The sequence below is a fragment of the Sarcophilus harrisii genome, chromosome 1 (genome assembly GCF_902635505.1).
Source record: "Sarcophilus harrisii chromosome 1, mSarHar1.11, whole genome shotgun sequence".
Lineage (NCBI taxonomy): Eukaryota > Metazoa > Chordata > Mammalia > Dasyuromorphia > Dasyuridae > Sarcophilus > Sarcophilus harrisii.
The window spans coordinates 685,885,780-686,091,121 of NC_045426.1; the positions used below are offsets into that span (position 1 = coordinate 685,885,780).

The following is a 205,342-nucleotide window of genomic DNA, read 5'->3' on the forward strand; positions in this document are numbered from 1 at the left end:
GGAGGGGAAAGGAGAGAGAGAGAAATTTGGAACTCAAAATCTTATTAAAAAATAAATGTTGGAAATTGTTTTACTTGTAATTAGAAAAAATAAAATTACTATCTGATGTGATCTGTGATGGGAGGTTTGTCACCAAATGATGGCAGGCACCAAAAGTTGGGGTTCAGTCATGGGAAGAATTCCCAATGGCCATTATCTCTGGCAATAGAGAGATTTATTTAGGGAAGAGTTTACAGACAAAATGAAGGGATATCGGGAATGGTAAATATGAGAGTTGAGAGAGTATATGAAAGACAAGTTCCTCAGCAGAACTCACAGTTACCCAGTAGAAAGGGAGACTGGCTGGCTAAATCCTGAAAGGGACTTGACTAGTTAGTTAGCTGTAAGAAGTGGGATGGGAAGCATGATGGAGTTAGGGGAGATGCTACGTGGCATTGGGGCCGGGGGTGGGGAGGGAAAGACACCATGAGGTAGAGGGCCATGGCAGGTGGACCCCAAGGAAGGAGCAGCAGAGTCATGGGCCCTAAGTTGTTTTATAAGGAAATTTTAGCCTCCGAGTCTTGTGGTAACTTGGATTTCTGAATGGATTACCTTTAGAGGGTGGGACCATGGAACTCAACTGATCTCCATTATCAGAGCCTTCTTCCTGCTTGCCTAAGGGATTAGTTTTTATTAACTCTTCTGATAACCACACCTAAAACTGAAGACCTCATCACTAAATTTATATTAGAAAAATAAAAGAAAATTCAGAGTTCCAAATTCTCTCCCTCTTTCCTATTCTTCCCTCCCACTGAGAAGGCAAGCAATTTGCTATAGGTTATACGTGTATGGCAAGGACAGTATTTTTAAATTTCATTCTCAAGTTTTTATTGATGTCTTCTGTTTACATCATTGTTTTCTCCAGTATTTCTTCTTCTCCTCTTAGAGAGCCTCCTCACATAACAAATAGTATTTTTAAAAAGAAAAAAGAAACAGCACAATTGATCAATACATTCATTATCTCCACACATATACCCCACATCCATGATTGGGAGGGGGGCAGAATTCTCTCCCGTCTCTTCGCTGGAGACATGCTGGGTCTTTATAATTTTATTACATTCCCTTGTGATTGATTTTGTATGGTGTGGTATTGATGAGGTTTAGATTTGGGGAGCCTAAATGAAATGAGGGTTTCTCATGGTCAGGAGTTAAATGAGGTCTAGTGGCAGGTTCGGGGTTCAGGGTAGGTTTGGCTCCCCTGCACCCCATTGGGATTTGGCACAAGGGTAGGGAGTTCTGAGGATTCCCCTTCTGGCGGAGCAAGAGGTTCCCGGTGAAGGAATTTACAGACCTGAAAACCTAGATTGGGAGGGAGGGAAAGAGAGAAGAAGAAGGAGAAGAAGGAGAAGAAGAAGAAGAAGAAGAAGAAGAAGAAGAAGAAGAAGAAAGAAGAAGAAGAAGAAGAAGAAGAAGAAGAAGAAGAAGAAGAAGAAGAAGAAGAAGAAGAAGAAGAAGAAGAAGGAGAAGAAGAAGAAGAAGAAGAAGAAGAAGAAGAAGAAGAAGAAGAAGAAGAAGAAGAAGAAGAAGAAAAGAAGAAGAAGAAGGAAGAAGAAGAAGAAGAAGAAGAAGAAGGAAGAGGAAGAGGAAGAAGAAGAAGAAGAAGAAGAAGAAGAAGAAGAAGAAGAAGAAGAAGAAGAAGAAGAAGAAGAAGAAGAGAAGAAGAAGAAGAAGAAGAAGAAGAAGAAGAAGAAGAAGAAGAAGAAGAAGAAGAAGAAGAAGAAGAAGAAGAAAGAAAGGGAAAGAAAGAAAAGGAAAGAAAGGAAGGAAGGGAGAGAAAGAGGAGAGAGAGAAAGAAGGAGAGAGAGGGAGGAAAGGAAGGAAGAAAGGAGAGAGGGGGAGAGAGAGAGAGAGACAGAGAGAGACAGAGAGACAGAGAGAGATCAGAAACACACTCCACCTTCCCTCCAGGAAACTCTAAAACCCGGCCAGGCAGATGTAGGCGACCTTGCTCTGGGCCCCATCCGTCAGTACAAACTCCTCAGAGTCTAGAAGGGCCTCACTGTCTCCCTGGCACTTAGCACAATTCCTGGCACCAATTAAGGGTCTAATAAATGCTTGTTGACCGACTTTTTTGTTGCCCTTCACCACATGATAAAGCCTCCTCTGCTAACTTTCTTTAAGCCGAGGAAAGGGGAGCTGGCCTAGCACGGAACAATCAAAGCTCCATTTAATTTGGCCGGCCTATCTCGCCCAGATTTCCCAGCAGCTCGGGCAGTTTTCAGAACATGCCAGATATATTTATTTAAACCCACTTATCAACCACAAACCAGAGAGGAGTCTCAGGTGAACCAAACAGCAGAGAAATTCGGCTTGGGGAAGAGTAGGAGGCTAATGTTAATAACAGCTTGAATTTTCCATAGGCAAACAATGTCCAAATGCTCCCGTCTTTCTTCCGCCTGCCCTGTATTTTAATGAGGGAAATTAATCACAGAGCTATGGAAGATGCAAATTAATGGATTCTAGAGAAACAATTCTGATTGGCCACCTTTCATGATAAAGAACAGAAATTGCTCATCCTCTGGGGTTCCCATGGTAGCTGAACATTAGGCTGGTTAATACTTATTAATTTGCCCCCTACTTTTAAGGAAATAAAGCAAGACTGCTATAAATAATCCAGGTGCTCCAGGAAAAATATCAAACACCTTTCTACCCCAATGTATCCAACTTTATCATAATTCTTAATAAAAAGCTCAACTATTTTTTATTTTAAAGGTATAGATTCCAGATCCTATATATTTTAACAAGTACAATTCTCCTATACATATTTCCACAATTATCACATTATACAAGAAAAATTAGATGAAAAAGGAAAAAACGAGAAAGAAAACAAAATGCAAGCAAACAATGACAAAAAAAAAGAGTGAAGAGTTGTGATCCACATTTTCAGTTCCCACTGTCCTCTCTCTGGGTTCAGATGGCTCTCTTCATCACAAGATCATTGGAATTGGCCTGAATCATCTTATTGTTGAAAAGAGTCATGCAGGTATTGGTCAACCTGCCATCTGGAGGAGGGGGTGGGAGGAAGGAGGGAAAAAGTTGGAACAAAAGGATTTGCAACTGTCAATGCTGAAAAATTACCTATGCATGTATCTTGTAAATAAAAAGCTATAATAAAAAATAATAAATTAAAAAAGAAAGAAAGAAGAGTCGTGTAGGAGCCTGAATTTAAATCTGGACTGAGACACTTACTACTTGACCCTGACTAAGTCATTTAACCCTGTGTGCCCCAGTTCCCTCATCTGTAAAATAAACTGGAAAAGGAAATGGCAAACCATTTCAGTATCTTTGCCGAGAAAACCCCAAATGGAATCATAAAGAGTTGGAACAATAATATGCCGCACTGGGTTTTTATTTATTCTGTTAAACATGTCCCAGTTGAATCTTAATCTGGTTTTAGTACACGAGGTTACTTTCCTGGCCCTGTGCAGCCAGCTTACCAGAGTCTGACAGTCCAGGACTAGCTGATCTTTCAACTGATTCCCACTCTAAATGTATGATCCCAATCAAGAAGTAGAGGAATGATCTGAACTCATATCTTCCCACTCCCAAACCTGAGTGAGCTCTTTTCCTTTCATAGCACCCAATTTATGTCTCTAAGCAACAGATAAATTTTAAAGAATTTTTATTGATCTCTTTTGTTTTTCCATTCCATTACCAATCAATCCTTCCTCTTTTGCTATTCAGAGAGCTAGCCCTTCAAATAAAGACTAAAGGAGTAAAAAACAAAATAAAACAAAACCCCAGCACAATAAACCAATGACTCCCCAAAGTCTGACATTGGAGGCAGCAATCTACACTGCAGGAAAGAAAGGAAAGTGTAGCTTTCTCATCTCCCTCATTAGGAAGCAAGGTTGGTCATTTAAATCTCACATTTAGTTTTGATTGTTCTGCTGCTGTTCTTTTCTTTATTTAGAGTCAGAGAAAAAATTCTTGACCAGAAAGTGGTTAACTTTGTCCACCAAATTTGCAGAAGTTTCATCATAAATGTCTCGAGCAACCAAACTTACTCAAACTGAAATCCAACAACCCACAGCTCAGAGGACCACTGGATTTATAGAATTACCTTCGATGAAAACATTGTAAATTCGAAGCAAAGGCAAAACTTAGCAGAGCCGAGCTGAGTAAAAATGGCTCAGCTCCCTTCCTAGGATTCTCTAAGAATGGATTTTTGTAGATTATCCATTTACGAATCATGAGGGACCCTGAAATCTCAAGAGCTTTCAGTCATTCTCAACTTCCCTCCTCATTCCACAAAGTGAACCAAAAAGGGACCAAAATTTTTTTTTCCTGAAGCAATTGGGGTTAAGTGACTTGCCCAGGGTCACACAGCCAGGCAGTGTTAAATGTCTGAGATCTGATTTGAACTCAGGTCCTCCTGACTCCAGGGCTGGTACTCTACCCACTGCACCACCTAGCTGCCCCATACGCATGATCTTAATAAAGAAAAACCTCCTCCTCTTCCTCTTCTTCTCCTCCTCCTCCTCTTCCTCTTCCTCCTCCTCTTCCTCTTCCTCCTCCTCTTCTTCTTCTCCTGCTCCTTTTTCTCCTCTTCTTCTCCTCCTTCTCCTCCTCTTCTCCTCCTTCTCCTCCTCTTTCCCTTCTCCTCCTTTTTCTTCTTCTTCCTCTTTTATTTCTTCTTTAATACTTCTTATTCTTTTGTTCCCCCCTGACTGGCACTAGTATCTGACACATAATAAGTGCTTATTGATTTTTCATCCATTCACTCACTCACTCATTTCCTTTTTATGAGAGGAGGCTCAGGCTTGGAGACATTAAGCAACTGATACAAAACATAAGAGGTATAATGCAATAAACAAGGCCTAAGGAAGAGGGAAAAAATCCTATGATTTCAGAGCCAAAAGGGACCTCCCAGATTTCTAGGACAACTGGACTCTGAGCAAGGATCCCTCTCAAGGGGTGGAGTGTTGACATCCAAAATTAGAAAACTCAGAGGGTTAAGGGAGACTTCCTAGGGGTGGGAATGGGAAAGGAGGAGGAATTGGAGAAACTGGGATGGTAAAGTGCTGGAGAAAATTCAGGAAAACAAGTTCTCTGTTTCCTGCATGAGCAAACCTCAGTTGGCATTTCTATGAGACCTAAATGTCTGCAAAGGCCTTTACAGACATTATGTCATTTGAATCTCACAACCCTGAGGGGAAGGGACTGTAGGTATTTTTGTCCCTACTTTACAGATGAGGAGACTGAGGTCCAAAAAAGATAAGTGGAGTGCCTGGGGTCACACAAGGACCAGCGTTAGGATTTGAATTCAGTACTCTATCAGGCAGCCTAGTGGATGGAGAGGATGACCCGGAGTATGTAAGAACTGAGTTCAAATTCAGTCTTGTGAATGATGGGTCACTTCTCTGCCTGCTTCAGTTTCCTGATCTGTATAATGGGGATAATAATAACATCTCCCTCCTAGGGTTGTTGTGAGGATCAGATGAGATATTTGTAAAGCACTGTGTGAACCTTAACTCTCTACATAAAGTGTAATCATCATCATCATTATCATCATTAATAATTATTACCATTACACTATACTCTAAAGTCTCTCTCAACCTTTTGGCTGTTTTTACCAAGCTATGACTAGGGGCGTGGAGGGGGGGAAGGGGCTGAAGAAAACTAGAGCAAGAAAGCAATCACTCAAACAACAAGCATTTATTAAGCTCCTACTTTGTGCCTGGGACTGTCCTAAGTGTTAAGGAGGACACCTGCCCTCAGAGAGCTTATGCTCTAGTTAATACAGGCATTCTTCACCTGGAGTTTATGACTTAAATAACACTTTTTGGGTCACAGTTACTTCAGTATGATTGGTTTCCTCCATAATCCTGTGTTTTATTTTACATGATTTAAAAACATGATGGCACAGTGGACGGAACACAGGCCCTGTAGTCAAGAGGACCTGAGTTCCAATCCAGCCTCAGACACTTACCACTTACTAGCTCAGAGTCTGGAAGTCCCCTGCTCATTTCTCCTGCCGTCCCTTTCTCTCTCATCTCCCAGCAGTGTTTGGAAGGGGAGCCATTCCTGAGAGTTTTTGTTGGGGGAGGTTGGGCAAGGTAAAATGGGATAAAGAGGTCAACTGTAAGAGGAGGATCATGGGTGTTCTTTGGTTTGTTGTTCTTAATAGATCTGTCCACTTCAGTAAACCCTGGCACTTACTCCGAGTCATTGTGTAAAATGTAAACTATAAAACCAAATGACTAAGTCACCTGCAGCCTCAATCTGTCCAAGTCAAGTAATTAGGAAAAACAGGGGCCTTCTTTACGGGGGATGATTGGGTCAGGTACATTTGGAGCCTGGAGAAAGCGCTTAACAAGGGGCTGTAAAGTGAAGTGAGTTAAGGGCCTCAGCTCGGCTCATTTGGACTTGGTCCCACTGAGAAATCCACCCCAAGGGGAAGAGGAAGCAGGCCCGTAAATTCCGCTCCAGATGGGTGTTTTTTCACACCCGGCAGGGAATTCAATCTCTCTGATGTGTATGGTCTAGAAAGAGGTGGTTTGCTTATTCAATTGGCTGGAATGTGAATTGTTTCCAAAACAACCAACAAGGGTGATTAAAAGGAGGGAAAAAAATCCAAATCAAAACACGAAATCCTGCTGATTTTGAGCCGGACACAGGGCCAAGGTATCTTAGTTGCCTCTGGATGACAAAACCCAGCATGGGTGACAGGGCCCAAGGCCGGGATGGGGGCTGTCCACTGTCCAGCCAGAGCCCGGGAGGCAGGAGAAATGGCCTCGGAGAACTTTTTGTCTCCCTGGTCACATAACCTGAGATTGCTCTGGCTTGAGTTACAAGATGACTCCATTTTGAGTCCATTGCCTTCTTTAATACTCAGGAGACTGTATTAATGATTTTGCTGAAGAGCATGCTCAGTAAGGAAACACTTTGTTCCAATGCAAATCTAACCCAAGTATCATAGAGAATAATAATTATAAGTATTTATATACTATCTACTAGTAAATATGAGTATTTATACTAGTAATATAAATGTATGGCACTGTGCTAAGTGTTTCATAAATATTATCTCAGTTGATCTTTTCAACAACTCTGGGTGATGAGTGCTATTATTGTTCATTCCCATTTTACAGTTAGGGAAAGTGAGGCAGACAGGGTTGAAGTGACTTGCTCAGAGTCACGCAATTGGAGTCGTTAAGGCTACATTTGAACTTGTCTTTCTGGCTGCACTCTATCCCCTGCATGATCTAGCTGCTTCTAAATATAACTCCCTCTATCTTTTCCTATGAATACATATATATATATATACATACATATATATATATATATATATATAAAATTTTTTTTCCTGAGGCAATTGGAGTTCAATGACTTGCCCAGGGTCACACAGCCAGGAAGGGTTAAGTGTCTGAGACTGCATTTGAACTCAGGTCCTCCTGACTTTAGGGCTGGGGTTCTATCCATTGTATTACTTAGCTGCCCCTTTCTATTAATATTTAAGTATAAAGACCAAGGTATTTAAAAGGAAGATAAATTTCCTGCCCCAAAGTCCTATTCTGATGATTCATCTCAGAAAGACTATGAGTCTGGATTCTCAAACACAGAGAGTTCCTACCCCAAGATGGAAGCCTTTGAGTAAAGATAACAGGCTGAATGCTGGTGGAGACTCACCTGAAACAAGGCCTGAGAAGGGCAGGGCGCACCTTCACTTACGATACCTCTCCAAGACGATCTAATAAGTTCTAGGTGATTTGCAACCCACGAGAAAGAAATTACAGGAATGGACTCTTGGTTTCCCAAAAGCAGAAACAGATTCAATGAATGAATGAATGAAAAAACCACTTAATAATGGTCATGCAGCTAGGTGGTGCAATGGATAGAGTCCTGGGCTCAGAGACAGGAAGACCTGAATTCTTAAATCCATTCTCAGATATTAGCTGGGTGAATCTGGGCAAGTTCCTTTACCCCTGGCTGCCTCAGTTTCCTCAGTTACAAAATGGAGATAATAATAACACCTACCTTCCAAGGTTGTTGTGAGGATCAGATGAGATAATATCTGTTTTAGGTTTCTTTTTAATCGTTTTTTTTTCTAAATATATTTTAAAATAGTTTCAACACTCACCTCTGCAAAACTCTTGTGTTCCACAACATAGTATGTTCATCTTTTTTTTACTTGCTTTTTTTTCTTATTTTACCCCTTTTGGATCTGAGTTTTCTTGTGCAACATGGTAAAGGTGGAAATATGTATAGAAGAATTGCCCGTTTAAAGAATGTTCATGGCAGCCCTCTTTGTAGTGGCCAGAAACTGGAAACTGAGTGGATGCCCATCAATTGGAGAATGACTGAATAAATTGTGGTATATGAATGTTATGAAATATTATTGTTCTGTAAGAAATGACCAACAGGATGAATACAGAGAGGCTTGGAGAGACTTACATGAACTGATGCTAAGTGAAATGAGCAGAACTCAGAGATCATTATATAATTCAACAACAATACTATATGATGACCAGTTCTGATGGACCTGGCCATCCTCAGCAATGAGATGAACCAAATCAGTTCCAATGGAGCAGTAATGAACTGAACCAGCCACGCCCAGTGAAAGAACTCTGGGAGATGACTAGAACCATTACATAGAATTCCCAATCCCTATATTTTTGTCCGCCTGCATTTTAGATTTCCTTCACAGGCTAATTGTACAATATTTCAGAGTCTGATTCTTTCTGTACAGCAAAATAACTGTATGGACATGTATACTTATATTGTATTTAATTTATACTTTAACATATTTAACATGTATTGGTCAAACTGCCATTGGGGGGAGGAGGGGAGAAGGAGGGGAAAAATTGGAACAAAAGGTTTGGCAAGTGTCAATGCTGAAAAATTACCCATGCATATATCTTGTAAATAAAAAGCTATAATGATAAAAAAACCACTAAAAGAAAAAGAATTTCACATTTAACATATATTGGATTACTTGCTGTCTAGGAGAAGGGGTGAGACAAAGAGAGGGAGAAAAAATTGGAGCACAAGGTTGCAAGGATGAATGTTGAAAAACTATCTGCATGGATTTTGAAAAAATACATAGCTAAAATGAAAGCTATTATTTAAAAAAAAAAAAAAAAAAAAAAAAAAGGAAGTGTCCATAGACACATTTCCAGATGGAGTTGAACCCAGTTGTTATATAGGATTTTCAAAAATCTTAGAGTAGTTTTAAGCTTTAATAGTTTAAGAAGCTATTCAGTGAGATATTTAAATAAACTATTAAAACTTTTAGGACACCCTGCAAAAAAATCCGAATCTTGTGTTCCAAATTTTTCCCCTCTTCCCCACTCCTTTAGACAGTAAGTAATCGAATATAGGTTAAACATAGGCAATTCTTCTAAACATATTTCCATATTGAGCATGCCGCATAAAAAAATCAGATCAAAAGATGAAAGAAAAAAACAAGTTAACAAACAACAACAGCAACAAATATTTAAATACTAAGCTTCAATCTGTTTTCAGTCTCCAAAGTTCTCTTTCTGGACGCAGATGGCATTTTCCATCCCAAGTCTATTGGAACTGGCTTGAATCATCTCATTGTTGAAGAGAGCCATGAACATCAGAATTGATCATCACATAATCTTGCTGTTGCCATATAGGTACAATGTTCTCCTGGTTCAATTCACTTCACTTAGCATCAGTTCCTATAAGTGTCTCCAGGTCTCTCTGAAATCATCCTGCTGATCTTTTCTTATAGAACAATAATATTCCATAACATTCATATACCATAATTTATTCAGCCATTCTCCAACTGATGGACATCCACTCAGTTTCCAGTTTCTGGCCACTACAACAAGGGCTGCCACAAACATTTTTGCACATGCGGGTCCCTTTCCCTCCTTTATAATCTCTTTGGGATGCAGACCCAGTAGAAACACTGCTGGGTGAAAATTTGAAAGCCCTTGGGCATAGTTCCAAATTGCTCTTCAGAATAGTTGAACTCCACCAACAATGCATTAGTATCCCAGTTTTCCCATATCTCGTCCAACATTTATCATAACGACATAAAATTTGTAAAAGTACTTAGCTTACTATTCCACTGGGTTTTGTTAATGCTTCCATTTTGTCATTTTTCTTGCCTGTTCAGTACAAAAATGTTTTATGTAATGGCTTTAACAATTTTGCTCATGTTAGATATAATTTTAAAGAGTTTTAACACTTAAGACACATTGTTTTGTTTTTTACTGATGACAGTTATAATTCCTTGCTTTCATTTGATTTTAAAGTAGGCTAACATTCCATAAAGAATATTGCTGCTAATGAGGTGATTCAGGTCAATTCTCAGGAGACTTGTGATGGAGAGAGCCATCTGCATCCAGAGAGGATTATGGGGACTAAATATGTTAGATAAATGTCGTATTTTCTTTTTTTTTTATTATAGTTTTTTATTGACAAAACATATGCATGGGTAATTTTTCAACATTGATCCTTGCAAAAACATCTGTTCCAACTTTTCCATTCCTTCCCCCCATCCTCTCCCCTAGATGGCAGGTAATCCTAAATGTAGTATTTTCACCTATTTTGGTTGTTTTTTTCTTTCTTTTTTTTTTTTTTTTTTTTTTGCTTGCTTGTTACTTGTTTGCAAATTTTTTCCCTTTTGATCTGATTTTTCTTGTGCAGCATGATAAATGGGGAAGTATATTTAGAAAAATTGCATATGTGTAACCCACATTGGTTTGCCTGCTGTCTAGGGGAGGGGGGAGGAAAAATTTGGAGGACAAGGTTTTACAAGGGTGAATGTTGAAAACCATCTTTGCACGTATTTTGAAAATAAAAAGCTATTATATAAAAAAGAATGTTAACAGTTAAGTTTGAACTACTAGTTATATCATGAAATTTTACTTCTTAAAAATCTTTTTAAAGAAGAAAATCATGTTGCTAAAAACACTGTAAAAATAAATATTTAAATGGCAAAATAAAAAGTACTTAGCATAGTGCTTGGTGCATTCTAAGTACCATTTAAGTGGTAGCTGTTATTATCAATAACAAGTGTTTATTATGTGCTAAGCACTATGCTAAGTGCTGGGAATATAAATACAAGTTAGATACAACAGTCTCTGCCCTCTTTGGAGTTACAGGAACAGGTCAGGGATGAGAACATTTCCCACCTGCCATGTGATTCTTGCCATGGCCTCCATGGCCCATGCTGCCTCTACGCTCTTGAGAGCCCAGTCTCAGAGAGGAGTTTCCTTTTATCTTGCCCAGAATCAGATCATGAAAGCTCCCGGACCCCCCCAAACAGTGCAGCTCAGCATTTCCTTCCCCTTTCCCACATCCAACTTCTTCATGTATCGCCTTCCCTTATTAGGATGGAAGCTCCTTGAGGGCAGAGACTGGTGAAGTTAACTTGTAACTTTCAAGAAATAAAATTTCTACAACCATCTAGGGGATACTTCTTTAATCGACTGACTGGAAAAACAGTATCAGTTGTGAGTAATTTTAAGGCCCTTTTAAAATACCAAGTTTATAAAAAGAAGGTTGAACAAAATGAGTTGGCGCTCATCGTTCTTTAGCTATAACACAATGTTCTCCTAAACTGTCTTGTGAGTCACTTGAAGAAAAAGAACAATGATTCCCTGGGCTAAAATGTTATATCCTGGAGTGCAGGGACAGACTTGGTTTTGTCTTGGTATCCTCAGAATTGTGCTGGACACACAAGAAGTCTTGCTAAAAAACTTATTGCGTGTGCACATTATAGAGCAGTTTCTTAAATTGTGGGTCATTGATCTCAGATACTTAACACTTCCTAGCTGTGTGACCCTGGGCAAGTCACTTAACCCAATTACCTCAGCAAAAAAAAAAAAAAAAATTGGGGGTTTTGACCCCATATGGGGTCTCATAACTGAATGTAAGTGGTCACAAAATTATCATTTATGATCAATATTTGATTTGTATACCTATTTTATATATTTATATATCCAGAGCCATGTAAAAAATTTTCAGGCTAAAAGGGGTCTTGAGTGGAAAAAGTTTAAGAAGCCCAGCTATAGAGAGTGAATAATGTGAAGATCCAGATTCGAATACTAGCCTCAGGTGTTTCCTATTTGTATGATCATGAGCACATCACTTAGTTTTTTAGTTTCCCCGTTAAAACAGGACAAACAAAGCGTGTCCTATCCATGATCCTTTGCTGTTATGGGGAAAATTCATTATAACACAGAAATACATAGAAATTCAATAATTAATATCTAGAAATGTTCTTTCAAGTATTCAATAGTCACCCCTTCTAAAACCTTTTGTTGCAAGTTACTTCTCTTTTCCTTTCTTGTGTCCTGGGCCCAATGCTACTTTCTTAGAGATGGTATACCCTGGGGAATTTCATTTTTTTTCCATTTAGCAGCTTCTTACTTTATTATAGTATATTAGTATATAGACTGCAGGGGTCCTCAAAATTACAGCCCACGGGCCAGATGCAGCAGCTGAGGATGGTTATCCCCTTCACCCAGGGCTATGAAGTTTCTTTATTTAAAGGCCCACAGAACAAAGTTTTTGTTTTTACTCTAGTCCGGCCCTCCAACAGTCTGAGGGACAGTGAACTCGCCCCCTATTTGAAAAGTTTGAGGACCCCTGATATAGAGTATCTAGTGGTATTACCTACTATGGGCCAAGCATTGTGCTAAGTACTCTACAAATATCTCCTTTAATGACAGAAAGGGGAATGAGCATATATTAAGCACCTCTGTGTGTCAATAACTTGACAAATATCCCCTTTGATGATAGAAGGGAATGAGCTTTTATTAACTCTTTACTATGCCCCAAAACTTTACAAATAACTCATTTGATGATAGCTATCACATCCCTCCAAAGGTTTCTCTCCCCTAAACAAATCATTTCTTCAACCAATCTTTGTTTGGTTGAAGATGATGATCTCCATGATTTCAAGGTCCCTCACCAACTGGATCATTCTCTGGATCCCCTTCATCTTGCATATTTCCGAATAATATTATTATAGAACTATAGACCTGAGTCAGAAAAGTCTTTTTCTTCTATAACATTGTAGCATTAAAAGTACTGGGAAAAGATGCTGGATTTGCAGTTAGAGGTCCTGGGTTCAAATTCTGGCTCTGCCATCTTTCCAGGGGATGTTCATGTAAAGACTCGATGCTCATTTATCAGGAATCATAGATTTAGAGTAGAAAGAGATTTCAAGAGTTCATTGACCCCAATTCTGGCATTTTATAGAAGAATGATGCAACCCACAAAGAGTTTTAAGCGACTTGTCCAAAGCCGTCAGCGACATGCTTCCGTGCTTCCCAATATTATTTAGCTTCATTTCCGATCCAAAGATCAGGTTGCCCTAGACCGTGGAAGAGGTTCTTTAATGGATTTAGGCAAGAAAGAATCACAGAATCATAGGTTAAAGTGGTTGATAAATTTTGTTTTAAAGATAAAGGGAGATGTCAAGAGACATCTAAATAACTGGTCCAAGTGGCAGAACCAGGACTCTGGCTTAAGACTTTTTCCCCATTTACTGGAAGAATCTGCTCTAACTCAAAGCTTCTAACAATCAGATTATTGTTTTTGCTTTTTCCTTCTCTCTCCAGTTCTTGGCATAGTGTCCTGCACTCAGTAGGCACTTGATAAATGTTTGTTGATTGACTGACCGATCAGTTGGCAGATCAAACCCTCAAAGAAGACTTAACCATTTCTAAGTTGGGAGGGCCCATCATGGAGTCAAAAGGGATGTGGGAGGCCAATTACTCTGCCAAAATCTTGGGCTGAACTTGAGGGGCTTCTAGTACAAAGCTACAGTAAGCTACAAGAGTAAAATTAGCTAAAATCATGAAAATTAAACATGGTATATGTACTTAATTTGATTATAGCTACTCAAGTAAAGGAGGTACTATCAATTGTTCAGCAAATAACACAGCATTTCAAATACTCATTTCCCTCTGAAACTTGCCAGGATACACTAAAATAAACATTACGGCTAATAATTTATCTTCTTATTAAGCAAATGTTGATGATAAATTATGTTTGAAAAGACATTAGGCCTCTAGCCCACAAATGCATGCGGGCTTAGCTATCAGGAGTGGATCCTGAACAATGAAATCAATTTTAAGTTCCTTTTCAGCTCTTGGGAATCATTGGGCCAAACCCCCGGGATTTATTTCCATTTCTTAAGTTCTAGTGTCCCCACATGAGCGTTTCCTTTTCACCCAAGAAGAGGATCACATAACATCCCTTAAGAAAGTTCAGCCTCTAAAATGAAAGGAAAAGATAATACTGAATGTTGGAGGGGATGTGGGAAAATTGGGACACTGATGCATTGTTGGTGGGACTGTGAATACATCCAGTCATTTTGGAGAGCAATTTGCAACTACACTCAAAAAGTTATCAAACTGTGCATACCCTTTGATCCAGCTGTGTTACTACTGGGCTTATAGGCCAAAGTGATTTTAAAGAAGGGAAAGGGACCCACATGTGCAAAAATGTCTGTGGCAGCCCTTTTTGTAGTGACAAGGAACTGGAAACTGAGTGGATGCCCATCAGTTGGAGAATGGCTGAATAAATTGTGGTATGTGAATATTATGGAATATTATTGTTCGGTTAAGAAATGATCAGCAGGATTTCAGAGAGGCCTGGAGAGACTTACATGAGCTGATGCTAAGTAGCAGAAGCAGATCATCATTATATATGGCAACAACAAGATTATACAATGATCAATTCTGATGGATATGGCTCTCTTCAACAATGAGATGATTCAGGCCAGTTCCACATGCGCAGTGATGAAGAGAGCCATCTACACCCAGAGAGGGAACCATGGGAACAAAGTGTGGAGCACAACATAGCATTCTCAGTGTCTGCTATTTGCTTACATTTTTTGTTTTTCTTTTCCTTCCTTCTTGATCCGATTTTTCTTGTGCAGCAAGATATATATTGGATCTAACGTGGATTTCAACATATTTAATATGTATTGGACTACTTGCCACTTAGGGGAGGGCGGGGGAAGGAGGGGAAAATTTGGAAAGGTGATTTTGCAAGGGTCAATGTTGGAAAATTACCCATGCATATGTTTTGTAAATAAAAAGCTAATAAAAAAATAATTAAAAAAATTTCAGCCTCAAAATCTCATTTTCTTTGTTGGTTTGGGGATGAGTTTACCTCACTAAAATGCTAATTTTCCACTAACTCTAAGAAAACAAATGTTCATTTGTAATATAAAATAACAATCCACTTACTGGTAAAAAGTGTTATTGTATTAATCTAATAAGCAAAATACTTCTAAGTAAAAGGCCTAGAAAAGACCTCAGAAATTCTCTAGCTCAATACTCTCATTTTGGGAGTAATTGAGATCCAAAAAAGTTTTGGGAAACAAATAAATGTAGCACATTCTTGACATATACTGTTTCACTTTCCCCATAATTAGACTGAACCCTTGAAGGAACAAAATACTTCTGGGGGGAGGCTTTTAAAATAATTTAAAATTTTTATTGATATCTTATTTTCTTATTGCCTTCATTTTCAAATTTTCAAATAGCCAGTGTCATCCTTTGTAACAGAATAAATGGAAGAAAAGCAATTCTGATGAATTAACCAGATCAACTGTGTATTTTCTCATTTTTTTCCTCTTAGGCTAATCTTGGTCATTATAATTAAATAATTGAGTCTATAAATATGCAAATCTAAAATGTATGAGAAAATTTATCAAAAAGCCAGTGGGACTATGGAGTGGGCCATGGTTTTCCAGGTACAGGAGCCCGCCTCCCCATGTCATCTTAGAGTGTGGGCAAGAATTCTAAAAGGTCAAATGTCCTTCAGGGTCACTGTTGGGATGTGAACGCACATCTTCCTGGCTCCGAGGCTGTTAAAGCTCTTCACTTTTGTGGTTTCCTGGACCTCCAGCCCATCTGGCGAAGATTATGGATCGCTTCTCGGAAAATTTTTAAATGCATTAAATAAAGTACACAGGCTAATAAAGCAATCAATTATACTGAAAGTTATCCAAATATTTTTTAAAGAACCTATTTCTGTCAATAAAAAAAAAAAAACAAAAAAAACCTATTTCTCAGACCCCCAGGCCATGGCCCACCAGATCACTGTGGACTTTCCCTCTCCCCTGTTCCTTTAGAGCGGCCCTCCCTCAATCAGGCAAGGCCCCCACTCACTACTTTGCCCCTGGATGGTGGCCATCCCTCCCGTTCCCTCAACTCAGATTTCTCTCCCACGTTCCCTCCGAACGTTTCAGGCGGCCTAGGAGCACATTAGGATTTCCTGGCAGCCCTGGCTCCTGGTGGACTCACACTGGGCTTCCTTCGGGTCTCAGCTCTTGGATAAATGGGGACCGCAGTCTCTGCAGGGCCTCCCGCCTCCTTGGCTTTATATCTGCAAGCCACCCGTGTTTTCCAGTCCAGCCACCAGGAGGGAAGGAAAGTGCAGAGCCGCAGGCAGCTCCGGTGCGACCAGAGCCAAAGGTGACGCCCGATCCTTCTGGTTTCTGGGTTGACTCGTTTTCCTTCCTGACTGTGGGCTTGGAGTTTCACCAATACAGCAAGAATCACTTATTCTAAAAGTGCTGACTTTAAGAGATAGAAGATAAGAAAATAATAGTAGGAGTGGTGATAGTGGCTAGGATTTGGCTTGTGGGTTGACAAAGGGCTTTCCATGCTATCTCATTTGATCTTCACAACTCTAAAAGGTATCTGCTCTAATTATTCCCATTTTACAGACAAGGTAACTAAGGCTGAGAAAGGTTAAGTGCCCTGCCTGGAGCTTGCATGGCTGGTAATGGTGCAGCATTTAAATTTGGGTCCCTCTGACTCCAAGCTAAGTTCACCATTTTTCTTTCCTTACTTTGGGAAATTAAGTAAAGCTCAGGATAATTTCATTTTCAGTTTAATTCAATTCTTTCTTCCTCTCTTCTAAGTGGGAGCAAGAGTTTCACAATGAGAAGTTACTGATTATAAAGAGCAATATTAAGGAAGTCATGTTGTGTTTAACCTATACTGGATGACTTGCTATCCAGGGGATGGGAGTGGGGTGAGAAGGAGAAAAATTTGGAACACAAAGTTTTGCAAGGGTGAAATGTTGAAAACTATCTTTGCAGGTATTCTGAAAATGAAAAAACTATTATTTAAAAAAAAAAAAAAAAAAAGGAAGTTATGTTAGATGATTTTTTAAAATATGCTTTGTGAGCACTTTTTTTTAATCTGTGCTTTCAGTGGCATAGGGAATCTGCAGAAAGAAAACACCCTCATTGGTACAGAGACGACCTGCTCGCTCCTTCTCCTCTCTGATTTTTTTTTTTTTTTGGGGGGGGGAGGGGGGTAGGGGAGAAGGGATCAAGGGAGAAGAAGCGTAGAAACAATTCACAAATCTCTAAGCACCAGGGCACTCAAAGAGGTCCACTCGGACTCTCGGGTCTCAGAAGCCAAGAGAAGAGGCAAGACTAGAATGCAGGGAGATGCGGGACTCAGGCCAGTTTCTTTTCAACAACAGCCTGCTGCCCACTTCTCCATACTGAATTCTGGAATAAGTGGGGGAAAGACTGTTGGAGCAGGTTGTGATTTGATTTGGTCTTTAATGTAAAATTGAGTCAGTGATGCTTTCTTAGTGGTCAGAACAAAAATAAATTACAGTCTATATCACGTTAGTCATATGAATAATCACAAATGTATCAGGCTACAAATACAGAAAAATAAATAGGGAATCTAAGTTTTACACTCTTGTTAAAACCTTATCTTTCCAATAGCCTTTAACAAAAGTAACACTGAAGATAACAAAAGCCTTTTACGGATACATGAGCATTAATGCAGACCATACATTCAGAAGGCTATCCTTTCCTCCCCTCTTTAAATAAAAGGGAAGAGAATTCTTGCTTTGATCCACTGGCCCAATTCTGGAAGCATAGGGGAGTATCAGAGAGGCCTGAGGTCTCCTGAGTTTCGGGCTACTCAGAGGCCAGAAAGTGTAGGATGCACGTTGATGTCCTCTCTCACTTGACAAGAGGCCTTTTTTTCTATTGCACAGTAAATGCTGAAACAGGAACAGCTACTGGCAGAGAACGTTGGGTTCAAACCTCCCATCGCCCTTCTTGTACAAGATTTGTGACGATTACTTTGATTCGCTTAGAAACATCTGAAGAGAGAGAAAAGAGAGTAAATAATCGGGAGTCTAATTTCTTAATGATTTTTCTTTCCATAAGAAAAAAGATTTTGCAACTTTAAGAACCATTTAAGAACTAGATTACTGAAACGCATACCCAAAGAAGCTCATCTAACAAATCTGAGGTTAGGCAAGACAAAGGAAAGGTTGAAACAATCTCCAGACACCACATGCAATTTTGTTCCTACTTTCTAATTTTATTTTCTAAGTTTCTTTATTGAATCAACTTTCCCTTTCTTGAGTAAAAGCAGTCTTGCACCATCAATACAAGTCTGGTCTGATATGAAATGAAAACTAGAAAAGAGACCAAAGAAGGTTAAGCGAGCCTCCTAAACAAAAACTTCTGGCTTATAGCTTAGTTATACAACTGGATTTAAAGTCATTGCCACACCAGAAACTGGAAACTAAGTGGATGCCCATCAACTGGAGAATGGCTGAATAAATTGTGGTATAGAATATTATGGAATATTATTGTTCTGTAAGAAACGACCAGCAGGAGGATTTCAGAAAGGCCTGGAGAGACTTACATGAACTGATGCTGAGTAATGGGAGCAGAGCCAGGAGATCATTATATACTTCAACAACAATCTATATGACAATCAATTCCGATGGACGTGGCCCTCTTTAGCAATGAGATGAACCAAATCAGTTCCAATAGAGCAGTAATAAACTGAATCAGCTACAACCAGAGAAAGAACTCTGGGAGATGACTAAGAACCACTACATAGAATTCCCAATCCCTCTATTTTTGTCCTCCTGCATTTTTGATTTTCTTCACAGGCTAATTGTACACTATTTCAAAGTCCAATTCTTTTTGTGCAGCAAAATAACTGTTTGGACATGTATACTTATTTTGTATTTAATCTATACTTTAACATATTTAACATGTATTGGTCAACCTGCCATCTGGGGGAAGGGGGTGGAGGGAAGGAGGGGAAAAGTTGGAACAAAAGATCTTGCAATTGTCAATGCTGAAAAATACCCATACATATATCTTGTAAATAAAAAACTATAATAAAAAAATAATAATAAAGTCATTGCCACCTTGGGGACTGAAGTTATGGCATCAGAGTCAGTTTCTGAGTTCAAATCCTGTCTGTTGACTTTTACTGCCTATATGACTCTGAAAAATCCCGTATGCTCTGAGTCTGTTTTCCTCACCTGCAAAATGGGGGACTGGACCAGATCCTATTTTCCATCCTCCACCAAAACCAGCTGGAACCAGTTGGAGACCAGAGAGATTGAGACTGACCCACATGTAGGCAGCTGCTAAGTGTCAGAGTCCCCAGCCAGGCTTCTGCCCATCACACTCCAGTGCCTCCATGTCATCAAACTTCCATTTCCCAGTGATATAATCATTTTTACTGTTTACTTATCAATACAACACCTGTTCTTCTATTGAAAATGTAGCTCCGTGAGCAGGCATGAAGCTGACAGAGACTTGGGACTGGCTGAGCCTGTCACAGCTAGGAGATAGGCAGAATATGCACACTCCAGACCCACCAAATCATTTTTCCCCACAGACTATGCAGCTAAAATCTGTGTCGCAAAGATTCACTGAAGGTAGAAGCATGTTCTGAAGTGGACACAGTCAAAAAGATTGTAAACATACATACTCATGATCTTTTTTTTCTTTTTTGCTGAGAAAATTGGGGTTAAGTGACTAGCCCAGGGTCACAAAACTAGAAAGTTGTGGCCACATTTGAACTCAGGTCCTCCTGACTTCAGGGCCGATCCTCTAAGCACTGTACCACCTAGCTGCCCCATACACATGATCTTAATAAAGAAAAACCATCCACTTCAGGATACGGAAAACATGCATGTTGGAAGCAAAGGTCGCTCGCTATGGTTGCAGAGGCTCTCCTTACCTTCACAATGTCACATGGAGCTATATCAGGTGGCACAGGGTTCCCACACTGTCTTAAGTATTCTGTTATCAGGACTGAAGCTTCATCCAAACTATGCAATAGAAAAAGTGATCTCATTAATGCTTCAGAGCTTATGTGGTTGCAATACAAATAAGGTGGAGCTACAAGCAACTCTGGTCACCCTGGAGAGGAGCTACAGAAAACAGTTCGATCAGTTATGGATGGGTGCAAACTGGGCCATGGAATCCTAACAGAATTTTGGAAAATCCTATTCTGGTAAGAGAATGCTCCTGTACCATGACCCTTTGGCTCACTGATGTGCAATTACCTATTTAAATATTAGCCTTTTTCCCGAAATAAGTCTAAAACTAAAGAATTTCAAACCAATCCGGTTATCTGTGTCTCATTTCTCACTTCAGGCATGGAAGGAAACATCCCAGGATGCACTTTTCCGGGTTAACGTACCTGTCATCGTGGACGAGATAATTCACCAACTCCCTGACCTTCTTGGTACTTATCACTTGTGCTTTCAACAGAGGAAAGTATTTTGTGTTCGTCAGCGTTCCAAACTGCCTCTTGCTGATGATGTGATTCAGAATAAAATTCTTCACCTGTGAAATGACAAATCTCCCTCCATTGGAATCGTAGCACAGAGTCCAAGCCATCACCCCGAGTGGCGGCAGTTTAGATAATCATACACTCGACACCACAGTCAACCCTTTTTCCAGGGGCCTTAGTCCTTGTAGTACATCACATGACAGCAAAAACTCAATACTGTCAGTTACTATTTTATATTTCATAAATAAATCTGATTCAATAGTTATAACAGTTAAAATGCACATTTTGAATACATGACTATGTAAAATGATGCTCTAAGGGGCAATGATTTTGTCAGTAGAGAGCAGGAAGCCTTCCTCCACTTATTTAATCAGTCTTTGGCATTGGTATGGGGCCCAAAAATGGGAAATGAAGAAGTCCCCCATTAGGGTCTTTTTACAAATGAGTCAGCCCAGTGCAAACAGGAGGTTGAACTTGAGCAGCCCAGAAGTAATTTGTTTGACTATAGACTGCCTCAGGGGCGGGACCCTGGTCATATTGAGATAGCTTCATAAGGGGAGATGTCTCCCTCTCTGATTGATTGGGCATGTGACTTCACAGACCTTTTTAAGCCCACTGCAGCTGGAGGTCATTCTTTTTATCTTGGGGTAGCTGAACCAAGTGGATGGATAGCCAAGCGAGCTAAGGGACTTGATAGTGAACACGTGGGTCTCTCGTAGACCTGGTGTTCACTTAGGAGCTAACAGGTCAGGGCATTATGTGAGCAAGTGTAATAAAGACTTTAAGTTTGCACGTGACTATCCTTGAGTGCACTATCAGTTATTAAACTACAATTCAAGAAATTGTAGCCAGAGATCTCTGAAGGCCTCAGAAGAGGTGAGCCGAGTTAAAGTTGGTTGACATTGCAAAGGTGAGAGGCCAGAGAATTCTCTGAAGCCCTGGGAAATAGGAGAGACTGGCAATGTAAAGAGCTGCAGAGTAACTCTAGGGCATCTGCAAATAAAGTGACTACCCAGAGTTAAGCATTTCTGTCCTTTACAGTCCCCCAGTTAGGAAGGGTCAGTGCGGGAGATGGGGATAGGGGTGGATGTTCCACAAGATCTTCTAGATGAACTTGGGTACTTCCCCCTCTGTGCCAGATCTCCCCTTGGCAATATGGAAGCTAGAATGTGCCAGGGCCTCTTCAAGGCCAGTACTCATCCACAAGATAAAATCTGCTATGTCAAAGCTGAACCGGAGCATCTACTCACTTGACAGGCAAATCCCGCCAGCCGGCCGGTGTTCATATGTTCATCTACTTGTTGTAAAACAGTCTCGAGGTTACACCATCCCAGGAAATTCTGGTAGAAAAAAACAGAGAACGAAAAAGTCAATCCAGAAGGGACAGAAAGAAAGCAGCATCCTCCTTGGTAAGGCGAGTCATGGAAACCTGGAAGCTTTCCATTTGGAAGTTGTCAAGACTTAAGGAAAGTTGAAGTAGAGATGATGGAGCATCCGTGGGAAGGCTCATCAGGGACAGAGTGTAGCAAATTTGTCTCGGTTCAATTGAAAGATTCTCATTGGGGAAGGCGGGGGGATGAAATATGAAGAGGAAATACAGTCCCTACCATCTCCCCAGGAAGACAGTGAGAGAAGAAGGGAAGGAAAACATTCTAGGCTTGGGGACAGCTTGTACAGAGGTATAGAGGTGGCAGAGGGAAATCCACTTCCAGAGCAGAACAGGGAAGGTAGCTAGGACAGATGTCCTTACAGCATGTGAAGGGGAGTTCTGTACGACAGTCCTAGATAAATAGGCTGGAACCAGGGATTAATGAGGAGTTTAAAATGTAAAGTTGAGAAACTACAATTTTATCCTCAAAGCAAAAGGGAGCCAAGGAAGTGTCCTGAGCAGGGGAGTGACTTGGTCCTGCATATTCTGGCAGCTGTTTCTGGAGGCTCCAGGCAGATCATGCAATCTCTTCTTCAACTGGGGCTGACTTGAGCACATGTGGTATTGCTCCCCTGATCCCCAACCTTCTTGCTTAGGAACTGTAATACACAGAGTCAATGCTTTCTGGAAAGGGTCCAACTACGGAGGGTTTATTCTAATCATGGCCTTTGTGAGTTCCCAGATGTAGCTACCCATCTCTCGTATGTGTGCTCTCAGGGACTATTTCACCTCTTTTTTATCCCAAGAAGGCAGCACAGTCCATAGTAATGACTTTTTTATTCATTCCTACAAGGAGGCTGAATGAGACAGACTTGAAGCAGGGAGACTAACTAGGAGGCCTTTACAACCATCTGGGTGGGAAGTAACAGGCTCCCAATCTGGGCGGGGTGGGTGGACATATGAGCAGAGAGAAAAGGCATTTATGTGAGAGATGTTGCCCACAACTGACCGAGGTGAGAGAGAGGACTCAGATGTCCTGTTGGGGAGACCAGAAAGACAGTGATTTCTTTAACTGACATCGGGATGTCAGAAAGATGGGAGAACTGAGGGATGAAAGAGAGAAGATCCCACATCTTATTACCTTTTGAATGCTCCACTACCTTTTCACCTCAACCGCCCTCACTAAAACCAAAATGGTGTTTTTCACCATTTTGTAAATGACTTCATAGCCATGTGTTCTTGCTTTTGCACAGGTGATACTGTGAAACCAAATGCTGGCCTTAGTCTTGGTGATCTGTCTCATCTTTAGAATGTGCTAGGAACCCTTTTCCCTCTTAAAATGTTGTTTAGAAACCACCAGTCTGGGTCCTGGACAAAAGGAGTTTTACAAAACCTTACCCAACTATTTCAGTCTGAGTTCATTCATTTGACAAACCTCCATAAGCCCCCAGTTTGGACAAGATCCAATGCTGGACATGGAGACACAAAGAATGAATGGAATAGTCCTTGGACACGAGGATAAAAACGCTCATCGCTCCCTGCACATGGGGGTAAACACAGCTATATCATAACTAACATTTGCACCGAGCTTACTTTGTACCAGGCAGTGTGCTAAGTGCTTTATAATTATCCCATTTGATCTTCACAGCCATCTTCGGAGGAGATGCTATTATCATTCCCATTTTTTACAGAGAAGGAAACTGAGGCAGAGAAAGTGATCTGCCTAAGGTCACCGAGCCAGAAAGGATCAAAAGCTAGATTTAAGCTCACGACTTCCTGACTCCCGGCCCACCTCACTGCCTGAATACAACTGATATGTTGATTGGTTTTGATTTTTGGTGTTTTTTATTGTTATAAGAAATGGTTCCTAGCTAGAGAGTGGAAAGGATATGGTCAGAAATGAAGGAGATGTGAAAACCAAAGAAATCAATAATATCCCCTCTTAAAAAAAAAAAGAGTAGAACCCTTTAATCCCTTTAAAGGGATTTATAATCTTTTAAGAGAGATAAGACAGAAACACAAATAACTAAGACCAAATTGGGCCCTGGGAGAGATTTATATGAACATTTGCTGAGAGAATGAATAGAAATAAGAGAACATTATAAAGGGCAGCTGGGTGGCGCAGTGGATAGAGCACCAACCCTGAAGTCAGGAGGACCAGAGTTTAAATCTGACTTCAGACACTTAACACTTCATGGCTATGTGACCCTGGGCAAGTCACAACCTCAAATGCCTCAGAACAAATGAAAAAAGACAGAGAACATTGTACATTGCAAAAAGATTATAGGATTGTCAATTCTGATGGATGTGGCTCTTTTCAACAATCAGATTATTCAGGCCAGTTCCAATAGACTTGTGATGGAGACAGCCATCTGCACCCAGAGAAGGGACTACGGGAACTGAATGTAAATCACAGCATGGTATTTTCACCTTTGTTGTTGTCTGCTTGCTCTTTGTTTTCTCTTTTTTTTTTTCCTTTTTGATCTGATTTTTTCTTGTGCAACATGATAAATGTAGAAATACATTTAGAAGAATTGTACACGTTTAACATATATTGGATTGCCGGCTGTCTGGAGGAGGGGGTAAAAGAAGAGAGAGGGGGGGGGGGGGGGAGAAAAACTTGGATTTTTGCAGGGTTTTGCAGAGGTGAATTTTAAAAACTATGCAAAATTTTGAAAATAAAAAGTTGTTAAAAAATAAAAGAATTCTGATCTACAGAAAAGAAGGAAGGGGAGAGGAGGGGAGGGAAAGGGAGGAAAGAAAAGAAAAAAGAAAAAGAAAACTATACTATCTCATAAATTTATAGGAGCATAAAGTGTGCCAGCAACTTCCTCATAAATTCAGAGGCCTAAAGAATTGGAAATTGGGGGAATGCCCATCAATTGAGGAATAGTTAAACAAGTTGTGGTGTATGAATGTAATGGAATAAGACTATTATATTATAAAAAATAATAAGCAGGAGAATTTCAGAAAAACTGGGAAAGACTTATGCGAAACAAATGCTAAGTGAAGTGAGCGGAATCAGGAGAACATTGTACATGGCAAGGTCAACTATGAGAGACTTAACTCTTCTCAGCAATACAGTAATCCAAGACAATTACCAAAAAACTCATGATGGCAAAAGCCATCCACATTCAGAGAAAGAACTATGGATGAGCCTCAAAGCCCCTTTGGAAAGGATTTTCCCTTTATTGGGCCACAAAAACTAATCAATAATCCAATAAATAATTCACTGGCTATTTCATTGTTATGGGGAACTTGTGTTGAGGAAGCCTCTTTTACTAATGTGTCTTAGAGACTGCTCTACTATCCATAAATGTGGTTATGAGGCTTGCCCAAGGTCACAAGCATGTATTTGGGGTAGGACTTGAATTCCCTCCTCAGATGTCAACTCTTCCTCCATCACACTCCACAAACTCCCATCATCACCTGCACTTGGCCTGTGAAGGCCTCCACAACCTGGTGCCTCCCTGGGACCTTCTAGGCTTCTGTAAGCAGCAACATGGGTCTCCCTGATATTCTTCATACCTGACACTCCATGCTTGTCCACTGTGATTGGGAGACTCTTTGTCCCTACACGCTCACCTCTTCCTCTAGGCTTCCTCCTAGTCCTATATTCTGCAAGTGGCAAACTTTTCAAGTCCCCTCAATGCTAGTGCCTTTCTTCTGAGAACCCTGACCATTTACCCCCTCTAAATCCTGTATGTAAACAAAAGTTGTTTGTAAGTTGTTTTTCCCATCGCAATGTGAATTCTTGGGGGTAGAAAATATTTTAGCTTTTTTTTTTTTTGGCTGAGGTAACTGGGGTTAAGTGACTTGCCTAGGGTCACACAGCCAGGAAGTATTAAGTGTCTGAGGCCAGATTTGAGCTCAGGTCTTCCTGACTTCAGGGCTGGTGCTCCATCCACTATATAAACTAGCTGCCCCTTTTATTTTTATTTTTTGATTTTGTTTTATTTTTGCTTTTTTTTTTGGCTTTTAAATTCCCAGTGTCTGGGAAATAGTAGGTACTTAATAATATTGACTGATTTGATGACACAAACACATAAACAGAAAAAGAAGAGAAAGCTATGAAAGGCTTGAGAACAGAAAGGCTGCCTCACCTCAATGAGGACTCCATGAAGGAAGCAATATCTGAGCTGAGGCCTGAAAGATAGAAGTCATCAGTAGCTAAAGCGGGGAAGAGGGAGAGCTTCTTCTAGGTGAGCAGGATGGTGTGAACAAAGACAGGGGCGGTCTGGGACAAAATGGCAAACTTTCCCAGAAATGCAGAGTGTGTGAAGAGAGTTAAAGAGATAGGAGCAGACAGACAGGTTAGAAAGAGACTGTCAAAGATCTTCAATGTTAGGTAAGTAACATTTCTTTTGCAGTCTTGAGCTACTCATTAAATCCTGCAGGTCTTTCATTTTCACCTGCGTAGGCGGTCGTTCTGACTGACTTGCAAGTAAAAGTCTTTGTAACAAAAACTCTTGTGTTTCTTTGAATCTTGTTTAAACGAGATTTCTTTTCCTTTCAAAGACCCATAGCCCTGAGTTTAATTTTTAAAGTGAAAAAATATAGCCTAAATGGATTTTTCTGTCCTTCAGACACCAGTCGCCATAGGAAAAGATGGGCAGCTGGGGTCTGAGCTGAAGACAAAACGATGCTCCCTCTGCTGTCCGTGATCTGACTTGCAGGCAGCCACAATCCCTCCCAAAAGGGATTCCTGGGTCCCTTGGGCAGTGTCTGGTAAAACCCACGGACCCCCTGCTCCGAATCATGCTTTTAAATGCAACCAAAAAGATGTAGATTGCAAAGGAAATTAGTTATATCGAAACAGTCATCAAAATATGACAAAAAGAAGCTGGGACAGCAGGTTAAGCACCTCTGCCTTGACACAGTTCACAGCATTGAGGGCTGAAGTTAGGGTGGCGCTAGAACCGGTCACGTCCAGCTCTGCTGTACAGAAGGGGAAACGGCCGAGCGAGGGTGACTGGCCCAAATGGGAGCGGAGCTGGGGCTAGGAGCCAAAGCCAGCCATGGCTACCCCTTCTACAGCACTTACTGCACGCCGGACACTGCCCAGAGCTTCGCGTGATCTCATTTGCTCCTCACAACAACCCCGAGATGTGAGGGCTGTGATTCTGCCTGTTTACCGATGAGAAAATAAGCCCATCATCACACAATATTAAGGGGATGAGGACAGACTTGAACACAGGTCTCCCTAACTCCCTAACGCCTGATAACTGGATAGCGCAGTGGATAGTGACAGGCCTGGGGTCAGCAAATCCTGAGTTCAAATCTGGTTGCAGACACTGACCAGCTATGTCACTTCACCCTGTGTGCCTCAGTTTCCTCATCTATAAGATGGGCTTAAGAAGGAAATGGCCAATCATTCTAGTCGACTTGCCAAGAAAAGGCCAGACAGGGTCACAAAGCATTGGGAAATGGCTGAACAGTCTAAAAGGAAACTCTTCCACGAAAGGTTCTTGGCCTGAATGAGGGAGACCTGACTGCACCCCCCCCCCCCCCCCCCGAGCCCATCAGGCCTCATCTGGAAACTTCCGTGTCCATCTTCCTACCCTTGGGCTCCTCCCAGACACTCACTCAGCCCAACGCTCACGATGATGTTCCCAATCCAGTACACCAGCCAAGACAAAATACATCAATAAAAATAACACTTTAAAAAGAACTGATTTTCAATCTGAAATGGACAAATGAAAAGAATCACTGGTACATAGGGATATGGAAGGTTAATTTTCTCCACCAAACCTGCATGTCCAGCAACGGCCAAAACCAAGCCGATCCTCTGGAAGCACGCTCGGGAGGATGGAGAGGTGGTGAGGGGGTAAGGAGGGGGTAAAGGGGGACTGAGCATGGCTGGGCCGGCAGGGAGATACAGAAGCGGGCCCGTCTGACAAGAACAACTCAACCACGCCAGGGCCAGGGTGGGGAGGGCGACGGGAGGAAGGAGATGGCGCTCTTTCCAGGCTGCCATTTTGAAAAATCAAGACTTCAAATGGGTTTATTCCCCATAAGAAGAACATTGATGTGGTCAAGGAAGCACTTTTGAGAGCTCATTCTGACTACCAGTTTTCAGGAAACAGCAATGAGAGCTGACCACTGAGGTCATCTAGGCTAGTGGAAAAAAAGGGAGAGCCCTAGGCTACAGAGACGCCATGCAAGCTGGGGGGGTGGGGATGCAGGGAGGGTCGGGTTCCTGGGTCAGGGGTCCCTACTCAGTACCTGAAGCTGCTGGTCTCTCTTGTCCGAGTGGGGCATCAGCAGGAGGCAAGCCAGGGCAAAGCCTGGAAGCTCCAGCTGGCTGTACTGCTTAGCAACTGCGACCATATCAAGGTCCATGGAAACAGGACACCTGAAAAAGAACAGGTAATGACTTCCTAAAGAAGATTCTGTGGCAATAGAAGATGCTAATCGCCTTTAGTGATTTTTCACAATTGCTTTTTACCTCCTCAACTTTTCATGATTTAAAAAATTTAAAAAATATTTTTTAAAAAAACAATTAAAAAACTATTGGCTTAAATGTAAACCAAAGTAATCTACAACATTGCTCATGGACTGACATGAAAAGGAAGACTAATAAATGTATTTATTCCAAATAAATGTATCATCAGCCTATCATCAACATATTTATCTTGAATGTATTACAAATTTATCAAATAATCACTAAGTATTAAGTGTTTACTATGTGCCAGGCACTGGGCTAAGTACTAGGGATAAAAAGAAAGGTACAGATATTGTTCCTGGATCCTCAGGGAGGACATTCTAATGGGACAGTCAATTTTTAAATGACCCAGTGGTTCTTAAACTTTTGTTTTCAGTATCTTCAGCCTATTAAAAATTATTGAGGATCACTCCAAAGAGTTTTTGTTGATCTGGATTATATTTATAAACATTTACCATATTGGAAATAAAACTTTTTGAATTTGTAGACCCTCTAAAAGGGTTTCAGAAATCCCCAGGATTCTCTAGATCATACTTTGAGAAGCACTGGACCAGGTAATCAGACAGGAGGAAAGTAAAGAAAATTTGTAACTATTCACTAAGTCCTTCTTCCTTAGCTCTTTTTTTATTTCCTTCTATTTTTGTCTAGAGCTCACTTGGTATTTGGAAACTGTCTCCCCTATTAGACTGTAAACATGTCAAGGGCAGGGACTGTCTCTGTTTCCCAGCATTTAGCACAATGCTCATAGTAGGCATTTAATAAATATTTATTAACTGACAGCATTCCAATCAGGCTTGAAAGCTAAATCCTCAGTAAGATGATAGAATGCATCTGTCTCTAAAAATCTAGACATCTTAGGTTTAAAAGAAATAGAAGGAAACAGGGAAGAGCTAAAGAAGGAAGGCCCTAGTCAGCAAACACTTAAGAGCTTTCTTTACTCTCCTCTTCTCCAATTGCTTCTTTATCCGCCTTGGACATTCCTTGATATTTAAAAATTGCTAGACACATATTTGGTGCTTCACAAATCCTTGGAGAAAAATAATCATTTTATTTACAGAGAGTCAGCTAGCTGGTGATTGGAGTCAGGAAACCTTTTATTAATTCACATCTGGCCTCAGACACTTCCTATTTGTAAGCAAGTCACTTAACCCTGTTTGCCTCAGTTTCCTCATCTGTAAAATGAGCTGAAGGAGGAAATGGTAAGCCACTGCAGTATCTTTGTCAGGAAAACCCAAATAGATTCACAAGAAATCGGACACAACTGAAATGACTAAATAACTAAAAACATTTATACCCAATGTGCTACTTCCATCACAGAAAGGAGAAGCCAGAAGGCACCACAGAGGTCATGGTTGCGGCTTGCCCAAAGGCACAGGCACACTGGGAGGCAGAGCTGGGATTTGCACCCAGGTCCTTTGAGCCCAGTTCAGCATCCCCCCACCCCCACACACTGTGACAGCGCCACACAAAAGCCCCAAAGCTCTAAGGAATAAGAGGCCACAAGAAAGACTTATGTAGCAGGTTCAGCAGCCTTAAAGCAAATGTGGAGGATGGTCTAGAGATTTTCTTAAGATCAAATGGTTTTCTAATGTCAAAGTAGTTTTGTCATTTTTCTTGGAAATATAGAAACAAAACTTTACTTACTCAAGAAGAACCACCAGACTCTCGCAACAGGCCAGTAACTGAGTAGGACTCAGGGGGTAAGAGGCTGAGAAGAAAAATTTAAAACCCAAATAAAAAACTCTGACATCTCAATAACAATGTTCTTATCCCTGAATTATACCAGTCAGGGATTGGAAAGCCAAAGAAGAAAAAAGGTACCTGAGATCAGTGGTATCTGGGAGACTCGCTGCCAAGCTCTGCCGAAGTAAGGGATCTGTAGGAATGAAGCATATCTCACAGACTTGGGCTGTAAAACAGATCCCTTGTCCCTCCCAAATCTCTGCCCACATGCACAAGTTCTGCCCATTGCGGCCCACGGTGACAAATTCCTAACTGCCTTCCCAGTCTGAAAAAGTCACCTCCTCTGGGTGGGTCAGATCTGGCAACTCCACCCACCCGAGAAGGTCAGCGGAACCCGAGGTCCAGGCTAAACTGACTGTTCCATTGATCAGAGCACTAAGTATGGACCTCTAAAAACAGGCCTTCTTCTGGGGCAGAACATTCTGTAGTATATTAGAAAACTCATGTCTCTCATGAGGGTGGAGGTCACACTAAAATATCTACCTTTACCCAGGAAATGGTCAATGCACAAATTTTTCTTTCAAAAAGTACATACCTGCCATAAGGAATGTATATTAGAAATTGCTGATAAGACATTCCTTAGATAGTTAATCTGTGAAAAAAAATAAATTTCAATGAATAATTAATATTTAATATAATTATATATATAAATACAATAAAAATATAATTAAAGATAAAACATATATTCTATCAAGAGTACATTTGTAACTTTTATATAATTTATTTTATACATTTCATGCATTTTAAATAATCATATAACATATTTATATATAATTTTTATATATTATTTGTATAATTTATATAAAATTTTAACCTTTGCAAAGTAGTTCACTTGTTATTCTATTTAATCCAACTTGGCAGGTAGGCGTTATTCCTGCTCCCTCTTTGTAGATGGGGAACCATGAAGCTGAGAGACAGTTAAGTAACTTGCCTGGGATCACACAGCTAGTAAAAGTGACAAAGAACCTGAGTTCAGTCTTTCTGACCCAGTCTGGCTCTCACACTGCCCCTCTTAGCTGCCACCAAATGTCATCTTATGTTTCCCATGTCCACAACCTTCAGGGGGCCTAATAGGAAGCATGGGCTCTCTGAGGCTTTGCCAATGGAACAAAGACTAGGATATAGCCAGGCTTGAAGACTTCAAGTGAAGGTCCTCTGAGGACCCACCACAGTAAGCGCCCAGCTCATCATCAGAGGTTTGGTCGTTGGATGGCTGATGTTTTCAGCAATTCCTAAAGACAGCCTACTGTCCGTTAGGTTGTGAAAAAGTGAGGGCTAGGCCTGGAGTCAGGAAGACCCGAGTTCAGATCCTGATTCACACACTTCCCAGCTGTGTGACTCGGGGCACGTCACCTGATCTGTTTCCCTGGGTTTTTTCATCTGTTAAAGGGAGATATAATAAATAGCACATTCCTGCCAGGGATGTTGCAAGGATAAAATTAGACATTTATAAGTACTTTGCAAATCTTAGAGCACGATATAAATGCTTATTATTGTTCTTGTAGCACAGAAGGACTGCTATCTCTATTGACAAGGGAACTACCCAGACCAATGAAGTCTCAGCTTGGTGAAGGACTAAAGTACAAGTTTAAGAAAAGATTTCAGAAACAAGTTTGCATTGAGACTTAACAGCATATTGTAACACATCCATTTTTTCTTGGGCTGCTCAACGGACTTTTTGCAGAATAGGATAATTTGCCTAAGTTATTTAAGGCCTCCGTGTTTTCTGTCCTCAACTACATCTTTTTTTCTTTCTATCTCTCTGAAAGCTTGACCTGAACTTTGCCTGCAGTGGGTGCTTACTAAATGCTTCCCTATTTCCTCCTTTTTCATTTAAACTTATGTATCTGCATTATGTAGGTGCCTTACAACCACTACTGATATAAAATCCTTAAGAAATTCTCTGCTATAGTCATATTTCCTCCCTGAAGGGTAACAAACCTTACCATGTTGAAGCCAACCAGCTTTTGTAGTAGACCACTCCAGAGCTGGGTATCATATACCTTGTATTCCAAACAAAGTTCAGTCACCAGTCTCACAGCCTGAGGCCAAAGAAAGGAATCACATTATCAGTCAGACATTCATTACACTCGGTGCCCAGTCCCGGGGACAAAGACTAAAATAGCCCCCACTCTCAGTGAGCTTATACGCTATCATTACATCACATCAGCAATGACTCAATCACCATCACTTAATCATCTCCATCTTTGTGTTCTAGAACCATTACAGAATCAACACTATTACTGCCACTGAAAAGGATATGTCCACCTATTCCCATGTGGCTTCAGGAACCACTTTTATACTTTCTTTTTCTTTTTGACATTTTCATTCTTACAGGATATTCTGCATGTGAAAATAAGTCCACCACATTTAGATGAATGCTGGTTTGTATACAAAATCTGGGGGGTGTGGTTTTTTTTTTCCTATTTTACTTATTTTTTAAGAAAATTATTTTCCCCTGTTACAAATAATGATAACTTTTTTTTGGTTATATATGTACATTCATTTTTTAAACATTTTCAAGTTGTGAAAGAAAAATCAGAACAAAAGAGAAAAACCATGAGAGAAAAAAAGAAGAAAAAAAATGAACATAACATGTTAAGTTAATCTGTCTCCATGGTTCTCTCTCTGGATTCAGATGGTATTTTCCATCTAAAGTTTATTGTAATTGCCTGGGCTCACTGACCTGCGGAGAACAACCAAATCTGTCAGTTGATCATAGAACAATTTTGCTGTTGTACAATGCTGGTTCTATTTGTTTCATTCAGTAACAGTTCATATAAATATTTCCAGGCCTTTCTAAAATAAGCCTGCTGATTGGTTCTTATAGAACAACAATATTCCATTACCTTCATATACCATTAACTTATTCAGCCATTTTCCACCTGATGGACATCCACTCAATTTCCAGTTTCTTGCCACTACAAAAAGAACTGCTACAAACATTTTTGCACAAGTGGGTCCTTTCCCCTTTTTTATGGTCTGTTTGGGATACAGACCCAGTTGAGACACTGCTGGATCAAAGGGTATGCACAATTTGATAGCCCTTTGGACAGGGTTCTAAATTGCTCTCCAGAATGGTTGACCATTTTATAACTTCTCCAAGATTCAGCTCCTCGCTCCTGCTCCCATGGATTGTTTCTCCCATTCAAAATAAAAGCTCATTGAAGGTCAGTGACTGTATCATTTTTGCCTGACAAAAAGTAAGCACTTAATAAAAGCTTTTTTATTCATTTGGACATTGAAAACTTAGAGAATTTTGAATCTTATATAAAAAGGAACCGAATTTGGCTATATAAGTGCATTGACCAATTTTATTTTTGTATGTCAACTGCCTCCAAATAGTCCATAACCTGTAACGAAGGGGAAAATATTGTGGTTTCATGGTATTGGAGAGAAAAATAAATTCAGAGTTATAAAAGAATCTTCCCATTGCTCCCTTTTAGCACCAGAAATAGAGTTAAATTTACCTGATGACTCAAATAACATACCAGAGGTTCATGGCTATGATTCTTCCACAGGCCCTTAATCATTCCTTCTTTAGGACTGTTGTGAAATGATTCATACGTGAGAGGGATGTTTAACATTTCAAATGCAGCCAGGAAAGTAATGCATTTCAGAAAACATCTATTAAATAAAGAAGGTATTTATAAGGTTAGAGTTGTAGTGAATTATCTCAGATAAAGAATTCTACCCATCATACTCAAATGTCTTAGAGAAAACATTCACAATTTGAGAAAACTGTAGCTTAAATAAATTATTTGTTGTGACATTTCAAAAAATATTCCTGGAATATTCCTAAAAATTGCTTTTATTTCTAGAAAAACATTTTATACATTTAAGTTATAAATAAGTATATGGTAGCAAAGAAGACTAAAGTACTCTGTTAGTGTATTTTAAGAGATTGTTGTTGTTATTCAGTTGTTTCTGTCTGACTCTCTATGACCCATTTGGGGTTTTCTTGGAGTGATTTGCCATGTCCTTCTCCAGGTCATTTTACAGATGAGGAAACTGAGGGGTGAAGTGACTTGCCCAGAGTCACACAGTTAGTGAATGTTTAAGACCACATTTGAACTCAAGTCTTCCTGACTCCAGGACTGGTGTTCTATGCACTACGACACCACTTAGCTGCTTTGTTTTCTGTTATTTTTCACATTATATCCTCAATGATTACTCGTGTTTATTAACAATTAATTCTCAAAAGGAAGGATCCATAAAAATGAATGAATAAAAATAGAAAAATCACCACACACCCCAATTATTCAAGGAGTCATAATTATACATATCTTAGCTATAAATGTAATTCCACTTACTTGACTTCCTCAAAAGGTTTTTTGAAGAGAGACTCAATTGTTTCTCTGTCTGCCAAACATAAGAGACAGTGAAGAGCTCGTCTTCTATAGGCAAACGTCTGCTGACCTACAGGACGAGGCTGAAAACCAAAGAGTTTTAGGAATCTGGACAGCAGGTGAACTGTCACCTGTTCAGACAACAAATACAACTTGAACAAGGCTCAGAGACTAGGGCCCCACTGGAACCAGGCTCTTTGACAAAGCAGAGTTTCCTCTGCCCCTTCACTGTGTGCCATCTGTCAGCCCTGCTGATGGGCAGTGGCATGCATCACCATACATGGACTGTGCCACATGTGCGGGTAGAAAAGGCATATGGAGTGGAGACACAGCAGCCCACACTGAGCAGTGGTGCTTTTAATTGTGTGCCTTGTTCATATGGCTTATAATATTTGACTTGCTTTTCAGAAATCCAGGGGTAAGCAATAACTTCATTCTAAGTCATCCCAATTAAGGAAATTAAATCTAAAAAACATGGGGAAAAATTTGCCACGAGGAATGGTTGAAAGAACTGGAGCTATTTGGAAAATGGGGAGGCCCAGAGGCTGTTCCTGAGTATCTGAAGGGTTGTCCTGGGGAAGAGAGAAAAGGGCTCCAGCAGATAGAAGGAGCAGCAGCTGAAAGTGGCTGAGACAAAATTTAGCTTGACATAGGAGAAAAAATCCTAAAAGTCTAAAAGTAGAAGAACTATCTCAGCAGGCAACAGACTCCCTCTCACTCAGGGTTTTCAATAAGAGGCTGGAGAGCCCCCTGTTTGGCACATCACCCAGGGATATACATTTCAGGTAATGGGTTCACTGGACAACCTCTAAAGTCTTTCCAGTCTGAGATATTAAGATTCAAATGGGAAAGGCAAAAATGGGCTTATGTAAACTTACAGATACGGATGATGTTGCAACCAAAAATAACATTCTTGAACTATAATCAATGGGACGTATCTGGAGAAGATAGAGAACTCTGCAAATAACAAAGAGGGGGGAAAAAATCCGATTACATTTACCATAAATGATAAAATGCTATGAGATTATATATAGTATAAATGAGACTTTAAATTTCTATAGGAAAAGATATGACTTCCATTAAGTATAATTATATGTATTTTTATATATTTTATATAACAAGCATATGTATGTACAATGGGAAATATCTGGAGGAGATAGAGAACTCTGCAAATAACAAAGAGAGGAAAAAAATCCAGTTACATCTACAATAAATAATAAAATCCTATGAGATTATATATAGTACAAATGAGACTTCAATTTCCATAGGAAAAGATATGACTTCCATTAAGTATAATTATATGTATTTTTATATATTTTATATAACAAGCATGTGTATATACAGAAACACACCCACCTACCCATTCTTCTTATAAGTATAAGAGTCAAAAAATGTCAAGAAAAACTTTAAAAAGCAAAACAGGATGCTACTGGGCCCAAATGACTTCAGTTTTCCTTGTATAGTCTTACTGATACTCACGATAAAGCAGGAAGCTATAGTTTTGCGTTGTACCAGGTGCTGGGACCCAAAGGCAAAAAAAAAAAGGAAACCAGCCCATGTCCTCAAGAAGTTTACATTTCACCAAGACAATCCATATGTACATACACACAATGAATAACAAGTAATTTAGGAAGGGTGAACACTAGGAACTGGTGGAAATTAGAAAAGGCTACATATAGAGACTCACTGAGGTATCTTTTATTATAGATATTATAAAACTGGTGTTCTAGCCACTGCGCTATCTGGCTGCCCCTAAAACAACTCTTAAAAGAATTAAATAAAGGAATGTTTGAGACAGAGATTTAGAGGAAGAGGATTCTGGGCATGAGGGACAGCCAGTGAGAAAGCACACAGAAATGTGGTAAAAAGAAAACTAGACCACAATGTGTAGGAAGGGAAGTCAGGTATAATAAGGCTGGAAAGGTGGCCAGGTTGGGAAATACCAGAAGAGTGTGGGAGCCACTGAAGTTTGCTGAGCAGAGAAGGGACGATGTGCTTACTTACACTTTGGCAGTTGTACATAGAAAGGAATGGAATGGGAAGGGACTTGAGGCAAGGGCACTAATGAGGAGGCTATCGCAGTCCCAGCTAGAGGTGAAGAGACTGAACTCTGAAGTGACTGTGAGATTAGAGAGGAGAGAGTTTTGAGAGATGTTGTGGGGGTGGAAATAACAAAATCTGGCCATTAAATGGGCAGGGCTATGAGGGAGAGTGAGGAACTGAGGATCAACTTGGGGGATGGCACCCCCGGCAGAAATAGAATTGAAAGGGGAAGGGAAAGAATGCATGTGACAAGATGTAGTTTAGATAAAACTAAAACATTTATTTTTGTAAAGCTGTCCTCTATAAGTAAAGAAAATGAGTTTACCTTTGGAGGGCTTCATCTCCTTGAATATTAAAGAATTCTGAAGGTATCTTTAAAAGTTTAAAAAAAAAAAAAAGACAACAAATTTAAAAAATCAAACAATAATGACATACCCAAGAAATCCTTTAGTGTATTTAAAAAAAAAAAATCACTCTTTGTTTTCTGAAAAGATCTTTCTCTCTACGGTAAGCCCCACCATAGAATTAATTGCACTACAATGCCCTTTTTATGGATTTAAAGTAGAACTCATATGCCCTTTTCAGGAGTACTCTAGTGACTGAGTTAGTGCCAGGCTTGGCCCATGGCTAGTCTTCTGACCTTCTTCAAGCTACTCTCCTCATCTTACCGCTTTTCTCTACAGAATATCAGTTTCCTGAAGGCAAGGGTTTTCTTATTTTATTTCTGTACCCCCCAGTGCCAAGCACGGTTCACACATCGCAGATACTTATTGGATGTTTGCTGAACCTTGAGGGAGAAGGTAGACTTTTTTTCTAGACCTATCATTTCATTGGTGTAGGGATATCCTGGCAAAGAAACCTCCTTGCCCAAGTAAGACAGACCTCTCTGAAATTTATAGTTTTGAGGGAGCTGCCCAGGGGAGTGAAAGTCCAGAGAATTTGCTCAATATATGCAGAGGCAGCATTGTATCTCAGGGCTCCCTATTATTCTACAATGTCTCTTATCTTATCTGTATATGACTGCAGACTTTAAAGAATATGCTGCTTGCTACCAGCATAAACACCTCTTAATGCTATTCACTAAATTCTACCTTAAAATCCTAAAGAAATAATGGGAAAAATTCAGTAATCCAATAGCAAATATTATCCTGAATTAGAAATGTTTCTCAGCTCTTCTTTTATGAAAAAAAGAAAGAAGAAAAATCACACTTTGGAAATTCTTAATCCTAAGAAGTTAAGCTGCCTAATGGAAAAACAAAAATTAAAATTAAAGCACATGAAAATCTATCAGGCAACAAAATTCACCCTATTCAAACCTTTTAGGTGTGAAACCTGAAAACAGCATAGTAACTTAAAAAACTGTGATCCCCTCATGCTCTTTTCATTTTTGGCCAAAGAATGTCATGTGAAAAGAGTAATGGATTGTCCACATTTTTTTCAACATCTTTAAGATGTCAAGATGACCCCGGGAAGAGCTTAGGGATGGGGGGTGGCTCCCCTGGGACAAATTCATGTGAGAACCTGGACCCAGATGGGCTGCAATCTGGAGATTGCACACAGTGCACTTTGGAGAACCTTTGGAGAACCTGCACACAGTGGAGCACTTCAGATCCATGAGTGGATTGGGGCAGAGGGTGCCCCGTTTCTACCACCACATCCCCAGTAATCATTAATGACTCACTTCATTGGTCTGTGTTGTTGGACATAACCATTTTTCAAGAAGCATATCCCAGATTTTTTCCAAATCCAAGTTGTTAATTTCAGCTATCTCCTTCGCAGCTGCATGAATGTCTGCAGGCACACAACAGAAAGTGGAATTTTAAGCACATTTTGAACACAAGAGGAGGGAAGACCTAGGCAGCCTGGTTCTGTGGGGCCCTCACCAGGACAGTCTTGGCCGGCTAGGCCCTGGACCTTCAGCGGGATGCTGCTGTGCTCGTACAGACCGGCGATGAGCTGCGCTGGCTTCCCCAGCAGCTTCAGGTGCTCTGGAGTGCTCAGGCGGTGAGTGATGAGCACAGTCTCAGTGCCCGACCTCTGGTACTGCAGCCTCAGTTGCTTCAACAAGGCCTCAGCTTTCTCATGGTTCTCACCCTTCTAAAAAAAAGTCACAAACCAAAAGGCGATCCTGAGTCACAAAGAACAGCTTGGGCTGGGGAGCACATGAAGTCACCCGGACTGCCCAGGAGGGTTGCCCAAAGCTCCCCAGATGATCCAGGACAAGAGAGTGCAGGTCCCAGACCCAAGGGCTGAGATTAGGCTTTCTGATTGGTCCCAGGCCCCTGCTCCTTCCACCAATCATGTGAGGTCCTCCAGAGCCTGCTCAGGTAAGCCTAGGGGGCCCTTAAGTAGCCCCTCTGCACCATCTACTGGCCGCGGCCCTAGCTCCTCCTGGCCAGCTCGGGTCCCCTGACTCATAGGCCAGAGGCTCAGCCCCTGAATAAACCTCAGGGTCTCCCATCAATGGGAAGCCATCTCTTTATTGATCGTCTATTTGTCCGAACCTGTGAGAATCACAGTGGCCATTACTGTCTCTGCTAGAGAGTTGGCTGGGGTGCTGAGGGGCCTCCTCGCAGCCCGGAGCTACCAGGGAGTCTCTGGGGCAGCCTGGCCACCACGACCCCTTACCTCTCAGAAGGCCCCTTAAGCGAGCACAACACACACAAATGACACCCAAAGGACCAACCTGGGATGGAATATTCTTTAGCCATTTCTCAGCCAAATAAAGGCAAAATTTCAATGTAGTTATCTTGTAGCAACCTAAAAAAGGGAAGAAATTTACCTGGTCTCAAATGACCCCTTTTTAATTAAAATAGAAAAGTAGCATTTCCAGTTTATGTCATTTACATATTGATTGCTTTTTATCTTGCATAAATTACCTACAAAATATCTTTGTATTTGTATTCTTTGTATTTTCCTAGCTTAATCGGGGCAATTTTTATTACATATAACCACAAAGAGAGCCCTGAACCATGAATACACTCACAAGCAATTCTCATAATCCTGTCCTCCAGTTGTGGAGAATGGCCAATAGATTTATGGTATGGAGGAACCAAACAGATGACACTTGAAGTGGTGCAGGATTGGAGACAAATGTACAAAGTTGGGAGACGGAGATAGGATAATTAGCAGGGGCAGAGTGAGCGTGTTGCGATTACAACAAATAATGAAAAATGATTAGGTCCACTTCATCATTCTGCATATAGACAGCACACTTTCCCACGGGAGCACAATTCCCCACAGTTGTTTTAGAGACAACAATACTTCGTTCATCCCCAATCTTTTTCAGTAATGCCAAGGGCTTACAGGTATAACCAAGTAAGAAGAACTGGGTTCTTAATTCTACACCTATGCAGCAAATAAATCAAAGACCTACCATTAAGTCAATGACTCAATGCCTCAGAGAGTTGGGAGAAGGGTTTCGGCGAAAGAACTACAATGCCCCACAATTCCTACCTTCTGGAACGTCCTGAGCGAAGTTGATGGCCACAGCAACAGCCCACTCAGGATTACCTATGGATAACAAATAGGACTGCAGAGTCTGGCTGGTTTTAGCTATTTCCTTGTTATTCAGGGTCGAGCCCTGAGCCTGCACCTGCTTCAACAACTTTGGCTTCAAGCTTTTTTCAAAGACTTGTTTGGCTGTCGACACATATAAAGAATCCAAGGAAACCTTTAATGATAAAGTAGAAGGGCCACAAGTTAGCAACCATTTACACAAGTTACATAAGCAGCACAAATTCTTATAGTCAGAGCCAGGACCAATGGATTAAGAACTAACTTGGCGGGGTTCTGCCAATTACCTTCATTAGTTTGGTGATCAGCAGGAATGTTGGGAAGGACTCCTCACTGAGCTCAGCAGCTATAAGACAAAATAGAAAAAATGGTTTGTCCAAGAAATCAAGGGACGCATTTTTCACCACACTGAACCAAAGTAGTGAATAACATACATAAAATTTTCCAGAAGTTCTGCACTTTTCCAAAGAAAATCAGATGAAAAGGCAGCCGAGTGTGAGCAGCTGAAGACAGGGTCAGCGCGTGGTTCATCATGTATTCGTGTTCCAGATTCCCAGGAGGGGAGGCTCGTCTATAAGATTTCAAATGCTTCACAAGATTCAAGCCCTACATGGAAAGAACAGTGGTTTCCTATCGGATGAACAGATACCCATGACCTCCTTTGAAAAACTTTGCTTTCAAACATCTAGGCCCCAGGAAGATTATTGCCCTCATCGAGAATGACACGTCCTGGTCCTTTTACTCCATTTGATGGTTCCTGGACTTTAAATCTGAGACAAGAGCAAAGGCCAGGGCCTTCAAGCACAAGGTCCCGCCTTTCATATTAACACTAAAGGATGTTTCTTGGAAACATCAGCAATTGATCCAAACAACAACATTCCCGCAAAGGCTATGGATCTATCTCAGACCCCTCCTGTTTTAATGAATCCCTTTTGAACATCACCATCCTTTTTTGGCTCTTAATGTAACAAGACTCTTAATGTAATGAATGTCTTTCCTTATCTTAAGACAGGAGGTCATGAGGCTCATTACAAGGTCAACTGCTGAATGATGAATTTTTAACCTACAGTTCTCAAGGAATCTCTGCAATTGAGGAGAGGGTGAAAACTGTATCGCTGGAGGGAGGACCCCCTGTCCAAATAATGAGACACTTGGAATATGGAAAGATAGGAAAAACAAATTAGCAAAATTTCAGTGATGGTCCCACTAACATGGGGCCATGTATGTTTGATAGTGGAATGTGTAGTTGGTATATTTAAAAGAGAAATTGTAATGAAATTACTAAAAATTTCAGTTTATCAGACACAATTTTGTGTATTTGGGGGTGCATTCAGTACTCCTTCAACCTCAGCTGATAAATACATTTCTTTTGACCAACAACAAATCATTTCAATCTCAGGTTATGTTTTCATATGGCTTCACTTGCAGCTTCTCTGCAGCATGTGAGATTGCTGATCACTTTCTTCTCCTGCATTTTCTCCTCCTTACATTTGTTCTGGACTTGGTCCTCTGTTTTCCTCAATCTGTCTGACTTCTACTTTGCAGTTTCCTTTGCTGGAAATTCATTCAGGTCATACTGACTAAAAAGAAGCATTCTCCAAGGTTCTGCCCTGAGTCACCTTTTCTTTCTCTATGTTACCATACTTAGTGATTTCAAAACTTCCCATTGGTTCAATTATCATCTCTATGAAGATAATTGCCAGATATATACATCCAGCCCTAGCCTGTCTCAAGAACTAGAGTCATACATTATTATCGACTGCCTCTTGGACAGTTTTAAAGTGGATATCCCAAAGAAATCTTGACGTGTTCAGGACAAAAGTAATTTTCATTTCCCTCCAAACTCATCTCTCTTCCAACTTATGACCATCTTCCAGTCACCACTTCAACTATCATTACCAATTCTCTCTCCATTCATTCCACAAAACTAAGATACTACCAAATCGTGTTTAGTCTCTTCCTTCACCACATCCCTCTTAGATGTCCCATTCTTTTTCCTTACAAAGTCACCATTCTTGTTTATCTCCTCTTGCCTGAACAGAGCAATGGCCTTCTAAGTGGTTTTCTTAGTTTAAGAACTCCTCACCTGCCATTCCACTCAATCCTCTGCATTACCGAGTGGTTCTGGATGACAATGTCACATCTCTTCTTGATAAACTACAAGGACTCCTTCATAGCTCCAGGAACAAATGAAAAAGTCCTGTATTTGCTATTTCAGACTTCTCCTCTCCTGGCCCCTTCCATCTTTCTAGTCTTATTATACTTTGCTCTCCCTAAGAAATACTTAATACTCTTCAATGTATGTGTACTATCCCCCTTGCTGTTCCTCATACACAACATTCATTCCATCTCTCATCGCCGAGTCTTTCCACTGGCTCTCCTCCATGCCCTATCCACTCTCCCTTCTCACTCCCCACCTTTTCCCCTGGATTGTTTCAGGATTCTCATTAAAATCTAGTCACTCTCCCCTTCCCTTGACCAGCTGCTACTTTGGCTTCTGAAATTACGTATTTATTTTTAATATACCCTACGCTATGAAGTTATTTATACATTTTCTCTCCCATTACAAATATGAGTTTTGTGAGGGCAAAGGCTGTCCTTGCTTTTCTTTGCACTCCTAATATGTTGAGTACTTGGAACACAAAAACTGTTGGATAAGCAATTGTTGATTGGTTGGTTAATAGACTGTTCTATCCTCTAAGAAAATTTCAACCCTATAGCAGTATAAGGAAATAAATCTAAAGATGGAAAATGCCAATTTAGCAACATTAAGATAAAGGGCAGGAAGAAAAATCTTTATATCTCTGTAAATATTTCTGGAACTTTTCAAAGGAAAGGTTACCCAGGAGAAGAGTAAAGTCTAACTATCATGATCCAATAGAAACATAACTTAGGGGGTTAATTATTGTTTACATATTCTGTGACATACCTGAATAATATTGACATTGGTGACCTTTTCATCAGCTTTCTGCATAATTTTCAAGACAATTTCAATAATTTCATAGTCATATGGATCCAACTGTTAAGAAACAAGACATAAAAAGTCACATGAGAATAGAATAAGTTTTTTAAAAAAAGATATTAGTTCAATTATGCTAAGTTGTAGATATATATATATGACATACTCTCAAATGAACTCAATTGATTCAAAGTGTTTTTGTAAATCTTAAGTTGCTATTAAAATATGTGCAAAAAATTTTTTATATTTTTAATTAAAAAAATTTTTTTTAATTCATTTTCTCAGTCATGTCCAACTCTTTGTGACCCCATTTGGTAGAAATACTGAAATGGTTTGCCATTGCCATCTCCATTTTACCGATGAGGAAATTGAGAGTTAAGTGATTTGCCCAGGGTCACACAGCTAGGAAGTGTCTGAGGCCAGATTTGAACTCAGGAAGATGGCTTTCTGACACGTCCTGTGCTCTATCTTCTGTGCCACCTAGTTTCCCTCAAAGAATAGGTACCCAGTTTTTCTCATTTTTAAAATCCACATTATCAGAACAAAATCTGAATATGAAACAGTAACCGAAGACGGAAAATACCCTTTTAAAAAATGCCTTTTGGTTTTTTGTTACAGTTATTTCAAAATACACTCAAACATACCCAATTATCTTTCCTGCTTTAACACAGAAAAACAAGTAACCAAGTGGCAATTTTACCTGACCAGTACATGCAACATTTGTACCCAATGTTCTCTCTCTCTCCAACAAAGGGATGGGGGTGCCTTTCCTTGCCTTCTGGGCCAACAAGGATTATTATAATCGCAAACTATTGTTTTCATTTTTTGCTGAAGTTATTAAACTTCTCTGGAAATGGTTTACTTCACTCTGCATCAGTTCAGAGAAGTCTTCCCACGGTTCTTGTTCAGAGAGCTCCCGACTATCTTTTCTTAGGGTGCTAACTTTGCATTCACTTACCATGACAAATTATTCACCATGTCCTGTTTAAGGGTCACTCTCTTATTTCTTGTTTTTTGCTACCACAAAAAGTGCCCTGGCATGAGACTTTGCTTTCTGTTCTTAACTACCTTAAGGTATATACCCATTAATTAATTAATAATTAATTAAGTTCTTCTGAATAAATTAATTTATTCAAAGGAATAAGAACACTGACACTAATAGAAATAGCATTCCTTACTTAAATTCCAAACTGATTTCCTTACTAGTTGGACCAATTCATATTATCTCTATTAGTGCATGAGCATTTCTTCCCATCTTCTGCAGCCGCTCCAACACTATTTCCATCATCTTTTTTATTTTTGCCTCTTTAAAAATGTTTTCAGAAAACCAAAAATTTGAGGATAACATCTGTGCTTTAAATCTAATAATTATCTAAGATTCTTAGTTAAGAATATTTAATTTCTTCCATTTATATGAGAAATTTTGAAGAAAATGAAAAATGACCATTCCTTGGAAGTAGCAAAGGTAGAAATTTGGGACTTGCAAATATGATTCTCAGAAAGGTGCTCATTACTCTTTTAAGATCAGAATGAGAAGTTACACAGTGAAACGAGAGTTACTTCAGTAACATACATCTCTAGGAGAGAAAAGGGAGCAGTTGCTAAAAGCTAATTGCTTCCTCTCTACTGCCACCATGTGGACCCCTGAGTATGGGAGCAAATGCCCCATAAAAAGTTAAGTAGCTGACCTTCTGTGGGTTTATTCCTAGCAGTCTCTACCAACAGAGTCCACAACTACCACATTTAAGTGGGTTCCTTTCAAGTTTGCTTAGTTTGATCGCTCCCAATTCTCCTTTCTCACACAACCTCCATATCCAAACTGTTGTCCACCTTGTTTCCGCTCCCACGCCTCCCATATACATCCTCTCGGGTCTCATGCTGGAATCCCTGCTACTGGCCCCTTCCCCCTTACACCTGAACTACTGCAGTAGCTGCAGGTGGCTCTACCTGCCCAGGCTCTCCTCACTCCATCCATCCCCCAGTCCAGCTGCCAAAGTAATTTTCCTAAGGTGAAGATCAAGTCGTGTCATTCCCTTTGTTTAGTAAATTGCAATGGCTCCCTATCCCTTCCAGGACCACATATCAAGTCCTCTTCACCAATTGTCCTTTCCATCACTTTCCAATTGCTGGACCTTTCCAATGGTCCTATCCATCACTTCTCTCAATGCCCTCTGGGATCCAGCCATACTGGCCCAGTGCTGTTACCTGCACATGACATTCTTTGCACAGGCTGGTCTCCCCTAAACCACTTGAATATTTGTCTCTGGAGTTACCTTCCTTCAACTGTCTATGTACCTTGTATATCCCTTTAATTTAACATAATACTTCTTCCCTTCGAATGTTAAGTTTCCTAAGGGCAGGGGTTGATTTTATCTTTGCCTTTCTTTGTATACCAGGACTTGGCATAATGCCTGGCATCGTATCTTTCTAAAAAACAGTAATTAGACAGAAAAGTTCCAAATATACCAAAATAATCATAGCAGTACTTTCTGTGGTAGCAAGGAAGGCAGAAACAAAGTATTTTGAGGGAAATCTGTTGAGGAAGAGCTGAACAAATGATACGCAAATATGAAAAATAGAATTATATAAATGTAATAAAACATTAGTGTTCAATAACAAAACTGTAACAATAACAAGAAACAAGTACAAAGAATACACAGAAACATATGAGGACCCATAAGAACTATTTCAATGCAAAGAAAGCAGAATCAATAGAATAATATATAACAATGAAAACAAGAATGAAATGAAATGAAATGATAATGAAGACAAAAGAAAGGCAGCTCAGATCAGATAAAATGAAATGATCAATTACTACATAAAAAAAACCCTTATAAAATAAGGGTTTAAAGTTTGAAGAAATCACTGAGTTTTGCACAAAAGCTTTTCTTTGTTACAAGGGTGAAATCTCTTGGAAGGGAATCAGGAAATCATTGGTGTAAAAATCGAAAAACATCAATAATAATTTTAAAATGTTAGTGGTTTGAAACTTGAAAGAACAGAATTTTTTAAAAAATCAATGTGATTTGGTAGCCCAATACTTACATAATTTTCCTACTAAAGTGAAAGAAGAAAAATGTGTCTGTGGCAAAATATATTAAGCTATCAATCAGTCCCCTTATTGTGGTAGTGTGAGCCAAAGAAACAAGATGGAAACGAAAGGATGCCTGATGAAATGACCAACCTACCTTGTATAGGATGCCACTGAGACTCACAACCAAATTCTTCGTGTTTTTCAGCAAAGGCACCATCTCGAGGGCTTTGGTCAGAACTTTAGAATGTGACTGTTTCAGAGAATATCCAGCGTTGTCTTCCTCACAGTGGTCAGTATGATTATGGTGGAGAATCAGGGTTTCAATGAAAAGTTGAAGAGCGACATCACTGTCCAAATCATATGTGCTTTAGGGAGGGAAAAATTAAGATCAATGGACAAATCTAGGTTTCCTTTGCTCAGTATATGGATTAGATCTGACAACATTAAGCTGACAACATTAGGACTTCAAGGACCTACAACCTGTGTTGGTGGGGTACTCCACTGACCAAGAAAAGATTACACTCTTCTAAGACTTAGTAGAGGGTCTAATGAGTCACTGTAATTAAAAAATTGACTGAAGTGAACATAATCATGAGTTTCAACAAAATTCTTAGTCTGGTCCTCAAGTAAGATAACACAATCATTCTTTTCTAGCCCACCTAGAAATATCATTACAAAACAAATTGCATATAAACTGGGAAAACATTTTACAGTCAAAAGTTCAGATAAAGGCCTCATTTCCAAAATATATAGAGAATTGACTTTAATTTATAAGAAATCAAGCCATTCTCCAATTGATAAATGATCAAAGGATATGAATAGACAATTCTCAGACAAAGAAATGGAAACTATTTCTAGCCATATGAAAAGATCCTCCAAGTCATTATTAATCAAAGAAATGCAAATTAAGACAGCTCTGAGATATCACTACACACCTGTCAGATTGGCTAAGATGACAGGGAAAAATAATGACAAATGTGGGAGGGGATGTGGGAAAACTGGGACTCTGATGCATTGTTGGTTGAATTGTCAATGAATCTAACCATTCTGGAAAGCAATTTGGAACTATGCTCAAAAAGTTATCAAACTGTGCATATCCTTTGATCCAGCAGTGTTTCTACTGGGCTTATATCCCAAAGAAATCTTAAAGAAGGGAAAGGGACTTACATGTGCAAAAATGTTTGTGGTAGCCCTTTTTGTAGTGGCCAGAAACTGGAAACTGAGTGGATGCCCATCAATTGGAGAATGGCTGAATAAATCGTGGTATATAAATATTATGGAATATTATTGTTCTGTAAGAAATGACCAGCAGGATGATTTCAGAAAGACCTGGAGAGACTTACATGAACTGATGCTGAGTGAAATGAGCAGGACCAGGAGATCATCATATACTTCAACAACAATACCATATGATGATCAATTCTGATGGACGTGGCCCTCCAGCAATGAGATGAACTAAATCAGTTCCAATAGAATAGTAATGAACTGAACCAGCTACACCCAACAAAAGAACTCTGGGAGATGACTATAAACCACTACATAGAATTCCCAATCCCTCTATTTTTGTCCACCTGCATTTTTTATTTCCTTCACAAGCTAATTGCACACTACTGCAAACTCCAATTCTTTTTGTACAGCAAAATAACTGTATGGACATGTATACATACATTGTACTTAACTTACACTTTAATATATTTAACATGTTTTGGTCAACCGGCCATCTGGGGGAAGGGGTGGGGGGAAGCAAGGGAAAAGTTGGAACAAAAGATTTTGCAATTGTCAATGCTGAAAAATTACCCATTCATATGTCTTGTAAATAAAAAGCTATAAAATAAAAAAAACAAACAAAAAAACAAATTGCATTTTTGAAAGTAACTACTATGTTAATATAAATAATAACAATAATAATACTATGCCTTAAATCTCTGGTAATACATCACCTATAAAATTGAAAACATGAAATATGCTCCAGAGAATAATGACTGACAGCTTTTAAATCTAAAGATTAAGAAGGGCTCTGCCAGAAATCCTCTCCAGTGGATTTGGACATGTTCCAGTCCTGAATTTCACGACACTTCAGATTCATTATTGGCTTGTGACAATACCATGTACTACTGTCATCTCGCTATATAATAAGTTCCAAAAACTCTTTATCAGGCACTATCTAGGAAGCTGATGGGATAAGACCATGTATTACTGAAATTGTTATTGATTCCCAAGACTCTTCTTAATTTCTCCCTGGTGATATTCCATATTCTCCAGTCACCTCTACTAGGAACTCTCTTGTGTAATGTGGATATTCCCCAAATCCACACTTTTGAAGAAATTTGTATGAAAGATCTTTAGTTAAAACCTATTGTAAAAATGGGATTTGGCTTTTGGTATAGATTATTTTTCTTCTGTATCTTGCCCTCTGTCCCTCTTATTTGTTTAAATGTATAAATTTTAAAGGAGGTAGAAAAGAAAAAGAAGAATCCATATGCAAGTTCCCACCATGTTAAAATCACTCATACCATGTGCACTTGCACTGGGTATGATACTGTTGAGAACACAAACTGGGCATGATCATGTATATCACAAATTCTAGAGGACTGGCCTAGAGAGTTATTAAAGATATTGTATAAAATTTTTTTAAAAAGTACAAAAACTAAAGAGTTCTGCAAGGACATATTTTTAAGTGAATTATATTGTCCTTCCTTTGAAAGGGCATCTGAATTTAGTTGAATTAGCTGGGGCAAAAAGGCAGTACAACTCCTCTTTACAAAGTTTATAGGTACTGATAGTATAAAATATTTAGGAATCTATCTGCCAAGGGAAAATCAGAAACTTTATGAAAAAAACTACAAAACACTTTCCACACAAATTAAGTCTGATCTAACTAACTGGAAAAATATTAAATGCTCTTGGATTGGGCGAGCAAATATAATAAAGATGACAATACTACCTAAACTAATCAATTTATTTAGCGCTATACCAATCAGACTTCCCAAAAACTATTTTGATGACCTAGAAAAAATAACAACAAAGTTCATATGGAAAAACAAAAAGTCAAGAATTTCAAGGGAATTAATGAAAAAAAAATCAAATGAAGGTGGCCTAGCTGTACCAGATCTAAAATTATATCATAAGGCAGCGGTTACTAAAACTATCTGGTATTGGCTAAGAAATAGACTAGTTGATCAATGGAATAGGTTAGGTTCAAAGGACAAAACAGCCAATAACCTTAATTATCTAGTGTTTGACAAACACAAAGACCCCAGTTTTTGGGATAAGAATGCATTATTTGACAAAAATTGCTGGGAAAATTGGAAATTAGTATGGCAGAAACTAGGCATTGACCCACACTTAACACCGTACACCAAGATAAGGTCAAAATGGATTCATGATCTAGGCATAAAGAATGAGATCATAAATAAATTGGAAGAGCATAGGATAGTTTACCTCTCAGACCTGTGGAAGAGGAAGGAATTTATGACCAAAGAATAAACTAGAGATCACTATTGACTACAAAATTGAAAATTTTGACTATATCAAATTGAAAAGTTTTTGTACAAACAAAGTTTATAGGAAGGAATGTCTGCCCTATACTCTCATGTGGCAGATGTCAGATAGAATCTGAAAAAAGACTTGACATTTCTACGATTAGCTTACTTTGAGAACAGTGTTCTGCATTAACAAGACTCCTACTGAATGCTTTGAATGCAGACCTCTGAGGGACGAGGAAAAATCTACTGTAAATAACAGGTTCAAACTGCAAACTAACACACTCTTCACACTTAACAGTAGCTAAAATTGCTGGCACTTGCATTTACTGGAACTTACAAAGCACCACGACAAAGCCCCAGGCCCCCTCATTGATCAGAATAGTGGCCTGCTATAAAACACTCTCCTTGTCAGAAGAGCACATGGGGAAAAGGGAGAGCCAAAGAAAGAATATGATACTCACTTAACTCTCCTAGTGTGTCAAAAGAAAAATTTCAATTTCTCACATCCCATATTTTCACTGCTGAGAGTTGTTAATCTATGTCCTATGGCCTCTCCTACTCATCCAGAATAGAGAATGGAAAGGAAGCAATTGAGACAGGTTTGGATTTCCTCTGTATACCAATAAATTAATCTCAAAAATCAAGTATACAGTTAGGCATTCTTATGAATTACATGGGTATTATTATTTTTATTCTAGCTAACTGTGCTGCTGATATAATGTTCTAAGGTCTGAGGCAATTACCTGCAGTATTCCAGAATGAGAACCGTATCCACACCTGTATTCTTTACCAATGTGCTCATGAGTTCTTTCTTTCTTAGTGAAGGCTCCCTGAATACTGGTTGAAAAGAAATCTAAGATAAAAAGCAAAAAGATATTGTCAAAAAAAAAAAAATAAAGAGAATGCCTGAGAATTCATAGATACAGGCATGGGATTTGCAGTAACCACACACACACACACACACATATATATATATATATATATATATATAGTTTTTGTGCTTCTGTAAAGCAAAACCAGAATTCTCTAATAAAGTTCCTCAAATTCTATTTCCCCACCACTCCTCCTAAGTCAAAATATGTAGAGCAGTAGCTTACAACATCCCTAAGAGCCACAAAGCTATTAGCCACATGCAAAACATGGTCTCAAAATATGATGACTACACCACGTGGGGTTCAGAGAAGCTAGACAAATCTGGTCAAAAACAGATCTAGAACATTTACCCTGATTACAAAGGAGGCCAAAGAAATAGCTCTAGAGCTGAAAGCCAACACAGAGACCATTCATTGGAACAGACTGGGTCAGAAGGCCTTAGCACAGAAGTCAGCTATAAGGGACCTTAGAGACTGCACCATCCAAATCTCTCATCTTACAGATGGAGAAACTGAGAATGGAGAGTTAAGGGACATGCCTGAGGTCACAGAGATAGCTAATAGTATCCTGAATTCTAACTTAGGACCTCTGGCTCCAGATCTCCTGTTTACTCTTCCCACAAATTATTTATTTGCCCAACAAAATTAAGTATCTTAACCTAAGCATTTATACTGCGCAAATTCAGCTGCACAGCAAAATGAGCGCTGGATTCAGAGCTTGGAGTAGGCCCCTGCTACTCACTTTCCATGTGGCCACAGGACTCTCCCCTCCACATTCCTAACCTAAGGAAGGCTATTTCCCAGACAAAGCAGGTGAGTCAAAAGCTTACACCGAGTTTCCCGAGGCGAAGTCCCCACTGGGCATCTGTGATTAATTCCTGGAACTTCAGCCTTATTTCTGGTTCCTTATAGAGATAAGCTAGTTGAGCGCCCACCTGGGATACAGCCTAAACACAAAAATAGGACAAAATTGGGATGGAAAATAAAGATTTTCACAAATTACTAAATAAAAGCCTCCCCACAGCAACAAAACTTCTTGTCATGTAAAGGTTCCCAAATACATTTATCAATTAATAAACACCTACCCTACACTTACTCTGTGTCAGCACTGTGTTCAGTACCAGGGACATAGAGGGGGAGCCCTAAACAAATGGTATTGTAAATGAAATAAAATGCAAGTGGACTTTTATGCTATACTTTCCCTTCTAGACTCTAGAAAAGTCATCTCCAATGGTTACCTGTACTTCCTGATGCAATTAAGAGATGAAGCCCTTTGAAATCAAGCTTCTGACATCATCATTCCAATGAAACTGCTTTCTCCAAAGCTTCTAAAAACTCTTAATTTCCAGACTGGATAAGCTTTCCTCAGTCCTCACAGCCCCTCAATCAGAAACCCTCTGCTCCCAGATATAGGGCCCTCTCTGGACTTCTAACACACACACACACACACCTCTCTCTCTTTCTTCCTCCTCTCTTCCCCTCCTCCCCCCACCCCAGCCTCTCCACATTCTCCTCTTGCCAGTTTGAACCCCTCCTCAGCCTCCATGGCTAGTTCAGCCTCCATGGCTTAGGCTTAGTGCCTGAGAGTGAATATTCCCCAAGGTTATGCATATTTCCCATGGGTTTAATTATCAACCCTAAACAGATGACACCCACATCTTTATTTCCAGCCTTGGTTTCTCTTAAGCTCTGAGAAAAATTAGTACACTATTATATTAATAGTTAAATAGAATTATTGGCTAGTTATTATGACTATTTAATAGAAACTAAATATTACTTCCTTGTATTTTTGTTCAGACACACTCCTGAAAAGGTTAGTTTCTAAAAGTATAATTAAATAATCTTCCAGCCCCAAGGCACCTACCTGAGCAGGGACCCTTATTTTTTGTTTACTTTCATCCCCCAAAAATGTCTTCTTGATTTTGATTCCCTCCATTAGAATTTAGGGCTATCAAACTCATGAAGAAAGCTAGCCAGAGAGGAGAGGATGGAGATATTTCTCTGCCCAGGTGCTTTGAGGCTACTGATGATCAAACTGTTCTCAGCAAGAGGAGCTGAAGACTTTAGCTCATCTCCTCATTAATGCCCACCAATCAGTATGGTGTGGTAGTTGTGGTAGACCCCAAATCGAAGGTGTTTCAGAATCTCCTTTGGTACCTTAGGTGACCAAAAGAACCCACTGATCATTAATTTATTGATTATTGGCTGGCCTAATTAATAAGCTGACTAATAATCCCGAAGCCTTGTCTCCCAGGGTTCTACTTGTGGCGGCTGCAATCCTGCTACACCACCTATTGGGTGACACCCTGCAGACATCTCAAACTTGACACGTTCCACACAACTCATTATGAACCTTCCCCCTCAAGCCCGTTCCTCTTTATCATGGGAGCACCACCTCCCTCTGGCCTCCCAGAGGTTCCTGTCCTCAGTCCCTCCTTCGCCTCCACCTCCCATTGCCACATGGGTGCTTAACAAATGCCCTTACAGGCTGAACACTCAAGCGCGGGCAGGCCCCCGCGGGGCTAAACCGCGTCGTCAAAGGCTCCCACAAATGTCTAGGAGAATCCCCCCTCAGAGCGTGGCTCTGCTTTTCTGAAGGAAACCAGGGGATCCCCTTCATGGACTTTAGAGTCAGCGCTGCTGGTGCTGGTGGGAAGGCGGAAGGCCTTAATCACACCGAGGGAGACCCGAGGGATGACAACCATGGGCGTAGAGCAGAGGGTCCTGGAGGACCCCTCAGCCAGCAGCTCATCTTCCTCCACGAGACCTCTCTCGCGGGCCTCTGCGCTCCACCCTCACTACTCTCGGTTAATCGTCCGCCAACCTTTATTAGATGCTTACTAGGTGCCGAGCACTGTGCTCAGCACGGGGAACACCACAGGAGCAGAGACACCGGCTGCCCCCTAACAGAAGAAGACAACACATAAGCAAAGTCTGAAGGGCAGGGGAGAGGCCAGTGCTCCATAGAGGTCAGAATAAGCCTGCAGGGGGGGGGAAGGGGAAGAGGCCGATTGGGGGTAGAGGGGAGTTGATGGGGGAGAGACCTCATGGGCTGAAGGCACTTCTGGCGGGAAACGTGGGCCAGAGCACAGGGAAGAGGCTTCCTCAGCACAAGCCACTAACACGGCCTTGGCTCTCTCCGGCTCGCACGAGTCGGACAGGAGCAATTCCCTCAAGACAGCCTGACGGGGTCTCGTGATTTTTGACCAGAAGCAGCGTCTGGCCTTGCCGGGGGAGCCCTTCAGCTCTCAGCAGTTCTGGGCATTCGCAGCCCCCCAGCTGGGCTCATCTCCCCTCCATCCGCACAGCAGCCAAAGGGACCTGGAGCATCCATGTAACCATCTCTCCACTCTATCCCCCACTCAGCTGGAGTGATTTGCCTCTGGTCGGCTTTTGTAGGGCTTTGGCCCTCAGTCGTGACCTCTCTGTCCCCCCTCCCAGCAGGTGAGAGGTTAACCAAGATGGCCTCCCGGGCATTTCTCAGATGCGGCCCATCTTCCCCCTTTTTGCGTTTGTACATCTCTTCCTCTTCCTCCTCCATGAATGCACCTGGATAGATCAGCTCTCTTTTGGTGTCCTCAAGGCACCTCCCAGACATCTTCCTGCAGCCCCCAGGTGCTAGAGCCCCTCTCCCTATTATTTAGTGTTTATCCACTTCACCTCCCTTAGCACCAGGTCAAGAGTTCGAATGCTTATGGACTGACACATGAATGAAACAAAGGAGCTCTTTTCTTAGCCATACCAAAATCTTGTTGTAATTTTGCCACGTGGTATCAATGATTTTCCAGATAATTTCAAAGACATCTTTCTTAGGTAAAAGAGTGCAATAACCTAAAGCCAGATGAAGATCCACCAGACGACAATTAAATACCTATAGGAATAAAGAATCAAAATTAACAAAATCTTCCCATTAAAACATGTAAACTCCTAAGGATCTATTAGCTACTAATCCAACTATGTCTTGGCTAAGAGACTGAACACAAGGGAGAAGGGTCCTTCATCCTCACTTGCAGTTATGGCTTCCATTTGTTTATTCCAATGTTTTCAGTCACTTGCTGGAAGTTAAGAAGAGCTATACAACTCAACTCAACTCCCTGAAGGAATAGAACTCATCTTTCCTAAACTCGGGAGCTTTAATAATCCAATCTGAGGCTTTTTTTCCACTGGATCACACAAGAGTGTCTGTCCAAGCCAATCGGAAAATTCTATTAGCCAGAATTTTAAAGAAACAATTGGCTGCAACAGAGGAACTGTACTGGGACTGAGGTGGGAGCTGAGATCTCAGAGACACTAAAGTGAGGAAAATGCCGCTGATCTCTTGTCCACAAACTATGATTGTAAAAGAGAGGCCTGTCCGGGGTCATCCAGTCAGCATGGGTCAGGGATGAGACTTGAACCCATTTCCTGGCCCTGAGACCAGCTTCTATCCATGAGGCTATGTTTGTAATAAAATGACTTAAAGGTAAATGCTTTAAAGTCCAGAAGTCACAGAACTGCCTGGAGATGTATAACCATGACAAGCTTCCAAGGAAGGATTCCCACCCAAAATACTCACTTTGTGTAATAAGGCTGCAGCATTTTTTCTGATTAAGGACGTGGATTTTTCTTTCAGGCTAACAACAATACTTTTTGTATTGATTAACAGTCTCTCTTCATACAACTTTAAGAAAAGATTCAGAGTTATTAGTATAGTGGAAAGAGATCAATTTTAAATGTTACATTTTTATAACTGGGCGTCTTCACAGAACTTGCTCTTCTGAAGACTGAAGAAACTTGAATAGCACATAGTAATATTCCAGCACAGTAAGTAATTCAATCAGAAGAATGAAAATCATTCTTTGAATCAATCACCAGGATTTATTAAGCCCCTACTGCTTCCAAAGGATCCTCTTTTATGCTCTGAATTAAAATCCCTTAACAACCCGCATTTGAAAAATGCTTGTTGATCAATTACTCAGAGTAAGAACAGACAAAGAACTCAGTCAAGGGCTCTGAAAGGAGAGCTATTATTATCATCTAGACTTTATCATTTCCATCCCCTCAGAACACTAGCTCCCATCTAGAAGACTTCCCTCAAGGTGTTGCCCAATGTTATCACTTGATTAATTAGCAAGAATTCATAGAGCACTGTACTCATTTGACCATGTAGGGTAGTGCCCTCAATATTTCCATTTTACAAAGTAAGTAAACAAAAACTCATATGAGATTTAATGATTTACTCAGGGTCACCCAGCTAATATCAGAGACAGAATTAGAATCCAATTCTTCCAAATTCCCAATCTAATGTTTCACCTATTATTCCAGAAAGAAGGAGTCTTGACCCTTGACCCCTTTTCCAAGAGTCATTTTTATCTTTGAATTAATCTCAATGCCTGGAGAAGCTCAGCACACAGTAGGCACTTAATAAACACTTATCCAAAGGCACAGGGTATCTATTGATAATGCCATCTGATAAAAGGAAATCTTCAGCCAAGGGAACAATTACAATTTGTCCTTCAGAACTGCTAGGTCTCTGAACATTTTAATTAAGTCACCAACTAGGGAAACTATAATGGGAATTTAGGTCACAGCTAAGAATCAGAAAAAATGTTGAATTCACTCATCCTGGAGCCCAGGCTAATTAAACAATGTATCCAAATTCCTCTCTTCAATAGATCTTATTTTTGTTCCCTTGGGGAGACCAGGCCTAGATTTCAAGAACTGTAGGGAGCTCTCCATAAGGAACTTCCCCTCCCAGTACACAGAAGGATTGGACTTTTCCTGCCAGTGACAGTCTTGGAGAGTCTCAGGGTCACTGAGAATTTAAGTGATTTCCAAGGTCACCTAGCCAGGATGTGGCAGAAATTAAATTTGAATTCAGATCTTCTTGAATCCAATTCCAGCTCTGTTCACAACACCAATCCATGCTCATGGCCGTTACCTTCTCACTCAAGGAGATATTCATGCAGTTCGACATTCCATGCTGAAGGCAGATGCCAAAGGAACCTATTATAAATTTCAGAGCCAGCTCCCACTGGCTGGATTCTTGCAGGCTCTGAAGCATTGAAGAGATAGGGCTGATGATCGGTATGAGAAGATTCTCTCCTGGGAAATGACAAAAAATTTAGTGGGTCAAAAATACCCACCTTCCTCCACAAAATAAAATTAAAATTAAAAAATCAATGCTAGGGAAATGCAGATCTAGTTATTAGCAGCAGTTTTTAAAATATTTATTACCTATTTTGTTATTTCAACACTTTAAGGATCCCTTTCTACCAGAGAAAGTGCATAACCCTCCAGAACTTACTATAAAGTCTTTATGCATTGCACTGGCCCAAAAGATCATCATCTTGAGATCACTCTTGAGAACAATGAGCCTCTATAAACTTAAATAAGCTGGCTATTAGTGGGGACTGAGGGAAAATGTCATTGAACCTCAGTTAACAAGTGCTGGCAAAGTGTTCATGGACTCCATGTGGTATTGGAATCAGACTTTGGTGCCAAGTTCCTTCACTGTGACAGAGCTGAATCTAAGATTTCATTGGTGCACAGAGCACCTCATCAGGATCTCCCCCCAATACAGATGATACCCATTCTTTACTTAAGACTTTTTGAGAATCACTAAACTTTACACTCATATTGGGAAAATGAGGGAAAGCAACATCTGCATTAAAGATCTTTGATAGCAGACTGATATGTATATAAGGAAAATCTGAACTACATCATCATTAAATGTGATGTAATGAAGCACTTTTATGGTACTTTATTTACTAAGGAATTGGTCTATGACAATTATTCCAGTTGACTGAGGGTCACCAGTAAGATACCTCTTTCCTTTGAAATGAAATTAAAATGTGTTTTTTATGTAATTGAATAATAAAAGGCCCCTGGAAAAACAAATATGATAATGAAGAAAGTAACCTCCTGCATAAATTAAGCTTTCATTTAAATTTACCAAAAAAAAAAAAAAAAAAAAAGGAATATTAACCTAAGTTACAAATTTTTGATTTTCAGATACCTTTATTAAATGAGCAATATGGCAAACTGGCAGAATCCAAAGGATATCTTTTGCCTCCTACAAAAAGAGAATATTAATTAGAGTGATTATCAGGGGGAAAAAAAACAATGTGGATTATTTAGATACTACACTACAAAGCAAGACTTCACAGATTTTTTTAAAAACAGAATTGAGGAAAGTACTTAAAAATAAATTATATAAGTGAAAATTACCAGATCCACGTATAAGAGATGAAGTCAACTCATAGATAACTGGCAGCACTAACTGCAATTCGAGAACAATTCCATCCTCACTGAAGAAGTCATTATAAATCCACTCTTCATAGGGATCTCTATCAGCTCCAAAGGAACTCTAAATACCAAATGATGGGGGGAAAAAACACAAATAAAATAAGCCATACATAATCTCCAACTGCTCTCAGAGGAACCGAATCAGTCATACCAATGTAAAGAATTTGGTTTTTCTGGGAGAACAAGTAATCACTGGTTAAATCTTGATACAAACAGTCTCATGTCAAAAGTAATCATCTTATAATCTGTAATATAATGTAAATTCTTATTCTAAATTAGGGGAAAAGGAGTCGGGTCAAGTGAAACAGGAAAGCTAAAATCAAAGCCTGTGAAAAACTGGGCAAAGGTGAAGAGAAATGCAGCTGTCTTCTGAGCCCAGAAGGGAGAGAGACAAAGAACGTAAGACAAGCATGAGTTTGGGATATATAAGTGAGTAGATTGTTATTGTTAAGCTCTTGGGTTCAAATTCTGCCTGTGAGTCTTTCCTGTCTTGGGTGATTAATCACTTAAGCAGCCTGGACCTCAGTTTCCTTACCTATAAAATGTAGAGATTGCACAATCTACACCTAGAATATAATGAAGTTAACTGAATTTGCTGCCATTGCAATTTAAGGAAATCTGACACTGTATTCTATTAAAAATGCATTAAAACCTAAGACATGCTCTGGCTCCCCTTGATTCTCAGGAAGGGAGAGTTCACTCTGCTCAAGAACATGAAAATTCACATGTGTTTGGGTCACAAACAGGGGAGAAGAAGAAGCAATGAATTTCTCAAATGAACTTCCTCAGTACAAGTTGCTTTGTGAGCTGGGAGCCTTGGTTAATCACATTTATTGAAGCCATAAGAAGTAGCAGGGGTACAGTGGATCCTTTAGGACTGAAGTCAGGAAAACCAGAATTCAAACCCAGTCTCCCATGTTCACTAGCTATGTGACCCCAAGTAAGTCTTCTGCCTGCCTCAGTTTCCTCACCTATAAAACAGAGCTAATAATAACTACTACCTCCCAAAGTTGTAGCAAGGATCAAATGAGACATCTATAAAATTCCTGCCACATAGTAGGCAGTTAATAAATGCTTTTTTCCTTCTTCCCTACATACTAACATTGGTGATGGAAGACAGCCAGGATAAATAATCATTGTAGACAGATTGGCCAAAATACCCAGATCCCCGACAAGATTCTAAAAAGGAACAGCTGGGCCTCTGAAGTGATGGGGACACACAGCTGCTGCTTATTTCTCTAATAACAGAATTATTATTCTATTCAAGAATTTTAGGAAATAGCCTCAGGGTGCCTCTCAGTTGTGCTGGAGAGGATGGAAAATGACCTGGCTGTGGCAGAAAATCAGCATATGGAAGGAAAGCCCTGTAGAGTGCACGGATATTCAGGGAGAGGAGAGTAAGAAAGACCAAGTGGACAAGAGGCCTGTTACATGTTCAGAAGGAAGAGCTGAGGGTGGAGGCCAGGGCTGGCCTAGGAGCCCCCACATCAAGGCCTGAGACCGAGAGGCGCTGGGCTGTTGGAGGGTTGGGGCTGGCTCCCATGTCACTCATCTACGTCAAGCAGCTCAGGAGCTCTCTGGTGCACTCTGGGGGAGAGAGCAGGAGAAGGAGGCCCAGGCGGAGTGCAACATAGGAGACAGAACTTCCAGACCCTGGGATACAAAGCCCAAGCAAGAAGTCAAAGGAGCAACAACAAGGGATGGTGGAATGACCTTTCTCAATGTGTATATGGAGCCTGTGACACAAAGGCCAGTCAGTAGGAACATCTCTGCCACTACAGCTAGGCCATCACTGGGCTAAGAACTAGTATCAGTCTGTAATCTAACCTAGATTCTAAATTTGAACAAAATGACTATTTCAATAGATAAGCTGTTCAACTGTCAATCCAACCTTGTAAGAGCTGGCTTCAAAAATTGAAGTCCTGACCTTTTTATCCAGGGAATCAGCTTCCAGAAGTTGGAAGAGACTTCAGAACCCATCTAATCCAACCCAGTGGGAAGAAAAGGAGGCAGCAGGTGGCCATGTGGACACCAGTCCCATCCCCTGCAGCTGCCAAGATTTTCCTTTACATCAAGAACCAAACCTGCTTCTTGGCAACTCCTACTTTCTGGCAACTCCTAGTTTGCTTTTTGTGGCCAAGCATTCCAAGTCTCATTTTCCTCATGAAAAACCCTCTAAAGACTTAAAGAAAGCATCATGTCTACTTTGGGTCTTTCCTTTTGCAGGGTAAAAAAAATATACCCAGTTCCTTCCATTGATCTTCATAGCACGATCTCCAAGCTTTTGCCCATTCCAGTTGGCCTCTAGCTTAGCAATGGCCTTCCTAAGTCATGGCCTCAAGAACTGGGCACAAAACTCTGGAAGAGCTCTCTGGGTTTCCATCACTGTCCACTCATAGAAGGTTCACGGTCCACTAAGATCTCCAGATAAAGCGCTGACTAACCATACCTTCATTATGTGGGAGTTGTTGGCTTAAAGTATAAGAGCATAAAAAATAAATAAAATAAATTATAAGAGCATAAAGGGTATAAAGTACAAAAGATTACACTTATTACTACAGATTTTCATCTTATTAGATATACTCAAATATCCATATTTTTGAATGTGGCTCTGTTATCCATCTAAACTCTGCCTCTCAGTTTGGTATCATCTCCAATAACTCATAAGTAAAAATATTAAATAGCAAAGAGTTAAACCCAGAACCCTGAGGTATTCCACAGGAGACTTCTTAAGAGATGACAATGATCCATTAATGATTATTGGGTGGGTTTATCTTATTCAGTCAATTCTGAATTCAGCTAATCCTATTACTGCCCAGCCCATGTGAGTATGTCTTTCCTACAACTACAGCAAGATAGACTAGCAAATGTTTTGCTTAGATTTAGAAAAAATATATCAATTGCAATCCCTTAATCTACCAGTTTAGCCATCATATTAATAAATAAAATAATCCAGCATAACTTGTTGGTGATGAAGCTTGTTCTTTGAGATAACTGGCTCTTCATCTAGATCCCATCTAGATTCCCCCCACATGGGGTCTCATAAGTGAATGTGAGGGTTGCAAAATTATGATTATAATATCAATAAATATTTGATTTGTTTACCTATTTTACATACCTTTATATTTGGAGTCACATAAAAATTTCCCAGGTGAAAAAGGATTATGAGTGGGAAAAGTTTAAAAAGCCCTGATCTAGATCATACATTCTTGTCCAAGAGAGTCCACAAACTCAAAGGAAAAAAAAAGAATATTGAAATATGGCGTTTTCTTTCTTTGTTTCAAAACATGAACCTATAACCCAAAGAGATCATAAAAGAGGGAAAAGGACCATATGTGCAAAAATGTTTGTAGCAGCTCTTTTTGTGATGGCAAAGAACTGGAAACCAAATGGATGCCCATCAATTGAGGAATGGTTGAATAAGTTATGGTATATGAAGTAATGGAATACTATTGTTGTATAAGAAATGATAAATAGGTTGATTTCAGAAAAGCCTGGAGAAACTTACATGAACTGATGCTGAGTGAAATAAGTAGAACCAAGAGAACATTGTACACAGCAACAAGATTATGTGATGATCAGCTGTGATGGACTTGGCTCTTCTCAACAATGCAGTGATTCAAGGCAATTCCAATGGACTAGGGATGGAAAATGCCATCTGCATACAGAGAGAGAACTATGGAGACTGAATGAGGATTGAAGCCTACCATTTTCACTCTTCTTTTTGTTAGCTTTTCCCCTTGAAGCCTACCATTTTCACCCTTCTTTTTGTTAGCTTTTCCCCTTTAATTCTGATTTTTCTTTCACAACATGACTAATGGAAATGTTTAAAATGACATTAAAACGTATAACCTATATCAGATCTTGGGTAGAGGGGAGGAAAGGGATGGAAAGAAAAAAAATTTGGAACTCAAAATCTTACAAAAATGTATGTTGAAAATTATCTTAACATGTGATTTTTGGAAAAACAAAATACTGATAAAACCAAACAAAACAAAAAATACCATGATCTTGAGCAGAGGTCCCAGATGCCACTAGATTGGTAGGAGCAGTCGGGTGAGGATACAAAAAGGATTAAGGATCCTGCTTTAGCTGCACAGAAACCATCCATTTAATAATACCTTCTAGAATCTTGCCAGGAGTAAAGTTAAACTCACTGACTTACAATCAGTTTGCTGATTCTATTCTCTTGAATAAAAAAAATCAGGACATTTGCTGTATTACCAGTACAGAGTATCAATCAGGCTTATATTAGTCTCAGATGACTTTGGAGAAACCTAGATCCTTTCAAGGGTCAGGAGTAGAATAGAAACAAGAAAAAGTGGGGAGCGTAGCCCATCCTTTCAAGGAAAGCTACTTATCTTTCTACTTTTCCCTCCCAGACTAGTGGAACTAGTATAAACAATTCTGCAAGTCACTTAAAAATGGAAAACTGTAGGCTAATGGGTATATATAAAAGTTTCTTAAATAAGAAATTCAAATAGACAATACCTTTATTAGAGTTCCACAGTCCTCCATCTGGCAATGTCTGTAAATCTCCATCGCAATTAAAGTATATTTACACATTTCCAGAGCATCTAATAAAAAGTCTGAGAGAATTTAAAAGATGCATCATCAGCCTAAATTTAAGAATCTTTTTACATAAAACAGTTAGCCAGTTCCATTTAAAATTTTCAAAATGAAAAATAAAATGGAGGAGGTTATTATTGAATTTTGCCTTCCTATGAAACATTTTTCGGGCACTCTGGTCTGAAAATGAGATGTCTCTCTTCTCTTCTCTGTAGAGGTGAAGGATTATGGATGTGGAACACTGCATATACTGTCAGACCCAGTAGTTTTTTGGTTAATTTTGCAGAACTGTTTTTTCCTTCTTTTTCTTTCTTTCTTATTTTATGTTATGAGCGATGCCTCTCCGGTGAAGTGAAAAGAGATGTATATGGAAATAAAAATAAAGTAAAAAATAAAGGACATAAAAATTTTTCAAGAAATTAGAAGAGGGGTCCTCAAACTATGGCCCACAGGCCAGATGCAGCAGCTTGAGGATGCTTAACCCCCTCACCCAGAGCTATGAAGTTTTTTATTTAAAGGCCCACAAAACAACGTTTTTGTTTTTACTCTAGTCCAGCACTCCAACAGTCTGAGAAACAATGAACAGACCCCCTATTTAAAAAGTTTGAGGACCCTTGAATTAGAGAGTTAAATTAAAAAAAAAAATCAGGATCTAGCAAAATTTTCTCAAACCTATAAAGCTGAATCAAGATAGATGATGATAGACAGACAGATAGATATAGATAGATGAATGGATAGACAGATATGGAGTCAGACAGATAGAACAAAGTGAACATTAACAAAGAAAGCTCCAGTCTGTGCCAGACATGGGGCTAAGCACGGAAGACAAAAATTCAGGAAAATGGAAGGTCCCCACTCTGGGGGAGCTCCCGTTCTATTCGAATAGGAGAAGACAGCACCCAGAAGGCAGCTAGAATGGTGGGAGGGCAGGGGTTTTGTGCCAAAGAGGCAAAGATAAGGAGAAGAAGTAAAGAGAGGCAGTTAAGGCATGAGATGATTCACTGCTGGGATTTTACTCAAAATAGCAGCATCTGAGAGAGGCACCCATCAGGAAGAACAGGATCTCTTTTCCTCTGTGGTCAGCAATAAAAGAATTTACATTTGAAGTATCAATCAAGAGTCCATAGGAGAGAACAATAGAATTGAAATCCCAATCTGTAAAACAGGGCCAGTGTCTATTTGATTTAATTTCTTGAGTGCAGCGAGCCTGAAAGCACTCAAAGCTTCCTTGATGCTAACAATGCTCTAACCTCACCTGGGCTACAGATGGTGGCGGCCTGGCACGCCAGCTGATGGATCTCCAGAGGAAGGTTCAACCCTTCAGAAACAGTTATTGGAACATCTGCCCTCAACATCTCACAAAGTTTCTGACATGTCAAAACCAGCACTCTCCCCGTGTTGGGACTGCAGTGATACTGAAACAAGTCCCTTTGGAAAAAAGAAAAGAGGGAAAGCACACAATTAGAGCACTGGACTCGGGAGCTGCAGTCCTTGTCTTTGCTTGTATTAAAGGAACACTATCAATATCAGCAAACGCTGGTAGAAGCGTTTTGACTCGGATATTGTTCCTTTTTTGGTAGTAAGTGCTGAGTGCAGTCCAGGATGAGGCCCATGCCCTTAGGACAAAGTTTAGGCCCTGATCTTGGAGGGGCAGATTCGCTCTGTGGGTAGAAAGAAGGCAGGCTTTGAGGTGAGGAGAACCTCACTTAATTCCTACCTTTGATACTTCCTAGCCATATGATCCTGGTCTAGTCCTTTGTCACCCTCTTGAGTCTCGGTATCCACCTGTCTCCTGGCCCAGCACTCTGCCCATTGAGCCCCCTGGCCACCTTCTGGCCAAACAGGATTAAGTGCCTTGTCCGAGACCCCACGGCACTATGTGTCTAAGGCTACATTTGAACCCTTCTCACGTCCTATCCACCAAGCCTTTGCTGTCCTGCGCTATTTCTGTCAAAGTGATGTCCTGCCTTACGTGTGTGAACAGGCCAGCATGACAACCACCACCCAAATGCTTTCACAGAAGAGCTCAGCTATGTGATGAGAGGAAGCCATCGCTATTTTCAGATCACTGGGCAGCCCCTGCAGTCACCTGCAGAGCTGGAGGGCTTCTTCAATTCTCCCCGACTTTAAGGTCTCCAATACCACTTCAGCCTCCAGGTCTTCCTCCGACACCAGCAGGCCCAGAGTCTGTCTGTACAAACTCGATCGAAGAGACACACTCTTTGGGTTAGGAGGGGTCTCCTCTGGGGTCTTCCTGGATTTCTGCCAAGCCAGGGAAACTTCCTGAGTATTAATGGGTTCTTCATAAAGTCCAGCTATTAATGAACGATTCCTATAGTCTTCAAACGGGAGGAAGAGCTCAAAATCCTCCTGTGACAAAATAAAACAAGATGGGATCCCCAAGTTGTTAGCAATCCCCATTATTCATTCACGTCAAGACCCTTCTGCTTTGAATCCCACTTCTCAATGCGAAGTGAGCTCCATCTCAGTAGGACATGTTTGTCTTTGTCCCCCAACCCATCTAGCCCAGAGAACAGATGAAGTTCTTGTTTATGCGTCAGTTCCTGAATCCAATCTTGGGAATACAAAGGAAAAAACAGACTCATCCCTATTCATAAGGATTTACACCGCAACAAGGCAGGCTCCAAAGAGATTGAGAAGTATACCAAGAGTAAGTAAAAACAGGAATCACAAACCAATAAAAAAGAGGCAAAGACAAGGGGACTTGAGAGGGGGCACTGAAAACTGAGGGATCCCAAAGGGTTTCACCAACAAGGTGGAATTTGCTCTGTGTCCCTCAGGAAGAAAGGGATGGAGGCCTTGGGGGAAGAGGGTGAGGGTGGAGGCAGTGCACACTGTGCACGAGGAACCAAAACGAAGTCTGTTTGGCTTTCCTCATGGACAAGGGAGCTCGAAAGAGAAAGTTTGGGTTTTAAAAACTCCACAGAGAGCAGCAGTTGGTGCAGTGAGTAAAGCACCAGGCCTGGCGCCAAAAGGACCAAGTTCAAATGCGACCTCAGACGCTTACAATCTCTGTGACAAGTCACTTAATTTCAATTGGCTCCAAACCCTGCCCCCCAAACCTCACTACATTTTATTCTAGAGGCAATAGGAAGCCAGTAGAATTTATGAAATTGCAAAGTGACCTGGTCACAGGGTCTAGGACAGAGCAGGTGCTTCTCCTTTGTTCTTTAATTGTTTTCAGTTCTGTCTCACTCTTGTGACTCCATTTGGGGTTTTCTTGGTAAAGACACTAAAGTGTCTTTGACTGAAACTTCCTTCTCCAGACCATTTTACAGATGACGAAACTAAGGCAAATTGAAGTGACTGCCCAGAGTCACACAGCAAGTATGTGTCTAGGGCTTCCTGACTCCAGGCCCAGAGGTCTACCCACTGAGCCACAGTGGGAGAATGCTTATTGGGAGAATTACTCAGATTTTAAAATTCAGTTGTGCAAATGAAGCTAACACCAGTACGTTTATGTGTCTCATGTAAAGGACTCTCACTAATGAAACTCATATTTAGGGAAATAAATCCCTCTTTCTGTCTCTGTCTCTCTCTTTTTTTTTTTTTTAAAACAGTGCTGGGTTATTGAACAGTGCTGTAGACTATTAGAATACTTATAAGATAACAAAAGAAAGAGCAAAATCTTGCTGATAAATAACAAGAGACCCAAAGCTTTATTTTTTTATACGTGGATAAAGGGAATCTGTATTTAAACTCAACAAGATTGGATCTGTCTCTCCACAGCTTACATTTAAAAGTCCACCAATAAATCCCCTTCCAGGGAAAGGCTGGAGCAGGTGCAACCCCCCCCCCCCCCCCCCCCCCCCCTTACTGTGATCCACTGAGAGCTGGTACTTGACACAGAGAGGCCTCCTAGGGGAGTGCACGAGAGCTCCCCCAGAATCGGGAAGAGAGGGTCCTCTTTTACATTTGGACTGTATGACCTAAGGCCAAGCGTCTTAAACTCACGAAGCCTCAGACAACATGGAAGCCTAGCTGCCACCAAGAGGCTCCGTCCCCATGAAATAAGCTCTTCTACCTAGGCCACCAATGGCCTTGAACTAGGAACAAATGCAAAGGAATTGTTGACCAAGATGTAGGTTCTGCTTGTTTAGCACTTTTAGCACCAGCACACTACCTGTGTTTTATGTAGCTTTGATTATTTTTAACATAAAGTGATTTTCCACTTAAAGTTCTTGCATGCATTTGATATCAAATGGTATATAATAAGAATGGCTCTTGGAACCTCTCTTTATTATTTCCCTCTTCAGAATAAAAGCATCGAATGAACCAATGAAAAAGTGCTTACTATATATTTACTTATCAGGGGGCAATCAAGAGGGAGGAAAATTAAGAGAATCAGCCCCAGTTCTCAAGGAGCTCATTCTAATTGGAGCAGATAATATATACGTGTGTGTGTGTGTGTGTGTGTGTGTATGTGTGTATACACATATATACACATACACACAGGCTGTCTATATCTATCCATATCTACATATGTATATCTACTACATGTATACACATACATCTATCTATATCTACATAAAGATAATATATACAGGAGCAGAAAATATATATAGGAAATAATATATACACACTATACACACACACACACACACACAGATAAAAAAATAATAAATGGAACCCGTAACTCAGATCTCTCACCTGTAAGCTCCTAATGGTTTTAAATACTTTTAAGTTTTCATCACATTCATCCAACTTCAGAGGGTTTTCTGTAATTAAATTTAAAAAAATAGCAGCAACAAATTACTATAAGTCTTAAGATGCGCACATTGACAGATTCCATCAGAAAGGATGGCTAAAAATGTAACTATTTCTCCTTTCAATTATCTTTAACAGATTTCCTCAAGCACTGGGGCAGAAAGGATGAAGTAGACTACAAATAGCTTAATTATTCAGTATGATTAGAGTTAAAGAAAAAAACATAGGATTAAAATTGAAGGGACAGAAAATTCTAAACTCACTGATATTAAATTTGGAAATGAATTGTAGCATTTGCTCTCAGAGCAAGGTTATTTTCCTACTGACCTAGCTGGGATTAACAATGCTGCGAGTTTGCATTTCCCAGACCACACACAAAGGAGGGAGAAGGCAGGTAGCTGTAGAGAAGGCTAGATAGCAAGGAAGGATAACCTGGATCAAAAGTTAGCTGCTTTTTATATTGTGACAAAAGAATTTCTGGCCTAGAAGTCTTGCTGCCATTGTGCTAAGAAAAATTCTGCCTGGATTCTTTCTCAGCACTTTTATTTGCTTGAAGCAAACAGGTCATACACAAATGCTGAAGTCTGCAAAACTGAGCCTGGCACATAAATTTCCCCGACTCCTAAGGAGAATCCTCTCCTCTTCCCTTATGACATATATATGCCTTTATCGTTCCCTCCTGCTTTCTGCAACATTTTATGGACCCAACCTGCTTGTGTATTTCCATTCTATGCAAGATTCCTGAATCCTGGGCTCTCTGACTCTCCCCCCCACCCCCCCAATACATATGAGCTTGAACTCTAAGTGTAAATAAAATCTGCAGAGAGCTATCTCTGGCTTTTTAATTAGGTAATCAATGGACTCCATGGATAAATTTTATTACAAAATGAAGCCATACAAGCACACAAGAAGTACTGTGAACTCTTGCCATGAACACGTCTGCCTAAGAAGTTGCCCAAGTCAAGGTACCTTTATGGAATACCTACTATGTGCCTGACACTGTGCTGAGCCTGGGGAAACCAACAAAGGCAAAAACAGTCTACACTTCTATGAAGTTCACAGTTTAATGGGGGAAAGCAGTCATATAAAACTATGTACAAAGAAGATACAGACAGAATAAACTGAAGAAAATCAAGGGTCCAGCAGGATGGTGCAGTGGATAGAATACCAAACCTGGATTCAGGAGGACCCGAGTTCAAATCTGACCTCAGACACTTCACACTTCCTAGCTGTGTAACCCTGAGCAAGTCATTTACCCTAATTGCTTTACTGAAAGAAAGGAAAGAAGGAGGAGGAGAAGGAGAAAGGAGGGAGGGGAGGAGTAGGGGGAGAGAGAAGAAGGAAAGAGGGAGGGAGGGGAAGAAGGAGGGAAGGGAAGGAGAGAAGAGGGGGAGAGGAGGAGGAGGGAGGGAAGAGAAGAAAGAGGGAGGGAAGAATAGAGAGAAGGAAAATCAAGAGAAAAGCATTCAAATTAAATGAGACCAGGAAAGGCTTTTCGGCAGAAAGTGAGACTTTTTCTGAGACTCAAAGGAAGCCAGAAGGAAATGAAAAAGGAGAGAATTGTAGGCATGGAGAAATGGAGTGTTTTGTGTAAGGAATAGCAAGGAGGACAATGTCACTAGACTGCTGAATATATGGAAGTTAAAAAAAAAAAAAATGGTGTAAGAAGACTGAAAAGTTAAGACGTGGCCAGGGCTTTAGAAGCCAAACAGGACAATTCCTATTTGAGCTAGAAGGTAACAGTGATTGAGTTAGATCAATCAATTTGACAGCTAAAAAGAGGAAGCACTGGAGTGGAGAGAGACTGAAGGCAGGCAGATATCAAGCAAGGGGGCCAGGGCCACAGTTCACAAGGGCCAGAGGCAGGATTTGAACTCTGCTTCTCCTGATTTAAGTCAGGTTCACATAAGCAGCATCACAAAAGTTGACTGTGGGTAGATGTGTCCCTATTCTGTCAGGAGAACAGTGAGGAGGGATCACCATCCCATGGAGAAAGAAGAGCACAGGGGAAAAGAGCTGGAACAAGTTCAGAGGCCTGGGACCGAGCACGAGTTCTCAGCTAACTTAACCAATGACCCCTATGAAGGAGTCAGGAGGCAGAAAGGGCAGTGCCCAAGTCTGGCAGAGGAAGACCCTTCCTGACTGGATGAGCCAGCTGACAACTGGTGATGAAACACTTGAGATTTATTTTGAATCTCCTTTAAAAGCATAGATTGGGGAACCACCATGAACTTAACAAACATTTATTAAAGACCAAGGTGGTGAGGCACAGGGCTAGGCCCACAGAAGGAGGGAGAGCAAGGGAAGAAGCAGCAGAATCAAGTTCAAGTGACTGGGCAAGTTCAGCGGTGAAAGAGAAGGGTAACTGAAGGCCCGGATCTAGGACAAGCTGGAGAGATGAGGGAGCTGACAGAACTGACAGAAAGGTGATTAGCCAGGGTAGAGAAGAGAAGGAAAGGGATGAAGAGGAGCTGGCGGCGGTTAGGAAACGTGGGAGGACATCCAGAATATCTAAGAATCACAGGGCAGAAGAGAGGCCAGAAACGTCAACAAAAAGTTCTTGAGCAATGGTGGCCAAAGCAAAGGCCTAGAAGCGGCAGATGGAGCAAAGGCGGGACAGCTCAGGCTACGGCGCTATGGGAGTCAGCAGTGAAGGATCCAGGGAGAAATGTGGAGTGTTCCAGGCTCAGGTTAATGCTGGAAGGTGGGAAGTGTATGAGCTCAAGGATGACAAGAAATGTGGTTCCAATGGAAGAGGAAGGCAAGGGACCCAAGGAAACAAGGGAGCCTTGTGGGGATGAACAAACAAAAGGCAGCCCTAGGAGGGCACAACAAGTGGAGACTCACAGGGAAGCTGGTGTATTTGGATGATGGATAACGAGGAAAGTTAGAGACAAGTAGAAAAGGTGTTTAATCTTAAAGGATGGGGAAAATGAAGGAAGCTCAGATGGTAAATGCAAAAGCATTAAAGAGCCCCAAGCTTCCATTAAAGAATTAAAGTCTCTATGCTATACCAAGAAAAAAAATCACAACAGAAAACTTGCCTTTCTGAATGTCACGTAGAGCTTTAATAATGTTTACAGTTGTCCTTACTATGAATATCCTCTGTATCTTATCCTGAAATGCAAATAACTCAATGAAATTCTCTTCCACCTTAGATTAATTTTAACAAAAAGTACAATGCAAAAGTACAAAAAGCAAAATACATTCAGAAATCTACAACAGTTTTAAAGAAAAAAAAATATCCCGTTAACATTGTCCCAACAATAAACTCAAAAATCTGTGACAAACAGGAGCTCTGACAATCTGTTTATACTTTAGGTTAGGCACAATTACATTGAAAGAATTCTGCAATCTTCAAAAAAAATTCTTTCTGTTAATCCTCCGATAGTGCTTGCTGTAACTTGTCTGGTCTGCAATAATATGTCTGGTAATGCTTGCAGTGAAAACACAAGAGTTACCCTTTTCCATTTCCTGTGAAGGATTTCAGCTGGCTGCCTTCTTCCTCTCCTCTTCCTGACTCATTCTCTGCAATGTTCTTTGTAGAGAGTTTCTGACCATATTCAACACTTTGGTCAGAGAGATTGATTTGGATTGGACGCTGCCCACCCCCTCTCACTACATGACTACGACAAGAAAGAGGCTAAGCCAAAGATCCATCCTTAGTTATTAGGAGAGCCAGAATTCAAATCCAGGTCCTCTGACTCCAAATCTAGCAATCTTTCCACTGCTCCTGCATGTATATGAAGTGCTTCATAAACTAGTTTGGATTTGTTGTTTAGCTGATTAGAGTTATATCTGGCTCTTTGTGACCCCATTTAGGATATTCTTGGTAAAGATACTGCAGTGGTTTTGTCCTTTCCTCTGCAGCTCATTTTACACATGAGGAAATTGGCAGGAGACAGTGGGAAGGAGAGTCCAAAACACCAAGGTGGCCTTTCAGATTTTTTTCATCTCTGGGATTATGCTTAACTCCAAATCACATGGAAATGAGCAATTATCCTTTAACTCAAGACATCTGCCTAGAAATTCAGTCATTAATCCACTCATGAAATTTAAAAAGATAGATCTTAGTCAGTCTCTAAATCTATGTGACCAGCCCCAAATATTCCCAAGCATGGCCTGATTCCCATTCTCAAGATGCTTCTTCAAACGTAAATAATACCTCTTGGGAGTGATCTGGTTCTTCCTGGAGTGCTAAGCGTGCCCATATAATCACTCTTTCTGCAGTTTTCTCAGCTTCAGTAGGAGGCAGGGACTTCAAGAGGGATAGACATTCTTCATCCTACAAACATTACATGAAAATGTCAAAAATGGACGTCATTTACAATGGATACAATTTTTTCCCATGCCTTGTCTTTTGTTTTTTATTTACTTAAAGATGAAAGTGTCTTTTAAGAGAATATAGATTAATAGACAGAAGAGCCACTAAAAGGCTTTGCAAGCACCAAATGCTCTCCACACAAGCCATGCTGAAATGAAATTCAGTTTCTGCTGTGTTGGTTTTAAGAATCACCAAAAAAACAGAGACCCACCAACATGAAGAATATGAAGCGAGACCTGCCTACCTTGGATCTGTGGACACAAAGAGAGGAAATTAGAAATGATTGTCTCTGGTATTTTGGGCCTATAAGAAGTAAAGGGTTTGAAGCTACTCTCAGTGCCACAGCCACAAGAACACGGGCTCTCCTTCACCCCAGAATCATGGCTCACACATTTGTCAGTGCAATTCACCAGCTCTCTGAACTGACGTACCGGCTCTCTGAGCCGACGTACCTGCTCTCTGCTTATCAGGTCGATGATCCTTAAGCTGTAGATTTCATCTTTAGACAACAGATATGCTTGAGCTACCTTTAAAGCATCCTCGAGAGAGGTTGGGCCATTTTGTTTAAGGATGTATCTGATGACTCTCTGAAACAAAGCACAAATCATTCTTACTTTTGGGGGGAAATTATGCTGTGAGGGTAAAGAAATCTGACTAAGAGAACCCAGAACACCTCGGGAAGTTGTATATTCTTAGAAAGAGTCTTCAATTATGATTCTAATGTAAGTAAAGAGCTGAAAAATTTCTTACTCCAAAAAAAAAAAAAAAGACAAAAAAATTTTTAATCTATTTTAAAAAACAGTAATCACAGATAAACTATTGAATCTTAAATGGAATCTTAGACACTCTTTAGTTCAATTAATGTATTTTTTTATGTACATTCGTTTCAATCACATCCAACTATTAGTGATTCCATTTGGGGTTTTCTCGGCAGAGATACAGAAGTGGTTGGCCATTCCCTTCTCCAGCTCATCTGACAGATGGGAAACTGAGGCAGACAGGATAAAGTGACCTGCCCAGGATCACACAGCCAGTAAGGCTTCCTATCTCAAGATTTGGTGCTCTATGGCGTCATCAGCTTCATTTCAGAGTGAGGAAACTGAAGGCCAGAAGAGTCCTATGTCACTGGAAAAGTCAAGACTGAGCCTAACTTGGAACCAGAGTGTCCCCAAATGACGCTTTTAGAGGAAAAGAGCTCCATCGGCTTCAATGATGCTGCTAAGAACAGAGGGAACTGAAGGGGTAAATGAGTGTGGACCCTTCCTTACCATTATCTCCTTGTTTAAAAGATGTGAGTCTCTTATTCCATAACCTCGTAGAAGTTTCTTCATCTCCATTAATTTGTAACTTTCCTGTAATAATTTCACTCTAGAAAACAAAGGTCCTTGTACAGTGAGCAGTTGCTAGCATTTTTATATAGCACCTACTCTGTGTGTGGCACTTTACAAATGTAATGTCACTGGATCCTCCCCCTGGCTCCCTCACTCAGAGAGATCTAGGATCTCATTCACTCAATCAGCAGATATATGCCAGGCTCCACAGAGTGATGAAGGAATTGCCCCTAAGAAGAAAGCTCACCACCTGACTCCTGCCCTCCCTAGAGGGCTCTTGCTTACATTCTCCCAAAGATCTGGCCCAGGGGTCCCCCAACTTGCTGGGGGCTTTCCTCAGTTTCTCCCAACATTAGTGTTAATGTTGTTTAATCATTTTTCAGTCATGTCTGATTCTCTGTGACCCCATCTGGGATTTTTTTGGGCAAAGATAGTGAAGTGGTTTGCCATTTCCTTCTCCAGCTCTTTTGACAGATGAGGAAACTGAGGCAGACAGAGTAAAGTGACTCATCATACAGCTACAAAGTGTCTGAAGCTGAATTTGAACTCAGGAAGATGAGTCTTCCTGATTCCAGGCCTGGCACTCTGTGCACTGTGCCACCAAGTTGCCCACTGGTATTAACACTGCCCATTGAAATGACCTAAATGTTAAAGGTTTAACAAAATGGATTCTTACTTGGGATGGTCCATTTCCAAATGCTTCTTCACCAGCTGTTCTACGGCTGCACTCCAGGGCACTACGGCCCCATACATGATCTGCAGCACGGCGTCAAAAATGAGCTACAAGAGACAGGCTGCCATTACAAAAAATCCCTATGTTGCGGTGCGGGGCCTTCCCCTTAACTTCATCCCATCATTTGTTCACATCTCCCCATCTCAAGTTTTCTAAACAAGGTCATGCATATTATTTCAACTTACCATGCATGCATGTGGCCACTTTAGGGTTATTTTGCTGTATTTATTTTAAACAATATTCTGATTTCATTTTTTAAAAGAAATTGCTATTTTCAAGAGACAAGTTACCCAACGCACTCATTTGCACTGTTAAAAGCTCTGCAAATTCAGGATCTTCCATAATCTGCCTCTAATCTATCTCTCCAGAAATTATCATCATCATCTTTTTAAATTACCTTAAAACCTGGTACCTCTAAACACCATGCTGGTTTATTTGCAGTTGCCCAACCATCTCATGACTGCCTCCGTCCATATCTCAACTCATGCTAGTACCTGGGATGCCCTCTCCTTTGACTCTGATATCAAAATCTGACCCATCCATCAAGGGCTAATCTGAATGCTGCCTCTTCCCCAAAGCTTTTTTATACCCCGGGCAGAAGCAAGCTCCTCCTCAGAAATTCTCTAGTATCTATTATTTATAAAGCATTTACCCCATGTTGCCTTTTATCATGATTATGCATGGATGTGCCTCATCTCTTATACTAGATTGTAAGATTACTGAAAGCAGGGACCATATTCTGTCTATTCTTGTACTTAGCACTCTGTACATAACAGGTGCTCAACAGCTGTTTGTAGCACGGATTACCAAAATCGAGATGCAGTACATCCCAGCTCCTGAGTAGTGGGTACTTACATCCACATCAGACAAACAGCCTATAATCGCCATGGCTTTGGACTCCCACGAAGTCTCAAAGAGTGATGCAGATTTGCAACTACATCTCTCCAACATATCCTGAAAAATGAGAAATAAATCAGGGAAGAAAAATCAACTGGTTACAAACACAAAGGGATGGCTGCTGAATAGGAAAACCCCATAATTCTTGAGACAAGATTCAATCCACTATTAGGACCAGCAGTGTGCTAAGAAACCCCAGAGCTGATGTCTAGGAACTTCCAGGAGTCCAACACTTGGTGTGCTCCAGGACACAACTTGCACATGAGAATGCCTGAGATGAAGCTCACCTTTATGTACAGCAAAAGAAGTGGTTCCTCTTCCAGGTTATGCTCCTTCATGTACAATTTTACAAATTTCTCTAAGACAGAAGGAATAAGTTCTGGGGCCAAAACTTTGTCAAGCATCCGAAACACAATGGTGGTAGTGTTCTCCTAAAAGCCGGAAGACAGAAAACCTTGATTTGATAAGCTCTGAGTAGGAGGCAAGAGTTGATAGTTGGATGGCTCAGGGCAAGGGCAGGAGGAGGGCGATTTCTAGGTCAAATAGGAGGAATGTGATGGCAACTAGGAAGAATTTTATTGAGAAGGGAAGACAGGCGGAATCTAAGGGGTCAAAGCCGCATTCGTAAGGGCTAGATTTTTCTAGGTATAGGTAGAATGTGGTAGAATGCTTTCAGAAAGCAATAAAAACTACGATGGTTGCTAGAGCAGGGTTGATTTGAAGAGTCACTATTAGGTTAATTATTTTTCTCTGGTTTTACCCAGAACTTAATGATTGGAAATCAGTAGTACTAATTATACTAGAAAAATAGGAGCCTCATCAGTAGATAGAGATATACAGAAATAGTTACACTACGTCTACGAAGTGTCAGTATCAGGTGGCCATTCATGGAATTGAGCATTTTACCTTCTCAAACTCAGAGAGAGCCAACTTGCAATTGTATTTCCTGTACAGTTTGATTAGGTTTTGCAGGTTATTCACCAGCTTCTTCAAATGGCAGACTTCTTCAGTGTTTTGATAATCCTTCTGAAATAAAGCATTGTTAGCACACAAGCATCTTATATGTTACAGGATTAGCTCTTACACATCAGCCAACGGCTCTCCCAAGGGCAGCCTGTTCTTGCCATCTGCCCTGCGGTGGGCCTTCTTTACAGATAGCATATTGTCTCCCCCAATTAATATGGGAAGAGAGCCGAGCTACCGCCTCCTCCCATCTGTATCCCTAGTGTCTCACAAATGCTTTTCTATACATTCCTTCACTTATTCATTCTAGAAGGATTTTTTTTAAAGGCTTTCATCGTGTACTCACCCAGGTCAAAGATAATTTTTAAAGTAGTTTGCTTTTTTAGAAGACTCAGAGTAACTCTAGACTAACATGCAAATTTATCAAGGATCCATGATTCTGCCATCACATGTTTTTGACTTGGTAGATAAATTCCAGTGAGTTGCTTACAGCACGCAGAGGATAGTGTCACACATATAAATGTCATACAACTAAGTAAGGGTCACATTTAAACCTAAATGCACATCCAACTCTCTTAACTTCAAGCTCAAGTCTCCATCAAAGAAGCCTTTCTCCAGGGCAAGTCTTTTCTCCTCATTATTAAAAACAACAACATAAAAAGAGCTCATATTTATATAGTGCTTTAAGTTTTTCAGAGCACTTTATGTATAACATTTCACTTGATCTGGTAATTGAACACAGGATAAGACTTAATATTGTCAGTCTAGGAGCTAAAAAATCAGCAACATGAGACTTCTTTTTTTGTCAAATTATTTTAAACTAAATTAACTTATGACAGCTTCTGAATTTGACAAGTTTGTCAGATTTCATTTGACAATTTAAAAATCTTACACATGAATCTGAATCACCTAATCATCTTATTCTAGCATTCAGCATACTGGAAAAAAAAATGCTAGCATTGACAACAAGACTTGCTTCAAATCCTGCCCAAGATCCTGATTATACAGTAATGGACAAGTTGCTAAACCTCAGTGCAACTCAGTTTCCTTATCTATAAAATAGGGTTCCTAATATCTGCATCTTACAAGGATATCATGAAGATCAAATAGATATTTGTGATAAGCACTTAGCACAGTACCTGAAACATAATATGTACTATATAAATTCCTTATTCTCTTCCTTTCCCTCCTAAGATGAGAGTAAAGAAATTCTCCCCAAGAAATATCAAACATCATCTTATGAGGTACTAAGAACTTAATGTTCAAGAGACAGAAAAAACAACAGATATTTACTTAATTGCAGAATAAATCCACAGAGGATCAAGAATTCCATTCTCTGACGTTTGTGTACTGGAAATGAAACTTCATCTTATACCAATGCTGTCCTAAGGATAACATTGCAAATTCTTCTAGTGAGTCCTTTTGGAAACTTGTTCTTTTAAGCCACAAAATCTTCAAAACGATGAGATAAACTCTTGCATGGCTTAATCATTCAAATTAAGGCTGTAGCTGGACTAATAAAGCCTTGAAAAACCAATGTTAATTATGGTTCTGCTAAAGATTTCACTTTTTAAAAGGAATTCATCATATTGCCTAAGTGGAAAATGTTCCCTTTAAATTTAGTCATATTGTTTTTTCAATGGAGGAATTTGTATTGTTCTTTTGAATAATTTCAAGTGGGCAAGAAAATGGGTTAATGAAATACTTTCAAAACTCTACATCCAGAAGAAAAAAGCAGAGGGGCTGTCCTGATGCCCCAATTCCCCACAATGGATTCACAGAAATTCTCAGGGCTTTTCTGCTATCACATAACTGAACATAATTTTATCATCTAAACATCATACCAACACGATGGACTGGCAGGAAGACATCCACCCTAAGGAATCAGGATTTTCAGACATAAAAAACACTTGGGCCACCTCAAGTCCATTCTCTGGCCAGTTTGCCTGTAAACAATATCAGATACCAGGAGAGATCACTAGCAGAGCAACCAAAGGAATTAGGCCCAGAGCCTAAGCCTTTTTCAGTATTAATTACACTTATTACCTTATCAGTTAATTCAAGATTCCTTGCTGCTTGCTCCAACCATTTTGCAAGGATTCTCTGAAAGAGAGAGATTGTTCTCAAACTAAATGCATGCTCTTGTCTCTGTGTGTACACAAAACTCAAAAAAACCCCATTTCCAAACACAGTAAGAACAAACTGCTGTTAAATGAATGGACTCTTTGAGGAAAAAGCCAAGGAAGAAGAGAAAGGAGCAGATCCAAGAGGCTGAGCTGGGGAGCAGCAGGCGCTTACCTGCCCATCTGGTAAGATTCTTTTCACAAATGGAATCACGTCACTCTGAAGCCACAGACAAAGCTCTCGCATGGGGATACTTGTGCTAATTGAGTTCAGCAAAGTGTCCAGCTTGTTCACATCAAATCTGCTCTCAAAATCTGCCTAAAAACAGTGAATTATTTGGATTTGTTCCTAAGAATTTATGCAAACTGACGAAGAGCTGCATTAGCAGAACAGCGAGCCATCAGGAAAGATGCCCTGTCCTCCAGTAGCGAACAACGTACAAGCTGACTGCTCTCCTAGGACGGTCTGCACCTTGTGAACTTCGAGATCAATATATCTTCCCAGAACACAGCCACGACACCCATTAAGAAGGACAAAGTTTTAGTAGGGGGGTTTTGGCCTCAAGACTAATACCAAGACAGTGACAGACACAATAATATAAGACATAAGGATGCCTGAGATAATAAATGCTTTTTGTCACTGACTTGATAATGAGTTCTGCCATTCTACCATCAATGGATATAATGAAAGATGGCAAACAAATAGAGAGAACCTACTCTGGTTCTGACTCTTACTGGCTCTATAACGCAGAGGCAGGTCACATGATCTTTTGTGCCTCAGTTTACTTATTTGAAAAAAAAAGGAGGGGATCACAAAAAGGATGCTTGTGAGCACATGCATGCTGCAAATATCATCTTTTATGATCAGAATCACAGGTGGGTGGTTGGCTGTATACCGAGATCAAGAAAAGCAAAGAGGTCTCAACCATGCTAAGAAGTTCCACAGACAATTTAGGGTAAAAGCTGAAGGAAGTGAGCTGGCAATTTGAATCAAGCGAGGGATTACCTTCACTAATGGCAATGAACTACTAAATGTTCATAATGTCTCCTGTGAGAACAAGATGCTGCAAACCATGAGCAATGGTAAGTTATTATTTTTATTTTTGAGGGTAGCAATAACAAACACTTTGATTCTGAACCTGTGGTACAATCCCAATGTAGAGAAAGGATCGAGCTTTCTATCTATTAATATAAAACTTTGGCACTTGCGGGTTTTGAATCCATCGATTTCAGGGGGCAAATACTTATCCTATATAAAAGATGCAATGGGCCCTCAAATCCCAGTGTAGTATCAGACTTAGGGTTTTTCACAATAGAAGAACAAAGATTTTAAGATGTTACAATTAATGTTAAATGTTTTCATATTGTCCATTTGGGGAAAGTTATAACCTATATATCTAAAGGTGCTTAAAAACAATCATGTGGAATCAGGATTCCAGGTTTGTCTTACTTTGTTGAGTTTCTAAAGAGCTGGATGATAATGCAAATGTGAGGTGAGTGAGCTATATATTGCTGTCCTAAAGAAATATGGGAAAGTGCTTTGTCACCAGAAACTTGGCTGCCTCTGGACAGCTCAATGGAACTATTTGTTCAACTTGCTATCATTATAGCATGATCCATCTCCCACCCCAAGCAGCTACTGAGTCTCACTGATGCTACTGAGGATACTTTCATTAATCTCCAAACAACTGCATTTGGGTCATTTTTGCAATCTCAAAAGAATATGAGAAATTCCACTTTACTTTCACTGGGGAAGATGGTGCATTGTAGATCGAAGACTCCAAATCTATGTTTGAATAATAAAGAACAGTTGGACCAAATGAGAAAAATTCAGAGTAATGAATCAATTATTCAACAATTATAATGGAGCCATATTGTACCTTCCAAGTTATTTCATAACCAGAAAGCAAATTTACATCTTTGAATGGACTGGTATAGAACATTATTTGCTCCAAGTGATAAGAAATTTAAATTCAACATGTCATTCCTGCAAGATTAATCTCCAGTGTTCATTTAATAATCTTTCCATAAGCTATGGAGTCATTCAAATAAAAATACAAAATTTCTTACTCGATGACGAAGCCAAAGAAACTGTGCACAAAAAAGGTTTCCCTCTTTTAGCTGAAAATAGATATCCTTTAGAATATCTTCATTTTTCAGAAATTCGATCCAACGCATTCCACTAAGATAGCAAAAAGGAAAAAAGTAATAATTTGTCACAAAATTATTCCATAATATGAATTATACATGTGACACAGATGGGATAGATGGGTTTTGTAGTGAGTACATAGAGCATTGCCTGGAGTCAAGACGATCTCAGTTCAAATCTGACTTCTGAAATCCCTGTGTGACTTGAAGCTAGTCATTTAACCCCTAATTACCTCAGTTCTTTAGTTGTAAAATGGGGACTCAATGGAGAAACTCATGGTGAACCACTCAAATATAATTGCCAAAAAAATCCCAGGGATATGGGGTGATGAGTCAGACCGACTAAACAATATTTGGGCAGATCAGCAAATACAGATTAAAGGAAACAGCAAGGAGAGGGGGATAAAAATATGAGGAAACAGGGAGAGGGGAGAAGATTCTAACCAAGAAGATTAAAAAGAATTTTTTTTTATTTCTTCATAAGGCATTAATTTGACCATTTAGCAGGAAATAAAATCCTCTATATACCTTTGAGTCACCAGAAAACAAATTCTGTTCCCCTTTTCTAGTTAGCTAATAAAAATAATTCATCTATGATACATCCCATAGATTTAATACATAACTTAAAACTTAAAACGGGTAAAAATATAAACCTGAATTTGTCTGGTCCAAATGCTCCATAAAAAGTAGCCAACTTGGCACGGGCTTTTAATACCTACAATAGAAATAAAATAAATATATATTGTTTCCATGCAATATTTCCCTCTCTTTTTTTTTAATTAAAAAAAAAAAAAGACAGAAAAGGAAAACAAACAAAAACTAGAACATTGTCATGTACCCAACAGAACTTTGGGGAGAAGACAAAATATATAACAATAAATTACTAGTTCAAAGGATATATCTATATATATAATATAGAACAAATTTTATTCATGAGTGTCCAAATTCTCCTTGGTGGTTTTTTTGTTTTCTGCTGTGCATTTTTTATTTTATTCTTTTTTTCCCCTTTTGTCCTCACCCCTTCCCCAAATAGGCTATAACTAATCACAGATATATTTGTATATACATATATATATATAGATATACACACACACACACATATACACACACCCACACAACCTGCCCCCATATACATATATCTATATAGATACATACATAGAGCAACATGCATACATATCTACACACCCCACATGCATTGATTCATATGTAAACATGCATCAAAAACAATATTATAGTTCACATATAGATTTCTCTCTTGATTGAATCATTAAGTTTGACTGTCTAAAATCAAAGATTACTAGCCATATTTTTTTCCCTAATAAATTATATTTCTGATCCTTGTAGAATTTATGTAGACCTTTTCTTTCCTATCCCTGTTAACTCTTCTGCTTTAATTCTGCTTCTTAACTTGCCTTCCAATACTTAACTTCCTACTACCCATGGATCCCTTCCTTGTCTTCTTTCCCCATCCTTTGCTTATCCCTTCACATTATTCTCACCCCTTATTTCTTTATAGATTTTGGAGGGTGCTATACCCTTCATGGTATATATGTAGTGTTGCCTATTTAACCCATTCCTGATGCAAGTAGGTTTTCAAAACTTCCAAGTCCTCTTCCCCCCTCTAATGCCTCATTGTCTACTCTTCCTCTGCACTTCATTTGTGTAACAAAATTATTATTTTTAGTTTTTCCTAAGTGGTTTCGAGTTTTAAGAGTCAGATCATACGCAACTCTGCCTCAATCTTTATACCCAATTGCTGAAGTCACTTTTAAACATACAGTATACATTTCTGTGTAAAAAATAAATAAATAAATAAGCATTTTGTCCCTGAAATTGATCTTGGATACTGGCTCTTATGTATTAAATTTTCTCTTGAATTTGTGTTTGGTTGAAAGTACTGAAAATCTGCAAGTTTGCTGAATGTCTTTTTTCTCCCCATTTAATAATATATTTTTCCTAGATATGATATTTTTGGCTTCAGGCTTAGTTCTTTTGATTACCAGTATATATGATTCCAGAACCTGATGGCTGCTGCTAAATCCTATACAATTTTAATTATAGCTCCAGCATATTTAAATTGGTTTTTTCTTGCTCCTTACAAATTTTTCTCTTTGATCTAGAGGTTTCAAAATCTGGCAATGATACACCTATATGTTTTCCACAGAGTCTCTTTGAGATAATGATCAGTGGATTTTTTTTTTCCTATTTCTTCTTTCCCCTCATGTTCTATCACTCCAGGACAATTTTCTTGGATTTCTTGCATTGTATCAAGGTTTTTTTTTTTTTTTTTGTCACAGCTTTGAGGAGGTCCAATTATCCTTATATTTTCTCTTCTCAATCTGTTCTACAAATCTTTTGTTTTTCTTACATGATGTTTCATATTCTGTTCTATTTTTTTCCATTCTTTATGTTGTTTTGTTATTTCTTTGTCTTTAGCTTCACTGGCTTCCCCTTGCTCTATTCTACTTTTCAAAGAGCTATATTTGTCTTTAAGATCAGTATCTCCCTTTCTAGTAGGTTAATTTTTTTTTTTCATTATCTTGTTTTTCTTGGATGGTTTTTATTATTTTTTTTTTAGTTTTTCTTTAATGACTCTCTTTTAATTTTCAAACTCTTTTTTTGAGTTCTATAAATTCTCTCTGGGCAGGGAGCCATTCACTGTTACTCTTTGGGTTAGAAGCTTTTTTTACTTCAGTATTCTCCTCTGAAGATGAACCCTAGCCTTTCCTATTCCCATAGCAAGTTCTATGGTTGAGTTCTTTCTTTTTTGCCAATTCATTTTTTTTCAATAAGTATTAGTGTAAGCATCTCTAATCGTGGGGTTGGGTGGTGCCTCTAGCTTCCCTTCAGCTCTCCCCTCTGATCTAGAACCTCAAACCAAAAGCTCCCCCCTCCTCCAAGTGCCCAACCCACTGCTTCTGAGCTCACTGGTTCCTTCTGGCCCAGAGCTTTGTCTCTGCAGCACAGCTGGACCTTACATTCCTAATCAAGTGAGGTTCACTCAGTCTTCCAGGTAGTGAAGGTGAAAATTCTTATGGTTCCCATTGAGGCTCCAGCTAAACCCAGCCAGTCCCAATGGGAAGGGGAGGTCCCCACTTAGTGTTGAAGTTACCCTGGAGGTGCTTGCACGTCACATCAGGCTGGGGTCTTTTTAGGATCTTCCTGAGTTATAACAGGAGGACCTCTGTTTTGTCCCAAGTTGTCTTAATTTTGCACCTATCTACGTTTTCCCTGGGGCAAAAATTTGTTCTGTTTGTGGAGGAAATCTGGAGAGTTTGAAATTTACTGACCTACTCCACCATCTTCCCATAATCCTCCCTCTCTCCATACAATGTTGAAAACTAAAAATATAGAGTATTTCAGAAATCTTGGATTAAAGATAGAAACAGAGACAGACACACATTCTTGGAGGAAACCTACACTAGAAATCTAACTTTGATGTATCTTTATGGTACAAATATGAGTTGGGGTTCTTAAAACTATGTTGGTGAAACAAAATTTGGCAAGTTTCTTTGGCAAGCTGGAAAGACTTCAGGTATGGGTCCAGTGAAGGACCAAATATATATTGTACCAGGATCATCCCAACTAAACTCGCCACAAGAATGGGCATCAAGGTAAACTTTTCGTTACAGCAATTCTTAAAAACCACCAAGTTTGAGAGTATGCTAGTTTGTGGGAAAAGGAACGACTGTGATGAACTCATAGATCATTAAAGGATATATGAAATGTACATACAGATGTATATGTACATTTACACAGATACATTAACATATTTTTGACTCTACATACTGGTGAGATTGCATGACAATATTTAATACTACTTAGAAAATGTTGATATGATAAAATTATTTCTAAGGTCTCTTAAGTAGAATGTCATTTTAACACAGTAGAATATCTAACATCCCCTTGAAATGTTATTAATAGCACATGAAGCATAAAGTATTTTCATGGCCCCTTCAAAATCAATTACTCCAGAGTCTCCACATTGATTTATATAAAAGTCATTAGGGCAACAAATGAGTTAGGCTGAGCTAGCTGTTTTGTCAAAAATAATAAATATAAGTAATAGAGAGATTTGTCATGCAAACATTGCTATTGTCATTATTACTGATCGTTCTATGCTATGTCATTATTAGTGATCCTTCTGATCAATAATGAATCACAATAGGAGAAAGTCATTGTAAATAAGCACTAACTTCTCAGCTGTAAACAAATATTAGATTAATTTATAATAACATCAAGTTATTTCAGACATTTGAAAACATTCCATTTTAGAGGGGATATGGGAAAACTGGAACACTAATACATTATTGGTGAAGTTATGAACTGATTTAACCATTCTAGAGAGAAATATGGAACTATGCCCAAAGGGCTATGAAACTGTGCACACACTCTTTGATCCAGCAGTGTCTCTACTGAGCCTGCATTCCAAAGAGATCATAAAAAAATTGGAACACAAAGTTTTGCAAGGGTGAATGTGGAAAACTATCTATGCATATATTTTGAAAATAAAAAGATTTTTATTTAAAAAAAGAGAAAGAAAATACTCTGTTTTATATAAGGGTAAATTTTAAAAGTATGTCAGTAAGACACAAGGCAAACCTTAGTAAAAAATATACATTCAGAAAAATCAGACACTGTGTCATTCATTACTTACCTCTGTTAAGCTATGTGAAAAGATAGTGGTCATTTTATCTTCTCTCTTCAAAAGCTAAGACGTTTGAAAAAGAAATATACAAAGTTAGATTAGGATGTGACCAAATGACAGCCACATGATAATTCTTTCGTGAGAATATTTTGGGTTTTTTTTTTTTTTTTTTGTATTAAAAGAAAACTTTTCCTTAATCAAAACAAATGATTTTACCTTAAAAACAATTGTCTCTATCCCTGAGGCTCAGAGCATGGAGAAAACATAGCAGGTATATGTAACTTTTGAATAGAAATGGGAGAAAAAACTCCAAAACTGGAGTATCTTCAAGAAAACGGATATAATTAAGAATGGCTATTCTGCCGTGTTTTCCCACTTTAAAAAGTGCTAGGGTTTTTAAAAGCTGACACTACATCTATATCATGGTAAACTATGTCATATCCTGAAAATGGCTGGGTCACTCTCAGCCCAGAGATGCTAGTCCTCCTGGAAAACCCCCTACAGCCCAGAGGGACACAGAGAACAAAGAGGAAAAGAAGCTGTAGAAAAGCTTACTCTGACTTTGGCATAATTCAGCATCTCCTGAGCTGTCTCGAAGGTTGGCCACTGCGCCTTCAGGCAGTAATCCACCACAAACTGGTCCTCCTGTGTGGCAGATGATTCTCTGTCAGACTTGGAGACCCTTGAAATGCAGGCCACTGAGTTAACATACCCTAAGTACATGGTATGAACAACATACCTTGATTTTACATAGACTTTCTTTAGCTTCATCCACCACTTGCTGCCAAACTGTTGGTTCACAGGTGCCTACTGAACACAAAGCCATTCTTTCCAGCAGGTCATTTGATTTCACCTTATACACAAGCTGTTAGATGTACAGAACAATTTTAGCTCACACAGTGACAAACACCAAACAGCTAAAACAGTGCGGGACCTGCTTGCCAGCTTTTCTTTCTTTCTTGGAGAGGCCATTGGTGTTAAGTGGCTTGCCCAGTCACATATCCAGGAAGTACTAAGTGTCTGAGGTCGAACCAAGTCCTCTGGACTCCAGGGCCAGGGCCCTTCTAGCTGCCCCACCTCCCAGAATTTCTCAGTGGCCTTAAAGCAGAGGAGACAAATTTATAGCCCCTTGGTCCACACTGACTGCAAAAAAAAAAAAAGATAACTGGGAAATATTTAACAAAATAAATAAAAGTACCATATTACAAAAATGTTTACTTGCAGTTTTCTAAGTCAGCATCCTGCTGGCATCAAAGAATCCAAGGGTTTTGCATCATTTTCCTGAATAAGGTCTCTACTTTGTGAATGGCCCAACCAACCCAAGAGTTCGATACCTTCCCCACAAACAAAATCTCCATCCCTGAGGCTCCGAATATGGAGAAAACATGGCAGACATGTAACTTCTGAATAGAAACAGAGGGAAAACCCCAATACTTGAGTAACTTCAAGAAAAGAGATATAATTAAGAATGGCTCTTCTGCCATGAGAAGTGACTAAGTGGAAGGACACCCCAGACTGACAAAGCCACTGGTCTTGACATATCTTTATTTGGGTCTCCAGGTTCATCAGTGGCATTATTGTACTTAAATTGAGGGGAAAATATGAAATGATAAATTTAAACTGGAGTCCCCTGAGCAACAGACTAGAGGTGACTCTTGGGCTATAGTTTCCTGGTCACCTGGTGATAGGTTCCTATCACCAAATGGTTGAGGATCTATGCTTTTATATTCTTGCTCTATCAAAAAATTATACTCCATGAGATGCAGACCACAGATCAAGAATTCTTCCAAAGGGCCTATTATAATACTTTAGTATTTCACACATCTGCACAGGGCAGAGATATCAGATATGAAATAATTATTTATTGATTTAATAAGTGCCAGGATTTAAAAAAACTGACACTATCATTGTTTCTTCACGGTATGTCAACATTTCTGTGCTGGCTAAAATTGCAGGTTTATGTGGCCAGTGTTGTAATGGATACTAGAAAAAGAAAGGAAGCTCAAAGAAGCCACGGAGGTCCCACCCTTCCCTGTCCCAATAGGACCCTCCTTTTTCCTTCAGCTTTCCCTTAAGGTGTTCCTGTGTTCCTCCCAATATAGCTCATTGTGCTCGCTAATTGCTGGAAGGTTTTTCCTAATAACCAAACTCAATCTGCCATCCATTACTGTGACTTCTGCCACTGAAGCCCAATACTACCTCGACATCCAGTCCAAAACTGATGGCAAAGTTTTCAGCTTCTGTAAACTTGTGCTTATGAAGTAATCTACTCAATCTGGAAAATTAGAAAAGAAACACAGTAAAATACACGATGCCTATTAATAAAAAATTGTTAACTATTTAATTAAAGCCCATTTCCTTAATTAACATGGAAAGGAAATTACCTATTTTCTGGTAAAGCTTCTGTTAGACACCTAAGTACTACAATGGAGACAGAGCCTTCAGGGGAGCTGAAAACAACAGCAATCATTAAAAATATCTCTCTAGTTCCTTGCTCAGAAGAAAAACAAGTGCAGACTGCCTGAAGAAATAGAAAATATTACCTACTTGTGTTCATTTTCGTAAATTCCTTCCAGAAGGTAAATTGTGTCCTGCAAAAATCAATCAACCAGCATTGATTAAGCACTTACTAAACTTACTAGCACTTACTAAACAAAAATAAAAATGAGTGTCCCTGCCTCAAGGAGCTTAAGACTCTGGAGCCAGAAGATACATATGTACTATGAGCAGCCAGAGGTGGGAGAGCACAAAATTAGAAAAAAAAAACAAAACAAAACTGAAATATTTACATAGAAATGAAAAATGAAAATAATTTATCTCACTTCAATGTTTAATTTCTACAAATAATAAAGAAATTTAAATAAAAATATGCTGGCATTCTAAGAAATAGTTTTATTTTAATCTTATAGCAAAGGGTTGATATTGTTCTTGTACATATATCTGAGAAGATTATAGCAATCAGTAAAGATTTTTATCAATCCAAAAGTGAGCCAAAAATTCAATTATATTCCATTTGGAACACAGACTAGTGATTTTTTTTAAAGCAAGGGCTCTTAAGTTTGTATTTATGAACATGGCCTGTTTGAAAATATATATTTTGATAACTTTATTTCAATTGAATTTATTTGCTTTGTAATCCTGTGTAATTTATCTCACATATTTAAAAATCTGATTCTGAGAAAAAGAAATTGGATTTTCCTAAACTGCCAAAGGACCCCCCCAACCCACAAAGATTAGGAAGTGTTTTAAAAGTTTTCTGTTCGGGAAGGGAGGGGAGAAGGGAAGGAAAGAAAAGAGAGGGAGGGAGGAAGAGAGAGTAAGTTTGCGTATAAAAACTTACTGAGCTGACTCCCGTCCTGACAAGCGAAGAAACAGCAGAAACTTCCAAAGAATAGAGCAAGGTCATTGTAGGTAGTGAATAAACCATGAGGTTTCTCATCTTAACCAAGAACAAGATTAAAAAAAAAAAAGAGAGAGAGAAAGGGGAAAGTGATTTACTTCATTATCATCAGATCTAAAAGATAAAACACAGACCTGCTAAAAGTTAGATTGGGCAGGAATTATTATGGGATGTTTCTTTAAAAGTACAAGCCTTATAAAAAGCACTGATTCTTTTAGTACAAGTTCCGGTTTTCAGCACATATCTAACAACAAAAATTTTATACTGGACCTCAATGTTATTAATTTGGAAGCAGTAATCAAATTGAATCCATCTCAAACACAACCACTAATAGAAAAAACTTAACTGTGACAGAAAAGAAAGGGGGAAATTTATTAATCTTACTTCTCAAGAGGAAAATTACAAGGTTCTGCTTAAAACACTCACAGGTATCACCTATTTCCTGACATATATTTTAAGATACAGAAAAATCATAATCATAATCTAAGCTTTAGAAGGGAAAAAAAAATTGGTTCTTTGTATTAGCGTTTGCTTTACATACTTAAAATCAGATAGCTGGGCTGATACATTGAGCACAAATAACATCAATTTTTAAGTTTTGCTAATGATGTTTTTTTCAACTCTGACCCATAACAGGAAATAGGTCATCAAAAATATCTTTACCTGATTACTGGAAGTAGTTAGAGCTATTAATTTCAGATTGATAATGCCTTGCCTAAAAAGAGGGAGAAAAGACACTTTCATTAGATCAATAATTGTTGTTAACTTGAATATATTTAAGTGTTATTTTCAGTCTGAAAACAAAAACTATTTCATTTAAGAAGGCTCAGAACAATTTTAGAATCACCATGCTAATACTATGTTTCCTCATCTGATTCAAAGTTCATTTCAATTTAATCATTCGGCATGTCATAGAAGTCATCTACTTGCCCCACTCCAACTTTCAAAAAAGATGAATAATGAAGATAAAAATTGGAACATTACCACAAGATTTACCTAAGTTTAACTTATGGTTCAATTTGTCACTGTGTAACAAAATAATGACAAACTAAACATTACCTAATTTCTGTGTTCCAGATTGAGCCCCACATTCTACCTTTCAAATTTTCCTAAGTCACTAAAGCACTGGTGGTGAAGTTGTGAACTGATTCAATCATTCTGAAGAGCAATTTGGAATTATGCCCAAAAGGCTATAAAATTGTACATTCCTTTGATCCAGCAGTGTCTCTACTGAGTCTATATCCCAAAAAGATCATAAAAGAGGGAAAAGGACCCACATGTGCAAAAGTGTTTGTAGCAGCTCTTTTTGTGGTGACAAGGAATCAGAAACTGAGAGCATGTCCATCAACTGGAGAATGGATGAATAAATTATGGTATAGGAATGTAATTTTTTCTATGATAAGCAGGCTGATTTCAGGAAAGACTTACATGAATGAGGCTAAATGAAGGGGGCAGAACCAGGAGGAGATCATCGTACATGGCAACAACAAGATTATGTGAACATCAACTATGACAAACTTAGCTCTTCTCAGCTATACAGTGATTCAAGATAATTCCAATAGATTTGGGATAGAAAATGCCCACATCAAGAGAGAGAATTATTGGAGAGAATTATTGGAATGCAGATCAAAGCATACTATTTTCACCTTTTTTTAAAACTGCTTTTTCTTTCTCCCAGTTTTCCCCTTTTATTCTAATTTTTCTTTTACAACATGACTAATATGGAAATATGTTTAAAATCACTGTTATATATATAACCTACATCTGATTATTTGCTGCCTTTGGAAGGAGGTAGGTAAGGGAAGGAGAAAAAATTTGGAACTTCAAATCTTATAAAAATAAATATTGAAAACTATCTTTACAGATAATTGGAAAAATAAAATAATATTGACAAAAATTTATCCAAGTATGATAACCCATACTGGAATCTGAGAAAATTAATCACATACTTGTTATCTGTATTATTAATGCAGAAACTCAGAAACATAATTTTAAAGTTAGGAAGAAACTAAGAGATTACATAGTTCAACTCTCATTTTCTTTGCTAATTTGAATATGGACTTTATTTCAACCAATAGAAAATGTGAACGACACACAGCTAGAGTCAAAATAACCTTCTTCTCTTCTCTCTGGTAAGCCCTATCTCTCCAAGGCCTTATAAGACTACTCCACTCGCCCTCTCCCAAAAGAGGAAGAACTGAGGGCTGCTAAGGAGCCCAGCAACCTTTCCTCTAGTAAGAGCCATCAGAATCATAAAATAATCCTTCAGACTAAAAAAAAAAAAAGTCACTTTAACACTGTTTGCCTCAGTTTCTTCATCTGTAAAATGAGCTAGAAAAGGAAATGGCAAACAATTCCACTATCTTTGCCAACGAAAACACCAAGTGGGATCATGAACAGTCAGACGTGACTGAGAAGTTATTGAATCACAACAAAGCACATACACACCCACCTCAAAGTTAGACAATTCCTTTTTAAAGATGAGCAAACAATAAGTTCAGTAAGAAGTAACTTATCCAATGGTCAAAGGATATGAACAGACACTTCTCAGACAAAGAAATTGAAACTATTTCTAGCCATATGAAAAGATGTTCCAAGCCATTATTAATCAGAAAAATGCAAATTAAGACAACTCTGAGATACCACTACACACCTGTCAGATTGGCTAGAATGACAGGGAAAGATAATGCGGGACACTGATACATTGTTGGTGGAATTGTGAATTCATCCAGCCATTCTGGAGAGCAATTTGGAACTATGCCCAAAAAGTTATCAAACTGTGCATCCCCTTTGATTCAGCAGTGTTACTACTCGGTTTATATCCCAAAGAGTTCTTAAAGAAGGGAATGGGACCCATATGTACAAAAAATGTTTGTGGCAGCCCTCATTAGTGGGAGAATGGCTGAATAAATTATGGTATATGAATATTATGGAATATTATTTTTCTATAAGAAATGACCAGCAGGATGATTTCAGAAAGGCTTGGAGAGACTTATAAGAGCTGATGCTGAGTGAAATGAGCAGGACCAGGAGATCATTATATACTTCAACAACAATACTATATGATGATCAATTCTGATGGACATGGCCATCTTCAACAATGAGATGAACCAAATCGGTTCCAATAGAGCAGTAATGAACTGAACCAGCTACACCCAGAGAAAGAACTCTGGGAAATGACTATGAACCATTACATTGAATTCCCAATCCCTCTATTTTTGTCCACCTGCATTTTTTATTTCCTTCACAGGTTAATTGTACACTATTTCAAAGTCCAATTCTTTTTCTACAGCAAAATAACTGTTTGGACACATATACATATATCGTTTTTTATTTATACTTTAACAAACTTAACACGTATTGGTCAACCTGCCATCTGGGGGAAAGAGGGGAAAAGTTGAAACAAAAGGTCTTGCAATTGTCAATGTTGAAAAATTACCCATGCATATATCTTGTAAATAAAAAGCTATAATAATTTGAAAAAAAAATTAAGTACCCAAATGATTCATTTAAGCAAAAGAAATAAAAATAAAATGTTTGATTATGCCCCCCCCCCAAAAAAAGTAATTTATCCAAGTTTCATACAATTAGGAAGTAGCACAAATAGAATCTAAAACTGACTGTAAAACTGTACTCTTTTCAGATATTACAAATCCCAAACAGATGGGTACCCTCTATTTCCAGTTCTTTTCCCCAACAAAAAAGGTTATTATAAATATTTTTTTTTACACACAAATCATTTCTCTTCCTTTGATCTCTTTGTAGTATGAGTCTAGGAATGGTATCACTGGATTAATAATGTATCTGGTTTTGTTAAGGACCACGCCTAAGTGTTTCTGTTCTCCAAAAGCCCCCATAGCTGTGAATCATACCACCTCTGAAGAAATTGCAAGTCAGCCTTTACTGACGCAAATGTTGCTTGTGGATTGGGAATGAAATAAATCGGAGGCAAGAGGAGAGAGGTCAGAGAATGCACCTGCCTCTCAGGCTCCTTGTATGGTTATCATCCTCTCACATGAAGGGATCTATTCTGTTGGTCAGAACTGGATACCTAGCAGCCACTGGCAGGTGGCTCTCGTAACATGCTTTCCCACAGCCCCACAAGCATTTGTCATTTTCCTTTAGTCCCAGGCAGAGATAAGCATTTGGTAAATATGCCATAATAAACTGAATTGTCCAAAAAAAAAAAAAAAAAAAAAAAAAAAAGAAAGAAAGAAAGGAAAAAAAAAGACAGTGATTGACAGTGTCAGAGGCTACAGAGAAGTAAAGAAGAATAAGGTTTGAGAAAAGACCATAGACATGTGCTTCAATTTACCAAGTGACTGATGAAGAAGAATCAGCCTCTGTGGTGAGAATAAAGTCTTCAAAACAAGTAGAAGGCCAGTTCCATATGGGAATTAGAGTATAAATATCCCATAAGCTCAGGACATTCTATTAAAAACAGAGAAAAAGACATTTTGCAATTTAAAACTTATGTGGTATATTGCAATAAAAACAATGAACAATCCTAAACTCTGAGAAAGTAGATATGTATATGCTTTGGGACAGAAATATATTTTTCTTTTTATAACAATACTCATTTCCATTTAGTATATAGGTTAATGGGAATCACATATTTTATAAGAGCATTTTAAAAAAAGGAATATTATCAGACATACAGCAGTATCCAAAATGAAAAGCAGATTATCTATAAGTTGAATCTTCTTCACACCTACAAAAGAAAAGATGTAGGAGAGTTCAAGTTGGGTGTTCAACATGACAGTCCAGTAAGCTTTTTCATACATTTATTGAATATCAGAATTGCACAGAAAAATATATCTGCCACAAAAAAGGTGGCTAGGCTTTAAACTAGATCAAACATTGACAAGAGACAAGTTTCACTCTAAACCAAAACATAAGCTAAACCTTTCATAACAATCACTCTAAAAAAGATATTCTAATGATTATTTATCCCAAGCCATGTTTTTGAGGCAACCCCCAAAAGTGAAAACTGAGGAGCAGTAGTGAGGAAAGAGAGAACTCTAAAACCTAGGTCAATAAAATTAAGTTATTGGAAATTTTTAACAAATAATTTGAGTTCAAAAACTTGTCCTTATTAGTATATTTACTAATAAGTCACAAATTTGTGAGATCATCACGGTTTCTTCCCTTCTACTAATGCAGATCTTAATGGAGCTAAACCTGAAGAGGCTGTCTAACTTATGTGACTAAGGTTAACCTGGTAATAAGACCCGCTTGGTCTTCTAGTTACAGGTAGCCATTCCATCCATAGGATATATAAGAAGCTATTCTGGGTTAAAAGGTTATGTCTCTAATAAATGGTTCCAAGAGCCCAAAATCACCCACAGCCAAGTAAGAGCTCCTCATTCTTCACATCAATTAGTTTCCAAGTTCTGTCAATTTTACTTTTACAAGACTGCTTGTTCCAGCACCTCCCACTTGGTCTGTTGGGAGGATTCTGCCTGAATCAGATCTTTCTCACTCTCATGCATCCTAGTTATCTTCCTAATAATCAGGGTGTTAACCAGGTCATCCCACCATTCAGGAAACTCCAGTGGCTCATTACCGTCAGGATCAAATGTAAAATTCTTGGTTTGGCATTCATAATTTGGCCCCCTCCAACCTTACATCTTACTCCCACTCACATATTCTTCAATCCAGCAATACTGACATTCCACCTCCTGATTCTGGGCGTTTTCCCCAGCTTTCCTGAAATGTTCTCCTTCCTCATCTCTGCTTCCTGGGTTAACACTCAACACTGGTGCCTTCCACATGAGGGAACTCCAACTTGCCCCATGCTTCTCTTGTATAGACACAGTGGTTGGCTTATTGCCTACCCCATTAGACTATGCTCCTCGAGAACAGTGGCTGTGGTTTCTGCCTTTCTTTGTACCATGGGTGCCTAGTGCAATGCCTGGCACTTAATAGGTGCTTAATAAATGATTAATGGCTTGAGTTCCACTGAAGGAGGACAACAACAAATACTAACAGCAAGCTTCTTTAGATTCCTTCTTTACCTTTAATCATCTCTGAATCCATAAAATTCTTAACAGCTGCCACTTTGTTCTCAGGATCTAACTCCCATTTAGAGACCACAAAATGACCAGTTCCCTAAAAGAAAAAGAGGAAAAACTATAGTACCATCTGCAAATTTGCTTCATGGAACTGAAAACAACTAAAAAAAAGTCTGATGATGTAATATATAGTCATCAAAGTTCAACTAGAATTTTGCATTTGATAAAAATGATCATAATCCTATTGCTATATTATTTTAATTTGCCTTCAAGTACATTAAAATTGGGATTTTATCCCAAATTATTTATGTGTGTTACATATACCTATCCATGGAAAGAGAAATAGAGAGAAGAGACAGAGAAAGAAAAAACAAGATAAAGAAAAAGAGTGATTCAAGCAGAAAAGCCACCAAGAGACCTCTAGAGAGTAGGTTTTTTCCTGGGATGCTTTGGTTCCATCTCCATGTGACAAACAAAAGAAGTAGTACATACAGTTTCCAGATGTTCCTTCTAGTCTCATTATTAATTTCACTGTGATCTAAGACATTATTAAAGCAATTGTCAATTATCCTATTTGCAGTCAAGGGAATATTACATAGTGTTTAGCAAAATGAATAGTTCTTAAAATGCTGGTGAATAACAGGTTAAAAAGATACTTATGGTAGTATCTACAAGTTGAGACCTAGGTATCTAGTAACTAAACCATTGGTTGCAAGGTATACAAGTTTCTTTGACAAGTTAACTACAGAATTAATTTTAACAATTCAAATATTATTAAGATCAAGCAATGCATAAAACCAAAAGTCAGATTTTCTACGAGGGGTCATTAGAGCCAAGAAGAGTGATCTACAAATAGTTAAATAGAAGAGGGATCCCCTACAGAGGAAAGATTCTCCAGATGTTACTATTTGCTGATGGCCTTATTATAGTTGCATCCAACCTCAGAATGCTTCAAGGGCCTCCTGGATAAGATCAAAGGACACTCAAAATTGATCAATCTAACCACTCAGGAAAAATCAAATACATGAAGAACGTCAATTGCTCAGATTACAATGTCACTGAGACCCCATTTGTACATTTTTCCAACATGGGCACTAATGAGTTGTAGTCATTAAAGAGGAAGAGTAGAGGGAATTAATGGTAATGTTTTCAATGCTCCCAAGTTCTTCCTTGACAAAAGCCCAGCTTTTCATCAGTTAAATTTTCCTAGTAAAGTGCCAAAGTTCAATTTTAGGTATTTGTACAAGAAATAATGTAAAAGCATCGAATATCAAGAATGTGATCACCAGAAAAAGAGATAGGCCAAGTAAAGTAAGAAAAATGAGAAGTAGCAGATAAGCACTCTCATTGTGACAATGGTTCGTATCCATGAGATACTAAAAGACCCAGATACTATAAGCAAATTAGCAGAGCAAGGGATTGTCTCCCTGTCAAATCTTTGAAGAAATGAGGAATTTATGACCAAACAAGAAATAAAGAACACTATGAAATACAAAAGGGATAATTCTGATCACACCAAATTTAAAAAGTTTTGCAAAATCAAAACCAATGCAGCCACAATTAAAATGGAAGCAAAAAGCTGAGAAAAAAATTTTATAATGAATATTTCTGATAAAGGCCTCATTTCTCAAATATACTGAGAACTGAGTCAAATTTATAAGAATACAAGTCATTTCTTAATTGATAAATGGTCAAAGGATATGAAGAGACAATTTTCAGATGAAAAAATTAAAGCCACTTCTAGTTATGAAAAAAATGTTCTAAATCATTACTGGTTAGTGAAATGCAAATCAAGGCAATTCTGAGGTACCACTTCACACCTATCAACTGGCTAACAAGATAGATAAATATGATAAATGTCAGAGGGAATGTGGGAAAATTGTGACACTACTGCATTGTTGGTGTTCTGAACTGATCCAACCATTCTGGAGAGCAATTTGGAACTATGCCCCAAAGGGCTATCAAACTGTGTATACTCTTTGATCTAGCAGTGTCTCTATTGGGTCTATATTCCAAAGAAATGATAAAAGACGGAAAAGAACCCACATGTGCAAAAATGTTTGTAGCAGCCCTTTTTGTAGTGGGAAGGAACTGGAAATTGAATGGATGCCCATCAATTGAAGAATGACTGAAAAAGTTATAGTATATGAATGTTATTGGTCTATAAGAATCTATTGGTCTATTGGAATATTATTGGTCTATAAGAAATGATGAAGCTTGAAAACTACCTTTACATGTATTTGGAAAATAAAAAAAGACTATTGAGAAAAAAAAATAAAAATAAAAAAAAATAAAAGACCCAAAGAAAGGACTTTGTTGTGTTGGGTAAAGGTGCTATGGAATATTTATTTATCTATGGACTGTAAAAACATGGACAAATCTAGGGGAGAGAGTGGGGAAAAGGAGGGGGGGGGGCGGGAATTGGAACACAAGGTTTTACAAGGGTCAGTGTTGATAAATTATCCTAGAATGTTTTGAAAGTAAAAAGCTTCAATTAAAAAAAAAAGAAGAAAAATGGACAAAAATAGCTTAGGACACTTAGGCAAAGATGCGCTATAACCTACTATGTCTCCATTAAAGGGAATATTTTACCAATAAAATTTAAAAATCCATCAAAACAATGGTGAAGGGATATTAAAAAATGCTTTCATTAGCAAACATTACCAAAAGGATGCATATATGGCAAATAAAAATGTTGCCATATTTTATTTTAAATAAAAAGCATATTTTATTTATAAGATTTATTTTGCTCCTCCCCATAAAAACAATGTTAGTTTTTAAAAGAAATATAGAAAACTTAGGACCCACATTATCAGAAATTAAATCTAAAATGCTGTGGTCACTCTCTGTATTAAACAATTTTTGCCATGCTCAAATTATATGTTTTTGGATCATTTCTTTCACATTACTGTATGAGAATTAAGCTTTTTTTTTTACCCAGTCCCTTTTTTTTTTTAAACTAATGACAGGTTTGTGAGCAAGAAGGGGTAACTTGAACCTATTTTTTTAAAAAAGCAAAGAAAATCCTAGGCAGGGATTAAATTGATGACCTTGGCCTCATTAGCATTATTTCCTAACCAAATGAACTAAACAATGCAGAAAGTAAGAAAAGGCAAAACTAGTTTTGTTTATCAAGTTTGTTTCAAAACCTTATAAAACTTCTGATTTTCCAATTTACATATAATTATCACTTTCATATTAAACACTTCATTAAATCTAATATTACAAAATTAGATGTAGGAAAAAAAGAATTACCCCAATTATCACATGGTTTTCACTTGTTAAATCTCCAATCACAAAGCTTAAACAACCATTGTTATGATAATTTTCAGTAGCTATAAAATTGAGCTTGATTTGTCCTTGTAACTGTAGAAAGAAAAAAAAGTTAAATTATTATCTTCAAAAGAGCAGAGGTTCTTATTCTAATAAAATTATCTAAATCAAGTTTCAAGGAAATTTGGAAAATTTGGCTAACAAAGTTTAATATAAGTAAACCCACTTTGAAAACTATTATACAACTTATTGTGTATCTAATTTATATTTTAATATATTTAACATTTACTGGTCATCCTGCCATCTGGGGGAGGGGGTAGGGGGGTAAGAGGTGAAAAATTGGAATAAGAGGTTTGGCAATTGTTAATGCTGTAAAGTTACCCATGCATATTACCTGTAAATAAAAGGCTATTAAATTAAAAAAAAAGAAAAGAAAAGAAAACTATTATACAAAATTAACAATTTCAACAATTAAATCATTTCTTAAAAAATAAAGAACAAAAGAATAGTATATTTTATGCAAAATAACAGAAGTGGAATCACTTTCTTATAAGATCAACAAAGTTTTATTCTTCATTAATCTTCTTACCTCCTTTACTGCTCTGAAGTCCTTCTTCTCAATGGCTACATTAAAAAAAAAAAGGTAGTATTAGCAAGCAAGATCAATCTCTCACATATTTAAATTAGGAGTTTTTAAAACACAGAAATCGATAAGAAAATGAATGATCTAGTCAGGTGACTCAGAACCACTGAGACACAGATACTAGAGGCGCCATGCAATCAATGTGAGGGATCCTTGGTTTTACATGCAGAGCAAGCATAATTTCTCATGGGCAGGTAGGGGTGAAATGGATATAGTCCATTTCACTGAGCCTGAAATGGCCTGTTGGGCCTGAAAACATCTTGTCTGAGTTCAAATTCCTCACTAGTGGGTGACCCTGGGCAAATCACTTCACCCTGTTTGCCTCAGTTTCCTCATCTGTAAAATGAGCTGGAGAAGGAGATGGCAAACCACTCCAGTATCTCTGCCAGGAAAACCCCAATCAGGGTCACAAAGAGTTGGACACAACTGAACAACATTTCTCAAACAATACATACCATGGATACAACTACTACCTTGTATCCATCTACAGAATTTTTTCCTTTATCTTAGAAAAGTCAGATATTCCACAAGATTGGGCTCCACTGAGCTAGTGCATACAAGAGGAACAAGATCGATCTTGTCACCAGGAATAAATACTATTTGGGAGGCAGTCAGGTAGTGCAGCGACTAGTGCTGAGCTCAGAGACAGCTTCAGATACTTCTCAGCTGGGTGACCTGGCAAGTCATTTCATGTGTTATGCCTCAGTTTCCTCATCTGAACCCTGGGGACAATAACAGGACCTCCTCTCAGGCTTGTTGTGAGAACCAGAGGAGATGACAATCCTAAAACGCTGACCACAGGGTCTGGGTTCCTTCCAGGTAGATTTGTTTATTTTCTGCCTCCAAAAATACCTTAGGCACCCTCTGCCTGCTCAGGACATTCTACTGCCTAAACCCAACCAGTGTGGGGTTCAAGTCTCAGCTTCTCAGGTGAATCTTCTTCCCATCCAGCACTCTGCCTCTCCCATCACCAAAGCCACAGTACTATTTCTTATGCTACTCATTTAATTTGAAGATCTCTGACCACTGACTAGTACAGTGGTTCTCAAAGTATGGTCCAGAGCAGCCTGGGAATCTCTGAAATCCTTTCAGAGAGTCTACAAATTCATAATTAGTTTTTATTTTTGTGATCAATATCTATAACTATAACCCCCATAAACTAAAACTCTTTGGACAGATCCTCAATCGTTTTTAATAGAATAAAGATATTGAGAACAAAAGTTTGAGAATCACTGGACTAGTAGGTCATGTAGTTTTTATATCATTCTCTTGTCAGTATACTTTGCAGAATGGTTTTTATACAAGGTATACTTCTTTGTATTCTCCAATAATTATTTTTTTAATGAATGGGTTACTAAACCTGAAAGAATAAATCTAAAGTATTTCATTATAATGAGTATTCCAAACTTCATCCATTTATAGATTGTTATAAATATAGATGCAAATTAGAAATAGGTCATTTTACATGCATGAGTTTGTCTTACCTTCCTGAATTTGTGTAAGTTGTAGATCCATAATGCAAAACAATCCATTGTGTGTAAGAAGGAACACATGATAAATACCTATTAATGTGGGAGGGGAAATAATTAATTGACAAGTTTTCACAATATTTTCAACAAACTTGTTTTGGATTTTGTAGAAATCAGCCAATTACAGAAAGTATGACTAGTACATATCTATACAAGATAACGATAGCACCTAATAAAAGATAAATGATGGCTATTAAAAATTAAAATTCACTTTTATTTGCTCAAGTGCAAATTCAAACTATCACTGTTTTACTTAAATACAATTTAGCAAATATCAAATGCCTATTACACATAAAGATTCAGAAGAAACAGAATTTTATCTGATGGAAATGAAAAACAGCCTGTCCTTAAAGGCTAACATTCTAAGAAAAAAGCATAAATAGATAACTTAAGTTCAAAAACTGGTTTTTAAGTATTTAACATTAATTTAAAAAAAGATTAAGTCCATGAACTTTGTGTACTCAAAAAAAAATCACTTATAATAAAAGAATGGTAAGTTATTTGCAAAACTAATAGCTACAAATATTAGCTGATTCTCTGAAGCGTTTCCAAAAATATATTACACTTTCCTAAAAATAGAAATAGTTGAAGTGCTCAAAATGTACTTTGAAGGATCAGCTTATGTTTGCAAAATAGCAAATATTATGAATTAGTAAAAACTATATATTTTTTATTTACAGGAAATGCTCCCAGAGGTATTCATTTTACTGAACCCTCAAAATAGTAAGCAGTATACCACTATACTAATTAGCTCAGAAGGGTTTTATATTTAGAAAACTAATTATAGAAACAATTAATTAGCTCATACAACATCTGTGGTAAGAAGGGACCTAGTATGTTATTAAAAAACATTTGTTCCTATTCAGAATGTTATAAAACCTCTTGGAAAAGGAACTACTAGTTTTGGAAAACAACTATTTATTATGTAAATCAGTTACTTCTACAGAAAGTTTAACACCTGAAAAGTAGCACCTAAGAAAGAGAATTTGTGTGGCCATTCACAATAGCATTAAATGAGGAATGACAGAAGTATATCCAGGAGAAAGGACTACACGGTAATTGCAAATATTAAAGATAAAATAAAAACCAAGAGTCTTGATGGGGATTTAGGAGCTTAAAAATTGTTACAATAGCAGGTTGAGATTAATTCATTTAAATGTCACTCATGACTGAGCAATCTTCAATGGTTGGACTGATATTCATTGTTAAGTTTTAAGTGATAATTTAAAAATCAAAATGAATTGTGTTAGATGATCTGGTCATCACCTCAGAGTGATTGAATAGTTACAAATCATAGTAAGAAAACTCACCTTCTTTTGAGCCATCTTGTTCTATGATAAGATCCTTATAAGTACACTGATTTTCATCTGGTGCTTGCTGAACAAATGCCTAATTACAAATTAATTTTTTAAATGATAGTTCTAAAAAAACAAAAAAAGCTTACAGATGGAAGATGACATTTTAAACCCCAAAGCAATTAGCAATCATTCTTCCCCAAAACACAAAATTTTAATTACATGATAAAAATATTTTTACATGATAAATATACATTTAATATGTAATTACATGATAAAAATATTCTTATAAAAATATAAGAACATCTTCCTCTCGTTAAAATATCTCTTCATCGTTTACACAGCTATTTCCTACCTATGATAGTTAACATCAGTGAACATAAACAGTCTGTCTCAACTTAAAAGGAAATTAATTTTTATGAAATAAAACTGCATTCAGGGCTCAAGTGGGCAATAGTTAGCTAGGAAATGATTTTGAACCTAATTCTTGAAAAGGAAAAGATAAAAGAAGTTATTGGTTGTTGTCCTTCATTCTTGAAGAGGACCACAATGATATCACTATGTTAGAGTCAAATTAGTGTGTCCCGTTATGGCTGAATAGACCAATATGGGGTCAGATCCAAATAGTCCCTATGACCATTTGGATGGATTCTCTAACTTTGTGCACCTCACATTTTTTCTGAGCTAATTCAATTCAAGAAGAAGTCATACATTAGTAAGCAATGTCTGGTTTGATGTCACATGAATAAGGTGTAAGTTGCCACTTCTCTCACCAACCAAAAGAAATTGTCCTCCTTCACACACACCAACTACATCCACTTCAGTATCTGAAAATTTCAAATCAAAGTATGAGTTTCTTTAGGCCTTTAGATTCATGACGACTTTATTTACAAAGACTGTAACCCTCTGAACACATGTTATTCACAGAATTTGGAAGTTGGAAAGGAATACCTGCTCAGGCAGCTCCTGCTCAATTGCTCCCAAAGCTATCACCACCCCCTCCCAAAAGCAGCTGCTTCCACTTTTGGACAACTTCCATTGTCAGGAAGTGGGTCCTCCCATCAAGGCTCCAACAGCATTACTGCATCTTCCACCCACTGTTCCTAATTATGCCCACTAGGCCTAAAAAGAGAGTAAGTCAGATGCCTCCTACATACCACATCCTCCCAATATTTGAATAAAACTTTCCTCTGTCACCCCCTGAATTTTTTCTCTTTCAGAATATAACCTATCCCTCCCAACAGACTAGAGTGGTGGCCAAATTTAATAAAAGAAAATGTTATAAGAAAAAAACCAAGATTACAAAAAGGCCCAAAATTTAGTACAAAGTGCCATTCAAAATTTAACTGAAGGAAATGGAGATGCTTAGCAGGTTCATGATCATAGTTTTCATTTGCTTAGATGGCCTACTGGATATTTATTTTTTATTCTTAAGTTTTATTGGTGACTTCAAAAAAATCACAATGGAAAGCTAATATGTAAAAAGATTAATTATTAGACTTGGCAGAATTAGGATTATTCAGTGGAAGATGAAGAGATACATGTATTTTGGCTGTCTAAAAGGAAAAATTTCCCAACAATCAGAGGTGCCTCTAAGTGGAAAGAATAATTTTTCCTTCCCTAGAGATTCTCAAGAAAAGAGTGTATATTAGAAATATAACAGAGGGGACATTCATGCAAAGGGTGAGGTGTCTTCCAACTCTGTGAATCTTATTTAAAAAAAGAACCCTTTCATATGTACTTCAGCAACTCTTTATAGTATTGTGAATATACAATATTGTCTGAGACTTGGATACATAGATAATGATCTATCATCCAACAAAGACACCATTCGAAAAATTCCGTGCACAAATTTTAAGCACTTCAAATTTCCTGAGAATAATTCTGCCTAAGCTGATTTCATCTGAGGTTCTTGATAGTTTCAATTATTTAAGACATAGTAGAATAAAATATCCAAAAAAAAAAAAAAAATTTTAGTGCAAGTGGAGAGTTAATCTCTTAGCCTAGTTGACTTCTAATTTGTTTCATCTCTACTCATTAAACTTACCAAACTGAAGGTGCAATTGGAGAGATCGACAAATATTGTCAAAAAGTGTCACTGATTGATCAACCACGATGATAAATCCATCACTTGAGCTGCACGCATGTAACTTTGGAGAAAATGAAGCCTACAAAAAGAAAAAGCATCTCTCTGAAATCTGTAGCATTCTGGGTTCAGCAAAAAAAAAAAAAAAAATCACATTATGCAAAATAATGCTATTATTCAATCAGTTCTATAGGAATTATGTTATACTGTGCATACCCTTTGATCCAACAGTATTACTACTGGGCTTATATCCCAAAGAGATCATAAAGAAGGGAAAGGGAACTGTATGTGCCAAAATGTTTATGGCAACCCTGTTTGTAGTGGCCAGAAACTGGAAACTGAGTGGATGCCCATCAGTTGGAGAATGGCTGAATAAATTGTGGCATATGAATATTATGGAATATTATTGTTCTGTAAGAAATGACCAGCAGGATGATTTCAGAAAGGCCTGGAGAGACTTACACGAACTGATGTTGAGTGAAACGAGCAGGAGCAGGAGATCATTATATACTTCAACAACAATACTATATGATGACCAATTCTGATGGACCAGGCCATCCTCAGCAATGAGATGAACCAAATCAGTTCCAATGGAGCAGTAATGAACTGAACCAGCTACACCCAGGGAAAGAACTCTGGGAGATGACTAAGAACCATTACATTGAATTCCCAATCCCTATATTTTTGCCTGCCTGCATTTTTTATTTCCTTCACAGGTTAATTGTACACTATTTCAAAGTCCAATTCTTTTTGTACAGCAAAATATCAGTTTGGTCATGTATACTTATTGTGTATCTAATTTATATTTTAATATATTTAACATCTATTGGTCATCCTGCCATCTGGGGGAGGGGGTGGGGGAAAGGAGGGGAAAAATTGGAACAAGAGGTTTGGCAAATGTCAATGCTGTAAAGTTACCCATACATATAACCTATAAATAAAAGGCTATTAAAATTTTTAAAATTAAAAAAATAAAAGAATTATAAACTATCAATAACAAAAACAAAAACAAAAGGAATTATGTTATAAATTGATTAATCTAAAGATATTTGTTATGGGCCAGAACTCTGAAACAAGGATTCTAACAAGGTGTTAAAATCAGTGCAATTAATAAGTGCAAATAATATCTAGTTTAGCATGGTGATTAATTAGTTCTCTAGTTCAGTACATGTACTTAATATAGTTCCACAAGATTGACACCTATTTTACAAGATTCACATCTATGATAATGTAATTATAATAAAGCATATAAGCTGGGACAAACTCAGCCAGACAGATTCACTCCATCTCACATCACCATAATGGCTGGCCTGTCCTCCTGCATTTCCTCCACTGAGATCAAGCTAGCCCGGGCCCCAGGCAAGGAGACAATAAAGAATTTGTACTAAACACCTGGTTATACTCGTGGTGATTAGTCAACTGAAATGAAAGCTGGTCCAGAGACCTCCAAAAAACCAAACAGAACACTACAGATATTAAATCATGACGGAATTTAGTTAAATGTAATGATGAAAATTTTCATGCAACAATTACCCACTTGCTATTGGGAAAATACATGATATGACAATGTCAGATTTTACATCAAAGTTTCTAGTTTAAGGATTTTTTAAATGAAGCTCTTGAAATTTTTAAAATAGTTTTAGACAGTGGGAATTGAGTGTGGTTCACAACATAGCATTTTGACTCTTTTTGTTGTTTACTTGCATTTTATTTTGCTTCTTTATTTTTCTTGTGTGGCACAATAATTGTATAAATATATGTATATATGTATATATATATTGGATTTAACATATATTTCTACCATGTTTAACATATATTGGACTACTTGCCATCTAAGGGAGCATATGAGGGAAAGAGGAGAAAATTGGAACACAGAGTTTTGCAAGGGCTAATGCTAAAGAATTGAGCAGGCATATGTTTTGAAAAAAATAAAGTTTACTAAAAATAAATAATAAATAGTTCCTCTAGTTTTATGTTCAATTTATGTGCTCTTGAAATAAAATAATTTAGGAAAGCAGTTAAAAAAAAAGTAATGATGAAAATATGTATATAACACTACTTATCCCAAATGCAGTTACATTCCTAGTCTAGTTAATCAGGCTCAAAACTTCTCTTTTAACCCAGACAGCCAATAAGTTAAAAGTTCAGTGATGTCTCGTTTTTAGTTATTCCTTTCATATTATTTTAACATCATTCAACCTTCTATACCTGACAGTCTTTCATACTATTTTTGTGGAAAAGGTAAAAAGCTTTGAGCTACAAAACAATACAATTAATCACGGTCAGAATTGGTTGACTTTGTCATTCAGTTGTCTTTCAGTCATGTTCGACTCTATGAGACCAATTTAGATTTTTTTTGTCAAAGAAACTGAAGTGGTTTATTATTTCTTTCTCCATCTCATTTTACAGATAAGGAAACTGAGGCAAACAGGATGAAGTGACTTGCCCAGGATCACCCAGCTAGGAACTCATGAATTTTCCCAATTTTAGGCCTAGTGCTCTATTCACTGTGCCACCAAGCTGCCCAGTTGATTGACTGGCAGGATCACAAAGAAGTCATTAATGATTCAATATAATATTGTGTTTGGCCATAGGGTGCTTAAAACTTTTATCAATGCTAAGATAAAGGTATAAATGTTCTAGTTATCAACTAAGCAGACGACACAAAAACAGGAAGAATTGCCAACATCTTAAATGATAAAGCCAGGAGCTAAAAATATCTTGATAGGCTATAAAACTGGGCTAAATCTAATGAGAGGAAGTTGAATAGTGACGAAGTAGTGATTGGGGAGGAATTTGAAAACAAGAGTAGTTAACAGTGTAATAGGGCAGCCCAAAAAGCTAATGGAGGCTACAATCCAAAGAGACAAAGTGCTCAAGCCGACAGAATTAATAACAAGACTATATTCTGTCCTTGTGAAATTACATCTAAAGTACTGGATTCAATTTTGGACACCAGAGTTTAGGAGAAATATTCACAAGCTGAAGATTGTTCAATGAAAAGTATATTCTACAAGGCTTTGATTCAATCAATCTGAATTTGAGCTGCAGGTGAGGTTACAGAGGAATTTGAATTTGGGATTAGTAGATGGGGAGTGAGACAGCTAGATGGCTCAGTGAACAGTGACAGGTCTAAAAGTAGGAAAACAGCTCAAATACAGTCTCAGACATTTACTAGCTGTGTATCAGGGGCAAGTGACTTAACCCATTTCCCCCAGTTTTCTCATCTGTAAAATGAGCTAGAGAAGGAAATGGCCAACCACTTCAGTATCTTTGTTGAGAAAAGGCCAAACGGGGTCACAAAGAGTCAGATATGAGGTTACAAAGGTAGACACTACAAGGACAGAGATTTAATTCACAACAGAATTGTGTCCCAAGTAGAAGTAAATTCCTTGGGACTATAGATGAAGTTACAGGGGTAAAAAGCTATTAACCTATGTTAACCTGACCTAAAAACAATTAAAATCAGTTTTTGATTTTACACCAGAATGGTAATGGACTTTGAGACAACACAACAACCAGGTGAAGAAATGATGAGAGACTACATGATAGCTGTATTCAAAGGTCTTCATGTGAAAGAAGGGTCAGACTTGTTCTGGGGAACGCTCAGAGCAGAATATAGGGTGGGAGACAGAAAGAGGAAAGATCTAGTTGAATGCAAGTAAAAACTTCCTATTGCTTTAACCTACCATAGAGAACAAAAGTAACTCTTAGAAGGGAGTATATGGCAAGCAAAGGCTGGAGCAGGGATCCTCAAACTACGGCCCGCAGGCCAGATGTGGCAGCCGAGGACGATTATCCCCCTCACCCAGGGCTATGAAGTTTCTTTATTTAAAGGCCCACAAAACAAAGTTTTTGTTTTTACTATAGTCCAGCCCTCCAACGGTTTGAGGGACAGTGAACTGGCCTCCTATGCTGGAGGATGATGTAGAGGAGAAATCACTATTTCTCAGGTTTTGATTAGAAAATCTCTGAATTCCCTTCTTATTCTGCAATATCCTTCATCACCTCATACCGGGACTTCTGCTATGGCCCCCTAGCTGGTCTCTCCTTCTCCTTGAATTCCCCCTGCACATTACCATCAGGTCCATAGTCCACTATGTTTCACCACTATCACACGGATGCCCAGCTCTGTCCCTTTGCTCAAGTCCTGTGTTCTGAATAAGCTCCCTTTCATTTTTTGCCTTCTGAATTTCTGGAGAGATGCCTGCTATATCGGCCCACAGTCCTGGGTTTGCATCTTGTCTGACTTGTACTACTTGTCTATGAGCAACGCACTTTCTTTTTCTCTCTCACCTGCAGAGTGGGGCTAACCACACAGGTGGTAACGAACAATCCAGGATTATTTCAGGGCTTCCATGGGATCGTCTACATAAAGCACTTTAAGCAGATCTATCCTTTGCAAGCCAACTCTCTCATGAGGTTTACACTAACTCCCCCCAGTTAAAAGTGAACTTCTCAACACTAGATGATTAAAAAACCACAAATAAGCAATTTTATATTACATCCAGAAAATAATAATACTGACAAGGGAATACAAAATAAATTATAAGGTAAATACAAAGGTAATTTAAGGAAAAGGAAGGTACCCTATCCCCTTCAGGGATCCTATGGGATCATATATCCCATAGGATGTAGCACATGTGCTCAGCTGTTGTTAGGTGAAGGATGAATTTAGATGACTAAGACTGTCAGAATACGATGGATACAAAACAGGGAGGTGATGAGAACCACCTTAATTAGATTGGTGCTAGTTCAGAAGGGAAGCAATCAACATGAAAAAGACATTGTGAAAGGATAACAAGGTTGGAAGAAAATGGAAAAGCAACAGTGACAGATGATACAGTGATTTCATGTCTTGATGATCTAATGAGAATTAGGGTGCCATCAATAGTAGTACAAAAGCTGGAAAAGGAGGATGAATTTGTGGGAAAGATGGGTTCAGTTCAAGATATGAAACTGTCAAACTGTTTGGACTGAAGGAACTTTTACACAAAAGGAATTATATTACATACATGGTAGATTGTTTGAGATATCAGAAATCTTACCTTCTCAGAAGATATTTTGACTAATGTATCCACTTGATATAAAGTTGTTCCATGTTCTTCTCCTGAACTAATACTTAGGCAACCACTTCCCGTGTCGTCACTTGTTAGAAGTTCAATATCATCCCACATATTTGTCCAGTTGTCTCCCTGTGACAATATATTAAAACACTAGTAAAAAATGTCAGTTATAACATAGAATCTGGGTCTCCAAACATTTAAACACCAGAGCAACCTATCACTGAGAGATGTTACAGTTCAGTAAAAAAGAGTGCTATATCTGAAATCCAACTGAGAGGTGCTGAGTTCAAATCCCAGCTCTGCCTAGCTGAGTAACTGTATTCAGGATGTTTTTCTCCTCTGGTGATTAGATGACCTCTTCAATCCAATTCTAACCCTGCCATCCAGCACACTGTACTTAAGAGTACTGAGACTTGATTCTAACGCTGGGATCTAACACATTGTCCTTATACTGAGGCTTGACTCTAATCCTGGGATCCAGCACAGTGTACTTAGAGAGAGTACTGGGGCTTGAAATCAGAAAAACTTGGTTTCAAATTACATCTATGTGGTGTTCTTCTTTTTTATAATATATGATGGTTCTCTCTGGGAGCAGGTTTCTTGGGGAGGTTTTCTGGAGGCAGCCTTAGTTTCAGTTTAGAGTAATAATCACCTCAAATACAGCCAGCTGATAAAATCCAAACGTTTATTTTCTCCTTCCAAGCCTCATCTCTTTCCTTGGGCCCGGTTAGCTTTCTTAGAGGCCTATCTTTCAGTGGAGAAGTGAAGGAGGAGAGCCTGCCACCATGGTGGTGTGAGATGGGATGAATGAATCTGGCTCTGCCTCCAAGAGTGGGCTTTTTCTCAACTGACTCTCTTCACTAACTCAGCTCCTTTTTATGTTCTTTTAGAGGTATGCTCAAAGGTTGACTCCTTCTCTGAGAGAGTGGGATTGTGGGTTTCTGACTTGTGGATCTCATACTGAACACTGACTTGTGAATCTCCCAAAAGTGTGAACTCCAATGAGTACTTAAATACATTAGTGAGCTAGAGAATTTGCAAAGTACCATGCTAAATTAGGCAACTGATTTATTACTTTGTAAGGATTCTAACACACCTATACAAGTTATTTATTCTGATGCACCAAGTGGTATGGCACTCAACTTCCTAAAGGAGAAGTTAAGAGAATTGCAAGAAGAAATAGACAACAAAACTGTAATAGTAGGAGATCTCAACCTTGCACTCTCAGAATTAGACAAATCAAACCACAAAACAAATAAGAAAGAAATTAAAGAAGTAAATAGAATATTAGAAAAATTAGGTATGTTGGATCTTTGGAGAAAATTGAATGGAGATAGAAGGGAATATACTTTCTTCTCAGCAGTTCATGGAACCTATTCAAAAATTGACCATATATTAGGACATAAAGACCTCAAAATTAAATGCAAGAAAGCAGAAATAGTAAATGCTTTCTTTTCAGATCATGATGCAATAAAAACTACATTCAACAAAAAGTTAGGGGGAAATAGACCAAAAAGTAATTGGAAACTAAACAATCTCATCTTAAAGAATGATTGGGTGAAGCAGCAAATTATAGATACAATTAATAATTTCACTCAAGATAATGACAATGATGACATCATACCAAAATTTGTGGGATGCAGCCAAAGCGGTAATAAGAGGGAATTTTATATCCTTAGAGGCTTACTTGAATAAAACAGAGAAAGAAAAGATTAATGAATTGGGCTTGCAACTAAAAAAACTAAAAAAAGACCAAATTAAAAACCCCCAATCAAATACTAAATTGGAAATTCTAAAATTAAAAGGAGAAATTAAAAATATTGAAAGTAAAAAAACTATTGAACTAATTAATAAAACTAAGAGTTGGTTCTATGAAAAAGCCAATAAAATAGATAAGCCTTTGGTAAATCTGATTAGAAAAAGGAGGGAGGAAAATGAAATTAGTAGTCTTAAAAATGAAAAGGGAGAACTTTCCACCAATGAAGAGGAAATTAGAGAAATAATAAGGAGTTATTTTGCTCAACTTTATGCCAATAAATTTGATAACCTAAGTGAAATGGATGACTACCTCCAAAAATATAGACTTCCCAGACTAACAGAGGAGGAAGTAAATTGCTTGAATAGTCCCATTTCAGAAAAAGAAATAGAACAGGCAATTAAACAACTCCCTAAGAAAAATCCCCAGGACCAGATGGATTTACATTGAATTTTACCAAACATTTAAAGAACAATTGGCCCCAATGCTATATAAATTATTTGATAAAATAGGAATGAAGGAGTCCTACCAAATTCCTTCTATGACACAGACATGGTACTGATACCTAAACCAGGTAGGCTGGAAACAGAGAAAGAAAATTATAGACCAATCTCCCTAATGAATATTGATGCTAAAATCTTAAATAAGATATTAGCAAAAGACTACAGAAAATCATCTCCAAGATAATACACTATGATCAAGTAGGATTTATACCAGGAATGCAGGGCTGGTTCAATATTAGGAAAACTATCAATATAATTGGCCATGTTAATAACCAAATTAACAAACCATATGATCATCTCAATAGATGCAGAAAAAGCATTTGATAAAATCCAACATCCATTCCTATTAAAAACACTTGAGAGTATAGGAATAAATGGACTTTTCCTTAAAATAATCAGCAGCATCTATTTAAAACCATCAGTAAGCATCATATGTAATGGAGACAAACTGCAACCATTCCCAATAAGATCTGGAGTGAAACAAGGTTGCCCACTATCACCGTTACTATTTAATATTGTATTAGAAACGCTAGCTATAGCAATAAGAGCTGAGAAAGAGATTAAAGGAATAAGAATAGGCAATGAGGAAGCCAAATTATCACTCTTTGCCGATGACATGATGGTATACTTAGAGAACCCCAGAGATTCTGCTAAAAAGTTATTAGAAATAATCCACAACTTTAGCAAAGTTGCTGGTTATAAAATAAACCCACATAAGTCATCAGCATTCTTATATATCACTAACAAAATCCAACAGTCAGAGTTACAAAGAGAAATTCCATTTAAAGTAACTACTGATAATATAAAATATTTAGGAATCTATCTGCCAAGGGAAAATCAGAAACTTTATGAGCAAAATTACAGACCACTTTTCACACAAATTAAGTCTGATCTAACCAATTGGAAAAATATTAAATGCTCTTGGATAGGGCGAGCAAATATAATAAAGATGACAATATTACCTAAACTAATCTATTTATTTAGCGCTATACCAATCAGACTCCCAAAAAACTATTTTAATGACCTAGAAAAAATAACAACAAAGTTCATATGGAAAAACAAAAGGTCAAGAATTTCAAGGGAATTAATGAAAAAAAAAAATCAAATGATGGTGGCTTAGCTGTACCAGATCTAAAATTATATTATAGAGCAGCAGTTACCAAAACTATTTGGTATTGGCTAAGGAATAGATTAGTTGATCAGTGGAATAGATTAGGTTCAAGGGATAAAACAGTTAACAAATATAGCAACCTAGTCTTTGACAAACCCAAAGATCCCAGCTTTTGGGATAAGAACTTACTGTTTGATAAAAATTGCTGGGAAAATTGGAAACTAATATGGCAGAAACTAGGCATTGATCCATACTTAACGCCGTACACCAAGATAAGGTCAAAATGGGTTCATGACCTAGGCATAAAGAATGAAATTATTAATAAATTAGAGGAACACAGGATAGTTTACCTCTCAGACCTGTGGAAGGGGAAGGTCTTTATGACCAAAGCAGAACTAGAGATCATTACTGATCACAAAATAGAAAATTTCGATTATACCAAACTGAAAAGTTTTTGTGCAAACAAAACTAATGCAGACAAGATTAGAAGGGAAACAATAAACTGGGAAAATATTTTTACAGTCAAAGGTTCTGATAAAGGCCTCATTTCCAAAATATATAGAGAATTAACTCTAATTAATAAAAAATCAAGCCATTCTCCAATTGAAAAATGGTCAAAGGATATGAACAGACAATTCTCAGATGAAGAAATTGAAACTATTTCTAGTCATATGAAAAGATGCTCCAAGTCATTATTAATCAGAGAAATGCAAATTAAGACAACTCTAAGATACCACTACACACCTGTCAGATTGGCTAAGATGACAGGAAAAAATAATGATGATTGTTGGAGGGGATGCGGGAAAACTGGGACATTGATGCATTGTTGGTGGAGTTGTGAACGAATCCAACCATTTTGGAGAGTAGTTTGGAACTATGCTCAAAAAGTTATCAAACTGTGCATACCCTTTGATCCAGCAGTGTTACTACTGGGATTATATCCCAAAGAGATTATAAAGAAGGGAAAGGGACCTGTATGTGCACGAATGTTTGTGGCAGCCCTTTTTGTAGTGGCTAGAAACTGGAAACTGAATGGATGTCCATCAGTTGGAGAATGGCTGAATAAATTGTGGTATATGAAAATTATGGAATATTACTGTTCTTGTAAGAAATGACCAACAGGATAATTTCAGAAAGGCCTGGAGAGACTTACATGAACTGATGCTGAGTGAAATGAGCAGGACCAGGAGATCATTATATACTTCAACAACAATACTATATGATGACCAGTTCTGATGGATCAGGCCATCCTCAGCAACGAGATCAACCAAATCATTTCTAATGGAGCAGTAATGAACTGAACTAGCTACGCCCAGAGAAAGTACTCTGGGAGATGACTAAAAACCATTACATTGAACTCCCAATCCCTATATTTATGCACACCTGCATTTTTGATTTCCTTCACAAGCTAATTGTACAATATTTCAGAGTCTGATTCTTTTTGTACAGCAAAATAACGTTTTGGTCGGGTATACTTATTGTGTATCTAATTTATATTTTAATATATTTAACATCTACTGGTCATCCTGCCATCTAGGGGAGGGGGGGTGGTAAGAGGTGAAAAATTGGAACAAGAGGTTTGGCAATTGTTAATGCTGTAAAGTTACCCATGTATATATCCTGTAAATAAAAGGCTATTAAATAAAAATAAAAAAAACATGTTTAATAAAAAAAAAAAGTTATTTATTCTGAAATCAGATTGTAACTGCAGCTCCTATCTCCAACAGGTATTGGAAGAGCAAAAGAGTAATGACTACTAAAGCACTTGCAAAGCTTTAATTGCTACAAACTGTGAACTCTAAGAATCTTAGAGTAGGAATATACTTTAGAGGTTGCCTAGGTCAAGCAATCTCTTATCTACCCTGAAGATTCCACTGAGGGTAAGTGATTATTTGTGAGCACCAAGCTAACAAACTTTGGTCAAGAGACTCAAGAGTTGGAAGAGGCTTTGGAAATGCCATGGAAACCAATCCCTTCATTCTATGGCAGAAGAAAATGGGAGAGGTGAAGTCGCTTGCTCAGAGCCACACTGCTAGAAAGTTAGAGAGATAGGATTTAAACCTAAGTCCACCGGGTCCCAATCTTGTGTTTCTCATATCACACAAGTAAAATTAATGCCAAATGTATTGAGTATCATCGTTTGGTCATTTCAGTCCGACCCGACTCTTCATGACCTCAGGTGGGGTTTTCTGGGCCAAGATACTGGAAATGCTTTGCCTTTTCCTTCTCTGGGTTAAGTGACTTGCCTAAGGTCACACAACCTGGTAGGTGTCTAGGGTTGAATTTGAACTCAAGTCTCCCTGAATCCAGGTGTAACCCAGCTGCCCCCACAGACACTCCAGCAAAAGAATGGTCATTTGTTGTGACCTGTTCAAAAGCTTGGATGCACCAGTTATTTCGGGACTTGCTGGTGAAGTTAGGCAGCTTTTTCCTCCCTGGACCTATTTCCTAATCTCTAAAATTCAGGGATTGGTCCCAGATTTTCCTTTCTAGCTCAGAGCCTGCAAATCCAAGATTACAAATGGGCAGCTGATCCAGTTTAGGAGACACAATTGAGTTTGAAAGGATTTAGGGATGAGGAACTGGGGACATTGTAATCCAATGACCAAAGGTTATTATTATTTTAAGTATCTTAAAATCTTAAAGTAATCACCTCAAAAAAGTAATAGGTTTCTCAGACCAAACGACACCAAAAATAAGAACTGCTGTTCAATCATTTGTCCATGTCTGCCTTTTCATGGCCCCATGGACGGTTTTCTTGACAAAGACACGAGAGTGATTCATCCATTTTTTCAGATGGGGAAACTGAGGCAGGCAGGGTGGCACCACTTGCCCGTATCGCACAGCTAGGAAATGTTTGAGGCTGGATTTGAAACCAGATCTTCCTGACCCTAGAACCCAGGCCTTAGCTGTTCTCCAAATAAGAATATCCTAATGAAATAAGAAAGCTCTCAATGCCCCCCACACGACTACACAAACGAGTCTTGCCTAGGAGGATGCTCAGGTCCGGGAGCTCCCACCTAAAGGGCGGAGTGCCAGCGCTGGGGTCAGGAGATGCCGGGTTCAAATCTAACCTCAGACCCTAAGCAAGCCACTCCCCTCCCCCCGTTTGCCTCAGTTTCCCCTTCTGTAAAAGCGCCTAATAAGGGAATGACGACCCGCTCCCGGGCCTCGGCCAAGAGAACCCCCCCAAAGGAGAGTCAGACATGACTGGACAACAACAACAATCACATCTAAGTTTTATTTACATGAGCGGAAATCCGCCTCGGGATCCACCCCTACCGGTTCTGTCAGCTCCAGTTCTTTCCCACCAGACCAGCCTCCTACGTCCCCGTCAATCAATCCGCATTTATTAAGCGCCTGCTGGGTACCTGACGCAGCGCTGGGCACAGAGGGCACCCAAAGAAAGCAAGGCAGTCCTGCCCCCGGGGAGCTCACAATCCCAACCTTCTCTTGGAGAAACTGCTCGCCCTCCTCGCTAGAGCCCGCGTGGATAAGTGGGAGGGTCTCAGAAGCCGGGTCCTCTCTGCTCAACCGCCATGAATCTCTACCGCGCCCCCCCCACCCAACTTTGAATTGGCGGGAGAAGTCCGGACCCAGCCCTTTGCTACGGCGGCCCGAGCAGGCCAACGCTTCTTCAAATGCGAAGGCGGGCCCGCCTAGGCCTTGTCTCTCTCCGAGACGTCTCCCCAGAAGGCCGCCTCCCAGTTCGTTCGCGCCCCGCCCCTCTTCTTTCGTCCCGTCTCCGAGCTCCTTCGAAAGAACTACCAATCGCCGCCGCGAGCTGCGTTGCCGTAGTAACTCTTGTCCCCACCCCCTCATTCGTCCCACCCCCAGGATGCTTTGCGGCGTCCCAGGCCCCAGCCCCTTTGTGCCATCCGGGTCTCTGGCGCGAGCGGCTTAGTCAGTCAGCGGCGAAGCCTTGGCGGCGGCGGCGGGTACTGGTGAGAGCGGCGGGTGGAGGCGCGGCCCCAGCGGCCGGGACTCTGCGGAACATGGCGGTAAGTGGTGACTCCTCGAGCCGGAGCCGAGCCGGGGGAAGGGAAGGAAAAGGTGCCTCCGCGAGGAGAGAGGTTTGCCCGCCGGGGAGGGAGTGCGCGTAAGTGTGTGAACAAAATGGCGCTGCGGCCTCCTCCAGGCCCCGCCATCATGGCTGCCCGGCGGAGGGTGGGGGAGGCGAGGCGGTGCCGGCTGAGCAGGAAGGGGGGGCCGCTGGGAGTGCCTGCTTCCAGAACTTTCCTAGCGATACCCCGGCGGCCTTCCTGCGGCTCGGAGGGCTCTGGCCTCCTGACCTTAAGCCCTCGGGTGGGAGTGGGGAGGAGGAGATGATTCGGCCGGGGGAGGAGGAGGAGGAAGACAGGAAACCGGGGACGGCGAGCCTACTCTGCCTTTTTTTCTTGGGGGTAAAGGGGCGGTGTTTATATAGGAAGTGGGAGAAGAAAGAAGGAAGCGGGGCCTAGTCGGACCCCTGCCCCCCCACCCCCCCCTCTATCTCTGCCTGCGCAGGAAAGCGCTCTGGGGAACCCATCGGGACCGGCCTTTGCTGCGTGCGTATGTGTTGGGGCCGAGCCAGGCAAACTTGGATGGAGGAACCGAGGTGGGGGGCGATTTCCCGAGGCTCGGGTGGCCCTGATAAGGCCCATCGGGCTGATCTGGACCAGACCCTCCGAGGCCCCTCCCTCCTTTCCCTAGCATTTACATACAGCTGAAAAAGACTTTTTTTTTTTTTAAGGTAAAAGGTCATCCACTCCAAGTCCATTCTCCTGGGATTATAGATTTGTACTTGAAGGGGCTTTTTTCCTTTTTTTTTTTTTTTTTTTTTTTTCCCCGTAAAATGTTGAATTCACACTTTTAAGGGCATTTAAACAGATCACCTATTTAAGATCGTAGTTTAGAGGTCGTACAGTCTAGTCCACTCATTTTCATAGGAGTTTAGATTTACATCTAACAACTTGAGACCATCGAATCCTATTTATTTTCATATGTTTGTATGTAATATGTATCGTATATATGTAATATACACATATATTTGCAGCTGGAAGGAACTTTAAAGGTCATTCAGGCCCCTCATTTTCACAGGTTCATGGATTTTACATCTGATAGGGATGTTAGAGGTAATCTTGTCTGGCCCTCTTTTCATAAGATTGAAGATTTACTCCTAGAAGGGATCTTAAAAGCCAAATAGTCAAGTTCCTTTTTCTTTTACATATGGAGAAAATGAGATCTAAGATGATTACAGGGACTTGTTTAAAGACCTTGTAGGTAGTTAAGTAGTTCATCTCAGATTCCAGTTCTGGTCATCTGAATCCTGGGCTTTTAAACTTTACATCCTGTTGCCTTTTCTGAGATCTGAATTCTGGAAGGTAGGTGAGGTCTTGTGCCCCTCTCTCACCCTCTTCCCCATGTGGCTATATTTTAATCTTTAAGTCTGACAGACTTGTCTTTCCAATATTATATTGTATAATTTGATGTCTTTCCTTCCTTATTTTAAGTACTGTACTCTAGTTCTTTGGACAAAACTTTTCATAGGACACTACAAATTGATGGATGGCATTATTGCTTGATAGCATAATTTGTCAGATGACAATAAAAATGTGTGAGCTTTTTGTTTTCCTTTCTGTTGACAGGTATAGGGGGAAATTTCTTCTTTTAAAATGTTTTTGGATTATTTAGCACGTTCTAGCTTTTTGAAGACTTCCCCTAGTAATCTGGTGTATATTAGCACTGTGTCTGACTTATAGCATATATGTAAATGTTATTCAGATTAAAGCATATATGCCATTAAGATTTATTGCTTTGATTCCCTCTGGCTGGAGTCAGGCTGTGTTTTTCCATCAAGTTCTTCCCCCATTCAACCTCCTAGCTTTTCTGGCTATATTATTACGTTGGTTTTTAAAGGAAATTAGTAGTTCTAAGTATTGATTACACTGATTATATTCGGCCAGGAAATTGGTATACTTTTTAAAAATGGTAATTATTACTGACTTAACTTTTTTGGTTAATAAACACATTATATGAGTATGTAAGGCTAGATTCTGTATCAGTGATCTAACTTTGAGATCTAACTTACAGAAGTATGTTATTAATCTTAGAAATCTTAGTTCTCTTACTAAATATAAACCTTTTTTTGGTTTATACTTTATAAGAAAGATGCTGTCAATGCAGATTTCCAATAAATTTGCTAAAAATGACATTAAGCAGCAACAATGTGTTTTGATTGATTATAAGCTATCTATATATGTGTGTGTATGTATATATAAAATTTTCCCCAAATACAAAATAGTTGACTTTTTAAATTAGTAGCTAATTTTTAGCTTTCAGAGCTTTCAAGCTAAGAAAATTTTACTTGCCATTTTAACAAGTTTCTGTTAACTTGGTATACATGTGATTAACTTTATTTTCTATCCCTGAAGTCAGCATTGCCGGTTCACATTTTTTACTCTTAAGTATTGATTAATGTTGTCTTATGTTCTTTTCACTGTAGCATAAATGAATACCAATACCCCTTCAAGGCTTTGGGGTGCTGTGGGGGCAGGGCAGGGCATACACATCTGGTAATCAATATTAATCCCAAAGATGTTTCTCCCATCAGTCCATCAATGAAGATTGATCAGAGATCCATAAAAGATCAACCACTTCAATTTATGTATGAGGAAACTGAGACACAAAATAGGTTAAATGATTTGGCCAAGATTTTAAGAACTACTAAGGTCGTTCTTCAGTTTTGAATCCAGGACCTCAGACTCTGCATTCATTCAGGGCTTTTTCCATTTTTACCAGCTGCCTTTCAGAGTAGGTAATAGAGGCTTGAGTATGGGAGATGCATCCTATTTATGTAAGGGTACATCAGCACTCATCAAGGTGATTTAGTTCAAACATTTATTAAATAACTGACTTCTCTGTCTTGCAGGATATTACACTCTTAAGATATTTACGAAGATGGGGGAAATGACTTCCTATCCTATTGATCTCTTAAGATGAAATTCAAATTCTTAGCTTGGTATTAAAGCTTTGGTTCCAGCATATTTTTCCAGATTTCATATTCTTTCCCTTCTACTAAACTACTTCTCTCCCACTCATCCCCATTCCCTCAAACTGGTTGTAGACTCCTTGAATAGAGGACTTTTCCCCCGCCTTTTGTCTTAGAACTATTGCCTAGGATTTTCAACACTCCCCTTTCCTCAATGACTTTATAGTTTAACTAGGAGATAAAACACACGGCTTGATAATAATAGGTTTGTAAAGTAATAAACTGTAAAGATGGAAGGTGAATAAGAAGGAACTGGAAGTGACCAAAAAATAAATTATCTTGTTCCAGATACATCAAAATTAGACAGCTAAAATTATCCTTGGGTTTTTAAAGAATTTTTAATAGAACCTCTTGCTCAGTCAGGTTCCTGATTTTCAAACCCTACATCAGTAGTTCAAATTCAAATAGAAATGGCCACTAAACCATTCATAAGGAGCTATGGGAGTTGCATATTGACTTAGAAAATCACATGATAATATTGTCTATTCTATTTTTTATTTGTCCTATTTCCTTGTACCATTTTAATCTATTCTGGGCATTGTGTGCTTTTTAACATTTCTGTCCTACATAATCTAGCCTACCTTGGCTTTCCAATTTCTTTTCCCCTTACTACTTCTCTACTGGGTCCCATTTGTTATCTGCCAGGTCTCAAAGAGTGTGTACACCTACATACATGTAGGTATACACAACCACATTGTGATCCTTGCTTGCCATTTTTAATCTCTGCTTAACTAAGATATAACTCAGAGCCTACCTTTCCAACATTATTGAAAACACCTGGACAGAAGAGCCCATTTTAAAAGTAGAAGTAATTTATTTTATGCTAGTTTTATTTTGTAATAACTAGCAATATTAAAAAAAAAAAAAAAACCAAACTAGTGATTTAGAGCATTCTTAATTTTGAGTTGAGGGGACGGCTTTTTACAGTACTGTTAAATACTGTTTGCATGACAGTGTTTATAAAATTCCATTTATTAGATATTATAACAACAGTTTTTTGTGGTTTTTAGTCATCTGTATTTGTAGACAGTCTTGTTTCATCAGTGCTAAAAATTAATCTTAATTTGTTTTTCATTCCTTATGTACATGACATGGTTTTAATAAAATTCTAGCCATGAAATATACTTTTGACAAATTAGTTAAGTGAATATTTCAAAGGGTAGAATGGTCTACCTGGTGATCATACAAGGAACCAAAGAAAATATTGGATTGTGTATTAAGTTGAATTATAAATGACTCTCTAATTCCATATATTTAATCAGTTATAAATCCAGCTTTTTCATAGGTGCAACATGAGCTAGTCATTAAATAGAGACTGAATTTGTGACTTGTTAGTATAGGAAATTTCCTTCTACCAGATTAAACAGATATTCTCAATGTTCAAAAAAGTTGCCTCAAACACTTAGTTCAAAATCTAAGTAAATTATTATATCCACTATTTTCCTGACCTATTAGACTTTGTGGCTCCTTATTCTCTCTAGAATAATGAATGAAGAGCATTTAAAAAGTACTAATTATTTGCCAGATACCACTTTGAGTGCTAATTATGAAAGCAAAGGTAGACCTTAATCTCAGGGAGCTTCTAATAGGAAAAATAGTGTATGTTGTTCTCCAACATAAATATAATTAATTCTTAGGATAAGTGGGATTTGAAAATAGGGTTTGAACCCAGGTCTTCCTGACTCACCATTCCTGTTCACTGTCTGCTGGCATTCATAATTATACATATAACTACAGTGGTCTAGATTTTATCAATAAAATCAGAACCTAAGTAGATCACTGACTGCTTTTTATTAATTTCAGTCCTGTTGTAAAAATAAATTTAATTCAATGCTCATTGTAGCTATATTCAATTACCCCACCCCCAAAAAACAAACAAATATAAATCCACTTCCCTTGAGCTTTTAGTTAAAGGTAACTTTTTTTTTAAGAAGCCAGAGTGATTGTATTTATTTTAAATGACATGAAAAGCTTTACATTAATCCTTGTTCCCTGAACATTCAGGCTAGTGACACAGAACGAGATGGAATAGCCACAGAAAAGTCATCTCCAGATAGAGATAAGAAAAAGGAGCAGTCAGATGCCTCCATTTCTCCTAGAGCATCAAAACATCATTATTCAAGATCACGATCAAGGTCAAGAGAAAGAAAACGGAAATCAGGTATGAATATTCTGAAAAGCTACTTAATGATAATTACTATATCCTGTATAGACTACATAGCAGTTATCCAGGTTATAATTGATTATTACATTTATACAGATATCACCTTGTCCAAAAGTTTAAAATAAAAATATTTCATATTTTTTGGCTCCTGTGTATATAATGTAACTACCCTGATATCAAAATGTGATTGATGTACTTTGTCTTATCTCAAGACAGGAGCTACATAGTTGGGATAGTGTTGCTATTTGCTCCTCCCAAAATTTTCTGCCTCCTTGATAGTGGTTTTTTAAATATTCTGGTTTTGAGATTTGGATAATTGATATTATCAAATAAACTGAAGTGTCTCTACCTTGATCTGTGTAGGTATAGTGAATGTGTAAACAACTTCAAACTTCAATTTTGGGGAAATCATTTATAAACAGGATATTTATAGAATATGTAACATCTTTCTGAACACTTGGCTTATACTAGTGGTGATTTTTTCCCCCCCTACAGATAATGAAGGAAGAAAACACAGAAGCCGGAGCAGAAGCAAAGAGGTAATTAACACTTTGTAGAGTATAGGTAATTTTAAAATACTTTTAAAGTTTCTGGTAGAAATGTATGTGTGAAATATGTGACCTTGATATGGTAAGTACCCAAAACTTTACAAATTTGGAAGGTTAATTGGGTTATGGAATATCATAGAGAAGCATGATTTGGATTCATCATTTTAACAAGAAGATAGTTGTTTATGGGAAAAGTACATTCAGAAACTTAATTTTAATTTGTTGTGGAATTTTTCACAATGAAAATTTCATATCATATGAAGAAATATAATTGGTTCTTTAGGGCTATCGCACAGAGCTTCCATTAACCTGAGGTCCCGAGTCTTCTGATGACTTAACACTGCTCAGGACTTTTTTAAGTAACAATCATCTTCCTAGGGATACATTCATTTCATTTTATTTTTTTGGAAAGATAACAAGAGTCCTCTTTTCTCACTTAGTTCAGTTTTTCTAATAGTAGCATTGAACTTGGAAAAAAAAAACTGCTACAGGGTCACAAGAGTAAGTGAGGGGCAGCTGGAAATGTGGCAGTGACAGCAAAGCTTGAGGAAAAAGGCAAGGGGAGTGAGAAGAGGCAGCAGCTGTGGTGCAAAGGAGATAACTGGCTCACCCACCAGAGAAGACATGGAGAGAGCCAACAAGGAACAGCATAAATAGCAGCCAGAAAGGGAGGAGGAGTCCTTTTGGGGGCTGGGTGAGGGACTCCTAAAGCTAAATGTGGGTCAGGGACTTCACCTCCTCCCCTAATGGAAGCTCTGTAAAAATTTTAATTTAGGAGAGTTTTTGTGAAAATGACTATTTTGTTTAGCTCACATGATAACATTTCTATAATAAATCATACTCAGCGTGCTAATGCGCGAAGAGACTGAACTGAAGACGCTGCAGACTCAGATAGCAAAATTATAAGCCTACTTCATGATAAGGTAACTATTAGTCATTCAAACTCCTATTTCCCTTAAATATATCTTAAATCAGTTAAGGGTTTTGATGGGTTTTTTTTTAATTAGTAATAAAGTTATGTATGGAATACTGAAATAAAGTTTGAAAATTGACCCACTTTTTGAAGTCTTTCTAATTTGCCATCATACTGCAGAGTCTAAGAAAATTATCTTAAGTATTATTTTAGAGGGGAATTGGCAATTAAAAGTAAATTCCACATGTCACAGATTTCTAACTTTTTAACATTAACTGTTCTATGATCATTTTCATAAATTACAACATGCATGTTTAGATAACTAGTGGTGGTAATCAAAATATTTTAGAAAAAAAAAATTGCCAAGTGCAAAGAAATACATTATTGCATGTATTTTACTGCATGGGGTGACACTATATTATCATGGGAAGCACATTGAACCTGAGAGTTAGGAGGAGCCCTGGGTTCTAGCCCCAGCCCTACTGAAACTGAGTGAACTTGGACAAGTCACAGTGTCTTGGGCTTGTTTCCCTCATCTGCTAAATTAAGAGGGCTGAATTAGAGTATTTTTAAAATGTATTCCAACTCAATTTTTTTTTTAAGTCCAGGATCTTGAATTTGAATAACAGCTGGATCAGAAAGACAAAGCTAGATGCCTGTTTCAGGGGCAAGAGAGAATAATACGTAGCATTTTTTTTTCCCCCTTTTTTTGAGTAGTATGGGTGCCAATAAATTGAGTTTTAGCTGAATCTGAAAACATCAATGGTATATAAGATGGTTTGGTTTGGGGGGTTTTTTATTATTATTTTGAACTGGGGGAAATAATATGATGGCATTGGGATTAGATATGTTATTCCTATCTTGAATTCTAGTACTATTTTTAAAGTAAAAATGCTTGACATTTTTTACCATAGGTACCTGTACCAAAATAAAAATCCCAAACTTGTCTGCATATGTCAAGAAGAAAAAATGACTGCTTCACAATTTAGACTCCAATGAAAACTTTGGAGACAGTCAGAACTGACCCTACAGAATACTTAGACACTGTAGCTATAAAAAGACTGTGTCTGCTTAAAATAATTGGAGGATGCAAAAAAATGCTTAGGAAGCTAAGTCTTATTAAAAATAGTCATCTACTTGAAATTGCATTTCCTAATGCATTTCCTAATCTTCCGAGTGTCTCTAATTAACTATTGTTCATTTCTAACATCACAATTCTGTGGTACTATGTACTTCCAACAGTTAAAAATCTACGCATTTATAAGTAATGTGTGCATCTGGTGTATATCTAAATAATTGGTTGTATATATTTGCATATGTACATTTATTAAGCCTAGCGGTGATAATTGAAAATGTTTTCACCCTGCTATTGAAAAATAATTTTATGGGACATTACTACTACATTTGGAGGGTGGGGGTAGGCGGGGAATAATTATAAAGAAGGAAAAAGAAAATAGTAATATTCACTTGCAACATTGGGTGATGTGAACATAGATAATTATTGACTGAGCCACACTCCTAAGGTTACTAATGTTGCATCACAACATATTTTTATCTTCTGATACCCATACTAACTCTTTTTGTTGCACTATTTTCCTGAAAGAACCAACTTCTTCTTAAAACAGGCAAGAAGACATGAATCCAAAGACAAGTCCTCCAAGAAACATAAATCTGAGGACCATAATGACAAAGAACATTCTTCTGATAAGGGAAGAGAGAGACTAAATTCATCTGAAAATGGTGAGGACAGACACAAACGCAAAGAAAGGAAGTCATCAAGAGGCAGAAGTCATTCAAGATCTAGATCTCGTGAAAGGTAAGCAGTGGTTATATTAATATTTAATACAGCAGTGGTCAGATAGTTTTTTCCAAACAGTTATGCATTTTTAAATACTCAATCGTGTGAGTCCCAAACTATTTCTTCTCCTTTCCCAAATCTCTACGAGGTTTAACATATATATATATATTGGAAATTGAAAACATAGTTAATAATTATTTCAGAAAATTGGCAACTTATGGCCCTAAGAATTCAGGAATAGTCCACAAAACTAAAGAGTATATAAGAGAAGAGAAACTCTTTGATGCCATGTAATTATTAAAAGTAAAAATTTTTAGCAAGTGCCTACTTTCTGAGATTACTTGAAAATTTATTTTCAGTAGATCTAATCAACCACATTTGTAGGATTATTTTTTAAGCTAAAATATTACCTCATTAATACAAAGAAGGCATTTGAAATTTTACTCTTTTTCTATTTTCTATGTGACTTAAAGGAATCTAGAAGCTAGGTTTATCGCTTGGTTTTTCTTAAAAATAGAAGAATTTTAGCATTACACATTTAGAAAGTGCACAAAGACTTGTCTTTTATGCATTTATGGTTTTTGAAACCTCAACTCTAGTAATTACACATTTAGAATTTTGTAGTTTTACCATTTGAGGCAATTAAATGCATAGACTAAATAGGATCCTAAAGATTTATAAGTGGCTTTGATAGAACAATAAATTTGAATTGTTCTCACTAAAAGAATAGTGCATAACTTTTTTAAACCACTTGTAATTTACATGTGAGTGAGTAAAAATACATTCTTTATATTTGATGTTTCAGGCGTCATCGTAGTAGAAGCAGAGAAAGGAAGAAGTCAAGGTCCAGGAGCAGGGAACGGAAGAAGTCAAGGTCCAGGAGCAGGGAAAGAAAGCGTCGGGTTAGGTCTCGGTCGAGGTCAAGGTCAAGACATAGACATAGAACCAGGAGTAGAAGTAGAACCAGAAGTAGAAGCCGGTATGTATTTATTATATATCATATTTTGAGATAGTTGTAGGGTGTATTTTGTGGGTGTTTTTAAGTGACTTACCTAGAGTCATGAAAAAAGTAAATTTCAACATCTAGAAATAAGATTGGGGGGAGTAGAATTTTTTAGTCATGAGTGGATTGGATTTAGATAATTTCTGAAGTCCTTTTCCAATCTAAATCCTGTTTTGTCTAGAAATGAGCAAGTCCTTTTGGAATTCAAGACTAGCAATCATTACGGAGATGTGTAGATACGCATGTCTCAAAGAATGTGTTGGGTTTGTGTGTGAATTTATGAGTTGAATTTCTGATTTTCATGAGTAGGCTTCATTATTGCATATATAAATAATATCACTCCTAGTGAGCAGGTTGTAGAGAAGAGAACTTCTATTTGACCTTAGGCAAATAACTTCAGTATTCCAGAATCTTGTATCTTCATTTGTTAAGTTAGGGGATTGATTTCTTCCAACTCTGACTCTGGAATCTTCAGTGTGAACCTCAATTTTTAGATCAGAAATTACCAATTTTATTGGTTACACCTAATTTTTATAAGAGGAGAATTGAGAGATAAAGTCCCATTTGTATTTTATATTGTTATAAAATTATGTGAACCAGACAATTGTTGAATGATAGTTTCTATTTTAAAACATTTTACATGTAAAATGTTTGGTGTTTTTTGAGCTTTTAAAAATGTTAACAAATTAGTACCTAGTAAGACTCCTAAAATTTATTACAGGGAAAGAAAGAAGAGAATTGAAAAACCACGAAGATTTAGCCGAAGCTTAAGTCGAACTCCCAGTCCACCTCCTTTTAGAGGGCGAAACACAGCAATGGATGCACAAGAAGCATTAGCTAGAAGGTATGTTTATTCTCTTTCATTATTTATCTTTTTTCTTAACTTAGCTTTGATGAGCTTTACGTGGTAAAAAAAAAAAAAAAGAGTTGATCCTGTCACTGAATCTTGGGGATCAAAATTTAAAATACAAAAGATTCCATTTGTAATCATATTTTAAATATTGTGACCTTTCGCAATGCAGAAATAAAGTTTCATTAACTTTTACCTCATGTCATAATTTCACTTATTTGTGAAGCTATGAACATTGGGATGGTTGCAACAAACAGCTCCTCCCCTCCCCTTTTTGAGTCTTCTTAATTTCCTAGGTTTTCTGTTGATTTGGGGAGGTCTGTGTCTTGGTGTTTTGAAGTTTGTTTTGTTTTTCCGGAAATATCAAGAAGTCCCAGGACTTGGGATTGAGAGTTGCAATGGCCCTTAAATTCTTGAAACTTTTCACTTATGAAACAAGGAAATTTACTCTTGGTTGTAAAAAACACTACATTTCTGCTTAAGAACATAAAATAAGTACATCAATATTTGCCCTTTGGTTAGAAGTACATAATGTAATGTTAACTATTTTGAAGGAGGGAATAATTGATGTAGTTGTATGCTATGTCAGTAAATAGAAGCCAATTGTGATTTGCCCTTAGAAAACCTTAAATAAAACCCTGTTAAAGACAGGGGAAAACACACATTTTCTTAGATTTTCTTATCTTATGTGTGGTTCCTTGGACAACACAGAAGGGAGATGGAGCTATCTCATTCAGATCTACAAGATTAAGTCTTCCCAAAAGACTTAATCATTTGCTGCAACGGCAGGAGAAAAATCACAGCACTTCATATTTGCTATTTTTCCCATATTCTGCGAATTCTACACTAGCTTTTGTTGTTTTTTTCTTTTTAAAATTAAGTTTCTATTTTTTTCCCATTGCAAAAATACAGTTATCACAATGTAACCCGATGTACTGCTGCCCTGTGAACCCAGCCTGGCAGAAACTGTCTCCAGCTGAACAGCAGCAGCAGCAAAGGTGTGAGCTCACCCCTTCCTCATTCCATTCACCTTAGTGAATGGTGTTGATTTCAAAACTTGCAATGGCCATTTTAATGCAAGTAGTATCATTTATTAAGCAGTTACTCATCCTTTATATATATTTGATTTTTTTTTCTTAATTTCAATAAGAAAAGCAACAGAATATTTGTTTTCAAATCCATAAATGAATGTGAGTCAGATGGCAAAAGGTGATGCTCTCAAAATGTGAGAATTTTCTTAGCTTTTCTGTGTTTAAATTTATAGTTAATGTTACATAAAAACAGGTGTGGAATTTTTTCAAAACCCACCAGTTTACTCCTACACAAAACCTTTTTCATTTTCTGATTTTAGGCGAATTTGAGGCTGACACTGGTTCCCATTTATGTGATTTAACTACCAATTCTTCATCATAGGAACAATTAAACTGTTCATGGGTTCTTCGAATTTGAAAGGACAACTTAGTTGCTGAGGAATTAGCTACAGTATAGGAAATTTTGAAAATTAAAGAATAAAATATATTAAAACAGCTTTGCAAATAGTTTCACATACATCTGCTAAAATAAAACATTTCTCTGCCTAATCCCTAGAACTCATAGAGGTGATGGATATTATCTTGTATTTGCTCAGAAAGGTAGAAATGTATTGATTTTATGTAAACTTCAACAACTATTACAGAGCAGATACAAGTTGCCTATTCAACTGAATCAGATAGTAATTTTTGCCAGCCTACTTCCTTAGCATATTACAGGTAGGTGGGCCCATTGATTTTATAGCACTGATCTCTTCAATTGTTACTTTAAAAATAATATTTCAAATGCTGAAAGTGAAGTGCCAGGAATCAAATACTTCCTTCTGCCAATGCAATAATCTGTAATTTTCTTATTCAACTTTGGTGGCCATCATAGAATTCTTTCATTGCCAAACTGTATTCTTAGAAGTGCAATTCCTGCGCCCGCCCCTTCTACTCTCTACCCCACACCCCTAAAAATCCTATTTTTTTTTCCCCTTCCTCTTGATGAAACTTTGTAGAAATCCTTTTGGAGTTTGAATTTTCAACAGTGGCTTCTCTAGGAAAATACATTATCAAGAAAAAAATCATACTTGTTTAGATTTTTATATGCTATGCAATAAATACTTAAATTTATGTAGGGCGGGGAGGAGTTGTTCTGAGTTTTTGTTTTAATTTTTGTCCCGGAACTGTGATTTCACAGATTTAGAAAATTCATTCCATTGATACATTAAAAACATGTAATCTGGGACTTAAGTATACTCTTTTTTTCTAACAAGTAATAAAATCAAGAATAGCGTAATAATTTTAAAACACATGTCCGAAATTTTCAGATGCTTTGCCTTCTGAATTTTTTTTCCTAGGCTATTAATGAACTTAATTTTCAGTCCAGTCTTGGGTTGTGAACCATGAATTATGTCTTTTTGACTAAAGGGTCTCAGAATATTGTCTGGTCCTCCAGTTTTGTAGGAAATTTAGACTCAGAAACTTGAAATGACTGATCTCACAATAAATTAGTGGCAGAGGGCTCAAACCTAGGTCTCCTCAATTCCTGGGTGTGGTGGTCTTCATACCACGAATTTACTATAAATTAAAAGCAACCAAATGAAATGGCTGAAACATGTTCACTTTTTCAAAAATCTGTACAAGAGTAACAGAGCCACTTGCATTAAGATGAATTTGGGAATTGTAACATTCATTATTTCATTGTAATAGTTTGCAAGGCTTTAAATGCTTAAAAAGATAACACATAGTAGTCAGGAGTGAAATTTTTATTTGTTCCTCAAAACTGTCTCTGCTTCCTCAGAAAAACGTTCAGAAAATTCTGAAATCAACATTGTTTTCTACTTACCAATTCTTTAGTTGTTTCTGAATGTGGACAAGTGAGTGTTTTATTTATATGGTTAATTTCTTACTAAAACACTGCCAGAATGTGAAAAGTTTACAATCATCATATACATTCCAAGTTTAAAAAACAAAAACTTAGTTTTATCTCTAACATGGACATTAGGACAGACTATCATCACAGAGATTGCCTTTAGGTAGGAAAAATAATTGATAAATATTGTTATACCTACTGAAAGAAATTTTTAAAAGAAGTTTTAAAATGGACATGTTAAAATCCCTTATTTTCTTGTTCTAAAATTTAAAATATATATATTAATGTATAATTCTGCATCTTATTTAGGGGTTCTTTCATCTTACATACTTTGAATTTTTTTCTGTTATGAATCGATAGGTTGGAAAGAGCAAAGAAATTGCAAGAACAGAGAGAAAAAGAAATGGTTGAAAAACAGAAACAGCAAGAAATAGTAGCAGGTAAAGTTTTCATAACTTGATTAAACCAGAATTTTTACAAGTAATTATTGTTATGACTATTCAGGTTTCTAAGATATAATGGAGAAATGTAGAATTGGAACACAATTTGAAAAATGTCTATGAAAAGTTGGTGCTCAAAGAGATTAGATACAATGGATAGAATGCTGCATTTCTATTTAAAATATTTGAATCTTGGCTGTGTGTCTGTGTCCGTTAATAAAGTCACTCACCTAATCTGGCTTCATGTTACTCAAGTAAAAATGAGTTAGAATTGATTTTGTAGTCTATAATATTTTCCCAGCTCTAAATCTGATTCTAAAACTTTTTATACTTAACATTATCACAATTTAGAATTTCTTTCATAGTTATATCTTAAGTTGCTTGAGTATGTGCTGTTTGTAGTTTACACACCTTCCCCACATCAGGGAAAATTAACTTAAAAGGTAACTCTCAACAGAATTGATGCAATCTCCTAACTACATCTCACTTCATTCCTAGAGTGAGGCTTCCACTGCCACATTATCCACTCACCATTCAAAGACTCTTCAGTAGCTTCTTATTCTAATCCAATCTATATTATATAATCATACTACAGTTCATTTCATGTACTCTGCTTTCTGATTAAATTTGCCTTAATCCCTAAGTCAAACAGTGAACATTAAGTACCTATTACTGTTGAGAGTGATATAGAAGTTCACAATCTGGGTGGGGAGGATAATACTTACAAATAAGCTGAAAGGAAAAGTACCCAATCTGGAGCTGTGATGAAGACCTATAACTGGCTGGGAAATTATAACTGAGAGGAGCTCTTTGAAGTCTACTCTCCAATCAGAGGGAGGAAAAAGGTTTGGGTGGGGGGGATACCAAGTAGGTGTGAGTTTCAGAATTATTACAATCTTGCTAAAGAATGAGTTACTGAAGACAGTGCTCCTAGCTGGAGACTAGTAGATGGGAGATGAGATGGTTGTACTTAAACTAAAAATATATATATTTTTATATATATATATATATATATTTTTATATATATATATATTTAAATATATATATATATTTATATATATATTTTTATATATATACATATATATATATATGTATATGTGTGTATATATATATATATGTATATATGTATGTGTGTGTATATATATATATATATACACACACATACACACAAAGTTTAGATCATTATGAATTAATTCAGATTTTTTAAAAAATGTAACGGCTATATTACTCTTCAAATTCTAAATAATCTATTACTCTGCCTTTAGACAGCCTTGTATCTTAATGTTGTTTATATTTATTCTTCAGCAGCTGCAGCTACTGGTGGGTCTGTCCTCAATGTTGCTGCCCTTCTAGCCTCTGGAACACAAGTAACTCCTCAGATAGCTATGGCAGCTCAAATGGCTGCACTACAGGCCAAAGCATTGGCGGAGACGGGAATAGCAGTACCTAGCTATTATAATCCAGCAGCTGTGAATCCTATGAAATTTGCTGAACAGGAAAAGAAAAGGAAAATGCTTTGGCAAGGCAAAAAAGAAGGGGTAAGCATCTGTACTTAATGGATCAATGTCTCTTTTCTGGCATTTGCTGTTCCAAACAACAGAATTGGCTGGGGAGGCAGAGGTAGAGTGGCAATGGTGGTTTTATCTTGAAAAAGTTATGTTGGGTTCAACCTGCCTTAATTATTTGCCAGGCAACAGTTATTATTCACTTTATAAAGTACTGGCTACTGAATCTGAATTATGGAAGTTCACTTCCACATTATATTCTAAGAACAGAACCTCAGAATGGATTTCACACAGTGATAGAGAGGTGTTTATTTCCATATTTTAAGCTGTATCACAGACTTTTAAACATTGAAAATGTATGTGTTTTAATGTCTCCTACAGGATAAGTCACAATCCGCTGAGATTTGGGAAAAATTGAATTTTGGGAACAAAGACCAAAATGTCAAATTCAGGAAATTAATGGGTATTAAGGTAAGGAAGTGGGTGTGTGGGTGGTACTTGCGTATGCAGTTATATGACCTAGTTAAATTTCTTATCAGCTTTATATTCAGGGTAGTAATTTTCTTATCCTTAGGGATGCTTATCTAGAAATCCTTTAGAAAAACTCATCATAAATCTATTAATGACTTCCAAAATCCTAATGCATTTTGAAATCCGCACCAGTTAGTATGTTATTTGATTATGATTGAGTTTATGATTTTATTACCCGTGCCAATTAAAACATTTTACATGATAATGGTCATGACTGTTAACTTCAAAATGATAACATCTCTAATTTGAGTGAGAATTTATTTAAAGTAACAATTGGCATTTTCCAGTGATATGTAAGAAAATAGAAAAATAAGTATATTCTCATTGCCAGAAACCATTCCTATTCCTCTAAAATATTTAATGTTTTCATTTGAAATAAAATGTTGACCTAATAGGCCATTAACATTAACAATAGTTGAACCTTAAAAGATCCAAGGAAAACATGTCTCCAATAGTTGTAATATATTGCCACATAACTTTGCATTTTTAGAAAAAGCAGTATAAGAATTAATTGTGCAAATGGCTATATTCAAAGTAGGTCACTTTATATTGTCTGTTTTGAAAGCTTATGAGTAAATCCGTTTGTTTACATGTCTTTGATTTCCAGAGTGAGGATGAAGCTGGTTGTAGTTCAGTTGATGAAGAAAGTTATAAAACCCTGAAGCAACAGGAAGAAGTATTTAGAAATCTGGATGCTCAGTATGAGATGGCAAGATCACAAACCCACACACAAAGAGGAATGGGATTGGGCTTCACATCTTCGATGCGGGGAATGGATGCAGTTTGAAAAAACATGATTTTAAAGTTTGGGACTTTGTGAAATTCTTGTTCTGATGTCAGGTCCTTGTTCACCAAACAGCTAGCATTCTAGCTTGCATGGGTGTTGCATTGACTTTAATTTATTGAAAAATACAATTTTTTTTGTAAATATCAGATCAGTGATACTGGTGTTAGTGTTGTAATCAGGTTAAACCCACTTCCATTAAACTTGACAGAACTATAGAAGGACAATATTTTTTAGTTAACAAGTTCTACTTTTCAAACAAATGTAAAGCTGCAGGTGGGGTAAAATCTCATACATGGATATTTCGTGTCCACTGTCTTGTGTACTTTTGTACTTAACCTTGTACAGTTATTTTCATCTCTTGAAACATGAAAGAAATGTTGTGTAGATGTTCTTTAGAAGATCTGGCCATTGGGCACATTGGTCCAGCACAAAAAGCTGGATGGTGATGATAATAAAAGATGTTTTTCTCAAAACTGGTGTTACTTTTAAGTTCCCTGAAATCCTTTGAATTGGTTCTTTTATGGTTGCTACAGCATTTTGATATAGTTTATAAGACCAATTAGGAATTCCCTTTAGTAGAACAGTTAGAAATATGCTGTAGGGAATACTATAGTGAGGAAAAATGTAAAACATTTTGGGGGGAAGGGGAACAACAAGATGAATTGAAAACTTTCACTGAAACACAACTGTTCTTTGCTGCTTGGGGGGGCGGGGTGTACAGCATTTGTTAAATACTGTATGTTATTCAGGTAATAGATTAATGCATTAAGGGTGTAAGCACTTTTATTACAATAAAGTGCCTTATAACAGAACAGTGTTATGTATGCACTTTGCTTGATCAACCTGAGTTTGGATCTTTTCATCTCTCTGAGGTATCCAACTTTACAAATTATATTATTAAATTGCATTATTAAAGACATACAGCTTTTGAAAACCACTTTGTCACTAAATGAAATCAGGCAGAACTCTGAAGTTTGTGATTTTGTATTTTATTTGTTAAATTGGCAGAACATCACTGTAAAAGAGATCCAGGTAACATGGCCATGGCTTTTGTGGGATTTTTGGTTTTGGTTTTGGTTTTTTACTTATTAAATCCAGTTCCTTTATGCTTTTTCTCTCCTCATTACTGCCTGAAAGAAAGCAATTATTAGGTGCACCTTTACAACATAAATTCCAAAAATGTTGCCTATAATGCAAATTTGTGTATGTGTTTAAAACCCATTTTCCTGTTGGCTTTCATGATGACATTAGACATGGCTTCCTTTGGAAAAGATATTAGCCACAGAATGGTAATAAAATAATGCAGCAAAAAGAAAATGGTGTTTTTCTGGTAAAGTTTTAGTGGAATCCCTGGTGATATGACAGACCTGATAATATACAAAGGGGAGCATTTTCAGTAAGCAGAGTATAGTTCAAAGGATATTAACTTTCCAGTGTTTCAAAACTATATTCCTAGCTACTTAGACAACTATTTCTTGATAACATACTGGAGATAATAACTTATTCAGATAAACTGGTCTAATGAAAACTAAAATTGGAAAGGAATAGTGTGGGTGCACATTTATTGAAGTGCTTTTTCTGTGATTGGGAAGATGTCTTAATTTGCTTTAAAAATTAAGGGTGGGGTAACTAGATGGTGTAGTGAATTAGCACACCAGCCTTTAAATCAGGGCCCAAGTTAATCTGGCTTCATATAACCTGGCTGTATGACTGGCTAACTGCCCTGTTTCCCCCCCCCCCCCAAAAAAAAAAAAAAATTGTTAAAAGTGGGCATATGCAATGGTTTAAGGCTCAAAAATGGATTTGCCTACTTTTAGTAAGTGGTAGATTCTGAAATGAAGTGCCATTTTCCTCGCATTAGAAGACAAGCAGCAGCATACTCAGGGAGAAGAAACATGATAATTTGCAAATTTCTATTTTACAGGTTAGGGTTCCATTTCTAGACCATAGCTATGTATGGGAAAATAGAAGCCATTGAAAGTACTTTTATGTGTGTAGTTCATTTATCAAAAATGTATCTTCATTTTGTTTAAGACCCTGTACATTTTGAGTTAAATTAGAATTCTATGGTAGTTGTGGAAAAAAAAGTAGTTTTCATGGATGATTTTTTTAGTCTACATCTCTAGAATGGGAATGGGAAAAATCAAACAAATGAAAAAATCCTCTATCAGACAACTTAGGTTAATGAGTCTTTTATACCAGTATCTTAAAGATAGTCTTGTAAATAATCGGCCCAGAAATAAATTCTATGGGTTGCAAAATTAGCATTTAACATCACTATTCTCCAGTTGTTGTGAAGCCCCATCTTTTTTAAGCACCAATATATTGACCATCAGTCAATAAGTATTCATTAATGTAGCACATTCTGCCAACCTGTAGGGCAAAAAAAAAAAATGATTCCTTTAAAGGAGCTTGCATTCTAGACAACTGTACGTGTGAAATAGAAGCAATGTTAATGGCAGAAAATTTCAGAGGGAAGTCCCTACCAGTGGAGGAAGCAGGGCAACACCCACAGAAAGGTAGGATTTAAAGTGGCAAAAGTTCAAGACAGATGTGAGTCTCCAATAATGGAGGACAACCAATGAAAGTGAAGACCAAGAATTTAAATGTCATAGAAAGGATTTCATGTCCGATTTTGGAGATTATAGGGAGCATTTGAGAATCATGGAACACCGCAGTATAGGAAGTCAAAATTAAAGCTTTTCCAAATGGCAAAGGAAAAAAAGCAATGATAACAAAAAGTACCATTAAAGGATGTTTTCAAAAAGGACAGCCAGCCAGAAAAACCAGTGAATTGGTAATGAGCAAAACGGGAGGAATAGGGATAACAATCTGGAACTATATCCCCAAAGTTACCAAACTATACAGTAATGTATAGTAATTTATGTACATTGTACTACCCAGTTTTTTTCTACATGCTGAGACCACCTATGAGGAAGTGGGTAGCATGTTGCTTCATCACAGATCCTTTGGAATCGGTTTGTCATTATGTTGTCAGATTTCCTAATTCTAAGTTTTCCACCTTTATTGTCACTGTTTAGATGTTCCCTTAGTTTTGTTCAGTTTGCATCAGTTCATATATGAACTTTCCATAATTCTCTGAAATGATTCTCATTTCTTACAGCACATTCCATCACATTTATATACCATAATTTGTCCAGCCATTCCCCAATTGATAGACATCTCGTCAGATTTCTATTTTTTGCCACCTCAAAAAAGAATTATATTTTTGTACATCCTTATTTTGTTTCCATTATGACTAATTAATCTACTAATTCTGCCTTCTTTCCTTTCCATCCTGTTTCCCTGGTGAGATATATTTTTGCACCCCACTCTGTATATTCTTTCCTCCTTTAGCCAGTTCAGATGAGAATAAGGTTCAAGTGTCAGCTACTTTGTTCTACACTCTCCTTGTTTGTATAGACGTCAACTTGTGTGCCCTAGTTATGTGAGATAATTTTTCTTAACCTTTCTTTTCCTTCCTTCCCCACTTGTGTATTTCTTTCCCCCTCTCCATTTTCTTATGAAGATGAAGATACAATAGAACCAATTCCAAGCTTTCTAATTTGATCTCTGATATTGATAAGATTGATAAGAAGGAGCATATGTATCTTCATATTAGAAGGCAGTTTGTCCTCCAGTTCTGTATCATCATTATCCATGATAATCTTAAGTTTCTCTTAACTTTTATATCTGAATCTCAGAGTTTCTATGTAGCTCAAATCTTTTCATCAGGAATATTTGGAAGTCTATTTCCCGCCTGCAGGATTATATTCACTTTTGCTGGGTAAATTATTCTTGGTTGTGAATCTATATGCTTTACCTTCTGGAATATTTCTTTCAAGAGATGGGTATTTTGTGTGATTCTGATTCTCTCTTTTGTACTTGAATTCTTCTTTCTAGCTGTTTATACCTTTTCTTTGACCTGGAAAACCTAATTTTAGCTATAATGTTTCTGAAAGTTTTCAATTGGCTATTTCTTTCAGAAAATGTTCAGTGGATTGATTATATTTTCATTTTGTTTCCTGGTTCTAAGAGATAAGGGCATATTTAAGAACTCTTGAAATGTGATGTTTAGTATCATTTTTGGCATAGCATTCGGGTAATCTGATGATTCTTAATTGTTTTTCTCTTCAGTCTGTTTTCCAGGTCAGTTGTTTTCTGTTGTGAGATACCTTATATTTTCTTCTATATTTTTTTTTCACTCTTTTGACTTTGTTTTGTTCTTATTTTGTTATGTAATCATCGGCTTCCATATGGTTCCATCTAATTTTCAGGGAATTTGTTGATTGAATAAAGTTTTATATCTCTTATGCTAAGTTGCTGATTCTTTTTCCAATTCTTTCTTACTAGTTATTTCATTTCCAATTTTTCCTCTTGTAACTCATTGCATTGACAAAAACTTTCATCTTTAAAAAAAAAACCCTCTAATTCATCTAGGCATTTTAGTTGCATTTGTGCCTATATTGTATTTTTCTTTGAGGCTCTGTAGATATTTTAGAGTCATTCCCTGCTGAATTTGTGACTTGAGCATCCCTGTTACCATAACAGCTTTTAATATTGGGATTTTTTTGTCTGTTTGTTTGCTCATTTTTCCTCTTCAGTCTGTTTTCCAGGTTAGTTGTTTTGTGTTATGAGATACCTTATATTTTCTTGGGTTTTTTTTTTTTCAGTCTTTTGACTTTGTTTTGTTCTTATTTTGTCATGTAATCATTGGCTTCCATATGGTTCCATCTAATTTTTAGGGAATTTGTTGATTGAGTAAAGTTTTTATATCGCTAAATTGCTAATTCTTTTTCCAATTCCTCCTTACATAGTTATTTCGTTTCCATTTTTTCCTCTTATAACTCATTGCATTGACAAAAACTTATTATTGTATTTTTCTTTGAGGCTCTGTAGATATTTTAGAATCATTCCCTGCTGAGTATGTGACTTGAGCATCCCTGTCATCGTAACAGCTTTTAATATTGGGATTCTTTTTTTGTTTGCTCGTTTTTCCAGCCTACTTTTTGACTTCAAAGTTGATATTAGGATCAGGCTTTGGTCATTTTCACAGGGAAAGTCTGGATGAATCCTTTTGCTCCTTTTTTTGTTTTATAAAATGTTACATTGTTTCAGGATCTCAAAGATAGCTCAGGCAGGGGACCTACAAGCTTTCATTGCTTTTAAGTTGGTATGATCCAGGGTAAAGAATGAGTGCCATCACTCTGAATAGAACTCTGAGAGTTCTTTACTGAGTTTAGATCTAAGAAACAGTAGATGGAGACTGGATCCTGCTATTATCAACTAGCTGGGTAGCACTACCAAATTGAGTGACAGAATTGCACTCTCCCCTTGTTCTGGAAGTTCTCCTGTTGTTTACAACCTAGGTCTGTGTTAAGAAGTTATGGTAATAGGACATCTCAGCCTTTTGTAGATAAATGATCCAAAGCTCTGAGCAACCAAGCTGCAATGTTGGTGTCTGTCTCTTTAAGTGTTGTCTCCTTTAAGGATATGGGATTTTCTTTTTCTCCTTTGATGCTTCCTCCTTGAAGTGTTGGATTCTATGAAGACCTTATTCCCAGAGAGTGCATAGTACCGTTTTCCAATGAAAAAATCCCTCTTTTTCTTTTTTTTGCCTGGGATTTCCCCATCAGAATTCAGTTTGGGGTGTTTCCTAAAACTCTTTGGAGGAGCTGAGGAATGGTAGAGATCATTATATTGCTTCCAGATACTCCTAAAATGGCTTCCTAGCTCTTCTATTCCATGTGCATGGAATCCACATCCTACTTTGATGAGGTCCAACAATTCACAAAGGTATTAAGTCCTCTGGAACGAATTCAGACGTAAACCACTTCCAGGTCAAGGGGCAAAATTTTATTGTAATACTACCAGGTGGGCAAAGTTCTTATTGAACTAGGAATTAACAAGGGGGCAAGCTGGGCTAACTGTGCAAATTGCATTTTTTTTTTTGCATTATGCTTTTTCTCTCCTTATGACTGCCTGAAAGAAATCTACAAAATACAGATTCCAAAAATGTTGCCTATAATGCAAATTTTTGTATGTGTTTGAAACTCATTTTCCTGTGGCTTTCATTTTAATATTAGAGATGGCTTCTTTTGGAAAAGATATTAGCCTCAGAATGGTAGTAACGTCACAAAAAAGAAAACAATAATGTCTTTCTGGTAAAATATTAGTGGATACCTGATAATATCAAGGTAACAGACTTGATAATATACTTATGGGGCAGCAATTTCAGTAAGCAGAATATAGTAATAAATCAACTGGTGGTCCCCTTTATACAAGATAGCCTGAAGAGTTGGCATCTATAGCTTAACCTTCAGACTGTATAAGGGTTAGCAGTAGGCACCAATCAGTACAGGACAGCTCTGCTGTACAAGATAATTCTGTCAGTACAAGAGAATTCTACAGAATCAGTTTGTTCTCACTGGGTTCCGCTCAAATATTGGTTGCTGGCAGGAACGTGATCTTTTGCTGGAGTCATTCACCCCATCAATTTGACAGGGTTAACTATTGCTTAGTTATGCTACTCCTTTTTTCTTCATTCTTTTAAGTATAGTAGGGTAAAGGAAGTATATTGGTAAATAATAGCGATCTAAAAAACCAAAACGGGATAAGATTTTAAAATATTTTTTAAAAACTTAAAATAAAGAAGCAGCCCTACCAATCTCAAACAAAAAACAACGGGAGTGAACATTGAACAAATAAACTTTCTTAACACGTATTTCACATTTAATCTGGACCCTTGTGGCAGTCTACGGAAGTCTAGGGACCCTTTTTCAGAATCGTGTATTTGGACGCACAAAATAAAGGGCAAAGGATCATAATGGCAACCAATTATATGGAAATACAGCTATTAAAATACTTTAAAAACAATTTTACAGAGTTCGATTTAAGAAGCCCCACTTAATCTTTTAACCACGCCCTCCCCCAAAGCCCCTCCCTTCTCGATCCCTTCAGCTGTTCTGTGCTTATGTTCCACGGGCGTTCGGAACTTTCTCCTCTTGCATCACATTCCACGAAGACCTTTCAGGTTCAGCCTTCCCTACGCGCGCCTGCGCACATTACCAGGCCGCCGGCTTTCAGAGCCACCAGAACCCACCCCGGCATGCAATGCGAACAATGGGCGCTCAGATTCTTTCCTACCCCACCCCTTACTCCTGCACTGTGTTAAACTACAAGTTCCGGCATGCTTGGGGTCTGAACCGTCTCTGCTCTCGCATTCGGCAGATTATTGCCTTCTGGGAGTTGTAGTCCTGTCGGCTACCTTAGCTAGGTCTTCTGGAAGCTGGCCGTTCCGGGAAACCGTCCACTCTTCGCCGTCGGCCCGCCCCTTCTCCCGTCTCTCCTAGAGCGCCAAGATGGCGGCCGAGGTGGATTTCGGCGACCGGGAGCTGTTCGAGGCTTTCGGTGGAGACGACGAGGCGCCCCGAGGGCCCGTTCACATCCGATTTAAGGCAGAGGAAGGCACAGAGGAGATGGCGGCGGACGACGGGGAGGAGGACGAGCCGCAGCAGGCGGAGGCGGCGACGAACGGCTTCGAGGACGAGGAGCTGCGCGAGCGGCTGCGGCGGTACGAGGACACCATCGAGCAGCTCCGCGCCGAGAATATCCTTCCGTCCGGCTCCCCGTCTCGCGGAGCGGCCGCGCCCGCTCCCGCAGCCCCCAGGGGCCCGGGGAGCCCGCTCCGGGAGCGCCGGGGGACCCCGTGACGTCAGGCCCGCTTGTCCTTCCCGCCCGGGCGTCGGGGCTGGAGCCGAAGGGCCGCCCTGACGCGGGAGGGAGGCGCCCGGGGGTGGCAGCTCTTTGATTTGCCAACCCGGAGCAGGCGCCTGCTAAGTGCGCGCCCCGGGTGCCCTTCTGCTCCCCTGCAGCTTAAGTTGTGCCCGGAGGGGAGATCGCAGGAACTCGGACGAGTTATCGGTCCGTTCGCATGCCTTGGTTAAAGTTCCTGCTGGGCGCCTGCCTCTGGGGAAGCCCCTCCTGTCCACTAGCTGCTTGAGGTGTATCTGGAGGGGAGACCACGGGGATGAAAAGTTATTAATACGAGTGCCTTAATTTAGGGCCTTACGGGTGCTTAGCTTCGGGGGTGCCCCTGCTATCCTAAATCGTTCCTAGAGAGGAAATGAATTAGCCGACTACTCTCCTTTAGTCTTAAGTTTATTTACTGACTGCTGTCACGATTCACCCCTTTGCCTTCCAGCTACCTAAGTGAGGAAAGGAGAAAAAGAGAAAGTAAAACAATGGGGTGCCCCCAAAGCGGATGGTTATTAAGCTGCCTTGATTATCACCAAGTTGTCCCTTCTTGAGCTTTTTCCTAAAATGCTGCACGTTATGTGCGCCCTCTCTCTTCTCCCTCCCCCAGGGAGATTGCCTTCTTCAAGGACAAGGGACTGTCTTTTGTTTTTCTCTGTATCCCCGGGGTTATTCTGGTACCCGGCACAAAGTAGGCACTTAATAAATTTTATTGATTGACTTTCTATTCCTTTGCCCTCCAAGAATCCTTGGGGGATAAGGGGGGGAGAAAGGGAAGGGAAAGCAAGCGAGAGGGAGACATTTAAGCAGATGAATATTAGCTAACCATCAAGCAATTATTAAGCCCTGCTGTATGCACAGGCACTAGGATATAGAGACAGTATTAGTTCTTTACTAATAATGATCCACCATCTGTAGATATGAAGATGAGGAGATAGTTATTAAACAAGTTTGCTGAGGACACAGAAACCAAAATCATCCCTGCCTTCCTTGAGCTATAGTGCTAGTGAAAGGAAGGAGGTGAAAATAAAAAGTGTATTAAGATGGGTTAATGTCCACGTTTAAACCAAGAACAAGACACTCTTCAGTCATCTTGGCTTACTGACTTCCTTGGATTCCTTTAAATCTCAACTTCTACAGGAGACCTTTTCCAACTCTTCCCCTTTAATTCTAGTGCTTTTTTTTCCTTGTTAATTATTTCCTATTTATCCTGTGTATAGATTGATTTGTATATATTTGTGTGTTGTCTCCCCATTAAACTGAGCTTCCTTGATGGTAGGGATTTTTTGTTCCTTTTTGTATCCCCAGTGCTTCGTAGAATGCCTGGCACATAGTAGGTGCTTAATAAGTGTTGATTTAGTGAATTGTATCTGCTCTGTGCTAAACCCTGGGGGTACTTGGACTGAAAAGAAACACTAGGTACACAGTAGTTGCTAATATCTGTCCATATATTGATATCTTTGTGTGAGTGTGTGTGTGTGTGTGTGTGTGTACACACACAAGTTGGTAATGTGGGATTGGAGCTTAGATCAAGAAGGTCATGCTCTGGGAATCATCTTCATAGAGATGATAATTAAATCCTTGAGAGTGCTGAGATCACTGAGCATGATAGGAACTGGGGAAGGACTGTCTGCTTGGTGGCTTGAATGAAATTCCAGCAAAAGACTGAAAAGAAGGAGCAGTTAGAGGGGCAGAAGGGAAATCAGGAGAGAACTGAGAGCTCAGTCGGGAGCAGAGGGATGGTAACAGAATTTAAGGCTGCAGAGAGGTCAAGGATGAGGATCAAGAAGAGGCCATTGGATTTGGCAGTTAGATATCTCACAGGTCACTTGGGAGAGAACGATGGAATGGTAAGACAGGAAGTCAAAATGCAGAGGATCTAAAATTGAAGAGGGAGGAGATGGAGGCCAGATTGCAGAAGGCCTGGGCTTTAGCTATGAAAATAAGATGTGGAATGATAGGTAGTGGGGATGACAGATCAGGAGTTTTTTTTTTCTTTTTTTAAAGGTTGAGGGATATCTGAGTGTGTCTGTTTGCCCTGGAAGCAGCCAGTAGAGAGGGAAAGAGAGAGCAGGGCATGTGGGAATCATAGGAGGCAGTCTCCTGGAGAAGGTGGGAAGGCGTTGAGGTTGCCTAGAGAAGGGTTTGTCTTGGCAAGGAGTAGGGTCTTCTCTTCATGTGACATGTGATATGTCTGAATTAGATGGAATAGGGATATGGGAGAATTCTCTATGAATGGTCATTTTTCAGTCAAGTATTACCTAAGATCCTCAGCTGAGAATGGAAGAATGGGAAAAGTGGTACTAAGGAAGGTTTGCAATGGTCTCTATTTAATGGAATAGCAGGTCCAATAGGAAAATGTAGAAAAAAGGCGGCCTTGTAATGAAGGCCCAGGTGGGTTTTGCTAACAAATTTATAGTGGACCCAGGCAGCAGTTTGCTGATACTGATCAACACCTTGTGAATTAGAGTGAAGGAGGGCTGCAGGTGGGAGTAATCCTGGCTAAATGTAAAAAAAAAGTTGCATTTTCCTGCCCTTACATGTTTACTTTGGGGTCCCAGGGAAGGATCGTAGGGAAGATCAAGTCAGGTAGATGGTAAGGGTCTTCAAAGTTACCCCTGACTTCTTCCTTTTTTGCCGCTTTAGATACTTGATAAATTAGTGAGTAATAAGACATTTTAAAAATACTTACAGTGTGCTATACTCTGAGGATACTAATACCAGCAAAAAGATACCATCTCTGCCTTCAATTTCTGAAGGAGAAATAGATATGAAAGGAGACTGGGTGGATTTGAAAATAGCCGGGAAAATTAAAGGAAGAAAAATTTATTTATCAGAGTCCTTGGTCCCAGAGGGCAGTCAGAGGGATTAAGAGGATCAGAGCATAGGTGATGTGATCTGAAAGGGCATGGAATCCTCAGACTTAATCACGGGGCTGATGATCTGTGATCAAGCAGAGATCCTCTGTTACCTCTGCTGGCCTGGAGCCGCATGAGTATCAGAGTTCTTGCTAGCTTTGCCTTTGCTATGGTGAGCCCCTAGGAGCAGGGACTTAATTAAGGAGGGGGGACACTGCCCAGTCGCAGGCAGCAGGTTCCATTCCTACTGCAGGCCCCTCCTGCGGCCCCTGCACTTCCAGCCTTGACCAGGTAGGAAGTCCCATCTCAAAAACCAAACTGGCCTCCCTCTCTCCCAGTCTGGTCATCATGCCCCTCCTCCTTCCTCTCCTGAAAACCCGGGCTTCTTTCTCTTTTTTTTTTCTTTTATTTAATAGCCTTTTATTTACAGGTTATATGCGTGGGTAACTTTACAGCATTGACAATTGCCAAACCTCTTGTTCCAATTTTTCACCTCTTACCCCCCAGCCCTCCCCCAGATGTCAGGATGACCAGTAGATGTTAAGTACATTAAAATATAAATTAGATACACAATAAGTATACATGACCAAAACGTTATTTTGCTGTACAAAAAGAATCAGACTCTGAAATATTGTACAATTAGCTTGTGAAGGAAACCAAAAATGCAGGTGGGCATAGATATAGGGATTGGGAATTCAATGTAATGGTTTTTAGTCATCTCCCAGAGTTCTTTTTCTGGGCATAGCTGGTTCAGTTCATTACTGCTCCATTAGAAATGATTTGGTTCATCTCATTGCTGAGGATGACCAGGTCCATCAGAACTGGTCATCATATAGTATTGTTGTTGAAGTATATAATGATCTCCTGGTCCTGCTCATTTCACTCAGCATCAGTTCGTGTAAGTCTCTCCAGGCCTTTCTGAAATCATCCTGTTGGTCATTTCTTACAGAACAATAATATTCCATAATATTCATATGCCACAATTTATTCAGCCATTCTCCAACTGATGGACATCCATTCAGTTTCCAGTTTCTAGCCACTACAAAGAGGGCTGCCGGGCTTCTTTCTAAGGCCCACTCAAGGCCAGCTCCTCCAGGAAGAGGATACTTTGTATTCGGGGTGTATCTCCTCACAGGGACACCCCCAGCAGCTTGTCAGTTCTTGTCGGTCTTCTGTGCGTCTGTGTCTCCCCCTTTCTCAGCCCATGTGGTGCTGTGGTTTGGTGCGAGGCCACTGGTGGGGCCGTAGGGCATGGGATAGGTACCCAACTTAGATGTGACCTACCATGCTTACAAGGTAGTGGGGCAAAGGGAGAAACCCAAGGGCGCCAGGAAAAAGAAAACATTCTTTTTCATGAATAAGTTGGCCCTGGACCTGAGTCTGCAAGAGAGAGGGAGGTCATGACAAGTAGAGATGGACAGTCCCATTGCTGCGAGCTTGGCAGTGCTGGGCCCAGAAGAGGTGCAGACAGACAGTGGAGGGAGGGCATCTCAGGCAGGTGAGTTTGGTCTTGAAGGGAGGAAAGGACTTCCAGAGACTTGAGTTTTCTCGGCCACCTTTTAATCGATGAGCCATTGCCTTTTGTATCTTTTTTTCTTTGCTTGACAAGATGAGAGTTATATGACCTGGAAGTAAATGGCGACCAGGGGGAAATAACTTGGGGAGATCTTTCTAACCAGCTCCACCCTGTGTAGCCTCCTCCAACTAGCCACCTTTTCCATTCTCTGTTATATATTGTTTATCCTCTTCCCGTGGTAAGTTCCTTGAGACTAGGAACTCTTGTTTACTTGTCTTCCTATTCCCAGCACTTAGCACTCACTGTTCCTGGTACTGAGTAATAGAAAACTGTCTGTCCAGTTAAACTCTGATCAGTGCAGTGATCGACCTTGTGATTTCATTGTCAAGATTCATTGTGAAATCTCTCCTTGAGCAGAGAGGTGGTCTCTGGGTCTTGAATGAGATACCAGCTTATCTGTCCAGTGTGTTGATTTGTTTTTTGACAAGGGAGGGTTCTTAGCATCAGAAGCTCATTGGTAAGTGACAGTGATATAAAAAAAAGAAAAGCATCAGTAAACGTGCTTTTAAAAGAAATAATGTAGAATGAAGCATTCTTGCTGTATTTTTGTTTGTATGAGAAGATGCATAACACTTTTCACTTAAGTCCTTAATAAATGTTTTTTGGAGGAGATTATGGTCTCCTGAAATATTTAAGGGAACTAGGGACTTCATTGTGATAAACTAAAAAGAATGAACTCTTCTGATTTTGTGTGTGCGTGTGCATGTGCACGCGCACTTTTGTTGCCCAAGTGAAGGAAGAGAGAAATTGTAAGTTCTTCTTCCTGTTTGAAGAAGATTCTTGACTCTGCTGATTTTCAAAAGTGCTGAAATGAATGAAATTTTTCCAAAATCTGACAAGATATTTCTTATTCCTCTTATGGTGGCTCTGTCTTCTGGACTGTTTTGTCCTTTTGTGGCCCTTGTAGATCTTGCTCTTGTAATTGATTGATTTGGATTTGATTTCTACTGAAAAAATCATGAGATCACTCAGCTACACTACATGTCTTGCTTTACCTGAGACATTTCACTCCCCAAATACTGACCAAGCCCCTCCTGGGTATGTTTGTGCTTATTTAGTCCCCCTTTACCTCTTTGTGTCTTTTGGTTCAGTCTGATCCATGGGTGTGACTTAGAAGTGTGTTGGGAAGGAATACATCTTTCTTAACCTGTTCTATCCAAGAATTTATTAGAGGGCCTCATGCACAGGATGGCTTAGCATTAGGCGTTAAAGAAGAAGGACTTTTTGATTGACATTTACAAAATTCTTATAATACTTTGCCTCTGTTGTGTCTTCCCGTTAGTTCAGGATCTTGATCCCTGCCAATAGACAGTAAGCTGATTGAGGGTAAGGACAGTCTTCTCTTATCTTTCACCCCAGTGCTTGATGGAATCAGTGACATCCTCATAGAAAGCACTTATAGTTTGGTGGGGGTGGGAGCCCGCTGTATGGCTAACTACAGCATCAAATGCTCTGGCTGACATTTGTAGATTTATCATCTTGCTAGTCCCACAGATTGTAAAGATTTGATTTGTATTCCTTAACTAATCATTAACATCAAGAACTGAAAAGAAAACTCAGCGTTCTGTCTCGACCAAGGTATGAAATCATAAAAATAAACTGTAGTTTAATGTAGTAGGTGTTTTTCATGTTAACAAGAATGATGTCATAGAAATTTTTCATTTTGCTCTTTTGTTTTTCCAAACTTCCTAGAATTTTAGAAAAATCTGTACAGTTTTCATTTGCCAGATTTTCTAATTTTTGTATCCTTACCTGTATTATTATTGACATATTGTAAGTGACTTTTTGGAAAACATTTTAAAAATAATGAGAAGAAAAATTGGACTGAATAGAACAGACAAGCTGGTCGTGGATCTTGTTGAGCAAAAATTTTGTCTAAGTTTCATGTTTTTTCCAGCACTTTTAACAGGGCACTGAACAAGTGCTTAATAAATCTTTGTTGAATTAAGTAACCCACTATTTGGCCAATTTTAATTTACTTAAATTATATGCCCACCAGTTCTGAAAGTAGTTCAAAGGCTTACACATGTAAGCTCCAGGTTGAGGCGATACCATGTAATGGAGAGTAAAGTAGTCATGAGCAAGTTATTAGCTCTGGGAGATTTGTAAAGGTTGATGGATTTCTGCCTTTGACTCTTGAGTATAAAAAACTTGCAGCAGCATGATTTAACTTAGAACAGCCTTCTTAATGAAATTTTAGGAGACCAAAGGCCTAATTATAATATGAAGGCCAAATTTTAAACATTTTTTAAAATTTAATAATAATGCTTTTTTTTTTTTTTTTTTTTTTTTTTTTAATGATCCAAGATTTGAGGGAAAGTGTTTGGTTAGGATTGATGTAGAAGATTGTTCTAGCCTGATTTCCTTTCCCTCGGCTCTAGCCCATTCCCAGCATAGTACATATTTACTGTCTGACAGTGATAAGATTTTGCTATAGACATTTTTACTAGTTTACAAGTCTTACTAAGGAAACTAGTAATCTACAAGCAAATAAACTATTAAATTGGAAAATGAAAAGTTAAATCAAATTTAATTTGTTGGTTGTTGTATTACCAGTCAAAAGGTAATTAAAATAATCATACCATATTGAGTACTTTAGTTAACTCTGCTGAAACATCTTTTTCAAACAGATAGTGTGAAATTACTTTTTGTTTTAAACTGCTTTTATATCCTGGGGCTCAATTTTCCCTTCAGTATAATACATCTATTTTATATTGGAAATCAGTAGAAAAATTAGATTCACTTTCAACTAAATTTTCTAGCAGTTGTCTTTTATTTTATTGTATTTTATTTTTAAATGAGTGGTATTTTTTTTTTCCGATTACATGTAAAAATAATTTTCAATGTTCATTTTTGTGAGATGTTGAGTTCCAAATTGTTTTTTTTTCTCTCTCCCTTAACCTTCCCTGTCCCTAAGACAGTAAGAAATCTGATGTAGGTTATAAGTATACAGTAATCTCTTTTAAGCAGGAATGCTATATGTAGATTATACATACCAACTAGATTTAGCCAAAATGTAGAGTTGTTATTTCTTTAGGTAGATGGAGCTTGTTGGTATAAAAAGAGGCATTGAGCCCTGTAATGTTAAACTATGGCTAATTATATACCTATAGTATTATTGTATATATTGATAAATGGTACTGTAGTAGCTACTATAAAATCATGTTTTAACTTTTCTTCTAGTGGAATTTTGGTGAACAATTCTAAATTAGATGGACCCTTGCTACAAATTTTATTTATGAACAATGTTATTTCAAAGTAAGTAACTTTTAAAAACATTTATATATGTCTGTTTGTTAAAACTATTATTTTGACTTTTGTGAATGTGCTGCTTTCATGATAAAGTATTTCTTTAATCATTGAAAATACTCTAGATGGGAAATTACTTAGGTTTAAATTATGTTTTCTCCTTAACTCAGTTTTCCTTACTTTATAAAATAATTTGTAAAAGCCATCTAAAGTGGGATTATCTTGAACAAAAGTTGTCACCAATTTTTAAGTTATTAGTAATTTTGTGAAATTTCCAGATTTATTTGTAACTTTATAAAAATCAGTTATGTGGTAATCTTTTTTAAAAGTGTGCAGAATATTGTCTTTTTGTTAAATGTTTGCTCCTTGAGATTGTATTTATGTAGTTTTTCCTCTTCTACAGGCAATATCATCAAGAAATTGAGGAATTTGTTTCTAATTTAGTAAAGCGATATGAGGAGCAGAAGAAAGTTGATATTGAGAAGACTGCCTTTAATGTGCTACCCCAGGTATCTCCCATGTTGAAGGCTCTTTAAATAGTGTGTTCTGATCTGCCCATTTAGTATCCAGCTTTTTGTCAGACTCATTTTGTAGATTTGGGACCTGTAAGGAGGAAAGGTCGAATAAGATCAAGAGAAAGGGCATCTTCTGGTCAAAGTCCCAGAAGAAGAAAAGAATAGATATCTAAGATCAGGAATCTAGAAGGGGGAAAGAGAATCCAAGATCAGGGTCTTGAGATTTCCAAATTACAGCCTTTTTCCCTTTAATAGGAGCAAAATCTAAGTGTATAAGAGCGTATGAATTTAGCTATTTTATTATATTTAGCATCAGTTATAAGTGTATAAGTAGTGGAAAGATGACTGGATTTGAAATGGAAAGTTTCATAGAATTTAGCTTCAATTTCATTTCTTGCTCTGTTACTCTGTGATGTTCAACTAACTGTTGAATCTGGCTTCAGTTTTTCCATTTCAGTATGTGATAGGTGTTGACCCACATGGTATAGTAATACATGTTGATTCACATGTTATCTTGAAGGCCTCTTTCACTTCTAAATTCTTTTATCCTGTTAATTGATCCCAGTATTCCTAATATGACATCTGCACAGTAGATACTTTGGATCAGGTAATAAATACAGCTTAGGCTGGACAACTTAGAAGACTCTTCCCAACTCCAATTCTATGATGTACCCATCTATTATTTTGATAACAAAAGGTTATATAACAGATCTTATCTCTCTCTTACCTCTTAAAAATGTCACACACTTTAGCATTCCAGTCGTCCCATGGATTGTTTCATACAGTCCCTGTAAAGCTATTCTGTGACGAGAGGACCCTCTACTGCTGGTGTAACAGCTGAAGCCCAAAATTAACAAATTGAGATTTTTTGGGGGATCTCTTGCCTGTTAAGATAGGGCTGCAATACAGTGCTTGGCTATATTTTTATTTTTAAAAAAATGTGAGTAGCACTTAAAATGTCTGCACACATAAAGTGTCTGATAAATTTTCCTTTTATGAATGAGAGCTGTTAATGTGAAGAGAAATAGTTCCAGTTTAAACTGCATTTAGCACTTTGTTTTGCTATTTATTCTACCAGCCTGCTCAAAAAATAGGCTTAACATCAAAGCAATAATAATTTAGTCTTTCTTTGAGTCGTAAAGCTGTTTATAATTTGCATTGACTCAGGGTAATTGTGAAAATCATTTATCATTTGGGATAAAAATTAGGATTATTTTAGTTTTGTCTGGTCTTTGAGAAATATATTGTACTTGTTTGAACTTCTAACTTGGACTCTTATCTAATCCATCCAAATTAGTTTCCAAATTACCCAGCAAAATAGGATTCAAATATATTATTTCTTCATTCAAGACTGTTGCACTTTATGTACCTTCTGCTTTCTTGTGTCTGTCCTTCACCAGCATTCCTGTGTGTGGAAATGAATAGCATGTCAGAATGTTATTATACATATTCAGTTGTCCCCAATGTCATGTTTTGAATAAGAATATGTTTAACACTTGCATCTTAGAATTTGGTACTCATTAAATTCAGCGCCTTATTGTGAGGTTTGTTTTTTCTCTCTGTATTAGCCTTCCAGTATTGTGTTGGAAGAGGACCGTAAAGTGAAGAAATCAAAAGCAGTAAAAAAAATTAAGGAAGCTTTTAGTGTAAGTTATTTTAGATTTTTTATATTTTATTTTATTTTTCTGCAAGTATGTTTTTTCCATTCTGTCAGTCATGTGGGATTTAACATAATAGTATTTTATTTTGATAATTATGTGACTTGAACTTCATAAAATTGATTTTTTTAGCTGTCTAATATTTTACAAAGTATAAAATCTTTAAAAGGGACACATGCTAGATACCTAATTTTTGTAGAACTATTAAACTATATATTCTTTGGATAAAGGAGTTAACTGGTTACTTTAGATTTTACTGTTGTATAGCTATCATTTAGAGGTCTCAGACTTTTTTAATTAGGTTAGTGACTTGATGACTACATATTAAAGTGTTGCTTTTTGAAATTACAGGTGACATAAACCTGAGGTAAATTGATGCAAAGATTTAAAAAGAGCTCAACAGACTAGAGTGGCAAACAGTGACTTTTAATAAGAATAAATGTAACTGCATTCAAATTGTTAAAAGTTAACTGCATCAGTGTAGACATAGGCAAGAGGGGGCTTAAGAACAGTTGGTATGAAAAGATCTATTGGCTTTATTTGACTGGAAACTAAATCAGCTTGTTTTGTCCGGGTGTGACATGATTACTTAAAAAAAAAAAAAAAACCAACAAGAGTATAATATCTAGCTCATAGGAAGTTAAAGTTCCTTTCTAGTCTTTCCTCTTCAAACTTCAGTCAGTATTCGAGTATTTAGAGTTGGCAGTCATTAGTCATTTGTTCTGGAGAGGAAAAGACTTGGTAATAAGACCTGGGAAAGGGTAGTAGCATTCTTCAACATTTGAAAGACTTGGTATGATATAGACAATAGAGACATGAAGAAAGAACCAGGACTTCAGGTGGAAATTAGAGAAGCATAAGGAAGAAAACTTGGTTATAATAATAATAGCAGCAGACTGTCCAGAAGAAAAGAGGGATGCTTCATGAAATGGCAATGAGATCTGTGTCACTGGAAGTGTTCAGAAGCTTGATGACTACCTGTGAATGACATAATCAAAGGGATTCTTGTGACTGGGAAATAAAACTCATTTGATGCTCGAAGATGCTACTTCCCACCCTGAGATTCACTGTTTCTACCTAGGGATACCATGAGAACCAGCACCTTCCAGAAAAGAGGGGAAATCTGGAGATTGATTACCTTTTACTTATGTTGCAAGTTGTTCATTAAACAGAACATAGACTTCTGTGCCGCTTAGAGGAACTAAATGCATTTGTAAAAAAGTTCGATTCAGTGTTCCTGTGTTATTATTTCACCTATATACTATTTCTATTTAAATCGCACCGTTTTCTGACTTGTTTTTCCACAGGTTGTAGGAAGTGTCCTATATTTTACCAATTTTTGCCTTGATAAATTGGGGCAGCCTCTACTAAACGAAAACCCTCAGCTTACTGAAGGATGGGAAATACCCAAGTATCCTACTCAGTGAAATGAAGGAAGTTTTATACAACTTTCATTACTTCTGCTTTAAGTGCACCTTTGATTTAGAAATAAAAAATGTCACCATGTCACTATTCCTTAATAAAATCTACTAAAGGTACCAGCAAGTCTTCAGCCAGATTGTTTCTCTAGAAGGGCAAGAAATACAAGTAAAGGCAAAAAGGTTTGTGCTGAGAGATGTTCTTAGTTTTTGTTGTGTTTTGAACCCACAAAGTTTTGAACAGTGTATATATCATACTTAGCACTTGTGTTACTGGGGATTTAAATGAGGAAGTAGGTTCTAGGGGACCAAAGGGGAGGTGAATGCTACTCTTCAAACTTAATACAGAGAGGTGTGTTGATGGTTGGAATTGTTTCCTATCTAATTATTTGAGGGGGTGGGAGGACCTAAAAGTTTTTCATGTTATCTTACTGCTTTAAATAACAAACTGTTATTTGTCCTCCTTTATGTTACTTAAACTGAATTTGGGAGAGTAGGTTTTGTGTATTCTTCTATTGGTCACTATTGCTGTGATCTCTAGCTTTTCCAGAGCCTGAGATAGGAAACAAGGAAAGAGCTCCTGAGTTCTCAGTTGTTAGACCTTTTGTGTATATTAACATTAATTTAAATACTTGTTTTTGAAGCTTGGTGTCACATTATGTGATCTTGGGCAAGTCCCTTTGCCCTTCAGACCTGTTTCCTTGAAATTTGTAAAATGATCATTTGGATTAGATGATTTCCCCGGACCTTTCTAGCACCAGTATTTTATGTTGTGCTCATTCTAGTGGGTTTTCTTCTCGATTCTGTGCTGCACAAAGACATTGTTTGTAACATTGTACAACTGATTTTGCTATTTTATTTCATTTATGTTATGACTTTCTCTTTCTTTTTTGAATTTATAGACCAAAGGCTCACTGTTTCAATTGTGGTTCTGAAGAACATCAAATGAAAGATTGTCCAATGGTAAGTTTCCTCTATATGACATCTCTTTAATCATCTAGTTTCTTGTATTTTCACTATTTTTGTAGAAGCTGAAGAGTACGCAATTACTTTTCAAGAAGTCCAAGTTTCAGCTAGTATAATGTTTCAGTATGTCAGTTGTACTAAATGTGAAAGAAATAAAATTTTAAAGCAGTCTTTAAGAAAATTGATACTTTTATGATAAAGTTATACTAGTTACAAAAGACCAAAGTCACCTTCTGCCCTCTCTTCTCCCTCTTTTTTTTTTTTTTTTTTTTTTTTTTTTTTTTTTTTTTTTGTATTTTGGGGCTTAAAAATCTGCACTGTGTTTTGTCCAGAGAAAATGTTTATTTGCCCAAGATCAATGTTTTCCTGTAATTTCTATATTTTTAAACCATATAGCTCTATTCTTTTCAAATGCTTTCTTTCATAGCCTCGAAATGCTGCTCGTATAAATGAGAAGAGGAAAGAGTTTATGGAAGCTTGTGGAGAGGCAAACAACCAAAATTATCAGCAGCGGTACCATGCAGAGGAAGTCGAAGAAAGATTTGGAAGATTCAAACCAGGAATTATTAGGTACATCTGATTTCTCTTTTCTTAATAGCCAAATTTCCCTTTTTTCCTTACTGTATTATCTTCAGAATAATTGAAATGCTTTATACAAATGTTATCTAGTAGTCACTGAACTCATAAATAGAAATGCAAAAAAAAACCCAAACCGTCCACATTCTTATACATCACTAATAGAATCCAACAGCAAGAGATACAAAGAGAAATTCCATTTAAAATAACTGCCGATAGTATAAAACCCACCATGCCATTAAGTCATTTTCCTTATCTTTTTTTTTCCTTTTTTTTTTTTTCAGTGAGGAACTTCAGGATGCACTTGGGGTAACTGACAAGACTCTTCCACCATTCATATATCGCATGCGACAGTTGGGTTATCCGCCAGGTTGGCTCAAAGAGGCTGAATTGGAAAATTCTGGACTTGCCCTCTATGATGGAAAAGGTATGGGGTTTTTAAGTTTGGTGAACATCACAGTTATGGTCTTTACCACCTAAGTGAATGGGACCACGGAGTGCAGGTTGGCAAGAAATCCTTGGGATTGACTGACTGGCAAATGGCCTCATGCTCCAAGAACCAAATAGAGGCCAGAGCAGTTCTTTTAGTGAAGCATTTAGTCTTTGGCAACTTCGGCATCCGTCCACTCGTGATCATGCCTGTAGTTAGTTGTGGAATGTTTGTTTATGGTGGTCCCATAATCACCCAGGTCTTTTACCAGAGTTGGTAAAATTAATCCCTTTTTGGAGGAGATGGTGATGTGTGTTTCGGTCAGTAAGCATCTATTAAGTGACGACTCTGTGCCATGCTGGGCCAATTTCAGGGCCGTGGCCTGAGGTTGAAGGGAAGAAGATGCAGTGGAGGGCTCCGGGAGTCACTTCCCCCCAGGAAGTCATGTTTAGTTCGTTGGCACAAGAGGAACATGGGACCAAGTGACTTCCAAGGTGTTTCTCTGATCCAAAACTTGATGCTTACATGGAATCACTGTTTCTTCATTGCCCCGGGAGGGGGGGAGGGGGAGAGATTATTTGGGACAAATTATTTCAGTCTGATAACAAGAATGAACGTTTTCCTAGCTTGGGATTATGGGCCGTCTTCCGTGATTTGTGGATGAGGCCTGGCGAGGGGAGCAGCCGTGCTTACAAGGCCAGCTGGGGCTGACCCATGGTGCTGTGCGGCTTTCCTCTGGTGGAATTGGGATAAGCGGGCGCTTTCCTCATGGTGAGCCTGGCAGGCAGGCCGTACCAGTGCTGGATGTGTCCCTCCTGCCCAGAGGGGGCGCCCTGGGAGAGCTCTGCTTCAAACCCAGGTCTGCCGGTGCTGGACCAGCCTGCTCGTCGTCATTCCACAACTCTGGGCGTCTTCTTCCCGCAACATCTCTCTGTTGGCTCAGGCCAGCAGCAGTGGGCTTCACTGCCCAAGTTGAGCCGAGCCCGGTTTGCCACGGCTTCTTAGGAGTCCGGCTCCCAGGGCAGACTTTGCCTCGTCGGTGACAGTCCTGGTCATCCTTCTGGATGACCTTCTCTCATGTTTGAGGAGATGGGGTTTGAGACGTGAATTCTCACGCCCCATCTTAAAGTATTTGAAGCGTTCTTTCATAGAAGAGGAACTATGTTTATTCTTTTTGTCCCTGAAAGGCAAAATCAGGAGTCACAGGGGGAAGCTGCCAAAAGACCAGTTGAGGTTGATTGTCAGGGAGAACTTGCTGACCAAAATGGCCCAGGTCGCCTCCTGCGTCAGTGTCCCTTCTTTTCATTAGAAGCGGCCAAACTGTGCCCAGAGGTCCATAAGACAGTATTACCCTTTGATCTGGCAGTCTTACTACTGGGCCTGTATCCCAAAAATATCATAAAGGGAAAAGGATCCACATGTGCAGAAATGTTCATGGCAGCCCTTTTTGTACCGGCAAAGAACTGGAAACTATGAGTCGATGCCCATCAGTTGGGGAATGGCTGAGTAATAAAGTATGACATTTGGAAATAATGGAATATTATTATTCTATACAAAATGATGAACAGGCTGATTTTAGAAAAGCTTGTGAAAATGAACTGATGCTGAATGAAGCAAACAGAATCAGGAAAGCATTGGATACAGCAGCAAGTTTGTATGATGTTCAAGTGTGATAGACTTGCCTCTTCTTAGCAATTCAGTGATCCAACATAATTTGAATAAACTTTGGATGGAGAATACCATCTGTATCTAAAGAGAGAATTTTGGAGACTGAATGGAGATTGAAGCACACTATTTTCACCTGTTTGGGTTTTTTTTTTTTTTTTTTTTTTTTTTTGTTTTGTTTTTGTTTTTGTTTTTGTTTTTGCTTTTTTTCTCTCTATTCTTATGGTTTTTCCCTTTTCTGCTTTTTCTATCCCAACAATGATTCATATATCATGTAAAAAATGAATGCACATTCATCATCTAAAAAAAAAATATTAATATCAGAAAAAAGTAAGCAAAGACCAGGCATTCTTTTCAAATCAAATCTGAGACTGATTCACAAGGATCTAGGGAATAGAATGGTGACTTTACACCCAGATTATTAGTAGAAGCCAGGTAATCCCAACAGGGTCAGGCTGTTTTTTCTTTTTTTTTTTTTTTTTTTTTTTTAAATTGCATTTTCAAAACATATGCATGGATAATTTGACAACATTGATCCTTGCATAGCCTTGTGTTTTGAATTTTCTCCCCCCCCCCCTTCCTTCCCCTAGATGGCAAGCAAGCCAATATATGTTAAAATATACGTTAAATCCAGTATGTGTAAACATATTTAGATAATTCTCTTGCAGCACAAGAAAAATCAGATAAAAAAAGAAAGTAAATGAGTAAGAAAACAAGGTGCACAGGCTGTTTTCTTTATTTCTTTGTCACATAGAACCAAGCAAATGATAAAGAATTTGTGGCCTTGAGGCTCTGTATTGTGAGTCTTCATTCATAGATTGCGGTATCCCAATGGATAGAGGTATAGAAGCAGTATGACTGAGGATTCCCTTCTGCATCTTCAAGGGAGAAACACAGAAATGAATTTAAAGGGAGCCTCAATGATCCAAGCCTCCCATTTATTTTTAAGCTTGTTGTCCTGGGTAGATGATTTATCTTTCATAGACTTGTCTAAGCCTTAGGAGAAAAGGAGAGAACCTTGGAGTTAGGAAGGCCTGGATATCAGTCATGTATGACCTCTGACACTGTCTTTATGTTTGGCCCTATGCCAATAAGTACTTGATTAAAATTGACCAAGGTAGCTTTCTAAGATCCTCAATTGCACATGAGTTGCTACACTGAAAAGGAGGGAATTTCTGTATCGAGTTACCTAGACTGAGTATATATACTAAGTTAGGAAAAGGCATCAGCATTTTTAGATTTATTTCAGTGGATTAAAGTTAAAAAAACTTAATGAGGGGGGAGAGAGAATCTATTACTGAGGATACTCTATTCTGCAAACATTCCAGGTAATTAGTTTTTAACATATTCAGTCAAATTTAAATATTGGGCCTATATGGAACAGGAGTATTCATGCCTATTAATAATACTTTTAACATCTCATGGGCCTCAAGGTCTTGAGCTTCCCATTTATTTTTAAGCTGGTTGTACCATGTAGATGTTCCTTCACTCTTGTGTTCTTTGCTGTAGGAAATCTTTATGAGAAAAGCCAAGAAATAGAAAGTACTTATCTTAGACCCTAGGTCAGAATCCCAAAGCCCATTCCTGCTGTGTTGAACTCTTTACTGTTATCTCTATCAATCTGATGGCAGAACTGTTTTAGAACCATTCTAGCCAACATGCGCAAGCCTGTCAGCTTCATTTACAATTAGCAAAGAGCTGGAAGTATCAGCAAATATATTGCCCTATGTGAAAAAGTAGGTTGATCTAAAGATATGGTCAAAAGAATTCTTGGAACGGTTTTGTTTTCTTAAGAGCAGACACATTTTGTATCTATTCAGTATGTGGAACACTATTGTTAAATACTGTCTTCTGGCAATATTTTTTTTGGTTTCTAATAGATGCTGCTGATGGAGAAACTGAAGCAGGAGAGCTGCAGAATAAGTGTGTCACTTATGATCTTTCTAAATTAGTCAATTATCCTGGCTTTAACATATCTACTCCCAAAGGAATTTCAGATGTGAGTGTATTTCTTCTTCTCTTTTGCATGAGATTCTGTTTAATTTATTAATTTTGTTTAAGATATAGTCCATCTACCTGCCATCTAGGGGAGGGGTGGGGGAAAGAGGGAAAAGTTGGAACAGAAGGTTTTGTAAGGGTCAATGTTGAAAAATTACCCATGCATATGTTTTGTAAATAAAAAGTTATAAAAAAAAAAAAAAAGACATAGTCCATGTTTCAAAAGCACCAAAAACCAGTTACCATTGTATCTTAAAATGTCTTAAAACATAAGCTATACAATTGGTGAAGTGACATAAATATGAAATTGCTCTTCTAACAATACTTAGAAAGAGGCATTGTGGGCCAGTTGGGTGGATGGGGGTCTTCTGGGGAGGCTACATATATTGCTTGCATGTGTATCATGTTCTGTTGGACTTGGTAGGCTGCACTATCAAAAGAAGAGGAGGAAATGGTCCAGCCAGGAAAAAAGGCAGCAGGTTGGCATTTCTGGGCCAGTCAGTATCAGGATGGGGTCCCTAAGTGGCTAAAGTATAAAGAAACTGGACTGTTATTTGTTATGCTACTGTGAGAATTGTATATTTGGGGCGGTGGGAGATAAGGTTGAAATGGCCAGAGTGTATAGTTCCTTGACAGCCAGAGGAGAAGAGTTTGAATTTGAAGCAAAAAAAAGTAGATCCACTTTTGAGCATGAAGAAGGCAATGTTTGGGGCACGTTAGCCTGGGAGTAGTAACGTCATCACTGAAACCAGTTCAGGAAGTTCGCAGTGAGATAAGGAAGGCCTGGATTTTCTGTGTTCACAGACTTTTTTGCCAGAGGAGAATGTCAAGCATTTCCTGGTGTGCAAGTCTGTCAGTGGGGTTCATTCTCTCAGCACCAGTGGTCTGTGTCACATGGCAAAAGTTGGATGATTTGAGTCTTCTCTTTGCCTCCTAGTGCCATGAAGTTGATCACCAGGACATTGTTCACTAAATAAATCTTTCTTTTCGTTATTCAGGACTGGAGGATATTTGGTTCGATACCAATGCAGGCATCTCAGCAAAAGGATGTTTTTGCAAGTTATCTGTCTTCCAACTTCCAAGCAGTAAGTGGACTTAGTGTTCTGGATGTGATGCTGGTCTGGGTATTTTCTGGGTCCCTTTCCCTTTGCTCAGGCTGCCTCCCAGGAGTGGCCTTTGAGCATGAGAGGGGCCATCTTACAGGGGGACAGCCTTCCCTCCTCACAGAGCTCCCCATTCTCCTCAGGGTTAAGTGGTTTCAATGAACTTGTTCAGATGGAGAGACTATGGGTTAAGTCCTGACTCATTCAAGTGACTCTCTCTGAGCTGGTTTCTGTCATCGTAAAATACAGATTTATGATACAGAGATATGATAACAAGGTTATAAACTTGGAAACACTGGAGTATCATAAACGAGTTATTAATTATCATAGAATATTGATCCAGTGTTAGAATTCCTCCACATGGCACATTCTGGTTCCTTCTCCTTGTATGGAGGAGACCTGAGGGGTGACCCCTGTCAGGAGAGGCCAGGCTCTCCCAGGCAGTGGGTCAGGGCCCAGGCCCGGCTCTCTCTCTGGCCCCCGTGGGTCGGCTGCAGCTAAGCAGGGAGACACTCTGCCCCCAGAGTGGGGGCTGGCTTGGCAGGAGACATGGGGTGCAGAGAGATATCTCTGAAGACCAGCAATGCTTGTGATGAAACCATAGCTCTTGAAAATTATTCACGTTCTGGAAACTTGGGACCTTTTCCTATGATAGCTACAAAGCAGTCATTATTTTTCTTTTTGTGTATATGAGACAATCAAGAACAATAGAAAAGCCCACCATAGCTGTAGAGCCTAGACTCGGGAAGCAGACTGGCCCGCTTCCAAGCCTGTTCTCGAGCACGGCCTTTCACTTTCCCAGTATTTTGGTTTCTGTGACTGAGAAGTCAAGTCCGGCTTTGGTTGGAGGGCTGGGCTTTGGGGGCTCTGTGGTGGACCCTGACCTAACAGAGGGCATCTCGTCACAACTTTAGACAAGCCCCCAATCTGGCAGCAAAAGGGCCGCATCTCAGTCTAGTCCTTGTAGCCCGAAGAAGCAGAGAAGGGGGAGCAGCACAACCACCTCCTCGGCCACGGACATGGACCTCGACTCGGGTGAGTCTCATTTCGTTCCGAAGCAGGAAAAGAAGTAAAGCTGGAAAAGGCTGGAGCCGGGGTAAAATGTGTATGGAAATGTTAACTGTCGCCTTACCCAGCTCTCAGCCAAAAAGAGCTATAGTATTCCTAAGCGCCATGTGACAGAAAATAGGGGTGTGTGTAAAATCCAGTGATCATCATTCTTTTTCCTTCTTTCCCCACCCAATTTGTTGTCAGGTTTGGGTTGGACTGCAGAGCTGCTAAGATCCTTCCCAACTTGTGATTCTAAGCAATTCTTATGTTCATAGTCCCTCTCATAATTGTATCCTAATAGTATCATGGGCAGAACACTGACCAATCTGTTTTGTGGTTTAAAAAATTTGGTGTGTTTGTTTTTATGTAGTCATCCAAGTATAGCAATTTCCTTCCCCCTATCCAATAAGCCCTTCCTTAAAACAAAAATTTTAAGACATTTTGGCAGTTCAGCAAAACCATTGGTGATCTAGTCTTCAAGATCCATTCATTCTCTCTCTGTCTCTGTCTCTTTCTTTTGGACAATTTGATGTTGATGTTTAGCATTTGTTTTCAGAGCAGAACTAAACCTAAACATATATGTTAAGTTGAAAAAGGTGGTAACAAAATTGCTCTATTCCTGTCCCTTTTTGTACTTCTTTCTTCTATACATGAATTTTTAAAAATCTACCCACTAACTACCCCGGTTTTTCTTGTACAGTGGCCATTGTAGAACAGCACAGCACCTGGGCAGCTCTCCTTTCTGCCAAAAGGATGGGCAGGAAGGGGGGGGCTTGAGTCCTGTTTCTTGGGGTTCTCGTTGGTCTACCTTGGGAGGCTTGTGTCTTTCAAAACTGCTTGCCCTCACCTTATTATTGTGATTATCACAGTATAATCCTGGTTCTGTTCTTTTCACTCTGCACCCAGTAACAGAACTTTCTGGACCTCTCTGCACCTCTCGCATTCATCTCATTCAGTTATTCCCCAGGTTCTTGGACCTATTTTACTTCTGTTCTTTGCTGTGACAGATTGTGCTGCTGCAGTGTTCATGCATACATGGGTCCTTGGCCTGCCAGGAGTACTTCTTAGGAAGCAGATCCCCTCACTTAGTGACAGTTCCACACAAGTGTTCATTCTTCTGAGGGTGCCACCATCTTCCCAACTGCCCGGGCTGCAGACCCGCTCTCTGGCTCTGGTCTGCCCCAGATCTTTGGATCCAGTCTCTTGAGCACACCCACTCCCACCATAATCCAAGCGCTCATTCCCCCATCTCCTTCTTGGCTTCCTCCAGCCACAGCCACCCCTGTCTAACCCACTCTGTGCCACCACTGGCAGAAGGCTGTCCCTGATGCCCACCTCGGGTAGTGTTGGTACCCTGCTCCAGACCTGAGTTTCAAAAGGCCAGTCTCACCTGCATTCACCTCCAGTCCTGACCTCTCTCTCTGGCCACTGGGGGGTGATGTGAGGCCGGGGACCTGGCCCAGCCTCCCTCCCCTCCCCCCCCATGTCATCATTCTCTTCAAGAACAACGCACAAAGAGCTGCAGCCTTGCTCAGAGCCCTCTGGCAACTCCCGGTCGCTTGTCTGGTGAGGTGGGGACCAGCCTGAGGACTTGAGAGTTCCCAGCTCTATGCGTTGCCTATTCGTCTCCTTTCATGCTTTCCCCTTTGTCTGCCGCTTTGGGGCAGTTGGACGTGGTTCCACATCACTAAATCACCTTTTGATTTGAAATCCTTCCTCGGTGAACCAGGGCCTCTTCTAGCCCTGCCCCTGAGCTGAACTTGGGCTTCTCAGGATACTTTGCTTCCCCATCTCCTGTATATTGATCACATGGTGTTTTATGCACCCACGCTGTAGAGAGAGAGATTTCTGCTCTTCATGTGGTACAGGTTATCCCTGTGAAGTGGGAGAGCCCGACAGATCTGGCTTCTTGTCAGGACCCGGAGCGATAGAGCTCTCGGTGACTGAGCTGAGGAGGGTTAGGGTCTGCTGTAGAGGGGCGACCTCTGTGGGGGGGGACCTCTGGCCTACCAGCCTGGGTGTGACTAAGGAACATGTTAAACTACATTAAAAGTATTAGTCAATGTTGATCGTAAATTTGAAAGAGCCTCTTAATTTATTTTTTTTATTTTTTTAGATATGGAGATACCACATGGTTCTCATCTTGGTGAAGGATTTCAGTTTCAACCCCCATTGCCTCCTGGATCTCCCTTGATTAGAACTCCTCCTCCATTGCCCCAAGGGACTCCTCCTTGTACCCCCCCCAGCTTTACCCCTCCCCTCCCCAGGGGTACCCCTCCTCCCACCCCCGGTGACCCAGCTCAGCCAAGGAGTGGAGCTCCCTCCATGGATGAAGACACCCTGACCTTGGAAGAGCTTGAGGAGCAGCAGCGGCTGATCTGGGCTGCCCTGGAGCAAGCGGACAGCGCCAACAGTGACTCTGACCTCCCAGGCGACACGCCTCTGACAGGAAATTCCGTTTCCTCATCCCCCTGCCAGAATGAGCCAGAAACCTCTTCCACAGAAGGAAAAGTGCCCGACCAGCAGACATCGGCCGAGCTTGGCGCAGCAGACTCCTGTGCGCAGGTCTGTGATCCTGGGGATTCCAAACCAGGCCCTGACGCCGAGACAGGAGTGCTCAGTGAAGAAGTCCAGAAGGAGGCACCCGCCCAGGTGGACTCTGAGGATGGCCTGAACAATGGCCCTGCCACCTTGGACTGTGAGGGCAGCAGTGGGCGGGACGCCCCCCAAGGGGGGATCAGCTCAGCAACCTCCAGCAAGACCAGCAGCCCTATCCCGGACATGAGTAAGTTTGCAGCTGGAATAACCCCCTTTGAGTTTGAGAACATGGCAGAATCTACTGGCGTTTATCTCAGAATACGAAGTTTATTAAAGAACTCACCTCGGAACCAGCAGAAAAACAAAAAACCTTAAGAGTGGCAGCTTGGGGGTTAACCTGAGTGACACTGAACTTCATCCTCACTTTGTGTTCTCTGTTGCTTGGAGATGAACGATGTGGGCAATTCTGTTTTATTTTGTTCTTTTCCTAGTTTAAAAAAGAGCTACCCAAAGCTGGAAATTGGCGTGAGCCAGCCCTGGCTTAGCTTAAAGGCAAACTTCCCTCTAAAGAAGGGGAAAGACTGTGGATTTGCTCATTGAGCGTTCGTTTTCTGAGATAAAAAAAAAAAAAAAAAAAAAAACATGGGAAGAAAAAAATGATGTCTGAGTTCATTTGATTATAAGGTTTATACCGTTTTTTGACTTGTGAGTTTCAGGAGTGGTAGTTTTTAAATCTGTCCTTTGTACATTGTTTTCTCTTTCTACATTTTGCTAATTGTCCTTGTAGATAAGTTTAACGATAATATAAATTTTTTTAAAGCTCTGACCGTTTAAAATTTCTCATATTTCAATGTCGGCAGTCAGTTGGGAATCAGGAATTATTAGCTTTGGCATCATTTGGGGTATTTTTATATGTGATTTTCCTGGATCAATTTTTAATATCACTTTTGCTTTTTTGTAACCTCATTCTTCATGTAAACTCGCTGCACAGATCTGTTCATTCTTGTGTACAGAAGTTTAAATAAATTAGTTTTCATATAAACATCTTAAGCTTCTACTACACATAAGCGCTTCATGGCTATTGCAGTGTGGGCCATATTTTGACGTGAGTAAATACCTGCTCTTTGGATTAATTAGTTTCCTATACTTTGTGCTCATGAGATAGTGCTCTTGTGATACCTAAATAGATAGAGGGCAGGAGCCTAGGAGTTGGAGGGGTTCCCATAGTCACTGGAGTGAAAGTGAGAGCCTTTGACTTGGCCATTTAAAAAATTAATAATAAAGGATCCAACTGACAGTATGGAAGAAGGGGGATAGTCCAGATTTGAAAAAAATATAAACCAGAGAAAAGTAAAAGTTTGTATCCATACTTGTTGAATCAAATTGAAACTATGCTAATTTTGTTATTCTCTGCGGAATGTCTTTGAATGTCAAAGACTATTTTTGTTCTATAACCAGAAAGTCATGGGCATTATTTCCCTTGGGAAAAGCTCTATAGAGCTATATAATATCCTTCCACTTCCCAAAGGCCATGCATTAGAATGGCTTAAGTCCTTGGGAAATCTTGAATTAGCCTTAGAAGGATTTAAATCTTTGTTAGTGTCATTTTGCTGCTGTTTAGGCAGAGGATGGAGAATTTCCCATTTTCTTGAGAAATTCATCTTTCCTCTCAGATTACATGTAAAAAAATTTTAACCATTTGTTTTTAAAAATTCCAAGTTCCAAACTGTCCTTCCCTTGAGAAGGTAAGCAACTTGATTATATATTACGGATTTAAAATCATGTGAAACATTTCCATATTAGTCATGTATGACTCTTCCCCCCCCCAAAAAAAAAAAATGTCAAATTATGTTTTAGTTTGCATTTAGACTCCTCAATTTCTTTCTCTGTGGTGGATCTCATTTTTTCATGATAGGTCCTTCAGGATTCTTTAGGATCTTTGCATTGTTCAGAATAGCCGAGTTTTTGATGATTGATCTTTGTTACAACATGGCTGTTAACTGTGTACAGCATTCTGGGTCTGCTTGCTTTGCTATGCATCGGTTCATACAAATCCCCTCAGGTTTTTCTATAACCATCCTGACTCCCTCTTCTTATAGTATTCCATCAAAATCATATACCGCAATTTGTTCAGCTGATCCCTTTTGAGGGTTATAAGAACCAAGTCTGTATTTTATAATAAAATAAAATTTGCTTGTGGGAAAGGGACTTGCACAAGCACAAACTTAGTGGCTATTTATAGAGGCTATCTCCTCTGTTTTTAGCGGTATAGCTTGGTGGTACAATGATTAGAGCTCTGGGCCTGGAGCAGGAATACTCATCTTCCCGAGTTCAAATGTGGTGTTAGATAACGAAATGTGATGTGATCCTGGGCAAGTCACTTCACTCTTTTGCCTCAGTTTCCTCATCTGTAAAATGATCTAGAGAAGGAAATGGCAAACTAATTATCTCTGCCAAGAAAACCCCAAATGGGGTCACAGAGAATTGGACACAACTGAACAACTAAACAATAAAGGTACCTTGCATAGCATCTGGGTTTTTTCTGACTGCCAGAAGATAGGGATTTAAAGATTTAAAAAAACCTGTTTTCTCTAAGAAGTTTGTATCCTTTGAGAGAATATAACACACAAAACAGCCGAGTAGATGTAAAACAAGTTGAGACAGAAAGGCTTCCTGTAGGAGGTGTTCCTAAACTGAGCTTCACAGCAAGAAAAAGGTTCTAAAAGTGGAGTTGAAGAGGGCTGGTGCTGCAGGTGTAGAGACAAGAAAGGAGATGGACCCTTGGGTTTGGATTACAAACCGTTTCTAAAAGTATTGCTTCATGATGTTTTAAAACAAGATGGTCCTTAAAGCCAACTTAACTTAAGGGGGAGAGAAAGTCAACCCCAAGTTTCACGGCTGTTTTGTCACCTGGGTGTGGGGTGTCTCATGGCGGAACAATATATTACTGTTCAGACTTGTCTGTCCTGATGATTGGTTGCTAGGCGTAGGGAGTAATGGGTAGTAACCAAGGAAGAACTGTGTATACATGGAAAAGTTTGAAACATGTGGAGATTTGTTTCTAATCTTTGCCTTGGGTCCAAAGGAAGGTAACTTATAAATCAGGTTATTCAAAGGGAGAGAGAGCATGATGTCATTTGCCTGTAGAACTATGTAGGTGGTAAGAGAGGCACTCCCCTTTGGGAATACAAAGTAATCTCGAATTTCTTTAGATGATGGGACTTTGTTGACCAAAAGCTTCCTGAATGAGAGGAAACTTCCTGAATTGATTCCCCTCCCTTAAATATCTTAAATTTCTTGTTCTTCATTCTATCCAAGTCCAGCGACCAGCTCTTTCTGTTTACCTCGGCTATGGCGTCACCTATGACTATATTCCATGTTTATGAACTCCAAAATTCCTTTATCTGATCATCTTCAACATCCCATCATTCCTTGTGCTTTATGACCCTTAAACTTATCCTTCATCCTCATTGCTATCATTGCCTCTACTTCCTCAGGACTTTTCCAGGTTGTCATCCCTACATTGTTTAATATCTCCTCCCTTTTCTTGACTTCTTGGTGAAACATTTCAACTCTACACTAGTCTCCACCTTCATTTCTCTTGCTTCCTTTTCTCATTGCCACTCCCACCTTGTCAAGACTCAGTCCTGGATTTTTTCCCACCAGTACCTCCTTCACTTCTGTTCACCTGCTGGAAGAAATCAAATCTCAAGTGGTCAAACATTCCATCTTTTCTTTGATTGGCTGTCATTCAGCCATTCTTTATCTTCTCAAACCTCCCACTCAAGCCCCCTCTCTCCATTCTCTCAGCTAAAGACTCTGCCTTATATTCTTTTTTGGTCTTTATTATTTAACATTTTATTTTTCCAATTACTTGTAAAACAATTTTTTAACATTAGTTTTTAAAACTTTGAGTTCCAGATTCTTTCCCTTTCTCCCTCTCCCTTCCTATCACTGAAAAGGCATATATGAAGTCATGCAAAATATTTCCATAAATAAACATATACTTTCTTTTAAAAAAAATTCAGGAGTATTTTGTTTTTCCAAATATATTCAAGGATAGTTTTCAGCATTCATTTTTGTAAAATTTTGTTTCAAATTTTTCTCCCTCATTTCTCCTCTTCCCAAGAGAGCAAGCAATCTGATATAGGTCAAATACATGTGATTCTTTAAGCATATTTCTATATGATGTTGTGCAAGAAAATCCAGAGCAAAAGGGAAAAAATTATGAGGAAAAAAAGTGAAAATACTATGCTTCAATCCACATTAAGTCTCAGTAGTTCTCCCTAGGGATGTAATCTATTGGAATTGCCTTGAATCACACATTGTGAGAAGAGCCAAGAAGAGACTTTTACTTTCTAAATTTCCCTAATTTTCCCTGCCCATTCAAATGCCAAAGTGATTTTCCAATGTGACTCCTTATCACCTCCAGATTTAAATATGAAGTTTTGATATTTAAAGTTCTTCATAACCTGACTCCTAACAATCAATCCGTAAACCCTTATTAAGTACCTACTATGTGCCAGGCACTGTACTAAGCATAGGGGATACAAATAGAAGCAAAAGATAATCCCTGTCCTCAAGGAATTTACAATCTAATAGGAAAGACAAGATGCAAATAAATATATATAAAGTGAGCTATCTACAGGATAATAATTAACAGAGGGAAAGCACTGAAATTAAGAGGGGTTGAGGAAGGTTTCCTGTAGGAGGTGGGATCTTAATTGTCAGAGAGGTCATTAGTGAGAGCAGAGGAGGGAGAGTTCCAGGAATGGAATATGGTCAGGAAACATGCCCCAAGCTAAGAGATGCAGGATCTTGTTCATGAAATAGCAACGGATCAAAGAATCCGTGTCAGAGAGAAAATTGGCAACACAGGAGGGAACTAGATTATGAAGAATTTGGAATAGGAAATCGAGCAATTTATATATATTTGTTCCTGGTGGCAATAAAGTCATTGAATTTTCGAGATGAGGGTGTAGATGACATAATCTGATCTGTGTTTCAAGAAAATTTCTTTAGTGGCTAAATGGAGAATGGTTTGGGTACAGGGACACCAGAGGCAGGCAGACTCCCCAGCAGCTATTGCAATAACCAGGCTTGAGGTCAGGATGAGGGTGGCTATGCTAAAGCAGAGAAGGGGTCGTATTTGAGAGATGCTGCAGAGGTGCAATCGAGGAGCCTTGGCAACAACTTGGATATAGGTGGACCCAGTATAAGATGACTCCTAAGTTGGAAGCTGAAGGACCCAGATGATGGTGTTGCCCTTTCCATTCAGGGAAAATAAGAGTGGGGAGGGTTTAGGGGAGATAGTAAGTTCTGTTTTAGATTCACTGAGTTTAAGATGTCTACTTGACATCTAGCTCAAGATGTTTGAGAGATAGTTGGAGAGTTGAGACAAGGAGGTCCGCAGAAAGTTTGAGGCAGGAAAGGAATATCTGAGACTCATCAACATAAAGATAGTAATTAAATCCATGGAAGCTGATGGATCTAGATCAGTGGTTCTTAAACTTTTGTTCTCAGTATCTTCATGTTGTTAAAAAACTATTGAGGATCTGTTCAAAGAGTTTTTTTTCACATGGGTTATATTTATAGCTATTTACTATATTAGAAATAAAAAATAATTTTGAATTTGTAGATCCTCTGAAAGGGTTTCAGAGAACCCAACAATTCTTTGGACTACACTTTGAGGCCCACTGATCTAGATCATCTAGAACTTAGCTATAGTTCTCGACTCCATCAGTTGTGTAACTGAATGTGAGAGTCACAAAATTATAATTTATTATCAGTAAATGTTTGATTTGTATACCTATTTTATATGCCTATATATCCAGTCACTTTCCCTAGCTTGCTTAAAGGTTCAGCTCAAATCGCACTTGCTATAAGACACTTTTCAATCCCCTCAGCTGCTAATATTTAGAATACTCAGCTACTTTTGTGTGTGTGTGTGTGAGTATGAGTGTGGTGGAGAGACAGATATACACAGACACAGAGACACACACAAAGACAAACAGAGACATTACACAAGCACAGAGAGAGAGAGAATATTGACTCATTTGGACACTGTTTCCCCCATTAGAATGTATGCTTCTTGAGAGTTTTAATTTTTTATTTTTTTTTAACCTTTCTTTGAATCTCTAATGGCAGACACAATGTCTGGTACATAGTAAGTGCTAAATTAAGACTTGTTGACTGACTTGAGAGTATTTAATTATATGAAAAAGAAAAGTAGATATAAATAGAACTTTAAACACAGAGCTCTTTCGCTGTGTGCATGCCCTTAGTGATTTAGAATTCTCTTTAAAAAACTGAGATAGGACATGTTTTATAAATGTATTTAAATTTGGTCAGAATTTTCCAGGTAAAGAAGAACAAAACTTGTAGCTCTGATCTAGAAAATTTTGGGTCATTACTGCAAAAAAAAAAAAAAAAAAAGTAAACTGCGATCTAAGACATCTTGTCTAAATTTGTCATTCTGTATAAAATTAAAAGATTTTTCTCACCCACCTCACTGCATTCAAGCACTTTCCATTAGCATTTGGATATGGAAATTACTAATTCTACGATAAGTATCCTATAGATACCAAAGTTACATTTCCGTAAGATCATTGTGTCTGCCTTTTCATGATCCCATTTGGAGTTTTCTTGGCAGAGATACTGGCGGGTTTTGCCATTTCCTCCAGCCCATTTTACAGATGAGGAAGTTGAGGCAAATGGTGAAGTGACTGGGCCAGAGTCATACCATTAGTAAATATCTGATTTAAACTCAGGAAGATAAGTCTTCTTGACTCCTAGCCTAGGACTCTATCTCATTGCCTAAGAGATCAGCTATTCCCACCCCAAGTGACTTGCTCAGGGTCACACAGATAATAAATGATAGAGCCAGGAGTTGGACCAACGATTCTCTACATTGCATCCTGCTATCTCCCCTTTTACTCAGACTAACTATCTACAAATGGACTAGCCTTGCAGTTTTTAGAATTTGGCATTTGAAAAATTGTTCATTTCCAAATAATCACAGAAAAAATACATTGGGTGTGCCCTATATTCGACCTCGTATCATTCCTTGCTGCTGAGTTTTCTTTTCAATTTATGACATCATAGCAGAGAGAATTGTTTTTCATATTTCCAGGGTGTAGAGGCTAAGTCATTAGTCATAAAAACCGACTCCTACTGCTGAATTAGGACAACCCCTGCTAATTTCCCACAGGTCTATATGAAATACAGTACACTGGCTACACCTAGGTGTAGTGCTTACCTCTCAACACTGAAAGTTACAACATTGTTTGGGTGGGTCCGAGTCCAATGATTTTAAGCGTAGGTAAGTGGAAAAAATCTGAAGACTTCACCATGTTTCTGCTATGATTGTCTGCAAGTTTATTTTAAGTTCTGCTTAAACCTGAAATCAATTCATTTCATCAAGAATTTTCTAAGTACCTACAGATACTGTGTTAGACGTTGGGGATACAAAGGTTTGCAAAAATATGAAGAAGTTTTTGTCCTTAAAATACTTATATTCCACTTAATCTTAGTCTGATTTTTTCATTCCTTTTCTTGTTCTTTCCTCTGTAAACTTCTTTATTTTCTGAGCCTATGTGACAGCATTCAAAAGGTCACCCAACTCATGGAGAGCCATTGGATATATATTGGTATAAATACACATTTGAAGGGGACCTAGGTAATGCAGGAGATAGATCACTGGAGTTGGAGCTGAGTTCACATGTAGCCTCAGACACTTAGTAACTATGTGACCCTGGGCAAGTCACTTAATTTCAATTACCTACCCCACTCCCACCCCCACCCCCAAAAAAGCTTAGGAAAAAAACAAATAAATACACATTTGAGAGGAAGATGATAAAAGCCAGACATAGTTCCTACCAGAACACCATTTCCCCAGGCTCTTAGGCTCCCAAAAACGGAGTCATTCTGTACTTCTATCTTTTCCCCCCAATTCCAAGCTATTGCCAAGGTCTATTGATTTCACAGCATCTCTTGTCCACTTCACTTCCTCAGCATGTCTTGTCCATTTCACCTCCTCAGCATCTCTTGTCCATTTCACTTTCCAGCATCTCTATCCATTTCACTCCTCAGCATCTCTTATCCATTTCATTTCCCAGAATCTCTTGTCCATTTTACCTTCCTAATTATTGATTTCACCTTTGCCACTGCTTTTCTCATCAATTTCACCCGAATATATCCCCTTCTCTCCTCTGCAGACTCATTATCTCAAATCTGGACTATTGCAATAGCTTCTGGGGACCTGCCTGCCTCAGGGCTCTCCCCAATCCAATCCATTCTCCCTTGGGCCACCAAAATGATTTTCCTAAATTGAAGGTCTGACTGTTTTACTCCCCTACTCAATATACTCTAGTGGCTCCTTACTGCTTTCAGAATCAAATGTAAAATGCTCTATTCAAAACCTTTCATATGTCAGCTATTTCCTACCTTTCAGTCTTTTTACATCTTCCTCCCTGTCTTGTACTCTTTGATACAACTATCTGTTGTCTGTTCCATGAATAAGACCCTCCATCTCTCAGCTCTTGGAATTCTCTCTGGCTGTCTCCCATGCCTGAAACACTCTCCCTCTTCCACCTCCGGGCTTCCTTTAAGTCCCATCTTCTACAGAAAGCCTTCCCCAACCCACACTAAATGCCTCATCTCTTTTAATCATTTCCTATTGTGTGGGACACCACCACTAACCCAAAATAATTCAAATAGATGTTTCTCAGAGCCAGAGCAGAAAGCCATTTATTCATTTCCCACAGGAAAGGGGCATTGTCTTCACCAGTATAGTCTAATGAAGGGAGGCAAAAGACAAGCAACGGAGCAGGTTTTTTAATACCCTGAACTTGAGCCCCAGCTGTCCTTGAGTTAGTATCAGGGCTCACAATCTGTCACGGGAATCCACTCCACCCTAACATAAAAACAGGGAACTATGGATTACTAGCAGTTTGAGAGAATTTAAACAAGGGTACAAGCAAGGTTTTCTTGTTGCCATAATGGCAGGGACAGTTTTCAGAGAAGGCCATCCCGCTTAATCCTGCCTTTTTTCTGTCCATTAAAGGACTTCTCAAACTAATCCCGATTCAGCTTCTATAACTATCTCACTTTCATGACTTCCCCTATCTTCTTGACTTATGGGCTCCTATCCCTGATTCCCCATCAGTTGGATGTTATAGAAGTTACAGGACGCGGATTACATAGCCAGTCCCTGTTCCCAAGGAGCTTACATTCTTTTGTGAGAAAATAAACTCCATCCTTGACTACTTTTTTTTTTTTTTTGCTGAGGCAATTGGAATTAAGTTATGATTTGCCCACAGTCATACAGCTAGAAAGTATTAAGTGCCTGAGACTAGATTTGAAGTCAGATCTTCCTGATTTCAGGGCTTGCCTATTTCTTGAAGTCCTTGTGAGTTCCAGTTTTCTAATTTAAGTTTCATTTCTCCAATTTAATTTTTATAACTGGAAAACAAATGCCCATTCATTTCTGACACTATGCATCCTGTATATAGCTTGCCTTATATATTGTTTCCTCTATTTAATTGTAAATTCCTTGAGAGCAGAGACTGGCATATAATAGGTGCTAAATAAATATTTATTATTGATATCTATAACTATCATATTGTCAAAGCAATACAAAAACTCCCTCAAATTAACTTTTAAAAGATAGCCAGTTGAAGATAGAGAAAGCCCCCAGACCTTGGTACATTGGGCTCCATGGGAAGACTCTCTTAAGATTCTAGAGATCTTGTGAATTGATTCCTAGGGAACCTGTCACAGTGGGAGGGAACTTCAGCGGTTGGAAGTTTATCTCAGCTGTGGCCAGAGGCAGGAGAGAGACTCTGGAAGCTTTCCATTCTCACTAATTCTCACAATGTCCGGAGTTTGTATTTTTCTGTACTCCAAAGGGATCCAGGAGCTTCCAGTGCCTTCTAATTTCAAATTCAGTCCCTGGGACAAAACTCTAGGCTCTAACTCTAGCCATGATGGAAAGAGGAGTCAGAAAAATGTAGTTTTAAAGGACCAAGATCAACACTGATATTCTAGAAATAGTAAGTTTATAGAAATGCAGACACTGATAACAAAGAATCATGGTTTCCAGTTAGAGCAGGTTATCTTTGTCTAGAGGGTGCAGTGAATAGAGAGCTCCATCTGACATCAAGAGAACATGAGTTCAAATCCAGCCTCAGACACTCACTAGCTATGTGACACTAAGCAAATCATTTCACCCTGTTTCCTCATCTATAAAAAGAACTAGAGAAGGAAATGGCAAACCACTCCAGTATCTTTGCCATGAAAACCCCAAATGGAATTATGGAGAGTCAGACACCACTGAAATAACTTAATTTCATTTCTCATTTTTATTAAAGTTGCTTGACTCAATGGTCATTGACCTAGAGTTTAGCTATGAACAGGATGGAGGAAGTGGGCTAGGTGATCATATAGTTAATTGGATTTGGAACCATCTGAATGGCTAGACTCAAAAAATTATTAAGGATTCAATGTCATGCTGTCTGTCTGCTTTTCTGTTATTTGTATATTGAAATATTTATTGGTTTAGAAATCTGGAGCTAGAAACCATCTAATTTAAACCCTTCATTCAGCAAATAAAGAAACTGAGGCCCAAAGCATCTAACATCATAGAAGTAATAATAATAATAGTTAACATTTTTATGTGCTAAGTGTTTTACAAATATTAACTCATTTGATCCTTACAAACACATCAACAGGTAGGTGCTATTATGATCCTCATTTTACACATGAAGAAATTGAGGCAGGCAAAGATTTAAGTGACTTGCTCAGGATCACACAGCTAATAAGTGACTGAGGCCAAATTTGAACTCAGGACTTTCTGACTCCAGGCTGTACCACTAGTAGAGGTAAAATTTGATTCAATTTGAATTACATTTGATGATCTTTTAAGTTTGTAATTAAAGAAAAAATATATTTTAATCAATGAGATAATCTTATCTTGAAAGGAATTATCTGTGCTTGGCCCCAGGCAGATATTTTTATCAGTGATGGTCTGCTTTGAAGATAAAGCTAAGAGGGACAGGAAATACCCTGGATGATAGCATGAGATTCCAGGCTAGAAAATGGGGCTGGATCTCAGAAGAGAATATTAAATAGGGACAAGTATAAATATCTTACACTTTGGGGCCAGAAAATCAACTTCACAAATATGAGAAAGAAGATGCTTTTTCAGACAGCAATTGTTTTGAGAAAGGCTTGGGGGTCTTAATGGTCTGTAAGCTCATTGTGAGTCAAGGTATAATAGGATAGCCAAAAAAATAAGGTGATCTTACGTGGTGTTGGAACTAGCTCTACTCCTAGTTGTCTCATTTCAGGTTCAACCTTGGGATGAAATGAGACATTTGCAGGACATTGAACAGTTAACTAAACAAGGTTTATATACCACAAGTATAAAATGGCTCAGGAATTTCTTTGCCTCCCAGTGGGAAGATATCTTGTCATTGGGGTGAGATATGGTGACTTCCACGATCTTTGGAAATCCATTAAGTCTGAAATGTCCAGAATGAGACTTTTTATGTCCTTAGGTGACCAGGAAGTTGGAACCCATAGGTTCCATTCAGTTTCCTTTTATCCAGTGGTTTACATGGGAAACCATTCAGTTTTTTTTTATCTTCTTCTGTATGATCTACTCTTCCATCTCCTCAATCAACCAGAAGATTCATTTTCCTTCCACAGTACCAGCCCTTTAATAGGTCACTGCCAGAAGGTGGCTCGACAAGCTGAGTGTTGTATTTAAAACAACCAGGGAATATTGATTGTATGTACTCTGAATGGGGGTTGAGACCTTTTAACACATATGTTTCAAAGTAAGCCCACTCCAAGCTTCCCTTTACTTGTCTGGAAGGCCCTCTGAGCATCCTCCAAGGCAGGGGTAAGGCATGAGGGACACAAGTGAATGTGATGTTTTGAATAATGTATACCCATCTAGAGCTAAGATTTAATTATAGGTAATAGCTAAAAGACCAGTTTGCCTCCTTGTAGTAGAACCTTTAATTTTTCTTCCATGTTATGTGGAAAACAACTTTCTAGAGAAAAAAGGGGAAACTCCTGAATAGCATTGGTCTCATGATTGCTTCTCTAGCAATCTTTCAAGAATTCAGAGATTTAGCCCCCTAGAGAAAGTGAAGTGGGTATTCTGGGCAACATCAACATCATAGTTGCCATGCTAATAACTCCAGGATTAATGATTTGGGGATCCATTCTTCTGGAGAAAGAAAGAGAACATCATGGATAATGACAAATTCCTGAAGAAAATGGGGGTTTTCCTGAGCAGTCAACCTTAGGATACCTTTCTCCTAATCTCAAGAGTTCCCAAACCTTGAATGCTAGAGACAGAAGATAGAATTTCAAGGCAAGGCTTGATTTTTTTGGAGGGTAAAGGGGAACACAGAAAAGAATGTTCATACTTAATCCCTAGCTGGGAAAGAAAAAAAGCCAAAGACAGAGCCTCAACATGGGAGAGAAAAAGACCTGAACTTTTTCTCCTCTATTACTGTGTGTTGTCCAGACAATGCAGATCTGTTGGGAAGTGAGTTGTCTCAGCAATCCCAAGTATGTTTTCTTCTTGGCAAGGAGTTGTGAAGGCCTTAAATGGTACCATAAAGCTGGACTTCTGTATGAGTTCCTAAACAAAGGGATTCACTGTAATGTTGAAATATGACTTCCTTGTAACCACAAATTCATTTTCCTTCTAGGGAGTACTTCAGTCCCATGGGGAGGCTTATATGCATCTCTGAATTGAGCGTGGGATTTAACAGAATTGTCAGCACATTGCCTTTTTTTAATTATCTAAAAAATTGACTTTTATTTTCAGTTTCAAATTCTCTCCCTCCTTTCCCTTCCCTACCCATTGAAAAGACAAGAAATACTATACCCATTCTACATATGAAGTCAGGACCTTGCTAGCAACCCCAAATTTGGTTCCCTTCAAAGAAAAGTGCAAACCATAGGCTAGCCCCACTAATCTGAAGAATTAAGAACTATTACAAGCCCAAGGGATAAGATAGGATGGGACTTAACAAAGTTGGAAAAGAATTGTATTGGTTGTTTATAGGTTTCAATGAATCCTTTGTGCTTTCTCCAGTCCCTGTGATTTGAAATAAATGTTGTTCTATTTAGTTAGACAATATTATCTTGAGTATTTGTATGGGAATTAAGGACCCTTTTCCTCTTATCTCTTTAGATTTAGAAACAAATTTTGGTCAAGCTATTTTCTTGAAGAGATTTTTCAGAGTAAACTCTAGATGGGGACAAAATGAACCCAAGATATGACTTTTCTTTTTCTTTCTTTCTTTTTTTTTTTTTTTTTTTTAATACTTTTTATTTACAAGTTATTTGCATGGGTAATTTTACAGCATTGACAATTGCCAAACCTTTTGTTCTAATTTTCCCCTCCTTCCCTCCCCCAGATGGCAGGATGACCAATACATGTTAAATATGTTAAAGTATAAACTAAATACAATATATGTATACGTGTCCATATAGTTATTTTGCTGTGCAAAAAGAATCGAACTCTGAAATAATGTATAATTAGCCTGTGAAGGAAATAAAAAATGCAGGCAGGCAAAAATAGAGGGATTGGGAATTCTATGTAATGGTGCTTAGTCTTCTCCCACAGTTCTTTCACTGGGCGTAGCTGGTTCAGTTCATTACTGCTCCATTGGAACTGATTTGATTCATCCCATTGCTGAAGATGGCCAGGTCCATCAGAATTGGTCATCATATAGTATTGTTGTTGAAGTATATAATGATCTCCTGGTCCTGCTCGTTTCACTCAGCATCAGTTCTTGTAAGTCTCTCCAGACCTTTCTGAAATCATTCTACTGATCGTTTCTTACAGAACAATAATATTCCATAACATTCATAGACCATAACTTATTCAGCCATTCTCCATCTGATGGGCATCCACTCAGTTTCCAGTTTCTGGCCACACAACGAAGTTCTGGCCAACATTCTTCCCAAGTTATGACTTTTCAATTGACTCCAAAGATTGTCTTTCTGGGGCATATGTATCTAAAACAGTGATGACTAGAAGAGAGTGAGGCTGATGACTTCATGTAATGAATCTCAAGGAATCACTATATCATTTTACCATTTCATAGGGACTATTTGTGTCTGACCTGTGGCAGAGCACTCAGAGCTTATATTATTCTGATTAGCCATAGTCAGACATACTAACTTATCTCTAACATAGTGATATCTTTTTGATCCTCTTCAAGGAAGAACAACCAATCAACCAACCAAGATAAGACTTAACTGAGAACCTCCCAAGGTTCTGCTTATCCAAGCAGATAACGATTTTCCACTGCTGAGGCTTCATGGAAGATGGGACACAAAGGCACTACTCCATGCAATATCTTTGTCTGAAAAATTAGGACTATTGGATTCCCTTCCCTTTCCAAATCTATGAACTTAGGAAGGAACAAGAAAAGTATTTCCAAGAATTACAAAATTTTGTGTGTCTCTAAAATTCCAGTTCTGTGAACTGGGGATCCTTCCTCTCAATGGTTGAGAATATTGGTTGATTTTTTGGTTGGTTGGTTGTTGCCATCACTATGTTGAAATCACCTACTGTGACTCATAAGACCAATATGAGCTTAGAAAGTTCTACCACAGGTTGGGGACAAATTATCCACGTGAACTTTTGAAATGGACATATTCCTAAATTTGTGCATTTCCCATTTGTTTTGAGCAACTGCAATTATTGCTTGTAAAATACATTTTTTTTTATCTTTGCTATGAAAACTTTTTTTTTTTAATTAAAGCTTTTTATTTTTCAAAACAATGGGCAATTCTTCAACATTAGCCCTCGCAAAACCGAATACAACATTTTCTTTGATGTAGGTACGCCATACTAGGCAATTTTTTGCCTAGATGTTGAAGCCTCCCACGAAGTCTCCCAAAATTGATTCCAGAACTCTTCAAAGACAACTTGAGAGTGCCTTTGTATAGCTTCTTCTGACCTACCTGGGAGTGCTTGCCTTGTGTGTCTCTGTAAAAGTCTTATCTTTTAGGCAAACACACGTTTGGCATTCAAACAATGTGGCCAGCCTATCAGAGTCATGCTCTCTGCAGTAGAGTTGAGTGCTTGGCAGTTGAGCTTGAGAAAGGACCTCAGTGTCTGATATCTTATCCTGCCAGATGATCTTCAGAATCTTCTGAAGGCAATTCAAATGGAAGCAGTTCAGTTTCCTGTCATGGCACTGGGATCCTGTCCAGTTTTCACAGGGACACAATTGTGGCTCTGTGGACCTTCAGCTACTCTAATCTCTATCTTCTCCCATAATTTCCTTCAGAGTCTCCCAAACACTGAGCTACCTCTGGCAATGTGGGGGTCAATTTTACTGCCCAGGTAAGCAAACATAACCACAGCAATTCTCCATTGCTGTAACTGATGGTTCCAGATGTGAATAGTGTGGTACTGGCTGGTGGAGAACCTGTTTTTTCTTGTTATTAATTGTCAGGCTAAAATTAGCACAAGTGGCAGAGAATCGTTCCATACTTGTTTTATCTCAGTCTCAGAGGCCACATTGAAAATACAATCATCAGCAAACCAAAAAATGTGCACTACTTTTCCACTTTAGTCTTGGCTTGTAGCCGTTTCAAGTTAAATAATTTACTATCAATGTGGTAACTTGGATCCCATTTTCATCCTCATTGAAAGCATCTGGCAACATTTCTGAAAACACGATGCTAAAAAGCATGGAAGCAAGCACTCAGCCTTAATGGAAAGCTGGAGAGCACCGTCCATTGCCCAGAATCTGGGCGAAAAAGCCATCCTGAACGTGACTCTAGCTCTCAGATGGATGACCATCTTCCAAATGAAGAGTCAGCCTGTTAAGGAAAGTCCTGGCAAGAATCCTGCCAACAATGACTAAGAAAGAGAGCCCCTCCATGCCCTCTTTCGTGATAGTCACAGGACAATCTATTTCCTTTTCCTTTATAGAGCTGGACAATGGAGGCAACCTTGAACTGCTGGTGGATCACCTCCTCTTTGTCATAAAACCCAGGAGATTTTAGTCAGCTTTTATATGACCTCTAGATCCTCTACCTTGTAAATCTCAGCTCAAATACAATCAGTGTCAGGTGCTTTGCCACATGAAAGGATCTTAACAGCATTCAAAACTTCTTCAGAAAAAGTTCTACTAGAGAAAGATTGATTTCAATCTGAAGTCACAAACAAGCAGAACTGGGAATACATCATACACAGTAGCAGCAAGAATGTGCAATGATCTATTATGAAAGACTTGATTCTTCTCAGTAGTTCAAGAATCCAAGGCAATCCCAATAGACTTTGGGCAGAAAATGCCACCTGCATCCAGATAAAAATTATGGAGGTTGAATGTAGATCAACATATGCTGTGTTCATTTCTTTTTTTTTCCTTCTCTTTTTTTCCCTTTGGCACTGATTTTTTTCTCTCCTAACATGATCCGTAAAGCAGTGTGTATTAAAAATAAATTAATTAACTTTTAAAAAACAAATTATATTTCAGGGAGGTGATTAGTTTCTGCTTTTCATACATGCCATGCAATCAACTTCTCAGCTCTGTTATTATTATTATTTTTTTTACCTATTCTGTTCTTTATATCTAGAATACAACCCCTCTCCTTTGAAGATTGAATACTTAGCTGTCCTTTAAAGCCCAATTCTAATTTTACCTTCTCTATGAAGTCTTCCTTAAATCCATTGAGCTTTTTTTCCAATTTCTATTGCATCTATCACAAAACTAGTATTATATTTTTTGAATTTGTGTTTTCTACTAAACAAGAAACTTTATGAAAGCATCGATTTTTTATTTTTTACTTTGTAAATAATTCATGTTTTGTTGTTTTATATTAAAATAAAATGATGTAGGAGAGATAAAAATAAAGAAAAATATAGATTCTATTAATATGTATGTATATTTAGATTTATTTCTAATTGTAGATTATTCTAAGCTACCATGTAGCAGTACTTTAGTACATGGAAAATTAAAATATCTGTATAGCAGAAAAAAAAAACTCAAGTCACAGTTAATGGCTTCAGCTTTGGTTGATGACAATCCATTGACTGTCACTATGGCAGTGTTCAGCCCATCTGTCCAGGATCATATCCTTATAATTAAAGCAGTTCCATCAAGGCTGAGTAATTGAGGTATACCATAGATAGCCTTCAGGGCATTATAAAAATGCTTTGGCTGAGAATACCTCTCCTATCCTTTCCCTCAATGCAACTGTTAGAGGTTCCTGGAGAGGGGGCAGGATATACTTGGACTTTTCCCACCTCCTTCCTCCTTTCCCCTCACAAATACATGGTTCCCCTCTACTCTTAACTCTGTTGCTCTGGTCTGTTATCCAAAAAGATTTTAAAAAAGGAGTTGAACCCCCTTTTTATACACTAGCATAAAAGGGTGGCTCCTACCTTCCCCCAGTAGTTCCACATAATTTATAGCAAATTGAATGCAATCAAATTTAGGCAGTTAGAAGGCTATATTGGGTAGAGCTTTGAGTTAGGAAGACTTGATTTTAAATCTGGCCCCCAGACACTGACTGATGGGGGACCCTAAGTAAGATGTTTAATCTCCCTCCTCTCACAGTTTCCCCATTTTAAAATTATAGAACTGACCTTATAGAGATATTTGAAGGATCAAATGAGATTTTATAGTTAGATATAGATATGTTGATCCAAAAGTAAATGTAAGGTGCCCTTTAGTTCTCAAGTCTATGAATCTAATTTTCTTTCTTTCTTTTTTTAATTAAAGCTTTTTTTTTTCAGTATTGACCCTTGCAAAACCTTGTACATATATGTACACAATATAGCATGTATGTGTATATACATGTGTGTATTCTGTATGTGTGTATATATATATATACATATATATGTGTGTCTGTGAATGTCCCTATAAGCCTTAAAGTGCTGCATAAATGTCAGTGGTGATGATGATGATGATGCAATGAACAGAGCACTGGAAGATTTGAGTTCAAATTTAAATTCAGACACAATGTCCCGTGACTCTAGATAAGTCCTTTACCTCCATCTGCCTCAATTTTCTCATCTGTAAAATAGAGATCACAAGACTAACCACTTCCCAGGGCTGTTGAGAGTATCAAATTCACTAATTTTTGTAAACCGCTTTGCAGATTTTAAAGTGCTATACAAATCTTAGAGGTTATTGTTGTAAGGTCCTAACCAAAGTTCATTATCACGGGAACTCCCTGACCAAGCCAACCACACATACAAGGAGGGGCTCGAAATCTAAGCTGCTTTCCACCTTTACATCTGGACTGGAAGAGAATGAATGGTAGGAGGAGGGGGAGAAGTTGCTATTCTCCTTCTCCAGAACAGCTCGCCCTTTGTGTGTGTACCAGCCCAGTTCTGGACAGGTTCCATCCAGAGAACAGTTAACAAACTGGAATAGCTTCTTTTTCATCATAGCTTGGTATCATTATTCTTAATAAAAGCTTATTTCAGTCAAACCCTTGATAATCCTGTTCTGCTCAGGATTAGTCTCTTCTAGTCCCAAGTCTCATCTTGTTCACTCTCACTGCAAAGAATCATAAATGTGACACGACTAGGTCTGTATCCCAGAGAGATCTTAAAGGAGGGAAAGGGACCCATCTGTGCAAAAATGTTTGTGGCAGCTCTTTTTGTAGTGGCCAGAAACTGGAAACTGAGTGGATGCCCATCAGTGGGAGAATGGCTGAATAAATTATGGTATATGAATGTTAGATATTTATATTCTTTATATATTATATATTTTCATGCATATTATACAATTATATACATTTCTATAAGAAATGATAAGCAGGATGATTTCAGAAAAACCTGGAAAGACTTCAATGAACTGATAAAGAGTGAAGTGGGTAGGACCAGGAAAACATTGTACACAGTAACAGCAAGATTATATGATGATCAATTGTGATCGACTTGGGTCTTCTCAACAATGCGGTGATTCAAAGTGATCCCACTGGGCTTGGGATGGAAAATGCCATCCTCATCCAGATAAAGAAATATGGAGACTGTATATGGATCAAAGCATAGTATTTTCACCCTTTTTATTTATTTCTTGTAGTTTTTTTCTCTTTTGGTCTGATTTTTCTTGCACAATGTCACAAATATGGAAATATTTTTTAAAGAATTGCACATATTTAACCTATATCAGATTGTTTGAGTCTTGAGAAGGTGAGAGGTAAAGGAGGGAGGGAGAAAAATTTGGAACACAGTCTTACAAAAATGAATGCTGAAAACTCTTGTATTTGGAAAATAAAATACTATTGAAAATTAGAATCATATCTGATTTTTCTTGTGCAACAAGATATTTGTATGAATTTATATACATATATTGGACTTAATATATATTTTAACATGTTTAACATATATTAGATTGCTTGCCATCTAGGAAAGGGGGTGAGTTGGGGAAATTTGAAATACAAGGTTTTGCAAGGATCATTATTGAAAAAAAAATAGCTTTTATTTAAAAAAAAGAAAGAAAATTAGATTTATAGATTTGAGAGCCAAAGGGCACCTTACATTTACTTTTGGATCAACATGTTAGACCAATTAGGTGGTAAAATGAACAGAGTGATGGACCTGGAGTCAGAAAGAGCTGAATTCAAATCCATTTACCAACTATGTGACAAGGCTCTTAACCTTTACTTCAGTTTATGCATCTGTGAAATGAGAATAGTAATAGCATTTACCAAGTAGACAAACTCACCAAATAAATTTGAGATCTACTAGTTGCCTTCAACCTGTATTGGCCCATCTGCCAAGAAGGTTTTGCCAGGGGATGGCTGATGTACATACTACAGCTTCTTGGAGCCACAGGTGAGAGTGGGAAAACAGGTAGGCGAATGAGCATCCCTGAGAAGGCTCAATAAATCCTCAAATGCTCCATCCACCCCTCCAGTATGATTTGGTTTTCCATCATTTCCTGACTCTTAAAAGAAGCTAAAAAATGGTAGCTCTGTATGGATGAAGGAATGGAGAAACTTGGTTTCATGTGACAGCCCTGAAAAGGATGTTTTGCTACTGGATCCAGAGAGCATCACTAGGAGTCAAAGGGGAAGTTGGGAAGAGGAGAATTTAGGGTTGAAATAAGGAGAAATTTCCTAACACTGAGACAATGACAATGATAAGGCATCTAGGGTCCCATAGTGCACAGAACACTGGATCTGGAGTTAAGAAATCTCTTCCCGAGTTCAAATCCAACTTCAAACACTTCCTAGTTGTATGATGACCTTCAGCAAGTCATTTCACCCTGTTTACCTTAGTTTCCTCATCTGTAAAATGAGCTGGAGAAGGAAATGGCAAACCATTCCAGTATTTCTGCCAAGAAAATTCCACATAGGATATGAAAAGTCAGACACTATTATCCAACAACAGTTATATATGTTAAGTTTTTGATCTAATCTGAAAGAGATGTTGCTATTATACCCATTTTACAGATAAAGAAACTGAGACACAAAATGATTAAATGGCTTGCCCAGAGTCACATGACTGGTTTCTGAGGACAGATTTAGAATTGTAGATTTAGATTTAGAACTTAACTGTCATCTAACCCAACTCTATCCTCCCTCATTTTGCAGATGGCTGAAACCCAGACCCATTAATTAGACCTTGCCTGTGGTCACACAAGTTGTAGTGGAAGCATTGGGATTCACACCTACATCTTGTCTTAAATCCAGTAATCTTTCTCCTATTACTGCTCTGCAAATATTCAAGCTATTATAATTATACAGATTTTTTCCTCCTTTTTCTTTAAAATCCCAATGTAATAAATACTAATTTAAATAAATGAATGAGTGAATAAATAATAAATAAATAAAAATGCTCAAGTCAATGATTAAATCCCAGCCTTGGTGAGAAGAGAAAAGCAACTTTAGACAACATTTATGGCCCAGTTACTAGTCATGTACTCTGTTAGCACTAAGGCCCTGGCCCCAAGGAGTTTATACTTTCCAGGGGAGCTGCACCATGCAGGTAAATCAATACAAGATATTTTGGGAAGGGACAGAGCATGAATTATCAGATCTCAGGGGAAGATACTGTGACCAAAAATGGAGGTCAAACATTGGTGTGATATGAGAGGAAGAGCCTGGCACAGATCCTTGGAGTGTCACAATTTCCTGAAGGAGGAAATAAATGAATCTGCTGAGGGAGGAGGCAACACGGAATTGTCCATTTAAGATTCTCTCTAGGTTATTTTAAGTAGGAATAAAAGGAAAGAGTTATATCACAGAAAATAAAAGGGAAGTAGTTTTTTTTTTTATTAAAGCTTTTTATTTTCAAAACATATGCATGGATAATTTTCAACATTCAGCCTTGCAAAACCTTGTATTGCAAATTGTTTCCTTTCCTTTCCCCCACTCTCTCCCCTAGATAGCAAGTAATCCAATAGATGTTAAACATGTGCAATTGTTCTATATCTATTTCCACAATTATCATGCTATACAAGAAAAATAAAATGAAAAAGGAAAAAAAAATAAGAAAGAAAACAAAATGCAAGCAAACAACAACAAAAAGATGAAATACTATGTTGTGGTCTACACTCAGCTCCCACAGACCTCTCTCTGGGTGTAGATGATTCTCTTCATCACTGAATAATTGGAATTGGCCTCGATCTCATTGTTGAAGAGTGCCACGTCCATCAGAGTTGATTGTTGTATAGTCTTGTTGTTGCCATGTATATTTATCTCCTGGTTCTGCTCATTTCACTCGGTATCTGTTCATCTAGGTCTTTCCAAGCTTTTTCTAAAATCATCCTGCTAGTTGTTTCTTATAGAACAATAGAAATGATCAGCAGGATGATTTCAGAGAGGCCTGGAGAGACTTCATATCATCTCCAAAGAATGATAATTTAGTTTCCTCATTACCTATTCTAATTCCTTTAATCTCTTTTTCTTCTCTTATTGTCACAGCTAACATTTCAATACAATATTAAATAGTATTAGTAATAGTGGGCAACCTTGAATGAACTAGAATGGTTCTAGTTTATCTCCATAAAATGTGATGCTTACTAATGGTTTTAAATAGAACTACTAATCATTTTAAGGAAAAGTCCATTTATTCCCATACTCTAGTTTTTAAAAGGAATGGATGTTAGATTTTTTCAAATGCTTTTTCTGCATCTATTGAGATGATCATATGGTTTTTGTTAGTTTGGTTATTGATATAGTCAATTATGCTAATAATTTTCCTACTACTGAACCAGCTCTGCATTCCTATAGAAATATTACTTAGTCATGGTGTGTTATCCCAAGGATAACTTGCTGTAATCTCTTTGCTAATATTTTATTTAAGATTTTTGCATCAATATTCATTAGAGAAACTGTTCTACAATTTTCTTTCTCTGTTTTGGCCCTACCTGGTTTAGTTATGAGCACCATATCTGTGGAATTTGGTAAGAGCCCTTCTTTCCCTATTTTTCTAAATAGTTTACATAGTATTGCAATTAATTGTTTTTCAAATGGTTGTTAGAATTCACATGTAAATCCATCTGGCCCTGGAGATTTTTTCTTAGGGAGTTGATTAATAACTTGTTCAATTTCTTTTTCTAAAATAGGACTATTTAAGTAATTTATTTCCTCTTTGGGAAGCAGTTTTTAAAGGAACCTTCCTATTGAACTAGATTAACTAGCAGCATTAATTTTTGTTTCTTTTGACTGTTATAGGGATCTCTCTACTGGTTCAGATCAGTAACTCTTCTATAACTTTATCCTAGATAGTTAGTTACCTGGAAAACTAAGGCAGCTGGGTGGTGCCATTGATATGGAGTTAGGTAAACTTGAGTTTAAATCTAGCCTCAGATACTTTTTAGCTATGTGACTTTGGGTAAGTCACTTCACTGCTGTTTACTTCAGTTTCCCCAACTGTTAAATAATAATAGCACCTACTTCTCAAGGTTGTTGTGAGATAATATTCATAAAGCATTTAGCACAGTATCTAGCTTAATAAATTATTTCTTCCTGGGGTTTCCAAATTACAGCTAAATAAGCATCAAGGGACATGGGTCCCCCTGTCACAAAGACCAGGAACTACCTATTATATCACCCTGTCTCTCTATTATAATAGTGATATAAGCAATTGTTCTGAATTGTTCTTGTTTATTTAAAGGGCACACATACCAGTCAGTCTTAAGATAAGAAAGGAGAAGAGAGAATAATAAAAATTTGCATTTAAAAAGTAGCAATACAATGGGGATCCAAGACAATTACAATAGCCTGGTGATAGAAAATATCACCCACATACAGAGAAAGAATTATGGAGACAGAATGCAAATGAAAGCATATTATTTTTACTTTTTTTAAAAATCTTTTTTGTTTTTTCTTTCTCATGGTTTTTCCATTTTGTTTTAATTCTTCTTTCATAGAACAATAATATGAACATATGTTTAACATAATTGTATGTGTATAACTTATTTTGCTTGCTGTTTTGGGGAAAAAGGGAGATAAGGAAGGAAGAAAATAGGAAAGTAAAAAATCTTACAAAATGAATGATGAAAACTATTTCTATATGTAATTGGAAAAAAATAAAAATTATTAGGAACATGTAAAAACAAAACAAAACTGTGCATGCTTGATGATCCAGCAATACCACTACTAGGTCTATATCCTAAAGAGATCATGAAAAAAAGAAAAAGACATGTACAGAAATATTTATAGCAGCTCTTTTTGTGGTGGCAAATGGAACTTGAAGGAATGCCCAACAATTGGGCAATGACTGAATAAAATATGATATTTGAATGTAATGTAATACTATTGTGCTATGAGAAATGATGAGCAGGCTAATATCTGAAACACCTGGAAAGACTTACATGAACGGATGCTGAGTGAATTGAGCAGAACCAGAACATTGTACACAGCAATAGCAGCATGGTGCAATGATCAAATATGAGTAGTTTCCATTTCTAATTATATGAAAAGGTGCTCTAAATCATGAAATGCAAAGACAATTCTGAGATACCACTACACACCTCTCAGATTGGCTAAGATGACAGGAAAAAGATAATGATAAATGTTAGAGGGGATATGGGAAAATTGGAAAATAATGCATTGTTAGTGGAGTTGTGAATTAAATCCCACCATTATTCTTCTTTTTTTTTTTTTAAATTAAAGCTTTTTATTTTTAAAACATATGCATGGACAATTTTTCAACATTGACCCTTGCAAAACCTTTTGTTCCAATTTTCTCCCCCTTTCTCCCACCCCCTACCCCAGATAGCAAGTAATCCAATAAATGTTAAACATGGTAAAAATATATGTTAAATCCAATATATGTAAACATATTTATACAATTATCTTGCTACACAACAAAAATCAGATCAAACAGGGAAAAATGAGAAAAAATAAAATGCAAGCAAACAACAACAAAAAGGTGAAAAGATTTTCTTGTGTTTCACTCTCTGTTCCCATAATCTTCTCTCTGGGTGTAGATGGCTCTCTTCATCACTGAACAAGTGGAACTGGTTTGAATCATTTCAATGTTGAAGAGATCCATGTCTATCAGGATTGATCATCATATAATCCTGCTGTTCCCGTGTACAATGACCTCCTGGTTGTATTCACTTCACTTAGCCTTAGTTCATGTAAATCTCTCCAAGTCTTTCTGAAATTATCCTGCTGATTGTTTCTTATAGAACAATAATATTCCATAACATTCATATACCATAACTTATTCACCCATTCTCCCATGATGGGCATCCACTCAGTCTTCAGTTTCTTGCCATTATAAAAAGGGCTGCCACAAATATTTTTGCACATGTACATTTTCCCTTCTTTAAGATTTCTTTGGGATGCAAGCCCAGTAGAAACACTGCTGGATCTGGAGAGCAATTTGGAACTATGCAAAAAGTTATCAAACTGTGCATACTTTTTGACCCAGCAGTGTTTTCACTGGGCTTGTGTCAGCCTATATCATATAGGTACAAGCCTACATATGCTTGTGGTCTTGGGAAGGAGGAGGGAAGAAAAGAAGGGAACAAAACTTGAGATTGGAAATCTTATAAAAATGAATGTTTAAAACTGTGTTTATATGTAATTGGAAAAAATAAAATACTATCAAGTAAAAAAAAAGGGTAGGTTGTAGGGACAGGTGCTATCTGCATTGGTGGAGGGAGTCCACTTGTGAGAGTTCCTTATACCAAAGAAATTCCCTAGTCAAAAAATCAACATTTACATAATACTTTTAGCTTATACTTTACACACATTGTTTCATTTGAAGCTTATGATAACCTTGGGCTGTTATTATCCCCAATTTACAGATGAAGAAACTGAGCTTTGGAGAGATTATATGCCTTATGCATGGTCACATAACTGGTTAGTATCAGGATCAGGAATTTCAAGATCAGAACTCTATCACATTCTGCCTTCATAATATCATATTTAAAAATTTGCCCATTTGTTGTAGCATCTGAATATTTTAAAGGTATTTCTATACTGGCTCCCACAACATGGTAGAGAAGAGCTGTTAGGAACAAAGAATATGAAAAATTTAGAGAAACATGGCCTTGAGTGAAATGATGCAGAAAAAAAGGCAGCCGAGCCAGCCATAATGACTACAATCCTAAAGAGAAGGCAACCCCGGGAAGCCACGAAATTCAGGTCAGTCCAATGGCCAATGTTAGAGTTCAGTTATTCAAATTAAGGCATACATCCTTCCTTTCTGGGACTTTGAAGTGAATGACAGTAGGGAAAGAACCAGATTCAAATCCTGTGCTTGCACATAGTAGGTAATCTGATCCTGTCTCTAGGATCTTGGACAAATCTCTTAAACTCCCTGGGACTCGGTTTCCTCAAATGTAAAATGAGAGACTGAACCACCTATTCTTGAAGTTCCTTCCATCTCTCAACTTATGATTCCAAGGAGAAAATGAAAAGTGACCCATTATGTCACAATCATAAAGGCTTAGTAGATTCAGAACTGGACAGGAACTTGCAGGCCATCAAGTCCAACTGCTTCATTTAAAGTTGAGCAAACTGAGGACTACAAAATGGATTGTTCAGGATTACACAGGTAAGAAGAATTGACATTTATGTAAAGCTTCAAGTCAAAGCGCTTGATATACATTGTCTTATTTGAGGCTCCCTCCCTCTGTCTGTCTCTCCCGTCCTCCCTCCTTCTCTCTTTCTCTCATTTTCTCCTTTCCTCTGTCTCTTTCTGTCTCTGTCTCTCTCTCTCTCTCTCTCTCTTTCATCTCTATCTCTCTGTCTCTGTCTAATCTCTGTCTGTCTCTGTCTCTGACTCTGTCTCTCTCTTTGTCTCTGTCTCTGTTTCTCTCTCATCTCTGTCTCTCTGTCTCCGTCTCTGTCTAATCTCTGTCTGTCTGTCTCTGTCTCTCTTGCGCGCTCTTTCTGTCTCTCTGTCTCTATCTTCCCCCATAGCTTTCCCGTGAGGAGGAAAAAAGCCATGTGCACCTTGCTTCTAGGGAGGGAAGCGTTCTGGCCCGGGCCCTCGGTGAGCCCCGCAGCGACTGCCCGCTCCCCTCCCAGCTCCCAGGGGGCTGTAACTGTGGCAGCTTTTCCTTTCTTCTTTCCGGAGCTCGGTGAGTAAGTACCAGAGATGGCTCAGAGCAGCTCCCAGCAGCGCGAGCTCCCAAGGGCTGGGAGAGCCGGGCTGGGAGCCGGAGCCCAGGCAGCTCTGTCGCAGTCAGGACCAGGAGTCCCGTGGGGAGCAGCCGACCTGCCCAGCCCGGGAGGAAGTAGCCCTGGCGGCAAGAGCGAGGGGCATCTCTAGGGCAACTACAGCGGAGGATGCAGAGAGGAGGAAGCACCCTGGGTGAGTGGGGGGGGGGGATGCGCTTTGGGGCGCAGGCTCTCCTCGGTGCGGGGGATGAGCTCGAGCTGAAGATTGCTGGGTACTTTTGGGAAGCATGGTCTTCATTCCAGCTTCAGAGAAATCCCACAAGGATCTAGAGTCTCTTAGGGACTGAGTCCGGGGAAAGAAAAAAAGCAAGACTCTGAGAAGCAAAAGGCTGGAAATAGATTCAGTGCCACATCATGTCCCAGATTTCCAGTTTCCCTAAAGACTTGAGGGAATTCCCCAGGGGGAGAGCGGGGGCTCGCCCTTTGGCCAGCTCTCCCAGCGGCAGTGGAAGAGCTCATTCACCCGGGGTTTTGTGATGTGTTCTGGGCTTTGGAAGTCCTTCAGGTTCTGTGTGATCTCTGCTCAGATAAGTGGGTTTCTTTCCTGTCACTTGTTGTAGGGGTCTTTTGTGTAATTAGTGCTCGGTGGGAAACAAGTCTCTGAAGGGTAAGTTTACTCTTTTAAAGCTTAGTGCTTTCCAGAAAGCAGCTGGAACCTAAAAATCTGTCATTCCCCCAGACCAGCAATAGTTAGAGAAGGCAGATAACTTTAGTTCTAGTCCAATCTCTCTGTCTCTCTCCATCTCTGTCTCTTTCCATCTGTTTCTGTTTCTCTGTTTCTCTCTGCCTCTGTTTCTCTTTGTCTCTTTCTGTCTCTCTGTCTCTCTATTGAGTTCTCTCTTTGTCTCTGTCTCTCTCTTTTTCTTTCTGTCTCTGTATTTCGTTCTCGTCTCTGTGTCTCTGTCTCTCACTGTCACTCTCTCTGTTTCTCTATCTTTGTCTCTCTCTGTCTCTGTCTCTCAGAACAGAGAGCTTAGCCTGATAGCCTGTTCTCCTGCCCCTTCACCAGGTAAAATCCAAGTTTCCTTACAAAGATATGGCAATGTTGCCGAGATATTTCTCATTGCCTGCCTCTCATTTAGCCAATCCCCGTCCACATGCATAATCCTTGTGGGCAGCACATGTCCCTTGCCGCTAATTGGTATTAATTGGTCAGTTGATATCAGGAAGATGTCAACAGGCTGTCCATACCGGGGTTAATGCACTGGCCGGCCATTTGTGTATACTAGAACAGAAAGAACATAGCTAATTCCCCGGGGTTGCCTGTAGAACCTAGTAGAGATTTAATAGTCCCCCTTGCTCTGGGGATTCAAGTGTTAATGGGGATTGGGAGGCTTTGAGCTATTCTCTCATATTATATCTATATTATCTCATTTAATCTTCCCAAAGCCCTGTGAGGTAATTACTACAGATGTTATTCTCCCTGTTTTATAGGTGATAAAACAGAGGCAGAGAGAGGATACTTAAGAGACCAACTCAGTCACACAAATGGCAAACATCTGAGTTTGAATTTAAATGGAGATCTTCCTGGCTCTTGACCCAGCCCTCCACTGACACATCCCAAGCACTTCTGGAGATGGTTTTGCTACTCTGTGTGTGTGTGTGTCTGAAGTGGAATCATTTGTGTGTTTGTTGGAACTTAGCTGCTGTGTCAAACAAAATAAAAAAGAAGCATCAATTAAGACCAAAAAATAGAAAAAAGAAAAAAAAGCAGAAACACAGAATATTTCTTACCACTTTAGGAGACCCGGGCACAGAAAATAAATTATTATTCAAAAAGGTGCTTTTTTTTTTTTTTTCTGGGGAAATTAAGAGAATAGGAGGCAGCATGGTAGAATGCTGGATTTTTAATCCAAGTACCTGGATTCAAGTCCTGATTGTCACTTACTACTTGAGTGACTTTGGGCAAGGGAACACAATTTTCTCTCCTATAAAATGAGGGAGGAGGGTGTCAGACTATAAGATCTTTAAAGTCCCTTCCAGTTCTAAATCTATGACCCTTTGACCTTTTTTCCCCCTGAGTCAATTGGCTTTAAGTGACTTGCCCAGGATCACACAAGTAGTAAGTGTTAAGTGTATGAGACCAGATTTAATCTCCTGACTCCAGGGCCAGTGCTCTGACCACTGGGCCATCTAGTTGCCCCTCTGACCCTATGATCTCGTACAAGGCATTTAACTTTCCTGGGACTCAGTTTTTCCATTTGTAAAGTGAAGGGATTGGACTAGAGGCCCTCTAAGTCCTTTCTGTCTCTCAGTTTATGTTCTTAGAAAAAAAAGCCTTCTTACTTTCAGAACAAGGTGGATATGGATTGTTAATATACCCTACAGAACCCACTGTGGCTTTATCTAAATGTTTTTGTTTCAAGCAAAGACTCAATTTTAGGGGAAATGAATATTTGTCAAAAGAAAAAGTAACAATGAAATTATTTTGCCAAAGCTATAAATTAGCAATTATGTACCTGCAGCACAAAGGAAGAGATAAAGTAAAAAACAAAAATTTTTTTTGAAAGCTAGCATGGTCTACCTTATAATAATGTAGGCTTTTTAATGAGAAACTATCAAGTTATGCTTCAACAACTGACTCATTCTATATGTAGCCTCGGGCATTTAATTTCCTTGGCTGCTCAGTTCCTTCAGCTGTGAAATGGGCATAATAATATTTTATCTCTGGGCCCCTTACAAGATGTTATAAAAATTAATTACCCTTTGCTTTGTAATTCTAATCTAGAGATCTAAAGACTCATTGTGGTTGAATATTCTGACATTTTTAGCTGGAAGAAATGGAAAAATCTAAGTGTACCAGCTCTCAGTCCTGAGCAGAGGGTGGAACTTCTTGCTAGTAACTGATTCTGCCAGAAGGCAAAAAAGTGAGAATACTTTTTTTTCCTTAATGGAGTAGACATATTTTGGCCACCTTTGTTACTTATGTTTTCAGGAGCCAGGGAGAAAGAAGAAAGAATATTCTAATCCTAACTCCCTTTACTTTAGATCAAAGTTTTTTAAACTCTGGGTTGTGACCAACTGAAAGTGGAGTTTTAGAAAAATTTGACAAGAGTTAATGGTATCAAATATTCTGCCAAGATTTAATTCTTATTTTTTAAAGAATAGCTTTTTATTTTCAAAATATATGCAGATAATTTTCAAAATTCACCCTTGCAAAATCTTGTGTTCCAAATTTTTCTCCTGCCTTTCCCCCATCCCCTTCTCTAGACAGTAAGTAATCCAATATAAGTTAAACGAGTGCAGTTCTTCTATACACATTTCCACAATCATCATCCTGCATGGAAAAAAAAGATTTATTTTTTTTTATGTAAAAATAAATAAGCACATCCACCTCATTAGGAGACAAAATTGCTTTCTTCAGGTGGCCTAGCTATGCCAGACCTAAAACTATATTATAAAGCAAAAGTCATCAAAACCATTTGGTATTGGCTAAGAAATTTAGTTGAACAATGAAATAGGCTAAATTCACAAGGCACAATAGTCAATGACTATTATCAATATAGTGGTTGATAAATGCAAAGACTAGCTTCTGGGATAAGAACTCACTATTTGACAAAAAACTGATGGGAAAACTGGAAAATAGTATAGCAGACACTAGGCACTGGCCAACATATAACAACTTGTACCAAGATAAAGTCAAAATAGGTTCATGATTTAGACATAAAAGGTGATACTATAAGCAAATTAGAAGAACAAGGGATAGTTTACCTCTTAGATCTGTGGAGGAGAAAATTATAGTCTAGAAAACATTATGAAATGCAAAATAAATAATTTTGATTATATTAAATTAAAAAGGTTGTGTACAAACAAAACCAATGCAGCCAAGATTATAAGGGGAGCAAAAAATTAGAGAAAACCATTTTTATACCAGTATTCCTGATAAAGGCTTCATTTCTAAAATATGTGAAGAATTGATTTAAAATTATAAATATATAAGCCCTTTCCCAGTTGATAAATATGAAAAAATGCTGTAAATCACTATTGATTAGAGAAATGCAAATTAAGACTACTTTGAGGCTCCACTTCACAGCTCTCAGATTAACTAAATTATAGGAAAAGGTAATGACAAGAGTTGGAGGGGATTTGGGAAATTTGGGACACAATACATTGTTGGTGGAGTTGTGAAGTATTTCACCCATTCTGGAGAGCAATTTGGAACTATGCCCAAAGGTCTATCAAACTGTGCATTGCCTTTGACCCAGCAGTATTTCTACTGGGCTTGTATCCCAAAGAGATCTTAAAGGAGGGAAAGGGACCCACATGTACAAAAATGTTTGTGGCAGCCCTTCTTGTAGTGGACAAAAACTGGAAACTGAGTGGATGCTCATCAATTGGAGAATGGCTGAATAAATTATGGTATATGAATGTTATGGAATATTATTGTTCTGTAAGAAATGACCAGCAGGATGATTTCAGAGAGGCCTGGAAAGACTTACATGACCTGATGCTGAGTGAAATGAGCAGAACCAGGAGATCATTGTACACGGCAACAAGATTATGCAATGATCGATTCTGATGCACATGGGTCTTCTCAATAATGTGATCCAAGGCAATTCCAATAGACATGGAATGGAAAATGACATCTGCATCCAGAGAGAGAACTATGGAAACTGAAAGTGGATCAAGGCATAGTATTTTCATCTTTTTTGTTTGTTTGTTTGCTTGTTTTTTTCCCCTTTCTCATGGTTTTTCCCCCCTTTTGCTCTGTTTTGTTTTTGTTTTTATATAGCATGATGAATATGGAAAAATGTTTAGAAGAACTACACATGTTTAAACTATATCAGATTACTTGCTGATTGCAGAAGGGGAAGGTAAGGAAGAAAAATTTGGAACACAAAGTTTGCAAAGGTGAATGTTGAAAACTATTTTTGCATGTATTTGGAAAAATAAAATAGTATTAAAATTTTTAAAGTTGCTTTTGTCTTTAATAAACAATAAAATATTATGCATACATGTATATAAAATACATATATCAAAATTGTTTTAAAATAAATTTCTTTATGATTTATTATTAATAATTTTTTATTTTTATACCTATTTTATACACTCACATATCTGAGGTTACGTATAAAATTTCTCAATTTATTTTTTTGGGAGGGGAGGGCAAAAAAGGATAACAAGTACAAGAAGTTTAAGAAGCTCTGGTTAGATAAAACCTATCCTTGATTTTAAAATTGGGTGGTCAGTTTTAAAGGGGTCATAATTTTATAAAAAATTGCTTAAATCAAAGGAGAAATAATCTCAAAACTTTCAGATGAGTGGATAGCTATTACTTAACATCCAAGGAAATATCTGTTCCTCTCAGGATTGTTTGACAGTGGTTCTTTGGATCTTTTCCACTTGTTTGATTATCCCTTTTCATTCTCCTTTGCTGTATTTTTAATCTGTCTCTCTTCATTTGTAAACATGTATTCTTGCATACTTTCTCCTAGGCTTTTTTCTTTTTCTACAATAATAATAATAGCTGACTAACATAATAGTTTATTTATCATTCTAAAACAATGTTTCAATATTACTATAATCAATTATGTTAATGATTTAATTAAATATATTAAATAATGTTCTATTATGGCTATAATGAATACATTATATTAATAAAATATTTTATAATTTGTAAAGCATTCTACAAATATTATTTCATTTAATCCTCATAATAATCTTGGGAAGTAGATGATATTATTACTCCAGTTTCACAGATCAAAAACTGGAAGTAGAGGAATATTATATAAATTGTCCAAGATCACACAGCTAAGAACACAGCTCTTTTTGATTCTAATTCCAATACTCGATTACACTATCAAATTGCCTTAGCAATATTTCTTATCAAGTCAATAATATTCTATAATGTGCATTGGCACATGTGAGGGGAAAATTTCCAAACAATTAGCAATAATATATATGTATATATATATATATATATATATATATATATATATATATATATAAATATATATACTTATATATATATATATTGCTTTGATGTTTGATTGCTATATATAGCTCTCTCTATATATCTATAGATACAGATATAGCAAAGGCTAAAACAATCTCTTGTATAGCAGATTTGATCCTTGCTGGAGTTGCTGAGACAAACAGAGAGAGAGAGCAAAAAGAGATAAAGAGAAGTTCCATTTTAAAGTAATTGCAAGCAATATAAAATACTTGACAAGCTATCAAGACAGAGGAAATATATGAACACAATTATAAAATATTCTTTATATAAATAAAAATATCTGAACAACTGGATAATTAGCCAATATAATAAAAATGACAATATTATCTAAATTAATTTATTTACTCAGTAATATATTACTCATGCCAATCAAACTACCAAGGAATTATTTTTGGGGGGAGTTAGATAGCAAAGTTCGTATGGAAGAACAAAAAATCAAGAATATCAAAAGGATCAATGAAAAGAAAAATGCAAAAGAATCATCAAAAAAAAAACCTGGTCTTGGATAAGAAATAAAATGATTGCTCAATAGAATAAACTGGGTAAAAATATACTGAAGTAAATCACCATAGTAGTCTAGGGTTTGATAAATCAAAAAATCCAAATCATTTGGGGAAAGAGCTCACTCTTCAACAAAAATTTCTAGGAAAACTGGAAAGCAGTCTGGCAGAAGCACAGCATAGATAACATTTCATACTGTCCAAGATAAGCTCAAAATGGGTACATTATTTAGACATCATAAGCAAATTAGGAGAGTGTAGAAAACATTACTTTTTAGATCTATGGATAAGGAAGAAGTTCTTGACCAAAAAAAAAAGGAGAGGAGAAATAACACAGATAATTTTGATTACATAAAATTAGGAAACTTTTGCACAAACAAAATACAGCAAATTAAATATATCCAAATTTAGAAAGGAAGCAAAAAGTGGGAAACATTTATATGGCCAATTTTTCTGATAATTGTCTCAGTTCTCAGATACATAGGAAACTTAGTCAAATTTATTTATTTATTTATAAAAATAAGATTCATTCATCAATTGTTAAATAGTCAAATGATATGGACAGGCAGTTTTCAGAAGAAGAAATAAAAAAAAGAAATCACAGTTATCAATAGTCAAATGAAAAAAATATTCTAAATCACCAATAATTAGAGAAACAGAAATTAAAACACTCTGAGGTACCCCTTTACACTTTTCAGATTAGCTAAAATGATACGCAGGAGAGGAAATGAGAAAGTGGGGACAATAATGCACAATTGGTGGAGCTGTGAACCATTCCAATCATTGTATTGATTAGAATAGCTAAATCTATCCTACTTGATCATCATTACAATATTGTTATTACTATATAGGGTGTTCTCTTTTGTTCATTTTTACTTTGCATCCATTCAGATAAGTCTTCATAGATCATTGTATTCATTATAGTATCAGTTAATTGTTATTATAATATTGTTATAACTGTGTATTTTATTTATTTTATGGAGAATTCACACAGGGCAAGCACTCACAAGTTGGTCAGAAAAAGTACAAGGACATGCTCAAGGTCTCTCTGAAGAACTTTAGAATTGATTATATGACATGGGACACACTGATGTGGGACCACCGGCATGGCGGGCTCATCAGAGAAGGGGCTGAGCTCTATAAACAAAACAGAATTGAATTAACCCAGAAGAAACATGAGATGTGCAAAGTTAGAGAGTTCACCTCAAATGTTCATAGAGATTGTGTCCAATCTGTGACAAAGCCTCCTGAGCTCCTATTGATCTGATCAGCCAGTGGATCACACTGTAACTTGAATCTAATATATTGGTCATTTTGGTCCTCTTCAAGAACAAAGGACAATAACAATATCATTATTATTGTGTACAGTCTTCTCTTGATTCTATTTGCTTCATTTTGTATCAGCTCATAAAAGGCTTTGCAGGTTTTTCTGAAACTACCTATTTTATCATTTTTTTTTTAGCTTCAATAGCATTTTATTTTTTATTTTTCCAATTACAAGTAAAGCAATCACTTAATTGCATTTTTATATTAAATTTTATTTTTTATTATTTGAGGATGATATAACTTTTATTCCGATTTATCCAAATCCTTTATTTCAGAATTTTTCAAAATTGATGGGGATTTATTCTGTATCAAAAAAAAAATTTTTTTTCTACTTAATGCTAGAATGATTCAGCATTTCCAGCTTTGGCTCATGGGATTGTGATTCTCTCCTGCCCAGCTGGCCCATGATCATGGCCTGATGTAGTCATTTTCTTATATTTGGAATTAGAGTTTAGAAGAAGAGTATGTTATTTGCTGTGAATAGGCTGTCAATCTGAATCAGCAAGTGCCTGCTATGTGATAACCATTAGTAATTTAATACAAAAACATTTCCCAGCTTCAATGTTCTTACATCTTATCACATTTCTCTGGATCTACTATTTTAATTTCCATTCTCACCAACTAATAAGTTCTTTGGAGCCCTCAGAAATGATGTGACTTTTTTGCGTGGCTCTTTGTACATAAAACCTTGAACCTGTGTCTCATCTGTCCTTGGCTTCCAAAGCAGATATTGCCATCAGTCAATTCAGGGATGCTGGGATGCTGACAGCAAGATGCTATAGCCAAAATTCAAAATCCTCTTCACATGAGTGGGCTCTGGCCCATTTCCCCAGAGTTAGGCTGTTACATCTCTCCTTCAGCGTTCTATGAATACTCTGAGAGCTTTGGGAAGTGTCATCTCTACAGCCATTGGCTTAAGTCCCAACCTAATATGTTTTCTCTCATGTTCTCTTCTAGTGAGGGGAAGGGCACTCCAGTTCCATTTAACTGCTTAATAGCAATTAGCTTTTACAAGGAATTATTTACTTTGAAGATATATCAATAACAAAAATATAAACATTTCCTTCAACTCTTTTGGGACATGTTTTCCCCTATAGCTCCTTAATATTGGAAGATTTAGCTCAGATTTAGTAGAATATCTCTGTAACACCAGTCCTACAAGTTCTCATCCAGATGTAACATAACTTCTGGATGAATAGTCATCTCATCCACCTGGCTGGCACCAAAGGTCACTTGTTACTTTTAGGAGTATCCATATTGAACTGAATGCAAAACTCAGAATAAATTTCAAGTGCTGGATTCCAGAGCTCAGGTGGCTTGCTCTCTCTGTTAAACAAAACAAAACAAAACAAAACAGGAATAATGATTTAGTAGATATCATTCTAAACCTAGAGCTAAAAAGAATGTCTGAAGACAATCCAGCTCTCTCATTTTGTATAAATGAAGAAACTGAGTCTCAGGGAGTTTAAGTATTTTACCCAAAATCCTATAGCTAGTACCAGAATGTCTATTGTGTGCAATCACTTAATAAATAAAAGTAGCTATTACTAAAATTAACATTTTTATATTAAATTTTATTTTTTTATTATGATTAGTTTAGGAGAATAGAGTTTTTTATCTGCTACTCTCTTTGCCTTTCAGAATTCACAAGGTTGAAGCCTTTAATTGCTTCACCTAAAACAGGAAAAAATAAAAGGCAAAACAAAAGGGTCAAGGCCTAATTCTGTGGGCCAACATGTCAGCCTTTGTTTGGTCTTCCCGACTCAGCCTGTGCCCCCTGCCCACTGAGCCATCTAACTCCTTGCTGGAGGAGGAGACACACAAACACTGGCTGTGTGGCCCTGGTCAAGGTACTTTTCTTTTTTTGCCTTACTCTACTAGAGAACCATTCCAGTATTTTTGCCAAGAAAACTCCACGGACAACATAATCCATGAGGTCACAGAGTCAGACAGAACTGAACAGCAGCATCAGTCTCAGAGGGGAGAAGGTCCAAGGTCTTTTCCTTTACTGACTTATCTCTCTCAGGATGCCATCAGTGAAAGAATCAATCAGAGGAAGTATGGCCAAGGCAACTAAGATCTCTGAAAGGGCTCACAGTTCTAGTTCCTTCACTGTAGCCAGTCAAAATAATCTTCTTTTTATTATACATATATAACTGAATCAGATTGCTTGCTGTCTTGGGAAGGGAGAAGGTAAGGAGAAAAAATTTGGAACCCCAAATCTTACAAAAACAAATGTTTAAAACTATCTTTACATGTATTTGGAAGAATAAAATACAACTGAGGAAAAATGTCTTCTTTTGTCTAGTGACTAGCAGACTAAATTCAATTACAGAATGTCCACAGATTCTCCAGAGTCTATCTGAAAAATTACCATTATACTTAATCGTGATGCTCCCAGAAGTCTCAATGACTGATTCAATTAAGACCTCTGTTCTCAACTGACAAAAATATGGATTTAGCATCTTAACTCTTATTTTAAGTGGAGTAGGTAATTTGATTGGTTTATTTAATCAACTCCATCCTCCTGCCCATCCTTACATCAACTAGAATAGAAATGTTTCTTTTCGTCGTTTTATATCCCAGATGATGAAAGAAGGAAGAAAGGAGGAAGAAGGAAGGAAGCGGGGAAGGAAGAAAGAAAGGAAGAGAGGATGGGAGGGGAAAGAAAGAAAGAAGGGAGAAAGTAAAGAGGGAAGGAAAAGAGAAAGGGAAGAAAGAGGGAAGGGAGAAAGAAAGGAAGGAAGGGAAGAAGGAAGGGAGAGAATAGGGAAGGGAGGGAGGAGAGAGAGGGAAAGACGAAGGAAAGAATGAAGAGAGGTACAGAGGGAGGGAGGGAAGAAGAGGGGGAAGAAGGGAGGAAAAAGGAAAGAAAGGAAGAAAGGAAGGGAGGAGAAGGAAAGAGAAGGGAGAAAATAAGGAAGGGAGAGAGGGAGGAGAGGGAGAGAGGAAGGAAGGTACAGAGGGAAGGAAGGGAGAAAATAAAGAAGGAAGGAAAAAAGGAAAAAACATTTATGGAACACTTACATTATCCTAAATGCTAGAGATACAAAAGACAAGCAAAAGGACTAAGTTTTTTCCCTTAATGGGGTAAGAAAATTTTTTTAGGTAACCAACAAAACAAGTTTTTATTTTTTACTTTCCTAACTATAATTATAAAGAGAAAATATATTTATTTCAAGTGACTACATGGTGATATGAAACTATATGCATTGTAACAAGTCTAATTTTCAAGAAGCCTGACTCAAATTTTAGTGGCAAAAAAGTTTTTTTAGAATATTTATTTTCATCCTCAATGTCCATTATAATTTCTGGCATGTAGTAGGTTTATGTTTGTTGCATTGAATTACATTAAATCAGGTAGCCCACTCTTATTGTGAAACCATCCCCAGTAAGAGCTCTGTTCTATTGAGATAGAAGATCCAGTTTTAGTTTTCACAGACCCTTCACTTTATTCCCTGCTCTTTTTTCTCCACAATGTAACTTTTGTTTCCACAGAATAGCTTTACTTGTGAGTGATGGTTTCATTTTGATTAAGAAACACTCAACATTTTTCCATCATCTGACCTTAAAAATAAACAATGGGACAACAGTATCCAAGATTGTGAGACAGACACAGGTAGATGATCTTATTTATTTATTTACTAAAAATGCTTATTGGTGTTTCATTTTAAATAAAGTTTTATTGAGCTTTTCCTTTATCTTCCTAGGAACCAGAGCTCCATATCATTCCCCTGCTATTTTCAAACCATGTTGAGTACACTCAGGCCCCTCTCCTCTTCCCCCTCCCACCAGATCCTGGATTCTATTCCAAGGACTATGAGAGTTGAGCTTCCAGCTTGCCTTGCTCAGAATTAGGGCTCGATGCCATTTCCAAATCAAGCCACAGAACAGCCCACATCCTACCCCTCTTTTTAGCTTCCTTTATGAGTTGACTCTTCCTGTTGGAATGTAAACTCCTTAAGGGCTGGGTCTCTTGCTTGTATTTGTATTTCCAGTCTTTATCACAATATATCTAAATTATCTAAATATATATATTTAGAGTATAATAATAAGCACTAAATAAATGCATTTTCATTTATTCATTCATCCTTATAAGCATGCACCCATAACTTTATTTTTACACAAAAGTAATTTTCTATCATTCACCTCCTAGCAACAAATCCTTCCTTTTCTTGTTATTAAATCCTTTCAGACTCTTGAGTTTTCTTGACAGAAATACCATTTCATCTCCTTCTCCAACCCATTTTACAAATGAGGAAACTGAGGCAAGCTGGATTAAGTGATTGCCCAGGATTACACAGTAAGTGTCTCAAGCCATATTTGAACTCATGAAGGTGAGTCCTTCTGATTCCAAGCTCAGTGTTCTATCACTGGACCATGTTACCTGGCCTTTACATTGCCTTAGTCTACATCTTACCTGATTTCTTTCTTTCTCTGATTTCTTTCCTTTTTATTTTTTTTATTATTATTATAGCTTTTTATTTACAAAACCTATGCATGGGTAATTTTTCAACATTGACCCTTGCAAACCTTCTGTTCCAACTTTTCCCCTCCTCTCCACCCCCTCCCCTAGATGGCAGGTAGTCCCATACATGTTAAATATGTTGAAGTAGATGTTAAATACAACATATGGATGCATGTTTATACAGTTATCTTGCTGCACAAGAAAAATTGGATTTAGAAAGAAGGTAAAAATAACCCGAGAAGGAAAACAAGAAAGCAAGCAGACAATTACAGAGTCTTTCCTTCTTATTTAAAAAAAAATATTTTATTCCATTCATTTATTATAGTTTGTTCAGACATTTTCCAACCAATGATTGGAAATAATTTCCATTATTATTATTTATTTTCATTATTATTCTTTTATTGCCTTAGAGAATACTGCCATGAATATATTGGCTTAATAGCATTTTCACTCTTTTTGTTGTTGTTTGCTTGCATTTTACTTTGCTTTTTTTCCCCCTTTTTCTTGTGTGGCACGATAATTGTATAAATACGTACACATATATTGGATTTAACATATATTTCTACCATATTTAACATATATCGGAGTACTTGCCATCTAGGGGAAGGTGTGGGGAAAGGAGGGGAAATTGGAACACAGGTTTTTGCAAGGGCAAATGTTGAAGAATTGTCCACTGTTTTAAAAAATAAAAAGCTTTAATTAAAAACAAAATAAATAAATAAGTAAATGGGAAAAAAAGAATATATTGGTTTAAATGGGGTCTTTATCTATCTTTGATCTTCTTAGGGGACCATGCCTAATAATGGGAACCGTTAAGTCAAAAAACATGAACAGTTTAGCAATTTTTGAGACTTAATTTTAAGATAATACTAATTTGACCAGAAATAAAGTTAATTCTGAGTCCATAATGGTCACCAAGTACAACAACATGTTTCATCATATCTATTAAGGTTAATTTTTCTTCCTTTACCCTTTATCCATTTACAATGAATTTACTCATTTTATTTGTTCTCTTTTTCTTTTTTTTTTTTTTTAATTTAATAGCCTTTTATTTACAGGATATATACATGGGTAACTTTACAGCATTAACAATTGCCAATCCTCTTGTTCCAATTTTTCACCTCTTACCCCCCCCCACCCCCTCCCCTAAATGGCAGGATGACCAGTAGATGTTAAATATATTAAAATATAACTTAGATACACAATAAGTATACATGACCAAAACATTATTTTGCTGTACAAAAAGAATCAGACTCTGAATTATTGTACAATTAGCTTGTGAAGGAAATCAAAAATGCAGATGTGCATAAATATAGGGATTGGGAATTCAATGTAATGGTTTTTAGTCATCTCCCAGAGTTCTTTTTCTGGGCATAGCTAGTTCAGTTCATTACTGCTCCATTAGAAATGATTTGGTTGATCTCGTTGCTGAGGATGGCCTGATCCATCAGAACTGGTCATCATCTAGTATTGTTGTTGAAGTATATAATGATCTCCTGGTCCTGCTCATTTCACTCAGCATCAGTTACGTTAAGTCTCTCCAGGCCTTTCTGAAATCATCCTGTTGGTCATTTCTTACAGAACAGTAATATTCCATAATTTTCATATACCACAATTTATTCAGCCATTCTCCAACTGATGGACATCCATTCAGTTTCAGTTTCTAGCCACTACAAAAGGGCTGCCACAAACATTCGTGCACATACAGGTCCCTTTCCCTTCTTTATAATCTCTTTGGGATATAATCCCAGTAAGTAACACTGCTGGATCAAAGGGTATGCACAGTTTGATAACTTTTTGAGCATAGTTCAAACTACTCTCCAAAATGGTTGGATTACGTTCACAACTCCACCAACAATGAATCAATGTCCCAGTTTTCCACATCCCCTCCAACAATCATCATTATTTTTCCTGTCATCTTAGCCAATCTGACAGGTGTGTAGTAGTATCTTAGAGTTGTCTTAATTTGCATTTCTCTGATTAATAATGACTTGGAGCATCTTTTCATATGACTAGAAATAGTTTCAATTTCTTCATCTGAGAATTGTCTGTTCATATCCTTTGACCATTTTCAATTGGAGAATGGCTTGATTTTTTATAAATTAGAGTTAATTCTCTATATATTTTGGAAATGAGGCCTTTATCAGAACCTTTGACTGTAAAAATATTTTCCCAGTTTATTGCTTCCCTTCTAATCTTGTCTGCATTAGTTTTGTTTGTACAAAAACTTTTCAGTTTAGTATAATCGAAATTTTCTATTTTGTGATCAGTAATGATCTCTAGTTCTGCTTTGTCATAAAGACCTTCCCTTCCACAGGTCTGAGAGGTAAACTATCCTATGTTCCTCTAATTTATTAATAATTTCATTCTTTATGCCTAGGTCATGAACCCATTTTGACCTTATCTTGGTGTACGGCATTAAGTATGGATCAATGCCTAGTTTCTGCCATATTAGTTTCCAATTTTCCCAGCAATTTTTATCAAACAGTAAGTTCTTATCCCAAAAGCTGGGATCTTTGGGTTTGTCAAAGACTAGGTTGCTATATTTGTTGACTGTTTTATCCCTTGAACCCAATCTATTCCACTGATCAACTAATCTATTCCTTAGCCAATACCAAATAGTTTTGGTAACTGCTGCTCTATAATATAATTTTAGATCTGGTACAGCTAAGCCACCATCATTTGATTTTTTTCATTAATTCCTTGAAATTCTTGACCTTTTGTTTTTCCATATGAACTTTGTTGTTATTTTTTCTAGGTCATTAAAATAGTTTTTGGGAGTCTGATTGGTATAGCGCTAAATAAATAGATTAGTTTAGATAATATTGTCATCTTTATTATATTTGCTCACCCTATCCAAGAGCATTTAATATTTTTCCAATTGGTTAGACCAGACTTAATTTGTGTGAAAAGTGGTCTGTAATTTTGCTCATAAAGTTTCTGATTTTCCCTTGGCAGATAGATTCCTAAATATTTTATATTATCAGTAGTTACTTTAAATGGAATTTCTCTTTGTAACTCTGACTGTTGGATTTTGTTAGTGATATATAAGAATGCTGATGACTTATGTGGGTTTATTTTATACCAGCAACTTTGCTAAAGTTGTGGATTATTTCTAATAACTTTTTAGCAGAATCTCTGGGATTCTCTAAGTATACCATCATGTCATCGGCAAAGAGTGATAATTTGGCTTCCTCATTGCCTATTCTTATTCCTTTAATCTCTTTCTCAGCTCTTATTGCTATAGCTAGTGTTTCTAATACAATATTAAATAGTAACGGTGATAGTGGGCAACCTTGTTTCACTCCAGATCTTATTGGGAATGGTTGCAGTTTGTCTCCATTACATATGATGATTTGTTCTCTTTTTCAATCTTTAGTTTCATGAGCCACTCACAAATATTCTGATTTTTCATGGCATTCCCTTTGTCAAGCTCTTCTAAGATATCAACCCCTCAGCCAGTTTTGAAGACCTTCCACCTGACACTGAGTGACCTTTTTTGCTTTATCTCCAGCCAAACTGGACCTAGGACAATTCCCCAGAATGGCCTCTCCATCTCCAGCCCCCCAGCTTTCTCACAAGCTGTATCCCATACCTCTAACCGGCTCCTTTGCTTCTTTCCCATCTCCAGCTCTCAGAATCATTTGGGCATATGGGGAGAATCTGGTGGAGGGGAGTATAAGGAAGGCAGAGACCTCAATGTGGCTTCTGAGGAAGCTGGCAGGATCCCTTGCTGCTGATTTCCCTGTTGATCCTGGGCATCCATTGTGGTTCAGGTTTCCAGAACAGATGGGTAATCTGCCCCAGGTGGATGAAGTCATGCAGGTCCAACAGTGCAGGAAGGCAGGCTGTGGGAGAATGACAGCTCAGGGTTAGCCAAAAGAGAGAAGGGAGATTTGTTGGAGTGGGAGAGTGGTGGACACTGACACATGGAGAAATGACGGCAGAAGCCAGCCCTCCCCACCTTAGCACCCTGGGCCAAAGCCTTGTTCATTCCCACACTCTCACAATTCAAGAGCATAATGGTTCTGCTTAGACTTTTTCTCTTCCTTTAAGGTGAAATTTCTGATCCCTCCCCTCTGAAGGCTTCTCTGAATCCCCCCAGATGTTAGTTACTAGTGATATGATCTTGTATTACTTATAGATATAACTGTTATATTAATAACCCAATAGAATGTAATTCCCTTCCAAGTTCCCTGCTGTCTTGTTCACCATAAGTGCTTAATAAATTATTGTTGAATTGAATTATAAAAAAGTTTTAAATTCCCCAAAGAAGCATGAAATAAAAAAATCATGTAAATGTGAAACAAATGTAAATAAATATTTTTATCTATGCTTGGGTTACTTTTAGAAATTGTTGCCTACCATTTTTGTTTTAGCATTCCCCAAATGAATTTGACAAGATATGTAATGAGCTTGTGGACATAAAACCAATAGAATTTGTCATTGTTGTTTAGTGACTTTCTTTCTTTCTTTCTCTTTTTCTTTCTTTCTTTCTTTCTTTCTCTTTCTTTCTTTCTCTTCTTTCTTCCTTCCTTTCTTCCTTCCTTTCTTTCTTTCTCTTCTTTCTTTCTTTCTTCCTTCCTTCCTTCCTTCCTTCCTTCCTTCCGTTCTTTCTTCCTTTCTTTCTTTCTTTCTTTCTTTCTTTCTTTCTTTCTTTCTTTCTTGTGTCATTTTCAATCATGTTTTACTCTTTGTGACTTCTTTTGGAGTTCATGAGTCCTTAACTTTGCTTTTTTTATGCAGGAAGGCATGGTAGACATTTGGGATCTGCATCTGGGCTTTAGATACAAAACTGATGAAAGTAAATACAAATAACAAGGGTTAAAAGAAATGAAACATCAAAAGCTAATTTCAGAATTTGGAAGATATAGGCCCAAGATTCACCTTGGCTGGACACATACACACTACTTCTATGACCCTGGACAAATTACAACCTCAGTGTCAATTTTCTCATCTATAAAATGGGCATAATAATATGTCTCACAGGTTTGTCCTGAGGATCAAATAAGATAACATACATGAAGGGTGATGCAAACTTTAAAGCTCCATTAAAAATGTTAGTGATTATTAATATTATTATAAGTTACACAGAAGGTGTTGATCTACTTTGATAAAGGATGTTTTCTCACTGGAAGTTCCTCATACTTCTGAAAATAATCGTGGAGAAGGGACCTACTTTTTGCATCACCATTAACAAGGATTGCTGACCAACTGTTACCAATACTCAAGTAGACCTAAATGCTCTTGGAGTGGCAGGGCTCCTACCCCACTTCTGTCCCCAGGACCATTCCTGCATCTATCCCAGACCTCATAGCCATTAATCAGGGAGGCGGCTTTTGTGGGAAGGGACCAGCCATCACCCCCAAATGTCCCTCACAAAGCAAGCAAGGAAGGCTGAATAGCCAGGTACCCTGAGGGAGGGACAGGAGGCTACATGGGTCAGGCAGGTAAATCCAACACAATTCATCCCTGGACTACCATCTGCCCTCAAACTCTGATGGATCTCACCCAAGATGCTAAATCAAGAGTCCTGGGAAAAGCAATGCTTCCAGGCCTGTGCTGGGAGCCATTGTCCTGGGAAGTAGCTCCTGTGGGGATACAGCCGGCCAACTGCTCCTTCAGGTGCTACATCCACTGAAGACCTGGAAAAGACAAGTCCTTGGTCCTGCCAAATGGCTTACGATCAGAAATTAATTTGATTTTGTCAGTGGAAATGAACTACAGAGGAGGTATGACCATCTGTTTTGCTGTTATATCCTAAGAAAAATGGAATTTTCCATCTGGAACTTCTAATATGTTTTCTACATTA

The 205,342-nt window shown here is 38.2% G+C and overlaps 3 protein-coding genes across 7 annotated transcripts; 2 read left to right on the forward strand and 1 right to left on the reverse strand.

Moving 5' to 3' along the window:
* Window positions 1-17,549: 17,549 nt before the first annotated feature.
* Window positions 17,550-114,379, reverse strand: KNTC1 (kinetochore associated 1). Of its 4 annotated transcripts, none has more exons than XM_031948491.1 (64): window positions 114,263-114,377; window positions 107,428-107,574; window positions 102,341-102,461; window positions 101,005-101,120; window positions 100,309-100,387; window positions 98,954-99,031; window positions 97,416-97,450; window positions 96,809-96,919; window positions 93,557-93,650; window positions 92,198-92,250; window positions 91,855-91,970; window positions 88,203-88,254; window positions 87,480-87,578; window positions 86,687-86,730; window positions 86,524-86,589; window positions 86,339-86,414; window positions 84,879-85,004; window positions 84,695-84,784; window positions 84,149-84,202; window positions 80,145-80,206; window positions 79,414-79,525; window positions 77,519-77,662; window positions 77,267-77,323; window positions 77,065-77,166; window positions 75,164-75,280; window positions 74,545-74,688; window positions 74,216-74,314; window positions 73,304-73,407; window positions 72,565-72,664; window positions 71,749-71,883; window positions 71,138-71,257; window positions 70,017-70,089; window positions 66,916-66,983; window positions 64,334-64,614; window positions 63,500-63,672; window positions 62,167-62,264; window positions 57,598-57,736; window positions 57,386-57,442; window positions 56,309-56,472; window positions 54,944-55,048; window positions 54,131-54,259; window positions 51,219-51,335; window positions 50,260-50,369; window positions 46,186-46,396; window positions 42,968-43,057; window positions 40,473-40,644; window positions 40,326-40,384; window positions 39,979-40,195; window positions 39,209-39,282; window positions 38,406-38,619; window positions 38,204-38,313; window positions 36,848-36,894; window positions 35,358-35,436; window positions 34,444-34,562; window positions 33,622-33,757; window positions 32,077-32,172; window positions 30,666-30,722; window positions 30,209-30,263; window positions 30,032-30,095; window positions 28,168-28,297; window positions 21,824-21,913; window positions 20,481-20,626; window positions 20,016-20,106; window positions 17,550-18,120 (listed from the first exon to the last, which is right to left on the reverse strand). In XM_031948491.1, exons 2-64 carry the CDS (start codon window positions 107,554-107,556, stop codon window positions 18,097-18,099), a joined length of 6,630 nt encoding a protein of 2,209 aa, XP_031804351.1. In that variant the 5' UTR covers window positions 107,557-107,574; window positions 114,263-114,377; the 3' UTR covers window positions 17,550-18,096. The 4 variants fall into 4 exon arrangements, with proteins under 4 accessions (XP_031804351.1, XP_031804349.1, XP_031804350.1 ...); XM_031948489.1 differs by having other exon boundaries at window positions 75,164-75,283; XM_031948490.1 differs by lacking the exon at window positions 114,263-114,377 and adding an exon at window positions 114,098-114,256 and having other exon boundaries at window positions 75,164-75,283.
* A 62-nt stretch (window positions 114,380-114,441) lies between these two features.
* On the forward strand, window positions 114,442-132,376 carry RSRC2 (arginine and serine rich coiled-coil 2). 2 transcript variants are annotated; one of them, XM_003761050.4, is made up of 10 exons: window positions 114,442-114,816; window positions 119,850-120,006; window positions 120,505-120,548; window positions 123,096-123,286; window positions 124,074-124,247; window positions 124,993-125,115; window positions 128,368-128,447; window positions 129,753-129,985; window positions 130,334-130,423; window positions 131,091-132,376. In XM_003761050.4, the coding sequence occupies exons 1-10, from the start codon at window positions 114,457-114,459 to the stop codon at window positions 131,268-131,270; spliced, it is 1,632 nt and encodes a 543-aa protein (XP_003761098.2). In that variant the 5' UTR covers window positions 114,442-114,456; the 3' UTR covers window positions 131,271-132,376. The 2 variants fall into 2 exon arrangements, with proteins under 2 accessions (XP_003761098.2, XP_012397916.2); XM_012542462.3 differs by having other exon boundaries at window positions 129,756-129,985.
* Window positions 132,377-138,285: 5,909 nt separating this feature from the next.
* On the forward strand, window positions 138,286-161,669 carry ZCCHC8 (zinc finger CCHC-type containing 8). Its single transcript, XM_031948494.1, has 14 exons — window positions 138,286-138,878; window positions 144,995-145,037; window positions 146,643-146,717; window positions 147,112-147,217; window positions 148,792-148,869; window positions 150,189-150,292; window positions 150,417-150,482; window positions 151,202-151,262; window positions 151,693-151,835; window positions 152,126-152,268; window positions 155,817-155,935; window positions 156,933-157,019; window positions 157,952-158,072; window positions 160,204-161,669. The coding sequence occupies exons 1-14, from the start codon at window positions 138,632-138,634 to the stop codon at window positions 160,998-161,000; spliced, it is 2,190 nt and encodes a 729-aa protein (XP_031804354.1). The 5' UTR covers window positions 138,286-138,631; the 3' UTR covers window positions 161,001-161,669.
* Window positions 161,670-205,342: the final 43,673 nt, after the last annotated feature.

What these genes read in the sequence shown, in the direction of transcription:
- KNTC1 (XM_031948489.1), bottom strand. Translation starts at nt 107,556, where the DNA reads ATGTGGGATGATATTGAACTTCTAACAAGTGACGACACGGGAAGTGGT. An exon ending in CCAATTGCACCTTCAGTTTG is followed by an intron (nt 101,121 to 102,340) that starts GTAAGTTTAATG and finishes TGAAATTTTCAG; the next exon opens with ATACTGAAGTGGATGTAGTT. An exon ending in GAAGCTTTACCAGAAAATAG is followed by an intron (nt 86,415 to 86,523) that starts GTAATTTCCTTT and finishes CTAATTTTCCAG; the next exon opens with ATTGAGTAGATTACTTCATA.
- RSRC2 (XM_003761050.4), top strand. Translation starts at nt 114,457, where the DNA reads ATGCGAAGGCGGGCCCGCCTAGGCCTTGTCTCTCTCCGAGACGTCTCC. An exon ending in GGCAAGGCAAAAAAGAAGGG is followed by an intron (nt 129,986 to 130,333) that starts GTAAGCATCTGT and finishes TGTCTCCTACAG; the next exon opens with GATAAGTCACAATCCGCTGA. An exon ending in GGAAATTAATGGGTATTAAG is followed by an intron (nt 130,424 to 131,090) that starts GTAAGGAAGTGG and finishes TTTGATTTCCAG; the next exon opens with AGTGAGGATGAAGCTGGTTG.
- ZCCHC8 (XM_031948494.1), top strand. Translation starts at nt 138,632, where the DNA reads ATGGCGGCCGAGGTGGATTTCGGCGACCGGGAGCTGTTCGAGGCTTTC. An exon ending in AGCGTTCTGTCTCGACCAAG is followed by an intron (nt 145,038 to 146,642) that starts GTATGAAATCAT and finishes CTTTTCTTCTAG; the next exon opens with TGGAATTTTGGTGAACAATT. An exon ending in ATACAAGTAAAGGCAAAAAG is followed by an intron (nt 150,483 to 151,201) that starts GTTTGTGCTGAG and finishes TTGAATTTATAG; the next exon opens with ACCAAAGGCTCACTGTTTCA.